This window comes from Melospiza georgiana, chromosome 1, assembly GCF_028018845.1.
Source record: "Melospiza georgiana isolate bMelGeo1 chromosome 1, bMelGeo1.pri, whole genome shotgun sequence".
In the NCBI taxonomy this organism is placed as follows: domain Eukaryota; kingdom Metazoa; phylum Chordata; class Aves; order Passeriformes; family Passerellidae; genus Melospiza; species Melospiza georgiana.
In genome coordinates this window covers 120948459-121236816 of record NC_080430.1, presented here as the reverse complement: position 1 = coordinate 121236816, position 288358 = coordinate 120948459, and the positions used below count along the sequence as shown (strand labels likewise).

At 37.1% G+C, this 288358-nt stretch overlaps 1 protein-coding gene across 6 annotated transcripts; it reads right to left on the bottom strand.

Annotated features, from left to right (window-relative positions):
- Positions 1-137499: 137499 nt before the first annotated feature.
- Positions 137500-287330, bottom strand: C1H8orf34 (chromosome 1 C8orf34 homolog). Of its 6 annotated transcripts, XM_058031542.1 has the most exons (14): positions 286818-287327; positions 263230-263377; positions 262177-262308; positions 253479-253607; positions 239805-239833; positions 233578-233747; positions 229562-229728; positions 190764-190899; positions 173592-173677; positions 168722-168795; positions 158287-158407; positions 152567-153045; positions 147133-147226; positions 137500-138496 (listed from the first exon to the last, which is right to left on the bottom strand). In XM_058031542.1, the coding sequence occupies exons 1-14, from the start codon at positions 286884-286886 to the stop codon at positions 138489-138491; spliced, it is 1842 nt and encodes a 613-aa protein (XP_057887525.1). In that variant the 5' UTR covers positions 286887-287327; the 3' UTR covers positions 137500-138488. The 6 variants fall into 6 exon arrangements, with proteins under 6 accessions (XP_057887525.1, XP_057887483.1, XP_057887500.1 ...); XM_058031500.1 differs by lacking the exon at positions 137500-138496 and having other exon boundaries at positions 146768-147226; positions 286818-287329; XM_058031517.1 differs by lacking the exon at positions 137500-138496 and having other exon boundaries at positions 146768-147226; positions 286813-286898.
- Positions 287331-288358: the final 1028 nt, after the last annotated feature.

Here is a 288358-nt window from a genome sequence, read left to right as displayed (position 1 = left end):
CAAAATTTACAGGCTCTGTTGACTGACTCCTTACCTCTTCCCTGACTCCAGTCTTCCCAGTGCCTCCCCTCACCACCATCCTGCACTTTTTCTGGGGGCTTTTCAACAGTTCAGTGACAGAATCACGTGAATACAAATAAATGAGAGGTCAAACAACATTCTTTTCCTTTTTTAAATCAAGATTATTTTTCCACAGATCAAAAACTGATGGGAAGTAATATTTGAGACCAGCCCATAAGAAAACAAGAGGAAGATAAGAACAATAAAAGTTCAATCTCACAGTCCCTCCCTTCTAAAAGGTTACCACTCTGCTTGACCTACATATTTTATCTACTGAAAAAAAGTACAAAACCAAAGACATTATCAGGCAACCAAAATTATTCATTTAAATCCTCTAAGATCATTCTGTCTTAAAGTTGACATGCCATGCTTTATAGCTATCTTAGCTGAAAAGTACACAGTTAATTTCTGTTAAGATTTTTAAAGAACATGGAAGCATAAATGAAACAAAAGTTTTTGCAAAGGGTGGCAACTATTGTTGTTATGGAAGGAACAAAATCAGTGTTTAAAGACTTGTAATATGATATTTTTCTACCAAGCCCAGACACTCACAGGTAAATTCATTCCCTACCTTTTTTTCTTCACAAATAAGCTTTCCCTTCTTTTTCCTTTCATCTCTTTGCCTTTTTTATAAGCGGGAGAAAAATGCACTAAATTTTGATTATTTTCTGACACTGAATATTACTAACTAGCAGTACATAGACTTATTTTACTAGGTATAACAAATGCATGGTAGAAAAGTGCATTTAGAAATGAATACTATTCATGTTTCAACAGAAAAAAAAAAATCATGGAATTCAGATTTAATTTTGAGTGTTGTTAATCTACAGTGTTATCACTTTCTCAGAGGCCTTTGCCATTTTAGGAGATTTAAAAATCATGTGTTACAAGACCTGAATGCAAAATATTCCTCAGAAAGAAACAGCAACTTTATATTAATAAATCCAAATTTTGTCTGTGCATCCCATCCCTTAACTGTACTTTCACTTAAAAAAATATTAACTTCCACCACCCACTGATCAAGAAAAGAGCCTGGCTTTTGAAGCTGGAAGCAGTTGACATCCTATAACTTAGTGGCTTCCATGATGTATGATTTCTTTCTATGATGAAAATGCACCTTTTAAAAACATTTAAAACATATGCACGATAAATTACTGAGCTACAATCCCAAACACATACTTTGCTTTCATATCATCCTGTCCCATATTAAGCAATTATGGAAAAGAACACTGACTACACCACAGATGTTTCCTAGTTGAGTGGATCAAGGGAGATACAGCTGCTAATAACTTCTGCATTTTGTTTTATGTCTGTGCTATTTATGGTGTGCTGTGCTATATATAGACAGTAAAGTCTTAGTATGAAGCTAAATTAAATTACCTTAAGAAATAGTTTATTAAAAATTAGTTGAAACTTTATTGTTTCAGATCTGCAATTTAGCACAGACTAGATGTGTGTCTTTAAGTATCAGCTCCTGAGCTTCACTTCTGTGTTCCTTCTCTACTGTTTTTCATTTTTACTAATCAATGCCTAATGTTTTGGGGGGTTTTTTGACTTTTTCTTTTTCACTCTTTTGATTCCAATATCCTATCTGCTACTAGGTAAAGGTGTTTCAATATGACAGTAGCTGTTCACTTGAGCTATTTGGGTAAATATTACAGCCTTTTTGTTGATTTTAGTATTGTCTGCATTTGTGTTTTTTTAAAATATTTGCTAAACCTTCATACAAAATTTCTTCTGATAACATCAGATCTCTTACTGACACAAAAAAGTTATGGGTGGATTAGAGCTTGAACCTGGGCGTACTTTGCAACTGATGTCCCCATATGTCATCACTGAATCACCTTAGAGTGTGCATTTTGGATACTATTGCATAAAATTAAGCTGGAAGACCAGGAATAATTTGTTACAACCACGAATGACCACTGAATATACATGACCAGACTAACACTAGCAAATAAATGAATACTCAAATCTTATACAGTGGTATCTTTAGCTCCTCAGCCTCACTGCATTCTGCTAACCCACTCCTCTAGGCCTCCCTGCCTGCCAGTGTAAAGCTGAACTATGTCACTCAACAAATGCTGTGGATGGAGTTGTCTTTCACTCTAGTACCACTTTCTGGTTTTGAATAAACATTCGTGATAAAATTCACATAAAGAAAGTGCTGTTCCTTGAATGACCTTATAGCAAAACTCTGAAATGGCTGCAGGTGAACCATTCAAAAAGTGCAATAAGGAGAGAAAACCACAGTTGGGGTTTTGAAAACTTTATCTGATGAAGCATAGAGATGAAAGGCAGATGAATGAGAGATGCAGAGAGACTCCAAGGAAAGCAGTATGGTTCCACAGGGAGAATGAAAGTCCTACTGAATGAACAGACTATCCTAAATACGGGATGGCTTTGAGGACAACAGAGGATGGACGTGTCACAGAAGAACAGTAACCTATTTACATTCTGAGGGTTTGCTTTATTCAGATACAGATAAAGTCATTAGAAAAGTTTCCTGCTAATTAATTAGGCCTGAACTAAACCTTGTTTTTCATTTTAGCATGTAAAGGACTCACACATAATTTGTGGTAAAGATTTAATCACAGCTAGGAGTTGTCATCCCAGCCCTGCTAAATTCCCTTGAGTTTATGCAGTTGGTTCCAATGTTCTCATAAACTTCAGCCATGATGGCTGTATCTAAATAAGAAAATTAAACATTCTCAGCGTGCTGATAGGCTAAATTATTATATTTTAGAATGGACACTGCTAATCCTTTTACCTGAATCATCTTTTACCAGCCAAAATATTTCACAAATAGAGTTTGGAAATATGCACAGTCCTAGAAGTATTGTCAGCTGGCAATGGCCCATTCCTTACCAGAGTGGCATTACACAGCCTGGTCATGGCCAGAATATGCCAATGACCCAGGCTGGGAAAAGGGACCCTGCAAACATTTAATTTCCTAATATAGATTAGCTGCTGAATTGAAGAATGAGGTTTGTGCTTTTTCTGGCTCACTCTGATGGAGTGCCCCCTGAGGGATAGGGCACAGGAATTGGCCCTTCCAAACTTTAAGTACTACCATTTCAATGGGGGGAACAAATTGGTAATAAAAGAGAATATCTTGGTGAATACAGGCTACTGTAGTTAAAAGGGGGACATGATTTCACAGACTGTTTATACAAAAGCTAAACATTTTTTTTCCAGAAATTAATTCTTATGTTTAGAGTTTTTAAAAGCCAAGACAGCAGTTTTATTCAGAATAATGCTATTTGTTACAAAGGTAATGAACTTTAAATCTGTGACGAAAGCAATGATCCATTTAGAATGGATGGGTTTGACTCAATTTTGACTAATTCAAAAATGTTTTCATGTTTGAAAGGACTTGGAACATATTTGTAATGAGGAGTATGGTGAATGCTGCTTCTGTGTAAGTATTCTTCTATCTTTCATCATCTAGGGTATTATGCTTTCAGACACGAAATGATAAATCATATAAAATAAAATAATTTGATTTTTATCAAGAGTTGTGAATTATTAATGCTCATAAAATAGCAAAGATTAAAAACCGAACCCAAAACACATTCTTATCAACATTACTGCCTGAACGAGCAGATAACTATGAAAATAAAATCTGGACTGCTATGGCACAAAATCAATTCCTTTAAAATTTTAATTCATAATTAAATGCTACCTTTAAGAGCGCAGGCAGTTTAGAAAATTTATATCACCACAAATCTATTATAGTGAAAAAAATCCAAAAGATTTGTGGATAGATAAAAATGATACAGTGATAGATAAGTTCCTGCTTCAAAAAGGTTATTGTTCAGCTGAGACTGGACTCAGCAAACAAAAAAAAAACAACAAAAAAAAAAAGGGGAATATACCATGGTAATGACAGAGGGAAGCAAGTCTAACAGAGAAAGATGAGCCTTACAGAGGGACTGGAGCTAAACAGCTCTGGATGTCGTAGAGGAACACTAAACATTCTTGAAGATGTAGGAGAGTAGTGCAAAGAAACAGGACTATGCATAGGGGAATGACAGAAGGGAGCTCATGGAGACCCCAAAGTCCTGGGTTATCTCCTCTTATTTTACTTCTTGGAAACAAAAAAAAGGCTAATGCTGAAAGGATCATCTGTTCTCAGTCGACTGAGCATCCTTTAGTGTTCAGCTATGAGTTGAACAAGGAATTCTTAGGAACTCAAACTCAGTACTGGAGTGTAGTTTGACTTGTCTTTCCTGGAATCTTGGATTCTCCACACCCAGTGGAATTGGATGCCTAGGACATCAGATCAATGAATTCTGTGAAGATTTTAAGGCAAAATGATACATTTACTGAAACCGTTGATGGATGTTAGAACAGCTTCATAAAAGGAAATCAGACTCTCAAGGTTATGTTTAACAGCAAGGATCCCCAGTAGCAGGTATAATTTCTCCAGTAGTCTCTGAGGCAGGCTAACAAGGTTCTGCCATCTGTTTTTGAGGTGTTGGTTATATCCACTCTGATCAAAAGAAGCCACAGAGTTATGCTGGGTTTAAGCCATTAGAAGTAGAGGCCAATGAGGCAGAGTGCATCACTGATGGACTGAATGCAACAACAACACATGCAATCTTCCTTTGCTGAAATTGAAGCAGTACCAATCATGTCAGAAAACCCACAACAGATAATAGTACAAATAGACCCTTATTCTAGTGCACTCCCAAGTTTGATGACCACTACACATTTTTTATGAGGAATGATTTCATACTGCTGTGCTGTAGGAATGTCTAATGCCTTTATTTTCTGCTTAAAATATTCTTTCTGAAGCTCAAGGATCAAACACTTAATGAGTCTTTCAATATTATCTATTCACTGTAAGTGGCAGAGTAAAAGCTTCATGGAAAAGAGTCTATTTGATCTAATACATATATTTTTATATACATTATGAATTCCATATTTTGCCTTTTGATGTAAATTCCCATATGTGGTCCTTATGGAGCCCTTTCTAACTATTTCATTATGGTGCTAAATCATTCCTAATCAACAGATAGGGATTATGATTTCAAAAACATGATTAAGGCATTTCAGAATGCATGGAAGAAAAACATTAAAACCAAGCAACTGTTTCTTTTCATGCAAAATTAATTCAAAAAATTTCTCTAAAAAAGAAGACATAATTAACATTTAATAAATGAGAGGGAGAAAAATATAGATTTTGAAGCAATTTGGAATTTCAGCTCTCCTTTTCACTGCTGCAAATTGGCTATGATCTGATGCTTTGCTAGTACAGAACTGAAAGTATCTAGCTTTGCATTGTGTGCCTTAAATAAGCCTGGTAGAAGTGATCTGCTCAAACATGTTTTGAAAATTATAATTATAGTAGCTTTGGATATTGTATTTTTTCCTTGCTTTGGAAAACATATAATCAAAATTATTATTTAAACACAAACACATGAAAAAGTTACTATTGATTCCAGGGGTTTATTTGTGCTCCTATGTACAGGTAATTTTATAATAGTGGTTTGAAATGCACTTTCAAGTATTTGCCTATAAAATGCTCGTTTCCTTTACCTGAGAATTGGACTGATTCCTTGGCCAATTAATTATAATTTCATCCTTCAGTCTATTCCCATTTTCATGTGATAATCATTCCATCTCTGGATGTTGCAAGGTAACGTAAAATCTATTTCTTTCTTCTTCTTCCTTATAATCTTTAGAGATTATATTTTGCATTTTTGATACAGATATCAACTTTATTAGGGTCTAATGTGTTTTGTGACAGAAGAACAGATGGTATTTTGCATTTTGGTTCTCTGACAGTCCTGTCAGGACTAGAGTAAACCTTTGTCCTGGTTTAGGAATGCTCCTCCCCAGTTTAGTGCCCTACTCTGGAACTTCCCCATCCACAGACACTCACTTGCTCCTGCCCCACACCTTCCCTTTCCACTTCTGGAATGAAGCTGAGAATTGGAGGCACAAAAAGGTGAAAATTGGAAACAATTTGCTGGAAACAGAACAAAACAAGATAATCAACAGCAACAAGACCAATAATAAAAGTATACAGAGAGAATTGCTCACATTCAAAAATGCTCACTGCAGAACCCTATCCCATCTGGACCACAGACATGTTTTCCCAACTGGAAAAGGGACGACCTTTCTTCTGGGAAGTGACAGAGAGTCCCTTTCCCCTACCCCCTGGCAATGATGTAAGATTGTACTGAATGACATTAAGGTCTCAGCTACTTAGCCCACTGGGACAACCTTCATGCCAGCAGTTTATCAGGAGCTCTTCAGCACACTGTATGTCCTTAAAGCTTTTGTGTTTAACAGAATTTAAGAGTGGCATTGATTACTTCAACAATTTAATTATAAAGCAAATTTTATCCAGTGTGGGAATATTTTTTTAAGAAGTTCAGCTGGTTTAGCATGCAACATTCCTTCTTAGAAAATGCAGGGATTCTACTCAGCCATTTATGGGTGATTGTTTCACCCCCAAAGAGGGACCTCAGTCACATTTTGGAAACACTGATAACATTAGATAACAACTTGGCTGTTACCCTTTCCACCAATCATGGAGTCGGTAAAGGAATGTTTGGCTAAGGTATTTTTAGAGATTTCATATCTAATAAAAGATAATTGCTATGATTTCATCCTGGAATGATGGTTAGTCAGCAAGTCTAAGGCTGAGCAAAGGGATTCTTACACACAATGTGTGGAAAGCAACACTTTCAGTAATTCAAACATTCAGGAAGCAGAAGTGGCTCCAAATGCAGCTCCCCAAGGACGATGTGCTCTTACAGAGAGGATTCTGAAGGGAACAACTTTGTAGTCACTTCATTCTTTCTATCAAGATCACCTAAATCATCCCAAAGTTATCTTCATCCTTATGTTCTTTATGCAAGTGTTGATCCCAATCAAGCATTAGAACATCTGGGAGTCTGCTCTGCTTACATTGAACCTCTATGTGCTGAACAGACAAATAATTTTGGATATTATCAATGATTTATTCCACAAAGACTTTTCTATAAGTTCTACAAATACAATTTCAAATAAATATTGAACAAAGAACAGACAATTATTTGGCTGATGAGTCTTTGAAGATATAAATAGAATCCCATGAAACTGAGTTCTGTTTGATCTGAATGACCAAGCCCATGTCCTGTGAGTGTACTCATCTTCTCCATACACTCACAGACTCTCTGACTGAAGGCTGCAAAGCTTGTATGACAAGCCAGGTAAGTCTAGCACTAGGAATATGAGTGTGACCATGAGAAATCTAACAGATTTGACAGTCTCATTCATCTTCTGCTTTTGAATAAATACTGAATGAGTGCTTCATGCTGCTGTGCCAGTAAAGTCTGAAAAGTGTCCGATTTGTTTCAAGCTCTAGACTTCAAACAGATTCTTTCTGGTCCCTTGTCTTAGTCCTTCAGACCGTATTTAACTTAACTCCTGAAACTATCATTCTTGACTTGGATGTCTTTTTGTTGCCTATGAGGCCAGAATTTTATCTCTAGGAAGAACCTGAAATCCTGTCTAGATCCTTAAGGCCATGAGATATGCTTCATAGTGGGCAATTTTGATATGAATTCAGAATTTGAGGAAAATTATTTTAGCATTATAGTGGTTTTTAGTGGTCAAGTATAGAAGTGTCACAGATCCTTCAATGGATACTCAAGCTATAATTATCTTGTGTCTTGTGAGTACGTAGGCTCAATCTACCTGTCAGGGTCAAAAGGCATTGCTGAGTTTTCATTTTCTGTTATCTTTCTTATAGATAACAGAAAATAAAGATCTATCAGATCTTCCTTATGATTACCTGTCATGTTTGAGGCATGAGAAAGTGCAGCAAACTGACAGCAGATAAGAGTTTGGTAAATTTTTGTGTGAACCACAGATCAGCTTCACATCTTAGTCAGATAAACTTCACTTAGTTTGGCTGCTCTGTCTGGAGTCTTGGCTTCTACATAGCAGCTTAAATGTCCCTGGATCACAATTCCCAGTTCCTGAGGTACTGAAGTTAGATCTAGATGAGAAGCTACCGTGCCAAAACTTTGGGGTTTGCTCTTGGGTGTCAGCTATTCTAGTGTTCACAGCCCTAGAAAATCACACGACAAAACCAAAGCTGTTTGTTGAACACATGTAGTGTACACCACTTATCTCCAATTCAGTTTCCTAATAATGGTTCTTCAGATATTTGGGGGAAACTCCTTTTTATTCCTGCCACTAAGGGACTTGTCAGTGAGTTTTGAATGTTAATGTTTTATCAGGATGCAGCATTGTTGGAGAACCTGGAGATGACATATTTTGGTTATTGGGTGGTCTCATCAGGCCTCTGAGGCTTCAAATACAAGACCACAAATTGCTGGCTTTAAGTGTGTTAGCATACTCTCCCTTAACTTTAAACTCTTCTATATGGTTATGTCCAATATTATTACTCATTCCTGAAGACAGAAGAGTTACATATGCTATTAGAAGAAAATTGTTTCTGAGGGAAGAAAACTAATTTTCATTCTCAATTATAAGGAATGCTATACTATACCTGTAACAATAATGATGGTGAAGGAAAGTATGTCTACAAGAGCCCAAGGTTGCAGCATGACCTAAGCTCCCCAATGTCCAAGCTAATGCATTCTTTTTTGCCTGAAGTATAAATCCTTTATTTCACTCAGGACTACATAACTGAGCAGAAAAACATTGAAATATTTCTAAAAATCCTGCTAATCAGTTACCAATTGCACTGCCAAAATAAACAGGCACCTTTTAACTACGCAGCAGACAACTCCATAACAAATGAGACTGTCCAGAAACCACCTGCAAAGCTGTTGAAGTGATATTCAGCACAGGGGTCCAGCATGAAAAAACAAATGTCCATCTTAATGATTTCTTTCAGCTCCACTAAGTGGAATGATTGGAGTTCTGGATGATTGATGATTCTTCTATTAGTCATAAAAGGCTTCTAGAAATTACCTGCTTAGTTTAAATCAAGTATTTAGTTTTCCCTTGCTCCAAAGGCAGAGTATTTGATATACAGCGTCTTTTGTAGTGCAGCAATTTTGCAACACTAACAAGTTTGACCTGAAAATTTTGTTAAATTCTAGTTATACGTGACAGTAAATAAATTTTAGTTTCTTGATCCATACCAGCAACTAAAAAAATCTTTCATTTATTGAAGTTTTCACTTAAATTCCCATGCATTTTTATAGCAGAATGAAAGTAAATTATGCAATTGGTAGTCCAATAATATTTCAAATTATTCTAGAAACCTTGAACTGATTAGATATGATTTATTAAGTTAATTTGAGAATTGTACAAAACCTTAAATAGACAAATTTTTAAAAGTATATTTCATTTTATAAAGAACATGAATTTTTTTCTTCCCCAAATCTTAATTCAGGGATATTTTAGTCATTTTATAAGAGGCAATGAAGCAGGAAGCAAGACAATGACATGAAAACAGCAATTGCAGGCTATATAGCCTATATAGCTATATAGCCTTTTAAAAATCAAATTAATGAATAAATGTCTGAATTTTTACTTTGTAGTTCAATTTTAACCTTATAAAAGCTGCACCTAAGCTTGAAAATCAAATTAGATAATTTTTATAGTTGCCATAATTATGTTTTCTATAGTTTTCACAAAGCTTAGGGTTTTTTCTTAGATGTATTCTTCAAAACCTGATTGAAAACTAAGGAATAAGATCAGAACAGAACAAATAACTATGATTCACACTCTATGTTAACTAGAACTCATTCATCTTCCATATTAATAAACTGGACACAGAACTATATACATTGATGTGCCTATGCATGCTCACACAATTATATATACAGACAGAGACTTCTGAAATTATTTCTGTTTGATAGTTTTTTTTCTCTTCTGAATTTTTACAGTAGATTTGGGCATTGTTGAAAGAACACTGAGATGTCATTCAACTACAAGTCTCATGTTGTCCTGTTGCTTTGCACCTTTCCCCATCCTACTCTCACAAGTATGAGCATCAGAAGTTAATTCATCAATTCTACGTTAATCTCTATAGAGGACTGAACAGATAAGACTCTCCATTAGCAGGAAGTTTGCAATGTGTGATATTAGTTTTCACCTAAACAAAAATATAATATATATGAAAACTTGATGTGAATTTGAGACATTTCTTGTAGAATTCTGGATACGTAAACCAAGGAATGGACTATGCTCATTAATATAAGTGCAACTCTTAGGTGACAGTTTAAATATGAATGAGCTTCAGCAAACAAGTTACAATCCCTGCTGAAAACATTATTTTACCTTTTTCTCAGTGTTTAGTGCATGAACACAACTGAATGCAGGTTGTGCCTGCCAAATGGAAGAGGGGTTTCCAGCATTTTGCCTCACACCACAGAGTTTTTATGGCTCTGTGTAGCCACAACAAGCCTTTCTTATCATTTACCCACAGGCTGTGTAAAAACCTACCAGGTTCTTTTTGGTATTTAACCCATAAATGAAACAGAAATTATGGAACATTTGAGGTTCCTAAACAATGCCTGGCATTCTTCAGACAAGTGGCTGCACATCCAAAGAAAGGGACCATTCTAATCTGAAGGGGTAGGAGGGGTAGATGAGGTTGGAGAAGAGGTGATGCAGCAATTCTGGGCTGGAGCAAAGGCAGTGCAGCATATGGAGAAAGACGGCAAAGAATGAGGCTTGATACCAATCACTCCTGGTCTGGATTACAACTAGAACAAAGCTGTGTGCCAAAATTGATAGGTCCTGAAACTCACCCACAAGGGAAAATAATTTGGGGATAGTTTGATCATTTTATAAGAGACAATGAGGCAGGAAGTAAGATGACAGGAACAGCAAGGAAGAAAGCTGGCTAACCAACATAGGGCTACCAGTTGCAATTGACCATTCCAGGAGAAGACAAAGCAGAAGAAACAAGAAGAATGATGGGATATGTTTTCCAGGAAAGAGTTTTTTATCTCTTTGAAAAACAGAGGTTTATATCATGGTTAAAGGAGGATTGCCATAGGACCTGTCAGGTCAATACAGTTTCCATGGTAAACAAATAGAGGAATGAGTCCTTCCAAGTCCATCTGTAAGAATGCTGTCATCCTAGCAATTTTCAAACAGCACAAAGTTAAGTCTTCTTTTTTTCTGAAGCAGAATTGAGGCCCATCATAAATTTCTGTGCCACATGGCTCTTAGACCAAGCATCCTGGAAATATCATAAAAGTATGAAGAACAGCTCTTGAAGTGATTACTCCATTTAATGTACGGACACAGTTCATTAACTGTCTATTATAATATAAACAATCATTTCTAATACTTTGCCTGCTTGCAGAAAAGGGAAAAGAGTATAAATTCATTTTTTATCCTTTCATATACAATCTGAAAGAGCACTTAATTTGTTCTGTCAGCCATGAACAAAGGGTCTGGTCCTACCCCTCCCCTGGCTGAACTCCCCTCCTCCTCCTTGCTGGGCTATAAAACACACACTGGAAAGTCCTACCTATTGCTAAAACAGTTCAGCAAGAGACAATATAGAGAAAAGCAGAAGAATTACAACAGGTACCTTGAAGCTTAACTGGAAAAAAACCTCTCAGCATATCATGAGCTCACAACAATATCCAGAAGGGATGCAGTTTGCCATGTGTTTCACCTGTGTGGAGTTTATTACAGAGCTGGAGATTACATTTGTTGTCTTGGAACAGAACAAGTATTGATTTATCCAGGATGAATTGCATTTAACTCTCTCCAATTTATTCTAAAAAGTAATCTGGGCCCCTCAGTTGTTCTGAAGTGATGTAGGTAATTCCAGAGGGCAATTCATTTTGTCCCAAAGGCTCTAAAATAAGGAGGATATTCTTCTGTACAGAGGGAGTCTAAATGCTAAATACCCTTTCAAGTTTAAAAAAATCTTGCAGAACCATCCCTGATATTTAACAGCTTAATCCTTTTCTCTTTTTTTAAATAGAAAAAACCAAGAAAATACAAATAATAAACAATAATAACTATAAAAATAGTTACCCAGACAAACACCTATATTTGCTTATAGATTTGGTGCTAGACTAACTGTGGATAAACCACACAGTAATGTTTTGTTCTACAACGGACATTTCACTTTACCTGAAGCAGATATTTGAAGAATAGAATGGCTGTTTTTATCCAGATATTTCATTTACTACTGTCATGTTTTTAATCTTGGTAAATTATGCTTCATCCCAATTAGCAACCAGACCTCACGTCCTCCCAGGTATTTTGCTGCAAAACTCAATCCGGTATAGCTGCTCCTCTATTCTACCCTAATTATTAGATAGCAAGCCAGACAAGAAGCAGTTATTCAACTCTTCCTCCAGTCCTGTAATAACAACAACATTTTTCTCAGCCAGAGTCTCCATTAACATGCTTTCCTTGTCACTTTTGCTTCTGGTTTTTATATTATCTAAAATGGAAAGCTTTGGTGGTGTGGTAGCTAACTAACCCAGAATGCTTATTCAAAATGTTCTCATTATTGTGTGAATCCCTGTGGTCTTGACTCAGAAGTCCCCAAAAGCACTTCTTCCCTGGAACACTCCTAGATGGCATACACTCAGATTTTCATATCTCAGTTTCCAGATTAAAAGAATCTCAAGGTGAAGTAATCTCAAATCCCTGTTTTCATTCATTCTTATAAGGGAAAGAAAATTTTCTCACAGGAAGAGCAAATTGTAACAAGCCACCCAAATGCAGAGCCATCATGCATTTGAAAATCTGGGCACCCCTTGAGAATTGTGGTGTTTCAGGTGAATTGGCTTCTCTCTGTCTAGCACTCGCACATTTCCCTTTTTCCTGGGCATCTACTTTCCTTTTCCTACATTCCTACCTTAAATCTGTTGTATTCTCCTACCCAAAGCAGGGCTCTGTGTGAGAGATCTAATCATTTAACCCTGAGCCCTCTTTGTGCTGGAGGCGAGAGCTACACAGATGTTATAGATGTTATTATATCTATACACAGGTGTTATAGACATTATTATATCTATACATTTTCCCTCTGGAACTTTCAAGTCCCACCAGAAGCTGTACTAAGCTTACTAGGAGCACATAAAGCAATCTTGTGTAAACTTGTGTACCCTATGGGCTCCCTGTCCGGAACGAGGAAAATATCCTCATAGTCTTTGGGACTGCCTCACACGCTCTTTCATTTTGTGAATTACAATTGATTATATCAATTTAGAACACATCTTAAGTATTTAATATGGAATATAATGAAAAAATATTTTCAAGTCATCTGAAAGGACTCCCTTTTAAAGTAATCTTCAAAAAGTTAAAATCACTATTTATGATACCATTAGTCCTCAGCTATTTTTTTACCACAAATGTAGTATAAAATTTACTCAAAAGTTTCTTAAGAGTATACCTGCCACTGGGAGAAAAAATAATTTTGAGGGTACCTAAAAGAAAAGAACATATTCTTAACATTCCTCTTAACAAGAGCATAAACTGAAACATATCTACTTATTTTTACCTGATGTTACATTCAATGGAGGAGTGGACTGAGGAATATTTTCTTGAGTGCAAGATCCAGCTCCACAAGCTCACATGTCCCAGTGTCCTAGTGGGGCATGACCCAACACTGGCCTCTGGGTAAATGTGTTCTCAAGGGCAGCTACAACAGGGCTGCAGCTTCCAGGGAGGACACCAGGCACAGGGATTGCCACAGAGCAAAGGGAGACACCACTGACTGCACTCAGGAGAAACTGGAGCTCCTCCTCCATGGACAAGATTGCTGGACCCAGTGCCAGACAAGTTTCAGACAGTAAATAGCACGTATAATTGGTGAATACACATTACTTTCTCAATTCCACCAGTTAGGAAGTTGATAAAAGAAATATTGTTATTATTCTATTTAATTAGCAGTGGAATTCTGGTTCCAGAAATTCTGCTGGGGAAAAGAAAGTCAGGAAAACTGAAGGGTTACCTAACAGCCTTATAAGAAACAGATTATCTAGCTGTCACAAAAGAGGACTTATTAGAGTCTTATTTAAAATCCTTCCTATAGAGTATTTTATTGTATAACAATTTTTCTTTCTTTACTTCATTCCTTTTTACACTTTTTTTCTGTCATATCTTTAATATGTTTTTTTCCATTATTTTGGCAACTGGACATCACTATTCAGTCAGTAAGCTTCTAAAAGTATTTCAGAACCATCCAAGTTCAGATTAAATTGACCATCTCAGGAAAACAAAGTTTTATAAATAATTTTGCTCACTTGAATCAACGATGCATGACTAAAAACAAGATCATTTATATTTAAAACCTGGAACTTAAATTCTAAAGCCTAAAGCTGGATATTCTGTACATTCTGCACTAATTTTTTTCTAAGTATAACCATAAGTCTTCACTGGAGTAGGACCCTTTCCCATACTTCTTTTATTATTGCCATACTACCTTGTTACATGAGCCCATGTTCTATATGTGCATGCAAAGTGGTCTGTGCTCATGATAGGTTTGGAAACTTTTTCCTAAGAAGAAATGGTTGGCTATTCAAACTTTCATTTCTCTGTATCTCATCTGATTATTTCCCAGAAGTATATTCTGTCTCTTGTTGAAGACCACACGTGAAAAATGTCATACTCAATATTTTTGTTTCTCAACACTGAAATACAGAAGGGTTTGGGCTTTCAAAATCAAGTCTGAAAGTGGATTATATCTATAACCATGGAGTTGCTACCACAGCATCATAAAACAGTATAAAAGACTGTCAAACTTTCAGCACTTGAAAAGAAAACCTTATTTAAAAAAATCTTTCCATATGTTAATCAGATGTTCACACTGCCTTACTTTATTTTGATGTTAAATCTACCCAGAGACAGATATTAATATATTCAACCACCATCAAGTGGCATCAACTTTCTGGAGAAAACTGAAAGGATACAAATGTGTCTTTATCATGTGCTAAAAGGAGCTTTCCTTTGTTAAACTGGCTTGGAACAATTATGCTGCTAAGTGACAGCCACATAAAGAAAGATGCATATGTGCAAAAATAATGAGAACAAAACTAAAACTAGTTCAAGGACCTTCAGAGTTTTTAAAGTATGTCATCTACTGGAAATTCTCAGGCAAATTGCTAAAGAAGAATAAATCTCTGATTGAGAACTTATTTATGAGGGAGGAGGGCAAAAGGAAAGTAATAAACATCAAAATAAAATAAAGAACAGAAAAGCAATTCCATTTGTCCTAAACACTTCAAATTTCCTGTTATTCCATTATATCCTCCTGGAAGTCCACCTCTTTGCATTTAAGAACATTTCATGAAGGTGAAAATGAGCCACCATACACACAAACAATAAAATTATACAATCATTGTGATTCCTGTGTAGCACAGATTATTTAAGATCCTTTGCTTAGTCATTCAATTATCAGAAACTGGAATATAGCACATATTTTCTCATAATCCTGATACTGCTTCAGACATGAAGCATTTTCATGAGAAGAATTTCATACTAGAAGTACCTGTTAAAACTGCCCACCAGTTTTAAGCTTATCTTTTAGTATCTTCTATCTTACTGGCACTTTAATTTAAAACTAACTTTTCAAGGGGCATTTAGTCAAGGCCTACAGACAGATTTTGTACACTTTCAAAAACCATAAAGCAGCAAAATTTTATTCAGGCCAATAGAATAGTCTTCAAGGAGAATAAGGTACTCGTAGGCATGGACAAAACAAATACTTGTATCATTACCTCATCATCCTCCCCTAACCACTTTTAAGAAATAGATGGGATAGGATCCTCTCAGTGTCCTTTTGCTGGGCTCAATTTCTCCACAACATGGATCTTCTCTCATCCTGGCTTTCTCTCCAACTTCTCTGAAGTTGGTGGAGTCTCTTTGATTTATAATTAGAAGCGCTTTTCTTCTTTCTGGCTCCAAAGTCCTTTTATGTGTAACTAACTTGGTCAATATGTTTTTAGAGTGCTTTACTTTCCCACTGAGAAAAAACGTAATTAGGATAAAACCTACCCCTCTGGAGAAAAATTACAGAACTCTTAAGAGTCCTCCTGTATTTGATATGGGCCAGTGTACACATATTTACTAACATAATTCCATTATAATTATATAGACATGGAGAACACTCCTCATCTATTTTTACCAGGAGTTTGGGGAGCAGCCTCTGTAGCAATCATTAAAGATGCCTCAGTCTCAGCTACTGTTCAAAAGCTGTGGGGTTTGCAGGCTGAAGCATCATGTACTACAAATTTGAAGCCACTGTTGCAGTCTTTGTCTATTGATTGAGTCAGAAAAAAGATTACATTGTTCCATGTTCTCCCTGATCCAACATTACAGGCTTAAAATAGTAGTTAATGTAAGAGTTTCTCTGAGTTTTCCTCACAGTTTTCAGACAGGACTCATGTCATAGAGGAGAACTTGTTAAAGGAGGTAGGAAGATAACACTGAGCAGAGCCCTACTTCCTAAGGATATGGGTGTCATGAACTTAAGGATTAGAGTTGGTTTAGCTGAGAACAGAATCAATTGATTGACAGGGTTTTATCAATTACCACTAAGAATGAAATACCTGATTTGGGGATAAGGATGTGTGCTCTGTTGGACCCAAAAAGTTTTGGAAGTTTTGTAGGCAAGTTCATGAGGCAGATTTAGCTTAACTGACTTGCTGGGAATTTCCCCTTTCTAAAGTCTGGCTACCACTATGCTCCAGCTATATCCAGCTGTCAGAATAGCTCCTTGTGGCTATTGGGGGATATCAGTGTGAAATTAACTGTGAAATGAAAAAGACCTAGAACTGAACCTTTACTGGCAGTTTGTCTACTCCAAAGCCAGAAGCAATGATTAAAAGGTTGCTATGAACAGTAAGAAAACCACACCCCAAACTATTTACTTGCACTTTGAACCAGAGCATTACATGACTTATGTTGTAGCTTCATGCTGTCTCTAGGAAACCTTTCATAAGGTTAATGGATACAGCTGCCACCCTTTGAGACAAAGTGACCATCTGAGTTCAGCAGGAAAGCTGCAGCTATTGCATTCAGCTTGGGTTCATACTTTTAGAATAGTTCAGGCATCTAATTCCCACATCAGTTTTGCTAGACAGTAACACAAGCAGAAAGTGAGAAACAGCTTCTGAGGCTAATGCCCAGATTTGCACTGTAATAACACAGCTAAAAACACAAAGAAACAGTACATCAGGGACAAACTAGGAGAGAAGCCCTGTGCTGTGCTTAGGTTAGTGTTTTTCACTTATGAGGTTTGAACTACAAACTCATGTTCTGAAGCAAGGATATTTATTATAAGTAATAACACCTACACCATAAGTAATAACAGCAACATCTTGAGTGAATCTTGGCCATTATAAATTAATTTTTCCACTAGTTCGTTATCAGATCTCAGTCTCTCTAGGAAAACCCACTTACAGAAAATATGCTTAATTATAAAGCAAAATTTATGTAGCATGAGAATACTTCACTTTATTTTTCTTTTTTTTTTTTTTTTTTAATTTTCAGCTGGTTTAACATGTAATATTGGTTTTTGGAAAAGCTTGCTTCACAAATAGAAATGTGGACCAAGCAGGCTTATTTCTCAGATCTTCACAGTTGTAGTGACTTTTACTAACAGCATGATTTCTAATTGTGTTCTTAACAGAGAGGAGAAACTTCAATTCCCTGGACTCAATATTATTAGGAATACTACAGGGAATGGAAAACCCAGAAAAATTTACCTTATGACTATCCCCATCTTCAAGACACACGACGATATCAATTTCTAAACCTAAATCCCTTTGTAAATCCCAGTTCTGGCTTTAGGGCTTATTACTTAGGGCTTCTTCACTCTCTGCAGAATTTCTGATCTTCATCAGCATCCACCATTTCTGAGTAAAAGGCATTTCTCTTGAATGGCCCATGTACCTTCACAGCTGTTTGCAGCCTGACAAGTAGAAATACAGAATGTTCTTTCTTTTCCCTCCATTATGCATTAAATTATCAAAGGAGGAAGATGGCTCATTTCCAGTAAAGATGCAATTGAACATACAAATCACCTTGTCCCCCAAATCAATTAAAGCCAATAAAACCCCAAGGATCTTAATTTAAATCCAACCAATTCAGTTTCCATTTATGAACTAGCAATCCTGTTCTTGAAAGCTCAGTTTAGAATGAAATATTATTCAGTTAGAGTAGAACTGAGAGAATGAAGCAGCAGAGGGGCAATATCATTCACTGGGCTGAGCCAGGGCGGGAAAGAGAGTAGGGTGAGAACTGCAGTAGGGGAAATGGCAGCTGAATGATCCTGAGATGTGCTACTCAACTTGCAAACCCTCTCTCAAACACCTTTCTATTATTGTGCTCCGTTTTCCCAAATAAAATAGGATTGTGCAGTTAGAAACTTCTTATCAGATCAGATAAATCTACTGAGAAAGTAACCATAAACGGAGCAAATCGACAGCTGCTATTGTGGTTGCTGGAACTTGTGAGCTATTTCCTCTTGTGAGGCAATGTATTTTCATGGCATATAAACTAATATTACACACAAAAAAAAAGAAATTGAGCTGAAGTTAACTATTACAATAGATGTTCATAGATCTGAAGAAGGGTGATAGCACGATTTTGCTTTAAATACTTTGTATTTTGTTGATCAATACCATCACTATGGATTTATCATAAGAATTAGGCATAGTTACTGGGATTGCATGATCATTTAAATCCATGCTCAACAGTAGTGGATTTTGTTATAGCAACTGAACTGGAGGAGCTCATCCTACTAATGTTATCTTACCATGTACTTAAAAAGAACCACTGACAACTAAAACTTCCTTGCACTTTCAGAGTGTTAGACTTGGTATTCAACTTTTCTCTTTTGATTTCTGTATTTCCACTTTTTTTTCCCTCCATCATATAAAATCTAAAGATATTCTTCCCTAAATCTAGCAACAGATGAAGGCAGCTGCAGATAAAGTAACTTGCTGAAACATCAGCTGCAGCCAGCAGTTCCAGCTTGTTGGAACACCACCATCTATATGCTTGAGAGACTTTCTGGAACCATACAGCACTACAGATGACTGCTAGGGGAGTCATAACATAAGACATGCAGATGTTCCTACTTACTCCACCCAGTCCCAGTTTATTTAATACACTGAACTATCTTAGCTTCTTAAGGAAGCAAGAAATGATAAGCATTTAAATGCCACAGACCACTAATTTATGACATGTACTCCCTTGGGCCAAAAATTCTGATACCATAGGAGCAAAAGAACAACCAAGGTCTTACTTCAATGCAACATCTCAAAGACAGAATACACTTGGGACTTTCTGTCCCTCAGAAAACTGTTTATATCAGAGCAGAGTAAAAAAAAAAAAAAAAAAAAGCAGCAGTGAGCGACTAGCAAAGTCTTCGCTAAAGTTACGAGAAGCCCTGAGAGGCTGATAGAAAATTTTACTGATGGTAGAAAAAGTCCTCTTTCTTTTTTCTTTTAAATGTTTCCTTGCACATTTGAACTGTAATATATTGGTAGGGTAAAACATGTAAAGTAGCTGTATAAGAATGCTAGGGTTTAAGTATAAAAAAATAGGAATGCTGAAACCCTCTTTCCCTCTCTCTGTCACTATGCATGCTTATGTTCTCAGAGCCACAGCCTGGGAAAGAATAGATAGGAGACAAACAGGGAAAATATGGAAAAAATTATCTCCTGTGTGCTTTTTATACAGGACATAGGGTTTGATGGCACAACAGAGAAAATTCCATGTTACGAGGGAGGTCTGGAAAGCCTGTGTCTGTGTGAAGTTTTCCTTTTTGTAGTGCCCCAAATTAGATGATGAACAAAGCTCATGAGCCAGCTGTTCCCAGCCTTAGCAAAAGTGGATGGAATGTAAAGCTGTTCTGTTCCACCAGTTTCCTCAACTTGCAAATGTATATTGGTTTACAGGAGGAAGGAAAATTATTTCAACATCTTATCAGTAAGAGGCCCAAAGCCTCTCTCTTATCTTTGCTAAATATGTTGGGAAGACTCATGCTATGAGAAGCTCAGTAGTACACAAGTAAAACCCAAAGGAGACATCCAAAAGAGATCTCATTTCAGCACAAGACTAATCCACTTACCTCTGTTTATTAAAATACATCTATTTATCTTTCAGCCATTCCCTACTTTCCTAGATGAATGTTAGTACTAGGAGCTAGGGGAAAAAAAAAATCACAAGCATCTGAAATACCAGAAATGGAGCATCAAGAGTAAAAGTTTAATCTTAAACCTATCTAATCAAGTTGATATATCATCCACCTTAACTTGATGAGCACCACACTGGGACCTTGAAGTCAAGCTCAGAGAAACAGACACTACCACAGCAACCTAAAAGAACCTGGTGGCTGGAGTGTGCTCTCTCCAGTGTCTCTGCCATGGCCACCTGAAAGCTGCTTGGGCAGTGCCCTCAAGACCTCTCTAGTTTTTCCTGCCTTTCTGAAAGAGACCACAGAGATTTATTCACCCCCTCCCTTTTTCACACAGTGGAAGAGTGGTAATTGGGAAGCTGAAGTGCAATATCCTCTGTCATGCAGGCAGGCAAACCCCTATTTCCCAGGAAGCTCTTTAACCACAAGACCATAAACATCAGGCTATAAACAATGCACCAGGGTGGGGTGGGAGGGGAGAGGCTCCCACTTTGAAGATCTGTCATTGTGAAGGCATCAGTTCCACATTCATCATCCCAGAGAGAGAGGGTGACAGTGAGCAGACATGGTGCCTACCATCAGAGAGGGTGGCAAGATCTTACACTTTGAGAGAAAACTCTGTATACCAGGTTAGCGTTTCATGTTACAAAAAAAGAGAAAGATATCTTTCTGCAGACTTTGATCCTTTTATAAAGCAGTTATTAATACTTACACTTTACAGAAGGATCCTCCAGAAGGATATCTGTCCATCAGATATCAAGTGCCTACAAGTACTTCTTTACATCCAGGAGGCACACTAAAGGGCAAGGTCCCAAACAAATGCAGCCAGCCTTAGATGGCTGTGCTATACACCTCTGCCACACTGCATGTCTCATCTTTGTGCTAGTCCTACCTCCTACATTGAATGTAGCCTGATGTTTACTGTGAACATGAGGTCAGATGTCCATAAGCAGACCTGCTATAAATTGCTGAATAGATTCATGGCTGCCAAATTAGCTGTCTCACGGTCCTCCATATGTCTCACAATGTTCTCCATATTGCAACATTTCTGAAATTCACCCAGACGCTTTTTAACTGTCCTGTAATTGGAGGTTTTTCTGAAGAATTTGGGAATGTTAGCAATCAAGACGTCTGCCACTGCAAAACTAAAAATATAAAATTGTCTGTGTTCTTCTGTAAAAAGTAATTTTGCTTGAGTCTGCTCCCACCAAACAATGGATGCCACACCATTCACTTCAAAGTGTGATCTGGGCTTAGATGTTTAGCAGGAACTGGATCAATTGTTTTACTTCCCAACAGACCACAGAAGACAGAAGTGCCTGATAGACTTGGTTAAAACAGATTGGATTTAATCAAAATGTTTACATTGACAAGCTTGTTGACAGGCCCACAGGATCACCTGTGCAACCTCACTGACTCTGGAGAAGGAAAAGACACGAAAACATAAACAGAAATAAAAGCTGTCCTGTTTTAAATTACCTCCCTTAATAAATCACAAGGTTAAAACTAAAAAAAAAAAAACCAAAAAACCAAACCAGAAACCCTGAACTAACAGTTTAATTCCTCACAATAGCCAAATGAGATCAATAGCAAACTTCCAGGATGGTTTGCAATTATTAGACTAAATGCTAAACCTATTTAAAGTGACACAACATGGGCAGTAAGTCAATAGCTTACAAGATTATGTTGTGGAGATGACCCTAGCACAAGTGCATGGATTTGAATGGAGTGCTGCTGACAGTCTTTGCAGCACGAGTGCCAGCACACTTGGCTGGCCAATGTTGCCTCATGACCTATGGTTACCAGATGTGCAATAGTTGTCTCATGATAACCTTCTATCTCTACTGTTCAATCTGTAAGGATAAGTTTATTTTGAGGAGATAGCTGACAGCAGAGGAAACAGACAGGTTTCTCTTTCAGCATCAACTAACCACATGCAGATGTGTCTGCCAAGCACCCTATCCCTTTAATAAAAAGGATATCTTATTCATTCCCAGCACAGGAATCTCTTCATGTTTTTCTTCCACTGCCACCTAAAATGGTATTTATCCCTCCCTTTCAGTCAGCACCCTAAACCACTTCCTTTGTAGACTGAGGAGGGAGCAAAAAATATTCCTAGACCAAGGCCCCTTTTTTCATGGAGGGACAAATGCCCATTAAGCCTTTCTCCAACCAGGATGTAAATGGCTCACACGTACTGCCTTAGCACTCAGTGGAGACAATTGTTGGACAGGCCTGAATCTAAGGACATGTTTCACTAACTTCTCTCCTTTGGTAACAGAGCACCAAAATCTCAAAGTCTTGAGCTTCTTTTCTTGCCTTAACACCTTTGGACTTCAACACAGAGGTGGCCTCAGTCACTAATAGGAACCAGATGACCTTCCCTTTTCACAGGTCTCTTATTGGGTTACACATTTTCAGTAAAGGCTCCATAGAAGTGGCTGAAAAGACTATTCATAAAAGTTATCTCATATATAATGCCTAGTCCATAGATGCAAGTACTGCAGCACTGCAACAATTAGCAGGTTCTGATCTAAGAAAATTCACATCATTTTCAAGATTTGCTCATGGCCTCAAACTTTCCTTGGTTGGTGGATACATCTTTTCTTGTGGTTTTGAATCAAAGACATCTGGCTATGGTCAGTCTTTTCATCTTCTCATCTGGATAGTTTTTACAGCTCAAGACAAAGTGATAGTTAATATACTACATTTCTGTACCGTGAATACACAAGTGCCTGAGGATCTCGTCTATGTTTTCTCCCCCCATTCCATGAACATCATTTATACCTGCCTATCCAGCAATGACTCTGTTTTTCCATAGCCAGATTACAAAGACATTACAAACACATAACTGAAAACACTGGAAAAAGCTTTCTTGGCAAAGATGTAATTTATGTAAATGAAACTTAAGAAGAGTTTTTCCCTTTCCCTACTGATTAGTGCTTTTCTCTTGAGGCCTTCTGGCTTTGGGGTTCTGCTTCGGTGTCAACATTCTGGCCTCTGAAAGAGCTGAATGGCTTCAGAGCCTCAGTCAGGAAAGAACAAACCCAAATGTCAGCCTTACACTTATTAAAACAATAAAAGCAATGATAATGGAGAAATAAAGTGTTTACACATTGCTTGCCATATTACATTACCAGCCTTAAACATAAGCCTTCAATGAAGGAATGCCACATTAATAGGACACCAGGAACCACTGAAGGATAAAAATGATGCAAGAACTCCTGACATGGTAAACCCTTCCTTTAGAAGAGCAGACAGTTTTCCACAGTAGCTTAAATCTTGCAACCCTTCCCTTCACAACCCATCAGAGGTCCCACAATAAGTATGTACAACTTGCCACACAGCCACAGAAGTGGAGAGACTGGGAAAGCTGAAGGGGGATTCAGTCTGTTGGGCGAGTTAAGTAGATGTCACGAAAACCACACACAAAGGCTGTGGTTTTCCATGCCATAATTGATTTCTTCTATGAACAGCAAATTAGGGAATACTCAAAAGGAGAGGCAATTCCCAAGTTCCTCCTGAGACATGTGTGAATTGGTCTAATACATAATTATTAATTATGCTGTAGAAGTTTTATCAACAGAAATTTATTAGGAATAGCCAAAAGCTATGGAGACATCACAGCAGAGACTTTGAGTAAATGTTCTGGCAAGCCAAATAACATCAAGGCTAAACATCAGAGTAAAGAAGGCTAATACACAAATAATTTAGAAATGGAAGCCATGTTTGACTAGAAGATCAAGAAAATTAGATCTAAAACAATACCAGGGGAAGAAACAATAGAAGAATAAAAGCCGGACTAGAGTAACAGAACTTTACATCTTCATTCTCCTATGAGAGTGAGCTTTTGTTTTCTAACAGATTTTAAGGTGCCTTGAAAGTAGGCAAAAACATAATATGAAATAAATGAATAATTTGCATTACTGTTTATTCTGTAATGAAACTTTCAAAGCAAAAAAATCAGAGGAGATTGAGCTATCCTGACTGAAAGTACTGCAAGAGGAGTTAACAATATTAGACACTAAACAACAGGTGAAAATCTGGGTCAATGAGTACAACCAGGCTTTGTTGTATATACAAAATAACAGGTTGTTAATTTGCTGCGACCATTTGACAGGTATTCATCTACCCACAGTAGTTGGACTATTGTATAATAAATATCTACTGCATAGAGAGGTTCAAAGAGGCAAACCAGGCCAAAGATACTACTGAGGGATTAAGGAACAAAGCACTGAACGCTGTCAGTGCACACTCCTCTGAAAAGCATCACCTAATTCTGGTTATGCTTTATCAAAAAGGACACAATAAAAGGTAGAAGGGCAACAAAAATGCTCAATGGTAGTAAATGGTTTCCATATAAGGGAGAACCTTTTTCTTCAGAAAAAGAGAAATCCAGCAGGGGACACAACATAAGAGCATATGAAAACTCAGTTTGGAAAAGACCTCAGAATGACTCTAGGCCAACCACCTATATTTTAACAGGGTGACCTCTGGGATTCATCTAACTGGATCTGAAAAACCTCCAAAGATGTTAACTGCTGCTGCATGTGCTACCATTGAGAGGGCCATGACGCACAGAGTGTCACCATACATTAGAAGGCTTTAAGAATTCACCCATACAGAGCAGCACCATATCCCAGCAGAAGGCTTCAGGCACTCACCCATGCCACTGCAGGAGGCTGCAAGCATCTACCCCTCTTGCTCTTCAGCCCGACCTTTTATACCCCTGATGGTTCACGCATTGCACCTGTGAGCCCTCTGTTCCCGTTGGTGACTGGGCAGGCACCTCAGCACCTCGTTACCTCCATGGCTGCTCACTGCTTTCCACAGCTGCAGCCCACTGGGGAGGAGGCTTGGCCACAGTCCCTCTCCAGCTACCACAAACTGTGTCCCTACAGGTAACTGCCCCTCTCTGGGCAGCCTCTTACACTGCTGCACTGCCCTCATGGTGTGAAAGTTTTTATTTATAACTCATCTAACAATTTATTGTTTCCGCATATGTTCACCATCTCCACATCCTCACATTGTGAAGAGCCTCACAGTTTTTTCAGTGACCTTATCTTAGGTATTGGAAGGTTGTTTAGGTCTGCATGAAATCTTTTCTTCCATCTTGGGTCAGTAACATAACGATTACTCCTTTTTTTCATAACATGAAAGGCAGGAAACAAATTTTTTTAACAGAGAGATTATTGAAAAAAAATATAATCACTTTTTTTTATTCCTATGAAAAATATACAGTTGTAGATGATGCATAAGTGGGGCAATTTGCAACTTTGCAGAATTAATTGCCACATGATTTTGTCTCCTAGAGATAGGCTTCTGAGCCCACAATTTGTGAAGAAGATCTACAAGAGCTTTAAACGTGTCTATATACTGTCCATGCCACATTTAATTTGGGAAACAACTTGTTCACAGACTGTTAGAATCTGGGAATGTTTGCAAGAAGAAGCACCACCTTAAACTTTCCCAGTCCTTGTATAATTTTCTGTATCATCTGCTGTTTGTTGCTGTTAAAAAACAGGGTGGTGATCTAATGGCTGACGCAGGTCTCATGACACTCTATGACTTTAGTCACAGACACAGAAATATTGGCACAGGCTCCTGGGCCAGGCTCTGCTCCACACTGCACCCCTGTCAATGCCTCTTGGTTGTTTAGTCTTCTTTCTACTGCAGCAGCTTCTGGCTACTGCTGAATTTTCTCTCGAATATACACCCTTGACCAGCTTAATGGGAATATGGTAAACAACAACAGCTTGACTGTATAAATAGAGAAATTAATGTTTAAAGAACACATCACTGCGTTGGATCAACCACAATGAAACTGCAGGAGCAAGCAGGAAATGAGCTGATTTTATGGGCTCTTGTTACCATCATGGATGCAGAGAAATACTCAAGTGTGCAAAGAGATGGAGTGCTTCTCTGAAAGGCATTATATTTCCATATATAATTTTATTTTTCCTTTTGTCCTTAAGCCACCCACAGGAGCTTTTTGCAACAGAGATCTGTTTCCATTCATTCTTCAATGTTGTCTGCAGACAGCAGTGGAATTACACTACATGACAGGCAAACTTCAAAAGGTTTGGATGTTCAAAGTTAGTATGGGCTTATCTGAATTTCTCAGGTCTGCAAATCTCATGGTATCAGCATACAGATTGGTACTTGAAGCCCTTCCTGGTGAAATCCCAGATGGAAACAGAGACATCATTTGACTTCAGAGGGCCCAGACCAAGATATGCATTCAAGCTCCAGATAGATTTAAGAGGGGGCTGAAGACACAGTGCATGCTGGCAAAACATGCACAGACCCTTTTGTGCATGCCAGATATGCATAGATTTTTTGATATTTCATGAAGATCCCACAGGAAAAAACATAGAAAGTCATTTTCCACACATCAAAAAAGAAGTATCTTCTGGGCTTTTTTTATTATTATAATCTACTTCACAATTCAACAGTTTCCATAGATAATATTTGCAGTACTCCTTTTTTGCTTCTTTTTTTTTTTTTTTTTTTTCACAAAGTAAAGTCAACAGTCAAATCTAATCAAAATGAATGCACTTTATCTCCCTCATGAGTGACCAGTCTTCTGGTCTTTCCTTATGTTGTGAGATGCATTTTGCCAACAACATGTCTGTTTTCTCTTTGTTTATGTCATACTCATCCATTTTGCAGTTATTCTCTCATACCTGCCTACCACAACTGCTTTAACTTCTGGATACTTCTCAAGAGCACGGTAAATTTGCAGGAAAGTAAACCCAATGGGGGTGACTTTTTTTCAAACACAATCACTCCAATACGGACAGGTCTGTAATGAAATATGCCTGTCTTAATAAAGTGTTTTAAAGTCTTGTTTTTGCTGAATAGCAACATAGCAAGTGCGACTTAGTAATTCCTGACTTATAAGTTTTATAATTTTACCTTGGATAAATAACTTGTAGCAGCAAAAAAGGTCATCTATATATGAGCTATTGCTAATTAAAAATTAATTGCAACATATCATCTAACATACCAGCTCCTTTAAGTGAATCTGATGTTACAAATAACACATAAAATACAGATGAAGCAATTAATATGATCAAACTGCATGATCCTTCCTTTTCTTTCAGATTTTGAAAGTGGAGGAACCACACTGAAGACAGTCTTGACCAGAAAATCTTGGCTAGTTCAACAACAGAATGTGTATATCAGTGTCCATGGTTCCAGAACTATGTCCGTGGCACATAGTTCTGTACCTCCCTCATATCACTTTAACTATGTTAGAGATCATGTTACAGATATTATTGGGATTAAAATAATGCTGCTTCCATGTAGATAAAACAGATGTCTTTCTACTTAATATCAATTTCTCTTAATATTTTTCGGTAGATGCAGTTCTGTTGTCACCAATAATCATTCCACTTGAAAACAATTCGTCTTCCATGCAGTAAGTGAAAGAGGAATTGCTCCCAAGTATCATTTTTCTACTCACCTAGTGGGCATATACTGACAAAATATTAGTTACTCATGCCATAAGAGCATTTCTGTAGAGGTTATGTGAAGAGGTAATTTCTCTGAAATAAGGGAGTGGTATTTGTGTATGTGGTTATATAAAAGTTTGTATATATAGAAACTTTTCAAATACTTAGTTAAAAGCTAAGAAAAACCATAATTTTGCAAGTAGACATCACTGAGCCAGCCTATTTCAACAAGCTGGGTGTGCTCAGCTGATACAGTGTGCTCTTCATACTTCCAGAAGTATGGCTTTTAGTTCCACAAATTTTTTTGAGTCAGCTTATGCTATGACTTCTTACCAGCAAATAGCTACAGAAGGCACAGCAGATTCAGTACACATTTCATCTTTAACACAGGAACCACAGCACAGAATACATTCATTTTGTTCATTTTCCAAAGACTGTACATAATATGCAGTTCATCTGAATCTCAGTGAAACATGAATTTGAGAGCATGCCAACTTCAGAATTTTCCTGGGAATATTTATCACTGGTGTTCTCCATTTCCATTCTTGATCCTCTCCTTGAAAGTCAGCCAAGTAAATGTGGATAAATATATCTGATAGTTTCTAAAATGTCTCAGCAACTAATCAGAAATAACTGGACCAGCTCTTGCAGAAATAAAACTGAATATCTGCCTCTTAATATGTGGTTCTAAAATGTAGGACCTTATCTTTAATAAACAGGCCAAGTTTTGTGGCTCATTTGGAGTATTTTACTGTTTTATAAGAAGATCTGTACTAGTTGCTTTTTTCTTCCCTCCCATGCTGAATATTAATTTACTTATTCTATACAGGAAAGCCAGTCTTTAATATATAAATTTCAATTTTGTACAATCTTAGGATGCCTTTTATTCTGAAGAGTAATGGAAATAGTAGAAAAAATGCTGAACAAAATCCCCCAGTTCATATTTAAAGCCTTAATAAATTCCAGATTTTGACTATGCAGATGATGAAGCAGAAAAAATTCTTTCTTTTCATTAAAAAAATACATGAAAAATCCAACTCCAGGTTGTATTCTGTTTTCCACTTTGACTATCATCATTCATACAAATGTGCCTGTCTGGCAAGGGCTTTGAAATATAGATATTCTCTTGTGAGATATACTGGCTTTCCTGGAAAGTAAAGTGTTTTATTTCTCCATTAAACAGTTTCAGCAGTGTTGGACACACCAGCAGTCAGTGTGCCTCTACCTTCATGACCACCAAGAACAGGGAAGAATTAAAAGGTGTTTTCTGAAGCTGTTACCTGACTATTAAGCTCTTACAGGACTGATCTTTCTGACTCTTTTCAAAGTAAATGGTCTCTTCTAAGGATTTCTTTGGTTAAAGTCACTGACATAATATTAAAATGCTGCTACCTTAGAGTCCTTTCTGTTGATCACAACTTCAGTGGTTTTTGTAACGAGTTAAGGACACATGCTCTCTATAGGTGTTTCTTCAGGATCTTCCCCTAGGAGCAATTGTCCTCCAAAGAAGAGAGAGAAAGGAATAGTTGTTCTTGTGTCCCCCCTGAAAAAAGGATCTCTGAATAAACTCTATATTTTCCTCCTTATTTATGTTTGAATAATCTAACTGTGGTAGATATGTTATCCCTTTGTCCTTCGTCTCCCTAGAAGTACCCAGAGAAGTACTTACAATTGTAATACCAACTAAATTGTCCTCCTCCTCACACATAAAATCCCATTATTCAGTACCAGCAGCCTCAGGTTCTGCTTGCAAGATCTTTCACTGAAGGGATCCTGGAGAACTCGTGCACCTTTGCATGCCCGTGGCTTTTAGTGGGTGAGATAGATTCTGCCTGGCAGTGACTCCCGGCCGAGGGGAGAGGGAGTGATGACTTGTGCATTCTCTGTCCTTTAGGTTCCTGTGGCTGGTGATGCTGGGTATTACATCTGGTGGTGAAAACATTCAATATTCTTGGGCTTTCCTTGTTCTGCTCCATTGCCAAAAGCTCTTGTCCGTACCCACTCTGCGCAGCACCCCCTCTACACCCTGGTTGTGTTATTTAACAATAACATGATCAGGTATCTTTGAATTTTTCTGCTTGGACTAAAACATGTTTAACAAAGATTATAATGAACTCAATTTCAAATATTCACATGACAGAAAAGCTCAATGCAAAAAAACCCCAAACAACAGCATCAAGAGCTCATTTCATGCCGGTGTGGATTTCCTTGTGGTTACATTACACCCTAGGAGAATTGTAGGCACTATGATAAAATATAAATTTACTGAAAATGACAACTAAATGTTGAGTACATCCTACCCTCTTGGCAATTTCTGTAATGTGATTTCTACATATTTCCGAAACCAGAATAATTTTCAGAGATTTCTATGGGATCTGGTAAGGCTCAGAGAAGAGTTTGTAAAGCAGTAATATTAATATTGACCATCTAGATTTTTTCACTGTGTCCTCTTAGCATATGTATCAACTAGATCAAGTCTCTTCTGTTTGGGCTTGACTAGAATAAGTGACATGAAAAAGAGAAGTAGCAGAGGTTTAATTTGAAGAGACAGTAAAATAAAAGGAAATTAGAGCTTATCGCAGGCAAAACAATATATCACATTACATATTGGCCAATCAAGCCATCAAGCATTAATAAGATTCCTCTGACTTCCATTGCCCAGACTAATTTTATCCTCAGCTGTGTTCAGAGGTTATTTGATTTTTTTTAATACAGCATGTCCCTGCTTGCAGGGCTTTTACCACCAGCCTTGAAGCTGGTATTATCATACTTTTAAAAGTGGAATATATAGGTGGAAAACAATATCTCTCACAAATGGTACTTCAGGCCTTAAAATTTTATGGAAAGTTTCATCATTTCACTATTTACCTGGAGTCCATGTTCTGAGATTCTTGAGGTTCTAAAATAATCTTGTCTTTTTTAATGAAGTTTTAAGGCAGTAATGGTTGTGCAGAAAAAAAAAAATTAAAATATGTCCTGTTCTTACAAATCTAAATTCTAAAAAAACCCCAAACCACTGACTAATGAAAGCAGAAGTGTACATAGAGATACGGCCTGCATTTCAAGTCAAATTCAAAACATTCATTCTGAGTATTTGAGTTTGGTGATGTTGCAAATATCTCTCTAGTAAAGTCAGTATTTTTATCTAAACTTGGTCCTTTAATGCATCTTTCCATTTGCTTCATGCTATATAATATGCTGGTCTCTTGCAGTGTCAGTTTAGATGAGCTAACTAGGTGTTTATGATACACTCACTACCATGATATCATTCTGGACACCACTGCACCCTGTGGAGGTTGCTGTACTGCTGGCATCCTTGCTTAGTGTTTCTGGTTCCTGTGCATTTCACTTTATAAAAGCATTTATAACAATAGACCAAAATGAGATCTGGCCTAAGCAAATCTAACCTCATTTTAGGATCAACACAACAGTGAATTAGGACCTGTCTGCACCAAGGCTAAATATTTTCTGAATGATTTATTTTACAGTGAAAGCAATACTATGATACTAACTAGGAGAACCACAACCTTTGTATTTTAAACTTTAGCAGAATTAATTACAGGAATTAAAAATTATGTTAATGTAATATAGTATATGTAATCTACAACTGAAAATAGCATCTCCATTCTTAGAAATACATCCTACCATGTAATATTTCTTGGAATGGAGAAATAAAAATTTTAACCCCCTTGAGTTTTTTCTGCATTAAAGGTAATTACAGTGTAGATATAGTTTTCATTGTGATCACTGCTGTAGCAAGTAATGAAACAACTCAAAGGATTTATATACAAAATCAGTAAAAAAATTAATTTTATGATAAAGGCTGTATTTACCTCAGTCTGAGAGAGTTCAAGTCACCTAAAGACAAAGACAGAACATGCTACCATTTAAAGTAAATAGTAGTAATTTTAAAACAAACTTTTAAACTTGTCAAAATAGCTACAAGACACAGGAGAATAGTATCACTGCTTAGCATAGGCAAGATATTTACTGCATTAAAAAACCTCTCCTTTTTACAGGTAGAGAATACAAATGGCCTAGATTACAGAATCTACTTGGTTTTATCTCCTACTCTTCGTGGGTGCTGATTTTTAGCCTATCTCACTTCATGACCCTCAAGAGTCTTTATTTTCCCTACTGAAATAGAATCCTTTAAGATGAGAATCAAAGATTATCCTTTCTTCTCTTGTTAGATCCTCATCATTACCATTTTGTTACTTTATCAGAGTTTCATCTGCCACATTTGCACTTTACAAGTCACACTCTGCATTATGCTTAATCCATGTTTCCAGTTGTCTTGCAAATGTACCACTGCCACCTCAGAAAGCTGCTTGGTTTGCTCCTGTTTTCTGTCTAGTGTTACCCATTTCTGCACCAAATTCCAAAGTTGTTATCCATCTTGTTTTCAAAACTCATTCCCTCATTATCACTTTAATGCTTTCTCACTTTTCTCCCTCATGCTTTCAAAACTTTGCAGGTCTTCCTGTTCCAAATGCTTATCACTGTGCACTTATCTATTCCCCAGTGCATCTTTTTAAAATGGCTGTCAAAACTTATTTATCTGCTTTCTTTCTTCTTCAGGTCTATCTCCCTTGATCTTTGTAGTTTTTGAGGAAATCTCTTGGTCTGTCCTTTTCCTCTTTCCTAATTAGACATTCCTAAATGGAAAGGGATCTTTAAAAATTTTATCTTCCAGAGTTCACCCTTCCTTTACTACTGACTCATATAACTCACTGCTCCCACGAACACCTAATCTTCAAACTTATTTTTCTCAGGAATTTTTCTTCCTCTCTTACAATTACCTTAGCACTGTCTATTTCAGTTATTCGGTTAGTATATTTTAATGTTTTGTTCATAGAAATTTTGTTCATAGAATTGTTTTGGTTGGAAGGGACCTCAAAGATCATCTGCTTCCAGCCCCCATGCCATGGGCAGGGACACCTTCCACTAGACCAGGTTGCTCAGAGATCCATCCTGCCTGGCCTTGAACACTTCCAGGGATGGGGCATTCAAAACTTCCCTGGGCAACCTGTTCCAGTGCCTTACCACTATCACAGCTAAGAACTTCCTCCTAATGTCTAATCTAAACCTGCTCACTTTTAGTTTGAGCCCATGCCCCCTCCTGATGCTCCTGTAAAAAGTCCCTCTCCATTTTTCTTGTAGGCCCCTTCAGGTACTGAAACGTGGCAATTAGGTGACCCCAAAGCCTTCTCTTCTCCAGGATAAACAAACCCAATTCCCACAGATTTTCCTCGTATGGGAGGTTCTCAGGACTCTAACTGGTCAGAGTGACCCTGAGATGTGTTAGAAATTCTCTTTTCCCAGCCCAGTGCTCAAAGAAGTAGTCAGAACTCCTTATTTCTCAGTCTCAAGGTTGTTTATTGTATCTTATCTATAAAATTCTTTCTCCTGACCTGCCGAGGTCCACTCAGCAGGATAGTCAGAGGCACTCTTGCCCACCTCCAGGGTGGTATTATCTTTTTATACTAAAAACTATGTGTACAATATTTACAATTACTTTCCAATACCTATCACCTATGTTAGACAGTGAGCTTCTACTCCAAACCAATCTAAAAGTGCCAACATCACAGCAGAAGATGGCGTCCAAGAAGAAGAAGGAGAAAGGCTGGACATGTCCAGATTCCTCCATCTTGCCCCCTGAACCCCCATTCTAAAATCCCCAAAAAATCTCTTTTTCACCCTGTGATAAATTCACTATCCTTCTACTTGAACTTTTGTGGCCTGTAATTCTTCATATAAGGTTGGTAATTGTTTTTTCCACGGGCTAAATCAAAGGCACAGGGGTCTTGGGCTCTGTGCCAAGGTCTCTGAGCCCCCTGGGCAGGGGCTCGAGTCCTCCAGGGCAGCCAGAGGAATTTCCTGGGTTCCGACAGGAGGTGCTTCATCCCTCCAAGCATCTTGGTGTCCCTCCTGTGGACTTGCTGAGCAGGTCCATGCCCTTCCCATGTTGGGACACAGCACTCCAGGTGGGTCTCATGGCGGCAGAGTAGAGGGGCAGAATCCCCTGCCTTGAGCTGCTGGCCACATTGCTTCTGATGTATGCCAGATTGCTGTTTGCTTTCTGGGCTACAAGTGGGCATTGCCAGCTCATGTCCAGCCTCTCACCCACCAGCACCCCCTTTCCCTCTCAGAAAGATGCTCCCACTGTTTATCATCCAGCCTGTGTTGAGACCAAGTGTTTCCCCAAGCCAGGTGCAGCACCTTGCACCTGGTTAAACCTCAAGGGCCCATTTCCTAAGCTTGTCCAGGTCCCTCTGAATGGCATTCTGTCTTTCAGATGTCATTCAGAGGGTGCAGTCGATCCCTTTGTCTATGTCATTAGTGAAGATTATTCTCTGAACTGACTAGACATACCTTCAAACTGAATGGACAAGTTGTGATCGACCATAAAATTGCAAGGCTATTTATTCTGCCTATCATGGTCATGTAAGTGAAGAACTATCTGCAGTTCCAAAACTGGTGCCCACTGCTTAAAACAGTATATAATATCTGATAATTCTTTGGCCATTAAATTATGTCATTAGCAATTTTTAAAAAAGCTTGTAAGATTGTTTAAAGTGAATTACAGTTTTTAAATTTGGTTTTAATTGTTTATGTCTAACAACACAGACCACAGTACAGTTCATGTTGAAACTGTTCATATGTTGATAAAGTAGCTGAATTTTAAGTGAAAATTCTGCCATATTTTAAGGACAAAATGCCTTATGAAAATAGAGAATATTGTACAGATGCAAACAATTTCTCAATGTAACTTTTAATTCCTCACATAGGAATTGACTGTTGCTAATGCTTGGAAATATTATCCTACCTCACAGGGTTCTGTCAGAATGTGACATAAACCACAATTTGGCACTATATTCCCATGGTTTGCAGTTCTACATTTATCATGAAAGTTGTGTTTTGCTGTTGCTTCAGGTTTGCCTGTCACATTCCATGCGGCTCCATGCCCATGAGGAGTATTCTGAAGTGAATAGGTTTGCCACAGCAGTGAAATGGAAACTCATTTTTTAATTTCACTTTTTCATGACATTTCATCATGCTCCATCATAGCATTGTTTGAGAATATTTGATACTTACAGATGCATGTTAAAATGGCACATGAGATATCACTTCAGCTGCAAACAAACAGCAAGTACAAGAGAGATTATCTGTTTAGGATAACAGCTTGTTAATGGGGAATATCAATCACAGAACTAGTTTAACTTAAGCAACAAGAGCATACAAGCTGTAGGTGTCCAGCAACTCTCCAGCTCTGCAAAACCAGCACCGTTTTTTAAAAAGTATTTTGGGAGCATAATAAGGCAAAGTATATAAAAGAATCAGCTATGACAGATATTTTATTGCAGGGTCCTTCTGTCTTCAGTCGAGAATAACAATGCAAAACAGACTCAAAGAACCACAGTGCTGAAGCTACAAGAAAATGCACAATGAGTGATTGTCACACTACAGAAATCAAGTATATTGTTAAAACTCCTTCAATTTGAATAAATCCGCATAACCGTGTCAGTTAATTTATTGGATCAATTTCTCACTGAAGTACCAGTCAAAGTAAAGAGCTCTCTTTGTAAAATAAATACAAACAGTAAATCTTTGAGATGCTTATCAGCTAGGGGACTAAGAAAACCAATCACTTTATCTGAGCTAGAGAAAAACGGAACAAAACAGACCAGAATCTAATAAAAAATACCTGGCCCATAGCTTTTGAGAGCTACTCCTGCTTTCTCAGAAGTAATGGAGTAGAAAAAGGAACATCTAAATTATAATTGACATTTAGCAAGACCTCCTTCAAAACCCATCCCCCTGGGATGGATACTTCACTTGGCAGAGAAATATCCACCTACACAGCCTTCACACAGTTTTCAGCCTTCCTTTATTATTGAAGAAGAAATACTAAAAGATACTTTTTAACTTCATCAGCTCAGATTTCTCACAGTCAAGCCCCAGAAAAGATACAGCCCTTTTAGAATATGCAGGCAACTTTTTCCTTTGGCTTTGAACAAAAGAGTTTGTAGGATGATACTATAAGCAATCCTTTCAGGCTTTTTTTTTCCCCCAGAGAGTTTTCCATACTGTTGTCACACATGCTAAATCCTGTCAGCAAAATATTTTCGCTCATCTGGATCAACTCACTCAGTAGCAGTCAAAGCCTGTCTCCCGTCAACTTCCCCAGAATTTCTTTCTTCCCAAACTGTCTGGCAGCTGAGCAGACTCCCTAGGATCACATGGTCAAATATACCTACTTTCCACAGCACATTTTGACTTTCAGGCATTTCCATAGCCTGCTCTGCTTACTGCTTTCTCTGTACCATCAAATGCTTGGTTCTGCTAACATGTTTTTAATAACAACACAGTATCCCATGCTCCGGGACAGAAATACCACAACAATAAGATGCAACTCAAAATCAAATGGTTCGTCAAGAGGCAAGTTTGAGTTAAGAGGAGAGGCTTACTGGCCTTTTCCTCACAGCCTACTTGGGTGGCATCTTCCACCAAGGAAGGAAAAGCCTTCTTTTCATTCAGGTAAAGAAATTCTCCTGCCTACTTGAAAACGAAGAGATTCTTTGCAGCCTGAGCACCCAAGTGCATGACAGGATTATGACATACCCAGCCACCCACATTGTCACAGAGTGGCTCAGTTTTTTAAAAAAACACAAGCACTGGGATGAAGTTTAAGATGGAGAATGCTCTTGAAGTACTGTGCTTAACTGAAAATGCATGAGGATTTCACAAACAGACACATATTTCAACAAAAAAGAAAAAGCAAAAAAATAGGGAAAAAATAATAGCAGATATATTTTTTTTTCTGTATAATGCAAATATGCCTAAACCAAATAACCAATAATAAGTCCTCTCAACATGCTCTCCAGTAGGGTTAAATATATATAGCTGCAATGTCACAGTCTGTAAGAATTCCCTTGGGAGGGGGAGGGGATTAGGCCAGCAAGGTTGCCGATTTTCTTCTCACGGTCTTTCTGCAAACTGACCTCTCAGAGTTTCCCATTCCCCTAAATGCTGATGACAAATTGGAAGGAAGTTACATTCACATTTAAATCTACAGATTTCTCTTTATTGCTTAAAAAGTTTATTCTTGTCAAGACCTGGGCCAGGAAAGCTAAAACTCATGTAGAAAACTAGCTAATTTTGCTCCAAGATATAAACTTCTTGCTGCTCTCAATGCCTGACGTTGTCCCGTGGGTTTGATGAGGCAATTTCCCATCTGCATTTTTAAATGAAAATACAGTTGAGTCATACTCTGGGAAAAGGCTGCTGCATGTGCCAAGGTGTCATACATCAGGGTGGAAGGGAGTGTGTGAAAGTAGGACTGTCTCCCTCTTTCTCTCCATCCCCACTTTACACAGCCTCTTTACAGAAAACAGTGAAGGTTGCTGAAGGCAGGGAAACAGAAAAACCACCTTCATCCTGGTAAAGAGACACCTACTGAGTTCCTGTCATTCAAAACCAACTTCAGGGGTATAATATATACTGCAGGTACTATGCAGGCACCATTACAAGCTGCCTTCAAAGTCAGCAGAACAAATGTCTTGTTGAAATGATTAACAGGTAACCAACTTTGTCAGCTTTTGGTAAAGTTCTGTAAGGCTGGCTATTTCCATGCACAGGTCATATACTTTGACAACTTTAAAATCAAGTTAAAATAAGGAGATCAGAAATGTTTGAATCATGATTCCACATAATTATTTTATTGCTTTATGTTAATCCAAAGCATGAACATAGTTTCTTGGAAAATCAAAGGCAAATTTTAAGGAACTATTAATGTCAAAGCTCATTACTTAAAGAACAATTAATAATTCCCTTGCATTGAGTGAAATATTTAAATGAATGGTTATGGGAAATCTCTTGACTAAATTGAAAAGTTGTCATCTGTCTTTCATTCTCCCTATATTATCTGTCAGTAAAATAAAATAAAATAAAATAAAATAGAAAAAATAGAAAAAAAATCTTAGAATAATACTGTTATAAGTTGCTGGTGTTTATGTTAATTTGCTCTCACTCAGAAATGCATGTTTATAATGCAGCATTTTCTCATAAATGTTCGTGCATATATTGTGAACTTCTTGGCACCTAAGGAAAAATTTACCATAAAGAGCTGAAAGACTGTTGGGGGGTTTTGTCATTTCAAAAGTAAAAAATTTAGATCTTGTGCTGTCACATGCTCTAGAACACGGAGAAGTGTTTATGTCATTGAACAGCACCAGCACCTTGAAAGATGTGTGCACAGGGGAGGAAGAGGTTTGGGATAGGACGATGTCTATGATAATTTTTCAGAGATCCCATGATTTTTATAAAGAGGATACAACTTTTCCATTCTGGGGATCACATGCACACAATATAAACATGGACTCTCTCTTAATAAAGCGCACTGGTAAATATATCCAGAATTACCACATCATCTGTATTTAAACCATCTGTTTATCTAATGCCTTAAATGCAGAGAGCAAAGAGCACATAGCTATATTTTACATCAGCTATTCCCTTATTTCACATGATTCCATTTAAAGATAAGGAAGCCAAGCTTGGGCAGGTGTCCTGCTGTGTGAGCTGTGGTCACCAAGTGAGATCAGCAGCCCATTTCAGTGAGAGATCACCATGACTGAATGCTCCTAGAGGGTGGTAGCCACATCTTGAAACACTGACTAAAACACACTGAGAAAGAAGCATTGCCCAGAAGATGTGTGCACAAGGTGCTGCTGGGTCTGTAGCTTCACTGTGGAAACTGTCTGCTTGTGTTTGCTGAGTTGTAACTTCCTGTAAGCTTTTCTTGGAGAGCAAGCTTTCCTCCAGGGAAGCAGATCTTTTTCTCCCCATAATTTTACTCAGTACTTCCAGACCTCTTTCTCAGCTGTGAACAACACCCACTTGTTTCCTGGGATAGGTTTCAGCCTCTTTTCATCTCCTGCTGAATCTACCCACCCAGCATGGTCAGGTCCCAGAGCAGAACTGGGACTACAGCACTGTTCATCATCCACAGAGCAGAGAGGGTTTCCTACAAGCTCTCATGCCCCAACTGCTCCTCAGCATGTGGCTCCATCCTTCCAGCCACCTCAGCTGACACACAGGAGCATTTCAGTCATCAGTAAACAGTGTCACCTTTATCAACTTTACATAAACCAATGCAGAGAGCTTCATATATTCAGTAAAAAGAAAAAGAAACTGAGATGCCTTATAAGCCATCAAGTGAGCCTCTGAACTGAACCCAAGTGTAATATGGAAGGTGTAATATGACCTTTATTCCTGGCAACAGATCCAGGGAGATACTAAATTATTTGGGAAGAGAAAATCTTGATGTTTAGAAGTAGTGCCGAATCTGCTGTCAAAGCTCTAGCCATTTCTGGGCACCAAAAAGAAGAAACATCTAGAGAAAATAATATTAGCTGGCACAGGTTGAGGTAAAGGGTGAAAAATCTGCAACTAGGATCTGCAATACCTAAAATCTTCTGAGGGCCAAAAACAAATTAAACCTTACCATACACACACATGCACATTCCTTCAGGAATGAAATCTGATAGCTAACTGGTAAGTTCCAGAAAGAAAGAACCATGGAATCATAGAATCATTTAGGTTGGAAAAGACCTCTGAGGATAAATGAGATTCTGAGCGCTAATTATGTTAGCTCCAGGCTCAGGTGGCAACTGTGTTATCTGTGAGACAGGCACAAAGGAGAGCTGTAATAAACTCTCTCAGACTTCAGCTTTGGGGTCATTCTTCTGTCTCAGGTCTTCTCTGTCTTTCTCATTTTACTATACATGAAATGGACATTTACATTTGTGGTGTGTGTTTGTAGACTGAACGTGCTTCATTAAATTTATAGGTATAGTGTGCTTTACAGATTTTTTTCTTTATACAGAGTCTGGTCATTAGAGGTAATAATAGTAAATCATTGCTTCTCAAATTATGTTACAGGACATTATTACAAAGCCTGTAACTGTTCTGTTATTTATGGTCTCTAATTTACTGCTTTTTGTCTAAGCAACCATCAACTAACTGTACTCTTAAATCCTGGTCTTTTGCTGAGATGTTTAGACTACCATTTTTATTGTTACATGCTTTTATTCTTCAATTCATTCCACACAGACTGTTTAGGTGATTTGTTTCCTGCCTATGTGCACTGACAGCCCAGACACAGAGAACTGGATTAATAGGAAATAACTCATGAGTTGGTTTTATGACTGAGAGTCCTATAAATGAGATTTTGATAGCACATATAATTAATGCTGTTGCACAAAGTAGTAGTTTTACCTGTGATCTGAGACCCAGGACTAATAGTTTCTACTCTCTGCCAAAATTGTCACAACAATTTTTACTTCCATTTTTTAAATTACATTGTCCTTGAACAAGTGTGCCAAAGCCAGGAATCCTCTAGAACAGATAATTTCCCAAAAGAAAAAGAGCAAATACAACTGGAAGGCACAAAACTGAGCCACAAATTCTCCTTTCCTCTTATATAGGCACACACAGGCATGGTGAAATTCTGACGCTATGAAAAAAGAGTAGATAACTGCTATGATATCATTTTCTGAATGCTTGTCTTAAAATGATAAATTATTGTGATTTTTTTGAAAGGAAACAAACAGTTTCCACTTCCAGTCAAGTGACACTCTTAGTAATTTCTCATGTTGATACCAGCTGATTAAAAACAGACACAAATTATTCCTCCCATAGTCGGCAATAAAAGAAAAACAAACTTAGTAATAAAATATGAGGAAATCCTCCTATTTCACCTTAAATGTCAGCCAATCCTTTGTTCTCCTGTCACGATTTTAAAAGTCAGTTATGGAAAAAAATGTTCTGGAGAAATTGTAAGTACTGAGGTTTTTCTAACAAGAATATGATACTGGGAACTTGTAACATTCATGTTTACGAATTTCTGCTGAATTGCTCATTCACTAGTTAAATTCCAGAGTCAGCAATGGAAGCCTCATTTAAGTGCAACCTAAAACCTATTTGTGGATTGAAAATGTCAATACAAAGGTTAATTCCTTACAGAAGCGTCTTTCAGAAGTGGAAATAAAAGTATTATAGCCTATAAGCTGAAACGAAGACTTTCTCTCATTTATAATTTCTATGCACCATTTTCTCACTAATTAATCCTTCAGATCACTTAGGAATGCCAATAAATAGTTTTTTGTTCAAATCCAATTCAACAAGATTCTCAATATAATTTTGTCCTTCTTGCGTAGACTGACTCAAACTGCAGCTTTGTTCTCTTATTGGTGCAGGATTGAGCTCAGCAAGCAGCTGAACCATAAAAGGCAAATTGGTGGAGTTAGTAAGTGACAGACTTCAGAGGCAGTTTTCAAAAACACTTCAGAATAACATAAACAGTCCCAAGATAGATTTTCACCACTAGAACTGGTAGCTTGGGTGGAGTAATACCAAAACCTAAAAGTATAATGCTTCTAAGTAGAGCTTCCTTTTTCCTTTCCTCCTAGGTTCTGAGCCTTTTCTTCCTGTTTCTTTGGGAGTCTGAAAAAAATGTCCAGTTTACAAGGGTTATTTTTTGATTAAGGTGGTCATCATCCAAACATGCCCAGCCAAAACATATGGTAGCTCAAAGTGGTACTTATATGAGGAAATTTTCCAGGACACTATTATTTGAAAAAAAAAAAGACAAATCATGACTGTGGAGGAGCACAGACAGGAGTCCAAGGAACAGAACAATTGAGGTTATTGTCAGCTGTACAGATGAAATTCCTCTCAATTTTAGAAAGATTTTCTGAGAAACAAGTCAGAAAGAAGCAAGGTATTAGGTAAAGATACATGGCAGTTCTGGATTATTCTACAATATGCATCCTTGTACGTCCTATATATACTACTTATATTTCCCATCTATTCTTCATATATCTAAAGTACAAAACAGAAGTGCAAAACACTTTTCTCAGGAAACATTCACATTGATGTCATTGAAGATAAAATCAATTGAAGACAGCCATATGAGAAACAGCTAGGAGAGACAGCTGTATCTTTCCACCAGCAGGAAGAATTCTAAATATCCATTTTCAAATATGTAAAAAATATATTACCATAATAATCCTTTCGTATTCTTTTTCCTGCAGAAAAAGGGAGGAAAGAATTTCACACTGATGATGGCTAGACTGCACGAACTGGCCTAGGAAGGTAAGTGTAGGTCTATGTGTATACCTACTCAATTTCTGCAAGTTAAGAAGCAGCTTGCCAGTTGGATTTTTTTTTCTTAAAGCTTCTAACTGGAGGCTGAGTAATACCATGATATATAAGGTTTTAGGTCCCTTTCAAAAACTCTAGCATTAAAAAACTTGTGTTGTAACTGCTTAACTACATAAAAAACAGTTGTCTTTATTTCTTTTAGCCTGCTATATTCATAGTATTTTCTTTTAATTTTCAGAATGTTCCTTTTAAGCCTTTATTATTTTATATTATTTTGTTGCATACTGTCATTTTCAGCTAGATCACCTCAGTCAGAGTTCAAAGGTAGCGTGCTCATTCAATTGTTAAGTCATTGTCTTAGAATATAGATATCTTCCATCTTAATTTTAAAATGAAAAAAAAGGAAGATTCAGGATACCAGAGGAGATGAGTTAAACATACTGCTTTTCATTAGATTAAATAATGAGCATTAAAACTCCACTCCTAAGGATGCTTTTATTTAAGAGTAAACCAAAAATCTGGAGGCTGGGATATCATGGTCAAACCTACTCAGCACCTAAACTAACTTTCCACTGTTGTCCTGTTCATGTCTTCTAGATAGGAAGGTAGAATGATTTGAGTTTTTATGGATACTTAATTTACTACTGCTTAGAATACATACATTCCACATATTTTGTGTTTTGCAATTCAAAAATTCTCTCTTTGTAATAGTCTTTCATTGTTTTCGATTGTCAATGAAACAAATTGTTTTCTCTGCTTATTCTCCTAGGTTTTGTATGCTTATATCTTACATTCTGACATCTGCCCCAAAAATAAGAATTCTTTTATTTCCTTCAGTAACAGTTCTTGGTCAACCATAGACTTATGGTGAGAACAGAGACTCACCAAAGCTAAAATCAGGGACTTTGCAAGAGCACGTTGGCTGTTTTGCAGCACCATGTGAGGACCATGGACAGATCTTACTCATTTCATGGACTGCCATGAGCTCTGAGTTAAACAACTGTTCTTAGCTAGACAAGATGTGAAGTTCTTCCATATTAAAAAGGCTATATCTGAGAAAAAGAATCAGAGAATGATGCAATCTACCAGGGCTCTGCACACACACATAATTAAAAAAGAAAAACAACTAAATTCTTACTACTCTATGGTTCCCTAGTCTCAGGCAAAACAAAGGACATTAGTGGTACAACAAAACAAATATTCCTTGAGTAAACACCACGTTTGGTCAGATTTTATCTGCAAAAGCGATAATTTGGCCATGACTAGTTTTGCCAGTGACTTTTCTCACTCTACCTTCCCAAACCTTCAGCAGTGCTTTTCAGCAGTTCCAGCAAGGACTATGTAGAAGTGGAAAAAGTGAGAATAGCATCTCCAAGCAGGTATTCACTTTGGAAAACAAGAAGATGAATTTTCTTCCAGGAAGAAAAATTATACAAGTTCTTGATTACTTAAAACAAAATATATGGGTACTACTATTTCCCATAATCCCCCCAAAAATGTATAAATTACCTCAGACAAAATCTCTCAAAGTCACTGCTAAAGAATGTACTGTGGAGAGATATCTAAAAGGCAGATGTCACAATATGGAAAAGTGCAAAGGAGGTAAAACAGCACCACAGCTACTCTGAACAAAGTACATTTGTTCCTGGTGCTTTTACTGAACAAATCCTGTGCCTCAGTAAAAGCAGATTTTTATTCTAGAAGAGACATAACTATAATGTAAACAAATTACTTCAGTCCCCTTATTCAGCTGGCCTCCTCTGTCCTAAGATTTTTGTTGTTTCTTCTTTAGGCAGACTGAAATACAGCTTCAGCATGTCTACATTCCTGATGTACCACATTCCCTTATGGTCTCAGTTATCCAGCCTGTACTACTCTATTAATTACAGAGCACTAATTTTACACACAAATTCCACACTGAAAAGAGAACTGGCAGAAATATCTTACTACAGTCTCCTCTACTACAAAATGACATCATGCAACATGGCTGTTCTGGCTCCCACAGAATTATAATTTTCACAGCTCAAGCCAGAAGTGTAATGTGATGGCATTTTTAATGCTCATAGTTTGAGGTTTGTGAGTTAAGGTAGGTGGCCAGTTGCTATTTCCTAGGCTCATCTGTCAGTCTAGTGCTGTATTTGCAATACCATGAGACTAAAAGAAAATGTTGTGAGGAATTTTGGTGTTGGAAATTTAAATGTTATTTTTTTCTGGAAAGACTGTTGCCTAGAGTAGCAGGAAGTGATCTAATATTGCATGTAATAGACTTATTATTGTTAGAAGGCCTCAGTTTAACTTAGGTAGTCAGCATCTCATGACATTCACTCCTTCATTGGTAGTACTTGACAGTGTGGCAGAAAAGAGGAGGAAGGGAATAATAACTCCCGTCAATCACATCTCATTATGTTAAAAGACAAGTTGGCAATGGAGCAGGAAAGCTCTCTGAATGATGGAGTAAGGACTGAGGAGAGATTTGGCATAAAGGTCTTCTATTTTGGTGATCTAGGATCAAATGCCATTTTACTGCCTTATAATCCCCAATTATATGATGACAGACACCAAGCTGGAGAGCTTAACTATAAGCATCATACAGTGGAAAAGTTAGATTAATATTCTTAACACTTGAATATATTAAAAAATATACAAAACAGTAAAGAAAACCAGTAATCTTTCCATTGCATAAGTCACACCTTCCAGATGGACACAAGGGCAAAGTACTACCTCAGAATGGGGGGCCTTTTAGGAAAGGTGAAGGCTTGAATTTAACAAAATTAATCTGGAAAATATAACCCCAATAAGAAAAAAATGTCAGCAATGTCAAAAGCAATGTCAACTTTTGTCTCCAAACTCTCATACTTAAACTTTGAATTTGAGTTTCCACCAAAGCAATGTGGGGAAATGTTGGTGGGTATTTTTCCATCTTGAGCAAGATCATGCCTCTTTCCCAGAAGAGAGTCATGCAACCCACCTCTATATAGCATCACGATGAGGAATCAAGTCCTTTTCAGTACTGTGAGTTGTTTTTGAAGGTGATTCGTTTTGCCTTGAGAGGATGCTGCCTGGGCACCTCAACACAAGCTCTTCAAACTACCTCAGTGGGACCTGGCACTCTTCTTTTGGGATTGCTATTTGTGCGTTTGAGACATCAGCACAAGTTGTTCAGAATTTGCCTAATAAAACATGCCAAGCCACATCCAAGAGAGGGCAATGAATTGTACACAATGAACCAGCAAATGAGACATCTGTCAATGATCATCCCGAGTGTGTGGTCATGTCTGTTCAGTCATGATTCCCTAGGCCAACCCCAAGAAAAGTACAAAACATAGCTTTGAGGTCTGTTAGGAAATCAGAAAATACACCTGTCCACAATAATAGTTCTTGTGCATTATTTAGTTGGCTGTGGTACAGAGGAGATTATGGGAACTTAGTAGAATTATGGGATAAATAACCAGGTTTTGGACAAATAGCTTTGTGTAGGGAGAAACAATAAATATAGTATGCACATGCCTGAAGATAGAACAATGGTTCTCTTTAAAACACTTAAACCACTGACATTTCAAATCAGATGCATGTAATTAACCAATATATATGGACATCTCATCAAAATTCATAACCGAGATCCTGCTGAAAATAGCAATAATGATACACAAAGGTGCCTTTGGAGCCTGGTTAAGACAAGTGAAAAGCTTTTAAGAACATCAGTATGAGACAAATGGGACTTAATAGTCTGGACGGTGAGGAAATACCGAAATACAGCAGTAACCTCATAAATTGCGACAGTGGCATTCCATGGAAAAGAACATGAAATTTGCACCCAGCACATGACTTTAAAAGCAAAATACCTTCACATTTAAAGGAAACAAAAAAGAAATCTACCTCCCAAAATTACATTGCGTAATCTTCACTGATTTTGGATGAAGAGACACTGGATTTTTAAGAAAGCTGGTGGTAAAAAAAATAAGTAGAAAGCAAGTAAGTTGAGATAGTTAGAAATATACAACGTGACACTCTCTGTGAATCATAGCCCCTATTTTTTTCAGTTTTCATGAGTGTGAGCAAAATAAACACAGTAATCCCTAGATAACAGTTATGTCTACCTAAAGCAAGCAAATCTATTTTATTTTAATTGGTTCTGAAGTAAACAATGGTGATATGAGTGTGAACCCAGATTTTTCACCTCAAGAGTAGCTCAAATTACATTTTTCTGCACAAGAGAACCTCCACCATCTTATTTTCTATATATATAGCTATTATGTAAAAGTCTAGATTTATGGGAGGCTGAAAGTTTTCAAAACACAGAACTTTGGATATTGTGGAGAAATAGTCAACTCAGAAGAAAATGTTACCTTTTGGTTTTGCTATCACGAAATTTTACTTTCAGCTTTGACTGACAAAGCCTTGCATTGTAAGCAGTTAATGGAATGTCTAGGCTATTTAAATAATTTCATAATTTTTCTAATTTAATGACAGCAAAAGTAATCACATAAAATTCAGTCAGCTACCAAAATTAGCCTGAAATAAAGTTGTGGCCATCACACCCGCAAATCTGATGATTTGAAAAATCCTTAATGGATCTCCCTTCTTCCATCCACCTCCTTGTTTAAGTGAACATTTTGAATTTATGGTTTTACTAAATATATACATTCCTCTCTGTCCTAAAAAGAGTTCAGGCCAGGAAAGGAGGCTGATTATTATTAAAGAGGCAAGGCAGTGCAGGGTTCTAAATCTTCTCGCAGCTCCTACATACAAGAAAGATGAAACTACAGTATTTCTTGCATACTCAAAGGAACAAAGTTGATAAGTTCTAGTTGCTCAAAGATTTCTGAGCTGCTCTTCAAGGTGACAAGAAAGTTATTTGGAGATAGAATTACTCTTGGCACAGTGTATCAGTAGACACATCAGGATATGCTAAGCTGCTTTAGACATTATAAGACTTCATTGCCATACTATTGCCTAATTTTTACTGGTGAAGACCTGGTGACCTGGCAATCAACAACAAAAAGCTAGACAGAAAGCAGGTATCATTTTCTGGCAATGTCTAACCAGCAATAAATGGATCCCATATGGTCTTCATCAGCAGAAAATATGCCATTTGCTTTACTTGGCTGCATTTTGATGCCTTATTTTAGGTGGAGAGATATGAGGGATCTTGACAGCCTGACAGGAACCTCATGAGTTTCAAGAACAGTGTAAGCACTTCCAACAGATTATTTTTCTCTGTTCAGCACTTGAGAGACTGCTTTTGGAATACTGCATCCATTTACAAGCTCCTGATACAGTGGAAGGCCATCAGATAGGCACCTGCAGAGTACAACATACAGGGAGAGTCTTAAAGAGAGAAGTCTAAGGTCCTGCAGATCTTCAGTGACATAAGGAGAAGGTGAAGAAAAAAAACAGAGCCAGACTCTCCTTCCACATACACATTTTGTCCTTTTTTGATAGGACAGAAGGCCTCAGGTAGAAGATGCAGCAATGAAAATCATTATTCAGTATTGGAGAAAGGAAATTTAAACCATGAGAAACCCCATGATGAGAACAGGGCTCCCAAGAAGCTGGGGGAGATTGTGAAATCTCCAGCTTTAGAGATATGCAGGACTAAATTGGACAATACTCTCAACAAACTGGAATAAGCTGGCCCTGTTTAGAGGTGGGGGCTTGGTCGGAAGACTGAAGAGGTTTCTTCCAGCTTTATATAGAGCCTGCTAGGGCTCTATGACACTCAACCAGCTTCAGTCTGCCTGCTGGAATTTCATAATGACTAATCTACGTGCTTACAAGATTGCATGGAGTGGAAATAGTTTAACTGAACAGAAGCAGAACTAAGATGCAGAAGATCAGAAACATTTCAGTGAGCTGTGCTGGTGCTGCTGGTGCTGGGAAAGACTAACACTAGATGGTTGCCAGTTGCGGGAGACACCAATTATTTTTCAAGCTTGTTCTGAAGCTTCATTTGAAATATATATACAAACATATATAAGGTTCTGCTAATAATAAGTAAACCTAAACTTAAAACTCAATGTTTCCTATCACCCGACAGACGCTTACAGAATTTAGACATCAACCACCAGGCAGTTCACTGCTGTACTTTTGTTGAGTCAAAGTAAGCTTACTAATGCACAGCAACTGTTTTCAGAGTGTACAAATTGCCCATGAGCTGCTTACAATTTTGAGGACTTTTACTTCATGATTCAAAATTATTCGTTCCAAAATTTCAGCAAACAAGCAGTGGTCTGTAGTTTGTGAATGAGCTGTTTGTTGCCAGTATACAGCATGGACTTCATCCAAATCCTATTGAAGTTGATGGAAAATCTCCCACTGACTTAAAATAGGCTTTGGATTGGCCCTGTTGAGTGGCAGTACTCATTTTGATTGGAATTATAGGTCACATGGAATTTTTTCTCCAATATTCAGTGTTTCTGCCAACTTTCTGGACAATAAGAGCATTTGTCTGAGTTTTGACACAAAGAAAATACAGAACGGCCATTAATACAGCCAGAATGAATTTGTTGAAAAAACTCAACTATTCATGGAAAAGAAAATGGTAGTATCTGCCCAGACATAGTTCTTTTGGATTCACATGAAGGAGAATTTCATGATTAGGGGATTAATATATACAGAAAGAGTACCCACAGTATTTTTGTGCTGAATACTTGTGTGTGTGTGTGTTCCCCTCCTTACTGCTTTAAAAAAATGTTTATGGAATAACATTGTGAATTAACATGGATACAGCTTATTTTGATAAGGATCAAAAAATGGGGTATTTTTCATTCCATTTTAGTCAATAAACAGAAGTCTCTCAGAGTCTGTAGGCAAAAAGATTTAGTACCTGTCTTCAGATTACTGGACCTGAATGTGCTACAGAGATAAACAAGGGGGCTACTAAGCCTTAAATACCCTAAATATAGGCTGCAATTTCTTAAATTTGAAAATATTATATGCCCCATTTCTCTTGTAGTTTCTCGTATTGAAAAAAATGCTGCTTACATACTCAGCCAAGTAAATCCCAAAAAAATACCATGTCTTTTTTCCCTGATGACTGAACAAAGAGCTTAAATCCAACTGCACAATATAAGGTACTTCTGGAAGGTAAAAAAAAAAAGAAAAGAAAAAGAAATTTGGACCTCATGTCAACTAAAATATTGAATGTTTGTTTATACTGAAAAGCAATCCTTAAATAAATTACTTTAAAACACCCTACACAATTTGCAGTAGCTTGTCTGGGAAGATGTAGCGTCTTGAAGGGCGCTGCAGAAAAAATCAGGGATTCAGAATTTTGGTAACTGGGCTTTCTCATGTATTTAGGCCCACGTTCACAAAAGGCAGACACCTGAAGTTGACGGTAGGCAACAGTTATATGCTATTTCCTGAAGTATCATACTGAAACCCATTAATAACCTCTGGTGTGTTTAAAGGCTGCAGAGAGGAGAGGTTTTGATATAAAATCCTGAAGTGCTTCAGATTTTGCTTCAGTGTTTGCCTCAGCAACCTTAACCCTGGGGGAAAGAGACCCTGAGCTCCTTTCTCCCATGAAGTTTTGCTTTGGTGCTGCTCTTCCTGCCCACCTTCTGCAAAAGTTCCATTTGTTCTTGTGTCTGTATAATTAAGAGCTGCCTGCAGGCATTTATTCCTACTTCTTCAGATCACATGAACTGTAGCAGCAAGCCAGTCCTGGGAAATTATCTGGCTGAAAACCTAAACCTTAAACCAAAACTTTAAGTTTTGTCTGAATCAATTCCCAGAATGAACTCACATAGTCACTCACTCGAGGACCAGATCAGGCACAAAACAAAGGACAGCATGCATCTCCCAGTGGGACTCAGAGTGAGATGCAGATAAAGGTGAGACCACAGCATCACCAACTAAAATCAGATTGGTCTGAGGAAGTGCAGGTAATAGAGAGATGGGTCTTCACTGTATCATTATCAAGATAAAACTGATCTGCATTAAAAAGACATGTAAAAGTAAAACCAGCCAGAGGAGAAGATGGTGGCTCTAGCAAAAGAACAGCTTCCTCATCTCAGCAGGTTTCAAATCCACAGGGCTCATTCAAGACAACAAATTTGGCTGGAGACTGTCGTGGTGGGTGGGGGAAGGGGAAGCCATTTTCTCTTTGCGCAATGAAAATGAAGGAAAAACCCCAGATTATAGCATCCTTGTCCCAGTGACACCCACCTAGGAGGGAGGAGGGTTCAATTCTGCCCATGCCAGTAAACCAGCCTGTACCACAGACAGGACCTGGGCACCAGGGCTGGAGCATCCACATTGTTGGATGAGAGCACTCTGGACTGGTTTTGGCACTCTCCTCCAAACAGATCCTAGACATTGTCTGGGAATTAATGTGTGCCAGGAACAATCCCCACAAGACAAGTTTTGGAGCATGAAAATGTTTAGTAGCCTGAATATGGGTCACTTTTTTGCCATTTGGCCTTTGTGCCACCAAGACGTAGGAGGCACATCTTCCTAGAATAGACACTGACTGTGGCTTTCATTTTTGTTGCATAAAATGTTTGTACATTGTATTCAATGCTTGTTTATCACAAAATAAACATTGAGAAATCCCTGAAGAAGGTATCAGAACTCGAGTTTTTTGCATCAATCAAGGGACAAACGAATCTCTTTCCAGACCCTGTGAATCTTTCTTTTTATGCAGTGACAGATATAGAAAACAACACCCAACTAAGTAAATCAGATATTTTATTGCGAAATCTGCATTTGTTTTTGAGTTATCTGTTTGTAATTGGTTTCCAGTGAGCAGTCTTGCAAACTGTAATCTGGTCAAAATCTGCTAGTTCAATTGCTGATATTTCTTCAAACATAAAGTCTTGAAAAGGATCTTGGGAGTTGAAATGAGTGCCTCCTTTGGCATGTGTTTCCACATCCCGGCTGGAAAATGCAGGTGGCAGAACCAAGGAATTGGGGTCAGAAACCAGGTGGAGCCAGGTGAGAAGGGAAGGTGTCCACCACACTTTCAGAAAGATCTCCACCATACTTTTGGGACATGTATTTGCCTTCAACTTGCATGCCCATCCTAAAACTATCACCTGAGAGGAGATTCCCAGAGAGGGATTCCAGTTATCAGTGTGGCTGCCATGTGCCCAATGTTTTGATGAGTGCCATGAGCTGCTCTGAGCCAGTATCCCTCCACAGGCCCGACCTGGAGTCTCTAAATTGACCTCATCCCAGGGAGCTGTTCTGGAAATTCCATAATCTCCCTGTGTGATCAGACAAATACACAGTATGTCCTGTCCTTCCTAAATGAAACTAATAATATACATTTTTCATATTTTTAGACTACATTTTCATGTTTTGCTGACATTTGTTAAAACCAAGGTCCTTTCAGGTATTTATTTATAAGGCATCTCACCTACCAGATGTTCTCTGTTGAGCCACTAGGGACACATTTATCTTCTTGTACTTCTAAACTTCTCTTATGATTCATGCTGCATTTCAATCCAGCCCATTTTTTTTCTGACATAAAAACATTCCTTTAGGTGTCCCAGTTCATGTAACTTCAATATAACCATATAAACTGGAATAAAGTGCCTGCTGCAAAATTATAGAATAAATAGCTCAATTTAAAAGGGAACTGGAAAAAAAATTAATTTGAAAATATTTTTTATAAAACCAAAAATTTATCAAATTTGATATTTGATCAATTTTCATGAGCATTTTCAAGCTAGGAATTTTTCAGCCTGCAGATGTGCTTTTCAAAAGAGAGAAAGATAAAAGAGCAGAGAGAGATGAAAAAGCAAGAGAGAAAGAGAAATAAAGAGAAAGAGAGAAAGAGGAAGAGACAAAGGAAGGAAGGCTGAATAAATAGCCTGCTGGGTCCCCAAGAAAAAAATCTTTTGAAGACACTTTTATTTCATGAGTACAGCAGTTTATCTTTGAACTAACTGCACTGTATTTTGTTCTCATATAATAGATGTTGTACACCTTAAAAAACCAACTTCAAGCTTTATCTGATTCTAACTATATGAACCCAATTTTGATATATTTTCTTTCAGCTCAACATGACCTCTAAATACACACAAAAATTATAAACCCAGTTTCACAGCAAAAAATACAGAAAAATGGGTGTGTTTTCAGCAGACAAAACCTCAGTATTGCAGAAGGATCTCTATCTTAAATAACTTATGGTTTCTTACAATAATAGAATATGTATCTTTATTGCTTGACCTTTGCATCTGAGATTTTTGGCCAAACATGCTGATTCTCTGGCTCATGAAAGTCAAAGCATAAATCGAAAAGAGAGAGGAGCGGTTATACCCAATATTTGGTTTTCCCATCTCTCCACTTTCTCCACAGCTTTTACATTTGAGTGGCCTTTCTAAGACAATGATGTAATGAGGCAACCTCTCAGCTCCAGGTAGGAGGCAGGTGCACTCTCGAGGAGGGTCCTGACACAATTAAGTGCAAAACACACAGCACCCCCAGGTTTTCAGATGGATCGAGGCTGATCCTGATGCAACCTGCCAAGATCCCGGTCCCTGGTCATGTTCTGAGCAGGAGATGGCAGCAGAGGCAGCTTGAAGGAACTGGGGTGAAAGGAGAAGATAGGAATTGAAGAGGGATAGCTGGCTACCCAAATATTTCACAATGACTTGATGAAGTGCTGTTATTTAACTGTGTAATCTTTTGGTTACTCAGGATTATCAAAAAGATATGGCACATTCTTTTGCCTTTTTGTGAGTAAGCAACACATAAAAATCCATCCCAAACAAATCCTAGAAAGCAAGAAAAGTGAGGTCTCTCCTAAGTAAAAGCAGTAAATCATACCAGTTGACCCAAAAGGGACTAAAATGTTGGGGCTTGTATTGCTCAGGGGCCTCTCATGTTTTTATGTAGCCATTCTCATGGCTACAGGGTATTATTTGATTTATTTGAAGGACAACCTGCAAATAAAAGGTTCATTTTGGAATTCAAAAAGTGGGATTCATGTAGCTGAGATAAAACTAAAGCAAGATACAGCAAACTGTAACATGATAATGGACTCCAAAGTTGTGGAGGAGTGATGGGTACAAGGAATAACATCTAACATTACCTCTTCAGTATTTCTATTGAGCCCTGTCTGAAGGAGAGATGTATTCTGTATTCTAACTACATTTTTGATAGATATTGCAACATAAAGTGAGAAAACTTAGTGCACCAATTCACCTTCCATCTAGACCTCCTCATTATATACTTTCTAAATTAATGCCAGGGCAAGACATTTGACTGTTGGACAAGCCCTGATAAATGAACTGGCACTAAAGCACTTCATTCAGGTGTCTGAAGTCATGTTCATTCCCTTAAACTTAAGGTCTACATTAAGGTCATGTAGAACCTATGGAAAAGACCAAATTGAATGCCCTAAGTCTTAAGATCCATTTAATTTAAAATAATTCTCAGGTGGGCATAACAACAGAATTATAGTCTCTGAGCAGGGACGCAGGCAGAATAAAAGAGAGAACCAAAGCCACAGCATTCACAAAGCTGTTGATGGAAGAAATGAGCTGGTCTGCATTTCTGACAAGATGACCTGACCACTCACGTAAACAATTTTTGGTGCAGATTTGTTTGTCAGCCACACTTATTTTTAAAAATCTCTTATCGCCCACATGGTCTAAAGGAAAAATCTAATTGGTGTGAGCTATTAATTCAACAGCATGCCAGCCTCCAGCTCACTGGAACCATTACTACCTGTCATCAAGAAGAACTGCAACTCTGAAAACACCTTGGGGCTCAACAGATTTTTAATAACCCACACTTACTCCAGTTATTTTTTGCTTGTATGTCATCACATTAACTTGGTGCTTAACCCCTCGCCCACTTCATGCAGAAACGCACTGGGGGAATTGTCAGTTAGACAATACCCTAATGAGAAGCTTTGCACCTTTGAAAAATGAAGAATTAAATGGCAGCTGAGAAGAATTAAATCTTCTTGGCTTGTAGAAAGCAGATGAAGATGGAGGGATTGAGGAGCTAGCTATAAAAAGTCACATGGAAAGATTAGTGCCACAACCCACACTATTTCAAAGTATGCCTTAGCAGAAAGAGAAGAGCTGTTTCAGGGAGGTTTAAAGAATTGGTGTGTTAAAAACCAAAAAATTAATTACTTCTCCCTTCCCCAAAAGTTACTGAAGTTTGTAGTAACTTTCTGAATTCATTATTTCTTTGGTAAAATAAAAAAGAATGGCTTTAACCAAGAGACTTGGTTAAGACTCAAAGTGTCTATTTAGACTATGTGAAACGTAGCAAAATTTAGGGATGGTTATTGTTTTACTCACTTTTAGTGGTATTAATGATCGTCATATATACATACATTTTTAATACAGCAATAAATCCTTAAGCGAAAGTTCACAAGTGAAAGCCAGAAATACTGACATTTTTACATCTATCTGTTAGTGTCTGAGTACCTCAGACACCAGTTATATCTGGTAACTGCAGCCTCAGGGGTTAATGCAATAAACAAGCCAAAAACTGGACTGTGTCATTCTTTGAGACTCTTACACCTCACTCGATTCACAACCAAAGGATTTTAAGTGTTTTTCATTATTATTACAAAGTCACAGAACCAACTAGGTTGGAAAAGACCTTTGAGACCACCAAGTCCAACCTGTGACCAAACACCACATTATCAACTAGACCATGGCATTGTTTAATATCTTTATTCATAACCTGTGGAAAGAAACAGTCAGGTCCCTCCCAGTGCAGTTTATACAGACAACACAAAGAGGGCCAACTTTTGAGCCCATGCTTAGAAAAAGACCTGGGGAAGAGATGGCTCCAATTCACTGCTCAAGTGACAAAGCAGGAGAAGAAATTTGTCAATACCTACAGCATAAACAGAGACATCCATCTCTGCTCTTTGTAAGGTGAAATTAAGATGCAAGCTACAAGTTTGTAAATTAAGGTAATTTGACTGTTTCAAACCAATACAGAACAGGTGACTTGAGCCAGCTCAAGTTTTAGGCTTTGTGTTTCTCTTCTCTAGCATTTATTGCCCTGTCTCAACATTGCTGAAAAACCTCAGCCATGATTAATGTTTCCCAGTAGAAAAAAATTATAACCCTCTAGCGTTAAAAGAGGGTGAATTCAATACCTAAATTTGATAGCTTTGGGTATAATTGTTTCATTGTTGAAATATAACCAGCATTTTCAGTTAAGTGACACTTTTCTCATCAGTAATTCTTAGTTTCCTTTCCTTCCAGAGAACAAAACACAGGAAAATATATACTCTGGTTTATATGGGAGATAGGATTCCCCATTTTGTATCTGTCTATGCAGGACACAGTTAAGAATGGGTAGAAAGCAAAATTCATCCTGTAAGCTAACAGCAAACCAAAATATCACCAAAGGAGATATTTTGGTCAGGTCAGTTGCTAATTTATGTAAGTTTTTAGGACAAACTGCGTGACAGATTGCTGGACACACTCAAGCTGCCTGTGAGTGTCAGATTTCTATTCCTGAGTAGAGCTGCAGCACTTCCCAGATGAGCACCAGTTCTGCCTACACTCCACAGGCAGCAATTCCCCATTTGTCGCCAATTGAAACACTGCTTTAAATAGGCCTTGGGCAGTTACCTGGTCCTCTTTTCAAATGGGCGGAAACAGGTCTCTGCAATGCTTAGTATTACTGCAGGGGTAGTAGAAAAAGTTTGCATTCTCAGCATATGGCCTGGTGAGTTCAATAAGGAAATGCAGACTTCTCTCCATTTTCAGGTGAGAGGAATAATCAATACTAATCAGCAGAAGGACCAGCAACAAGATTAGCCAGGCTTGTTAGCTGGCAGGAATGGCACTAGGTGTTACCCTGAGACAGATTGCAGAAGAAAAGGCAGGAAAAATTATCTTTTATATCTGTTGGCAATTTCACTGCCTCTCCATTAAGTATTGCATATAACAGTGATTTGTGCATTTGTGCCTCATATTGCACATAAATAACAAGAAAAGCAATGAAGCTGACTTATTAAATACAAATGCAGTAAATGGGAACATTCACATGGTCTGTTAGACCTTCCAATAAATCTGAGCCTGGTCTAGGGGACTTAAAAATTTAAAAATCCAAGGCCATATGGGACAAATACTATATTAACAACAAATTTGGATTCATATAATAAGAAAGCACTCTCACACAGCCTCTTTCCAATAAAAAGGTATCTGCGTGTTTTACAGGACTGCAGAGAAAGATGATGAGTATTACTGCCTTGTGCAGGCAGGGTTCTGTCTAAACAGCTCAAGACAGGCCGCACAGCAAGACAGGGACTCAGGCTGCACAGACCACCAGAGGGTCAGATCTCAACTTTTCTGCTTTGTCTCTTAAGTGAACTGGTCTAAATAGTTGTTTGTTATCCCCAAAATAAATCCTCTGAACTCTAAGCATCCTCATTCCCCTTTAGACAGTCTGCATGTTCAGTCTGGGTAAATGCCTGCATTAAATTTGAAGGTGTTCCACACCACACCTGGCTAAATTCTTCCACTGACTGAAACTAGAATTGAAAAAAAATGACATATATCTCTTCACATGACCAGCCAGAATTAAGATGTTTATAGCAGAAGAGAAGCTGTTTAAGCTGATTCCACTCCATCATTCTAGCAGATACATCAGTCATTTCTGTTCCATTTTCAAGTAAAAGTAGAGCAAAGAAAAAAAAGCCAGTCCTTTCCAATTTTACCTGTGATCTGGGTAACAGTGATGAGCAGGATTTGGCCCTGCCAAAATGGATGCAGTTACATTATGGAGTAATTATTCAAGGGGCTTTTTAACTTGAGTTAATTTTGAAATGCTGTCAAAAAGGGCTCCGAGGAACAATGGGTTAAATTTAAGGAAAGGAAGACATAAATCCCTGTCACCAACAATTTGACAGTACTTTTTATATGTGCCAGCTCTTGCAGTTGAATTAACATTCCATTGTCTGTTGGGTAAGTTGTCTGTGAACAGCTTTTTGATTTGTGGTACTATTCTGCAGAAGATCAAGCCTGTGGCTGCTTTGCTGATCTTGTCTCCTTCATCTTAATTCTCTCTGGTTTTGTGTGTTCCAATTTGTAATTTTTTCAAGGGTCATGTCCAAGCAACCAATACTTGTGAATGCCAGTCCTTCACTGGAATGTCTTCACTGGAATTGAACCTTATGTAAAAAGGTGAAAAGGGACTTTTCCCTTACTCTCTCCTTCTCCCCAAGAGCTTTCAAAGTTTGAATTGCATCTATATTTCAGATGTAACATCTATATTTCAGATGTAATTTCATCTATATTTCAGAGATGAAATATAGACTATGGTCTTTCAACATATATTGAACTAAAAGTGATACAATCAGGCTACAGGAAAAACTTTCATTAGTACTCTATAACAGTAAAATAGATGGCTTTATACCATCCATGAGGTCATTATTTGGGAAAATAAATATCTTTTATCTATTAAAATATCTCAAAATATTTTAATCTTGTTTTTGTACTATATTTTAAATTTTAAAATGTCAGTTTAACTATAATTTTCATTTTGTTACAATCAAGAGCTGTTCCATTGGACATAGGAACACAATCCCCACGAAAGGACATAAATTCTTCACTGGCACAGCATTTGCCTTGGTGACATAATGGATCACTCTGACTTTATTCCTGAGACCACCTACAGGCATGATAGGAGCAAATTAAAAAGGGTTAAAAAGGCCACGTGCTCCCATACTTAATTCACTAACACTGACCTTGATAAAAAGCTGCACCATGACTGAGTAAACAATGAAGATACATATTTTACTCAATATACAGTGGACCCACACGTGAGTAATGGCGGCACTTATTCTGTCCAGGGCGTGAATAATGAGAGCACTTATCCCGTCCGCGGAGCAGCTCCTCGCCGCTGCGCTCCCATCTGGGAATCCCGAGCCCTGAATTGGTGCATACATCATGGACCTGCCACGGCACTGGGCAGCCCTTCATGCAGCAGGCACTCTGCATTGTCATCCACCAGCGTCACACCCTGCCAGCCTGGCCAGGTTCAACCCACCCCGAAGAGCAGAGTGGTGGCTCAGAGCTGGGCAAGCCAACCAGCCAAGGGGAAGGATGGGGGAAGGTGTTTGAAATATGCAAACATATCCTCTGCTTTCGATTTCCCCCAGTTCTGTTACCTCATGAGATTTTTGGTCCCACAAACATAAAATATGTAAGATAATTACTTCAAATCACTGTCTGCTCTGCCCAGACCGAATAAAATAGGCAGGTTTACCTGATTGATTTGCTCACTAGTTGTTTCAAACATTCAGTACTTCAAAAGTTTCATGATTCTAGCAGTACATGTCTGGGATAAATATTTTACATATTTTGCTCTGTACTACAAAGATCACCATGACTGTTGTATAGCTATTTTAAAGCTTATCAGAGCCTTCCAGATACAGTAAGTCACTGGAATTCTCCAGTGCCATAAGAAGTTTGCATTTATTGCTTGAGATAGAGAATCACGTGCCATGCTTATAATTTTTGACTCCTCTTTTTCTGATCCACTAATGCTCACCACAGTTGCATCACAAGATCAGAAATAGCCCTTGGAAAAAAGTACAAACCTATAACCTGCTGTGTTCCCAGAACTTTTAGGATTTTGTTTCTCTATAAAATTTCAGTTGATAGCCAAGAGATAGGGCTAGTATGGGAGTGATGCAGCCTGCGTTTCTGAGAACACAGTACAAAAACAATTTTTTTTTTTTTTGAGAAGCTGAAACAGCATTAATTTCTGAAAGTTCTGAAAATTCTTGGGAGAAAGTTCTGAGGCTGATTCCTGTTGTACTTGCCTTAGATCTCCACTATCAAAGGGCTCATTATGAACTTAGACAAGAAAAAGAGTCAAACAAGGACTTTCCTACTCCACAGCAAAACATTTGTATTATAAAACAACTGGGTGGACAATGACAAATACAGAAGGAGGTCAGAAAATATTAGGCTTTTTATCAGTTCCATTTGTGCATCCCAAACTGATATCTCAACTCTTTATAGACAAGCTTTTTGCTGTAGTTAACAGTTTTGTGTACTCTCTATTAATCCTTTCCACTAGGCAGTAAAACAACCTCATCAAATTCAGAACAAGATCAGGTCCAGGGAAGTTCAAACACACAAACTCCCAACCCTTATCTTAACAGCTCTTTTCCTGATCTTTGTGGTAGACTGAAACTGAGCAATGAAATGGATCAGTGAAATGGATTTGATGTAGACTTCACTTGCCTCCCTATTGAACAACTGTATTTTCATTGTGGTGTAAAGAATCATATTTCATATTTGTTTAAAAAGCCATCCTATAAAAAAAAGTTAGCATCTTACTTGTGAATATATATTTTAAGATTAAAGTGCACAAAATTGTGTTAAGTGTTATTCAGGCTCTTTTATAAGTCCATATGAAGTTGTAGAATTTGTCTCCAGAATGGGAGACTGAAACCAGCAGAGTAGGTCTCCAAGACAGAGACTTAACCTGCTGGAATATGCTGAACATTAGGTACCTGTGTCCTCAACACTGAGAATAAAAGAGACCAGATGGCTATCTTGAAAAACAAGTCAGTTTTAAACTGCCTGTGTCAAAGTGTTAATTCCACCCTTGGAGTGAAAATGCATAGTAAAAATGCCTACTGATCTCAATCCTGCTGAGACTTCATCACACCTGCTGTCTTAAATGCAAGATAAGGTTGACACTAACCAAGAGTAATAAAAGCAAATGATTTGTAAAAGGATTTATGAACTGCAGCCTTTTGGCCCTTTATGGGGCACTGGAAAGATTGCCAGGAAAGGTGGAAAGGAAAATCATCACAGCCATTTTTATTTTTCCTTTATCTTGCTGTGTCACCAATCAGGTTTGTAGGGACATTCTCAAAGGCTGCTTTGGTGGATTCACCCACCAAGTGTCACCCAGGCTTATTCAGATTGTTTTTATAAAAACTAAGTCACACAATCCCTCATCGCTGCACACTAGTAACAAAATGCTTTTCCCTCCCTTATCTGGCAAAGAGTTTTCATCCTGTTTCTTTGAATGCTGAGTTCACAGAGGGAACCAAGCCCAGAAGCTGCTGACCATGTCTTGGAAGCTTTCACTGGGATTCAGTGCCTGAATGTGTGGCAGGAATTTTAGTGGTGCTTACTTAGGCAAATAAGGTAATTTATATCTCATTCAGGCACAGATAAATAAATAGCTGTCCAAATACACTCACAGTAACAGTTGCAATAAATGTGGATGTGCATTTAATATTTATAGCTTTTGGGTGCTAAACTGAAAAAAAATATTATCCAAAGGGATACAGTTTAATTCCTACAGGGACAACATTCACTTCAGAAAGCTAAATTATTTTTTCTTGTTTTTCTCTGCCATATTCTGTGGCTGAAAAAAGACACAGCTATAAGTACTTAAGGACTACAGTAGTATTTGGATTGTATTACTCAAGTAATGTGTTAATGAATACAACCAGGGTTTAAAGCACGAGGAAGAATACACTTCTGCAGGCACCATTTCCCAAGTCAAGGACAAAAACAAAATCCTGCATCTGGGATGACAGAAGAGCATGTAACAGTAAAGGCTTGGCACTGGGGGGAGAGAAAGAAGTCAAGGAACTGGGGGTGTTGCTGAACAAAACCCAGAAGTTTACCTCTGCAGGGAGGAGGGACAGTTGCTTACTTGGCTGCATTAGCAGGAGTGTACTCTTGCCAGCAGGCCAAGGGGAGCATCTGTTTTCTTATATTTAGCACTCATGAGACCACGCTTGGAGTTATGCCTCCAGCTTTAGGCTCTGCAGCATGAGAAAGGCAAAAAGACATTGAGAAACTGGAGCAAGGCCAGTGGAGGGGCACCAAGATGACAAGGGGGCTGGAACACCTGGTGCATGAAAAGCAACCAACAGAATGTTGGGGGCTTGGTCAATCTGCAGAGGAAAAGGGGAGAGGTAGGAGCATTCTTGTTGCCTTCAGCTACCTGCCAAGGGGTTACAGAAAAAATGGTGCTGGAGACACCATGTCCTATTACAAGAGGCAACAGAAACAAACTGCAGCAAGGGAAAAACAGCAGGTTGCTTAAGAAAGGCTGTTGAATATGCATTCTTGGAGATTTTCAAAACTTTCCTCAATAAGCTCTGAGCAATCTTGTCTGGCTGTGAACCCACGACCTCCCAAGGTCCCAAAATTTTTCTGCTTTTATCCCTCTTTTCACATTCTTCCCCCTAAAAAAACCAAACCAAAACTAAGAAACCAAAAAAATCCCAAACAAACAACAAAACAACCAGAATCTTTCATTCATCAGCTCTATACCCTCATCTTGCAGAGGACAATACATCAATTCAGGCACTTGGAAAGCATTCTTGATCATAACCCTTTCATTAATTAGAGATGTGTTTATGGCAAAAAAAAGATAAGACAGAAGCTAGGTGACATGGTGATACTGCCACTCTCTGAAGTAATTGAAAACTTCTAGTGAAAGGGTTTTATTCTGAAAAATATAGTAATCAAAATGCTTTATGATAATAGGCTGATCAGGCAAACTTTTGATGAAAAATGAGTTCTTTTAGAAACTTTGTCTAAATTCTTGTGTGCTCACCTCCAGTGCTCCCAGCACTTCCCTGTCTGTAGCAGGAGCACTCCTTATGCCACAGGTGTCCCAGTGGGTGGGCAGATATGGGAACCAAGCTGCTCCAAGCCCTGCAGCTGATCATTGCTCAGTGTCCTCCTAGGCCACCTTGCATCCAAAAGTGCTGTGGGAAACACAACCCAAGCTCAGTGGCTTCAACATCACTGAGCAAAATGTTCCCGTTAGAAGCAGGAAAAACTTCCCTATGCATTCTGCCTAAATAGTCATTCCGACAGAACTCTTCATTGAAAGAAATTCCAACTTTGCATCAGTTGTCTTTTACTTCAGAAATGAGTTTACATGGATTAACTCTCTCTGTGCTTCCAGGCTTTGAGCATCTTGGCACCCAGCTGTGGGGGAGAGGGTTGTGAATGACATTGCCCATTAATACAGATTATTATTTCTCAGACTCCTGCCTTATAGGTTTGGTGGGGTATTTTTTGTTGGTTTGGGTTTTTTTGCCTTTTTTTTTTTGGGGGGGGGGAGGATTTTGGTGTGGTTTTTTTTTTTTTTTTGTGAAAAACCTTTTAAATTTTGTGGGAAACCTTCTAAGTTACATGATAAGCATCCTGATTGGTTCTCTAACTGTCTGGTTCTGTCAAACTGGCATTTGACAGAAAAGGCATGGGAAGGAAAAAAAAATGAGATTAGCCCTAACTTTTGAACAGGATTCAAAGCTTCAAACACATTGGGCCAAAGAGAGGTGTCTTTACGCAGCATCTGAAGTGAAACTCAACATTGTTTCAGTCTGTTTAACCTTACTTGTCAATATCACTGCTTCCACATTAGATTTCTCTGTTATTGAAAGATTACCTTTCAGACCGAGGATGTCCACAAGTGAATGAATAATGTCTTCCTTTGCTTTGTGAAATTATTCCTTTGTCTTCATGGACTACAGCCAAGGACTGTTTGTGATAGAGATGATTAATGCAGAAATCAAGTCGAACGTGAACAGCCCTGGGAACAGTTACTTTATTTTTCAGCTTTTACTTTCAGTTACATCACGATCGGCATACACATATTTCCTTCCATGGGAACCAAAGTCCATAAATTGTTATAGTAAATTCCTTACTGCTGGGAAGCTTAGGTGGACAACCTCACACAGTATCATCTGCTTCATTACTCAGAGCTTTTGGCTGACTGTGATTATAATGCACCAAAAAAGCCCAGCTATGGTCTTTTTCTTTCCTTGAGTATCATTCAGCTTAAAATGGATGACCACATTTTTGTAAGAATTTCTATTTCACTATACTAGAATAGTGCTTTTACTTCCCATTGTGTCCTTTGGAAAATGCCCTATTACCTTGATCTTGCAGCTTCTTACACTGAAAGCAATAAGTGTTGAAGTCATTTTTTATCAGCAATGATAAAAGCTTTATTCTCCTCATGACAAGTGAAAAAAAAAAGTTGCCCCTGTTCGTGACTTTGTCTGGGTTTCTTTAGCTTCCTGATTCCAAGGAGAATAAGTCTCTGGAATCTCAATCTTTAGGTCAAAGCACTGTTTATAGATCAGCTAAAACAAATAAAAATTAGAAAATCATTTCTCTGCTGTCCATCACTCTGGGCTACAAAAAGCTTCTGAAAGTAGACTGGAAGAACCATGTGTCAGGAATTAGAAACAGTCTGATTTCTTTCTATAATCCCAAGTCAAAATCCAAATCTTTAAGCCAAGCACTGTATTTTTGATTCTTTTTTTCCAAAGTAAATTAATTAACTCTTCTAGTAAATCAGCATTTTCTTTCTAACTTCCCAATCCATTGCATTTTATACTATTTACAGATGTGAAATTACCTGCTTATTTGAGTAAATTTAGTCTTTCAAAAGTGGACTGGTGAATCTGAACTTCTGGAAGTTAATTCCTGCTGGGGTAATTTAAGGTAACCCTTCAAACTACTGTTCCTGGTTCTTACCACAAAGATTCCACTTGAGGCTCTGTTAATCTTTGACTTCCCTATTGTGAAGAAATAATACTTGTTTCTTATGTTAGCTCATAGCAGCAATATTAAAAAGGGATGGTTCAATGTGCTTTATTAGGAGACTCAGAAAAAGACTTAATACATTATTTACTCAGACCTGGCTAACTGAGTAGGTTTGTACAGAGACATTAATCTTTGTACTTAACAGCTCCATTAAATACTAAAGCACACAAAATCACACAAACACACACACATACAGAGCTCAGTTTCCATTGCATATTTGCTTACAAGAAATATGTCATTAAATAGAAAGGCTGAGGCTCATCCACAGCTTTAAACATACCATACTGTTGTGTTCCTTACTTCAGGTTTGTCAGCCCCACAGAAGGCATCTAAAAAAAGGGATTTATGTCTGGCTGGCTCTTGAGCCTGTTACATCAGTCACTTGTAAGAGCTGCAGTGCTCAGGTCTCTTCAGGAATTAATGGGTGAGAAAGCGATTGCAGTAAAGCTCAAAGAAAAAATGTAAACTGTGTCTTTCCTAAGGATATCATTAAATGTGAATAACTGCAGCTCTAACACTTATTTAGTCATAAATAATCTCATCTGCCATTGACAAAATATTGATGCACTGTCTTTCATGCATTTGCTGCTATAGAAGGGAAATACTTCCTAACAAAAATTTTCTCAGTTCCTTATAGAAGCAATTTTAGACGTACCTTTAGTTTTCCTCTCATTGCTACCTTTTGGCAAATACTTTATTATGCTTAAACTCCAACATGTATTTCACTTACAGGACTTTACATGAGTATCTGAGTTCTTTCACTCTGTTTCCTAAATATTAAGTAATGGACAGTCCACTATTAGCTATCAGAAGATAGTTTACATGAAACAGCTAGCTTTGAATTCTTCCTGGACATTATCCTACCAGAAATTATGATGTTAGTGGAACATTCTAAGCAAAAGAGAGAAGATAACTTGAAAAGAATGTTTTTTTTCAAATATGCCTTAAGCCCTCAGTTTCCGCTTGATTCATGTTTGCAACATGCTGCTTCAGATGTTTGGTTTGCACAAATATTTTAACAAACCAGTTCACTGTGAGGAACTGGCTTCATTAAGACAGCTTCCAAGGAAGTTTAAAAAATTATAGACTAAACCAACTGCAACAGGAAACACTATCTGTTTCGTTAAAGTTTCAATTAAAAGCATTGAATATTTACTCTTTTAGATCAGAAGGAAATATTCTATGCCACAAGGTCAGTACACTTTTAATCGTCAGATTTCAACAAAGTCTCTTGGTAAGCAGGCTACCCGGCAGATGAGTATCTATTTGCAGTCTGGAGCTACAAATAAAAAATAAAGAGATAGTGAAAAAAAGAAAAAGAACAGGACAGGAACAAATTTTGAGTTTCAAGTGACCTTTTCCCCAGTGATGAGCACAGTGTTCATGGCTGTTCTAAGCCCTCCTAAGCCCTGTGGCTGATCATTGCTGAATGTCCTCCTGAGCAATTTTAAAAGTTACGCTCAAAGAACACCAAACTTTTGGACAACAACTATTTACTCCTCATAATCACTGTTCTCATTTCCCATACAAGGTCAGGACTGTTCCATTAGAAATCTGTGCCAAACTTTTATGCTGATTTTGTATACTAGGCAGCAATAAAAACAACTGATGTTTCAGTGCAGAAGTTATCTCTCTACACTAAATTAGGGCTAAATTATTTTCAATGAACAGATGTTGACTATTCATTGCCTTCATTAACTTCTACTGTACCTGGGTACCATGTAGTGCTAATAAAGTTATCGCAATTCAATTACCTTCATCTTTTCATGGTACATTATCCCTTTGATGACTCTAGATCATGGTTTGATTTAATGCTCCTGGTGATCAGAGAGACAAAAAATTAAAGAAGGCCATATGTTACCAGCATTGAAGAAGAGTTTAGGACTTTTTTTGACAAAATAAAGCTTTGTAATTTTCATCTATCTTAAAAAATGACAACAACAAGAAAAAAATCCTGGAGAGAGACATCTTTTCCATTGTACCTTTGGAAAGCACACAAGTAATAACAAATTCTTTTGAATTATTAATTTTTCAGAAAAAAGAAATCTCACTTTTATTTCCATGTGCTTCCATATTTCCAATGGAATCACTTTCAAGAAAAAAAATGCAGGTTCTTGAGGCAAAATAAAAGTGAAACATTTCCCATAGTTCTCCATCTCACCTATGAAAATCTGTCACTATTAAGGAAAGGTAGAGAAGGCTCTATGTTCAAGTCCTTCAGGCTCAGGAAAACTGTGGCTTTGCTTGTATTTTATTTAATTTTCTTATTATTTTCATTAAGTGAATACTTCTGGTCCCATTCTTCGTCCCCAGTTTTTTTTTTTTAATAGCATGGAAATCTAAAAGAGGGAATCAAAAGGCAGAAATTCTTTCTCTGTGTGGTTTAAAACGCTTCCTTCTGGCAACAATTTTATTTTTAAATAAGGCTACAAAAAATAATTGTAGTAAAATTTTATTTGATTTAGCATGCCATACAGCTGTTTCTGCCCTCAAAATCTTATATGCTTTCGTACTGTGAAAAGCCATAATTACAATACAGGACAAAGCCTTGTTTTCAACTCTCTGGAGTCATCATAATTGAGGGAAGATACACAACAGATGATCAACAGGAAAAACACAAATTTCATTTAAATGCTTAATTGCGCATTTAGATGAAACATTTTTAGACTCACCAGCCTAAAAAAGCATGTATTTGTACATGAAAACTGAACTGAATATATGCTTTCAAATAGATACATGGCAGATAGGAAGATGCATTAACTTTGCACTACAGGATAATTTAACTTGTAAAAATTTTGCCAAATTGGATGGAGCATATGACCTAAGTTTCAGTGATCCAGAGGGAAGGTGATTCCTATTCATTATATATGGCTTCTTACTCCCTAAACCTTTATAGAGTTGCAAATTTTTACCTCCTCCTTTCTTGTATGACAGGAGACTATAAATTCATGCAGGGCACTTCTGTATTTAAGGAGTTTTAGATTAAATATTTAACTAATTACTAGTTACTGAGCTGCAAGAAACACATAAAAACCCTACAGATTTTAGTGTGTGCCAAATGTGGCATATGGTAAGTAATTAAATCAAATAGTTGCTTAACATTTACAGTTTTAAGGACACTTAACATTTTATTACTCCACAGATATTTTTTTTTACTTTGGGGGGGGGGAATTCAGTCAAATCCAGCTTTTGACTAACCATCAACTTCACTGGAAAAGTTCTTGGTCCCTTTGAACTGCACTGGCAAAAAATCAGGTGATGCCTATATTTATGATTTAGTCTTTCAGATATTGAAATTATGGGAGAAACAAGAGTTAAGTATATTTTAGTTAAAAGAGACTGGAAGGAGAAGGTGAATTTCTAGCTTCGGCATTTGTGGCTATGCTACTTTGTGCTGCTGATTTCCAGAAAAGTCCTTGGTGTGACTTTGTCCTGGGCCGGTGACTACCCCAGCACTCCCATGCAGGGCTTGGGAAGGGGCATGGAGATAGTCCCAGTAGGTAACTACAGCGCAGTGGTGCAGAGGAGAGCTCCAAGCATTTTGTATTTACCAGTACAGTCCAAGCTGTTGAAGTCAGTGATTAAATTCCCACTAAATTCAAGGTAGTCAGGATTTACCAGAATTTTTTGTTGTTAAGCAGCAAATCTAGACAATAGGGCTGACTGGTCCTCATAAATTAACACTTCTTCTACTGCTCTGTGTAAACTACAGTTTCACTGCATCTGCTTTCTTATAGGCCACAGAAAGACATTAGAAATCATGCTTTATTTACTGTTCCAGAACTTGTGAAACCTCAAAGAAAAATAAAAAGTTGTTTTAAGCCCTTAAAAGCATGGTGAATTGTTATTTGAAGTTTTGTGTTGCTTTTATTTTGTTTTTAAAGGAAGTATCCTAGAATAGCATTATTTTTAATGACATATCAGGAATTATATTTTGAAATGTTTGTCAGCTTTTTAAAATGTGCTATTGAAACCTATTAAGCTGTCAAAAGTATGATGAATATGTTAAGAAGTAACGTGATCTTGTTGTAAATCACTACTTCAGAGCAACAGATCTAAAAGCCAGGAGAAGAAGGAAGAAAAACAATTGTTTGCAAATGTTGTGCTCCAACATTTTGTCCTGTCTGCCTTCACAGTCCACTGAATCTCACTGCTCTTAGAGGCATTTAAATGTTTTACAGGCAGTGTAATCCGACCAAGGAAGCTGGACACAGAAGTGAGTGGGAATGGGAAGAACGGAGAAAGTACATCCAACATAGCACTTTTGGTTTTCCGGCAATTTCAACCAAGAGTCAACATTTTCTATAGGAAGCAGTGTGGTTCACAAAAGAGTTATTCCATCAAAAAACAGTGTGTTCTTAATAGTTTTGACCGAAGACTTTCAGTAAAGCCTGACATTAAGTTAAATGATACCAGGAAGGATGAACTTGCATCAGATTAAAGATTTTGTCTTCACACATACAGAGGTATTTGTTGCTGAAAGGGACATAGTAGTGTATTCTGTGATTACAAACAGGATTAAAACTGAACATTTGTTTAAATTAGGAAAAAAGACATTCAGGTTTAATTTTGCTAGGAGTGAAATTGCTTGTCACATATATTAAGATAGAAGACGGTGTCATATTTATGTATGATGCTGGTATCAATCAAATGACCTTCCATTTGCTCATGCATTCCCAATGAAAAACAACAACTGACATCTGGAACAGTTTTCAAACCATTTGATGCAACCATTTTCTAAAGAAAACTGGCTGAATAAGATAATTATTCAATCAATTGAAATTGGAGTTTATTTGTAACATCTGACTCTTGTATTTTTGGCTTAGCAGAAAGTAATTCTGTGATCCGTGCTACCTAATGGTTTTCTATGGGTGACATAAACATAAAACGTATTTGTAAGCTGCATGACCTTTTCGGTTTTGAATACATAAATAGTATATCTGCTAACAGATCTACTGAATATTAGATAACTTGCTAAGTGTCTCTCTCTTTTTGTATGGAGTAAGCACTGTTGGCTATTATGGCAGCACCTGGATGAGTGGATTATAGCATGGACCATGGCTTGGCTGGGACAAAGGTGGTGGTCACTGGAGAGTACTTCTAGACAGGATGCCTGGGTTTTATTTCTCCAGAAATCCTGGAGTGTGCTGGTGCATGGCAGGGTTTTACCAAGCACACAGAAACCTGGAAGACCCATCCTGTCCCCCAGCCAGTAATTTACATGCAGACACCACTATTCTGTTAATTTACAGGGCAAATATTAAAAGAGAGGCATGAAACATTAAGTCGTTCAGACTCTAGAGTGACAGGAAGGAAGTAAGAATCAAAATGGAAAAAGTACGTGTTAAGCAGGAAACAAAGTTCCATTTAGAATGATTTTTTCATTTACTACTCCTCCTGTTTAAATTACCTTATGCAATCTATTTCAAAAGATAGAAAAATAATAATCCTGAACTACTTTGTATGAAGAGCCTTGAAATTAGTGCTTGAGACTTCCTCACAGGGACCTCCCAGAGATACATGGAAATTACAAACGCTACCAGTTCCTTCCTCCAGCCAACCCATTCATCACGTACTCAGCCAAGTACATCAGGGGTAATTTGGGGTCTTGGCTACAAAAAGGATAATGGACTTGGATGCTTCATAAAAATGAGTCATTTTTTCCCCCAACTATGTGACTGCCTCAGAAAACCCTGATCATGGTCACTTAACTGTAAAGTATCTGGAGTGCTTGAAGGCCTATTTACCTTTAAAGGACTGAGAAAATATCATGAAACCAAATGGAAAACCCTTTGAAAATTGCGTACAGAATGGCTTTTTTCCAAGACCAGTGTGCAGTGAGATGAAGTTTAGGAAGAGGAGAATCAAATTAATTACATTTTTCCTAATTTAGCATGCCTCATAAAATTAATTCAATATTTCATCTTACCACCATAAATATATTATTTTTATTTTCCAACTTTTAAAAGTTAGAAACAAGCAACTAAACTGTCAAACCACTAGTAAAATACACATTTTACTTTGTAGGTGTGCCTGCTGATCTTTACATGAAGTTTATTCTTCACACCTACTCCATTATCAAAACAAACAACATACGGGGTTCTCCCTGGGAAAAAAACCTATGAATACATGACCATGTTAGTATATCCTTTCCTTAGTTTATGATGCTTTATATGTTTTTGATCAACCTGTATTTCTCAAAACCCTTTAATGAGGGCATGATTAATTAGTATATTTTACTAAATAAGTACTTCACTAACATTATGTATTATGTGCAAACATATTTTTTCTTTTGATACTTCTTGCAGCATTTTTATGGTATTACCATCGTAGAAAAGTATCAACTGTGATACTAGGTGAACCACTCCTGGTATTCATTTTGCTTTTTGTATTCTTTCCTGTTTCTAATAAAAACCAAAGATGGCTGGAATATGAGTTATGTGTGTTTTTTGATGTCTGTATATAAAATCTAGTGCTCTATGAACTATATAGTCTATGCTATAGACTAACAGTTATTCTAGTAGATGTATTATCAGACAAAAATCCCAAAATTGCCTATAGACATGTCTGTTCCATGGGCTATCAGAACACATGAGCAAGTGCTTGTTTATGTGCACTGAAGACAACAAAAGAGTAAGTTAAGCCTGAAATACAGCTTATAGCAGTGCTAGGACCTTTCTACCTGAAGCTTGAAGCATGAACTTCAGGTATGTGCAGTAGGCATTATGGACTGTGTATGGAGATTATCTCCATATATTTTTGTATGACTCTCACAACATGTATGTAAGAAAGATAAAAGGCAGGATGACCAGCTGTGCTAGGAAAAGTGAATGAATAGAAAAAACACATCATTAAGCAATGTACTAAATCAGAGCTGGCATTCCACAGGCCAATTTAGTGTTGAACTCTAACTACAGGTTTTCCAAACTGGCTTTTCCAGGAGCTAATACAGGCCTTTAGCCTACCTGATCTGCAGCTGGTCTTTGTGAATGCATTCCTCCTTATTCATTAAAGTAATACATTTCCCAGATCACCTTGCAGCTTTATCGGCTCATTGGTTCTAGCCACTGGAGTGCATTTGTGGCCATCTCCAGTGGACTTTCCTTTGCTTCTGAAGTAGATCTATTACATGTACTGATGATGTGTGTCTGAAGCCTGCAACTTTCTTGCAACTTTTGGCAAAAGTGCCTGTGTTCAAACATTATAAATCTGTGTGCTAGACTTAACAGTACAGGGCATTCAAAAATGATCACAGTAACGTGGGCCAATTTCAGCTATGGTTTTGATTAAAAATTTGATAGAAACCTCAGAGAAATGACAACATGCTTCCATAGATAAGTTCTGTAACATTTATATTCCACTTCACTGCACTGGGTTGATTCAGAGTATATTTGCTTTTCCTGGCCACAGTTTAAGTACTCAATAAAGTTACATTCTGCTACTAAGTGCTGACTCTTTTTCCCTAGATTAATGGTTTTGGTTGTCCAGAGAGAAGAAGCCTTTTGAAGAGGATGAAATGTACCAAACTGAGTAACATCGCAGATACTGGGCTTTTGCCCTCTTATGGTGTAAAGAATGACAAAAAAGAAAGCATTTTTCAGATCAGTGGCCTAAGATTATTTCATTTTTTGTGCAATGTCTTATGACCCTTGAGGAAAAATTACAGCATTTTTCCTAATGAAGATTGTTAAAATGTGCCTTTAATAAATGCCCATGAATTAGACCTGACACTGTAACTTGACCCAATAATGAAAATCAAAGCCCAGCTTGGACTGTTCTGCAATGACAAAAAGCTGCACAAATTCAATTTTCCTTACCCTATTATTTAGCAAATTTTGTGATTTCTAAAAGATTAAATAATTTTATGCATTCATTCTGCACTGTTTAACTGATCACATATTATTAACAAACTATGAATCAAATGTGCAAGACCTAGCTATATATCTGTATTCCCACAATAGCAGGATTCTTAGCAGTACATTGCATATTAAATAGATTGAGAGCAGACTTCTTAACCACCTAATTTCTATTCACTGCCATTACAAGACTATCTTAGTGCCATCTGAACATAAAAGAAATGGTAGAATAGCAACACTATACCCAACAGTTCATTGCTGCATGCTCCTTGCATATTTATTTATCATTTACCCATCTGATATCACAGCAGAGTCAATACTCTCAATTGCACATTTTAGCCAGACATTGGCCATTATGCTTTTCTTTCTTTCTTTAACAAGATGAATTGCACAGAAATATAAAACAGACACTAGCTGCAAGAATACTGGCAGAGCAGCAAATATGACTCCATATTTGGAGAAAACTCTCAAGGAAAAAAACATGTTGGCAATACTGTTTGATCTGCATTTTAAGTGTGGGCTTGAGGATACAGTCAGTGTAAACACAACTATCATGCAGAAATGTTCCCAGAAATAGAACATGGTAGGTCATGTCTTATTCCCTCTCTCAATATTCTGGTAAAATACTGGACATTTCTGGAAGACAACAAATATGTCACAAAAAAGCTACAAAAACCAAGGACAAATGTTTCAGATACACATCATACCTGCAAAACAAAAGTATTAGGAAGAAAATAACTGCAGCTTTTGCATTATATACCCCATGAGGAAACTTCAGCATCCACCCACTACTTAGAGGACCAAATAGTCACAGGTTGATACTAAAGAGCTGCATGAGAACATCCTACACAGAGAAACCAGCATACATTGCATCCTGTATCATTGCCACAGTAGCTTGGATTCAGCAGAAGGAGCATTTGATACCAGCCATATATACAGCAATCAGTGCAGCAGGTGCTTGGTACAGTGCACATCTCACTGTCCAAACTACTGAAAAAATGACCTCTCTTCCTTCCAGCTTGCCTCTTACCTGATTCTGACATCCATCCTAGCCCTACAGGCAGTAAGAAAATAACACCTCTTCCAGTGTCATATTGCAGTCTTCTTATGTCCCCAAGGATTTGGGACTTACAGCCTGTCTCACTGAATTAAATAACAAAATATCCTATTATTTCAATAAAACTGGAAATTTTCTCCTTGGAGTATATGATCAATTGAATATACATCTCTACTCACTTCCAGGTAGCCCCTCTACCAGCCAGGAGTCTTTCCTGATGTGTCTTTCCAGTAGAGAAAAACTGTCATTGTCCCATTTCACCTGTGCCTGCTGGGTCTCAAACTACAGAAGTGTGGCTATGGAAAGGTTAACTGCAATCACCCTCTCACTTTTACTGCATTTATAGAATTCAGCACTAAGTTCACTTATTTGCAGAACATGATCCTGTCCACTCTCTTTTAACTTTTCAGCTGGAGTCACATCTCTGCAGAAACAGATAATCTGGGCAAGCTGATGGAGTTCCCAGCTCAAAGCTGGCAAAGAGGTAAATATCTAGCTCATTTGCACCTAGTTCATGTGCAGCCAAAGTAAGATGAAGGAGGTGCTATCACCAGCAAATAGAACTTATAAGAAGAAACTATAGTGTAAATAACTCCACAGATGTGTAGGAGCAGCTCCAGTGCACATTGCATGCTGAATTTCCAAGTCAGAAGGGCCCTCTAGGTTGTGCATTGGTGTGACTGTGAGAGGCTCCACAGGCTGGAGAGCACAGGGATTCCAGAGCAATCTTCACTTGTATATGTACACAGGCACTGTTTCAGCACTGGGACATGCCATATGGCCATGGATTTCCTTCAGGGTGGGAGGAGGACCTCACTGACCGACATCTGTAACCAAAGCAAGCCACGTGTCTTTGGCTCCTTTCTTTGCTGGTGTGTCCCGGGAGCCAAGCTGTAAGCATGAGGAACTGAAGGCTGCTATCTAGGGGGAAAAGAGTATGCACAAGAAGTGGCAGTGTTTCTCCACTCTTTTTTGTTAAGACAGTTGCTTGTTTTAATTGTTCTTCCCTCTTCATCCTTTGCTTTACCACTGCAGACTGAGGAAGGGTGTGTGCACAGCCCCACCCTCAGACCCATGCCAGACTATTTCCCTGGATAATTTATTCTAGTTTTGGATCTATCCACTACATGTATTTAAACTTTTTGAATGCCAACAAATCTGATCCTCAACAGACATCACTTCTGCCAGGTTACCTTTCCCCTGGGAGTTTGAGTCCATCAAATACAGGACTGCTGAGGTACACTCTACCCATACAAAAGGAATCCGTGCTTCTGCTGCAAATCAAAGCCAGAGCCATTCACATCAACTCTAAGTCCTCTTGGCACAGTGTCCCTACTGTAGGCAGTAATTATATTGTCCACCTTTGCACAACACTTCCATGCAGATCCCACAATTATGTTTGTATGCTCCCTGCTTTGTCACTCTGCGGGGAAAAATACACCAGTCCAGAAAAAAGACATTCACATGGACCCTGGTGCAAAAATGATGCATACTTTGGGGGGCCATCAAAGAGAGAAGTCAGATACCCTGCCATTTCTGAAAGCTCTCCTCTGAGTAGCATGCAGTGATCTTGGAGAAAACTTTTTCAGAGCCCAGGCACAAATGTGAGTCTCAAAGATGGCAATTACTAGGGCTCAAATTCCTCATGCCCTATTATTGCCATATTTCCATCCAGATGACAGGGGACTTGTGTGTCCGTGTTCCTAATCCCCTAATCAAATCTCATTATTTTTGTCTGAGCCAAATCATAACATTTTGGTCTACAAAAAACACTCTTCTCAGTAACAGTAAATTTACTTCAGACACATTTTTGGGGCCCCAAACTCGCCAAAGAATAGCTCTACAGTTACAGCAAGTGGGGTTGCTTCTGTGGAAAGGTTTAACAAGGTGGATTGAAAATATTATTGGGGAATGTGGGCTGTAATGATTTTTACCTGGTGGGGAGTTATTCATCTGAATGTTGTTTTATCATTTCAAATGTTACTTGTGGGAAGGGAATGTCACAGCTCTCCAAGAGCTACATTATGTCAGCTGCCATGCTCTATAAACAGATTACACACACCTTGTATAAAAAAACTGTGGTTAGCTAATTATCCTGAACAAAAATACACACACCGAGAAGAAAATTCATTTTAAAATGATTAATAATATAAATTTGAGTTTCAGCAACATTTTTCCTATATCCCCATGTGTAGCTACAACTTAATAAAACTTCCTATAAGATTACCACCATTTAGTTGGTTTCACAAGTTCAGATTGTTATACACAATCATGCCATGTTGTGAATTCAGTGCTAACCACATTGCAAACTATGACCTAACTTGGCAGTGAGGATGTATATACTGTAAATAGATACTATGACAGGTGTATCAGCCAGTGCCAACGATCAACTTTTAAAAAATATATGGTATCAAATGGCTAGAGCCATAAATAACCTGGAAAAACTGTATATGATTTATTAAAATATTCAGGAAAAAATTTTATTCAGACAGTCATTTCTCATTACTCATCTCATCAGGTAACAAATTAGAAGTAAAATGCTAAGTCAGGTCAATAAATTTTACTCCTTTTTTTCCAGGATTAAGCTTTGGTGCCTAGAATAGTAATAGAATTTTGTAGAATAAAAAAAAAAAACCACTTAAGAACACTATTACTTTTTGTCAAATAAGAAAGTTCAGTAAAAAAACAACACACCTATGTTTTGTTTATGTCTTCCTTTTATGAAAACTTAAGTTTGCAAAATCTGTTCTTACAGCATGAAGGTTGAAGCAAATATCACACAAAAGACATCCAAGAAAGATGGTAGAATTTTCTCTGAGACTGGGTTCAAAGCATGTCAAACACTTCCAAATTTGGAAAGACCAAGATTCTCACAGATTCCAGATCTCTGGAAGAGATGAGGAGGTTAACTAGCAAAGCTAATGATTTTAAATCATACTTCCCAATGCTAACACACAGCATTAAAGACAGCAAACAACTTAACTGATGTTGATATAGCCCAGGAATGGTTCCCATATGTGGTTCCTGACTCTGTGTATACTGGGTAGTATATTTATTTCAGTGGTAAATAAAACCTTAATTCAGCAACCCAGTGGTTTACCAATAGGGCATGTGTGGATATTCAGCTTTTAAGAAAAACATTTTTAGTGGTATTCATAGCCACATTACAAAACCCTGCAGACAGAAAGTCCCTCATGAATTTCCATTGGAATTCCAGCCTAATATGGAACTCATGGGATATAATAAGGATTTGATTTTGTGACGTCTGAGGCAAAGAACTAGTTATGAACTGCTGGAAGTTTCACAAGTAAGTACAGAATTGACATCTTCAGTGTATTCTTCAATATGTGAACAGTAAAAGCTGGCAGACAATCCACAAAGTTCTTGTAGTGTCTTGTGTTAAAGTTAATTGTAAGAGGAATGTTGTGAAAAAAGCGCATTAAGGTCTCATTTTATACAAGTTATAGCTACTAAACAGTGGTCCATTCCTCCTTCTACCTCAACTCTCATGAAAGCATTATGCAGGAGAACTGAAGCATTAAATATAATCAAGAGGTAGGAGATGTTCTCAGTTCTAAAAGCTTTTTCCATATTGTTATCCAAGAAAATTTTTACAAATATGTGCAAAAAATAGGGAAATTAGAGCACTTCTTTTGATTTCCACATTCAAACATAATTTAGCAAACCTCTTGAAAAACAAGAGGAACTTAGAAAATGACTACAAAAACACTACGAAACAATTTAAGATTGCAATAATTAAGAGAAGTCAATGATTAGACTGTCCACATAGCTGTAAGCCAGTATCCTTCTGCAAGTACATTCAATAAACTGTGATGTTAAAGACTGCAAGGCACTATTTTCAGTTAAATTGAGCAGAGTAGTCCATTGCCCAAGAGTCTCTTGAAAATAGATACCTCTTGACTGCAAGAACTCTGCTTTTGATGGAAGAATTTGAAAGAAACTCAAACAACTCTGCTCCTTTGAACAATTGTATTCAACCTGGTGCAAAGACCCTAGCTGTTGTTCCACAGCTGGGTGTTTTCATGGTGAAAGCTGCTTATCACTTTGTTGTTTGAGTCTGGAACTGGGTACTCAAAATGAACAGGCTGCTTTTAAGAAAAAGTCCACCTTAGTATTTTAAGGTTTGGATTAACATTTTCTAGAAAATCTTGATAAAATTAGTTCTTTATCTCACAGAAATGGAAAAAAAAACATTAAGTGCTTTAAAAAGAAAACCCAAAGCAATGAGTTACAGAAATTCCATGAGATGAGTAGAGTGAGTTGTATAGCAAGGTAGTACGCAGCAGTACTATGGGGAACATAGAAGGTAGTAAAGATTAAGCAGTTGCTTATTGAGTAAGTACACCCTGCACTGAATGAGGCAGTGATCTTGCAGGAAAGAAGCACATGACATGAACAAAGAAGCTGCAGATAATCTAAAAGCTAATCACTGGAAAATTAAATTAATTTCAGAAAACAAACAAGCAGCACCCTTAATTCTGGTATTTTTTAGAGTGCAGCTGCAAGAGTTTGCACCCAAAGGCAATTCAATGTATGCAATTTACCTTTTCTGGGTGGGAGGGGGGCTGCTAAATCTACTTTATTTTTTTTTTCCCCTGTGGATTCTTAAAAAGTGTGTTATCAAGGTAAAAATTCCTCAGCCAACAGTATGAACTGTCTGAGCTGCAGCCTGTAAGTGGAGTGGGTTGTCACTTGTTATGTATACCAGAAAAAGGGGATAAAATCTGATGGAAGGCTGGGAAACAGCTCAGGTGTCTTACTTTCAGCACAGAAACAGGGAGAGTGAGGTACTTCTGAGAACCTCAGCAAGTTCCCTAGAGGAAACAAGAATTTTCCTGCTATATTTAATATGGATTTTTCTTTTATTCCTACCAGACATTCATTCTCCCATCTCACCAAAGACTTACAGTGGCAGCTCAAATGGTTTCCCAACAGAGAACACACAAACCAAATAAAATTGAAGTTCCAGATCTTACTATTTCATCCATAGCATTTTATACAATAATGTGAGTTTTGGATCCAACCCTGGCCATATTGGAGATTCTCGTTTTTCTTTTCCCTTCCCCCTGGCTGTGGACCCTGCAATAATTCCAGGCAGCAGTCACAAGGCTCCCATACTAGTTGTTCCTGTCAGCTCTTCTCCAGCCTCCTGCTGCCTGGCAGCAAGGTTAATGTGATGTGTGCAGAGTTGAAAGCTCCTGAAGTAATCTTCTGTCTTGCTGGAGAGGTTCAAAAGACTGTTAACATTTACTCCAGCAAGCCAGAGAATATTGTGACCTGCTCAGCTGGGGAGAGAGAAAGGCAGGGAGGGGAAGTTCTGCTATGGGAGAATTTGGACTCAGGCAGGCTTCACTCCCAAACACACTCCTCTCATCCCACTGTGCTTCTGCTTTTCATTTAGAATATTTTATGTACTGGAAGGGCGTTCCAACTAAACTGTTTCATGAGGCTCTGATCATGCATTATCAGGCCAAGACAAGCTGCCAGCTGCACCATGTAACATGTTGCTCCTTTCTGGAATACAGGAAAGAAAGGGCTTTCTGTGAAAGATTGATACTACCTTGTGTTGCGTCAGCATGCTGCATGTTGGTCTTGTCCTGCAACCTTTTCTCACCTAGTTACTACATATACACGCAGTAGTAATATTTAAGTTTATTTCAGTTTATTTAAGTTTATCCATTCATGTTTTTTAAGTTTGGAGTAGACCAACTTACACAATTAATATGACCTCCTGCATAACATGTCATATTAATCCTGCATGTAATCAGGATACAGCGTTCACATTTCTAAATGCTTTGTCTTACTAAAGAATGCTTTCCTTCTCCAGCTGTTAAATTTCTACTGTATACATTTACTGTGACTTGTAATGTTATCCAGAAGTTGTTTAAGGGTTAAACTACAACCTTTTTTTCTCCATAAAAACAAGGAAATATCTCAGCAACTGACAAAAATCTTCTTAGGAATTGTTGTGTTCAGCAGCAACAGCTGAAAGCATTTAGTTTATGAGCCAGTATTCATCTTCAAAGACTCCATTCTGCCCAGAAAATAAAGAACAAGAGATCAATTAAGATCTCATCCAGCGTGCTAGTAACAGTGGGAAACATACCTCACACAAGTCATAGAATCCTGGAATACATCCTAAGAAAACCGAAGTCCGATTTTCACTTTCTTACTTTTCATAGACTATACAGATGCTGCCCCAGAGTGAGATGACCAAACTGGGGGAATGCAAACAAAGAGAACTTTAGGGAGCTCAATCCCAAAAAATGATCTCACGTGCAATGTACCAGGTTCAACATTATTTAGCACACATTATACAGGTAATAGATCACCTGTCTTTTTACTTAGTGTGATGTTATCCTCATGTAAAATCTGTAGTGCAGGGATCAGGAAAACTGCATGTGGTGCATTGCCTTGTTTAATCCTCAAAGGAACTCCATTGAGCTGTCATTTTGATATTAAACATGGACTTAATTATAAGATTATGAGATTTCATAGCAAGGGTTATGAAACTACTGTTTATTCATCTGAAAATGCTTAATTAGGTTCATTTATACCAGGTTTTCATATTTTGTTTAGAATATTCCACTATGTTCCATGAAGAAATACAGTTCCCTTAGATACAGACCTAAGAAAAACCCTGGGAGCTGTGCTTGAATTTTCCTGAAGATGAAAGTTTCTCAGATCTCAAGCCAGCTTGGCTCTCTGCAAAGGTACAGATGAAGACTCTGAAAATGGTAAGAATTTCCTCTAGCTTTTAAAAAGAGAGTTGGTGTAAGCTCCCCACTAATTTTAATGGTAGCCAGGAGCTGGTTTTCTTCAAGGAGAATAATAGGAACAACCTTTCCTCTCACTAGTTTTCTACATCAAATTCAGAACATTTGCAAAGGTGAATTGTATTTTTTGGGGGGTCCTTTTTATGGACACTGTAAATTCTCTGTTCCAAGGTCTTGAGACCAAAAGGACTGATGTAAGAAAACGTATAGCTTGTAACAGCAGTCCTTATAAATCTCACCCCCAAACAAAAGAGCAAAGAAAATAAAGAGACAGAGAGCAGACTTTAAGACCAGGGAAATAAAAGAAAGTTTATTTAGAGGAGACTCACTACCAGACTGGCTTGACTTGAATGACGTTTGTAATCTGTAAAGAGTCTCTGTTATGTGAGGTGAATACAGAGTGATATTCCTCAAGGGGAAGAGAACACTTTGTAAGGCTTCCTTGTTACTCTAGAACTAACGCTTACTGCGGAGCAAGGCTTACAGCACCGAACTGCAAGTGCAAAAATACTTACAATGAGTGAAGGTAAACAGCTCAGTAGTTCATTAACATGCATGTCAAGTAAGTTATGGCTGTTTGCAGATAATTTTGAAGTAGTAAATAAGTGAACGTTTGCCCTGTCTGATTTTCTGTGAAAGCACTCACATGCCTTTGTTTAACAAGGCTAGGGCAAAAGAGGGAAATGGGGATGGACAAAACTTTTTCAGTCTTAGTATACTCAGAGGGTTCTACCAGCTCAAAATATAGTTCCAGCTACCACAATAATCTTATTTTGAATCCAGCCTCTTATTTTTCTTTTATGGCAATGATTCAGACACAATATGGTTAATAAGCAGCATAAATGTCTCCATACCATTTTCAGGTATGTTCTTCAATAGACTTTAGGAGAGAGATACCCACAGATATACACATGAAAACATTTTTAGGATACAGCTTGCAGATCTTAAACTGAAAGTCAGATCTTCTGCAGTAATTCAAACAAATTGAAAAGCCACATCTCACCATGTCCTCTTATGAAAAAAAGCTTTGAACTCATTTTGAAGGAAATATATTATACAATTGAGCTAATTTTTGAATGACATTAGTAAACAGAAAGTTAACTTCAGAGCCACTGATTTTGCAAGTGCACTTGGAACTCAGTTTGGTCTTAGAAATCAGGAAAATGGTTAACTGCTTCCATCTGGACTTACAAAAGAAGGCCACCTTCAAAAGAACCTTTTACAATGAAACTTTTGGAAGAAGTGGCATCCATAATTCTCATGTCAGCAATTCTTCTGTAAGAAACCACAATTGTGTCTTATTTCTCTGTGCAAGTGCATAGAAAATCATATATCTGCTTTTTTATGTACACGTTTACACAATGCCATGGAGGTTTTGGGGAATTGCAGTTCCATCCAGTGCAGGTGTGTTTGGTCATGCCTTTTCTTTCTAGTAGCATGATTCATCTCATTTAAGATACAGAAATGCAGAAAAACCTGCAGGAATTAGTGGGCTACATTTCAGTATCCTGTCTATAATCGCTGTAGGAAGAATGCCTTATGAAACATTCAACTTTTTTACCCATTATAAATTTCCTGATCATAATATTATTCAGTATGAACAGATTCCAAATAATTTTTTCCCCGATCCTATACAACCTTTTTTCTTCTCCAAAAAAGTAGTATGGTAAGAAACCCAACTCAAAACACTGGGCTTCAAAAGCCATCAGGCTTTTCAGCCTGCTGGATGCTTGATGCTCTTGGGAGGACAGAGATCAATCTTACTGCAAATAGAAGACAAAGGTACAGTGCCTTGAAATGGACCAGCTGTTAATATTTGTAGCAGCTATTTGTATGGTATTTCGGTAGAACATGGTGGGGACAGACTGAAATTACTGACTTGAACAAATTAGTACATAGATAATGAGAAACGGTGTTTGGATACTGGAACACGGTAGTGCCAAGAACAAACATTAAAACATGTCAGCACCCTTTTATTGAATTAAAACATGAGTTTCTAGGTACCAAGTACAGTGAAGATTCAGTGCCTCTACTTTACACATTCTCTAAGACCTTTTTATCTGGAAAGTTCTAAGAGACTTAAATGTAAATCCAATACAGAATAGTCTTACCTCTGGGTTGAAACGGAGCAGCTGTTTAACATCACATACAACAGCAGTTTAGGACAGCAGTTGCTAATGTGGGAAAACATACCCAGATGTTGACTCCTTGTCATTTTAGGATCACATCTTGCTTAGATATTCAAGCTCAGAAGACTGAACTCTTTCATGCCTTTGAAAATTCTCTTCTCCCCTCAAATTCAAATATGAGAGGAAATCATTATTTTTTTTCCATATATTAAAGCACGACGTATATATGGCTTTACTGACAATTCTCAAAGTCCCTGACCACATGGTTTTGCTTTCTTGGACTTCAGAACTGTTGTGACCCATGCATGAATATTTGCATCTCAAAAAGCATTGGAAAAGGGGAGGAGAAATGAATTATTGCCTTTACTTCCAGATGCGGTTCATGGAAAATCAGAAAGCAACCCCACAAAGGTCACATAGATGTCCATAAAGACAGAAAGCTAACTTTGACAGCCACATCTTTGTTTCAAGACCAGAAACTGATTTTCTAGGCTAAAGCAACGTGAAATCCTGAACTGCTATCTGTCCTAAGTCTTTTAAAAATTTAATTTTATGTTCTTTTATGCAAAAGACTGTTTTGAGTCACATGACTACATTTTTATATGGAATTCCAACACCCCTGCCCAGGACTAATGTGTTCCAATAGGTGTCACAACTGTGTTGCTTACAATTCAGAGCAACAAAATGCTCCCAAAGTTAAGCAAATATTAAGTGTTACATAATTTTATTGGGGGTGATGGCAGTGGAGAATTTATTTCAATATCTAATTTCAACATCCATTTTTTCTCTTGTCCACAGGTTGTATTAGCTAATGACATCCATTGCTAATGACTTAAAGGTATGGTCCCAGAACAGATGTTACAAGGGGATCTCCCATCAGGCGAAACTTTGGAATTTCCAGGCAGAGTACAAAAAAAAAGGGACTGATCCCAAGAGCTTAAGAAACAGATATTTATTGATATATATTGATATTGCATGACAGAGTTTTTGGCTCAGTCCTGTAAAGTTCAGGGACTGAAACAAAACTGGAAGAATTCCCCACAAGGACTGCCAGAAGGACAGCTGCATAGGGCAAAAGAAAAAAGCAGTGACCTGCACTTCATAGAGGAAATGGGTGCAGCTCAGTCAATAGACAAAGTACAGACACTAAATGAACTGAAAACCCCGCTGCTAATAAACATAGAGTTTTGATGTAAAAGTGATTCTGAAGCTCTAAAGAAGGCAAAATGTCTTAGGAAACAAAAGCCTGCAGGAGCAAAAGGGATATGATGTCCCTAATGATGTCCCTTGAAAAGACAGCGTTTTTTTTATGGTAATGGTTTAAATCAGATCCTTGGTGAGGATATTTTAACCAAAGTTAACTAATACAATTAACTATAGATGAAGATCGTATGGAAACCAAGGTAATCAAAGCTTTCAAGGCAAACAAGCATGTCTAGCCTTTCCTGCTCAGGCAGATGGGAATATGTTCAGCAATACAAGAAGTGACAAAACTCCTCTGAAGAGTAATTTTTTTTATTCACATCAATGATTCTATGTTCAACACAGATTACATTTGTTTATATTCAAATAAATATATTCATTTACATTTAAAATTACCAAAAAAGCAAAAAAAACCCAAAAAAAACCCCAAAAAAACCCCCAAAAATAACCCAAGCCCCATAAAACAGTGACAAAAGCAAAGAGCTAACTAAACAAAAGTGAAAAATAGCTAGCAACCAGAGCAAATTCTTCAGGTAGCCTGGGAGAGAACATGATGATCTAAAGAGTCTTATCTCTATTCTGCTTGCTAAGCTAGCAGGAAGATTGAAAGGAAGGTAACAGGGTTAGAATGAGGATATCAAATCTTCTTGCTTCATCACCTCTCCAGAAAAGAGCGAAGAAAATGGTTAAAGATTAGAAATACAAAGACAGAAAAATAGTATGCTGGGAAAGAGGCAAAAGATCATAGCATCCTTCAATTACATGAAAAGCTCTTGTCAAGAAGAAGAAAATCATCTGTTCTACTTGCTCATGGTGGAAAGAACAAGCAGTGACAGCACCAAAGGTTAAACATTAAGAAAGAGCTTTGGAATAGATTTTTCTCAGAAGGTCATGGAATTTCCATCACTGAAAAAGGTTAGACAAACATCTTTCAGGAAAAAAACAGATAGGTATAGCTGATATTAGTTTAGAGACTTCATGACCTCTTGAGGTCTTTTCTAGGACTATTTTCTATGATTTGACAACTTAAGCAGTGATGACAAACTTTACAGACTTCTTTGAACTCTTTGGATGTCATTAAGATTGTCCAGACCCTTTATTCTAGCCATTACTCACTACATAGATAACAAAGGCAAAATTTGCAGGAAGAGATGACATATTTTATTTTTCCAACTACATCAGGCTAAAAAGGCACTATTTGGAGCACATGTGCCTTTCTGAGTAGAGCAGACAGGAAAGCAGCACATTTGCATTGTTTAAAAGGACTGCTGGAGAAGAGCAGCTGTACTTTGCATTAGCTCTTAATATGAGGTCATGATATGACATCATTCTCACAAAGAACAATAAAACCTAATATGCTGAAGCAATATATATAATATTAGAAAAAAATTCTAATCTAGTTAACATCTCTACTATTTGTTAAAAATATACATTTACCTCTTGAGTTGCCATATTTCATACTGAGAGGGAAGATGCAAGGCTTCAAGGGATGAAGTTAGCTCATGTTAAGTTAGCTCACATAATTAAAAAAAATTACTTTTTTTCCCCTGTAACATTAAAAGGGAATTAAAATGATGGCCAAATGGGGACAATGGAAGAAGCAAGAATCATCTCTAGCATGTAGCCAAGGGCTCCAGTGACATGAAGAGATAAGCACCAGCTTAATCTAGCAGGGTTCTTCTGCAGGACAATCTCTGATATCTGCATTTGGTTGTGATAAATGCTCAAGAAGAGAACAATAAAGTCTGGTTTGCAAGAACAATTCTTCCTCCTGTTATGGATGGGAGGAGACAAAGGCTGGAAATGTTTGTTCATTAAGCACTCTTTGACTTTCTTTGGAAAAAAAAAGGCAATTACAGGAGTGTGCTATGTAGAAAAAATGCTGGTAGGCAATTTTCACAGGTGATTATAAATAACCTTTCTGCTTATGAGAAGTATAACTTCAGTCATAAGACATATGACAGTGTTATTGCATGGTGCTGTGCCTCCCACTTCACTCAAAATAAAACAAGATGCCATCAACATAAGCTGTAGCATGGAGCCTTCTTTTTAATTCCTGTGCTTACTTCATATTTTTTGCTATTAAATAGCCAAAACAGCTCTTCAGCCTATTTTTGTATTTTCTATTTTTCTCTAAAATGACCGGTAAAAAAATTCAGGAGACCTTGCTAGAAATTGCATTCTACAAACTTTACACATATATGGAAGGTGATTTTCCCTTATTCCTCCTGGAATAATTTTCCAGATACATGTTTTCTTTCTTTCAGCAAAACTTCTATTCTATTCTATCCCATCCTAGTCTATTCTACTTCATTCCATTCCATAGAGTGTATTTTCTTTCCATGCTTCAGTCTAATATTGAAGAAGTTTCTTTCCTCCAGTTTTGAATTGAAAATATCAGATTTGGTATGCACATACCAGATAATTTTAGAAAAAGAATTATGATATCAGGCAATATTTATACTACCACACTCTAATTACATGACATCATTGCAAGCCAGTCTATTAGATCAAACTTTGACTATCCTTTTTCGTCCTTTGCAAATCCCATGAAAGAGCTGATATTGCCATTGAAACCCCTTTTATATGCAAATCAAAAAGTCTGTCTAAGACACAAACAAATATAATTTGAGTTGTTAGCTATAGCCTAGAGACTCTGCTTGCAACATTTGGACAAACAGAAGCAGAGACTTCTCCCTGGTGATCTTCTCTTTTACACAGATCAAAGACTTTTCAGCCTTTTATGGGAGCCAGTTTAGGAATTAAAAGATGACTTGGCCTTATTCAAACATCAGACTTCCATAATACTTGGAATGGAATTAGAAAGCTTTAACAAAGCCTGTGGTTTAGAATTTGCACTTCTCCTTTAAACTTTAAATCAAATTGTATTTTCAGTGTGAACTATGTTAAATAAAACAGCCTCTCTGCTAGCTCATAAAAAATTGCAGACATCTTAGCTATACAAAGTCTGTAGCATGTTTATCTGTTTGAAGGAACTAATCCCTCACTTGCAGAAGGATCAAGTTCAGCTCTTATTAAAATTAAATCAAATCAGATTATAGAATAGAAATTATATCCTTAATTATTATGCAAGTATTATTACCTACTGCTTGTAGACTTATTAGGTCAGCTGTACCTTTGTTAGAAAAAAACAAAGGAAAAAATTCAAAATGACTAAGCATGTAAAGAAAACTTCCAGCTGAGCAGGCAGTTGTTTTTGGAAGGAAAGCTGCCAAACCCCTCAGAAGGTGTTCCTGCATACAATGACTGTGTGTTAGTGTGCTACAGCAGCAACTTGCTTTTTACAAATGTCTCAAAGAGAGCAATGGACTTTACCACCCCTCTGAGGCACAGTAAACCACAGCTTCAGGTCATCATCCTGAGCACTTGGATGGCATAGACAGAAGTGGGATGTGCAGAACAAGCCCTGCAACACCAGCATGAAGCAGAGCATGTCAGGAAGAGAATAATACTGCAGGACACAACTTGTCTCCAGCTCTGAACTTGGATTGGCTATACATGCTCCCAAATCAGAAAGGGGCTTTCCAGTTTCTGAAAGCAGAACAGTCTTCTGAGCCTCTAGCACCCAATTAATTTTTGGCTATACTGCTTAAACCAACATCTGCTTACCAGGCATGCTTGACTGAGGAAAAATCCCCCACAGGTTTGTTAATCATAGCATAAGTAAATATTGAAGTAAGGTGACACTACATGGCAGTATGTCACTACAGGAATAAAATAATCTATTCTGTCCCAAAGATATATATATAGTTATTTTTTCACTTTTCTTTCTTCCCTTTAATATCATATTAAAAGTAAATTAAATTCCTCAATTTATTCAGAGTAAAGAATTAAGACTGAAAGTTATGTTTGGCTAATTTGTTTATTGATCACATAAAGTAAGATTTACATTCCTGCAGTTTCTACATAATAGAGAGAAAGCGTGCATAAAAAATTAACAAAGAAGAAATATATTAATATTGCAGCAGCATCAATCTTAATGATTTCTGCTCATTTACAATAATTTACTGATTTAGAGAAAGAATTTCAACAAATAATATTTGTTAATGTCCATACTTAGCCAAATATTACTGAGCATTCGTAACTTTATTTCTTTCACATTTCATCAAGTCTCAGTAAGTGCAATAAATTTTTGTTCAGAAGCCTCTTATATAATATTCTTATACAATACACACAGCATAACTCAGCCTACTAAACAAGCTTACAAAAGCTCAGAGAGAAGAGAGTAAGATAAAAGAAGAACAGAAGAAAAAACAATATCCTTTTAATCTTCTGTGGACTCTTTTTAATGTCAGTTACCAACAGATCTCCTTTCTCAAGCAACTCACATGTGACTTTTTCCAAAGATAAATCAACAGAACACCAAGCACAGTAGAGTGAATATGAAAAAAATAAACAAGGCAAAACTGGCATCAATCTCCTAAGACAGTATTCCCAAACAAGCCAAAGGCCGGCTCTGTAAAGCCTAAGGGACAATTATGCTTCTAGCCATCTGCAAATGAAACCACAGTATGCCATTCCTTCCTAAAGAGCAAAATTCTTGTAAGGTCAGATGTGCAGGAAGAAAAAAATCTTCCATTCCCAAAAGCTTGTGCAAAGGAAAAGAATTTTCAGTCTCCACAACACGAGAGTTTTGGTTCTGCATTTTTATCTGCTGAACAAAAAATTGAACATAGTACTGTATTACTAACCAGTAGTTCACAGAAGTAAGGCTCCATTCTGCTATTGGCCCTGTCAAAACTCAGCATTTCAGGGGGCAAAACAAATAGTGCAAACGACAAATAAAAAATTTTGCCTTCACCCACTCAAAAATCAGTGGTCGATGTATACATACAGTGTAAAACTTCATCAATCCAAGACTGTCTGAGACAAACTGGACAGGTGAACTACCACAGACAAAGAGAGAAAGAGCCATGGGCTTGGCTCCTGCTCTTAGTGCTCTAAAAAGGTCTTCTGGGAGTCGAGCTCCATGGAGCTTGGTGTCCTTGAGCGTAACTCCCTTAAGAGACTTTCTCACTTAGGAAATGGAAAATAGCAAGCTCATACCTAAGTTCAGCTGGGACTACAAAGCAGAAAGCCTCCCCTTAGGAAAACAAAGCTAGAATGGGTCTCAGAATGTTGTGTGGGATGTTGTCAGCTCCTGTGCCATGCCAGTTGAGGCAGAAATCAGAGCATGCCTTCTCCTGCGGGGCAGCGCACTGCGGGAAGCACAGGGGAGTCGCAGTTTGCACCACGGGCAGTGTTTGTGATCAGTGATCTGGTGCTTCATGGGTTGAAATGTGCTGCCATGGCAGCATGGGCTGAACACCACAACAGGCAGGAATTAACCTGAATTAAAGGGAAATGCTCGGTTGTTAAGTCTGTTTTTATAATGTAGAATAACATCATTTAGTCTGCTGGAAGCAAAGGAGGTTAAATCACTCTCCAGCACTCCCTCTCCCACAAAATCCTCTCACTTATTTTGCTGCTAATGACTATCTGTCCCTTCCCTCTTCTCTAAATGCTCTTTTGCAATGGTCCTTCCTGTGATTTATATACATTAGAATTGCAAGCATGAATAAGAAGTACCTCAGTTTTTTATCATGCCGTGTAAGTACAACACATTCAACCTAATAAATGTTCATTCTTCAATTTTTTTAATAGTTTTATTACTGATAATGGGAGTTTCTGTACTTATTCATTAAATTTGTCAGGTCTCTTCTTTAGGAATTGATTCTGAATTTATAATACATTTTGCTCTGAATTAATATTAATGTGTAATTCTAAGCCACTTTTGTCCTGCCTTACTGGATTAATTTAATGTCTTTTTAAAGGTACAGCTCTATGTGACATCATTCCCCTGCCAGATTTATAACAGCCAATGAAGTCACCATTATAGCTTCTCATAATTTTCTTCTTTCACCAGTGGTGTAATATGCCATTATTCCTATTTCTCAATTATGAATCTAGCTTCTGGACAGGTAACCTTTACCTAGAATGCAATATTTAACTCACAATAATGGTAAGAAATACTTTACAGTTTCACTTTGATTAATAAACCATATATCAGTATTAGCAATTTTCAGTATATTTTAGATGCAATAGAGAAGAGAAACAGTATAGAATATAAGGGTTAATATAGTAAATGTTGCACATGTTTCTGAAAGAATCATATTTCTTTCCAGCTTTTAAATCCTAGTTCAAAATTTTGTTATTTGCTCTGCTTGTACCTACTTATAACACAGATATTTCCATGTATAAGGACATGCATATGAAATTACACTCAGTATTATATGAAAAATATCTATTGCATATTGTGTTTTCTTTTCCTTTTACCCTTGTTAATGACTGATTTAGTATGTTTGTGCTCCTTGTCCCAAGTTTAACTTCACTAGTACAGAAAGTAGGTGTGAAATTAATACCTTTCTGTAAAAACATTAATTTTGGCAGTTCAAACACTTGCAGCTATAAGCTGTACCTTGGGCAGGCTGTACCTTCAGGTCTGCACACTGGCTATTGGCTCAGTCACATTTTGCCCTTTGGTTTCTCTCAGTTCCAGGGTCCCTTGGTTGGCAAGGAGAGACATGTGTCTCTTCTTTCTGTCTCAGTGCAGTGTTTGAAACTCCAAGTAATTTTTCTCCTTTCCTAATATTTAGACTTTGTGTGGTTTTTTGTGTGTCTGTTGAATGGTGCCATGCCTTTGATTATATTTATTATTTTATTGTATATTTATTATTATATTATTTTATTATATTATATTGACAAAAAGTTCACATCACAAAAATATTAGACCAATAACTGGCCATAGTCATCATATAGGTTTACACTAAGTGTTGTTATTTTAACAAAAATAAACAACTCATATATCTGTCTACAGAAATAATTTATATGGATACATCTCAATTGGTTCTGAAATTATCTTGAGTTTGGCAGTCATAGCTTTTGTGCCCTGGGCTAATATGGCTGCAGGAGATAGATTTATGTTATCATAATTGTACAACATTTTTGGAAATGAAGTAAAATAGTATAAGTAAAATAGTATATTGACAATCTAATCACATGAACAATATCCCTGTTCCAAACTTCAGATGCTTTTAAGAAATAAATTCTCGTGTGTGGTCTTTCTTCCCTTTCCCTCCTCAGCAATGATTCTATTCCTCCAGGTCAGAAAAAGGAAAACACTGCAAACATGATGATGAGGAGAAATTGCAAGTTGGAGAAATAGCACAAAGAAGGAGGAAAAATATGACAGATGAAGCAAACTGACTACTACCCTTGAGAAAGGTTTCTCTGGGTTTTTCAACATGTCGTGCACATTTTTCATTTATCAAACCTCCATTCTAAAAATTCACTCACCATCTCTATACATTTAACTTCTCTAATTTCATTGCAGAGCTCAGTTGAGAAATACTGATGTAGAGGTTACCCTTTTCACACCATTCAAAGTATTTATGGGAGCAATTTTGCTCCAGGACCATCACTTAACTCTTCTGTTTGCCACAGGGCAAACAGTTCCCCTAATAATTTTTTTAACTCTGAATGTGAGAATGATCTAACTGATTTTTACATTTAAATTCTTCAATCCGGGATTAAATTTATGAAGTTCCACCATATGTAAGCTTTCCTTCTTACTTACCTTTCAAAGAAAAAAAAAATAGAAATGGGCATGAAAAATAATTTAAAGGAACATAACCACTCCTGAAACAAAAGTTGTCTATCAGCCTCTGATTAAACTATACTTTTCATTAAAGGATCAAATGTCTTTATTCCTGACAACTATAGATAATGAAAAAATACAAACATGTGCTTTGTCTTTGTCGCAGGGTCAGGAGATACAATCACTCACTTAAACTATTAAATGTAATGCACACAAGCATAGGGAGATGAAAAGTGCCAGTTTAAATTAGCTTGACCTGCAGTGTTGACTCCTGGACAGATGGCATAATATACCCTGACTTCATTGCTGAGGCATTAGAAGCACACAGCAAGAGCCCATTGTGATATTAAGAAAAAGCTCACAAGTAAACTCAGACTGAGATCCAAAAACCTGCTGGCCCCCTGTGAGGCTCTTGGCTTCCTTTTGCCAGACCTATTACAATGTAGAATGAAGTCTTCTCAGTTTTAGCTGGAGCAGTGCAGTGCTCAGGCAATGAACAGGCATTTTCTACTTTGCTGTCTAGAGTGTGTTTTAGGATGGGATTCAGAGTCCTAAAGACCAGGCTCACAAAGGGCAAACCAGTCAAAGTCAATGCATTCTTCCCAGGAGAAGGAAAAGCTGACTGTACCCAAACCTCACTGTTTGACAAAGCTGGCAATCCTTTTAAGGAGGAGTGTACAGGCATAAAAATTAGATACATCTGTATATCTATCTATCTATAGTACTTCTCATGACACAGCAAGCGTCTTCTAAAGAAGTCTTTCCGCCATAAATCTTTGCACTGTTAGTAGAAACTGAAGGTTCTTACACACACAACAACCCACACATATTTTTTTGCAGATTTCAAATTTAAAGAGAAACAAAGGGCTTATCCAGCTTCTCTTTTGCATTCATTCTCAAAACTGGGAGTTGTCTCTCAAGTGAATATTTAACTCACTGTCTAACCTCCTGAGAAACAGAAGCAGGGGTGTAGAGTGCAGAGCACTAACAAAATAGCTGTGTATATAAAAACAAAGAGATAAAGGCCAATGGCATCCCACCGAGCAAAAGGCAGTTAGGAAGGCAAAGCAATTAGCCATTTTTACAATGCATGGAAGTTGGCATCTTGAAAATGGTTGGCTTCAAATATCAGTGACACATCCATCTGTTTCTTCACTCGCATAAGATTGCAGCTATGCTTTTTGGGGACTTGGAATTTATGGGCTCTAAGTGGAAAGGACACATCACAATACTGTGCTGTGCCCAGCATTCATCAAACAGGGTCACCTGCGGCTCTAAAGGTCATTTGGCATTTTATCTGGTCCTTTATAAAACCAGAGAAAATAATATCCCTGAAATCTCCTCATGCTTCTCTGTCCTGCAAAGGCAGAAAGCAGAACAAAGGGCAAAGGAAGTTTAGAAAGAGATGATGACATTGGATAACCTTGCATGGAAGGATTGTGTGATGCTCTGTATGCCATGTTATTACTCTGAATAGACCTGCCCAAGCTTCTTCTACTCTTTAGTAATTTTTATGTACTGAGATAACTGTACAAGAAGCCAGATAGTGATTTATTCCATAAAATGTACCAGATTCAAATTGTTCTTGCCAGCGACCACACTTTCCATTTTGTTTTGGGGCCATAGAGTAATCTAGCTGTTTTCCTTCACCCTCCAAAATCTTTATTATTTTACAACCATAAAGTTTTGGAAGCTCTCATTTTAAAGGAAGAAATTATGTTAAAACTAGGCAAAAGTAGACAAAAATATTGTCACCTGCAAGTCAGTTTAACATAAAATGACAATCATTCAACCTCAAAGTCTGGCAGTAATCTGTGACTCTTAATTCAGGCATCACTACATCTTGCAGATTTTCCAGGCATTTGCTTTTAAAATTGTGTTCCACCTTTGTTACGTGGCTTGCAGAAAGTCTGCAAGAAATAAAGTATCAAATGTGGTTTATTTTCAGCACAGACCATCTATTACAGTGTGAATGATTTCTCTAAAGTTTCAAGCACCTAACAAGAGAATGATTTGTGTTCCTAAGTCTGAGGTTTTTTCTAAATAGTCCAATAAAAGATATTTAATCCTACTAATACTGCCTTGCCTAAAATTAGGCACCTGAGTAAGAAGGCTGAATTTAGGGATTCTGGCACCTGCTTTGTTAATTTAAAGCACCCTCTTAAATTTAAACATATTTAAGCACCAACACCAAAAGTGTTGGGCTGTTTCCATTAATCTATTTCAAAAAGAGAGGAAAAAAAAAGAGAAAAAATAACACACATTTATCTCCCTGACTAAATTTAATCATGCATATTAAAAATATTGGCTTTTATGACTAATGGAAAGTTGAAATACTTACTCACTGTATTATTCTAAAGAACTTGCAACACAGTGGAGTTTTCTGAGCAATCACACAACACTGTGCATACACACCCTGCTTCTTATTTATACCCAACAGCACTGATTGGGTATAAATAAGAGCAGCAACAGCACTGAGGCAGTGGATAATGGCTCCACTGTTGCAGTTACTGTACAGACAAAACTGTGGCAGCAACCTTTGCCAAATGTACAGTTTGGGCTAAGACTGAGCTGGAGGTGAAGGTCTAATCAGAGAGCACTCAGAGCAAGTGAGGGAATATTAAAAGCTCCCTTGCAGTTCAGAGCAAAGAGAGGCCCCTAAGTAGGGCAGATCTCCATTCCGGGCTGTCAGAAGGCTGAGTTGTAACATGAGCTGGGCTCCGTTTGCTTTTCCATTTATATAAAAACCTTTTTGTTTCTTTTGTTACAAACTTAGACCTCCAGAATAAAGCCTAGAGGAAGGGGGGAGGGAGAGGAGCACTTGCTGCCTGAAAGATGCAGTTTGTTGTTTGACCACTGCATGCAGAATACAGGTCCTGGCTATCTGTCCAGTTTGCAGCAGCTCCTCTATACCAGATAAAATTCCTTAAAAAATAAAGGTCATGCCCACATCCAGAGAATCTGACCCAGTCCCTGCCCCCAAGGACCCTACATTGCAGAGGAAAGACTAAAGCACACCTGGAAAGAAGAGCAAGAATGGTTTCCTTTTTCAATCCTCATAGAAAAAGTCAGTCCTTAGGAGACGTTTTAAGATGGGAAGACCTTGGCAAATCAAGACTTCAAAAGCTGGTCATGGCAGAGAGGAAGAAATCAATAGGATGGGAATAGGGTTAGCATATTAAGAAAGCTCTGTATTTGACATTCCTGATGGCAAAGGGAGCAGACCTTGGGCAGAAGGAGATAAAGCTGGGAGGAAGCTGTCTCCAGGGGCAGCTGTACCTATCGAGCATGCTAAGGGGCAGCAGGTCGGTACTAAACAAGAATGATGTATTGATCATGCAAGAACAGCATATACTGACATCTGCTTCTAAGAGATTAAAACAGGGAGAATAATAAGTAGCAGGACCTTACAAGAGTTAACCTGGAAGATGATAAGTGAAAGCAAAAATGTAAGTGTTCTACTTTTCTGCAAGAGAGGACATATTTACCTCTTAGTCATGCACAGAGGAAGCAACACAAGCTGTGTTGATATATTGGTGAAGGAAACTATAAAGAAATTGAAATGCTTTACTCAGCTGAGACTTATGAGTAGTAATAAACAACAGCAACTTTGCTTTTCATAAAATCAGTTTTCATCACTGCTTCTATGCAGAACCCTTATCACTGATCCCATTTTACAGAAGGGAGGAAAATGGCATACAGCTAGGTGATACAAATCACCCAAGGCTGCTGAGTGTGGCAGCACAGCCAAGGACAGTGCCTGGAAAACCCCACAGCATTTCACTCATGCAGCTGCACTCCTGCTGAAGCCAAATGCAGCCACAGCTGAAGGGAATGAAGGGGGGAAGCTCTTTTGCAACAAGCGATGTGGGATACTTGAGGAGAGAAAATGAACTTCCAGGTGAGACATCCCTCCGTGAATTTCCACTGAGCAGGTTGAGTGCCTGCATAGTTCCTGTATATAACACAGGGATTAAAATAAATTCACTCTCTCTCCAAATGTAAACTCTAGTTTTGTTTTTCTGTTCAGTTACCCACAACAGTTTATCTTGGGGCTTGTTGTCAAGACAACAAAACCTGAAAAGAGAGAGAGTTGCAGTAAATAGCCAATTATTAAACAATGAATTAGGGCTGTGCGTGTTTTACTATGTTAAATTTAAATTGAAAGAAAGATGCATCTCAAAAAACAGAAATTCCAGTTTGGACAGCAGTGATATGAGTAACTGTTGGTAATTGGTGTGAGCTCTGTAACTGAAGCTACTGAAGGAATTAGGCAAAAAATTGGTAAAAGGTAAACAGAAAACAAATTTCAGAAATCAGCAAAGTGATAGGAAATTTAGTTTTGAGACTGTACTCAGATGTACTTTCTCATTTAAAAATTACAGAGGAGAGCTCCTCATGATGAATATTTCAGTAACTGTCTACATCATAGGCTTTAAGGCTATATATTCAAGGGGAAGGATGAAACAAGTAATGAAGACATTTGAAGGTGGTAGCTATTTCAGGATTAACTATAGACACATGTCTACAAAATGGCAAGCAGCTTATTGCTGCATGTGCCAATGAAAAACCTGCTCAGAAAGACATGAAAAGTACTGTCAACACTTATACATGCATTGAGGAAGTTAGTGAAAATATGAAGGTGAACACAAAGGAAGAGCCTTGTTGTTCAGAACCAGGAAACTGCATGACATTCCCGTGCTCTATGAGCTCCCAGTGATTATGGAAAATATAAGAGCTGAATGCTCATAAGGTGAGTATGAATTTAATCTGAACTATCACTTGGATGGTAGCTCTGCCCTGCCCTGGCCATTTTGAGCCTCCCTGCTTCCTCTACGACTGAGGCTGGGGGCTGAAATGCTTGGAGGTGAAAGAATTACAATGGGAGCAACAGTCTTCTTTTTCTTTCCTCCTACAAATCCCACAGGGGCCCAGAAACCACATTTTATATCAGATTTTGAGGGCTGAGTTCTCAGCCAGTGTTCTGTAAAACATGATTTTTCATGTTATAAAACCAGAAAAAGCCAACAGCATTAACATTTTAAATTTGATTCTGTTAAAACAGGCTTATTTCTATTTCCTTCAGTTACCTCTTTTTTTCTTCCTTTTTTTAATTATTCCAAAGCCTATAGTGGCAAGTTTGACATTTGGCCAAGTTTCAGCATGAAATTTTATAGCTGAGATAATACAAGATTCTGTAAAATGAAGTAGGAAAATGCTTCCAGTTAGCTTTAACAATAAATGGAAAGGGGGAAGTTGCTTCTGAAATAAGGCTTTTTCCTCTACTTGTTACTAACAAGTGCTGGAAGAGATTACTTTTTTATAGGTGCTATTTATCTTCTGCTTCTCCTTGTTATTGGTTTATAAACATATAAAGAACATGTAAAACATATCTAAGTGAAGTGTTTAACAGCACAGACATACACAAAATCTCAGAATCCACTGTCATGCTGCTTTTCAATAGCATAATGCCATTCATTTAATCAACATATTCCTGAATTTTATTCCTGATTTACAAGCCACAGAAGTAGATCAGAATCTGATCCACAGAGCAATAGGATCTTTCTCTGTAAAATTTGGTTTTAAATGTTAAATAGTCAGTGCCGCAATGATCAAAAGATGCCACAACAGTAGCAGCATCTCTGTTATTCTGAAATTTTCTTGCTTGTAAACTTCAGACAAAACCTCTTTTTGTTTGTTGATGTGAGCATTTTAACAGGAAACAGGAGTTCAGCCACTAAAAAGCACTTTTTTTCCAACACAAATTTCACCATTGTGCTGTGATTGACAGCCATCCCAATGTCTATAAACAACCTACAAGCCTCCCAAATTGACCATTCAGTTCCTGCATCCAACATTTAAACACTGAGCGGTTTTTGCGCTCAATAAAATTCCTTTTCATTTCACCCTGGGTTGCCATGTCTCTTCAAACAGAGACAGAAAAGCAGTGCTCTGTGTCAGACAGATTTTAATTTTCAGTCCTCATCCATTCGTACAATGTAGACACAAGCAAACAAACCCTACCCAAAGCCTAGCAACCCACAGTTTAAACAGTCAATGCATATGAGCTACGGGATGAAGGCCTGGACCTGTTCACACATGAATAAAGAAGATTAAGATTTTCTTTCAAAGACATGAAGCCTTTTTGACAGCCTGTGTCAACAGCGCTGTCTGCCTCTCAATGTGAAACAGTCTTCTATCACAGGTTCCCACAGGGAGGTCTTGCTTATTAGCATGCTTTACACTTCCATTCCTTGTCAGTATTTAATTTAAGAATAAGGGTGCAAAGTTTTGCAAACTCTTACTTACCCACAATGAAAGGATAACTTACTGGAGACACTGAAAGGAAATACCAGCTAACATGAACACCTACAGAGTACATTTTTAAAGAGGATAACCTAGAAAAAAAAAAGAGAGGAAAGCAGTGGATACAGTTGTGTTCTCTATTTGTCATTGCAAGAATATACCAGTAAATTTGTTAATCACAGAATATCTCTTCCAGCAGGTTACTTTTGTAGAATTCTCTTCAGCCTACACTCTAACATGAGTGCTGCCATGCAGGGCAATACACCAACTAAAATTTTGGACATAACAAAAAATATCCATCAAAACAGCAGCAATAATACTGACTTGGTTCATGTATTGAAGGGGGTCTTCAAATCATAAAACTGAATCCCCTGCTATCACAGGCAATATGACATATAATCCCCCCTCAAAAAGCGACCAAGTGCTCTTCCAAAACAACACTGTGAACAACAAAAAGCCAAACCCATTGTTTTCATTCATTCATTAGTCCTGGCTGAAACAATTTAGATTCTGTTTCTCTAAATGAATGACAGCCCCAAGTCACCATTACAGATTGATGTTATCATATTGTTTAAAATCAAAATATTCTAGGACTCCAATCTTGCAAACATACTTAGGTAGCTGTTTAGAAAAAGAAGTGAGGGGTCCCAGTTAAGGTAATTTCATCATCCAGATGTAGAGCACATGCAGCTTTCAGGATTGCAGTTTAAATTCCTGGAGCTAAAAATAATAGGAAAAAACCTGTACTTCCTGCAATATTGGCAAAATATTATTTTTTCAGGAACAAACAAAAATGTTACTTCTGTATTTGCTCATTTCTTGAGTAAGACCACAGATTTTTTTATCAGTCTGCTCATCTAACTTAATATTAAAAAATTCACTTTGAAATTATCAGAGGAGAAAGTTAGATGTTCAGGGCAGAAAAAAATTATTGCAACTAGGAACAGATTATGTCTCAGCAAAATAAGTGGGAAAAGCTCCAAATTTATCCCCATATTGGACTTAAAACAAGATGATTAAATAAGAATGGTCCTGAAAGCCAAGCCATAATCCATATCACGGGAAGCAAGATTTCAGGCATAAATATTAAAAAATAATTCTTTTTTTCAAAATCTCTAAGATTTTTCTTAAAGCTCAAAATAATTTCTATCTACATGTTTTAGGGATTTTTTAAAATAAATTGTGCAGCTAAAAAAAGGGAAAATAAATGCTTTGTGGTTCTAATGTCAAATTCAACATGAGATACAGAAAGAGCTGAATGACCTTGTAACTAGAAATAAACAGCTGAGACAAGGAAGGATAACCAGGATTACAAGGATCAACATTTAATGCATCAAAAATCTTCCTTTAAAGCTGTGTACTGTACACAGAAATGAATCATAGTCTTTTACAAGTATCTGCTTAGCAGATGCTTTTAACAGTGTTCCTGAATTTTCCCCTCTGTGAAAGTCGCAAATGAGTGTGTGAAAGCTAATACAATTACATGAAAGATGCACTTCCTTTTATCCTTCAATACATCTCAAAGAAAATTATCTAGGCTTTTAATTATTTATTTTTAAGACAGTACACTTTGAGTTCAACAATTTGATTTTAGCTAACATTTATTTCTGTCAAGCAAGTATGCGACTCAGTGCACTGCAGTTATAATTCATAACATATTCAGTTATGTTCTCAAAGCTACATATTTGTTTAACAGAAATAAATGTCATCCCAAGTTTTAATTTGCTAAAGTTAAATTGGTCTAGCCATCTAGAGGAAAATTGCAGAGGTCAAAACACAAAGAAAATAAGTAAAGAAGATGTACAAATACAATGCATACAGGAGCCTGGATTTTATTCTCCCTGATGCCTGTTATTTATAGGTATTAATTTTGAGAAGGAACACTAGGTTCTAGCAGCAGTTAGTGACAGGCCTACAAATAAATCATCATTTCCACTATAAAAGCAAAAAACTCTTCAACAAATAAAGTAGTTGGTTTTTATTTTCTGATCGGTTCTTTAAAGTTATAACATAAAAAATATGTCCATGTCTTTGTATCTTTTTTTTCCTACCCACAAATTAATTTATTCGCCGTCTCTCAGTGTCTTGGGACGCAGTCTTTAGTTTCGGTTTGGTTTAGGGTTTTTGGTTTTATTTGAGATAGATGCATTTCATGGAATAAAATACACTTTTTATATTTCAATGGACAGTGCATACTATTTGCAAGAAACGCTTTAAAGGTAATTTGGAGACCTCTGAGTAATTTCACTCACAGAGACTTATCCGAGTGTCACACTTGTTTAAAAAAATGTTCCAACCCTCATTTAGAATTGTTTGTTTTTAAAAAAAGTGTCTAAAATTCTGTGATTTTGATATTTTTGTGTCAATTTTCACCAACAAACAAAGCTCCATGACAAATTTGGTCAGTAAAGAAGTTCAGCACAGCCTTGTTGAAGACGCCTTTCAACATGGCTGCCACGTCCCCTTATTCTTTCCCAGCTGACCTCAGTGGGCTGTGATTTTTCAAGTGGTATTTCTGTCTCTTTGTTCTTAATGGGATTCTCTTGTCTCCATCTCCTCACCAGTTACGAGGTCATCCTTCTCCCTGGGGGCATTTGGCTTTGCTGTCATGGAGCACAATGGGAAATAGCCACCCTTCAAGCGACTGTCAGCAAGTTTCTCTGGAGCACAAGGATTGAGGGAACAGTGGTGGTGCTGCTGGTGGTATTTCATAACTTTCAGTGCAGCTGGCTGGAGCAAATATGACCACATCTGTTAAATACTTCTCAGGAGTCCTCACGCACACTAGATCCACTTGACAGCTTAGGCAGGAAAGAGGAAGAAACTTGTTTTAAGTGTGTGTCTGACAGAAGGGAAAATTTAGGGATATGTGCTAGGAGATGGGGATTTAGGAGAGAGTGGGCAAAGGCTGGCCAATGGGAGGAGAGAAAGTATGGATGTTGCTTAATCATGGGCAGCTATTCCCACTCATTTATCTGAGGGATATTTGAAGATACTTGTGTAACATATAGATAGGAGTAGTGGCTGCCAGAGGCAAGAATTTCCAAAATTTGTCTTTGACTGAAACATTCTACTAGCTTCAGCTACTTCAGTCATCGAAGAGAGATCCAGCACTGGGTTGGGAGTAGGAGCTTGCAAACTCAGAGGCAGCACCCTTGTACATTTGTGCCCTTACCATCAGTTTACACAGACTGACAGACTGTCCCACAGACACTGGATTTTCACGATCATAATTCATCTGTTACTGTATGGCATGCATGGCACAAAATTACAGGGAAATGGAGGTTCAAATTTAGTCTTTCTTTAACTTAGAGTTGGTAAAGTGAATTGCTCACACAGCTCATAGTGTTTCTTCTTTTTACTTAATCCACATGTGATACACTCGTTCCTGGTCATGGGGGAAAAGGACACATTCTGATTTAGCTTTTGTGTTTTCTTAACGATTTATCAAAATGCTGAAGTGTTTAAACTGAAAACCAAAATCAGTATCTATTTTAAGATATTATCCCAATACCTTACATTTTTTTCATTCATCAAGGACCCTGACCAGGCTACTGCTTCAACTCAAGCTCCTTAAGTTTCTCCCTTGGTACATAGTCTGTGACACTGTATTTCCCATTGGAAGCTTGTAAAGAAATTTTGGGTTGGGCACAGAAATGCCCCAAATAGCATCTTACAGGCAGCCCCTGAGTTTGTGCTCCTTGACATGCACAGCTCATAATTATCACTGTTCACTTAGTCAATATTTTCAGACGGAGTTTTACAAATCATCATATTCCAAACGTAACTGAAACTACACTACAGTTCAAGGACATGTCCCAGCATCACTGATGAATTGCATGACTCCTCCACTGTGCCCAACTACAGGAGCACAATACGAAATGTGAGCCCACTCTATTCAATTTATTATCACATCACAATCCTCAAACCTCACTTGGTGGCATTAAGAGCATGGCCCTTCATCCTGTCTTATTCAAGTTTGCTCAGAGTGTGAATGTGGCCCAAAGTGTTAGACCTGGTATCTCGGGTAAGCAAGAATGAGGTCAAAATTAAGAGTTGTTTCTGCCCTCACAGCTGTGAGGCTGGCTGACCATACTTGAGAGGAACAGAACATTCCTTTTGAATATTTTGGGGCAGTAATGAACAAGTTTCCCTTTGCCACACAGCAAAACTGTGAGAAGAAAAGGGAGCTGAGAGGGGAGTGCAGGGTGAGAAAAATCAGTTGAAGAAGCCTCTAGTCCTTCTGGGTCCTGAATTCCACTGAACAAAGGGAAGGATGCAGAGACTGGAGGTATCTCTGGGCTTGTGAACACTGAAGAAACTCAATCACACAAGAAACACTGATGATACCTAACAAATGGTGGTGCCTATAGGATTCAACTATTTTGCAGAATGACTTTTTATTCATCAGTGTTGGACTTTAATCCATAATATTTCAAAATTCTGTGTCAGGTGATGTGTGATCAAGCAGATTCCTAGTTGTCCTCGTACTTGTTACCCTCACCACAGAGGCAAATAAGGTAAAAAGCGGTTACTTAATGTTACTTAATGTTACTTCATAATTTATAGTGTGTTTGACATTCATTCAGTTTACTCATCTTGTTCCTAATCCTAAAATAACCAGCTTTAAAACAGGGTATTCTGCAGATTTTTACAACTTTATAACATCTGCACCAAATATTGTGGGAATGTTTTAACCCAAGTTCCAAAATTATACATGATTTAATAAGGGAGTTGTTTATGTTGCTTAAACAAGTCAGCTATTGAAAACAGATTCACAGAGGATAAACAGTTCTAGTATGTGAATTGTTTAGGTTTATTGCATTGTCCACAAGTATATTTAAATATCAGTTATTAAATTAAGTTACTAAACTAGCTTGGCCTTACATATTTATGTTTGGGGACCTTGTATAACATTTTGTGGCACATTGTTAATCCACCTATTAGCATTTTCAACTTAACCTGTTTGAAGAGTAACAGGAAAACAGGAACAGCATCAACAGGAAATGTTAAACAGCTATCAATGTGTTTATCTGAGAAGGTTTCCTGTCTGTAAATACAGTCATTTTTGCACTGCAGTGTATGACAATTCACTGTGAGGAGTTTAAAGCTTTCATAACTATGGCTCCACCTTAATGCATAACTTTTCCTGAAAAGTACATAATGAATTGCTAATTTTGCACTACAGCCTAGAGTTGACTGGTTTAGTAACAGAAAATTTACTTGAGGTCCCAAAAAAAGTACAGTGACATGCCTCTTTGTGAAATAGTTTTCATGTCTCCCAATTGACGTGAACTCTTTTCTTTGCAATTTCAGTGTAGTTTTAAAAAGTCATAATAAAATGCAGTTCCTGCTCCAGCATGCCAACAATCTAAAATAAGTGGATAAAACATATAAAGAGAAGATGTAACTAGCTAGTATAGTAGTGATAGCAAACAATGACTTTTTTCTTAAACACTGTTCTTTTGCATCCACTTCTCTGCAAGTTTCTCCTCTATAGACTAGTGAGACTGGAGACCATCTTTACAAAGCATTGCCACAAGATGAAAGTTAAGGAGTAGAGTAAGTTATGGAGGTCAGGAGGAAGATGAGTGGGGGTGGATGAGGAAATAAAATTCTGTACAGTCATTAGCAAAGCACCTCTCACTTAGACAACATGTAAGAAGGCAGATGTCATGCATTTGCTAAAGTATATTTCCACCTGTTCTCTATTCCCCATCCTCACATCCTCACACACAGCTCTGCATTCCTTCACCAGGACAGAGGAAGCTTAACTGTGTTAACGTCAGGGTTAAGAGTTTCCTTTCAGTGATCATTTTTATGTGAGAGAACACACTCCTTTCTTTTTAGGCAACACTTAGCTCTCCAGCAGGAGAAAGTGACAAAATTTGGGTAAGAAGGCATCCAAGGTTTATAATCCACAAAGCCAACTCTTCCCACTACTCTCTGCCAGGCTCCTAGCAGATGTTATTCTGCAGGTAGTGCCAGGAGCCAACTGCTGCTCCTGTTAGAAAAAGCCATTCAGCTCACCTGCTGGAGGCAGGAGTTTTGCTGTGACTACTGCAGCCAGCTCATATTCTCTAACTTGAACAATCCAGTCTCTCCCCCTGGGTTACAGGGCCCAGGACCACAGGAGACACAGATGCTTTACTGGATAATTGAGACCTAAGCATGGCTAGACAGGAATTGCAGCCACCTGGTTTTCACACAGGCACAGCTTTTGCCCTGCCAGGGAGGCAAGCTCAATGCAGGCTTCTGAGAAAACATCATTTCATCAGGTGCCAAACATCCAGCAGTGGCACACACTTTCTTCTTTGTTCCCTGCAACACAGAGCCAGTGGTCTGATTTCTGCTTTCCCAAAGGCAAGGCTAATTGTCTCTCAGTGATCCATAGAGCAGCAACAAAACAATGTGTTAAGAATAAATATCAGACAAGATAAGAGCAAAGAGAGGCGTACTGATCATTCTTCCTTTTCAGCCATCAGCAAGAACGGAGATTCGAGCTGCTTTGTCACAGACCAATATTGAAGATTCTGTGGCATGGCCATAACTAGCCAAGTAAGTGATGAACCAAGCCTGGCACATGCCCATTAAGGTAATAAAAATAGAACAATTACAAGTAATCAAATCTCAGATTAGTATCAGTAAAGTTTTTGGCACTACCATTTATCACAATTGCTTCAACACCATGCACAAGTTCTTGTTTAATACTGGCTCACACAAAAATATATCCTAAATTCAAGTGATAAACAAACCCTTCTCAATAGTTCTGACTTTTGTTCTTTCCCAGTTCCAACAAGACCTGTCCATAAATTATCAGACAGGATGGGATCAGAGTGTGATTGAGGAAAGTCACAAGAAATCTGGAGCTTTTGGTAAGTTTAGCAGAATACCAACAGAACACAGCTGACAAATACAGTAACACAAATCATAAAGCCTTATTGTCAGTACTGGAAAAAACCTTTATTTGACTAGCCCCACTTTAACAAAACACTTACTTTTTCCACAAGTGAAATATTGGGTGATTTGGTTGTTGGGAGTGACTTGAGGTCTGATATGCCTGGTTAGTCTTTGGTGGGTAATTCATTTGGATCCTGAACACCTAGGCCAGATGTTTGTATTTAATAGGTCAGTGAGTCTCATAAGCAAGTCATTATTTAATAGCAGAATTGGGTATTTCAGCATCTCTCTCTCTCTTTCCGCTACCAAGCAGACATAGTGTCACACATGCACACTTTTATCACTTGTGTGCAGCATACTGTAGGCATTCAACAGCTGTAAGAGCTGTGTGTGAAAGACTGATGTAATTCTCCACCGTTTATGAGAGCTCTAACTGTAGGTTTAGAGGATACAAAGGTTTAAGTATTCTGTATCTGGGACAGACTCAGAGGTGAAGCAGAAAAAGAAAGTCATGTTTGGAATATAATACAAGTGTGACACAAGTACCACAACAGCCATCTGTTAAGTCCTCCTACTGCCTAATTTGAACCATGGTTTTATGCATTAAATTGCATTCACAGCTAGATACTTTACTGAGCTGTCAGCCTTTCCTTAATGTGTAATCTGGAAGTGAGTTCATTGGGGTAAGTCTGAATTCCATGTCCTTCTCTTCAAATGTTCATCTTCTTCACAAAATTATTTTGCATTTAGTCCAGTGGGATAGGGTAGGGTTTGGCCCATCATAATTTCAAAGATTCGAAAAGTTTCAAACATTGGATTTTAAAAGAACCTGTGATACCCACAATGTATGAAGAAATTTAATTACCAACTGAATTTAGATATGTATACAAATAAATAGAAAACAGTCAAGAAGGGTAATTTTGAAGCTTATCAATTATATTTTGCCCCTTTTTCTCCATTCTTGAAGCTGTCAACTCCCACTAAGTAAAGGAGATTTTCCAAAGTGACAGGGCATAATTTGGAGCCACAACTGACAAAAAAACCAAAAAGAATTGCTATTCTTAATACCAAGCGGCTTTATTTCCAATTATTATATATTAAAATGAGATTTTGAGTAGTACTGTTAATCAGAAGGATATCTTTGTATATTCCAGAATTTTAGAATGGGGAAATGTCTTGAAATTATATTTAAAAATGTGACTTAAAACAAAAGTAACATTCATTAATATGAAAGAACAGAACCTTTTAGACACATAATTAAAATTAGGTATTTAAATCCAGAAATATAACTGAAGTATATAAACATAGTCTCACAGTATCAATACATAGTTAAGTGTTGAAAGAAACTTTAAAGTGAATATGGAATAAATTAATTAGAATCCCCAAGTTCACCTCATGTTAAACATGAATGGTAACAATGCCTTATTGTGTATTTTTTTTTCCACAGCGACTTTTATTTTGAGTGTCTCAGAAGTTTGCAATATTTCAATTGTTCTCCCTGAAATATGTAATGCTGTTTGCTTATTTCAGTCTGAGTTCTTCCAGAGTGTCTTCTTAAATGCTTCACCCATTTCCAGGAAGAGTATTAAGGTTAAAATGGTGCTGTCCATGTAAAAGTCCTTCCAGCTGCCTCATAAAAGAAGTCTGTTATCCTTGCTGCTTGGAGTAGAGGCATGAATCTGCTCAGGAGGTTTCTTGCCAAAAAAAAAAAAATCTATGTCAATTAAAATGTTGATGGAGACAGCTCTGGAAAGCACATTGCTACATGCTCCAGACAGTCAGCTGAAGCCTGGCAGATAAATTTTCCAAGGATTCTCTGGGCCTTGAGCATGTCTTATCCCCATACATGGACAAGGGGCAGAGCTAACAATGCTCTTGGTTCTAACCCACCTTCTGCACCACTTTACATTCTTAAAAATGACAACTTCTGAAGACCTCCTGAGCTTAAGGAAATTTTAGTTGTCAATATTTTTAAGAGAAGGTATCCAGAACTCACTCTTATAATGAAAAGCTGAAAATGCAGTGTAAGTACATGGTAAAATCTTGAAAAATAATTGAGAATAAATAAAAGCCAAGAAGTCTAATAAAAATAACAAGAGAAGTTTGGGGTTTGGGGTTTTTTTGACACAGTCCTGTGACTGTGAAGGCAGTTTCATGATCTGTCGTGGTCTACATCCTGATATTTCAAATGCTTGTGGCTGAGAATACTGGAAATATGCATGTTTCCCTGGGAGAAATGCTGCAAGGGATGGAGCAGTTTTGTCATGCCATTAGTCCAGAACTAAGACAGAAAACCAGTTTCTATCCATCAGGCATGCCATTCACATTGGTGTCCTGGCAGTAAAGGAAAGAATCCGATCCAAGGGGAAAGAGAGACAAGGAAACAAAAGGCATGTGTTGAGAGAGGTCAGAAGCTGAGGGTCTGCACGAAAGCAGAAGGGAGCAGGAGAGGGCTGAGAAGCAGAAATAAGCATGTCTATAGACAAGTGGTGAAATTGCTCCCTTTAGAAATCTGGGAAGAAAAGCAGCAGTCCTGGGTCCCTCTGTAGTGCAATGAAACACTGCTGTGAAAACCACTGCTAAAATGTGTGGTTTAACACTAGGTAATAGCCAGCCACTGCAAGTGTGGACTGGGGTCTTAGCTGAGCTCTGAAGTTTCCAGTCTTGTTGGCCCTGCACGGGTGGAGAGTCATTCCTTCCCCTGCTCCTTCCCTCAGCTTCCCATGTTAAAGACAACCATGTATCATGGAACACATCAAAACAAGGAATCCCTCGCAAAAGTGACAACAGTCAGAATCAACATGGTTAAAAACCTACTCTTTATACTCGATCAATATGGAAGTCTCTAATTGCCCATTTCTTGCACAGCCTCTTTGTAGGATTATCAAACAGACAACAGCTACTACATGGCTCACAGTTCAATAGTTTTTCTCAGATTAATGTATTGAATACAGTACAAGTATTTATTCCCCATCTTTGAATTCAGTCCTATTGTTGGTACTATCACAATGCTTAACAAACAAGGATGATTTTCCTGAAGAACTTCTTCTCCTGAAGAAGTTCTCTTTCCATTTCTTACAGCAACTGCTGGGATTGGCAGTAGGCAGCTGAGAGTAAGTTAATTGAAATTATTTCATCATCATCTTTCAAATTGAAAGATTTGATTATCATCAATTCTTTGCATGAAGAATTCTGTGACAGAAACAGAGATAAGGACCAATTCAATGTTGGTGTGTTTTTCAGTTTCTTGTAGTACTAATATTGTCCCTTCTCTTCTTGAAAGCCTCCGTTTTATTCACTGACACCTTTCAGCTTCTGTAAAAACATATCAAGTGCTCCCACAAGCAGACTCATGCAATAAATCAGGTGAACAAAGCTCTGTAGATGTAGGACTAGCTCCTGCCCTTGGGATTTCTTTTTGCAGGTTATGTTGGCAGCATGACTTGTGGCTCTGAGCCCAGCTGCAAGGAGAGACGTGTGCCTCCCACCACCTCCTCCCAGAAGGATGTCATCAAGGCAGCCCCGCCAGGGCCCAGCACCTGGCCAGATGCAAGAACAGCAAATGGCTGGGTGGAAAGATTCCAGACAGAGCTCACTGGCAGCTGGATCTTGCCCTCACTATGTTCTGTGCACTTAATAGGTATTGCAATTATCATGTAATTAAAGAACATCATAACATGTACAAGTAGGCTGAATTATTATTACTTAGGCAGTTTAACCCCAGCAATTATTAACTTCTCAGTGCTTGACTTGGAATCTTAGCATTCATGTAAAGTAGTTTTCTGGATGTAACAGTCTTTACTTATCTGACAATATGCTTCATGCTTCATTTGCCAGAAATGTTATGAGCTTTGAGTCAACACATTAGGAGCATGTCTCTGTTTTCAGCGGCAGAAGGCCAACTTTTAATTTCACTTATTTGCCACTGGCTAAACTGTGTCATTTCCTAAACATTTCTTAATTTTTAAAATAAACATCTAACCAGTATTTCAATATACTAAAACAGAGTGCCCAAGTGAGTGGAAAGGGGAACAGAAATTAAGTGGTTAGGTGTTATATATGGGGAACTCTACTCCATTTTTATTTTGACAGCATACTGTGAAAAATTTTTTGCATATATTCCCCCATGCTTCAATTTATTGGAAGTTTTATTTGGGTTTAGCTATATTTTGCTTTGAGCAGGATTCTGTTTTATTTGCTTTACAGTCTTGTATTCTCAGTATACAATGTTACCGAATAAAACAGCAGTGCAAAGTTTAAGGTAGCTTGTGTGTCCCTAGAAATACAGTAGCATGGATTAACAAGATTTGGATGTGCCTACTAAAACATTTGGCTGATAACACATTATCATATTAAGAAGTCAGATGATTTTACTTTTTCTGTGGAACAGTGGATTAGAAAGACATCAGCACTGTCCTTCTGCAGTGGCTGTTGGCTGCATTCCCTGTGTATGTTGCCAGTGTTCAATAGCAAAGCATCTCTATTTTTAGGGTAAGAAAGCTCCTCTGAACTATTACGATTTTATGTGAATTCTCTGCAGTATTGACATTCAATTGTCACCAGTGTGCATTTGCTCACAAGAGTATTGCCTCTGTTTGACAGATGCAGCTAAAGTAAAGTTAACTTTTTTAGAGGAACTGGGGAGACTTGTATTGAGAAAGAGAATAATAATTAAATGTAATCTGTCATCAGACTGTAAATGTATATCAGATTGCTGTAAACAGAATTTTTTTAAAAATATCTGGGGTATGCTATAGCTAAATGTGTCCCACATTTACACTGAGGATTTTAGTATTCACCTGAATGCTACATCTTCAAGAAATTGAACTTGTCCTTCTTTGTGACTGGAGGGCTTATTGCTGACTTTGATTACTCAGGTTCTGCCATCATCACCTGAGCAAACTTCACACCCAGAAGTCATTCCCAATTACAAAACCATAACAAGCCAGAAACAAACTGTTTCACCTTCTCCAAGCTGAAATTTTAATTATTTTTAAGAATTTCAGATTAATTACTTTTAAAATCTTTATTCATTACAAATATTGAATAGTTTGAAGATCCTTTTCTGCTGGAAAAAAAAAAAGTACCACCACTATACATCTATATATATACAGCCATTAAAAATAACTGGATCAATTGTCTTTTATTTTGCAAAATGATAGGTTGCTTAAAGCTACTAAGCATTAAGACATTAATAAAAGTGTCCAGGACAGCAAGTGATCATAATAAGTGATGTCAGCATGACCTTCTAATTTTATAGCCTTTTATTTGATATACATTAATGAAGGAAGCCATCAATCAATACCTCTATATTGAAAAGTCCATTTTGAATTTCCCTTTCACCTATTTATATATCTATTGCACTAATTCAGACATGGAACTAATATTTCCATAGATGGGAGAGAGAGACAATTCACTTTAAATATCCATTAAATGTATTTTTAGATGCTATTTAAAGCCCCAAGGAAGTGTATATGATATGCATGAGAACACCAAATTAACTCATTAAGATAAGCACAATTTTGTTAGTGCTAAATCAATTTCTAGTAAAAGACTGCTTTCTTGTGTTGATAATTTATGGAAAGATTTGACTGTTATAGCTCTCAGCAAATCCTTACGAGCATGTCTGTAATCTTACTGTGCTGGAAGTATTACAGATAGTAAAAAATATGCTTAGGCGTCATTTTTAGAGAATGTACTGTACCTTAAGGCATTGTGGAATTTTCATCCTCAAGAATACCATTTTTCACTTTAGGGAACTTCCAAAGCAGTACATGAAGTGGCCTCTCTCTGCCTTTTGGAGTGCTCAATTCTAATGGTGTCATGTGAACTTTCTACCCAGAGGAAAAAGGGGCAACACAGAGAGGAATTAGGGAATGGATTGCATTATAAGGATGGTGGGTTTTAGGATCTGTATCACAATTTATTCTGCTTATTTGAACAACCCCAATTCTGTAATGGTTCACACTGAGTATGGAATGCTTTCTGAAATAGTTACCAGATAAGATTTTTTGCTTAAATTTCACAAACCCTGTTCCACAGCTACAAATCAATGTAATTCCATTTGCATAAGCCTACAAATCCACTGCAGTATAAAACTATTTAGGTCTGAATTAGCATGGTCCAGGCTTCAACACCACTTCTGCTCCTGTCCTGGTCATCCTTGCCATATCTGTGTGGCTGAGAAATGCCAGAGTGACCCAGCCTAGGCGGCTGACGGGCTGAAAACAAACCTTTGGTGGGGGATCTTCCTGAAGGACTCTTGTTCAAGCATTTGGGCAGCTCAGTGTGGCTGGCCTAAGGCAGAGGGAATACCAGTTCAGCAGGGTGGCCTGGATTTCAATCAGCTCCATCCACTCTGGGATCTTTGACACACGTCACTGAAACTTATTGCCGGACAAGGCTAAATTGTGTTGGTTTCAGTGAAATAAATCTTGCCACAGTAAGAAAAGGGCAGTTTTCCAGGTAAGAGATTTTAAAATAACATATGGTTCATCCATAAAACACTGAGATTGTGGTGAGCTTGAGGCACTAACTGAGTAGGGCAGATAGATGCAACAGATCTCTTCATTGAAATTACATTCAATAACAGAAAAACCACAACTCCAGATTTAAGACTCTCTGATAGAAGTTAAAAAAAAAAAAAGAAAGAAAACAACAGTCTCCCCAGAAAACCCCTGTCACAGACTTGCTCACTGTACAGATGTGCTGCAGACATGTGGCTAAGTTGCTGAGGCTGCAGTTACAGTCTGCTTTGTACTAGGATCATGAGGAACATGTGAGTGTATCCAGCCCAACAAGCTGAGCGCCCCAACATGAGCAGATCTGGAAAGCCAAACAGCCGGAGCCAAGGATCCAACTTCCAAACTCTCTGTGTTTGGGAGGAGAGGGTGCTGGTTCAGATGAGATCTGGTCTGCCCATGCAGAACAAATGCCCAGGAGCTCCGGGGCTGCATTAGTTCAGCTCCTGAAGCACATTTTCTGCTATGGCTCAGCTCAAAAAGCTGCCTGTGTACAAGGAGAAATCTCTGTAACGTGGATTGATAGAGAACAGGATGAGTCTCCTCAGGAATGCCCACTCGCCTGGTCTGAGCTGAAGGGCTCATAAAGATACACCCAGGTATGTGTACCAGTGCCTGCTGGGATGGACTAGATGGACATTGACAAAAATATGATAGAGTCCATCAGGAAAACTGCTGGAAGATATATATGTGGAATAAACTGTGGTGAATCTTAATGCTCCTTCACTTTTAGACATGAAGCAAAGTTCACCTTTGATACCTGCAAATGCTTTTCTTAATGGTGTTTTTTAATTCATGGCCAAATGCTATATGAAGCCTTATATATGCTCTGGTTTATTCCAGGCATTTTGCCTGAGTAAAGACATTAGGATCAGGCTTAGAGATTCGAAATTCTTGAGATCCTTTGGGAGACATAAATCATGACTTCATATAAGTTGGCTGATTCAAGTGAAAGAAAATACATGTAAGAATGTGTACTTGTTAGAAATATATTTTTAAAGATATATTGAAAAATCAAGTCCTGTTGCACTGATGTCATCTGCAAAGGTGGGGCACTGCCTGTGAGGTACTTCAATGTTTTGTGGGTTCCTATAAAACCTGGCCAAGGAGCAAAGACATTTCAGTTTAACAAGCTAATAAATAGTTTTGAATAACTTACCTTGTGTCTTATAACATTTGGAATCAAAACATTAAGCAAAGCCAAGGAGGATAGAAAAAAAAAAAAAGAAATGCAAGGCTGCCCTCTGTCTCTTGCACTGGAAGGGATGTAGGGATAGTTATGGAAGCAGTTGCTTTTTCAACAGTTGTCATCCTTGGGCTTTTCTGTTTTCTACCCTCTGCTTCAATAAATGGAGCATTTTGCTGCATTACATGAAACTAAAAAGATATTCTGACACCAATTCAGGGTTCATTAAACAAAAAAGTTCTGTGCAGAACACATTTCAGGGAATTACATGACCTCCATCAATATGCCAGAATGTTTAAATATTGCAGGAGGAGGTAGTCCTCTATCTTGAGATTTAGCCTAGAATTGACAGAGTTGATTCACATTTAACATTCTTCCCAGGTCTGGACTTTTTCTAGGGTTTTTTAATGTTCATTCAGGATTGCACAAAAGTCACCTCGGTGTTAGCATTGCAGTTTCCCCAACTCCTAGATAATCTGGAACACCATTGTGATCCAAGCAGACATTTCTAAATTAAGAGAAGTGAAAGAGGAGGAGAAAGGCCACATTCATGTAGGATGAAAAATTTTAATGACAGTTTGCATTTTACTTCTCAGAGTATTAAATCTATTGAAATTACTTAGCCATAGAAAACATAAGTGAAAAGAGCCTTAACTCCAAAATTTTAATTGCTGGCTGATTGACTAGCATCTAAGCTGGCAAGTTTTGTCTCTTAACCTGCATTTGAGACACAGTGCTTTTCTGCAGTTGGTGTCTGAGAGGAGGAGAAGGAATAAGAGAAGTAAATTATGAGAATAACATAATTCAATAGTAGGTCTAATTTTACTGCAACTGCTTTGACCTTTAGTTACTTAGTTTAGCTACTTTTGATGGGAAAACTAAGGCTTTTATATGCCAAATACCAGATATAAATTTAAAAATTAATTTAAAATATTAATTTTATACCTGAAGTATCATGCCATGGATAACATCTGCTTTTTAGCTTCAAAAGGCACAAGACTGAATCCACACATAGAATTTTAACCAGTTCTTGTTATATTTCATGTAAGAGCACATGGGCATCTATGTGACCACCATGGAGCCATTATGCAGGTTAAACCTACAAATCTTTAGATGTCTGCCATCTTTAGTTATACCTGAGTGCCCTCATTTAAGGTAGGGAATTAAACATGCAGCAAATGAGAATCACATGGGAAACATTTGGAAAATAATTACAATAACTACGTTGATGGAAATCATCCAAGAAAAGCTTTGGCAAAATGAGTTCTGAAGTACATTTCATCTGTGTTTACATTTTTCACACTAAAATACAAAGTTTATATTGTTCCCCTTTACTCCACCTGGGAAATGAGGGATATTTCTCTTCTGTGTTTCCAAAAAAGCAAATATAAGATTGGAAATAAATGTTAAACTGTTAGCTTAAGGGCGTATTTTCATCTTGTTTGGAGCAATAATTTTTAATAGCATTAATAAGAGGCATGCATACTGGGAGAATAAGTCCACCTGGGCTCATGTGTGTCAGAGGTAAGAGAGCTGAGCTGTGCATGTCTTTGTCTTCATGGAAAGATCCAAGCACTTTTGTACCTTATACGCACAACTGCCTCAGTCACAGTCTTTGCCCTTCATTTTGCCAGTAGTCCCTGCATAAATAATTAAGACTTTCTGGTACTTGACTACATATTACTTCAGAAATACGGAATATCCATTTATTAACCTTTGCAGATTAATTTTCACAGCAAAAAATAAATGGGGGAAAATACTCATCAACGCCTGCCTGTGTTCATATATTACAAACACAAAGCTCAGAGGAGTATGAGAGCTATGTTGAAGGTGTTATTATTTGTACTATTTCTCTGTTAGAGAAGCATGTAAGTCTTTCAAACAAGGCTGAGGCTCCTCACTGCAGCAAGCTCAGCACAGAGTCCCAGACTTTTTCCCTGGAGAGACCTGTAGGCCTTCCTTGTGTCCCAGGCATTCACCAGTACCTTCCAGTGGGTCAGGCTATGCAAGCACCACCCAGTCAGCTTCCCTTCTGCTGTCCAAATAAATATTAATAAGTGAGGGGCACAATGGGCTACTTCAGCTCGTGAAATAAGGTAAGGCAGCTCCTCAGCAAGAATGAACAGAGATGGACCATAAATATGAATTGGAAGCTTGTTTAGCGGATGAGTTTAGATGAACAGTCAATTTTTGACTGATGCCTTGCTTAGTAAAGAGCACTGCAGCAGAGCAGCAGGGATTTAAACAGAATAGATGGAAGCCTGGCTGGAGCTTTCCCATGAATGCATAAAAACCTGTAAAAACAACAGATGATGGCCACTCAGGATGGCAGCAAGGATGGCTTAGCCAAGACAAAGGTCAGACACAGGACAGCCCAGCAGAACATAAGTGTTGCAAGGGGGAAGTTTTGTCCAGCATGGGAATCAACAGACTTTATCAACAAAGAGTGGAAAGAGAGGAGATTGAAAAACTAGAAAGAGGATCCTAGAGGTGATGTTTTGAGAATAACCACCTGAAACAGATTAAACAGAATTTCTTCTCTGACCTAAGCAGGTATAATTTACAGCTACAACAGGTAAAACAACTAAGATACTTCCCAACAAGGTTATGAATTGCATGTACTATTAAAGCCACTGTGATTTAAAGGCATTGCACTGAGGTTAGTAAACACAGACCAAAAGGCAATAGCACAGATTTTATCATTGAAATAATTTAAAAGGAAAATAGAAACTATTTCAGATTGTGAACTAGTAGTGGCATTAACTCTTGCAGCAAGTGCTGTTAAAACACAGCTAACATCCAGGTAAAATAAGTAAAGCTAGTAAGTAAAGTAAAATAGTAGTAAATAATAAGTAAATAATAGTAAATAAGTAAATAAAAAGTAAATTGTTAATCACTAGTTAATAAGTAGTAAATAATAAGTAAAAGTAGTCCAGTCTTGAGCATTTTACTACAGCCATTAAGTCCAAAACTAACAAAACAATTACAGTAGTGTCTTCAAAAAAGGGACACAATTTTATGCCACAAGAACAGTCATCTAATGAACTCCTAACTTGATTTCTGAATACTATTTAAAATCTTCTCAAAGGTGTTCTGCCCTTTAATTCTATGGATCTTTTCATGGCAGATCACACATACACTAAAGTGAAAAACATTCAGAAAAGCCTTCACTCATAAATCCTAGAGTCAAATACAGTGTCAATAGGTATGGGTGTCAGTATTATGAAAACTTTCTCCAGTGTAAGCTGTGGGAAAACTGTATTAATTTTAAATTAAACAGAAAATTTGCAAACTGGTGGGAGCTGATTAGGTTCTTTGTTCTCAAGCTTAGCTTGGTTACAGCTTTGCATGTGTTGAAAGTACCAAACAGTCAATTAAAGACTCTGCCCTAATCTTCATGACTCAGTGTTGTGGGGAGAGATGTTAAGTCTGTGTACTCCTCTACCTCCAAAGTCTACCAGCTCAAATCTGGGGCTTTACCTTATCATTTTACAGGGTCTCTGGGACACAGAGTGGCAGGACTGCCACTTCTGCACAAGAAAAGGGATTCCCTGGACTCCGTCAAAAAACAGGGCTACTACTAAGATAAAAAAAACAGGAATGAGAATTCACTGGCAAAGGCCTGTTCATAGCAGAATTTCTTGTGAAGGTGGACTCACACTGGTGGTAGGAACCATCATTCATATTCCTGTTTTTAATCTACCTTTCAGGATACTTTGTGAAAACTCTTGGCAAAGCCTAATTATAAAAACCCTGAGATCCTGGGCTACCCACATGGCCTATAACTACATTTCTATTTGGTGTGTGAGTACATCCTGAAAACATCTGGAATTCCCGGGACTTCACGGTGCTAAGAGCCTCACTACATAGCAAATCCAGCCACACCGACAGCTGTGCTGGACCCATCATATTTGGATTTTCTTACCCAAAAACATTTCTGAAGCTACATCAAAAAAGACATTAAAAAAATTTAAAAATTGTTCTGCTTTGTGCTCCAGGGCACCCTATATTTTTCTCTGTCCTGTCATGTCCTTACCTTGTGAAGAACCTAACATGTTCCCTCACAGGGATATTTTTTCTCAGAATTTAAGTTTTTCCTTTTGTTGGAACTAATCTGGAATGTTTGGCCAGCACTAGAAACTCATCTTGGAGGTGTTTAAAGAAAATTTAAGATTGTATCAGTACAGATGATAAATATCTACATGAGGGATATACATGAAATTAACTCTCTCTCCTTTTGTCATCCTCTGAGACAATAAGAGGATAGCAAGGTCATATTCCTCAAATAATTCATAGCTTTTTTAGCACTTTCTGAAGAGATCTGTGACTCAGTAAATTGATTTACTTCCTGTATTGATTGTGAACAACAGACATTTTGTGGAATCTTTCCCACATTTCAGGAAAGGAACCAAATTTCATCTCTACAATATGAGAATGCCGTAAGAATCCTTGTGACAGCAAAACCAGAAAGACTTACAGTATGTGAGATAAACCCTACGTTTAAAAGCACTTTGAACTGATATATAAACAAACTGCCCCCAGTTGTCTAAAACTTACCTGTACTTATATAATGTTACAAAAAGAAAAATAAAAGTCCCACAAGGTTTCTTCCTGATTGTACACTTTTCATTTACTCCATGTACAGTTTATAGGAAAATGTGTTTTTTAGTTGCCAGATGCTAGCATGACTTCGTGCTTAGGAGAAAATCACAATCTCCCTTATAAATTAAAAGCATCACAGATAATTGATCTAACACACTTGCCAAGCCTTTTCTTTCTGTCAATTTTTAGATATAGTATTAAAAATCAACTTGAAATAATAGAATGGTTTATGAAATGCAGCTACTGTCTGTTCTACTTTTTTTTATTTTTAAGTAAACTTGTGCCAAAAGGAAAGCTCGCATAGAGCCAGAAAGTCTGTATGAAATCATTTACTACCCCCCAAAAATGTACTAAAGACAAATTAAGTTCTGAACTTTCACTGATCTCTAATAGGGCCCCCTACAAGAAATTGTTTATTGTTCATGGGCCAACAGTAAAAATGTGATTAATTTCAATTTGTGAAATATGCTTTGATCATAATTATTACATATTTGAATGAATCATTAGAAAATCCCACCCTTGTCTGAGATGGGATTGCAAGTACACTGATCTACAGTAAGGTCTAAGTCAGGTGGAGTCGTTGGAGGGAAGAGAGAGGCAGTAGGTGACTTTTAAAGCGGGATGGCGTGACTTTGTGCACACTAACATTGATTGCAATAAATCTTTTCTGCTTCAAATCAGACATTCCAGTGCTCTATCACTGATGAAATTCAGATTTCAAAGGCTGCAGCCAGAAAGCCTGGTTTCAATCCACCATTGGAATGGGGGCATGGGTGAAGAAAGAGAAAAATGAGCTAAACTGAAGATGATGAGATCAGCTTTTAAAGTGCAACATAGTGTGTTTTAATTGTGGTTTAACATACATAAATATATAATTTCAGGATGTCAACTGTCACGTTCAGAGAGACAATATGAGGTTATTCCAATCCTTAGTGAAAACAAAAAGCTAGCTCAGCAATATAATGGAAAAATAGGGGTTTGAAATCAAACTACATTGAAAAAACAAAGAAGTGATTGATCCAAATTACATCCTGAGAAAACTCAAAAAATAACAAAAATATCCACTTTTCAGTCTGTTCATCTCAGGCTCCAAAAAAAGCACAAAAATGCAGTGAAGCTGCAGCAAATTTTGATTCCTTCAGTGCTGGCATGTTGACAGGGTATAGATGGAGAAGGCATGTGGGCATGTTTTTGTTCACAGGGCATTCAGAAGAACTGCTGAATTAAAGTCCTCTCTTGGGACTGCTCGTACAGTACTGATTGCCCAAGTACATAATCAGTTGTAATAAGACATAAACTGTGCAAACATTATTACACGATCCATTACATGGCTGAGTTTAATGGCCATGTGCCTCAAGAAGACTAGATAACAGTACTAATGTAAACTGAGTTGGTCCAAAATAACACACATTTGATGATTTCAGTGTTAATGGAGTTGGGGCTAGCATTCAGATTCCAAATTGGCTGGGAAGTGAAAGAGCTGACAAAGGTTTAACCAATACCTCCTGCCTGTGTGTTTGCCTCCATTAAACAATTGAAAGGGCAGGGACTGGACAAAAGCAAAAAGATCTCCAAAAGCCTCTCTACTACCCTGAGAAAACTTTGCTCTGAGGCCAGATCTTCATGACCAGCAGACTCCAACAGACATGCAGTAACTCTTGCCCTCTTAAAATTAAGATTGCAAAACCATTAAAAAGCTATGAGATGTTACATAACTCATTTTGTTTGGAGATGTTTAAGCTCCTGTGAATGCAAACAAGGACAGTTTTTCACAGTGACAGATCAAGACCAAGACCCAGTTAGTAGCTGCAAATGCTCCATAGCAACATATCCTAAATAAGTGCTGCCAGAGCACCAGGTTTACTGTTATTTACTCCTCTCCTTTGAGTGGACACTTCCTGGTCCAGCCTTTGTTGGGAGGAGCAAGCAAACTTCATAACTGCTTTTGGTCTCTTTCCTGTCCTGGCTCCTGAACCTGGGAGATGGATACTCTCCCTGTCAGCATGTTTCAGAGTAATGGACAACAGCAGGGCTTAAGGCGAGCAGGACTGGAGTCTTCAGGTTTTTAGAAAAACAAAGGCTGTTTCCCTAATAAAAGTTACTAAGAAGGGAAGAGGAAATGAGGCAAAGAGGGGAAATGGGGAGAGAAAAGCTCTGAGGCTTGAGCTTTGCAGTCAAAAGGATGTTTGCCTTGATGGCCTGGGCAGGTATTTTGCAAGACACTGACATTTTGTTCAAGGTCTCATTTGGTTTTAGTTTATGAATGTGTCTTTATCATACACAAAAGCTTTCATGATGCTAAATCACAGACTAAGTCAAGAGAGACGTAAGAATATATTTAGAAAGTGTGGCAAAGAAGGCAGAATATAGGATAGAAAAGGAAAAACAAAACTCAGAACAAACCAATGAGTACTGTTCACCACTTACAAAACTATGTGAAAAGATTACAAAGACCAAAGTCACTGCCATACATGCAATGTTTGAAGGCGTTGTACTGCTATGATGGATAGAAATTTGATTCTCAAGTAGAAATGAGCTTCGTTCCAGCATTATATAGGAAAAATAAGGAGTCCAGCAGATGTTGAAACTTGCAAACACCAGAGCAGTCCATCATAACTGGCAGATGCTTTGGAGGACATTGAGTTGAAATAAATTTAAAATATAACAGCTGAATGCCTTTTCTACCTGAATATAGCTCAGTATTTTAGTAAAACTGCTTTTAAATGTAAATGCCTTCAACATCAAATTAAACATATATTTTAAAAGTTTACACTCATAGAGTCACCACCACATATAAGTATTTTCATGGATCTACATGACTACAGCCCTTTCCAGCACATTACTAAATCAAAGCATATTACTCTAAAAGTAGCAAATTAGATTTGAGGTGTTTAATTGTCATAAAAGGGTAATTTTATTAGCTCAATTATATCCAATATGTAATACAGTTACATCAAAGCAATTAGCCCCATTGACATCTCCTTTCTGGCAGATCTGATCTGTGACAGGCTTCCCATACACACAATGCTAAACACAGTAAGTAATCCATAAAAGTCATCCAAATTGCTGCACAGTGTGGAATCCCCCTGGAACTGAATGGATGTCCTAGAGGTATATAAGAAGTAAGGGAATCAGCCATCATACAGCTGGAGATTAGTTCTCCCCCAGAAATATTAAAATAGATCGAAGGAACAAATTTGGGGTTGTGACAGATCAGCCTGCAGCCTGTAATGAAGCAAAGAACCCAAGACCACTTTCTTCCAGCTATGCAGGCTGACTATCAAAAAACAAGGAGCAGTGCATAAATATTTCCAGAAAATGCACTTAGGCCAAATGTGCTTCCTAATGATGCTTAGTTCTTCCTGTTTATGAAAGCAGTGTCTATTTATGTAGGAGGACAAATTAAGATAACTCCACTGATTTCCCCTTTTTGGAGTACCTGGTCTTGGCAATGAATTTTAAACAGAAGACATGGTGGGATATTTCTTTGGTAATTCTTTGTCAGGAAGTAGTTGGAAAGGAAAATCTATTCGGCAGCTACTGAGACTACAATACCAGGCTTGCAGCAACCGTATGTTCACAAGAAACTGCCCTCACCTCGCTATATAAAAAAATTGATCATGACTGAATAATCCAATGAAATATCTTTTATTCCTGTGTGATAGCAATCATATCTTATTGCAAAATAAGTCTCTCCTTGAAACTGATTCAACAGAGAGATCAGGGCATTGAACCCAGACAAATATCCATCCTGGTAACAAGACCTCTGACCTACCCATGTGCAATAACCAGAAGGACACTTTCAGCATAACTCAACCTTCACAGCACTGGCAACTACTGAGCCTGCTCACCAAACCAAGCCCCCCAATCAGTAACTCAGTGGTTATTTAATACACACAATATGGTATGGAGCAAATACAAGCAGGACCAACTGGCACCAAATGGCCAATTTATTTTAAAAAGCCAGACCAAACCAAACTAAAGAAACCAAAGAGAGAAAGACACTTGTTCAACTCTTCTGGATGGCATTGGTAAGCCCCTCCAGACGCTGCTTTCCAGATGAATATCTTGATGGTTTGAAACATCTCTGTACAAGCCAATCATAGATTGTTTCAGATTGGAAGAGTCCCTAAAGATCATCTCTTTCCAATCCCCCCCACACTTTCGATTGGACTAGGTTGCCCAAAGGCCCATGCAACCTTACCTTGAGCCCTACCAGGGATGGGGCATCTAAAACTTCTTCACACAACCTATTCCAGTGCTTTACCACTCTTAAAGTGAAGATTTCTTCCTAGAATAGAATCTAAATTTATCCTTCTTTAGTTTAAAACTCTTTCCCCTTACCCTATTATTACATGCTCTCATAAAATGTCACCCTCCTTATTTTAATAAACACTCTTCTGATACTGGAAGGCCGCAATGAAGTGTTCCTGGACCCTTCTCCAGACTGAGCAATCCCAATTCTCTTAGCCCATCTTCATAGGGGAGATGCTCAAGCCCTTTGATCATCCCTGTGGCTCACATATGGAACTGTTCTAAAAGGTCCACATCTTTCTTGTGCTGAAGATTTGAGGCCTGGACACAGAACTCAAGGTGGGGTCTCACAAGGGCAGATAGAGAGGCAGAATCACATTCTTCAACCTGTTGGCCACTCTTCTCTTGCAGTGATTGGCTTTACAGTGGATTAAATGGTCACCATGGCACTTCCTTGAATTAATGCATGATTGAAAAATCTAAATGATTTATTGCATGACCAAATGATTAGCAGTTGCTTTGATTGATAAGGAAAATGGTACGATGTTGTAGTGTGTTTTGTTAATTTGTTTGATTGTTTCCCTTATTTTCTGTATTGCCCCCCCCCCACGTTCTGTAATGGTTCTGCCCTCCCAGTTTTCCCGCCTTAGCCCTGCCAGTTATGTTGTTCCTATGGCAACTCCCGCCATTTGCTTTGTCAATTCCTTATGTTATATAATTCCCCCCACCCCTTATTCCCTTTTATGTAGACTGGTTTCTCCTCCCTGGGCCCAGTCAATCACCCCCACTCTTCCCAGTTTGCTAGAATCTTCTTCCCTATGGGGGTTATGATTGGCTGTGGTCCCGGGGCCCCTCCCTTACTTTGTATCGATTGGGTTTTCCCTGATGTCTATTATGTTAAGTTCACGCCCTTGTCTTTCCCTATTGGTTCCTTGCAAACCCCGCCCTTTTACACCTCCTCCCTTTATAACCTTGCTGCACCCCTTGTTTGGGATCAGTCCCTGGCTGACATCTTGGGTTTATCAATAAATCCGACAGTCCCCAGTGAGTGTCCAGACTCCTTCTTCTCGTCCTGATAGCAGCGAATCCAGTCCGCAGTGAGCACAGCCCAAGGCCATGAGATGCCGAGGGGTGCTCACAGATTTGCAGCTGGGTGTTGGCCGCCCTCCTGCTAGCCGGACGCTTGACCTAAAGGCCACACCTCGCGGCAGTACGATACAGAAATGCTGTTTAGAAATGTGTACACTAATAATTTCACAAGTTTGCATTGTCTAGACACTATCAAACAGATTTTTCTTGCTCAGTGAAAACACATGGCAGGAGGTTAGTGGTACAGAATAAAACAGAAAAGATGGCCATTCATACACCTATTTTTCCTACCAGGGCTAGTTCCTGATTTTTAAGCAGAAAAAAAATGTTCTAAAGAAATTTTAGAAACCCTATCAGCTCCTTCATGGAGGCACAGAGAAAGAAAGAAGGGCCAAAACTTCCACTGAGAAATTTGGTTGTTGGAAATATTTACAGAATCTTCCTGCATATGCACAGGCTTTTCCAAAAGATCAGATGCAAAAGTGAGAGGCCATGAACTCATCCAAGCATCTGCCATCGCAACTAGAATACTAACCATTCTCACCTCACTCTTTTGTCTGGCAGAGCAGTTCCACATTTCAGTATTCAAAAACCTGAAGCAAAACGAAAAAATAAAAAAAAATTAAGCACACAAAAAACCCCAAACAAACAATAGAGAGGTTCTGGGTTCTATATCTCTCTGCCTAGAGCAGTCAAGATGTTGGAAAATCATAATCAAACTTTTCTTCTGATTCCAGAAGAGCAATCCCATGCCACTGGCTTTTTGTGGGCAGGACCCCAAACACCAGACTGCGCTACAGAGTGAAGATTTCTCTGTCTTTTTTAAGGCCAAGGTTTGTGCTCAGTGAGAACTAGCACATTTTCTGAATTTGCAGCCTTTTAAAAGACAGGATGGATAATTTTCTGCTGAGGATCTTGTTGTATTTAGAATCTATCCGTGCTAAAATCTATTCATCGGCTTTCTGCCTGAAAAGTTTCAGGACATTTAGAATTAGTTGATAACCAGAGCTGTTAAAATTTGAGATTTACGTGTAGAGTCGGTAAAGTGGGGTTTGTTTGATTAACTCAGTATGTTTTGGATATGAAAATAAGACTTTTTTAGTTGTGAGATAATCTATACGTGCATACAGTGACATCTCCATTAAAGGAATCATGCATTCTTTGAATTTCATTGCTTCAGTGTCCATGTGTAGTCAGAAACTTACCTTGCAGTCTTTATTTCATTTTGCCTGAAAAGACAGAAATGAAACAAATGGTAGCCAAAAGAGAAGACTGAGTGGGTTTCTCTAAACTGTGGGGCTATGGGAAACAGTATATAAAAATGTTCTTGTAAAAAGTTTGATCCCACATCCAGATCTCTTATTTTTCTCAGTGGATGTAGGAATATTACTGTGGAGATTTAAAAGACAAAAGATGAAACTTGATATTAGCATAGCATAAATAAGGGCAATACTTTTGCTGTGATCACTACAATTTCACTTGGCAAATGCTAGTATTCATGTCAAAATTGAGAAATAGCAGTTTCAATGCTGGTTTGTGTTTCTAATGTTCTAGTTTTGATAAAATGCCTGCATTCCATACAGGAAAAGTGTCTGAACTATTAAACTTTGCTATTTCATGATACAGTATAAGTATGAATGAGGGGGCTTGAAGAGGCTATTTAACCAATGTCCACATCAAACTTGAGACAAACCTTTTTTAATTAGCTGTCCAGTTAGTATAGATACTGTTTTGATGGTTTTATAAACAAAGGCCATTAAAAGTCTACTATAGTCTCTTTGGGATTTTACTGATAATGAATAGGAAAAGAATTAGTGTTGTAATCCAGCCAGGTTTCATGGGGAATTCAATAACCTGGTATTCTAAAGTATTCCATAGAGTGATTCACAACATAGCTATTTTTCATATCTTCTAGATGAACAAGAACAGAGAGGCCACAAACTCTAAGTACGTTGGCTTAGCTAAAGAATAACAGTTTTTCCACATCTATTGTCCATTATTCAAACATTGTTCTTTAATAAAAGGCTAAATCTCTAAATAGTTTAACATTAACAATGTGAGGCATGGTATACTCCATATAGTCTTTACAGCCTCTTTAAAAACATGCAGTAATGCACAAAGGCCTTGCTGTGAATCTGGTTGCCACCATCTCCATATTTTATGTTTACACTGTGAATACAATATTGTGTATTTGAAAACAGATCTCATTTAGTGATACTTTAAAAATCTTTTAGAATTGTAACATTTAAATGGACTGATTTGTCATTGTTACAATGCTGATTTAATAAAACCATAAGTGTATAGCAAAGTAATTGCATGTGTCATCTTTTGGATAAGTTACAAAAAAGTCTAGTTTTGTTTGGGGTTATCCTGCATGCCCCAAGGACACTATAATCAAATGGAGGGAGCTATAAAACGAGGCAGGCTAAAACTAGGAACTCTTCAGCATTCTTTCAGTCTCATGGTATTCATCTAGAGGTTATTGTCTTGGAATAAGATAGCAGCTAGTGGTTACCCTCCTGGAATATGATAGTGTCTCCCGAGCCAACAGCACTTATCATATCGGCTGATTTGACCAGTCAAAAATCTTGAAATTTATAAAAAAAAAATAATTCAAATCTAATTATCATCTCTAAGGGAATTTAATTCAGCATTTTTACATGCATACTCAGCTGGAGCAGGATAGTAAGATGAAGCTTTTTGAAATATTATTGCCCTTAGCATGGAAATGTTTTTAAATGTTAAGTTCAGTTTAAGTTTTTAAAATGTGTGTAAAACTTTACATCCCAGCATGCATTTGTGTGTGCTTTTTAGCACTGCATAAATGCAAAAGGGATTTTTTTTCAGCTGATAGAGAAAGAAGCCAATGGATGAAGCTACTATGAATTGCAACTGTACGCCCAGCTGAGATCCCATCTTAATTATTACTGAAGCCATGCCACATTCCGTATTTTATTTGATTCTACTCAAAGGCAAAGGCAAAGAGTTTACAATATAAATATGAGGGACACACTACCTATCAGAGCTGCTAAAACCAGATTTCGATAGGACCTGACTTTCCAGTGCTGTACCCTAAAATCACAGCAGATTAGTTGAGTGCAGAACTCACATGGAACAAAAAGGCCATGTCACAAAATGCTGTTACAATCTCACTTGCTGCAGAAAAGGGTAAGTGAAATTTAATAGACATTCTTCAAACATGCTTATTACAAGAAACTACTATTGACATTGTATATCTTAGATAATTGCTAGTCAAGGTAGAGTTCTGCTCATTTGCAGTGTCAATAAATCAACATATGCACATCAAAACAAAGGAACACATCCATCAGGATAAATAATGTTAATACTGCGTCCCTGATAAAAAGTAATCTTATCAGATCAGGGCTTATTGAATTCAGTTCACAAGACCTGAGGGATACCTGCAAAACATGGAACACAGTGCACTTAGCAACTTAATGCTTTCATATACGAGAAAAGTATGTTCTGAGTATGTCTGGAGGACAGAGCCCATTTATTACACCAAATTCTGAATTCTCTTTTATTTCAATCCAACTGTAGGCATGAGCAAGGAAAGTATCTCATTAAACAAGGACATTAAATGGCCCTTGGCAAACTAATAAGGAAGAGTAGCTGAAAAAAAAACCCAGAAGCTTGCATGCAGAATAACAGGTCACAGAAATGGAAGTGGACCTAAAAGTATGACAGTGAATGTAATCATAATGCATGCTTTATGGAGAAATAAAATAATTCAAGTGACTTCTTCTTTGCCTTATTTTTTGCATCCTTTCCACCATAGACAGCATATTAGGAATTAATTCTGTCAACAGTGAGTTCCTATTCTACCATCACAACTCATAAAGCATGGGGAAGACCTTTGCATGTAACACAAGACATCCCTCTATCAAGTCACTCAGAAAAGTTCTTATTTACAACCTCCTCTAGTGTCGGTTTCTCGGCTGTTTTAATGACCTGGAAAGGCCCGGGGTGGCCTTGGGCAGCCCGCGCTCCAAAGGACGAAACGAGGCTTCAGGTTTTTTCTCGGTCTTCAGTGTTTATTAGTTATTTATCTAAAAGATTTTCTCTCGGCCCGACAGAGGTCTGCACAGCACGCCAGCCATGAGCACACTGAGCGTCCCCGGGGCGGTCACTTATCTTTATACTCAAAACTACGTATACAATATTTACCTATTTCCCCCAATACCTTTTACCCTTATTGACCAGTACACCTTTAGTAATAACCAATCCCAAAGTGCCACCATCACCACAGAAGATGGAGGCCAAGAAGAAGAAGAAGGACAGGACACGCCCCAATTCCTCCATCTTATTTCTCTAGACCCCCCTGTACAGAAATCTTATACCCTGTGTTTCACACTCTAATTAACTTATCCCTTCACCATTCACCCCAGTGAAATCCTCCCATCCTCATACAGGTGTCATCTCCCATGTAGGATCAAAGTCCAGCCACCAGAAACTTCTGGCAACATTCCAGGACTCCCGAGCCCCCCAAGGGTGGTCTCGGTCACTCTGCACATCAGTCCTGAGGTGCTGAGATCCCACACTCTAGTAGCAGCAAACTGGCAGCTGAAAGGGATCAGGGACTGTGTCACATGAGGGAAGGACAATTAACCTGCTTGTTAATTGTATAGAAGATAGTGCCATGTCAACATTTATTAAAAATAGATGGCATTAGTCTTAAAACAAGCCTGGCAATTTTCCAGAGACCCTTTTATTTAATCTTCCAAGTTATGTTACTCAGCTCATTGGCAGTAGGTAAAGTAACTCCTTTCTTCCTTTCTGGATAAAGGGTCAAACAATTTTGGGAAGTCTGTAAATGTTCAGGGAAACATGCAATCTATCTGACTTCAGATGTTCAATTTAAAGCCGTTTTTAAGTGAAGAAGAACCAGAGTTCTTAATCTGCTAAAAAGGGACCCCAGAATGCTGTTAGTATCATTTTAATTGCTGCAGCACAATTACTAAGTTTGAAGGATGGTCAACTCTCCTGGCATCTAAGAGAAGCCTCTCCCTTTTAATTTAGTCTCAGACCACTAATGAAATCTGAAAGCAAAAGGTGTGAAATCTCACTGCTGGAAAATCAGTATCAAAGCTCCTAAATTTTACTGGTGATGGTCTACAGCCTATAGTTTGAAGTTTCTCATCATTTCAGTCTAAGAACTGTACTTCTCTAATCAGTTAAGTTTTCTTTGTACTCTGTTTTCATCAAAGGCAGTAAAAACTGGTCCTACCTGATTGGATGGCAAAAAACTAAAAATAAAAAACAAGTTTCTTTATTTGTTTACTTTTATTGCAGTATTGATTGTTTTGGCTGCTAGTAAACACTGATGTTTAATATAGAGGCAGTCAGTATATGTTACATTTATAGAGACATATTTGGCATACTTTGGGTAGAACTTAAAATTCTTTTTCCAAAAATAAAATACCTTTTTCTGAAAAAGCATGTCAGGCAAGAACAATGAATTCCCATCAGAATTCTGCTAAAGAAACATTATATTCAATATTATCATCATTAGCAACAGAAATATTTTTTCCATCATGACAAATCATAAAAGTAAACCATAAAAGTAAAGGGTTTGCCAGTGATAAATCTCTTGTAGCTGCACTGACTTCTACCAAATGTGGCTCTTATGTTTTTTTAATGTAAAGACTCAAGAAATGCACACATAATCCAACATCCTAAAATGCGGGCAGAATTCTTTAGAAGTCTGTTATCACCTATATTAATATGAAACAAAACATAAGTAGCACTTTAAACACTACACATTTACAAGCCATATATTTAGGGCCTAAGGATGTCGAAAAGTCCATGACAGGACTGAGGTACTTTTAATGAAAGCAGTCCATTCTTGTAAATTTAGTAAATGTTTACAACTGTAGATAATACTATAGAAAATCACTGTGATTTCATGTGGCTGAAATGAGTATGCATACCATAGGGTGTGTCTAAAGAAAGTACCTCATTCTATTAAAAAAAAAAAAAAAAAAGGAAAAAATCAGGAAGAATAATTTGTTGAAGTTTGACACGTAAGTGTTCTGGAGACTTATGGAGGGATATGCAGCAGATTTTGGTAAGACTTATCAGGAGAGATTGTTAACCAAACCCAAGTGCTGGCTCCTTGAACATATATTGATGGACAACTTGGTGTGCAGGACTTGCAAACAAATGAATGTCTGAAAGGACAGAGTGAGTGTCACTGAGAGCTAAGTGGTTTCCAGCCAACCATTATTAGCGTTATTGAGGCAGAAGGAGTTCGACATAATTTTTTTCTATCAGGTTATTTTTCTTCTCCTTGACTACAAAAATTACCACTCTTGTCTTTCCCAGAACTTACTTTTACTCTTACTTTATCATCACAGAAATTCATTCTCACCACAGATACAGTAAATGTGTTTTGAGCTCTCTCTCTGTCTCTTATCACTTAATTCCATTTTCCATTATAAAAGCAATTATAGTATCAGAAAGCACATGTGAGAAAGTCATGTAAAGTCCTAGTAAAGTCAATAGTTCAAAACTGATTGCAAAAGGATCTGGGATCCGGTGAGAGTTTGTAATTGTCGGTAATGCATACTGACCATATTGTTCCACATATAGTTTTACTGTTTATTTATATGCACTGTCTGTTTATAGTGGATCAGAATGTTTCCCTCCCAGCCCTCACCTCCCACTCTCCAGCCCCACCTCCATATGCCTATAGTACAATCCTACTGTTTCCTGGATCTACCGCTATTTGCATTTCAACTAGCTACAGCTTTCTGTAAACCTCAGCTCCATCTTTGACCCAAAATATAGTTTTAGTCTTTAGGCTTAGTACTTTAGTGCTTTGGGAAATAATCTGGCTGAAAGTGATTGACAAAAGAAAGTGGTTCATTTTCAGGTCATCACACAGCCAGCAACACATAAGCCCTGGCACAAGGAAAGGGGAAGTTTGTGAGCAGTAACTGCTGCAGTCTCAGCATGAACAGAACAGGCCCTGATGGCTTGAGGAGGCACATGCTGGTCCCTAGGCAGTCCAGCTACAGAGCCAGATGATATCCAGCCTCAGTGAAATTGTTATGTCTAGCTCACAAATCTTTAGGTATTCAATAAATCATCCAATACCAGTCAACTGAAGGGCAGAGCTCTACACAGCCCTTTGGCAAGACATGTTGCCAAATGGGAGCTAATATCTTGAACAGCATGCCCTACATAATGATGTTTGGCATGTCTGGTGGCACTGCTGCTAGACAGACCAAAGAAGTTCCCTTTCCAACTGGCCACACATACCCAGTGCATAAATAATGTGGGTACAGTGAGGTACCAAGTCAAGTTCTCTTCACTTGTATCAACAACACCCTCCCACAGTCCTGCATATCAGCCAAGTCACTGCCACCAGAGAATTCCAGTAATGGATATTTCCTTAAGGAGTGAAAAAAAATTGTTTTCTCTCCAAATACAGGTTAAGTGTTCCTGCTTCCAGTTTTGTTCCAATATGCAGTACAACAATTTGAACTGTAAAAATAAAAATAAACTGCCAGAGGAAAAATTTAATTGTGAAAGATCTTCAATATTCTCATCCTTCCAGTACCTGAAGGGAGCCCACAAGAAAAACGGAGGGACTATTTACAAGAGCATGTAGTGACAAGAGAAGGGGAAACAGATTCAAAATGAAAGACTGTAGGTTTAGATTTGATATAGGAAGAAATTCTTCATTGTGAGGGTGGTGAGGCACAGGAACAGATTACCCACAGAAGCTGTGGATGCCCAATCCCTGGAAATGTTCAAGTCTAGGTTGGATGGGGCTCTGAGCAGCCTGGTCTAGTGCAAGATATCTCTGCTCATGGCAGGGGATTTGGAACTAGATGATTTTTAAGGTCCCTTCCAACCCAAACCATTCTATGATTCTATGAAGGTCAAGTACTCCCAATAATATTCCTCCCTCCCTATTTCTGGCATTAAAACTATAGATTAATATAGATTATGTATAAAATAGAACCGTGGGTTATATTAAATAAATTAGTTCCATAACGTCTTTTTGTTGTAATCTGCTTCAAATCTACAATTTGAAAACAAGCTGGCATACTTGATAATTCAATAATGTCCAAATAATGCAATGAGGTTCAAAAGCCTGCCACATGTTTACAAAGGATTAAGAGATATCTAATTATGACTGGTTTGTGCTATCAATCAATCAATATGCCACAATGCAATATCCTCTATCACACAAAACATTTCCTGGGACTAAGGTTCATTGTTTTGTGTGCTGCTGACACAGGTCCTGCACAATGTAGGTGGTGAAAATTGCCATATGGTCAATATTAAGTGAAAGTTTTTCTGCTATAAATCAAAGAATGATACTGCCTGTCATCATTGGAAATACACAATCACTTTCCAAAAGAGTCAAACCCTGCTATTTGTTTGGGGTTTGCACTGGGCTACAGCTCAAAAACTAATTTTCTAATCCTCCCACAAAAAAAGACACTTATGTGTATACTGGTAAATTAAACTTTGTATCTGTTTACTCTACCTGCCTCCTATAAATTTGCCCTAACCAAATCTTACTCCTCTGAAATATGCCAGTAGAATAGTAATTCAAAATTATTCTGTAGAGAAGAAAGCTTCACAATCATACGTAAAGAACAAGTATATTTTATTACATGATCAATTTCACCCTCAAGGCAACACAAGCAATAAAAAAGTCTCAATTTTCAAATATTTCACCATAGGAACCTTAAATCATATCAAAAAGGAATCTTTTTGAATGGAAAAATTGAATGTGTATAATAAATTTAGAATTCTGTATAATATATTGAAGAGTCTCCCTCCTCTCTGTGATATAAATATCGCTTTCCATTGCCAGCAATAAAATTATTTTCTCATTCTGTAAAGTTACAGGATCTATCACCATATGAATAACTTTTCTCTCCCTCATAAGAGAGGAAATTGGTACCTCTGTGTACAGAATGCACACAGCAAAGGGAAGATTTGAAAGCTCTGTAGGTCACAACTGGATTGCAGTAAATACTGTCTGTAAGTCAAGTTCTGGGACTGAGAGAAGCACTTTCTGGAGTGTTTCAGCACATCAGCATCAAATACGTGGTTTGCAGAAAGCACTTTTAAATGCTCTCTTACAGCCCTGTCCAGAGCCAGATACCTTTTTGGCAGCAGAACAGTAAACAATTGTATCATTTTAAGGATGAGAACTGCATTATTTACTTGTGGATCAGAGCTTATTCTCAAACATGAGACAGGACTGCTCATCTCAGGACAGCAGCAGGACATTTCCTGGAACATCAGTGTCAGATGGCTGCAGAAGTGTCGCAGTGCTGCCAGCAGGATGTGGGAACTGAGAGCACAGAGGATCTGGGGTGCATCAAAGGGTGTGAGCAAGGATCTCTGTTTCCCAAACTGATCTTGCAATCAGGGGAGGGGTTCAGCTCAAAGGGATGATGAGGTAGCCCAGCAGCAGTGCTGCGAGTCGCTGAGGAATGTGTGACCAAGCACCTGAGAAAGAGCAGCTTGGAGCGGAGATGCCCACCCAGCTCCGCTGGCTCAGACGGAAATGTCCCCACACTCACACAGCACAAACAGCAGCACAGAAACACCCGTGTGCAAACTCCCTTCACTTCCCAACACATTGAAAATTTTCTCCACCTGAGAAGGCACATCTGAGGCCATTCCAACACCCCACCGAGGAGGGCTACAATGACAATAGAGCACTCCAGCCTATAAGCAGGAGGAAGTGCTTCATGTGGAAAGACATGTACTGAGGACAGGCAATGAAGAGGGCAAAAAAAAGGACAGCAAAAATGCCCACAGAGCCCTTGAAGGAGAGTAATTCAAAGAGCTTGATTTGCTGGAAGAAATGGAACCTTGTGGTTCTCAGGGAACATTTCACTGCATTTCAGTACTCTTGGCAAATGCCCCTTTGCCTTTACCTGGAGGCAATCAGACTGCCATCGCATTGGCTGACACTCAGCTACATATTCCGGGTGGCTGAATGCCATCCTCTTTATATTTTAAAAATAAAAGAAATTATACAAACAATATCCCAGAAAATTCCTCTTGTCCTGTGGCATGTATTTTTCTACTGAGAAATGCAAATTAACACAAGCTAAAACACAAGCCAAAACTACTAATTTTTTATTTAAGAATGGAGAAGAGTCTCTAGAAATTCACATAAACCTGTGAGAACCATAAAGCTTAGTTTGCTATGAGGTAAGTTAGTTTGCTAAATTGAACTATGACCAAACTTCTTCAACACTGAAGAAGCATGAAGGCCATAAAACAGAACACTACAGTATTCCTATGATATCATAGGGTATGAAATCAAAATGTAGGCCAACTACTGGCACACTAAGCAGAGAAATGAGAGATTTTTTTACTGGCAGATCTTATGAATGTGTTTCAAATAGAAAAATGTAGCTTTTACAAGCAATACAACATAACAAAGAATTTAAAAATCAAAAATTCAACATGCTAAAAGATGAAGTTTTTTTATTCAAGTCTCTCAATTATCACACTCTCTCCCCAACATGCTATGGTAGTGGTAAATTACAATTAATAGGAGGGAAAAACTATCATTGCTTCTCAGAATCACTCAAAAATGCTATATTTGGATTAGAGTAGCCACCTCAATTAAGAAATAAAAAAGTATTTCATATGGAGACAACAAGAAGGAGGAGAAAAGATATTCCTAATGGAAAAAATGTAGCCCTGTAATTAATCTGCGTCAAAGTTCACCTATAATCGAAAGAAATACTTTAGAAAGCATTATGAAAACCTTCAGATGATATTTTAAAAATGTACAGTAATAAAACTAAATGTCTTCCAAGCTCATAAAACATGAGGACTACAAGACCTGGAACATCACTGTATACAGTGAAGTGTGTACAGAATCTGTTGGAAACACCATCAAGGATGCAAATGATCCTTCAGGATGCCAGGAAGGTGCAGCTGCTTGGAGGCTGCTCTGTGCTAGGATAACTTTGCCTTGAGAACAAGAGAACACACCAGGTTAAAAAGACAGCAGGGCAATTTAGATATGATGCTTTTCACTGTTCAGTAATGAGTGCAGCTTTTTGAACACAGAATTTATTAATGCTGTGAATAAGAGAAGACCATTCTAAAGGATGTGGCACATCACAGATGTGATAACCTTATACACAAACATCAGTGTTTCCTCTGTATTAAGTACAGGATAAAACTTTATCTCACCATCTGTTATTACATATCAGTGTATAGCATTTCATAACTACATTAGGAAGAACTGAAAAGTATCATGGGTCAGGCAAGCAGCTGAGACAAAAGCATGACACCACATGACCATCACAGGTCAAAGTCAAGCCAAAAACATCAACATTCTCTGTAGATATTATTTCTCAGTATTGGTAATCTCTCATTGCACCACTCTGAAGAGTTAAGGACCCCTCTGCATGACACTTGTCAATGTTCTCAGATTTCTGAATCACTAGTGAAGACAGAAGTAACATAAAAAGTATTATGAAGGGTTGTTGAAGTTTATCTTATGTACTTGAATGTGGTTCCAGTGGAATGAAGCAGAGAAGGACATACTGTATGTTTTTACCTCAAGCTAGACAAATAAATCATTCTGAATATAGATACTTAATCACAATACTGGAATAAACATTCCTACACTTTTGGATTCCTTCTCTTACCCTTTTAAAATCTACAGGGTACAACATTTACTTTTCCTAAGTAAGTCAGCCTTCTTCTGACATGCCTAAATGCTGAAAAATCAATGTTCCACCATTTGAACACGGTATTTCTCTTACAAACATTTTGTGTGCAGAAAAAGTGATAGAAGATAGAAGATAACATTAATTCACACTTTGGATTAATTGCTTGAAAGAGAGATAGTGAGCGCACATCTGTCTCTGGAGTTTTGGCTGTTCTTACATCAGGAACTTCAGCTCTGTTTTTTAAATAGCTTCCTGTCTTTGCACAGAGCAGACACAGAATTACAGATGAGGTTGATGCAGTCTTTCCCAGAAGGCCTATGCATCACAATACCCCAGGCAAGCCCATCAGATGTTTTCAACACATCCTCATAGCAAAATATTTTAAATTCTGCAAGATCTGTGTCCAGATGAAAAGTCAATAACAGATAATGTATTCTGGACACAGAAATATAACTTCACCTGAGGGGATAGGAAGAATAAGTTGCTGTGGAATCTCAGCTAAAGGGCCCCAGACTTTATTAAACCTGGGGTTGTGAGTGTGTAGGTGTTGGATTATACACATCAAGAGGAAGAGAATGATTTCTGGGGGCACTTAGGAGAGATTTTGAATTATTGTACTTATCAGGCCCCAGGGAGTATTTTGGCAAGTTTTTGAAATGCACTCACAAAATCCTCATGCACTTTTGGAGACAGCAAAAACAGCTGAAGCAAGGATGCTCAAAGGACTCTTTGCTGTTTCATCTCATGTCGTTTTCAGTGCAAAAGCAAGGTTTCTCAGAGCAGCAGCATGTCTACCCTGTGTGCTCCTAACAAATCTGTGGGGCTGTAAAAATGCTACTTCAGCACTCTTTGTAACTTGGAATGAAATCCTGGCCACATTTGCAACACTGCAAAAATTCAAAAGGATTTACAGGACCACTAATTCATTTTCTTGCTTTGGGTGGCATCTCAATTCATTGCTATCTGAGCTGAAGCAAGATGGAGACAATTAAGACATAATGTATTCAAGGAGACAAGATTTTGTTCTGAGAAAGAGCTGTAATGCCAAATACAAGCTCTTGGGTACATGGTTTTCTAAAGATAAATAGAGGGGTTCTCCTTCTCCAGAGATGCTGCATCAGAGAGAGCAAGAACCTGATATCTGGGGGCCCTTCCCAGCCCCATTTCCTATCACACTCCCTCTCTAGGCAAACATGTACATTTCTGGGAGAGGAGGTCCCTGGTGAGCATCAGCAGCTCAGAATTTAAGTAACTCACAAGAGTTACTCTCCTGTGGGTCTTTTCAGAGCTGTGTCATAGCTGGTTTTAGTGGGCAGAAAGATCTCTTCTGTCTCTCAATTTAGAACAATATTTTATCATCAAGCTCTCAAAAGAAGGTCCAGGGATCTAGAGAAGACATTGCTTCAGTGATTTTACCTAATCATTTTAGAACTAGAAGCATTCTCCAGGACTGGCTAATAATAATTAAAGAAAAACAATGACCAAACTTCTTCAATACTGTGAGATTCAAACACAGATACTCTTCATACAATAAAGATGCATGAGCTGGAGAGGGCAGCAAATTCTACAGCAGAACTTCTGGAATAGCAGCTGGTGTAATATTAGTTACTAAAGCACTGCCATCTTCCAACAACAAAGATCTACAAAGCTTCGTAGATTAAATTTCAGTTCTTAATAAAGTGAAATTTCTACCTTTGTACTATGTTTGTGTAAGTGAAAACATCACTAGACTGCTTTGCCAATTGAACTGAACTTATGGTCCAGAGCAGTGTTTTCATTTGAAGATGCACCTTGATAGGTTTAAAGCTGATGTAGAGGAAACCTCTACAGACAGTACATTTTAGATTTGCTGCATAGCTAGGGCAGACAAGCCATAGAAAATAGTAGCTGACTGTACTATCAAAAAAAAAGTGTGTCATCCAACTAAATTTGATTGTTTGATTATGCCTTAGTTTAGCATATTTGATTATGCTTTAGTTTTATATAACATACCAAGAAAAAAAAAACCAGAAATCAAAGTTCTAATGAACTGTTGTGTCAGAAATTTAACTTAAAAATATATATCTTCTTTTAACCAGCAACTTGATAGTTAAAAACAATTAAATTCAGCAATATAGCAAGAAGTAAGCTAATGTTGTCAAACCAGTGGTCTGTTTAAATGTTTTTTTTGATTAATCCCAAACCCAGGGGAGCTTTTCTGTATTTTACATTAATAGTTTATTGGATTAAATGTGAAGCATGTCCATGTACAGCCAGAGCAATGAAATGATAGCATCACATTCATGCATGTGAGTTGGCTTTCATCAAATTCATATCTTTCTCTGAATTTAGTTGTTGGATTATAGGACTTCCCCTGCTCTTATCTTGCTACTTCTCTAAGTATTATGTAGATATACCTGAAACAATACTCCAGGAAGCAGGAAACTATTTTTCTCCCTCTTTTGTAAGTATTGACTCAGAAGAAAGACACTTGAACAGTGAATAAGGTCGGATTTTTAGGAAACATATTCCCAGAGGGCCAGAAGACTTTGTTAATACAGAGTACAACTGATTGCTCTGTAGGTGTTTTTAAATTATTGCTGAAGTCTTCAAGATAAGGATTTGCTCACAGAAACCTTCTACTGGATATTTCAAGAGAAATTGTTTAATTATAATAGCTTTATGCAAGTAAGAGTAGCAAGAAGGCCATCTTTAAAATCTGACTAGTGATGAAATTACTTGCTATGAGCAATACAGAAGGAAATCCATTAATAATGTTGTTTTATTGAAATGAATATGGATACATTAAGGTTGTTTTTAAGATTAGCCAGATAAAGCATTAAGGGTATGAAAGCCTTAAAAGGAAGTAGCAGTAACTCATATGGCAATAAAGCCATAAAGCCTATTTTATGGTAAATTGGGCTTTGAAAGAAAAACAGCTGCTTTTTAGAAAAGCTACATCCATTTTTATATACTGAGACATATTTGGTTTTTTTCATTAACAAGTGCTATTTAGAATCATGGATCCCTACATCACCGCATTCATAAAGGATTAAAAAAAAATAAGTTGCAAACATATGGCTAGGAAAAATGTATCTGTTTCTCATGACTCTTTTTTCCATCAAAATGCAGTAACTGAATAGCACCAGCAATGACCCATAAAGCATCTTTCTGAAAAGTGTTAAATCTGTTCTCTTCCATGCAACTAGACAGCAGCACATTTCTGTGCAGCTTTACAATAGCTTTATTTGGATGACTTTGAAGTGCCTGGTGCAGAGTCAAAAACAAACAAAAAACCCCCTCCACCTTGAAATTCTTGCCAAACTAACTAGAGCAGCATCAAGAGCATCCACAGCTGACTCTGAATTCAATTAGACACCATGTAGGCAGTTTATTCCATAAGCAATTGAGAAACTGCTTCCCAAAGCCAGAAAGGTCAAAGAGAAAATGAGTAAGGCTTCCAGCAGCTTGGAGGTGAAAACAAGTTTATCACACATGCCTTCTGCATGGGCTGCCCAGCTGCTGCTTGTGCTCCCTGGCCCCCTAAGCCCAGCTGCTTGTTGCCTATTAAGTGCATCTCAGCTCCTCCTTGGAGCTCTCCTTACTTGCTATGCTTCACTGCCAGCTTGTTTGCAGTCAGGGCGCCAGGTGGCTGCTTCTCCTCTGCAGTGCCAGCGCTGGTTGCTGGGCTGAGCACTAATATCAGCCAAAATTGTTTGCCATGTGCTTTTGAGGGAGTAGCGCTAACCAGGAGTGTTAAAAATTCATGAAATCATGTCAAAATTGTGAGAACTAAAACAACAACAACAACAAAAACACATGTGATTTTCTGTATGTTTTAGTGTGAAAAATAATCATACTTTCCGTGGTTTTATCCTCTGCCTTTCAGCTTAGAAAGTGTCCCAGAAAAATACCATTGTTCTGGCCAGTCCCAAAAACAGCCATATATCTCAGGAGCTCAGGGCTTCACAGCTTTTACAACTGAGACCACCCAAGCCATCCTATGACACCTTGAGATACTTGTGTACAATTAGCATGTGCTAAATTCTTAATCACTCTAACTACTCTTGGTGAACTCACTGTATCTGTAACTGAAAAGCCTTTTTCCCCTCTGAATACCAGGGACATCATTGATATTCTGCCTTTCTGAATAAAGCCTGTCTTGTACTTCTTCTTCACCCGTAACCAAAATTTCAAACCAGACACATCCCTGACCAAATATCTCTGCTCTACTGGGCCAAAACTGTCTTCAAGTTCTCATACACGCCAGAACTTCTAGAATTAAGATGCTGCCAAATTCCAATTTCTTTCTCAACTTGTTGTGAGCAATCTTGGTTCTCCTGAAGTCAATGAAATTTTTCCCAAGGATTAAATGTAGTCATAATTTCACCCAGTAATGACATGAAGCAGAAAGCATGCAGCTTAGCAGATGTTGAGTGAAGCAACTGAAAGAAGAAAAGGCAATCCTATTTTATATTTTTCAGTAAAGCCAAGGTAAAATGTGAAATGAGGGCCACTAAGGAAGAACAAAACCCATGAAAAGGAGACATTAGTTTCACAGGAATGCTTTTCTGAGCACAACTGACTAATCAATGAAAATATACCCCCCATATGGAAACGAGCCCTCAAGCATATTGCAAATGCACACAGCATTACAGATTTCCTTTACTGATGACAAATTAACAAAGTACCTTCTTGAAATGAACTTAAAGGCACTATCCCAGTATGCCAAACATTTTACATATAGGAACTGTACACTATGATGACACATATAGCAAATACTTGCTCACCACAATGTTAACTTCCATTTAACTCACTCACGACTAACACAGACAAGAGTGTTTCTGTGTATTTAGCACTCTGCATTTGTGAGACAGCAGAAAAAAGTTCACACTATGAAACACTTATGACAGACAACTCATTTTTATTTCTTAAACAAATAGATGCTTTGTAATACTGTATTTTTTAATAGTTGCAAGCAATTTCATTATTCTGTCAAAGATACAGGACCCGAGCATACATAATTGAAGACAGAGGAAACTGAGAACACACTTGACAGAATTAACAGGTAAATGAAATCAGTAAATCCAACTGCCACATCCCTTCATTTGATGTCTGTGCTAACACATCCTCTGAAGTTCCAAGCACACAGCACACACCAGATAGAATATTTTAAACAGCAAGTTTGTCTCAGTAATTCACATGGGTAACTAACACTTTATCATAATATATGAAATTCCTTTTAGGTGCTTTATTTTTGCATGCATGCACCACTCCTTATTATGTCCCCCTTTTTAACAGAGTCTTTATTTGTTTTAAAGATCAAAGAAGATAAATTCAATACAAAGCTATGCAGCACAAGCAGCACCTGTTTCTGCTACCCACACACACTCTTTCACTCATTCCCCTGTCTGACCTCTCTCTGCAGGTGACTATGAGTGAACAGCCAGCTCTCTGTGAGACCTGAATGGGACATACACATGGGCAGATGCAGCAAATACTTTAATGTTTATTAATCTAAAAAGGAGCAAAGATTACAAAAATATAAGGAGTAGAAAACCTTAGACAAGTTAAAATACATACAATCTTTAGGCAAAGTTTGTTTTGGTCAGGCAGAATTTAGCTTATCAAATGTCAATCCAAAACAATAGGGGTATAAACTAAAAAAAATACTGTAGTAAATTTATACTAAAAGGTGACAATTACCCTTCTTTCCTAAGGCCACTGTACCACAGTAAATAGTCTCATTCAGTGCATTACAGCATCCTCATATCAGAGCAGTTTCACTCATGTGCTGCTGATACTAGAAAAATAACTTTATTTAATTTTTTTATGAATAAACTAAAGCAATTTTTCAGGTGTAGTTTTGATCACCATATTTTTGTTTTTTATTAAATTGTTCTTCAATAATTCCACTGATTTCACAAACCTGTGAAATCAAACAGAAAAACACAGATATTAGGGCTCAAATGTAATGTACACAAAAATAGGAGAAAAGGGAAAATTAATCCTTCACCATGTTTTCATTTTGTAAGAGTTTTCTATTATGTTGAATTCACAGTTAAATAAGCAATGTGGATCAGTATGTTAGTGAATCTCAATTATTTTTTGCTGTTTCTAAAACATTCAGAAGCAAACAACACTGCCCTTAGTTATACTATTTGTTCCAATTATTCAGTGGTTTTGAGGGTTTTTTTTCTGCTACTTCTTTTTCAATAGTGGTAATAGACTGCAAAAAGTAGCCTGTGTTTCAGAAAACATGGAATATAATATTCACCTGTGATGAATCAGATAAGCTGAGATAGCAATGTTTTAATTTCTGCTTGTGTTCAGGTTGAAAACCTTCCCCAAAGCAAATGGAAATTCAGCTTTAAAAAATATTTACAGATGCAGATTGCAATGGACTGTTTTGCAAATGTTGCTGACTGGAACACAACCTGCCCTCTCCATAGTTTGTAGAAAATATAATGCTGTATCTGGACCTATTACATAGATCCAGTGAGAGAATCGAGGTTATGAACCGGAAATAAACACCTCAACCTCATTTAATTGTACTGGTGACTGCACAAAGATCTATGTGTTACCTGAGAAGCCTCCACCTTTCCTTTTTTAAACACTGCAGGAAATCAGGCACAGCAGTTTCACTCCTTTTGAACATTTAAATATGCAAGCCCTTTCTGGGAGATTTAAGAAACTTGGCAGGAACAAATTCTTTCCATTATCTCCAGCTAATTAATTTAATACAATTGGAATAATTTTCATTTTGTCAGATGATAAACCTGGAATTTGTTATGTGATTCTGTATTGATAACCAACAAAGCAAGGCACATACCATGAAAACCTCTGCAACAACAAAAACAAATTAACCAAACAAACAAAACACAAGACAAAAAGCCTAGGAAACCTTAGCAACAGTTCTTATCCTTGATTACTTTTATATGGTTGAGGGCTTTTTGTCATTTATACCTAATGTTCAGCTGTTTTCCTTGGAGGTGCTTCTTTTAGCAGATATTCAAGCTGTATTACAGTTTGATCTATAAGTAATGGACTTGTCTTATGGTGGGATAAAGAAAAGCAAATATGTGTAAGCCTGTTTCATTTGCAGATTCTTCTTGTGACTGTTACCCACAGAAGAGCCAGGGACTGGTCTTATCTGGAGGAGTTAATTTAAGAAGTTAACCACTTGTTAATGGCTTTGAGTTCATTGTGTCCTTTATTTTTTGCTTATAACACTTGAAGCTCCTGCTTGCTAGGACAGAACATTTAATTTCCTTTGGCACAGTTTGATCAATCTTTTTTATTTAAACATCTATCTACAGAAATCATGTTATCTCTGAAGTTTCTGGTTGAATGCCTTTATGTGAGTGAGGCAAATTCCTAACAGGGTTTCCCAAATGCTGGTCATTTTTAACCACCTCCTGAAGTCCATTGAGCAATCCCAACTGTCGTAATGAAAAGACACCTAACCCATGGGTTTTTTTACTGATATTATGTGGAATAATTACTTTGCTACTTAACTTCTAAGGCATTCAAGAAATGGTCTACCGTTCTTCGTGACAGCATTGTGCTGAGAGCTCACACTGAGATGATCTTCTATGACCATCCTAAATCCATTAGGTCACTGCTTTCCAGGACAAAGCCTCATTATTCTGCAGCAGAGACAGATATGGCTCTCTGGTGCCAGATATATTTCATTTGGTTTAAATATACTTCATCTGGTTATAATAAAGTGCATTTTACTGGAATCTGGCCATTATACCAGGGGATTCATATCATTTAATAACTTCAACTTGTCCTTCCCACCCATTATCCAAACCTATCAGACCCTAATGAGCCCCATTCATCTACATCTTCCCATTAGAAACTCAAGTTTTTGATTCCTCATTGAACCAGCTTTTAATTTACCTAATGTGTGTCTTGATAATTCTCTAGGCCATTTTTTAAATTATAGTGTCACTTTTTATTACATTAAATGTCATTGGGAATCCAAGTTTAGCATAATAAGGAAAGCTGTAGAAAAAGATATCTGTAGGTTTGGAAGCTTTACTGAAAAGAGCTATCTGCACTAAAACAGGTTTTAATTTATTTTTTTTTTACTCCCTGCAATGGAAAATTCCATTCCCATACTAAATATTTAGTCCAATGTGAACTTTTCCAAAGTGAAACCAAATATTAGTCAGGATAAATAAAGCAATGTGCCTTAAAGCCTTAATAATATAAGAAGATTACTGCAGGTTTGTATTTAAGCACATCCATTCAAAAAATAGGAAACTTGAGTCTAACTTCAACTTTCTCTAGTTGAACTCACCACTCACTGTCCAAAAGTCATCTGACTTCTAGTAGAAATAATGTGAATCTACATTTGTTTCACCATCAATAAATAATTAAATTGAAATGGGCAGGTTAGCATGCAAGAAAATTGTTCTCATCTACTTTCAGACTCAGAAAGCAGTTATATGAAGTGATGCAGCTTCAGCCACGAGTGTCACAAGACATCCAGCCAAGACCATCCAATAGGCCTGGAGAAATTCCTTTTAAAGAAGCACAATCCCCTTTCTGGTGTCCTATTTCTGAAGAGGACATAGAACTGTCTCAAGCTAAATATGTAGGCAAGCCAATGTCAGGCATGAGAGACAACATTCTTTATTAACCATAAGTGCATACTGTAGAAATTTAGTAACTAACTCATATCCCAAGCAGACAAAAGCTTTATGACACCCTCTGCAGAGATTACATGGAAGGGAGAGATACGAATTTTTTACTGCAGTAAATATTAAAGGAAAGAAGGACATCAACATCTGCAGAAGATTCATGAATTGGGATAAAAGTCTCCCAAAAGTTTATTTTTGGGACAGATTCACTTGTGAGACAAAAAAAAAAAAAAAGTGTGCATTGTGCATTTATAGTGAATTTATTATTCACTGAGAAAAAATGCCAACTACAACAATTATGCTCTTACTAATCAGACATATAATTGAGTAACATTTGAGTGATGCCTGATAAGCACTTTACTTTCTAGAGAAACCACATCTAGCCTTGTCCTAAACTCAAACCCACTGAAAGAGACATTTCCAATGCTCTATCAGAGCAGAGCACAAATACAAACAGCTGAATTTGAATGACAGAAATGGAATGTGTTTGCGTAGATGCCTGCAATCAATAGTTGCTCCTCTAACCCTGATTCTGTCATTCTTACTCATACTGAATAGCACCTGGCCCTAGCAAAAGCAAACTTTCACAGCAAAAACCTATTCCAACAGTAGATTCCTCCTTATTGTTAACTCTGGCCAAGCAATCTTCCAAATCTTAGGAAAACTTACTTGCATAATTAGGATAAATTGACTGTTTTGGCATGTGAATTTACTCAGTGCAAGGAACTTTACCCATGGACAAATACTGTATGGATTGGAATTATACTAGAAGACAGTCTGAATTTCTCAAGTCTACAAAATCCCTGATCTTTCATTCTTTTAGTTTTTTTTTTCCCTAGGCAGACGTGCAAATGGGAAAATGAAGGTTTTCTTCAACAACTGTTGAAGTCATCAGCAGAGTGTCTTTGACTGCAGAGTTTCAAGAGCAGTGCAAGAATGAATGGAGTAGAAATCCCACTTATTCCCAATGAACATTTGATTTATCAGCAGTAGACCTTTCACAGTCAACCTTAGCAAAGAGTTTGCAGATGAAGAGTAGCAAAACCCAGAGGTCAGAGGGCAAGAGTTCAAGACTTGCCCCAGATCAACTGAGCTAGAAATGAGCATCTAGTGCTCCTTTTGGCAAGTTGGAATTAAGTGATAATAGACACACAACTTTTTGTGCCATTAACTACAGAAACTGGCATGCCTTAAGCAGATTAGCACAAAGGAATGTTTTTACACAGATGATCCTTCAGGGTGCCTTCCAGTCCTTAATGTTCTGTGCGTATATTTAATATGGATTTAACAAGTAGCAAGCTTTTCAAGAGTCTACTTCATTCACCTATCATGTACATCTGCTAGATGGACTGACTGGAGGCTGGGACCCTTTATGTCCAAGGCTGTGTGACCTGGAGAAATCTGCTGTATGGGTTACTTCTTGAGTTTGGCATCCAAGAAAGCAGACAGTGTTTTGGGCAGCAATCCTTGCCAAGACTAGAGATGGCAGGTCAAATTATACCAAAATCCCTGTCTTTTGTCTTTTCAAGGTTCTTGGAAGCTAGTGATACTTAGAAATTTCCAATCTTCAATCTTTGTAGGTCTTTTTCTCAAGGGAAAATTCAAGCAGACTCTTGTCAGACCCCTGAAAGGGATGAATTTCTTCTCATAAAAGCTGTCTAAAAAATGTTCTGGTGGTGGTTCTTCTGTTTCTGTGCATCAGTACCCCATAAAGAGGAAAATCTATTCTTGCCAGCTCAAAGAATTTTCATCAAACTGAAGGATTATGCAAGTGGTAAATATTTTCTCCAGATCCCTCCTTTTCCCAAGAATTATCTCTATGCATTCTCTGAAAACTCTTCACAGAGAATCAGCACACACGCAAACTACTGCAGATAATAATGGGGAACTGTCTCCAGAATCACAGAGGAAGAACACACATGAGGTTCTGTCTAGAGACATTTTTAGTCACTCTAAAAGGACACCACAGGTCCTTGATTTTGGATCATGCTGCATGACAATTTTCATCTCTCATTGTGTAGAGAGTTTCAAAGGAAAACACATTTTGCAAGCAGAAAAGATTTTGTTTCTAAATTATAATAGCTCTTAAAATGCACGTCTTAATTTTTATTTTTAATAACAAAATGTACATTACAAGAGCAAATAATTATACCTGATCTCTTTCTCTGATCTATGGCCACAAACTTAATTAAGTGCACAAAGAGGAAAAGGAAGGAGTATGCTAAAAAATCAACAAAGCTTCTTAAAAATATTTTTCTTTCCTTTTTTAACATAAAAAATCTTTTAAGCTAGAATAATTTAACTCTTTTATGTGAGTAGCTATTTGATTTAAAATGTTGTCATAATTAGTATGACGGTTTAACAATTATTGACTTCTAGTTATCATTGAAACTTGCTGCTAAGGATAAATTTTTAAAATGCTGTCAGAGAGCCTGGAGAATTTAAAATGTAAAGTCTGAGGTACAAGAACTGAGAACCAAGATCTTATTTCCATAAGACGAGATATCCGCTGTTGTATCTGTTTTGCAAATGATGCTTGTCAAGAGATACTGAGATTCCAGTGACCCAGTTTTGTTCAGTTATCACTTACTTTGAAAATAGTCTCTCTAAACTCTTACATCTGAATAAATTTGGAACTGTTCCCCTCTTATTTTTTTCATTCTTTTTCTTCTAAAACTCTAACCAGACGATATTACTTTTAAAGAACTCAAGGTGACTCACACAGTTTCTCTTTCTGCATTGTTTTCCCACTACCAAAAACTAGCTTTACACCTGGCTGCTATTATCTCAAAGTAGTCAAAGAATGTGGTAAATATTATCCACATGTAATTTATCAAAGGCTAAGTCAAAGAACAGGTGTTGCTATTGTAAAGATTAATTTTGCAGCTCTTCTGCTCAAACTCACAAATTATGGACTCCTGGGCCTTCTCAACACTAAATCACACAAAAAATACCCGCACAGATTTATTACTTTGGGGGGAAAAATTATGTGTAATCTTGCCAGCTGGTCTACCTACAAGCAGTGGCAACAGCAAGTGTGCCAAAGCTCCTTGCTGGCTCCACTTCACAACCAGGAATTGGCAGCTTCTCTTTGTCAGCAGTGGCAGTTCTGCACTTTCTTGACAATGTCACTAGCACAAAAACTCAGACAGGGATGTTACCATCCTTAGTTACTTTTAATAAAAATTTTCACTATTAGATTTCAGTTACAGGAGGTATTACTTTAATAAAACATTTCTGTTTTATCCCTTTAGTTTTAGTAGCAGAAACAGTGATATGAGGGTGCACCAGCTAACTATACTGGGGTCAACCTGTTTAACTAACTTGATAGCCATCTATGATAAGGTCACCCACCAGTTGGGGATGGATGGATGGATGGATGGATGGATGGATGGATGGATGGATGGATGGATGGATGGATGGATGGATGGATGGAGGGAAGTTGGTGGACATGGTTTTTCTGTACTTTAGGAATACTTTTGATTCTGTCCCTCACAGCATCCTTCAGGACAACTTGTCCAGCTGTGGGAGGAGTGGCTGCAGGCTGTGCTGGGTGAAGAACTGGCTGAAGGGCAGAGCTCCAAGGGGGCCACTGGTCGCCAGTGGTGTTGCCCAGCGATCAATTCTAGGGCCAGTTCTGGTCAAAACATTTACCAACAACCTGCAGGGCGGGTTGAATCCACCATTAGCACATTTGCTGATGATCCCAAACTCAGAGGTGCTGCTGACTCTTTGGAGGGACAATAGGTTTTGCAGAGGGATCTACACAGACTGGAACACTGGACAGTGATCAATGGCATGAAGTTTAACATGTCAAAACACCAGATTCTGCAGCTGGGACAGACTAATATCAAGCAAAAGTATAAACTGGGAGAGGAGTGGCTGGAGAGCCTCTCTGCAGAAATGGATCTGGAGGTGCTGGCTGGCAGCAGGCACAGCAAGAATCAGCAGCATGGCCTGGAAGCCAACAGGACAAAGCCCATCCTGGGGTGCATCAAATACAGAACCACCAGCTGCTCAGGAAAGGTGACTGTCCCACTGTGTAGGGCACTGGTGCAGCCTCACCTCGAGCACTGTGTGCAGTTCTGGGCATCACAATTTAAGAAGGATGTGAAGGTCCTTGAGTGGGTCCAGATAAGGGCAACAAAGCTGGTGAAGGAATGACCTGTGAGGAGCAGCTAAGGATTTGGGCTTGTCTAGTTTGGAGAAAATGAAGCAGAGGATTGACTTCACAGCTTCCTGAGGAAGGCATGTGGAGAGAGAGGCCCTGATCTCTTCTCCCTGGTATTCAGTGACAGAACACTTTGAGCCAAAGTAATGGCTCAAAGCTGTGCCAGGAGAGATTCGGACTGACATCAGGAGCATTCCTTTACTGAGAGGGTGAAGACTGAACAGGCTTCTGAGGGAGATGGTCAATTGCTCAAGTCTGTCACTGCTGAAGAGGCTTTTGAACATTGACCTTAACAACATGCTTTTAATATTTAACTCGCCACTTTGTTTTTTGGGCAATTGCAATGACCTGTAATATTCTTGGAATATTATAGCACAAGATTTTGGGTGCTCACAAGTCCTCACACCCACACAATTCCAGTACAGCAGCTACACAAGACCATGGTGTGCATCTGATATGTCCTGGAGCATCAGTTTCCCTGGTCACACACACTGTGTGTGTGCACAGCCAGTCCTACCAATGTTTGTGGGACTGCAAATTCATTACAGAAAATACTGAGGAAAAATTGCACAGACATAAAAGGCAGGTCCCAGGGTCTCTCTTGAGCCACCTAAGGTGAGCTTCAGCTCAAAGGCAACTGAAAGGCTCTGGTGCAAGTCAAATTGGACTTACAGCCTTGGACTAAAATCAGATGGATGCACAGAATCTCATTGTAACATTTTACTAGTGTTCAAAAAGACCTGCACATGCTCTTTAGGATCTCACTGTGTAAATTTAAATTTTAGTCAAACTCTGGGCTATGTATGAATTTGTGAAACTGATGTATGAGTACAAAACAATTATTTAAAGTGGCATAATTAAAAAAAAATCTGTTCATCTGGCATGTTTCTTATGAATCCTTAATCCCTTACAGAACTGTTCCCTTCTGTAAAGAAAACATCTTTTTCGTATGTTAACTCTTGATGTTTAAACCAGGATTGAGTTTTCTAAACATGTTGATTAAATCATCTGCTCTTTTTCAAGTACATCACCTAAAATATCTTAGGAAGCAGTTTGCATATTCACCCTTGAAGATCACAAAACTACTGTGAATTAAGAGAGATAATGTGAAACAGTAAGATCATTTACAGGTACCTTGTAGGCAGGGAGAATTTGCTACAATTTGAGAATATTGCAATTTATAGCCTGTTACTTGTTCTGCCATTTAGGCTCTGATCCTGCTGACCCTCTATTCCATGATTAGACAAATACTTTGAAGAGTGTATGATATTAAGGATTACTGGTATGATTAAGAACTTTTATTTATACAGATGAATTACAAAGAATGTAAGCAAAATACAGATAATTGAGTGTCACACCTAAGGAAGGAGGCTCTACTTTTCAGACCTGGAGTTTTTTTACTTTGCTTATTTTTTTGCTGGTAAATACAGATTTATGAAACAGATTATCTATTTCAAGTTCATGTTATTTTCTGGAACAGCTACTTTAACACATCAGGACAAATTGTTTCACTTAGCTTAAGTAAACAGTGTTCTGTCATCATTTTGTCATTGTTCAGTGACTACAGGAAAGCTTCTGCAGATCAGTCCTAGAAGGTTCAGCCTTCAGACAAATAAGTTATTGGTATTTGTGAGAAAAGCTCCTGAGAGCAGGCATGACATCTCCACAGTATTTGAAGAAATGGAAAATAGAAGTACAGTTGAGGGGTTTGACATTTTATCTGGTCCTTACACATATACTTACATTTGTCTTGGTCAGCTTCCACTCCTTCACTTTCTGTGTCACTAGGCAATATCCAAGGTTGATGAGCAAGTTGAAGCTGTTGCAAGAATTCATCCTGCCACAAACAGATCTATTTTAGATAAAATGACAGATAATTTTTCTGCACAAATGAAGACTGCAGCAAACACTAGCCTAAATTAACTAGAGAGGAGAAAGCCTTTAAAAACAAATAAACAACTTGCTGTGAAATAAAACCAAAATGTAGAGGATGCGCAGGCTCGTTGGAAATTTTTTTAATCTATTCAGCAAAACAAAACAAACCATAAACAAACAAAAAACTAACCCCAAAACAAACAAAACCCCCCCAAAACAAACAAAACCCCACAAAATATAAACCAAAACATAACCAAAAGTAAACAAACAAACCAAACAAAGAAACAACAACAACAAAAAAAATCAAACCCAAACACACTAAAATGAAGGGATTTATTTCACTGCCTCTCCACTATAAATACAGATATGTAAGATACATACATACTCATCTTGGAAATGCAATGACAAGACAAAATTGCAGATATTACATCTGATCCTGCAGTTTTTGCACTGAACAGACATTTCAAATGCAATTTGCTTAAGTGAGGCTTTGATCTGTCAAAACTTTCACTGTTTCTAGTCTAATAAGTACAAGAATCTGACACCTGATTTAGAACCTATGGTTTTGCTGCATAAGGAGAAGGCTTAGGAAGAAAAAATGTTATGGAAACTTTTGTCTCTAAGATACCATTAAAACATCAAAATGTAAAAGTTTTACATGTTAAATGTGAAAAATCAAAGTATAAATGTTTTACATGGTTAAAAATGCATATGCAGCTGTATATAGCTTTTGAAAATGTTTTAAAATTGCCTACTTTTTAATATAATGTTTACATGTATGCGTATAAGAATATTTTTTCATGCAGACACACACATATGTATGTGAACAGGTATACAAACAGACATATAAAATACTTTGACACATTCCTTTGAAATATTCATGGGGAGAGATGAGACTGGAATGCACAGTTTTCTTTTCAAAGGCAGTTCAAACATGCAAGTTTAGTCTATAAAAGAAAACTTTAACCTTGGCCAGATATCATAAAATCACTGGCCAGATTTATATATGTTCTTGAAAAAAAAAGGGGGGTAATAACCCTGTTTTGTGTTACATCAGCTGAAATGAGAATCTACATATTTAAATTGTATTGCAACATAAAATTTATTCTTTGGCTATCTGATTTAAATACAGAATCCAGGCTTGTTTAAATCAGCTTAGGGAGACTGAAGGCTGCTCAATCAAGATCTAGCTCGCTGGGAGTAAATTATTAATTCTGTCAGTAACGTGCTAAAAATTCACAAACACTGCTGCCATGGGCCAGCAGTAAATTCAGGCAGGAGCTTCAGGCCTCACTCATGTATGGCCATTTCCAATGTGCTGTGCTGGAGAAGGTTGCTGCCTACAACACTGAACATGTTTTTGTTCAAGGAACAGGATTCTTGCAGTAGGGATGAGTGACTCTCACACTGATCCACACACTTTTTAATCTTCCAAAAACACAGAGCAAAGTCCTGAGCCAGGCAGGGGAACAGAGTGAGAGTATCTGACCAAAAAGAGAGTCCTCATCACAAGTTATGCTCTATACTCCAGTAAATTGAAGTAAAAATTTTGTTAATCAAGGCTGTATTCAAATAAGACATACTTTCCTGCTCTCAACAATGACAGACTAATAAGACTAATGAGGATTGCTGAATACCACTTTGAATTATCTGAATAAATGAAATGATTGCAAAATTTTTTCTGTTCAGAAAATGATATGGCAAACAAGGGAGTCAGTGGTATTTTCATCTCAACAGCTATTGACAAGTATCACAGAATTGTGTCACTTTAATGGAATCCATCCTAAAGAGATAAGCAGGGTTCAACATTCCTTTGCCAATTTATACAAAACACCAAAGGATTAGGACCATGCATAAAAGTATCTCTGCCAAAGGATTTGGAACCCTGATTTATTACCTTTATAGAGATAATAAAACTATTTCTCTAGGTAGCATTTCTTTGCTATAATTCAATTCAGCCTTGAACAGAGCTGATAATAAAACACACCTGTTAGAACTTAGTAATATTATGTGTGCCAGGAGGCAGAAACTTGTCCACAAAATCTCAGATCATTATAAGTCTTGAGCATTAAAAAAACCCAAAACATTCTTAACAGCTGATATGTTAAGTACTTGCCAAATTATTTAAGATTTGTGCTGTAACAAGATTGAACCACCCATGCTGCAGCATGAACTTTACTAAAGCTTAAGAACTTTGAATTGTATTTATTAGTAATATTTTTCTATTTAGACTTGTTATGTTACTTTGAAACACATTACAATCTAGGAAGCATACATAAGGCATTGAGAGATATGTTAAAATTCCCAACAAATAAGCAAGTAAATAAATAAGTGTATCAAGCTCCTTAGGGTAAAACATGCTCCTGGCACCCAGTAGTCACATTCTTTTCAACTGACTTATTCTCATCAAATATATATCAAAATTCTACTGATTAATTCCATTAACATCATCTAAAAGTAAGGAAGCAGAGTTATTTGCAAAAAAATTTATCATAGTATCTTCCATAGGATTGGCAATATAACCACAGTGTATTTACATCCAGTAGAAATTCCCAGTTGAGACCATAAGGCTAATAAGAATAAAGATAATGTCCCCTCTTTTATTTTACTGGTTGTATACAGGAAGAGGATACAAAATCTGCAATGAAAGTTGCAAAATAAATTACAGTATCAGCCTTGAGTTTTTATGTTTGTGATCTGTAATAGTACAAAGACAGGCAGGACTCTTGTTCTCCTACCCCAAACCATCTCTGCCTTTTTAAAATATATCTCCATGGTCAGAGACAAGCTGTGACACAAGAAAGTGAAATCATATGACCACAAATGGGAGGAAATGTCTAACGTGGCAAAAAATGTCACAGAGCAGACGTATTTCCTGGGTATGTTCTGTCTAAATCCACTTCTCTAAGTGACCAGGAACTTAAGTGGGCAAAAGACAGCTTGAAAGCTTGTAGTATAACACTTCAAAAATGAGGCTGGGAGTGGCAGATTGGCCACATCTCCATCAGCTTCTTTCTGATATCCATGGGCCTTCCCAACCTGGTCTTCAGTGTGAACGCTTCGTACCATCAGCTTTCCCTTTGGAAGCAGAGCTAGTCCCAAGCTGAGTTTCCATTATGTCAAAGGTCACTTGTGAATGTCAGAAAGGATAAATAGGGGCTGAGCTGGGTCACTAGCAGCCAAAGTACTATTGTACCCAGTGAGCAAAGAGAAAGAAAAGAATTTGTCACTTCTAGAAGGGATTTTAACAGAGGATAAGATCCTGCATAGAAATGCTGAGGTTTAACATCAGCTTTACAGTGGGTTGCTGGCTGAATCTGGACATGCTATTCTAACTGGAAAATAGCATAATAATATTGCTCACTTCCTAAAATTCTTGAGACAAATATATACATATATTAAAGGCATAACAGGACACTTACTGTGAGAGCCATCAGCAAACAGAAGTAACAAGACACAGCAAATTAAATGGAACTCTTGCTTATTATTACCATAGCTACAGAAAGGCTCAGGAAGAAAGCATTTTTAATTGTCTGCCTTTTTACAGGAAATATCAAAAGTGGTGGGCAGACTGGATACCTCTCACACGTTACATACACATAGTTTCATGAGCATATACAATCATTTTACTTGGCATCACATGACTGTGTATCACTTAAGAACAAGACTGCCTAAAAAAGAAGAAAAAGAGGGGTCAAGAATTTAGTTGGGAGACAATAAAACCCTTCATTTCTTCTGAACATATTTTAGTTAAAATTAATTTCAATTCTCATTTTCTGGTATGAGAGGAAATTCTAATACACAAACACATCCCATACTTCAAAAGAGAACACAAAGTGATTTTTTTTTGGTAAAAAAAACCTTGTTAAAATTGTCTTTCTTTTTTTTAAATGGGAAATGTGGCTTGAAAATATATCAACTGGCAGTGAAGACACTTTCAGGAGAACTGTAGTCACCTTCAGTCCTCATGTCTTTAATCTGGATATTCAATTCTAAGTGAAGAAACAGCTCAAGTGATGGGATTAGTGCACTGTCATTCAAACAACAAAATAATGAGTATTTATTTCACCACCAAATTGAAGTAAGATTTCTTCCCCAAATTTTAGAATAGTCTGTGCCTCATTTCCTTTCCTTCACAACAAATAAAGGATGTCATATAATTAATTGAAGAGTTATACTAAGTATTTAATCTCTAATTTTTCTAAAACCAACCCTAAGCAACACTATCATAAACAACATTTGAAATTTCCTTTAGAAGTCATGAGACTGATAACACATTGTATCAAGTGTCACACCCAACAGATTGTTAAAACAGATGATACTCCTCAGAAACAATCTAAAGGTATGATATTATTTTCAGTCTTGGAAAAAAGGTTTTGACAAATGGACTACAAAGAGATTGATAATAATGGTGGGAACCAACATATTCCACCACTAAAAAATCAGCAGTCTAGACACATAGTTCCTTCTCAAGTCAGTATAGAAGGACTGGCATATCCTGAGAAAAGACTCACCTTTGTAAGGCATGTATAGAGATAGACATCAGGGGTTCTCTTTCACAGGTGCTTTTATTTCTACTGCCCACACACTGAAGTTATCTTTAAGGCAGCTAAGGTTAGCAGAGGAGAATCCTACTCAGAATTTACAAGGTACTTTAACTTTTTCTTTTGTTTTGTTTTAAACAAACACTAGTCCTATAAAGCCAATAATATGTGACAGGAATTTTTTATGCTGCAAATTAGCCTAGATACCATGCATATAGTATTAGACAGTATTAGACAGTGATTCAACAATGTTGGACATTTTCTCTTGCATTCAGTTTGGTGCTTGGGAAAAACCTGTCCTTTCAGTGATGCCTATCTAATCATTCCAATTGCCCAAAAACATGAAATAAAAAGTAGATCGAGAAAATATCATGCACTGCCAGTGCAGCAGGAAAAAAATATCATGGATCATAAAGATTAGATAAAGTTTTTTTTTTAATATTCCAGAGATATGCACCTGTTAGAAACTGTAATGCTAATAAAACTGCTATGCATTGTACAGGCAAAGCCCTACCAAGCTCATGGTAAATTTGGGGCACACAAGTGTTTCAGTATGATTTCTGTAATAATACTGACATTCTCTAATGAGTACCTCTCAAAGCTGAGCAGTATTTCCTTGCTAATTTTCTGATCATTCTATTTCAAGTTCTTTTCAGCACAGTAAGTTACATTAGGTATACTGATGTTACTTGAACATAAAATGCAATCAAGTCTTGGCATTATTAAACATAGCAAAAACATTAAATTGAAAATCTTACTTCTGATAAACTGTTTCTCTGAGTAGTGACAGTTCCAACAACATCTCCACTCACTTGCACAGAAAGCCCTGAAGCAGCACTGAGGGTCCTCCCCATTTGGCTCTTGGATGACAAAGATCTGCTTCTTTGAATGCTAATAATGCCTTCCCTATTTCCTTGGTTGCTAGGGGTAAGAGGCCGTGACAACAAGCTATTTGGGGTCATAGGTCTGCTCCCTGGAGCTGCTGGCCTCTTGGTTTGTGCACTGCTGTTTGTGACACTGGAGACCTGTGTTCTGCTGTTGGTGGGCAGCGGCGGCGATTTGCTTCCTTGGAGCTGAACGTTCTTCCCCGTTGGAGCTGGCACCTGAGGCCTTGGGGCTGGGCCCTGTGCAGCTTGAAGAGTGCCTTGGTGGTCAGAGGTAACTACACTGGGATGCTGGACACCAGGGCTTCTTGAGAGCCTTGCTTCTTCCCACAGTGCGAGGTCCTTCTCAATGTCTGTGCACACACACATGAACAAATGGAAAAGAAAGAAACTCACTGTCTGTTTCTCTCTGGTTTAAAACCCTCATTGATTTTCTCCAATGTCAGTGAAAACCTGAACCTGTGCAGAGAAAATCTATTCATGCTTAAAATAAAAGCATCAGAATTAACAGTGCAAATGTTTGGCAAGCATTTGCCTGAAGTTTATTTACATTTGATTCACTGCAAACATAGCTACCCTGCAGCAATGAAATATTACCTCTTCATTGAATATCAACACAACCTATAAAAATTCCTCTTGTGTCATCAAAATTATGTCTCTGTGGCTCTTGCACGGTTACTGCAAAATCAAGATTAGTATCAAACCAAGATAGAGCAGTGATGTAAACCTGCCATCCTCAACTGCAATCCAAAACTGGCTCAAGGCAAGAGTTTTGCTTCTAGCCCTGCTGTCTACTGCCCAACCAAAACTCTGAGGGAATTAACAATTGAACTCAGGCATGTCTGGATTTGTGATCCTGTTTGAACCTGAATCTCATGCTCTGGCCTGGCATCAGTGCCACAGCAGGTGATGTCCAGAGCCCAAGGAGAAAAGGTGACAGCCATTGGGTGGTCCAACCCCTGCCTTGCACACAGCCATAAGAAATAAGATCTCTTTTTAAACCACAACAGGTTAAGGACAGTGAATGAAAATTGTTTCCTGAAAAAATTTCAATCACATTAATGCTTCTAATGAATTAAATCAGAATACAGCCATCAAAGTCAGGCGAGGGTAGCTGGAATTTAGGTTGGCATTGATAACATATTGAAAGTCCTTGCAAGTACAAATGTAGAGCTTAAGAAACAGTTTAATCAAGTTTATTTTATCTTACACTACTGTTATGAATTTTCACTTTCACTGGCATGTACTTGATTTTCATAGAGACAGCTGATTATCTTTAAAACAGGAATGCCATTTCCCATTAACAAGTCACAGTCTCAGAAGCTGTAAAGTAGCAAGGCTCTACCGATTTAAACACCCATTAAGTCAACTTGTCAAAAATAAGCATTTCATTTTTTTTTATTTTACATCAATTATTTCAGGTCCTAAATGTCCTAAAAGAAACAGATTCTAAACTGCATATTGGAAAATGAGATTTTTTTCCACTTGTGTTTACCAGTAGGTATAAAAGGAATGTTGTATGTTAAATAATTAAAGATCCTTTAACATCAACATATTTTATAAGATCTTGGAAACAGGAAATAAGCCATGCCAATTTCATGTTAGTAGTTTAATACAACCTTCACACAATTCAAATGCTATTGCTAGAAAAACTAATAAAATTGAAATAGTTGTGAAAGTGTCAGATAAAAGTGTCTCTCAAGTTTTTAAAGATTAAATATTTTACTGTTAGCAAATTTCAAAACATAGTCAATATTTCTAGCACACAGTTAAGAACATTTATAATTGACCCCTTAAAATTAATTCTTTCTATTTTGAAATGATTACATCTTGAACTACTCTTTGATTATGCTTTCACTTTGTAACTTCACAGAATCAGAGAATGGTTTGGGCTGGAAGAAACCTTAAAGATCACCTGGTTCCAAACCCATTGGTTATAGGCAGGAATGCCTCCTACTAAATCATGTTGCTCAGAGCTCCATCCCACCTGGCCTTGAGCACTGCAGGGTACAAGACAACCACAGCTTCTCTGGCCAACCTGTTCCAGTGCCTCACTACCCACACAATCAAGAATTTCTTCTCAACATTTAATCTAAATCTCTCCTCTTTTAGTTTAAAGCCTTTATTCCTTGTCCTATCACTATATACCCATATAAAAAGTGCCTCTCCAGCTCTTTTACAGGCCTCTTTAGGTAGCAGAAGGCCACAATTAGCTCTCCCTGTAGCCTTCACTTCTCCAGGCCAAACAACAGCATCTCTCAGGCTGTGAGAGATGCTCCAGCCCCCTGAGCATCTTCATGGCCTCCTCTGGACTTGCTCAAACAGGTCCACATCCCTTTTACCTTGGGGGCCCCAGAGCTGAATGCAGCACTCGGGTGGGGTCTCATGACTGTGGAGTAGTGAATCCCAGAATCTTCTTAATTGCAAGGGAACCACAAGGATTATCAAGTCCAACTCTCCCATCTGGTCCACGTGAGGATCAAACCTTGATGGTGACCTCCATGTTACTAGCACCAGGATCTGACCAACTGAGCTGATCTTAGAGGGGGAAGAAGCAGCTCCCTTAACCTCCTCCCTGCTTGTCTTCTGCTGCAGAATGTGTAAGATGCCTGGCAGAAAATCAGGGGCCAATAAACGATACTGATTTAAACCAAATGAAGAATATGGTCTTGCAAAGAACCAGCCTAGTCTATTTCTTTGCAAAATTACAGATGTCCTGTAGAGTGATTTCAGTATGCTAAAAAATAGTATGAATATTGAATGATTTAATAGAGTTAAATAAATATTATATGCTGGCTCATGTTTCCTTAATTTCATATAGCAATCAGGCCTGCAGATAAACCAATTATAATAATTTCTCTACACATAATTAACATGTTTCCATAGCATAATTACTCAGTTTTATTTACACATGTTCTGTTTGATTTTGCTTTAATATAAGCTTTTCAGCCAGAAAGAAAAAAAAAAAGTCATACATTCCCAGCTTTGCAGTATTATCTGATCCATATTAACTAACACAATTGAATTATGACTTAGGATTTTCAAAAATCCTTGTTATGGTCTTTTAAAGGAAAATAAAATGCAACAGAGCCACACAAAAGCATCTTGCTTTCAAATAAAAAAAATATCCAGAATAAGGATATGATTCATACGCACTTATAAACTGTTTATTTTTTTAACAGTTCTTCTTGTGATAAAATATTTTCCAGAAGTATACGAAGACCACAAAATCAGTGCAACACACCAAATTGGCAAGGTGCTGGAATAAACTACCAAGAAAATAAGAATCTCCATTTGCTTGTGATATAAAGCAGCCATAATAACATGAGAGCCTGGATTTTAGACAAAAAAAGATATGAGCCATATGTAGAGAAGGAAAACTGCACCAGTATCTGATTTTGTAAAACTGCTGCTTTCAAATGTCAAGGTACTGAGGCAGTTGCTGGCAATTGGTGCTAGCTCCTAATTTAGGCACAGACACCAAATTATGCCTTATGTTAGGAGTGATTTTTATCCAGCACATTGTCCATAAGGGAAGGCCAGGCCCCCTAAGAAGGTGCATGTGAGACAGGGGGCCATATTTCATCATTACACAGGTAATCCAAGTCATAGCTCAGGCATCTAAATTACTGCCTAGATAGGCAGCCATTTGGTGGAATTAATAGGTTCCATTGCACTTGCTAAGAGAACTGAAACAAGAGACTTGCTGATATTACAGGCACTTGAACTTTTGCAAATGTATAAGATAAACGAGGCTAAGCAAAACCACAGCATTATTATCTGAGGTAGTCTGAACTGATTACTCATGGAAATTACGTTATTCTTGTCTTTGAGGGGAGTAATTGTCTCAAGCACCATCGGTGTTATAATAGGGCATGAATTATTTGGAATACAATAGTCCAATGTTTAATAATTGGGCTGTTTTAATGTGAAGTTCTCAGTCAGACAAAAATTACTGAATAGTAGAACGGCTGAACCTCATGTAACAACTGAAATATCAGGCCAAAAGTCAAATGACAGGAACAGCACTGATGTGAGAGAGAAAATCTTGTGGGTCACACAACTGCAGAAGGAATCTCTGAGATTAAGTAAAGGTACCTAGTTACTTTACCGTCAATTAAGTATTTGAAATTGCATATTCTATTGAATATTGTAGTTACTACTGTCAGCTTTGCCAAGGGACTGCATTTTCCACAGCATAATACATGCAAGAACGGCTTGTATGACCATGGAAGTGAGACCAGTTAGGACATAAATCAAAGTAGGGAGATCTTCACCAAACTCCTCCTGAGTGACAACATAAGGGAAAACAAGTGGTACCTTGTAGCAGGGCCCTTGGGCTACACAGGTCCCTGCTATGCTACAGAAACTGTTTTTGCTGCTCTCCTGATTCCCACTAGATGTTCCTGGGAGAGTTTAGAGTTTAGAGAGAGGGCTCATATATTTTTAAATCTAGTTTGGCAGTGGCTGCCGCTCTCATAGCTGTTAGCTTTATGAACCTATAAAAAAATGAATTACAGCATCTTTACTGTCTGACACAAAACCCACCTAAATAGGCTTCATTTGCATATATTGTAATTTGCAGTTCGTGCTCCATTATGAGCAAAACCTGTTCTTAAAAAGCTTCCCTCAACTGTGCTTACAGCTTTGTTATCTGCCTTGACCTCAGCTGCAACACTCCCTTTCTAAAGAGGATACAGCTTTCTCACCATTGTTATTGGCAAGATAAATATCCAAAGTATTTTGAAATATCACACCAAAAGCGTTCTCTGCCTCATTCTCTAAATAACTTAGAAGAATGATCAAATAAATTTCATTGCTACCTTCATTTTACATATACATTCTTTACGTCCCAGTGAAGAATTACTTTTCATAGAATTAGCCTATGAAGCTTTCACCATATGACAAATAGCATGCATAATGTAGGACTACCACAAATAGGTCTATGTCATACCTTTTAATAAAAGCTGAAGATAAAAAACCTTGGTTACAAAGAAGAACAAATTGCAAGCTAAATTTTAGAATATTCCTCATTAATTTTTATAAATCTCTGAAACATCTCTTTACCAATAACCCCACACTTTTTTCTTTTTTTTTCTTACTTTTCAGAAATGGTTACCCCATCAAAGACATTGCAGATGTTCCAAGACACACAAACTAACAGATTTCACTCAGCCAGAATTGTCACGAACAAGGCAAGTTTTTCCTGCAAAGCAATCTGTTCTCCAGTTAAAGATCCACTGCAGCCTGCTTTTAAAGACTATTTAACAGTAACTAAAACATCAGTACCTCCTTATTGCATAACTCTGGGTGAAACATGAAAACAAAAAAAAGGTGCATAATTATGCTTTCAGACCACAGTATATTTAACATGGTTTAATTACTGTTTAAGCAGTGTACTTACTGTGATTACAGTGAAGTTCATTACATCTACAAATAAAACACTAACTGTGTTTCCTTCAATTAAAAATAAAGTTTTCATATGTTTTCATCAGCATGTGAGTTAGATATTTTTTTCCTTCATCTGAAATATTGGCAGAGCAAGCTGGGTGAGTACTTCTAGGCATTTTATGGTTCCTTGATCCCATACATACCAGCTAGGTGTTTTTCCATGGTCTGAAGCTCTTTTGCTGCTAAGGAGTCCTTTAGGAGTTTCTGCCTTGGGGAACCTCCAGGTCTAACACTCACAGCATCCAAGGTCCAAACTGTCTGAGACTTACACAGATAAAAAGAAAATGGAATGCTTTTAATCTAGTTTCATATTTATAAAACAAACAATGAAAAGAGTGATGTCCCCATATTGGATCAGGAATCTGGAGCTTATTATGTAGAATATACAGAATTTATGCAAAATACTACAAAATATCATTTCTTAACATACATAAAATAAATAGCAAGAATTAGTTAAAAGAAGCAGTTCTGAAATAACTCAGATATACACCTTCACATAAGCTCTTGCTCTATGCTGAGACATCATAACGGGACAAATTCCTCAATGATTTACAGTCTCTGCAGTCCCAATTATTTAGTAAGCATTTTTTTAAATTACCATAACATTTGGCTCAGCATCTCTGCAAAGCTGCGCTTCTGGGAATATCCTAGAATTTCCTAATCAAAATTTCCAGTACTATTTTATCACTGCAAGAAGTATTCCTTTCAGAAAAAGCTAAATCATCAGGGTTTGAATTACCAGTTACCATATCAGTTTGAAAGGGTTGTCAGCAAACAGACCATTGCCCCCCAGTCTCTTCTTTATTGAACACTGTGGTATTCAAAGTTATTTGCTTTTCCTAGAATCCACTAAATATAGCTTTAGGAAATTTTTGTAAGACATACTATGAGGTAAACTTGATAGATGTGTATGGGAAATGCACAGTAAAACATATGACCAATTTGTGCAAGACTTGCTTATGAAAAAAACCCCAAATAAAAACAACAAACAATAACATCAATTAAATAATTCTTGACTGAATCTGAAATATCTGAAATAAATTTTACATTATAACCTCAAAAAAGCATTTCATCTGTAGTCTAGAAAGTTTTGTTCATTTCCTAAAGAAACAAGGCTTATGCAATGGTCATATTTTCATTCACCTCTTACTAATTTTTAAATCTTTCATTAAATGCTGAGCAAATTTAGAGAGGCCACTGTTTCAAAGACATTAAGCTGAAGTAATTTCAGGAGAAGAATGATTGATCAGAGGAGGGAGACCCAAACTGGTGGCCCCATTCACAGAGGGCACAGGGGACTCCACAGTCCACAATGCTGGAGCTGCATCACAGCTGACACGGGGCTGCTGTGGATCACTGCCCTGAGTGATGGCACTGCCCTGGCCAGACTCTTATCCCACAGGGAAAGGTGCAGCACAGTTCAAAGAATGAGCACAAAAATATAGGTTTGGTATCATCTCTATTCACAAAAAACAAAAACAAAAAAAAAAAAAAAAAAAAAAAAGAAAAAAAATAGAAGTGCTTTAAACAGTGTAGCTGCCTTCCCTTTTAGAAAAGTAGGCATAATTCTACAGAAGTAAAATGTCAATATGGGATATATTTTACATCATTCTTAATCCATTCAAAATAAACTCTGCTTTGAATGCAAGTGATCATTGTGAACCATGCATCTTAAAAAAAAGATAACAGATTTATATTTTTAAAACAACAGCTATACTGTAATGCTGTTTATACGTATGCAAAAAAGCCCAGCCACATTTACCAGCATACAAAACAGTTTGAAGCTGCAGATAATTATTATTAATTAATAAAATTTTCTGTTCTTATTAATTAATAAAATTTTCAGAACAGTAACAACATTTATTTTTATTTTCCAAATTTTTTTAATGCTTATTCTTCCCTGGTTGAAGTTACTTCTATTTCATCCCATGCAAACACAGAGGAATAGCTGAATAAAACAGTAAATTACCCAGAAGTAAAGGCACCTTCAAACATTTTTATTTCAGACATATCACTAGACCTGATTCGCTTGTTCCCCTAAGAGGTTTTGAGCATTTTTGACTTGGGTCCTCACTGTGAATTCTCCATCCAAATAGCAAATGGGATTGTTTAGCTCACTACAGAAAATTAATCTCTATTAAATTACATTACTAAATAATTATTGCAAACGGATATTAATTATCCAATATCTGTCTCTAAATGGAAGAAGATACTATTTTGTGATCAATTCCTCTGAAATAAATGAAACTAAATAAGAGATGGAAAGGGGGAAAAGGTATGTAAGAAAACTCCAATTTTTCATTTTTCAACATATTTTTAGATATTCTTTGTCCCCAGATTTTTATGGTGGAAAAAGGACATTTTTATTTGCATTTTATAGGGTATATTTTCATATCTGGGAAAAAGAATATGGAAAAAAAACCAACCCAGGGTTATAAGGATTAATCCTTTTTTGAAGATACAATTTCATTCATAAATACAACTTTGATGAAATATGGAATAAAAAATAGTCAGTGGTCTGTGGCAATACTTGACAGCCAAACTGCTCTTCTAATATTCTTACATTGGACTATTCAAGCTTATCATAGCAAATTATTATCAGCTTTCAGTAATTCCTTGACCTCCTTAAAACATATTTCCAAAGGTTAGCCTGATGAGATGATTTCATGTCCTTTCCATGTCCTGGAAATGCTCATGGAAATGGAGTTATCTTTCTCTTCTACAAACCTCTGCTGGTTTTGGGTAGATTTTGCTTTTACTGTACTTCTCTTTATGCACAGTAGTAATGTAAGACTCATACAAAACAAAGGTCACTGAGTACAGGAAGCTCTCCGCTGTTACATATTCAAACTCTCTTTCAGATACACAGTTCCAACACCCTGTTAAACCGGGACAACTTTGGATGAATTTTCCCCCAAATTTTGTAACTCTTCCTGTGCATCTTCTATTTTATGTTATATCGTATGCTTTCAACATTTTTTTCAGGCAATAACTTCACAAAAGATCAGAACAGTATTGCTATAATTTCTATGGAAGATGAGATATTTATTATTAGCAATTTCATTTCATAACAAATTATATGCTTGTAATAATAGTAACTTCCAATTAAATGCTTACCTAAAAGAGAATTAAAATGATCTGGGAAAAAAAGGGTATAAGAATTCATTAAAACTGTACTGTAAGCATTTTTGTTCTTTCTGTGAAGCTAAATATTCCATGGCTACAATCAACAACATTTTTGGACGCAGGCCCAGGTCATTTTTGTATATATTTCTAAATAATACTTAGCATTAAAAAATATTTTTTAACATTTTGAGACTATGAGTTCATCTAGGTGCATAATGCATAAACACATACAGAGGTTCTCAGTGTCTCCAGCAAACAATTTATGCAACAGATCTTCTATTCCTAGAAGATAAACACAAGCTGAAAGTAGGGGATGTTATCAAGAAGGCTTTGGAAGCAGGTCAATTCAAATGCAAGGATAAATGAATTTGTACAGCTCTAGCAGAATTCCCTGATGTGCCTTCTCTCCAGTGGATACATAGCAGCACTTTAAATATGTCACTTAGGAAAGAGATTCAGGCTTGCAAACCATTTATTTAAACATTCTTACTGCACTTCACCAAAACTTATCCCTGTCTGCTGGCCAGTAACTGCAGAGATGAAACACTAATGTCAATTAACGTAGACTTTAGTGATAATCACAGCAGACTGAATGTAGTTGAAAAATACAGCATGTATGTATGAAGTACGTGCATAGAATCCTTCCAATTATTTCAGCATCTTCCAAACTACCATTGCCCTTGCTCACAGGATTAATGAGATCTAAGGATGGGGATGTTACTGAAAGACATTCTTGTCTTTCCAAATTGCAGAAATAACTCTGTGTCCTGTTCATCACCTTCAGACTTTGAAGGTGAGTCAGTGAGCTCTGCACCAGAAATATGTTCCAACAAAGTACTTGGGATACATTTGTCAGCTTTGAAGGTCAACTCTGTGTCAATTTCTTAAGTGACTTTCTTCACGTATCATCATAATTTCTTCACATACAATACATTCATTATTGCTTTTTTCTTCCTTATATCCCTTGGCCAAATAATTGCTAACACATAAAAAATTACACACAATAAGGTCAGAAATAATCCCTCTCATCACTGATTCCCCAAACTTCTGGAAAATACCATAACTTAGCAGGAATACCACAGTGGAACAGGAAAAAAAATTAAGGAGGTCATGAATAAGAGCAAGAAAGTTTTTTCAAGCTCGCTCTCTGTGCTTCAATCTGTAGCACAATGCGACACAGCATGAATCAGTACAGCTTTTGTCCCTCAAAAAAAGCCAGTGCAGATGTGAATATTTTGATCCTACTGTTGAGCTGAATTGACTTGGGCTGTGCAATACCCAGTGACACCTGGTGAGTTCTACAGAGATACAGATTTTCAGAATAGCTAGGACCAAGATTTAGGATTCCAGCTTACCACTTGAAAATCAAGTACTTGTTAGAAAATAAATTATTCTTCCTTAATGGCCACAAAAAAAGTGTTAATAAACTATTCAGCATGTATTTCTGTGCCATTTTGGTCTGTTTCAGAGTAAAAACAAAGTATTCCTGTGCATGCCCAGTAGACGTGTGTGACCATGGTCACAAGGGTTTTCAAGGTGAGAGAGAGATGAGAATGTTGACCTCATGATCAGAAGGCTCGATTTATTATTTTATGATATATATATTACATTATAACTATACTAAAAGGAATAGAAGGAAAGTTCTCAGAAGGCTAGCTAAGCTAAGAATAGAAAAGAATGAATAACAAAGGCAGCTGGCTCAGACCGAGAGCAAGACCCAGCTCTGCCGTGAGTGGTCAGTAAATCCAAACATCCACAGGAGACCAATCACGGATCCACCTGTTGCATTCCACAGCAGCAGATAACCATTGTTTACACTTTGTTGCTGAAACTTCTCAGCTTCAGCAGGAAAAAATCCTAACGAAAGGATTTTAATGAAAAGATGTCTGCGACAGATGTGGAAGACTACCTAAACTGAATGATAACTATGAAATGAGTAAAACGTAAAACCAAATTAGTTATCAAGCTTGTAAGTATATGAAAAGTGGTTTTATAGTACTTTAGATTCTACTTGGTTTTGCTAATCAAATAGAAATTTTATTGATAGCTTCAGGAGATAAGTTTAAGGAATACACCTGGGCTTAGCTTTCTACGATAATACAGCTTTTCTTTGCAGAATAACTTAAATATCTTAAATAGACATTCGTCAGAGATCCCTCTAAATTAAAACAAAACAAACAAAAATACCCCCGCAACCCAAAACCTCTTTACTGAACCATTTGTTTACAAGTGTCCCTCCCACTCTGGCCAAGCAAGTGGCAAGTACAGATGTTCTGCAGCAGAATTAAATATTTCTGGACAGTCTATCTGAAATAAATTTTACATTATTACCTCACCAAAACATTTCATCTGTAGTCTAGGAAGTATTAAAAAATATTATTTTGTACAATATTTTGTTTAAGGATTCTTCATTCAACATGCACTTTCTATAAAGAGGTCACCCAATATTTGATGTTTCAGCTTCCATAATCTGGTCAAGGACATAAGGTGAGCAAACCATCTGATACTGTAAAAATACAAGGCTTCTCGGAGCTCTGTTACAATATCAGCTGCCACCTCTAATCCCCTCTTCCACATTAGGGCCTGTTCTACTTGAAATGCCGTGTAATTGAAATTACAAGCTTTTGGCTTCCCGTGGCAGTCAGCCAGCAGCACATTTTACACTAAACCTTGCACTAAAAAAATGGTACTTTGAGTTAACTTACACACAGTTTTTCTGTTTACAGGAAAGCAGGAAGAAGGAAATATCTGGTCAACTGAGAATCACATTTGTTTCAGTTTTTGAAATGCAACCATAATAATTTTTTTCTAAACTTCAGTTCTATTTACTGTTATTTGGATTAATATTTCTGAATTGGTCATGTCCAAAACCACAAAATTTTAGACAGGTAAACAAAGCATTCATTGATTTCCTTTTCTTATACAGATTTTCCTAAAGTTCAGAATATTTTTTCAATTTTGAATTATAGTCTAGAGGATGAAATATTTTCTAACAAGAATATTTTCACCCAAGATTTTTTTTTTTCTGTATATAAAAAATCTATGTCTAGTTTATGGACTATGTTTGACATAAGGGAGGCCTCAACCAAATTTTGTCCAAGGTATGCAATTCAAACTCCTTTCCTAACTACTTGCAGGAATAATCACTTATTTCCCAAGAACCTTGATATTACGCTTTTCTAACCATCTCATATTGTTAAATTACCTAACAATGGTTAAACATACACATTTGTGTAGGGATTTTTTTACTACCTGTAGAAGAGTTGAAGCCATCTAATATTAACTTATTATATTTATAGAAGATTTAAATTTTGAAGTTAAAATCTGAAATTTCACCACTAAGCTCCTGAATTTTATATAATTACAAAATTCAGCTTGGATTTGAAAACTTTTGTATTGGAACACACCAATTTGAACATAAATATGTCCATAAATTTCTAATTTGAACATAAATGTGCAAATAAATATGATCTAAATATGATCCTTATAATTCTTACTACCACAAAGTTGCACTGCTGTTGTTCCTGATGTGGCAGAGCTATCTTGAAAGAGCTATTTGAATGAATAAACTGCTAAATGCCAAACAGTGACCCCAACCCAGTAAATAGTTTATAGATTTAATTAAATGCAGAAGTTTGGATGATTTCTGTTGATTATACTCAAACAAGTAATTCAGTTACTTCATATTATTGTTCTAGGGGAAAAATGGGAAAAGCTATGAAAATTTCTAACCAAAAGAACTGAAATCATGCAACATTGTAATATTATTGTATACAACATATATTGACAGCAAGAATAAAGGCTTAGTTTTTACTTGTGCATGAAGCTTAAAGTTTTTACAAACTGAATTAAAGAATTTATGCATTCATCACAGAAAACCCATGTCTGTATTTCTTCTATGAAAGCAAATAATATGTTTCAAAGTAGTAGGGAATACAGGAAAAAAAACCAAAACACTTCTATAAAACACTTTATTACAGTATTTTTTACACAGTAATAAAGAGCAAAATCCAAAGGCACATTCATGCAGAAATGCTTTTTGCAGTTGGACAACTTTTTCTTCCAGTTTCTGCTGCATTTGGATTGCTTTGCCTTACATGGATAATTTACAAAGAAAAATATACCTTTTTATGTGCATGTGCAAGGCACGATTGACATAAAAACACCCCAAAAATAAGCACAAGTCCTGTTAGATCCAGGTGGTAAAAGAAACAAGTCAGAGAGAAGGCAAAGGCTACTCCATGTGATCTGCTCAGTGCCTGTGCCCTGTTTCTATCTGATAGGCATGGTAAAGTTCAGCTTCCTCTGAAACCCTGCTTTTCCATTTCTGCTAGAATTCCAGGTCCCTTAAATTTTTCCTAGTATAACTTCTGTATTTTGTTAGAGTCTTATTTTACTTTATGTTTCTGGAAAATTTTTAAACATTTGGCTATCAAACTTTGTGCTCACCATAGCGAAAAAATCTCAAGAAAAAGATTTTGCATTTTGTCTGACACTTTTTGTTACACAAAAGTATTTTCCAGGCAGTAAACTAGGATTTCTAAGGATGTTTTGAATGGTTGTTTCTACTTTGAATTCTTACAAAACACTTGGGGAAAGTGCTGATTCCCGTAAATTCTTCAACCAGATTTTTGCCAGCTTTACTCACTTATTTGCCCAGAATGCCTTGTTTGGGGTTGTGCAGCCCTGAAAATCTAAGTTTTCAATTTCTCAAACATTAAACCTTTTTATTAAAAATACAGCATAGCAAAATATTCTATTTTTAAAAGTACAAATAAAAAGGTCTAACTACAAAAACCAGGGTTTTCAGAAATAGAACAGTAAAAATAGACAAAGCTGCAAGAAAATCATAATATAACCATAGTGTAAATTACATGAAACACGTAACAGACATAGATGTTGTGTTGCATATCTCTTTTGAGTAGCAGTATCCAGACTGTTTTAGGATCCACATTAAAGATCTTACATGTGGATTCATACATGGGACATGAAAAAAAAGAACCCAAAGGTTTTTTCTAAAAATCCTTATGCATAATTCTTGCTCTTTTGTCCTACAATTTTTCTCACAACACTTATCCTCTGAAGGCCAAGGTACCTTTGAGGAAAATTTGTCAAATATAGATTAGCAGAGAAGAATTTATACAATCATATATTTAACTAGCCACCAACACAAATTAGCCTATTGGAATGCAGTACCAATATTAAACATTGCACACCTTGACCCATGTCAGGATGTTTCACATGCAATATGCACATTTGAGGGAATACCAGGAATCAATTTGTCAAATTTATAAGAAAAGTCCGATCCACATAGTATTCTATTTTTCCCACATCTTGCATCTCATAAAATATCTAAAAATCATTCAAGTCATGAGAATACATTTTGGTAACAATTCTGTTTATAGGCATATGTCTTACTGCTTTGAAAGATTGTGGAAATCCATTTCAAGATCACATTTACCTACACAGCCTTCCTATGAGGCATCTCAGTTTTATATCTATATTTTGTATGTCAAAATTGCCAAAGAAAAAGTCTCACTGAAAGTTATTAGGGGAGTATGGAACAGATCGCTCCCTTGGAACCCTGAAAAGCAAGAACAGTTGGATCATTTGTTTCTTTTTAAGGATCTACAGTTACAGAGAAAGTGTTGGATAGTTGAATTTAATTTTCAATATCAAGTTATTACAAAGAGACAAAAGTAAACAATCAGCTAGCTACATTCTATTTAAGCAAGAACACTAAGACAAAATACACCGGAGAAAACCCCCCAAGAGTATGAACTAACATAACTGGCTCCTTAGAAACTTAGGCAAAGTAGTTTTTCAAGAGCTTTGGAATGTGAAATGATCTGCCTTTGCCCGGAGGAGAGGATGGATGGGCAGAGCAAGAGCTGCAACTGCTCTTGTCTCCTCTTTGCAGCCCTGGTAATTACAACACCAGCCAGCTTTCAGGGATTCAGCCCAGGGAACCCTACAGCCTCTGGCAGTTCCATCCTCCCAGCAACCTCAAATAAGCCTGGAACTACCAGAGCATGAAATGAACACAGATACAGATTGTTTGTTTGCTCCTAAGCCTGCACACACAGAGCATACATGTGAAACTGTTCAGCTGAAGGCTACACCTTTCTGTAACAAGATTTTGTTAATAAGCAAAATTAACTTTTGTTTTCTTTGTATTTTTTCTATGTAATTCAATTAATTTGTTTCTCTCTTCCTATGTTACATGTCTGCAGAATTACTAAATCAAACTTTGCAGCTAAAAGTCCAAATCAATAAGGAAATGTGAGCTCCAAAACCACTGCAAATTTTATTTTACCCCTCTGCTGGTGGGAAGCAGAAAGGAGATTTGAAAAAGCAGCTCCAAGCAATGCCAGCTGTAGTTCTGTTCTTTACTCTTTTTGCCCAATATCAGCAAATGCTCTGTGAGGTTCTTGCACTTCCAAGTTCTCAAAGACCTTTAGGAATTGATCTGGAACTCCATATCCCTCAATTGTCTTGATAAATAATCCAGGTGTAAATACTTCATGTTCAATACTATCTAGCTTTATTCATACTGCTTAATCAGATGCCTGAAAGAGTGCAAGACCAATCTGCATTGCCATTTTTCTTTTTTCTTTATATTGCCCTTTCTTCCTTAGCTAACAAATACTGAGCCCTTCTTTCACTTCCTATGTCAACATTAAAATGTGCTATTAAGCAGTATTGCTGAACAGACTGAACAGGAATTAATGTCCTCCTACACTTGTCTAAAATTTTGCGAAAAAGAACAACTATTGTAAATTTATTTGCCTTAGGGAAAAAAAACACAGTCCTATTTTTAGCCTATATTCAAACTCCTGGTGCAATACTAATAGCATAAAAATTACGATTATGTAATTCTTATAAAATTATTTTACTGCTGGTTATGTTTTCCACAAACTGCGTATCTGCAGAGATTTTCTCAAGTTTCAAAAGAAAAGAACAGATGGAGATATTACCAAGCATAATATTGCATTCTTTTAAAATATACAAATAAACTAGCCACAAATTTTAACTAAATTGCTCTTATTAGTTTTCAAGCAAATGGTAATAGAAATTTAAATTATAGTTGACATATCACAATTTCATATTTCCGAATGAAATTTAGAGTTTGAATTACTTTGTTCTCTTCAATTTTTAAAACTGAATATTATCTAGCAAAATACAGAATATGTATAAAATTACTGCACTTCCAATGGGCAAGCCCAACATGTGGTTTTGTAGATTATAATAATGCATTTCAAAATACCCCCTTTCCTAGAATAAAAAAATTAAAGCAGAGAACAGAAAATTCAGAAGGGTTATGTAAATTTTGGTTTTTTTCTCTCTAGGATGACAGTGCTGGCAAACACAACTCTTATCTCCATGCAAAATCTACTTTTTATGAAACTAATTTTAAAAATTACAGGATTACCCATAAGGGAAGGTACTTACAGATGCTGTCACTTGAGAAGTACTCTGAAACTCATTAACATCTTCTGTGAGCGTTTCAACCCCAGGTATTTGAGCTGTTCCAAAGAGGTATAAGAGAAAAGTAAATCACTCTAATCAAGTAAGTGTTAGTCACTTTGAAAATGTAATGCCTAAAAATTTACTGCTGGGAAGGCAAATGTGGCTACTGTAAATGTACTACTTTTTAGTTACAGTTCAATATTGATGTCTGATTTTAATTTATAACCTTAATGCAACATAGAACAGCATCTCTAAGATGACTAGAGTGATAAGCAAGCTTCCTTCAGTGGCCAAGGTATCTTCTATGTTCTTTATTAACTTTACTATTTAAACTAAGTACTGTTTACCCTTTACACAAGCGAGTAGTGGATTTCCAGCTTTAATAAAATGAATAAAACTATATTAAATTAATTCTGTTAAAATTCCTGAAGTAAAAGGATTTTTTTTAACATCAACTTAGACAACATTTAAAAGCCTTGAAAGTATAACTTTTGCCTATATTGGCACATTTTAAAATGACAGAATTTTGTGGGGAGTCTAAAATGTCTCTTTGATGCATGTGTAATGACTTACAACAGATTTTATGCAACCCTGCCAGAGAAAGAAATTTCCAAGTAACATTCCATGCAGTTTCACTCTTTGCCCAGCACTCTTCTAAGGCACTTAGATGCTGCATCAGCAGCCTAACAAAAGAAGATGTCCTGATCTTCTCTGTGTTCTGCTGTTATTCTGACACTTAGGAGGGAGGTCCTTATGTTTCCAGAATCCAATTTGTTAAACATCCCAGGCTATCCTTACTATGAAAGCAGAACTTAACTGTCAAGTGTGGCAACTGTGGTTACCAATTCATTGCAAACACAAATTGATGTTGAGGGCAAAGAGGTGACGATAATGCAAAGCTGTGGTCAGGGAATTGTGTGGGAATTGAGATATGATGCCACACTTTTGCCATTGCCTTCTTTATTTCTCAATCCTACTTCCTACATATTTGCATCCTTAATTTTTTACGCTGGTCATGCAGCTCCACCCAGAACAACACTATGTGTTTCATATGTTCATGTTTTTATTGAACATCTGCAATTCCAAACTTTTCCTCTACATCTTAATGTCTCTTGAACTTTCTACTATAATGACACTTAAAAGGGAAAAAAAACCCCACCAAACAAAAACAAACAAACCAACCAGAATCCAAACACCGCCCCAAAAAAACAGATTCCTGTTTGATAGGGAATAAACTACTGATGTGAAATTTACTATATCAAAGTTTATTTAGCAAACTAAGTATTATATATCACAATATAATCTGTAGAGCTGTAGATGTAACAGCACAATAAAATAGGAAATACCACATTTACACAGTGGCATAGAATCACAGAACCTGTTATTTTTGGTCCAATATTTTTCCAGGGGGAGTCACAAAAGTAACAAGTCTTTGCCCACACCCCAGAAATATGTGGAGTTGCACAATGCATGCAAAGAAGTGAGTGTGAGTACATAATAAACAGCTTTTCACAGATATTTGAGGAGTGGCTTAGAAGTATTATACTTTTCATTTATCCTATATTAGGAGATTACTCCCTAATACATTACTGCATTTTAAACTTACTTCTAAAAGGATGCACAGACTTCAAAATCTCTATTTGCAATAACATCTTTTCCTGCCTTCTATCACGGCTTCACTCAAAGGGTAAGGTACGTTTCAGCAGAAGAGAATGAAACAAGTAAAACAAGGTTGTATGGTACTTACAGGAAATTGGGAGTAAATGAACAATTATCCCTAAGTGATACTATTTCTACATATCTAAAAGCCCCCAAAAATACTGAAGTGAATTGCTTCTACAATCCCACCAAACTGAAAAACACTTTGGGGTCTGTTGCATGTAGATTTTTCTGGATCAATTCTGTTGTAATGTGCATCTTTTGAAGTCTCAGCAATTCTCCACATCTACCTCTAAAGAACAAGAGCAAGGCTCAATGGAGAACTGACCAAAGAGACAAACCAGACAAGCTTGGCATCTACAGGGAAAGTTTGCTGTGCAGTCATCTATGCTGCTTCTGATCAAAATCAAGAACCTATTAAATTCTTCCCTTAGTTCTTTCCTGTGAAGTCGTCTAATGGAAAAGGGAAACATTTTTGAGAGGTATAGTTTAGGACAGTGGAAAGAAACTGCAGCTTTGAAGTGTCTTCTGTTTTTATATCTTGAGACCTGACTCCTACCTCTCATTTTTACTACTTAGATCAAACACAAGTCTGTCCAATTTAGCAGGATTATACTAGAGGGAAATCAGTGTAGTGGTTAATTAGAACCAGCTCCAGATTACCAGCATAGTCAGTATAGTGTCTGATGCTGCACATGATCTTCTCACATAAGCTCCTGCATTGCCTTTAGTAGGTAGAATGGCTTAAAATGAGGCTTATTTATAAGGGCTGTTAGATCAGATGTTCTGCCAATTACTTCTGAAATTCGCAGGAGAGATGTTCCAGATCTAACACCAGAAACAGATCATTATCTAAAGAAATCTACTCCCAACTTTGTTGTGCATCAGCACCTTGCTTGCTTATTCTTGAATGAATGGTTTGCATCAGCACTTCCCAATGCACTTTCCCCTCATTAAGGTCACTGGTACTGATAAATAGCAGAACATAAATTCAAATAAACCTAGTAAGTGAAGCCTGCTAGTCACTATTTCATGATGTAATACATCTATAAGAGGACATAACTAAAAATTCACTGCAATAATGACTTGGTTACTTAGGGTTTTTTAACAATATCTTTATGAGGCTTTTTTAATCATCCTCTCATACATAATAATATTTATTGGAAATAAGTATCAGATGCAAAGAGAGCAAATATTGTGCTGCATTTACAGGGAGGATTGATAGAATGGGCAGTTGCCTGAGCTCTGTGTCTGTTTATAGTCTGTACCTACTGGTGAAATCCAGCTGTGTTTTTTTTTTCAAATTGAAATGTAGCACTAGCCAACATTTTAGGAAAAAAAGACTCAACCATATGTTACAAAACACTGAACATTTCTGAGGGCACCTCTTGACAGAAATTTGGCATTACCTTACTACTGACCTCAGTCTTTTCACCCGAGAGGCCTTGTTATTTTCTAGCTATATGACTAACAGGTCCATGTATATTCATAGACATCAGATAGATGTTTATAACAACATGAATATCAGTGCCCCACCTTCCTATCTAAATTTTACTCCCTGCATCTTATTGAATGTGGTTTTTTTTAAAGAAAGCATCTTCCATTTTCTCTGTAGCCATATTGACTGCAGAGTATTCAGAAGCACATGAAGTGGCTGAAGGTAGAACAGCTGTAGCACTTTTGTGCTCTACATTCTGTGACCATGAAAGATCCAGCTCCAACATTACACAGCATCCAGTACTTTCTGATAGTTTCACCTTCTTTAATCCTGGTATTGCTGCCACTTAGCAAAACTTAACTATTTAATTGAGTAGTTAATCTGCAATTTTAGAACACGACATGGCAAAGTGGGCATACTTTCACTTCAGGAGCAAAGGTGCACAGGAAGAAATAAGGAAGGATGAGGTCTGTTCAAAAATTATTTTGAGAACTGTAGAGCTTTGTCTGTCTTACCAATCTATTTGCTTTTGCTGCAATAATCCCATGCATGTATATTCCTTTACTTATCCCAAGCAAGCCACCACCACCTCCCTTTCTGGGAATCACTCTCACAATAGAATTTTGCTTTCCTTTCACAGGGCTTGAATGAAGTCACCTGTCTGAGCATCTCTTGCTGACAATCTTTGTGAAGATTGTAAGGACATCATGTTTTGAGATTCTGAGCATCCTATTACCTTGTTCAATTAGGTGATAAATGGCAGATAAAAGGAAAAGCCAATGTCTTGACTGCATGAAACCACACATTCTCACAAAACCAGTTTGAAAAATTAGTCTTTAAAGACACATTAATTACTAATGGTTGGTTTACAAATGAGGCAAGAGAAATGAGTGAAGACAGGGAGTAGGATAATTTAAAAATTACATTCTGGGGTTTTTTTTTGTGTTAATTGATCACCATAGCTAACTTGTCCATGGCTGCTGAAGACTACACTGCAAATCAAAACATACAATTGTAGACTTGGCTGGTTCAACAGTGCGGCAATGGACTGAAAGATTTATGTTTGCAGATCCACTGTCAAAACCTGTATTTCTTTCTCTCTGCATTACAGCAGCAGCTAAGATAAAGTTAACCTTCATCAATTTTATCTTTCACAGGAAAGCTGGGCATTCTCTGGAAAGATATCCCTTATGAAGTGCCTTTTTCAACATTTCAGGTGTTACTCAGTTCAAACACCTGAGAAGAAATTGAAATAAGCCTGAGTGTCCTGACTGCAGATTAACCCAACATATGAACGTTTGTATGAGGGGAAAAAGTGTTTTTCAGAGTTATTTTATAAACTCTTTCTTTCTACTGTAAAACATTTAAATCATCTGGATGCATGTGTAGTAATAAATTAAATATTTCAAAGACCATTCTTTGGCATAAAAGCAGCAATGAACAGCCCAGGCCTGTGCTATTAAGCTGTTTTAAATGTTAGTGTGCTAACATAAAATCTGTCTAATAAGAACAAATTCTGGCCCAGTGCACCTCCCAAAATAAGCCTAGGAATTATTCTGGAGTGTTAATTGGCCATGACAAAAAATATGTTAGTGGCTCTTTGAACAGATTTGAAGTGTAAATGATTGAGTTCAAATGCCCAGGAACACTCTCTTGGAAGTGTTTCATCTTTTACAGACATAACCCCTACTCTCAAATTCAAGATGTTGATGTTTGGGGTTTTTTTTATGAGCAGCAAATATTTATATAACTTACCATCAGAGTCTGACACTGCTGGCTCAGATGTCTGAGATACCATGGAGACATCTTCTGGCCTTTCTGCCAAATTATCCCCTTGCAATCTAAATTATGGAAAAATAAAATGAAAACATTTGCAATCATATTCAACGGATAAGACACAGAAGAAGATTATCCTTGGCTACATGTCCTGCTCACAACATTGCCCTAATTATAAGAGCAGCTTTGCTGAAAAGCCCACACTCATGGTTCAATCATAACCTGGACTGTCTAGTAACCAAAACTAGACTCCAAGGAACAGCCAGCTGAATCCTAGCTTATGCATTTCTTTAAGTCATATTTTACAAAAGTGGAGGTTAGGTGTGCATGCGAGGACTGTAAGCTTCCTTCCCTTCAAAAATATTCCTTCCCTACCTTCAAAGACATTTTAATTGAATAGGACTGTAGTGGATGCCCATGCCAATGTGTTGGCAGTGAGGTGGCCTTGGTGAGGAGAGGCTGGGGCTGCCCTGAGCCAGTCACAGGTGGTTCCATCTGGCTCCAAAAGGAACCACAAGGAACCACAGCAGGGCAGAGCTGAGCTCTTCTGCCAAAATGGTGGCACCTTGGAGGAAACAGAGTTAAGGAAGAGCCAGTCACAATGCCACACAGGCAGAAGAGCAGGGAACAGGAAGTCTGGGAAACAGCAGAGGACACACCAAGGTCAAAGGAGATGGTGCTCCATACTCTGAGCAGTCACTCCCCTACAACCCATGGTGAAATGCCAGAGGCAATATCCCATTCAGCCCCTGGAGAACCAACACCGGGGCAGGTGAGTATGTCTGGGAGATGGACAGTAGCCAATGGAAATCCCAGACTGGAGCAGGTGAAAAGTGGGGTGAGGAAGGAAGGGCAGAGAGGACCTCTAATGGACTGACCACAGAACTCCACTCTGTCTCCCCTGCCCTGCTCAGGGGGTGGGGAGAGGAGTCTGAAATGACAGAATGAACTTGGGCCAGGAAAGGGAGGAGGAAAAGTGTGGTTTTAATGTTTATCTTTTAGTTTCTCATCACCTAAACCTACTTTAATTGGCAATAAATTAAACTAATTTTCCCCAAGTCAAGTCTGCTTTGCCCACTACAGTAACTGGTAAAAAATCTCCCTGTCTTATCTTAACCCACAAGCTTTTATTTCCTATTTTCTCCTGTCATCCTACAGGCTGGGTAGGAAACTGGCTCTTAGCCATAGTTAACCCACCACAGGGGTTATGTATGCAAGAATATTTCCTCCTCCTTTGTTACTTGTTAAAAGGAAAATGCAGTAATTATGGCAGACTTTATCTTCAGGCTTTCCTGCTGCACCAGCTGACTGCAATGCCTTGACAGCAATTTATACAAATAATGCTTGTATCTGTTTTTTCAAATGAGCATCCCAGGAGTCCCACCATCCTTCTCCAGGCTCTTATGAATCCTGAGTACAAATTCTGCTCTGAGAAGCGCTTTGTAGCTCTAAATGCAATATAACTGCCATTTACATAAAGGTTATCTTACCTTGGGTTTATTCAGACATGAAAAGAATAAGAAAAATGCAATTCAATTTTGCAAAGCCCAGGAATAATAAAAATGCATTGAAGTAAAACCTTGGGGAAAGAAATAACTTATCTCTTGGAAGAAAAAAAGTTCTTTTCACTCTGTATTCTTACCCTCTGCAGCTGTTTTATACTAAGCTTGAAATTAACCTTTGAAACCAAGTAGATTCCCCTTATCTGCCCTATCTAAATTTCACATTTTATGATTCTCACAGTTATCTAATATAGATGGATCTTAAAGTCATCTATTTGTTTGTACTCCTCAAAACCATTTCCCCAATAACCCCATCCCCAATTACTTTTATCTCCTTTTATTGCCCCTAGAATCATTTATTTATGATGGAAAGCTCAGTGTAAATTCATAATATTTCCTATCTAAGGTGGTAGATCCACAGAACATGAAAGTCAAGACAACAAAATGTAAAAGTTAGAAGCTGTAAACCTAATTTTGAAATTTAATTCTATGAATCTTTTATAGCTCTGTACCTGGCTTCTAATGCTCTAGTTACCAATTCTTTAAAGCCTAGCTTGTCAAACAGAAGCAAATTATTTTGTATCCTAAAGATATTCAAATAGGGAGAAAATAAATTGCAAATGAAATAACTATGCAAAAAAAAGGAAGCTATCAAAAAATCACGTAATTTTCCACTGCAGTACAATTCACCCATCCTCCTTCATTATATACATATACACATTTACTGCAAGCACATATTCAGTCTTTCTAAGACATGCATGAAATTGCAGGAACCAGAAGTGAGATACTCATCTCTCCAGCAATGTTGGTAGTTCATTTACATTTAACTAAAAGGATAATTACTCCAATCTTTTCTGCTTACATTATAGTAATATAAAAACTATCTCTAGAAGTGGAGCTGCTTCTTTTGTCCCATCAGATTTTTCAAGATTTTATAATGTTGCCATTCAGAGCTTCGATAAATACAAACCAGACATGAATAACTGGAACTATGCTCATCTTTTTCTAGATTTTAGATATATTTCAGTGGTCCATTGCTTCATGAAGAACACATACACACAAAAAATCTTTTCAATGCATCTAATCAGAAAATCAATTTCATAGAATTTTACTTTGTAGGAAGAAATATACTGATGAATGGGTGAATAGGATGTTTGACATGTCCATACCTTATATTAACATCCAATTTTCAATTTATTTATGCATTTCTTACAAATAGATTCATATCAGAATAGATTCTCATGAATCTCAAGCAACAAAAAAAGTCACAAACACACACAAAAGAACTCTGGTACTTGGACTATTACAATTTCTTCTTCAAAAGTAGTATTATTCATAAGACATCTCCACAGTAAAATGAAAACACTTAAAAACTCTTAAGCAGAAAGAAGCATTCATTAGAAAGATACATAGGTTTAGAAGTTACCTAAAAATTACTGTCTTACTAATGCTTGACGCACTACTTCAGCTTTTAACCAAAGCATTCTTTCAGCTATTAATTATTTTAATGTGAGTCTAAATTTGATACCTGATAGCCAACATTTTTTCCCATATCTGTTTCTAGGGAGATTTCTTGCTTAGAGGACATTGTTTCAGTTATAGTAACCAGCTGCATGTTGGAGCTTCAAGAGCTACAAAGCAAACAGCCTACAGGTAAATATTTCAATTTTCTTTGACCCCAAAATGCATTCCAAGAAAACTGTTAAGGACTTCAGGACCAAGGATATTCTGAATAAATTCTACAGATTTAGTGCAGAAGCATTACACAGGGTCTATCACTACAAGCAAGCTGGTGGATGTGTGAATCACAGTTCTCCTACTGGTATGACCTTAAAAATATGATTCACGGAATGGGTCAGACTGGAAGAGACCACAGTGGGCCATCTGGTCCAACCTCCCTGCTTGACCAGGGTCATCCATGTGCACATGCCACAGGGTTGTGTACAGATGGTTCTTGACTATTTCCAGTGAGGGAGACTCCACAACCTCTGTGGGCAACCTGTTCCAGTGCACGGTCACCTGCACAGGAAAGAAGTTCTTCCTCACGTCCAGGTGGAACTTCCTGTGCATCAGTTTTTGCATATTGCCCCTTACTCTATTTCTTGGCATCAACAAGAAGTGCCCGGATCCAGCCTCTTGAAACCCTCCCTTCAGACCCTTGTAAACATTGATAAGGCCCCCTCTCAGTTACCTCGTGGCTGAAGAGGCCCAGCTCCCTCAGCCATTCCTCTCAGGAGAGACGTTCCAGCCCCTGCACCACCTTTGTAGCCCTTCACTGGACCTGCTCCATGATCTCCATGCCTCTCTTGTCCTGAGGAGCCAGAACTGGACACAGCACTCCAGATGTGGCTTCACTAGGGCTGAGTAGGGTTAGAATCACCTCCCTCAACCCACTGGCAATGCTCTTCCTAACACACCCGCAGGACACCATTGGCCTTCCTGGCCACAGGGGCACACTGCTGGCTCATGGACAGATGCTGTCCACCAGGACCCAGGTCCTTCTCTGCAGAGCTGCTTTCCAGCAGGTCAGCCCCCAGCCTGTGCTGGGGTGCAGAGGATTATTCCTCCCCAGGTACAGGACCCTGAATTTGCCTTTGTTCAATTTCAGATGGCTCTTCTCTACCCATCATCTCTCCAACCTGTGAAGGTTGGATGCAGAACATATTCCTATCTGAGAACTCCTCCTGTGCACTAAATGTAGACATACATGATGCTTCTCCTCTATGTCAACATTGTTGTTCTATGACATTCTTAAAATAAATAGTTAGAGAAACTGAAGTAAATTTGATGTTACAGCAGAACTAGAATTCTGCTGCCAACATACTTCACGTAATACTTCTTAGGACTACATGGAATTAATAAATATAATTACAAACATAGGTACTTTCTATTATCAGGGCTTAAGGAGAAGGCATAATGTATTCTAAAAATGAAGAAATGGAAATTATTTGAATACCTCATAGTGAGATTTTTGCCCTCTAGTATTGGTTCTTTGCATAGACTACTGATTCAAAGTATGTGTATTAATAATTGTCTTGCACTAGTTTATAACAGAGGTTGTACTTTAGGAAATTTCTGTGCCAAATAAAATTCAGAGAGTGATTGTCACTTACAGACAGAAATTTAGATTATATTTAGGTTAATGCTCTTTTCAGCTATTCTTCCAGAAATATGTCCCTTAAATAACCAAGATCCCATTCTATTCCTTCCTAAAATGAACCAGCAGAACAGTTATAATTTTTAGAAAAAATCTCCTTTAATCCCAAATAAACAACTACAGGCAAGAGTTATATAATTAATGCACATGTGGTTGGCCTTCAAATTCTGATACACAGCTAAGGACTTATTTTTATTTTTAAACGTAGCAAACTAGAGCTGGATAACTGTGTTCAAATTCTGATATTCCCTAGAGGTGAACAACAACAGAAACTGAAACTCCACTTGAGAAGAAATACTGAAAACCTCCTATTTCAAGAAAATACAAATGCTTCTGCTGACATTTTAGTAGTGAAGAAAAATTCCTTCAGGGGCTCCAGGACAGTAAAAGGCACTTTCAAGGAGGAGGGGGAAATTGCATGTCTAAGCACTGCAGCTCCAGCCATTCTCTCTGCTTTGCCTTGTGTCAGCTAAATTTTATTGAATCTGAATAAACACTGTAAAAAATTTTGGTTTCTGTGAAACATTATTCCTGAAAACACACATTTAATTGGAAAATTCCTGATCTCCATTGCTAAAGACTCAGTTGACTTCTTTTAGCTGAATATGGTGAGAAGCAGTGGAAAGTTCGGAAAAGAATCCTTAGATCATTCAGCAAAAGGATTTTCATGATCAGCCAAAACAGGTGCATATTTTTAAGGGCACAACAACAAAGTTCTCTGAAAAACAGAGGTAGTGTCATGTTTGAATTAGAATCTTAATTAATGAGATTTTGACTTGTTGAATCACTTATTTTCCTTAAATTATTTCAAAGTAGGTTACCCATTCTCATGAAAAAAAATCCTACCAAATACTTCCATGATTTATAGTTAGCTTCTTTATGAAGCAGTTATTATTTTGGAACAAAAATTCTAATACACATTTTATAAAATTAATTAATATCATGAACTTATTAACAAAAGAAACTTATTATATATATAACATTATGATGTTCCTTTGTCAGCCAAAGGGAATTTTAATCAGAGATGAGAAGAAGGGAAAATTTGGCTTACTGGACTTCCATTTTTTTTCTCTAAATCACCTACTTCCTTTCTGTAATTTAAAACTTCGCATCTACATCCAACCTTCTCTGATAGCACTGGAATACTGAGTTATAACTTTTCTAGGACAAATACATAACTCCAGGGAAGTTATAGCAACAGAGATCAGACAACAAAAGCTCTGAAAGGCCCCACACGCTTTTAGGTTACATTGAATGTTTTCTTGCACCTTTCCCTAGCAACCTCAACACCAGTAAGGGTATTTCAAGCTTCATAATCATCTGTCCTGACTTGCCTATAATAATGAGTTTACTTCACTCTTTGTTCCCAAACATACTGATCCAAATTCTGACCTCATGTACCTTGACTTACTGACTCCACAAGTTCTGCACTCCATTATACTGCTGTAAAATCCAAAGTTTTTTCAGCACCTAAATATAAAGCCAGGAATTTCTGACTTAGTCCATTTGTTTTACTAATGTCTTTTACAAATATAAAATATTAAAACTGTGCCATAAAAATTCCCATTGTATTCACAGGTACAGAGACACAAAGATCTAAGTTTTCCAGTACAGACTGTACCGGTTAAATAATGGTAAAATTATATTAAATAAATATTATTAAAAATATATAGGCAAAAGTACTCTTTATCTGGTAAAACTCCTCATCAGCTTTAGCTACACACATTGCCTTCTTAATGAGGATTAGATTTTTTAAAAAGTTTATATGATTTTTAGATCACTGAACTGTAGAAGAAAAATGCCTTAGATCCTCTAACACAGGATTGAGAATTTGATGAGCAATGAAAGTGGCTGCTACCTCTGAAGCAACAATAGAAAAGCTCTGCAGCATGTCACCTTGTTATATTAAGAAATCAGTGCCATAGTTTCTGTTTTCACTCTACACTAAAATACAGGAAGCATCTGCATTGAAGAGAAATAAAGGATGAGGACTATTGGATTATCCTGCAGAAGATTACCTAGGAAGGCAGATATTTCCAATATCAAACTATAAGAACACACAAATAAATAGAAATATGTAGTACCATCTCTAAATAAAATGTAGGAATATATGCTTAATGATACAATCAGCATGCTTTCCAATAGACATTTATAATTCATTTAAATCCACTTTAAAGAAGTGATGCAAGGTCACCAGGCATTGTTGTTACTATCAGCAATTCTATTCATGTGAGACATTCAAAAGTTATATTATTTGAGTTTCACCCTGATCTAAGATACAATGAATCTAAACTAACTTCATGTTCACCAATACCATTCAAACCACAGTCTGTTTCTTGCTTTTGCACTCACTTTCTTAAGGACACAATCTCTCAGTGCTTAAACATCAGAACACAGAACATTACTTGAAAATTCATAAAACCAGTGTTAAAAATGGATTTTGGTTGACATTCATTCACTTTTTGCAAACTAAACACATTGTTTTCCAGTCACTCTTGGAGATTTTTGTGGAAAGTTTCCACATCACCAATAGTTAATGCACAGCATAATGTTTTTAGCTGGTAATCAAGAATATACACTTGCTGAGCAAAACCTACACATTGACACAGCCTGCAAATTAATCTTTTCTGTGTGCTGCTTGCCTTTCCAAAATGTCTGAATGCAGGTCTTTGTGCCTTTAAATAAGTACATTCTGCAGTTATTTCTGAGGAGAAGCAAAAGTGGAAATATATTTCCCAGAGTAAGGAATCCATAAAGAGACTGAATTATCTAATCCTTTTACAAGATGGGGAATTAGGCCATTCTTATGGCAATCTTTTATCTGCTTTTGGCTTCAAACCATTATCTCACAGGAGAAAAATTACAGTCTTTGTCAGTCTTTTCAGACTTAACACTCTTTCTTCTCCTGTGAACCATTTTTCCTAATGGTTCTTGTGAAAGAGTTTTGTGTGTGAGTGTGCATTTGTGTCTTTAAGAGCTATATTAAACTGCTATCCAGAGCCTCAAATTATGACCAACAAGCTTCCTCAAGTTCATGATCTCCTGGCTTCCTCCCTGTATCTTTTTCATCCAGAAGAAACTTCTGTGGCTAATATCCATCACATTGTTGTACAAAAACCAGAAAGAATCTCGAAACATTGCTGTAGAGAATTAGCTTGCAATGCACACATCAAAGAGAGCAAAGCAAAAGAAGGGTGAAAAGCTTGGTAAAGCATTTGTCTTTTTAAATTATTGGGGGGGTTAAACGGGTTTTGTAGGGGAAAAGAGAAAGACATGTCATGACAAGATCTGGAAATGAAGGACAGAATGAATCGGATGTTGCCTTCCATTAAATTGAGACAGAGCAGAATAATTTTCAGGACCAGCAAAATAGTATTAATTTAATGTTCAAATATGCTCTTACTTCCTTCATTTTTACAAATCAAGACTAGGACATTAAAAAGGCCTTAAAAAATATCCTTTACATCTATGGTTCTTAGAATTTGTCTGAAGGAGTTTCAAATGTTTGCAAGTGCATCAACCTGCTCAAAGCAGTTCTCTCTTTAACAACCAGCCCTGAAATAAAAAATAAAAAAAACCAAAAAACAACAAAACAGGTACTGTTGAACAATATTTCTAACAAAAGATAGTCTAGTGACATGCCACTAATTTACAGCATCTTGTGCTGCATTCTTCCTGCATAACCAAAACCACATATTAAAACCCTGTCAGTTAAGTCACAGTAGGGCTATCTCCAGATAAACTTGGTGCACTGCCATGTTACCCAAACTAGATTTATCATGATAAGGTGTATGTGAAATATGTAATTCACATGCAAATGTACCTAGTGCTCATGTTTCAAGTCTAAGTCTATTTTCACTAACATCTAAACACTTATCTTTCTTCAAACAAATGGAAATCTTCCATTACTTTTATGCTGACTGACAGCTTTTTAAGTCAAGAAAAACCAAGTGTACCTCACATGTGCATTCTATAAGGAAATAAAATACCTCTTAAATCTAACAGAGAGGGAAATACATCATCTGAAAACACTGGTCTATTCATAGCTTATTATAATTTTTGATAACAGATGATATTTGTACTATTACAGTATTTTGTGGAACTTCTGATAGGACTGAAATTATTGCTTGGTGAATTTACCAAGTGGGAAAAACATGTAAAAAAGAGGGAGGAAAGTAGTCTGATCTTTCTGGGATTTCTGTTTGAGCACTTCGTGTAAATCTCCTGTCTTGTATTGCTGCCCTCCCCAGACACTGTTAAGATTTTGAAAACAGAAAGACTTTGACCATTCTTCCAAAACACAATTCATTGGGAGTTTTCCATGAAATTAATTGAGGTTTAGGATTAAAAATTATATTATCTTGTGCACTTCAGAGGTCAAACTTGGATCCATGGACTAAAAAAAATAATTTGAAATAACGCAGGTATTTTCTATTTTGCATACAGTAAGATGTTCTAAAGAAACACAAGACAGTTGAAGAAAAGGCAAGTTAGTGTGTTACTCTTAAAACTTAGCAAGTCAGCCTACGGAATCTTAAAAAAATTATTGATTGACTTTGACTCTGATAACCATGGGCGCCAGTAAAAACATTTTCTGAATTATTTTCTTCTTCACTGTTTTTCTTTTGTTTTGAAAGCACAAGATACCAAAGTGCTACACCACTTCAGGGAAGGAAAGATAGAGTGATTTATTTTTGCTATACTTAGCACTTACAAAATCAAAAGACAATGAATACACTATTTTGGCTATTTAGGCATCAAAACTGGGCAAATTAACCACTGCCCAAATGCAACTCATCCAAAAAGCAAAGTGAATATTTACTTTTTAATTTTTTTTTTTTTGCCACAGCTTTTTCTTTTCCCATAATTATTTTCATTTTTCTACTTTACAAGAAGTTTTAACTAGCCAAAGGAAAAATATGGGGTTTGTTTTCAATTTTCCAAAGTGAAAGGAGATTTTTAAAAGTTATAAAGCAGGACCATATGGAGTTTAATTTACTTGTTTGCCACTATTAAAAGAGAAAATATGCAAATAAAACGTTTTGTTTAGGACAAAGTCTGTGAAGCTGGCACAAACAAACATGAGGAAAATTCAGCTCTTTTAAACAAGAGGTCCAATAAAACTAAGGTTACAAAAAAATAGATAAAGAAAAAAATAATGTAAAGTAGTGACATGAGTAATCTGGAATGTTTAGTACTTTCTGCCCTATAATAATAGCCACTTAGTACACAGTCAGAAAGGTAATATGAAATGCATGACAGAAAAGAAAAAAATATATGTATGTAATCAAGAATTTTGATCTAGATTTGAAGACATAAACTTCCTCAAAGTCTGTACATGAACCCTAATCACAGAATTTTTCCCTCCAACATTCATTCTGTACCAACTACCTCAGTTTGGAAACACTTTTCCCGCTTGGTACTTTGAAGTAATTTGTTCCCAGGTTTCAGGAAAATTAACAAAGCAGAAATTTCTGCCAGCAACTGACTCACTAAGTTGGCTTTACCACTACTGGGCAGACATTCAAAGACTATTCTTTATGCAAATACAGGTACCAAACCACACATATACCTGTGCCCATTCCCCAGTATTACATCACAGTGTACAGAGTCAAATAAGGGATTATATGGAGCACTTGAGAGGTTATTCTTTCTGAAACATCTCTATATTATTGATTATTAATATTAGAGTCTATAAAGAAAAAGAGGGAGTTATTTATATCCACTGTGATCAAATTTTGCTCTAATTCCATTACCTCTTAACACTGCAGTTAAAGGGATGATTATAGCTCATGTAAACATACCAGAACCACCTTTAAGTTAGCATCTGCAGATTTCCTTCACAGAGCAGTTTTGACAATTCACGTAGCAGCTAAGGAATATTTGCACATGCAGAACTTTCCCTGCTAGAATTCAATGCATACATAGCTGTTTATTATGTCACCCAAGAAAAGGGGAAAACAACCAATGGAGTTTCAGTGCCATTTATTCCTGCATGCATTTTCATGGTATTACTCCCTCTGAGGTGACTGATGCCAGAATGCTCAGTTTGAGAAAGAAATCTTACAGCCTGACTTGAACAGCAGCATTCTGCTAAAAACCGAGCAAAAGCATCTACTGTGATGGTTTAGTCTAATTTGGCAGAGCATAAACCTAGACCAAGTGCCAAAAAAATGTAACAGTAGCAAAAGTTACATCCTTTCTTCTGCCAGGACCTTTGGCATCTCTAGAGGATGCTGGATGTTGACCCTTTTTCACCCTACCTGATTAGCCTCTGTCCCAATGTTGCATGGTACAGTATCCATTCCCTGACACCTTTCCATCCCCAGTTCTAGAGTTATTTTGGGATTACATGCCAGGGCAAGGTAGGAGACCCATCTCATTTCAAAACACAAATCAGCCATACCAGTGGTTTCTGTTCAGGGAACACAATGACATTGAGAGTAGACTTGTCATAAACAAGAAGGAAGGGATCTTGTGCAAAGTGAAAGCTGAGGAAGCTTAGTAGGCTTCCTTTCTTTTCTTGAGGAAATCTCCCAGGAGCCTATCACCATTGTCTGTTTTTTAAATGTAGACTTTAATCAGTATTTATTAACTTCCTCATAAAGGTAATTTCATTAAGTTTTCTCTTTGGTGTCTGAAGTTTCAGGAGTGTTGTCTGGGGACAGTGTATAAAGTAAAATAGCTTTTTAACAGCAATTTTTTCTCTCTTTACAGTCATCAGATTTTCTGCTTTTGATAGTTAAACTAGATTCACTTGTCAAGCTTCAGAATATTTTCTTCACAGCTCATTATCAAGTTTTCCACCAAATGCTTCTTTATGACCTCAAGTTTCATAAGAATTTTCAGAGCTTTGTGGCACTGAGATAAAGCACTTCCATACAAACGCTAAGATTATAAAACAGTTGAATTCCCCAGCCAACCAAATAATTCCTGTTCTTTTCTAGAGATATATGATGGCCAATTCAAACAATAGTTCCATAGTTTCCACCATTAATCTGAAATTATGTCAAATTATAGCTGGCTCCTTCATTTCCTTTGTCTCCTCCTCTGTAGGTTCCTAGTTGTCAGGGCTCTATGTCATTAAGATCTCCTCAAATTCCATTGACTTTTTGCAGAGAACTAATATGTGATTCTAAATTTCACTTAGCACCACATAGTTTATATGATTATATTCCAGGCATCAATGTAGTGGAGACTATATTGTAGGAAACCAAACTTTAAAAAATCCAAATTGTTAAAGAAAAGGTTACTGGTAAATAAACAAACTAACTTGAAGACTGAAGGACAAGATATCTTAAAGGTGTAAAAGTCAGAGATGATGAGCAGGGTAAGGTTTCACAAGCAAGGGAAACTGGCATGAGAATTTCTGAGTACTTTCTTCAAACAAAGTTTTCCAAAAATATCTACATTGGCAGCACGCACAGAGTACCTCATTTATTCTACATTAACAGATCAAGGATACAAGTTCCTACACTTGAACTGTACTCCACATTCCAAGGATGAGAGAAAGAAAAGCTCCATTTTATTTTTTTAATGTATAGATGTACTTTGTTTGTTTATATCTATATTTTTGATTCCTCTAGTATGTTAAAAGGCCTCACTATACTGTCCTTTTGCTTTAGCTGATCTTAAAATATTAACTAAAACATTGCATCTCAACCCTACATTTGTATGCGACTAGTGTTCCTTCCTAACATTCTTGTTCAGAAGCCTTCAAGCTTGTGGCACAGTATGTTTTCTATAATCCCATTTCTTTTTTAATCACATGCAACCCCTTTTTTGTATTCTATTGATGTTAAAAAGAATGAATGCAGCCCTTGCGCTATTAAAAACAAAAAGCTTCTTACTTTCAGGAATGCATTGGCAAGACTCCACAAGAACAAGATTTAACTTTTGAGCATGGCAGTGGGCATACAAAGCTAATGGGTGGTCCTTAAAAAAAAGAAAAAAGAAAAAAGAAAACCCCCTGTAATTCATTCAACAGTACATTAATATTATCTTTTACCTTATGGTCGATTAAATTCTTGCAAAACGCTCAATGTGCAAGTCACAATACATATCAGAATTATGGAAGTGGTGTTTGGCTTTTACAAATTGTCATTTAAATATCTATTTAACCCATACAAGTTTTGTTAATGTGTGAAAATGCCTTATAATTCATTGACCAAACCTGAAATGCATTTGTTTTTCCTGTATGTGAGAAAGGATTCACAAAAACATGTTACAGAATGAGTCAGTCTATTTTATAAGCCACTTAGAGCAACTGTGCCCTTGGACAAAGAAAGAATTATTATAAGCATTTTACTCAAATAATCAAAATCCAGATCCATTTTAGTAGAAGTGTCCTTCCCAATTTTTCAGACTAAATAGAAAAAAGCAAACCTTCCAAATACAGGATGGGGATTTTCTGTAGCCTTTTTTCTGTATCTATAAACCTTGTTTTGTTCCACCTTGTGAATGATGTCACCCCTTTATTTAGATGACTTAATATGCTACTTAACTTGCCCTGTAGTCCAAGAGCAGCTATGGGAATAACATTGTTCTGGTAGCTACTTCCCCATTTGAAAAACCTCTTAAAGCTGTTATCCATCTGCATTTCGCTCATCGTGTGTGAAACATCTATACAGAAAACAGTAAGCTCTCTGTTTCTTACAGTTATATGCCAGACTACAAACCAATTTATACTCCAGTAGAATTAACCCTTCCTTTAGTTTCTCATCAGCCTCTGGGGACTTTTTTACAAAGGTTTTTTGGAATCTTGGTTGTTTTGGGGGGGATTTTTTTAGTTTTTTAAATCATAAGCTGTAAAAACCATTTTGGTATGATATCTTGAAAGAATTCTCCATTTTTATTTCCTGAATGTCTGGGTGGAGAACTTTACCTTTTTTAAAAATTACAGACCCGGTCTGTGATAACTATCTACCTGTTTATTTGAGGATGATTGGTGAAATTATTATGATTAATGGTTATATATCAGTTTTTAAAAAAAGTTACAAGTTTGGGAGTTTTATTCTAGTTCAAATAAAGTAAATTCTGAGTCTCATTTCTTATGATTCACAACTAAGTTTGTGATTTTGCCTAAGAGACTTAGGGCAAGTGAGAATATTTTCCAAAATGTAGTGTCTAAACATCATTGCCGGTTTCCTCCACAATATAAACTGGATTTAGTTTGTGTTGCAACAAAATTGGTTTTTATCTCTAACTATAGTCATTTCCATTTGGCATTCCTTTTTTGTGATACAAAGGGAAGGAGCTATACTGGCTCCTATACAGACTAAATGAAGTCTGATCACAAGTATCTCAGCATGGAGGAAAACCATTGGTTTAGTCCATTGTTTTTCACAAGTCATTGCTCTCATTGTAGGAAGCTCCAGAAGCCACAGAAATATAAGATATATAGCTGCACCCTATAGCAGGTGGTATTATGGGGCATACAAAATGAAACCAGCACTATTCTCAGGCTAAGGTTACCTACACATAGCCATAGACCTGTTCACTCTAATTCTCAAATAATGAGGGAGTGCTAATGATCTATGGCAAGAAAATGTTATCCTAGAAGCATGAGCATCCAAAACTAACACACTCTTTTAATGAAGAAATAGGATGGAACTTCAATAAGAATAGTCATCCTTTCCAAGTGAGATACAAAATATTAAGCCAAATTACTTAAAGCTAGTACTGAAAAACTCCTTCAATTGTTTAAATAAACATCTCTCAGAAAAGCTCCAATATATCCAAGTAAGCAGGAAAACTTCTGAAGGAGGTATCATAGAAAGTAAATTGAGTGGTGAGTAATGAGAGCAAAGCATTTAAAAAAAGTACATCAAGGTTGAAAGAAATCAATTACTCATGCAAATGCATGAGTAAAATTCAACTTTTTGTATGAGCCAAGACATGTTTCCTAATATTTGGAACTTCGCCAATTAAATTTCAAGTAAAAAGTCGCATTTCTCCTAACGACAGCCAAAATACCTTCCGCAAACCTAATCTGGTAATCTGACTTGACAAGGCCTATTATCTATACAACACCACTGCCATTAATAGCTCAAATCATTTCAAATCCCCTTGTACAACTGAAAAAAGAGTAACATTAAGAGGAAATATACCTGTTTAATTGTAACCAAAAGCATGCATAACAGCTTTTATTGACTTCTTTTTAAATTGTATTCAAACATGTCTACAATCAAATCACAAAGTATTTATATATACACTGCACAGCACACGAGACTAGCTAGACAATGGTATATGAAAACATAAAAATATAATTTCTAAAACAAATTAATAGTCTAATAGGTTCTATATTTTGACCTTACATTAACTATTAGCCTTTGTCATAACAACAGAAACAAAGACCAACACTGAGAAACTGATTCAGTGAGACGATCTAATTTTATAGCACAGTGTTTTCAATGGCTATTTCATTGACTGACAATCTAATTGCTCTTGAAATCAAACACAAAAAAACTGTCTTCATGTCTTTGAAGCCACTTGTTTCATGCAACTGTCTGTACCCCCTACTTCATCTGCTGCAAGAAGGTGCCAGACTAAACCCCTGTGAAGGTACTGAAGAGAGAGCTAATTGCACTAATAACTGTCTTGACGAGAGGAAAGGTGTCCTCAGTAAGAAGGAAGGAATAGTCCAAAAGAATGGAGAGATTTTATCACCTTGAAGAAAAAAAGCTTCCTCACTACTGAACACAACAGAAATACTAGTTTGTCTCTTTTGACTTCCCTTGATCCTAAAGAGATGGTGTATTTTTTTAATTCCTCCAAAGTTTAAAGAAACTGCTAAACTGCAACAGGAGGAAAAAGAATCACAGTCATGAAGGTATCACCCAGTTCCTCACCGATTTCCTTAAACACGGTAGGGAAATCATTGAAGGTGCACAGGCAAAATAAAGCATTGTTTTGCATTCTCTGGTAAGTGAAGTGACAAAAGGGATCTTTTTCTCCCAGCTCATTTTATTTTAAAGGGCAGAATCGTTTATTACATGCAGTTAAAGAACAATACCAATAGCCAAGGTTGCTAGGTTTGGCTCAAGATCTGAACCCTTTGTTCCCTGGTGTGCAGGATTGAGAGAATATATACTATCTTGGCACCTGCTGTTAGCAGCTACTTAAGGCAATTCAAAACTTAATTAACCTTCATAGTAATCCATAAAAGATGTTATGTAAGTTCAGAACCTCAGAATTTAGAGAACTTAAGGTTTCTATATTCCTCACTTCTCTACTTCTTAATCCATGGACTATGGATGTCGGGTGAAAAAATGTGCCACGCTTTCATGTTAGGTAGTTGTTTGGAAACATTTTACAACATAAGCGCTTTTTTTGCTTGAATTGGGAAGAATTCCATGACTTGCATGTTTGCTCTTTTCTTAAAGCATAAGACCACACTGCTGACAAGCAAAACTCTAGAATTACAAGGCCATCCAGTCACTGCTGCTCTGACAGTACTCTGAAATTCCCTGAGGCTCCATAACCCTGCTAGAGATGCTATAGCACGAGTGATTCAGTTCTGCCTGTAGTTGTGATTCCAGAGCATCAGAAAATGTCTTGAAGCATGTCTTGTATGTCTATATAAGAGCTTTAGAAAAGTAGTAATTTATGAGCAAAATGGGGGAAAAAGTAGAAAAAAGTAGGGTGGCATATGGCCAAACTTTTGACTTAATTTCACCACAGGTTGCTTTTTATTTACAAGCGGCTAATCCGCTCTCAAACTACACAATAGAGCAGCCACTGGCAAAGGCAGGCAGATAAAATTGGCATGCCTCTATATTGTTCTTGCTAATCTGAACCATTAACAGAAGGGTGAGAAGGCTAGTTTTGTCATTTAAACAGGCTTAAATTCTTTCTCCAAATGAGCTTTTGTCTACATAGAAGAATTCATCCAGGAAATTTAAGGGGTTTCTGTTAGTGTTGCATTCTGGAGTTGACTAAGCTACAGGAATACTAACCTGTTTATTTGGTCTTCATACTGTAAATGCAGAAATTATTGCCAGTTGTCAAAACTAAAAGGGGTTCAACCTGACTAAATTATATCTCAGAGGTGAGACAGAATGAGATTATAAAGTGCTCAAAAGCAACTATTTGAAATCCTGAACTGCACCTGTGCAACTAAATCTCCATTTATACAGGTGCTTTTCAAATTGGATTTGAACCCTTAAATTCCCTGATTCATCCCCCGAAAAACCACAGAAGCTCAAATAACTAATGAAATTCAGAGACGGAAGGGCTCAAAATAGTTTCAAGCTGTGAAGCAAGGCCTAAGACTAACTACGTTCTTTGATTCACCGTCGATGCGACATATCAAGCATAAGCATAAGTTGCACAATTCAAATGCCAGAGGTCATAGGGTAGCCAGTAGCTAAGTAATTATTTTTTTTTAGCACAGGAGAGGTCATCACCTGGTCCTTAAGCACAAAACACAGCCAAATACCTGGAGGAAAAAAGCGTATTGGTTAGCACGATCTGGTTTTTTTTCGGTTTTACCTGGCACATCTTGCACATATATTCAATGTGACCTTTGCTTGAGGCTCAGCAGTATGAGCACTTCGAGTTTGATTGAATTTGCTCCCAGAAGACACCACACTTGTTACTCCTTCCATTCTGAGATCATCTAGATCCTCTGCAACAAGACAGAACAATGGGATGAACACATGATTAAATTTTGCAGCAACAAAGAAGCCTTACCTGTAGAATCACTAAAAAATGGAACTGCTCAAAAATCGGGAAAAAAACTAATAGGAAAAGGCATACTAATAGGAAAAGACATTTGAGAGCATTTTTATTTTTTATATATTATCACCATCTTATGAGGGGTTCCTTAAAAAATATTCAGATCGTTTCCACATCAAACCATGCTGCATATTTTAAAAATCTTTATTTATCTGGTTCATTTTAAAAAATCTTGTCATCAAGAGATGCTGTGCAATAGCTCTATTTGACACTGGACATATTGAAGACAAAAATAATTTTTTTTAATGCATGCTATTTCTCTGTGGTTTTTTCATCATCTATTCACCTAGCAGTGAAAAAATATTGCTAAAATAAGCATTCTGCTAAACCCACAAAATATGAAATGGACATATATACCACATTGAAAGGGACCATAATATGCATACTTAAATCTACCATATTCTTGTAATATGGGCATCTCACAATAAAAACTGAATTTTCAATGACTATAAAATCATTCACATTTTGAAGAGAGACAGAAGAGGGTCTCAGAGAATTTGTTCCCCAAGATGACACTGGAATAGTGCAGCTCAGCTGGACTGTAAATGAATTCTCTTGGTTTACAGTCAGGCCATTTTTTCGAGATTAATCTCTATATTTTTGCTAACACAAAACACAAAATATTTTTTGCTAACACAAGTTCTCTATGCCTCATGTATCTATAAAGCTAAATTTTCAGTTGTTTATAACTTGATTAGACTCTAGCTGAAATGTAAACAAGCAAAGCACTGGCTAGCTTCTATTAAATGATCATATACTGACCATGTAACCATTCCATGTGCTGAGTGATGCATGTGGTTTATGGTACACAGTATGCCATCATCTGATTAAAATGTCTTTCAGATATTCTATACACATGAATTTTCATATATTTACATTTACAAAAGAAACCTAATGTTAAAGGATCTGAATGAAGCAGGAAGTACAAAAAGATTTTAAATCCCAATATCAGATAGAGAAAAGTGACAGAAAACTTTAAAATCAGAGGAGGCTAATTAATTGAATTAATTAGAATTTAAAATACAAAAGTAGTCATTATAAACCCACAGTGGAGAACCAACTATTTTCATACAGAAATAAATGAGATACAACCCCCCAAATCTCTACCCAAAATACTTCTGGTTGTCCTCTACAGTTCATAGACCCTACTCTTACCACGGTGCTTTAAACTTCAGGCAATGTGGTCAGATTATCAGGATTATGTCCTGTTAACAACACTCTTTTGGGGAGACATGGATTTTAATAAGCAGTAGTCAATAACAGCTAGGCTAAACTCACACGAAAAATTTGTGACCAAAGTACTTGAACTACATTTTCTTCCCTGCAATGTTTTATTTTACTGCTTAAGAAAACTTGCCTCCCCACCGCCACCCCCCCAGCCAATTTGTTGCCTTTATATCAAGTGACAAGTGTAGTGAAGTTTCTGGCATCATTTTACACCATTTCAACACCTTTTCCTTTAAATTTCATGTATGGTTAATACACAAGCTAATTCAAAGGACCTGGAAGGTTATATGATAGAAAGCTATGAAATCAACCACCTATGAGTCATTTCAGAAAAGGTATTACATATTTGGAACACATTATGTATTAAAATAAATGCAGTTTAATTGTGCTTTAAAGAGGTGTGAAAAGTTCCATACTTTTTAACAGATGTAAACCACTGGATGAATTACAGCTTAAAAGAAATTGAAGCATATGCCTCAGGTTTTTCTCCCACTAAGCAGATGTGATTTCTTTAAATAAGGTTTTCAACTGTTCTCTGCTTGATTAACTTTTGGTTCTCTGCTGCCAAGTGTTTCGACAAAGCAATGATATAGGCTGCCCTCCATTATACATTTTATATTTGAATTTGGATTTCAAACCCATGCCCTTTTTGTCATTTTTAGTCAACTACCGGCCTTTTTCTCTCAAAAGAAAATTACGTTAAACTTTGTGCAAGAAATGTGGATTCAAGAGCTGCCTGCAGTAGTAGCCAACAGACAAGTAGGCAGAATAGTATGCAGGATTGATTGTCAGATGCTGTTAGAATAACAGCAGTAATGTGCATACAAAACGAAGATTTAAAATACCAAAAACCTACATCATATGCAACTGTTATTTTTCTCAAGGAATTTTAGTTGATTGAATTCAATCCTGGATGGAATTTGTCCATGGTAAACTACAAAAAGCTGTTAATAACACAAGTAAAGAGGGAAGTGTAACTCCATGTACCAAATCCAAATAATATCTGCAGCATTTGATTTAACTTCATTACTGCACCTCTGCATCGACACGGAATGATTTCAGTTTCTTCTGGATACCTCAGATTTGCAGTACAGATACTGAACATTTTCTCACTAAAGCAACTGGGCTTTGAGAAGCTGCCTGTTTTGTAATATCCACAACTTTGGATGGGAATTTTTGAGATGGTAAGCAAGTTTATATGCCATCTTCCAGATCAACCCCATCCATCACTAAAGGCTTTTAATTAAAAAAAAAAAAAGCAACCAAAACCAATAAAACAACAAAATCTAGCAGCAATAAAAAAATGAATCATACAGAAATTTTAGTGCTAAACTCTGAGTGTATGTGTGCATATTGTTCAATAATTCATGTGTGCTTTGCAGAAAAATATTTAATCACAAATAAGAAAGTTATTAAAATAAATACAATCCATAAATGCAACAGTGCTTTTTAAGAGTTAAAAAAAAGAGCTCCAAAGGTTCAGATGCTTCTATCAGAAAGAACTAGTCTTAGCAAAATAGGATTTCATTAGAGAGTCCATACAGTTACAGGGTCTGAACACTGAATCTTTTCTCTTTCTTTGTATTCTTTGCTAGACCAACTAGTGATGATACAGCTGAGTGGCACCGTGATTTTATTGAGCAGCAATGAGGTAATTCACAGAGAAAAACGAGAAAGAAAAGCCAAGCTGGTGACTGCTTCTGTCATGAAAGACAAGAATGCAATGAAACTTCTCAAATCCTTAGAAAATTGTTATCTATCTTTGTATAGTTCTAGGTTGAACGTTCACAAAAATGAAACAAATCTCATTTATGCTAATAAAAGTTTGCTATTTTAATGTATGATTGTTCACTGTATTTCTGTGCTTTAATGTTCACTGTCTGCTGTTCTCTAGAAAGGGCATGTGAAGACCCAGCTTCAGTCCTACAGAAATTTCGATTAAATATGTTCTTTGTGTTAAAAAAACTACATGTGAACTAAGCAAAAAGAACCTTACATTTTCCTCAAATCAGCAATTTACCACAAGGAATTCACACAGCTGCAATCTTTATGCTTTGCCACAGCAATACACAAAAATACTTGGAAGTGAGATAAAGATCAAAAGTGTAATATAGCATAGCAGAGAACCAGATGTTTTCTGGATTAATAATAATGCTGTGCTAAGTTTAATTTGTTGTGATTTTTTTTCTATAGAAAACTTTCACCAAAAAGGGGAGGGGAAAAATGTTGTCTACTTCAACAAAATAAGAATATAGCCCGACAACAAGGTCATTTTTTAAAACAGGACATTGTTCACAATTATTTACTTACTTTCATTTTTGGAGGAAGGGATGGGGAGAGGGGAAGGGGCACTCACTAGTGCCAAGTATTCCAGAAACTGTGCAAGGTTGCCTATTGTCTTGGGATGACAGATTGTGGAATCATCTTACAAACACAAGAATTGCACACCATTCACACAGAGCTCTTCATATGCAAAACTCCTATAAAATACAGTGAAAGCTTAATTGCACAGAAGGCTCATGTAATCAGATATGTTGTATTGTTTTCTATGATCCAGTCACTCTTGTCTCCCTCCTCCATTATAAAACATGTAGTAATTTTCCAGGAGTACGTCAAGAAGTATAAGGTTCAAAGCTGGAACAAGTCTATGGCAGCTCAGTTTCTCTGTTCAGTCTAATACCAAGAAAAGCACTAAATGTTTTCATGTGAGAGTAAAAATGCAGATAATGAATTCTGATTTATGCATACTACCAGGCAATCCTGGTGCATCAGTAAAATAATGTCTCATTTGTTGAAGCAATAAATTCCTCAGGGTAGTGCTCTTACATTGCAGTAGACATTGATGTATTCCTTGTACATAGCCTAGATTTGTCGTTGGCATTGTTGGCTGAAGCACAGACTCTTAGTATGCTCTACTAATCTGATTTGAAAACAAAGGGTCCCCCCAACCAACCAAAAAAAAAAGCCAAAATAGAACAACAAACCAACCAAACAAACAACCAAAAAAACTCAAATCAACAAAACACTCCCGCTGATAGAAGTTCTGCTTGTGGAATCTAAGCAGCTTTATATGTCATATTTTTAAGTGTCTTAATATGTTAACCAATCCTCTTTGTTTTAGATAATTTATCTTGCCAGATATCAAGACATTCCCACAAAAGACCACATTAACGCCTAACAAAATACTGGGCCAAGCATGAAGCAGGCTTCTAGACAAGGAAGAATCAAGAACTTAGAATATCTGATGCTCCACTCCTGAAAAGTATATTTTAAGTATTTGCTTCAATAGATGCAAAACTGGAGTTATACTCTGCAGTACTCTAAGTGCAGGACATCTCATTTTGTTTTTTCAATGGCATGGAACAGACAGTGCTGTTAGTCTGGTACATATGTTCTAAGATGTTTTTCCATAAACATCTTCAAATACCAGAATTTCACCTAGTTCAGACTCATGCCATAGACTTTTGATAAAAATATCATTCTAAATAAATACATCAACAGACTTTCACTTCTTAGGCATATCTAAGATTTTTGAACACAATGTTCTAAAGACATCTTACTTAAGAAGCATCTCAAGTTGACAATAAATTCCCTAAATGTTTGTGCTTTCCCTGATGGCTGCACAGAAAGCCAACTGAAAGATGATGCTGCTGAGTCCTTGAGTTTCCACATTTATATCTACTTGTATCAGTTGCCAGAGCCAATCTAGCAGAATCTCACTCCATAGTCTAAAAACCAAAAAACCAACATGGGAATAGGGAGAGCAGCTACTGTTTCAGCTACTGAAATATAGAATGAATCATTGATTTTGAGTTCTCACTTTTAACCAGCAAGAGTGAAAGGAATCTTTCTTCAGTATCTCTCTCTTCCTTTTTTCCCCCCATTTGGGACTGGAATTAACATAGGAGGTAGCCTTTTCTGATGAAGATGTTCTAGTTTCATTAAACATTTCAATATCTTATAAAACTACATGAAGGACTGCCCAGAGGGCTACTGCTTATTCTCCCTTTTTCCACAAGGTGTGATAGTTATTTTTGACTGAAAACAAGTAACTTGTAGGCAAGGCTGATGGAACACTGACTTAAGAGATGAGAGCATCTCTAAATGCAGTGCAGGGGCTTCAGAGCACATTATGGTCTCATTTTATTTACCTGAGAAAGTCTATAATCACAGCTGAAAAGAATTGGCATTGAGCTCTCTTATCATTCCCCTATTGGTAAGCCAAGGATCTAGCATCACCAAATAACCACTACCCACCCACCAGTTCAGCAACAATAACTGACTAAATAACTATTGTTGCTCCTTACCAGTAGGGATTTCATACTCATTGGTCTAAGTTATCAACTAAGAAAGTTTCATTCAGTGCTAATTAATTATTTTAAAAAAATTTATTTTTACATTAATGGGAATGAAGAATTGTTTGGAGCATTTTAATTACTTGTACATTTTTACCAATAAAATAGAATACTTCACTTGCTGCATCACATTCTACAATGCATTACTGCAATTGCTGTAACTGTACACCAGTGCTTGCAATGTAATAATATAGAATCTCTAAAAGGTCATAATGAGATAATACACAAAATCACCTGAAATTCTGGAGTTCAGAAGGCATCTAAAGGAATGTCTTTTAATGTTTTTCCTTGGTAAATTTTTCTTTTTTCTTTTTTTATTTTCACTTAAATTTTAAGTAAAGCAGCTTTTAAAATTAAAAGCAAGTTTTGATCAATATTTCTAATTAGTTCAAATTCTAATGTCACTCATTCCTGCAACTACGATAGCTGTGTGCAATTTGGGCCACAGTTCAACTCTGCGTTCTTAACGAAAACCACCAAAAAAAGCTTTTTCATAATAATAGAAAAAGCCATGTTTAAATCCCTAAGTTTTTCTTCAATCATAACAAAAATATCAAAGCATTAGAAAAGAATGTATATTTAAAAGGTTTCAGTTTGTGGTTTTTTAGTTTTTAACAAAGGGGAGACAGCTGTAATATTTTGAAGTGCATTTGGTTAATGTAATACACATGTGCCTTACAATATATATCTGTAATACTGAACTTCACATTACATTATTGCTTACATCTTTATTTATTAAGTCTATTTTAAATTAAGCTGATAATTTGCATGCTGATTATATAAAGTTTTACCAAAATGAGCTGAGTAATTCATTAGTTCAGTATTCCTCACAAAACATAGAGGCACTACAGTGCATTTTCAGCCAATCAGACAAAATCTTATCCTGTTTAGCATTTTGTGAATCAATTTTTGCACTGAGTGCCGCATTCATAGCTCTTTGCAGCCACATAAGTTACTCTATCACTCCCTTGGCTAGATTAATCTTAGCTAGGTTGTTGAGAGGCCAGTGGAAATTCATCCACCTTTTATTAAAATGAAAGTTGAGGCAAAGCATAGAAATTACAAATAATCTTATGCCAAATATTTTCAGTAACACTCAACCTTTCAATAGGGCTTTTTATTTAAACTGTTGATCCAAAGATTTTTGGAGTGTCAGTATGTGTGCTCTCTTTCATAAACCTACACACATCAAGAATTCCTGTAGTGCAAATATCTCTATTTCCCCAACATTTTCTTTAAATTTAAAATTATTTAAGTAAAACATTTCACTTATCCTCTAGAGAATTTTCTTCATGAAAGAGAACAATAAGTAAGAAGCTTGATACTTATATAGCTTGAATTTTCTACTGATAAACTAGCAGATCTCCCATTTTAGAAAAAGATCCTTTCAGTCAGGCACTACTGCACCTATCATGCTATAAAAGTTCCAGTTAATATAGGGGTTAATAGATGAGTGATCTCAGACTGGACAGTTTGGGCAGGCAGGGAAAAAGCAACGAAATCTCTAAACTCTCTGTGTGCACAGGCACATTTAGCAACAGATACTTCTATGTTGTATGTGAAAGTTCATAGTGAGCTCTAGGTTCATTAAAGTCTTGACTGAGACAGTAACCACATAAATAATTCTATGATAATCACCAAAGCTCTTAGCTAAAAAATCTAGAAGAAACATACAGTGGATCTTTTCTATTGCTCTTCAACTTCTGCCCAGCTGCAAAGGGAAAACTGCCCTCCTTGTACCTTTTGCTGACTGTGAATCCAGGATGAGAATGAGTATACCATGGCATCCAATGACCAAGGCTCTGCCATTTCTTCCAGCCCCATCCCTCTATCCACTTGCATCAACTCTGCTTGGTCCTGAGACAAGACCATCTGTTTTGTATCACTATTCTTATTTTGGCCAGACACTGGGACATCTGGAAGACTGCACTGTCTACACTCCGAGAAGCAGACACTGAGCTGGATACCATCAGCATACCAATGGCATCACAGCTGACAGTACATGCTCTTCCTCACTCATTGATTAAATTCATACCACTGACATCTTTCCAAAGAGGGTAGAAAAAAAAATCTAATTTTATCTCCCAAGTTGGGTCAAGCATGTAAACTAGTAGGTACGTCAAAAACATCCCACACATCCAATACATTAATCATTTAATAAGGTTTTAAATATACCATATGGTTTTCCTTTTTTTTTTTTTTTTAATAAAGAGAAGTAAATGCTTTTAAAATAAAGTTTAGGTTATTGAAAAACATGTCCAGTTGGAGATGTATAGGTGCTGTTTATTCTGTTACATTGCTTTGTGTAACCTATGAGTTCATTGTCTTATGTTTCCTCATGCTTTTGGTCTGGAAAGGAGAAAATTAGGTTTTTGGTTTTACTGCAATGCTTGTGCAAGCATTCTGCAATGCAAGACAGAGACCTGGCTGAAATGGAAAATGGCCTAGTGGTACATATAATACATTTTGTTGCTACCCTTTCATTGAATATTGCAGGACAAGATTATTGCCTAAAAGTAAATCAAGCATTACAGCATGTTAGGTCATGGAATGTTAGTTCAAGCCTAGTATCTTAAACATCATAGAGATACATTTGCTTTTACTCAAAACTACTTTATCTTCTGGATATGAATGACATATTTCTCCAGAACATCTCATTTCAGAAGATTAAAACCATTTTGAAAATCAATCAGCAAATTTTATCTGACAATTCTGCTTCTCAAGACACACTAACACTAATCATGACTCCATTGAACTCAAGGGGAATTTTCCATGACTCCACAGACTGAAAATTTATCTTAAGTATTTCAAGTTTCTGCCTTTCGGATTTTAGCTCCTTAAAATGAGAGCTGTGAAACTCAGGTAGATCTTGAGATATCTTTAACTTTGGAGTCCACAGCAGTGGAACAGAATGTAAACCACATCCGCTGGCAATCACTGTTTGTCCTTTTCCTGTGGAGGATAAAAACCACAGGCTAACCACTCTGTCCACACTTTCTGACTAAGAGGAAGTCAGAGACTCTAGACTGGCAGAGATCAAATGTTCCTCTAAGAGCTGTGAAAAAAAGGTGAAGGAAAGGCAAAACATTAGAAAGCACAATCATCATATGCTGGATGGAGGCAGCAGAAAAAAAATACATTGTATCACAGAAGATAAATAACTAATTTATTGTATTTTCTTCTCAAAAAACCCATCTGTTCTAATTTCCTAGACTGCAGGCAGTTTGTTAGAAAACCTAAAAATGAAATAAAAACAAAGCCACAGTATAAACCATATCAACAGGAAGAAGAACCAAGAAAATGAAGAAAAAACCCCAACAGCAGGAAGGATCCATTTCAAGCCAAAAGGAAACAGGCAGCACTGCACCAAGAAGAAAGTTAGGTAAACACAAAAAGGCCAAGTAATTCATGGCACACCAGCAAACCTCACTAGCCCTGAAATACTGTTAGCTCAAATGGTGGATGAGTGAGGTCAAACTCTAAGGTGCTAACCTGCAGCCACTAAGGATGTAGCTCTGTATTCCAATGGCTTGTTCCCATTCTTACCCCTTTCTACCATTCCCAGTGATATCAGTGCTTGATTTTTACCTGACTCTGGTCAGCATATGACAAATACTATATTTAAGGTGGAATCTTCTGCATGTGTGTTGGTAGAGTTGCAGAGCTGCCTCGGCATACTAAGGGTTCAAGCATTAAGATTCATCTAAAGGAAAAAACAGGAGCCTATGACTCTGCCTGAAGAAATAGAGGAGGAAGCAGGATCACCTTCTCCAACAAAAACAAGATTTCATATTCAGTTAGGCTCAGCTCTTCTCCCAGACCCATAACCCTAAGGGGTAAAAGCATCTGGTATTTAAGTAACACTAACAAGTCAGAATATGAGCATGTTTATCAAAGCATCAGTAATAAAAGAAAACAAGATATCTTTTTCACAATAATAGAATGATACCTCATCTGCGACTCACCACTGCTGCTTTAATGACCTTAAAATTTAGTGTAATTTTGCTTCTTGCTTCTCTCAAGACACAGAAGTTTTTCAAAACTAAGATTCTATGAGAATATACACATCTTGAGAAACACATTCCTAATATATTACCAACATATGATTCTTAATATGATGTGTTACCACATTAAAGATACAATTTTCCATTTTTTAAAAAAACTATTACACATGGCAAGTAATCATTGCCTTTTATTTTTTTCTTACTTAACTGAGCAATGCCAAGCTGATAAAAACTATTACGATTGAACTTGGAAATAAGCTTGAACTTGAGAAGCAGACTAAAATCAGGTTTGTTATCAACACAGTGTCTTACCTTCTTATCACCTTTTCCTCATCTGTTTTAAAATTCCTGAAATATGGTAATGTGCATAAATTAAATTATATCTGATATTATGCTACAGTTTTTTAAATGAATGCAGACCTACTGGACGAGTCCTGATATTCTGAAAATTAACATAAATTAGAAAGGTGATCCATAGGCTCAAAAAAATTTTCAAACCTTAGTAATTTATCCATTTCCATATTACAGATACAAATATTATCCTGAAACTAGTGTACACATACATTTGATCCTTCATAAAATCATGTCATGTCAATTAAATTGCATTCCTCCAAATTCAACATCCCTTAAGTTTCTCAAAACACAAGAAGCAGTTTGTAACATCTGACAGTGAGTATTTCAGCATATCCACAGAAACACTTTCCTCAGCTCCCAAATGATCTTTCCAATTATCTAGGTACAATCAAAGTTCCTTCTCAGATGAGCACTTCAAAACAAGAAGTTCAAGAAGCTCAGAAGGCTGACAAAACTTCCCAACACACCAGTGAAACTCCCCCATATGATTAATGTTCTATTTCTTATGGAGCATTTCTCCATGTGAACATTCAATATGATGTGAATTCTTGCCAAACTGCTCCTCATTTACAAACTATAAATTATGGCTAATATAAAGAAATCAAACCCATATAATCCAAGCAAATTCTAAACAACAGGCAATCAAAAATATAATTCCCAAGTCACGGGTGGCATAACTACAATATTTATAGAATTTGGAAGTTTTAACCAAGAATTTTAGTTTCCTTAAGCAAATATATTATTCAAGCCATTTCACCAATGCTTTTGAACACATGAATAGAAAATTAATATTCAAAGAGAAAAAAAATAACTGCTTTTTGAGACCTTAACAATATTTTGCCCTGGTAACCAAACATATATTTAGAACAAATCTCACCCAAAAAAGTATTGTTTTCATCAAATCATTATGTGAATATTCATAAAAAACCCCACAATGATAAATTCAACCAAATTATTTGTGACTGACATAACCCAGTTGCTACCCATTTCCTGAAAAACATCAGGAAAACAAGTTTGTCTCAGAAATATTCAAATGTGTCAAAAGATTTTTCTATCCCTCTGAAGATATCCAAGTAAGCATGAAAATCATTTCAAAAAATCCCCCACATGGACACATTTCCCCATACAGTCAAATGGAGAAACAGGTCTGGAAACTATTGTTAGACACCTTGACAAGTCTTCTCTACTCCCAACATTACTTAGAGTACTTCTGCAGTTTGGTGATAGTGATTGAATAATTAAATCTGTGACGTTCTGAGGAATTGTCTCTCCACAGACATTAACTCAAATTTACTTTTAGTCAATTATACGCTAAGAAACTGACTGAGAGTCTGAAACAGGAATTAAATGATACATAAAGTTCATTTGTAAACATAAAATTACAAAGATTCACTCCGCTTCTGAATATCCTAAATAAAAACAGAGTAATCCATATGTCAAGAAAACGCATTTTCCTGTGATGTGCCTTTTAGAGAGGGGGCAGGTGAGCAAGAGGAAACAATTCCATTAAAGCAAGCATTAATTAGGATTGATGGTATTCTCTACATGCAGGAGAGAAATGAGGACTTTGGTTCACAGTTCAATGTCTGAAGGAAACAAATGTTTAGTCACTTCTTTGTACTGTAACAGGGAACTATCACAGTGAATGGTACGATCTCAGTAAGGGATGTGCAGAACACACACCCAGTTCTCTTGTGTCCATGAAACCAGCTGATCTGCCTTCAGGCGCTCTGAAATCTACATGCAACAAGAGGAATATTTTACATGAAAAAACTGTAAAACATGCACATGGCAAGCATGGCTAATCTTCTCAATCTCAAAGTTTAATCTTTTCAGTTTAGTCAAAAGATTACATAGGGAAATAAAATTAGTTAGCCTTCATTTGCATTTCACATAAACAGTACACAATGATTTGTAATAATGATTTAAAACAATAAATGGATTTTTATATAATACAAATATTATTTTTTCTAGCGTACTGGACAATACTTTAATTGTCTGAACAAACTTGAAGCTGTAATTACTCATCAGAAGAAACTTGAAGGAAGACTAAGAAAGGATTACATGAAACATCACTTTCATACTTCAATGTCAGCATTTATAGATTCAAAAACAGGAAAATACTAAAATCAATAAGATTTTAAAATTCTGCAAAAATGTAGGAATGTTTTGGACAAAGAGAAAGTATACTCTTTACTTATGTTAAAAAGGACAAATATGTGACCATCACTTGTTTTATTATGCATTATGCCTTTAAGAACAATTTTGTTCTTTTATGGTTTCATTTACACCACCTTTTCAAGTTTTTATTCTCATCATATTGAAAATCAAACAATCTCCTTGTAACTTTTGGTTTTAATAAAATAAAGGGAGAAATTTTTTGAGGGCACAATTGGATTTTTCTCTCTTTGCATCTGGTTAAAAATCAATACTGACAAATCCTATTATTTGCACATTTATTTATATTTCACTATTCCCAGGACCGTAAAGTTTCTCTGAAGAGAATTAAAAACAATGGAACATCTATAATTCATTTCATTTCTGTTTTATTCCTTCATTATTGGATACTTCAAAGATATACCATTTCTTTACAGAGAAGAAATTTCTACATCAATATAACCTAGAAAACAGTAAGCCAATAAAAGAAACCTTTGTGTTCGAAACTCCTTCTGTCACAAAGGCACACTCTAACCACTACTGTTTAGTCCAGGAATGTACCAACATTATGCATTTACATCACATGCATACACACAAAACCTAGTAAATTTTAATTTCTTTTTCAGATGCTCAGTATCTCAACATTTTGCTAACCATTTCCATCCTCACTTTTACATATTCTTCCAAAGGTGACTCACCATCTTTCTGGCCATGATTACACTCCCTCACAGCAAAACCTTGGCTTTATATGCATCAGTGGCTAAACTCATATTTTACTGCAGTGGAGTCGGCACTTAACTCTTCTAAGTGCTCTCCCTGTGCTCCTTATTGTTCAAAGACCTCAATCACTCCAGGAGCAATTTCACAATCAGTTTAAGCTAAACACAGCCTGTGCTGCCATGGGAAGAGTCAGACCTGCTTGTCCCACATGCCAGCTGACTAATTTGTGCACCCTTATGCCAGCAGCCGAGCTTGTGCGGCCCAAAAGGAGCAGGGCTAAGCAGCTCATCTCTCTGAAGGTTATCTCGTTCTTGCTGCATTCATTTTGAGCTCAGCTCAGACTCAGCAGTATCTTCCCTGATGGTTTTTGCTAAGACATGGAACTCTTAAACAGGCAATCAGAAAATCTGAATTTAAAATACAGCTTAGTATTTAACTCAGGGTCTGTAATATAGAACCAGTTAAATTAAAACAAGGTAATGTCTTGTTATTTAAGCTAAAATAGAAGATATCACCAGGAAGCATCTATATAGAAAAGAGCAATAATAAGTCATCTTAAAATATCATTTTTCTATTCCTTGGAATAAAACCCTGAAATCCTATAGCCTATAATTTGAGGAAATATTTGGTATATATTAGAAATTAATTTGAGGACTTAATACATATAATATTTGTGCATAAACTAAATGCAAAGCAAGAGCTTTTAAAATAAAATTAAAAAATTAAATAAAAATCCTAAATTAAAACTATCTTGAGATCACTGCACTAATAAAATTCAGAGAAACACACAGAAATTGTCAAAACTTTCAGAACTCCAAAGCAAAAGGTTAGAAGATAAATTTGCTTCAAAAATTGATATTTAGATTAAACCTATACTCCCAACGGCAGGAAAAAAAAAATGAAATAAGGAAAGGACCCCAAATTAAGAATTATGTACAACAATTTCCAGTGTCTACTTTTAATTTTTACAACTCCATTGACTTCAAATTACTTAGTGTCAAAAATAACTTGGATCCTTATATTTAAATCTAGTATATTTCCTCTTTCTTGCCTCATCTTTGCCCATGGCCATGTATTTTTTTTAAATAGACTTGTTATTTAGTGTATTCTTACTGTACTTTGTCCCTCACCGATTCAGTTGTCACTAATTATGCACAGGATCCAGAAGCTATTTATGATAACTAACAACAGCCTTCAGCTGAAATGGTCCTTTAGGTTATTTTTTATTTACTTTCAAGGATTCCTCTTTTATGATGACATAAAGTGATGACTATCCCAATTTATCTCTTCAATAATTGTTCTATTTGTGAATTTCTCATGTCCAGAATACTTTTTGTCTCCACTACATTTTGCCCTTCATCATAATCGATACATTAATAGTCAAAATGTCTTAGCTACAGTAAGACCTACTGCCAGTATATTCACATACAAAGAATGATGCCTTCATGAATGCTGGGTCATTAAAGAAAATGCAAGAACAGGCACTGGGAGCAGCACTACTTCTGATGTCAGCAGGTGTAGTGCAGTTACTACAGTGAACTTACAACCCCAAGGTACTGTGTACCACAGTGATCCTGGGAACCATTAGCAAAGGCTAATGGGACTCTTGGTCTGCTCAAAATGGCTCACATTTACAAAAGATGGCAGTGGTAGTGGTATCTGACTTGGAGTGTTTGAAACTATCCTTTTTTTTGCAAGGGAGCCATGACTTTTACTGCAGCACTCCTAATTTTACCTGATGGAAGCAACTTCTTAAAACAGCAATCAAAGCAGACAAATGGAATACTTGCAATTTTAGGTGGGCTGAAGACCTGCATTGAAGTGCAGTTATTTACTTCTTCAGGTTTTACCTCTTTGTTTTCAAACTCATTCTCCTAATTTTTATCAAAGCTTTTCAAATTGCCTTTTGATTTCTGAAAATATCAGAGGAGCTCCCCTTCTGAAAACCCACATTCATTCCTTTTGTACTTAGCTATAAATTACCTCCTACTTCACTCTCTTTCTTCTACATGTTTATTCTTCCTGTCCTCCTTTTTCATTTTAGCAATTGCAACTGGTATTCCACTCTCATTTAGTTTTATAAAATAGAACATTCTCAGAAGTTCTTCACATGCAATACTCTATAAAAAGAATGTCAGGCCAAGCCACAGCTTTTTAGTCTAAGTTTAATAATCCTGTTTTCAAGTAAGAACAGGTAATTTAATAAATAAGTTTGCATTCTGCCATGTTATTCACGGTTTTGCATATTATTTGCTGTTTGCAATATTTAAAATTACATTTATCTTCTAAATTTTAAATTCAGGCTTGCACTTGTTGTCATGTTGAATGGAAAAAACACAAACCTTGCACCATATAATAAAATTAAAATTCAGCCTAGCAGGGAAATCAAAATACACAATGAAGGTAGAATTAGTAACTCTGTAAGCCACAAACATAATGAATCTTGAATTCTCAGGGATTTATGTTACATCTCAATAATTCCCTCATGCTAATATCAGCTGCTTCCCTCCCTATTTCTTAGCGTATCCTCTCTCTTGTAATCCTGCCCACCTTCTTTTCCTCTCCATTAACTCAAACAGCTTGTCCCAAAACGCTTCAGCAAATCAGCAGATGCTTTGTTTGTTTCAGAGCCATAATAGTGATCGATCTGCAGTGGTAACTCTTTACCTTGTACTGAAGCTTCAGGATGGTACTAATGAGATTGGCTTCTAACCAGACACCAATTTCCAGGGAATTGGATGAAATTCCCTGGATCAGAAAATTGTCAGTTTCAGTTGAAATTTGACAGTAGATTTAAAAGGGCTAGAACTCAAAGACAGAGTTGTAGGACATCTTACAAAATCATCTAAGTCCACACAGTAACAGCCTCACTGGAAAACAGGGGCTGAAAACTTATCAGGTGAAAAACTATGTACAGGGGATATCACTATTGGGTTACATCACTTGTGTTACAGTGAGCAATTTCCCCACTGAAATAAACCCTAGATAAAACAAACATTTCCTGTTTTTATCAGCTTTCAGTAGTTAGTAATAAGCTTTAGTCCTTGAAATTCTGAATGCATGAAGTCTCTTGCAGACTCACCCGGCCTGAAGTTGCCACTAGGAGAAACCATCTTTCCCTCCTCTGCCAGACAGTGCTACTCTCCTAGGCAGAAACAGCTTTTCTCAAGGCACTGGGCTGAAAACAACAGTGATTCACAAGCTGATTTACAAGCAGATCGGATGTCTCTGCCTTGAGGGTTCCCATGTCTATTAAAGGCTCAGGGCAAGGCAGATGGCTGAGGGTGGCAACAACCCCAGCCAACAATCTCCTGCGGCAAGTTTGTCAGAAGCCAGACAAGAAACAATTTATACTCACTAATGATTTTGCATGCCCTTTTTCATTCCTTCTCCAAACTGCTGTCCATAAAACCCTTCAACTTCTGTCTGTCTTCAGTCATTTCCCAATGTCCTTCCCTTCTGCTGTATCTGCTCTGAGATGAGGGTGCCTAGAACAGAAAGGCTTTATACCAAACTGGGATGGGGATAGCTCACTGGATACAAACAGGAACAACTGAAAGACACTTGAAAATAGGATATCCAGTGCAGACAAAGTTATTATTTTAACCTAATAGCATGGGTCAAAGGTATCTGGCTCTTTTTATGTTCACAGCTGTTTTGGGCCTGCAAACATATCATCACAACCATTCACTTTAATTTAGTTGCCTGAAGAATGTAGCAGTAGGACACATCATTCTTTCTAATCTGTTCACGGACATTTCTCAACCACAAAAGACATCTAACATAACATTGTTAATTTTTAGAAAATTCTTCACTTGTTTTTGGCCCTGACCATCTTGGATATTTTAGAGTAATGTTATGAATTTCACTTCTCTTATCACCTACTTCCCATTAAACGATAACATTCTAATAGAGGTACTCACTGCTACTGGATTGCTGAAATAATAAATATTATAATGCCTAATGTATTTATTAATTAATACTTTTTGCCACATGAGCAGTTATTAATCAATGACAGCACCTTATTTTTCACTTTATGAATATTTTATCTCTTTAATATGCTTTTGTTTGAGGTTTTGGCAGAAGTTTTATACAAAAGTCTAAGTAAGTCATCCCTACCAGTACCTACTAGCCAATATTTTGCCAACACCTTCATAAATCATAATTACACACAGTCAAAAATGAAAATATACTTGTACTCAAGCCTAGTCTCCAGGAACATTCCCTTTTTGAAGTTTCTAAGGAGAAAAATTAACTTGACATTACTATGAACATACATCTTTCAAAAGCAGAGAAAAATCCCTCATACTCAAATGGTTGGTTTACTAAACATTGAGAGAAAGAGAAGCAATAAGTAAATATTTAGTGTTTGAGACCAATATTGGCCTCAGAAGCAATGTTGTAGCTCACATCCTAACAATGTATTTCTTATGAGACGTTCTGAAATATTTATATGAAAACTCCTCTGATGTCTTCTTCCTCGGAACTGAATCTAGTAAGCAGCTAACTAAAAATCCATCAGACTGCAAATATAAATTCATACAAAAATTGGAATACAATTTTTTTCAGTTGGTCATACTCTGAAACAACTTTTAAATAAGTTCAATTGGTTTAGTTTTAATGGAAAATGAGCACATTTTAAAAAATTATATTTTCTGGTTTTACTACAAAAGATGCTGGTTAATAAAAAAGTACTTGGCTCCACAATTTTCAAATAAAGTTATTTGTTCAAAGATATTCAGTGTGAATTAATGACATTGAGACATTGCATACAGCTGACACAAAACTGTTGTTTTGCCTATGACCAAAGAAATTCTAGTAACATTAAAGAAAACATCTTCTTGACTATTCTTTGAATTGCAGGGTGCAAAAAAAGGGTTCTGATATACACTGATTTTTTTTTAATCAGGGTAGCTTGATAAGCCAACAAAATAGATTTGAACTCTTCACAAACACTGAACATAATTATATGTTCTTGAATTCTGCTAATCATGATTATAATTGATCTTCATAGAGAAGTTACTTGGAATGCTGCATAAATGCAACACTACACCAAGAGTGTCAACAGAAATTTTATGCTGTGGCAAAAATTATAGTAAAAAATGTGGTTTTGCCTTGCCTTCACAGTTGTGTCAGACCCATTCCTTATATTAAATGGTTTTGTAAATGCTGGCATCTTTCCTTTGCATGCAGCCTGACTACACCAAGAAAAGATGATCTATTTCACAGCCAAGAGCCATTCATTCGGTATTGGGCAGACTGCCTTTAAGAAATTATACAATGCCTAGGGGGTACAAGCACTATTTATTCTCTAAATTTCAGCTCATTTGGTTAACCAAGCATGCAAAAGACCAATAGCTCAGAGCCCATCCTGTTTAACCACAGACAGAAGTATTTGCCATACTGTTAGTTAAGCAATGCCTTTCCAGAGGTAAAAAGACCACAAGGTTTTTCAGAATTGCACAACTCTTCTGGACCACTGAAAACAGAAATCTACTTTGATGATCACCAACAATGCTCCAGATGCTCATTCCTTCTTTTAGGAAAAACAATTCTGAGCTGACAAAGATGAGTTAGGTGCTACCTGCTCTGTATTTCAAATATGATTCATCTAGGTCTAGCTGAACATCAAATATATTTCAGCAACAACTGCCTTCACACTAACAGTGGAAGACTGATGTTCAGATGTCCATGTTTCACATTCAAAAATACTACATCATTAGGTTTAAGCATATTTAATTCAAAAAATTACCAGGTTTGCCATATTTCTACCCCATAAGGCACAGATTTACAGCTTTTTTTACCCAGCAGCAATGATTTTGGTAGGAATTCCTCACAGATGTTCTTGCTGGAACCTACTTGTTGCTATCACCCCAGCCTGAGAAAGCCTACTGGGCAGCAGTCAGCATCTGCTCTCAGAGCCCAAGGAGCTGGAAACCTGCAGTTTAAAGAAGCCCGAGCTCTAACCAAATATCAGGTTTACACACTGCACACTGAAGTAAACAGGGCATGGTAACCCTGTCTTTAACTGCAGATTTGGACAATAACCACACTTGTAAATTCTGAGCCCCTCTGAGCGAGGTGGCCCAAGCCTGTAACTGCACAACCCACAGAGGGGCTGCCCCTGAGGCACAGATCTTGCAGGTCCCAGCAGCTCCTCTGTGAAAATGATGTTCTTGTTTTTCCTCCACAAACAGTAGCTGGGAAATTGTCAAGAATGCCATTTTTAGCAGCCTGCAGCAGCGGAATCAGGCATCTTCAAACAAAGAGATTTACAAATTCCTTACTTGGAACAAAACATTTAAGAAAATAATAAAAACAATCTCTGCTATTCATCCCACCTTAATATGCAGTTTTTCTTTGAGGCATGTCTAAATAGGCATGTGATTCATAAATGTCAAAATTTCAAACCTAAATTGCAATTAAAAAATACTCTGCCAGCTTCAGTGTTCCCCAGGGTGCAGGGAAACACAGGAGAAAGATGTAAGTACTTCTCACAGGAAATGCCCTACCCTTTTATTGGCAACAAATTATGAGAATGCTGCAACATTCATTCTTACACTATAATTCTTGACTTCAAATTTGTAAAATTACAGCAATATTCACTTTCATGGCAATGAATTAATAATACCCTATTATTTGCAACAAAAAGAAGCAAAATCCTGTAGTCACAGGAGAAAAACCCAAATATTAGGCTAAGAAAATTGGGATTGTTCAGTCAGGAAAAGAGAAGGCTTCAGGGTGGCAACCTAATTGCATTGTTCTAAATACATGAAGGGAGCCTACAAGAAAGAAGGAGAGGGACTATTTACAAGAACATGCAGTGCCAGGACAAGGGAGAATAAATCTAAAATGAAAGAGAGTAGATTTAGATTAGGTGTTAGGAAGAAATTCTTTAATGTGAGGATGGTGAGGCACTGGAACAGGCTGCCCAGAGAAGCTGTGGCTGCCCCATCCCTGGAAGTGTTCAAGCCCAGGCTGGATGGAGCTCTAAGAAATCTGGTTTAGTGAAAGTCACCCCTGGCTTCAACATAGGGGTTGGAACTAAATGGTCTTCAAGGTCTCTTCCAACTCAAATCATTTTATAATTCTATGATTATATATACATACATGTATATGTGCATCACAGACTTTTGCTGGAGTCATTCACATAAATATATACTAAACTTTAAGTGGAAAAACTGACATTTATTTTCTGAAAAATAAAAAACATAATTCTGCATATTACTTAATCTGATTCTGCAGATTTATTTCACCCATCATCCTGAAAAAGTTACTTAAGAAAAAGATGCTTGTGAGAAGTAAACCTTCAACTCCTGAACAACAGTATAACTCTTTTTAATTTTCTTATAATAATGCTGAATATATGCAATTTCATCTTTTTTTTTTTCCTTATTTCTTGTACCTCTCAAAAGATCTCAAAGAAAATATTACTGAGTTAAATGGTTTTATCATTTCTAAGTGTAAGGAGTTCAAAAGTATGTCTGTTCAGGTTAAGATAATGATCTATTTTACCAAGAAGTTCTTAAACTTCAGACACTGAAGCAGGAACCCAAAATTTTGTGGCAAGTCATAAGAACTTCAGTACTATCAGACATCTTATTGAGGCTTCTGTGGAAAACATAGTAAATGTGCATCCTTGTGACAGCCTTAAAACTACAAATTTATCCAAAGTTAGTAAAAGCTTTTAGGGCTAGCAGCTCACTCTGCCTGCCAGACAGGGATACTGACAGAGGTATCCTACCTGGTGAATATCCTACTTCTACACTGAACACTCTTTTCAAAGGCTCCAGCATTGGACAGCTCTTCATTGTTTGTTCTGCTGGACATTTGCCAGCATTGTTTTACCAAGCATCACAACCGATGGCATGCAGGGCAAATGGAGAGAAAAGTGAAGGATGGACTTGGTTGCAAACAGGCACAGAGCACAAGAGTAAATGTAGTCATATATTAAAAACTTACATTCTAAGCATATATTCTAACAAGGACTTCAAATGACATATGCAATAGAAGCCTAAGTCTAGTATTTCTCAAGTTGTGATTAAATGTCCTGCCATTTTACCTCTATTCATACTTAAAAAAAAAAATTAGTCCTGTGTTTGATAACCCACTTACTGAAGACAGAGCTTACAAAGGCACTGCTCCTTGAAATTCTTCTGGAGTTGTAGATTTGTCACAAAGTAAATCCCTATAAATTCACTTTATTTTTTGCCAGCTAGGTTACAATTATGCCACTCTTATATCTTGCACTCTTTTCCTGCTCATTGTAACTCACTTCAGTTAATATATGACATGCCCCAACAAAATAATCCATACTATTCTCCATTCTGCACTCTTATCTCCCAGGAATTACAGTTGAATTGCATCACAGTTTCAGGTAAATACTCTCTAGAGTAAAGTTTAAGTTGAGCTAGTGATGATTTTCAGTAGCAGTATCTATGCAAGCTTACATCTGTTTACAAGGATCATCATAGCTTATTAGATATGATCTCTCTGAAGGGAGTATGAGAAATGCCTATGCTCTAGAAATAGATATTATTTAAAAGAATCTTTTGAATAGCATTAGCTTTTTTTTGCCCGTAGTCTTCTATGTGGAAGTGATCACTCGCACACACACACACACACACACAAAAAAAGAAGAATTTATCAGCACTGTCTTTTACCCTACCCACTTTTGAGCCTTTAGTTTTTGTACAGCAAGGACTTCTATTAATATTTTATAGCAAGAACCCCTTAAAAAGTAGATGATTATATCCCAATGCTCTGTTTCCTTTTACAAAACAATTTGCAAAACAGACTATTTTTTCTCTTATAAGATAAAGACAAGCATTAGGGTTTTTCTTAATTTAAACCACAAGTTCTCCCTTCTTCCAACAGACTCAACTCAGTCAACTATTTGAGATAGGCTTTTGTATAAACAAATCAAATAATAAAAAATTCAAGTTGCAAATACAGTCACACATTAAACAACTCGCCAGAAAAATAGTGTCAGTATTAGAACCCTTTAAAATTCAATTTTCCAACATGATTCTAAAAAAGTAAAAGGTGTGCTACAAACTAGAAGTATGAATTACAGTCTGAAAAGAGAAAGCAATACATACACAATGAAAAATTTTCTTTGCTGGAGAGAAGGAAGCCCTTTAAATCCATTTGACCTACAACCTCTTAGAACAAAACAAATTCTGTTTTAACTTCAGTAGGAGAGGTTTGACAGCAGCTCTAATACTACCTTCTTATTTTCTGCAATGGTCAACATACAATTCATAAATTAATTGCAAAAACTGCATATACTTTTAATCAAAATTTAAAACAATCAAACTGTCCCTATTATTCCAATGCAATGTTTTTTCAACACACCGAGAAGTTATGTGAACAGCAAAACTCATCTTAAAGTATCAAATTGGTTAAGATTTTAAACAACTGAAGCTGGAGATACTGAGCCCATTTTTTACATTCTATACATTTACATTTTCTTTCTAAGAGTTTATTTTTCTGGTCTGTACAGACAAGGTATTTTAAATCTTATTTTGTTATAAACATCTCACAGAAATAATATCAATGTTATACTGAGGAAAAGGATACAATAATCACTGCAACAAAACAAGTAATAATTCTATTAATTTTGTGGCAGGATGGTGAATGAAAGATGACCATTTTGATGATGGGTTTCACATATCTTCTGTTCCACACTAATTAGTTCTTTTAGCCTGATGCAAGAAACTGTAGTTTTGTACATGTGTTTGATTAAGCACGTTGTATCATATACTATGTCACGCTCTTCACCTATAAATCATTTTCCAGCACTACTTAAATGTCACCATTGATAAGTCTATAATTAACTACATGCTAAGTTAATTAAAAATTTAATAAAATTAAATTAACTTCAAATTCATCACAGCAACAAACTTTATTCTTGCAAAAATATAACTCAGCAACCTTAACTGAACATCAGCAATTCTTCTCCTTCCTACAGATTTATTCCCTGCCCATACCTAAATAACTGCCTTACAAGCAGATTTACAAAAATTGGGATAAATATACAAGAGAACTGCAGTGGCAGTCTTTATGAGCAACAATTGTTAATATGATTCTGTCATATTTTGACAAGTGTTGCTCTCTGAGTTCACTTGCTTCTACATTAATCAAGATGACACAAACCAGATATTCAAAATTTGTATCATTAGATGAATAATGCAACAGGCTTACAGCACCACTGACCTAGACTGGAAAATTGGGCAAATCCCTCCCCCCCTCCCCATTTTGTTAAAAAGGACAAATTTGTGCAGTTTCAAATAGCCACTATAACTAGGCTGGCCAAATGGAGGTCCATAATGCCTTATTTTTTTGCTGCACCTTTCAGCAGTTATTGACTATACAGAAGAGTAAGATGCTTTCTCCTACGAAATTTTACTTTTTAATTCAAGGAGTAAAAACGAAATCTTGATTCTCATTTCTTCTGTTCATTACTTTTTTTTGATGCATATTTCTATAATGATAGTTTCACAATCTATGATCAGTGCAGAAAAAAAAAAAAACAACCCAAAAAAAAAAGTTTATGTGGACAACAGAACACTAATTAAAAATTGCTTATTAGTTCTTGCAGTCACCTGCAGTCTTCAGCGTGAATTTCCATACAACTCTTAGTAAAATAAACAATCTATTTTATTTTGATAACTTTTGAATGGAAAAAATAACACTAAAGGTTTACACTGTGCCTTTTTTCGCCCCGTTTTCTTGCCCATACGGTATTTCTCCCCTGCACCATGAAGCACTTTGTTCGCCTTTTAAGCAGATTAAATCTCATCTAGGTTTCGACTAATCAACCCCTAAGGAAAAGCGCCAGCGCCCCCTGGTGGGCTCGGCTGCGCTCTGACAACAGCGGCGCCACTCCACAGCCCCAGCTCGGCCACAGCGACATTTCACTGCGTTCATAATTTCTAATCGTCCACTAGGCTGCGGAACTCGGCCTGTAAACTGCCCAAGGACTCTCTTGTTCACCCAAAACTTTCACTTTTGTACCCGTATTTTTGCTATAATATACATGGAAACGGGTTTATGAGGAATATAACCTCTACGCTCTTTATTTTAGTGGCCTCTTTTACAAAATAATTAGAACTAGTAAATCACATTTATTATGTTGGCTTGTTGTTTTAAAATAAACTGAAAGCTGTTGTAGAACACAAGAATGACAGGCAGAACCTGAACAGTCCAATCCTAGTGTAAAAGGGCATAACAGTGCAGATAATCAATGTACATCAGCAAAGATGCACTAAGGAAGAGTCTCCTTGTTTTAGTGAGCCTGCTTGCAGGGAGAAGCCTAAGTATGTTCCCAGTGCCACTCACAGTTTTGCACAGTGTTTAACATTGCAGATTCCTATAAAGTCTAAAGTTATCACACAAAAGTTCCACCTGAACATAATTCCCATTATATAATTGCAATTTCAGGGTAAACAGCAATTTCAGTATCCCTGTTATAAAGACTTCAGAGTATAAATCTTTGGTGCAGAATAAAGACATCATTGAAGCACCAATGAGAAACAGAGTCCCAAATGCAGAGCAGTATTTGGAACCAATGTGCCAATATCAGGTAACTCAGGAGCCTCTCAGTCCACTTCTGGAATTCTGTTCATCTCTGTAGGCAGAGAGTGTCTGAGGTCATATCTCAGGGTTTTCACTGATGCACATACCAGATCATTGCACCTACTATTTCCAGTGCATTACAGGAACATTTCCTTTCTGGAAATGGGAAGAAACTCTTCCAGTTGTCACAAGTGGCAGAGGCATTAGACTGAGTCGGTGCTGAAGAGAACTGCAGAAGACGAAACCCATCCCAGCCATTCTCAGCAAAAAACATGACTTTTTGAGCAACTCATTTTGTCTATGTTCATATAATTGTGCTAGATGAGGTAACCTTACATCCAAACAAAAACTTTTAAACAGGGTTTCACTGAATTCAGGGAACAGTATGAAATTAATGGGGACTTGTTTTAGTAAGAAATCAGTATAAAGCAAGTAAAATCTTAAGATTTGGCCAATACTGAAATATTCCTTTATTTTTCTCTATTTTTACATCACTGATTTAAATGAAAACATTGCTTATCCATCAGAGGTTTTTTTTGCCTTTGGATTATTTATTTTTTTAAACACTACTAGTCTCAAAAAATATTTGCAAACTCTGTTTCTATTTTTAAAAAGAATGCAAATAAATGAATGTAAGAAATATTAGAACAACAATAATGAATTTTGAAGACAACACAAACTAAGGTAGAGGCTCCAAAGTAGCCAGACCAGGCTGTGCAGCAGTGGAAAGGGATTAAATGTTTATGCCTCAGGCTCCCAGGCTATGCTTTTCCTAGCACTAGTCTTAGCTAGCTGTGTAGCTTCCTCTCACCTCCCAAGATGTGAATGCTGTAGCTTCTCTGCAGACTGCAGCAGTGAGCAGTGTGACTCTGCATCTCTCTGTAAGATACCACTAAGACCTCATCTCTCACCTGTTCAATAACCAGGACTGCCTTGTGTGGGTTACTGTAAGACCTTATTCTAAATTATTATATTCATTGCATTTTAAATAACACTGCCTCCTCACCTGTGTCATGGTTAACTATCACAGTCTCTGTGAAGGATTGTGGAGACATGAGGGTGCTGCTAACTGTCTGTAGAAATTCTATCTGCCTTCATGTGTAACTCTGTGATGCTTCCTTGCACCAAATATATCCAAATTTTATCACCTCGTATTCCACCAGATAAAGTCTCCAGTTGTACCTAAATACAGTCTCTATTGACTTTTAACTGATTATATTTTTTTTAAATTTTCCTTTAGGATTGTTCTATCTGGAGCCCATTGGTTAAGACTAAACTTTCATCTATCCTGTAGGAACTGTTTCTTTCTTCTATCTAAATATAGGTCTCTATCAAACAGTCTGGGATGCCTCCAGTTTGTGCTCGGAGGACCCATTTTTTCCATCTATCTTGTCATCTTCCTATTCCACCAAAAACTATCACTTAGGTGTTTATTCAGAGCTAAATGGGCAAAATTTATTACTCCTACTGACTTTTACTCATAGCATTTCACCTCCTCATTTTAAATTCCTTAAAATTTAAGGAATTTAACGAAGCTACTTATCAATCTTTAAAGCCTGCAACCATTTTTTAAATTACTTGTTCTGAAGTGAAAGCAAAAATTGGAAGCCATCCACTACCATTTATTTAGATAACTTCAGGGAGGCATTTCAGTCCACTTCAAAGGCTCAGGAAAGGTAAACAACTGTAATGTGCTGTAATTACTTGTCTAGGTCATTTCATATTTAACTTTCTATCTGTACAATTTTACTATTAACTACTTTGGTCTATCAACTTCTAAAATGTGGCACAAAAATATCTTTACTTTTGAGAGTTTAACTGGATAATACCCTTCAACCCTCTTACCTGGTTTTCTTCCTAAGCAAAATCAACTTTTTGAATCAGCCTGCAGCTTCTTTTTTACCCCCATGGTTCTCAAGATAACCATGAGGTTTGACAGAATTTCAGCAATACTAGAGGGCTCATACAATTGTCATCAGTAAAAGAATGTCCATCCTAGATGACTGAACTGGTAAACAGCTACTGGCTAGTTAGAAGTGCAGCTGCTACCTCTAATATATGTTACCATATTTGAAAGTGCATTTTTATGTTAAGTAATATAGATGTGAGAGGAATAAGGACATACAGCAATCATTCAGGCATGTGTGCATGACAGATATAATTCCTACAGGTTATCTAAACCATCTAATATTTTAAACCCCTCTGCATGTCTTCTCAGCACACAGAAAGCATCTTATTTCATTACCTATCTTACTTTCTCTCTGAAGTCTAGATCTAATCCCTTTGCCTCAGCCTGAATGTTTTGTTTGGTAAAATATTTATTTGCACTGTAGTTTACTCAGACATAGATCAACACTGAGTTTCTAATGATCTCATTTTGAGTATATTACAAGCAGAGTACAGCAAAATTACATGTCATGGCCCTCTCTACACTGGCAATTCACTGAATCATTCAGGCTCAGAGGGACCTCAGGATGTCTAGGGCTCACTGTCCTGCTCAAAGTAGCATCATCCAAGAAGCTCAGGGTTTTACACAACTGAGTCTTGGAAACATCCAAGGCCAGTGACTCCAAAACCTCCCTGAGAAACTTGTTTCAGCAGTTAATAATCCATACACTGATTTTTTCCCCTTTATATTTAATGAGAATTTTGCCTGTATCAATTTCTGCCCAGCATCACTCATCCTCCTGCTGTGCACCTCAGTAAAGGCTGTGACTCCTCTCAGGAACCTCCACTTCATCTCTGGGAGGCTGAGCTCCCTCAGCTTCAACCCTTAGATAGGACTGCTTTATAAATACTGGACAGTCTTAAAAGGGATGTCTCCTGCTTCTAGCTGCTAGACTTGCTGCAGCATAACTTACTCAATCTCTTTGCTATCACAACCTATATCCTGTGTACTACTCCCTGTATTTAATATTTTTCTTTTCTTTTTGTTTCTTAAAGGATTGTAAGAAAACACAAGTTGTAAGTGAATGTGAAAGGCATGGAAAAGGCAGCACTCCTACTTCTTTACTATCTTCTTATCTCAAAACTGTTATATCCCATCACATCAAAGTACATAGATCTGCTGCAGAAGTTAAAACTTCAGAAAACCTGAGCTTCTTATTTGACCCACATTTCTGTTTATTATTTTGCCATTTTTAAAAAGAAAAAGGAAGATAAGGCTCTCTTTTTCTATTAGTCCTCCTAACTGCACTATCACTTCTTCTCTAAATCATTTCCTCTTATTTTATTATTTTACTCTTAGTAGATAATATCACACATACATGAGCTATCAGATGTACTAGTTCATGTTGTTTCTGCTGGGAATACTAGTTATTTTGAAATATCCCACTTGTGGACAAGAATGTGTTACTAAAGCTATAGTATTATTCCCCCACCCTGTTACAGTACTTGTCAACTCCAATTTCATTTTGTTAGGTTTCACTCTAAAAAATGGCAGGTTTACAGTTTATCTGTTTTACCTTACAATCCAATTATTTTTTCTCAGTAAAATCATACACCTAATTCTCAGTCTCTTTCTCATACTTACAAATCCACAGGGCGAATTGGTGAATCTAAACCCAAATATTTAACTACACTTTAACAACTAAATGATCCATCTTCTGGAGTAACTAACATTGGGAGCGTCCAATGTAACATAAACATTTCAGTCTGACTTCCAAAGTAACAAACTCACAGTCAGTACTCCCTACTTATTTTCTGTGATTCAGAAATGTATCAGAGTTTATCAATATTTTTTGAATAGTACTTCTATTAATTCTGCATCAATAAACCATAGTGACTATTGTGAATTACATCAGTTGCTAAACTGGGTGTCAAGCCTCAGCACATACTAATCTTACAAGCCAAAATTAAAATGCTTTTAGTAACTGGCTGTATAGATACTGCTTAAGTTTGGGTTTTTCTCCCTGATAATCCACTAATATTTATTGGGCTACTGATTTTTTGCTACAGGTTTTGATGGTAACTGTATTATTTTATCATATGATTTGCTGTCTATACATCTTGGAAGAGGTAACATCAGCTGCTGTGTTATCCTGCCACATGGCAAACAACTACCCTGCAGAATGCAAGTTAATTTTAACATCACAAAGCATTGCCTTGTAACAAAAGAAAGCCCCACCAAAAAGAAAATGGAGTAGCACACAATTTTTACATCACCTTACCTTTAACTGGAAGTATTTGGGGTAGATGAGGTAGGAAATCCCAAATCCAAATGCATAGTCTGTTGGAATGAGCAGGAAACAATACCTTTCCTGCCCAGAGAAAAGCCAGAAATTTTTGGTGCATTCATTTATTGAAAGGAAACAAGGAATCAGTCCTCAGGGAACAAATTTTAATTTAGCTTGGTGTGACTTTCCCATACTATTGGCAGAAGAGGAATAATTAACACAAGAATAAACTCATGAGTGACGTAGGGGCAAAGAGGTTTGCTAAGAGTATCACCTAAACAGTAATTATAGAGAACACTAAATCTAACTTCAAACAATTACTGTTTCAAGGCAAACTACCTAAAACTACTTTGTATGAAGACCCTAAAATGTATCAAGTACATAGCAAACAAATGCTACATTCCACATCAAAAGTCTTTTTTTGAGAGAAGGAGACAGAGATGGCAGCAATGCATTAGACACCTGATTTCTCCTTACTATGATGGCATGCAAACCTACCCGCCTAAAAACCCAGCCACAGCCTCATTCTAGCACTAGCAGACTTGGGATCAGCTCCATTACATACTCCGCCTGAAAGTGAAACAAATTTAACTGACCCTTCTGAGACACATAAAGATGTAGAGAACAGTTAAACCAAAGTATGAAGAAGTGACTCTTTCTACTGCCACTGAGTGTTCTGAGCTGCTTGAGCCTTGCACTATATTGAGTACAGCTATGCATTTGAGCCACACATCTAGCTTTCATAATTTAGCTTTCACTTTCAAGTAAAAGATTCAAGCAGATTGAGCCTTTTCAGGGCTTATCACCTAAATGCTGACTCTTTCTTTGAGACTAGGACACAGTTCTGCAATTCTAAATTTCTGTAACAACTGGAGGATATAATTTCTCAAAATACTCTTCTGTTCCCTTCCAGAATCTATTCATACATGGTTGCTGAAGTTCTCATAAAAGTGATATCTATCTACATTGACATGTAACATTAATGGACCTTCTCCTCTTTTTCTCCTTTTCTTTAATGGCAGAGGAAGGAGCATCATGAGCCCTCAGTTTAATATATAATTTTTTAGTTTCCTCCAAAATTCTCCTTAAATAGCCACTGTGCTCCACATAAGAAGCATATAAGCTCATGTCTTGACAAGTGCCAACACAATTCCACTAAATCATGTCAAATTAGGCTTCTAATGTTAGGAAGCAGCAAAAAATATATATTTTGATTATTAATGCTTTCTGGTGATCATTTTGCATGGCATACATTATCAGTTTTGGAAATAGACTAAACAGTTTCAAATCTAACTCTTAATAGAAGCCACTAATGTAAATTAACAACTGCAGAAAAGCAATAATTAAAATACACTTCAATATACTGGTTAGGAATAAACCACAAATAACCTATTTCTCAAACAAATTTGGAGTGGCAAACTCAACTACCAAGACTAAATAAAACAGAAAAACAAAAGCAAGTACAGGATAAAATACTGGGAAACAGTACATAACAAGTTTTGAATTGTAACACTTACATAAGTAGACAAGATAGCCATAGTATTTCAACAGAACTGTCTTAGTTTTGGGTGCATCAGATTCAATAAATAGCCTTCTTCAGAAATGCCATACAATTTCCCCTAACTGTACTAGATACAACTATATTCAGGAAATGTAAATAAACCCATTTTCTGCAAATGGCATTAAATTACAGTTTCAACAATTGCAAAGGCTTAACCAAGCAATTAATGCATCAGAAAAACCTAATATGAATTTTTTAAAAAGTTGCTATGGTGTTCTGCAGCACATGGCAATGGAATCAGTTTTTCTACATGGATTTCCAACACCTTCCTCTCAATAAATTCTAGTTTAGGAAGACAAACATACAAGCACATTTTAAAGTATTTCATACATAGTTTTGGCTTGGTAATTTTGTTACAATTTTTTCTTTGTATTGTTATATATGTCAAATTCTGTCCATTATTATAAACAGCACTATGATTTAGCATGCAAAAACCTAAGAAATACTCTTGCAAAAAATATATTTTATTTGGGATTTGTAGAACTTATATGTGTGATTTTATATGTATAAGTAGATCTATATGGTCAACTATCAAAACCCTTCTAAATTTATACTTCACTGAATGTTCTTGCTGGCAGTAATTATCTTATTGTCAGTAAATATGTGTATATAAAATAAAGGACAATTTATTCATAGAAGTTGATATTTTAGCAATTAAGAAAAACATGACACTAATTAACAAGCCACATATTAACAAGAAAAATACCTCTAAGCGCTGCTGTGTTTGGATATATAATTTCTTGCCTTCACACCATTGCCTCACAGTATGAATTAAATTCATAAATGTCTCTTTGAATCTCTCTCCCTATCTATTACTTGGATGAACAATCTCTCCTCAGTAGCTGAAAAGAGCCCCAAAGCAAAGGAATTTTATAAAGCAATTCAAACACCAGCTCTATGGGGTTGTGATACCCAAAATCCAGTAATCATAGTAACTCTCACTCTGCTATCACCTCCCTGAATTGTCTGGACAGCTCTAGATCAACCCTGTCCTCCTATTACAAAAACAGCGATTTCAAATGTCTTTAACAGAATGGGAAAAAACCCTCACCAGAGCTCACAGGGTTCCCCTGCTCTCTTCTGAATCTCCAAGTGAAGAAACCCTGTAATTTCTTACTAAATTAGAAGTTTGACTGTTGTAACTGACTTTTTTCCTACTTTCTTTCCCTGCATGCTTCAAAAAGAGAATGGGATTGCTCAGGAGCTGGCAGCAAGTTTAGCACACAGACTAGTCAATCAAGTGGGCCAGATCTCCCCAGCCAGCTTGTGAACTCCAACATCCTCATTTTGAGCTGCAGTGCAAGCTAAAGAACACATGCAGAGTATATGGGAATGCGAGTGCCAATTACTAATATTGGAGGCTCAGCACCCTGACTAAAACAGATCCAGGCACAAAAGTAATGACATCCACTGCTGGATTTCCTTCGATATATTGCCCCAGAATGATTTCCCCAGTATGCCTAAACAAAGTACAAAGTAGTTTGGACATCAATTTATCCAACATCCTAGGGATATCCCATTTCTAGGGATGATACAAGATCAGGGCAAGTACATAAAGATAATTCATTGACATGCAAATGTGAGAGGTTAGAAAACGTGACACCCATCCACAAGAGCAGCCAGAAGGATCTGGTGAAGTACAGATCTGTTAGCCTGACCTCAGTGCCAGAGAAGGCCATGGAGCAGCTCATCTCGAGAGCCACCACACAGCACATGAAGGAAAACCTCATGTCCATGGGGATTTGGCTCACCCAGTATGGGTTTATGAAAGGCAGTGTCTCCTTGACCAACATGATGTCTTTCTACAACAAGGTGACCTACTTATTGAACAACAGAAATGCTGTGCATGGTGTCCCCCTGGACATCAGTAATCCACACCATTTCCCCAGTATTCTCCTGAAAAAACCGGCTGCTCACAGTTTGGATAAGTTGTTCATTGAATAAAAAACTGTCTGGAAAGGCAGGGAATAGAGTTACATCCAGCTCGTGTCTGGTCACCAGCGGTGTTCCCCAGGGCTCAGGACTGAGGCCAGCCCTGTTTAATAATCTGGATGAAGGGATCAAGGGCACCCTGAGTCTGTTTGCAGATGACACCAAATTGGGCAGGAGTGTTGATCTGCCAAAGGAAGGCTCTGCAGAGGGATCTCGACAGGCTGGATTGATGGGCCAAGGCAAAGGGGTGGGTGCTGCCCTTGGGTCTCAACAACCCCACTCAGTGCTACAAGCTGGAGCAGCGTGGTTGGAAAGTTTCCCAGAGAAAAAGGGCCTGGGAGTGCTGGTTGATAGATGACTGAACATGAAACAGCTGTGTGCCCAAGAAGGCCAATGGCATCCTGGCTTGGATCAAGAATAGCAAGACCAGGGCAGTGATTGTCTCTCTGTACTCAGTACTGATGAGGCCAACCTTAAATCCTGTGTTCAGTTTAGGACCTCTCATTAAAAGAAAGACATTGTAGTGCTGGAACATATCCAGAAAAAGGCAGCTGGTGAAGGGTCTGGGACACAACTATAATGAGAAGCAGCTGAGGGAGATGGGTTTGCCTGGACATCAGGGGTGACCTGATCTCTTCCACTCCCTGAAAGGACATTGTAGCCAGGTGGGGGTCAGGTTCTTCTCCCATGTAGCAAGTGACAGCACAAGGATCCAAGTCATGCCAGGCAATGCCCAGGAAAGTGGCTTGAGAGGTGTAGATGTGGTGCATAGGACATGTTTAGTAGTGGACATACACTTTCTCCACTCTTGTTTAGGTACATGTTTAAAATAAATGGTTTTCTTTTACAAACTATAAATGAATGACATTTTAGGGTTCTGCATATCATTACATTCAGTACACATCTATTCCTTGATAATTAATCATTCTTTTGAAGCTTTTTTATTTAGCTCATGTAACTTGTTTCAACTCAAGAAAAACTAGTATCTCTAGCTATAATTGGTTTTCTCTCTCTACTTTCCCTATAGCAATATGAAGCACAATCAACCTCACTTTCAATCCATTTTATGCTTACCTAAACAGCAGTTGTAACAAGTGTTGCAATATGTGACTAATTCATTTAATAATTTATTCTAACACACTCTTAACCAAACAAACTTAGCTTACTGAAATCTATTGTCAGTCCAAAAATTCTATTTAAACATCAAATACCTCTAGTATTAAGCATAGTAAAATGCAAGAGCAGGATTCTATTAGGACTTTAAACACCAAATCCCTCTCCTTTGAAAACAAGTTAAAGCTTTTCTTATTCTCAGATGAACTAAAATATTCTCACAGATGTTTCTGTCTCTTAGCAAAAGGCCACAAGATGAAGTGAAATCAATGAACTCCATGAATGACATTAAACAGACCTGCACATTTCTCTTGCTCTGTGACTTTATACATTTGCAGAAAAACTAGAAAAACTGAATATGCTATTTGCTGAACTTTTACCTCAAAAAAGGTATTTAAACCCACACCTGATGGAGCTTGAGTGCTCTTCTAGAGGACATCTGTTACACACACACCAGTGCACTGTATCTGCCTCTGAAAAGTTTGCAGTGTACAGCACAGCCAGTCTCAGCATGCAAAGGAGGCCTCCTGTCTCCCAGGGGTGTCATTCTCTGCTCCTGCCCTACACAGCACATGCCCACTGGTAGTTTTGCCGATTTCCCAATAGCTTCCAAAAACACAAGACTCAGTGAAAGGGAACATTAGGAGCAATTCATACATCTTTCTCTCAAACAATCATTCTACTTAAATGACAACAAAACGGGCTACAGGCCAGAAAACTGTTCGGAAGATATAGTACAACTCACATCATCTTTCCCAGGGCTTTGTGGTCTCTTTTCTGAAAATTCTGTATTCTAGTCACATAATGGAGAAGGTTTTGTTCATCTGGGAAAGTCAACAAAAAACAACAACCTGCTGCTAGTATTAGTATAATTTATCATGCCTAGAGTCAGTTTCCTGCATGTTGTCAAAGACCTTTAGAAACCAAGGAAAACATCTGTTAAATCACAGGAAATGCACTGAAAACACTGCAGATTGCACACCCTTTCATTAATGACTCAGAGGCTCATTAAAAAAGCAGTATAGATATTTAAAGGGTAAACTACCAGACACTGAGCTACAGTCTCACCCTTCAGGTGAGAGGCTCATTAAAAAAGCAGTATAGATATTTAAGGGGTAAACTACCAGACACTGAGCTACAGTCTCACCCTTCAGGCAAATGCAATCTCCACTATATTCTGTTTATCTTCTCTTGTTATAAAATGTAAATATATCACCAGACAACCTTTCAAGGGTGTTAAAATAATTAAATAATTAACATTTGAAAGCTCTTGAAGAGAAAAAAGAAATTCTAAAGATTAGAAGAGTTATTAAAGGAAAAAGAACACATCAGGTATCTCCCAAAGCAATAATTGGAAAGTTTATTACTAATTGAAGTGCATTTCTATCTTTAAAGATTCTGGTTTATTACTGTTGAGAAGGAATTACACATAATAAACAGAGGCAAACAATCACTGAACTTTCACTTCAAATTTATACATTATGGATAAAAAAACCCATCATTTTTGTGAAAACAGCTCCAAAGAAAGGAAGAGTTTTACAAGTCCCAATGCTCCAAACAATTAAGTTCAGCTCAGATATAAGATTATTTGCATTGAAATCAGAGATGCTCTTCAGAATCAAACAGACTGGCATATATATCAATTGCAGGAATTTGGCTTCAACCGCAGTTGTATGAGTGAACTTCTGGGTCCCCTTTGCAGAGGTGCTATAGAGTTAACTACTGCACAGCATCTGTTAACACATGGTAACACTTTTAGTACTGCGAGCACACAGAGAGATTGGGCAAATCCAAGAAATTGCTGCTTGAGTATTATGACTAAATATCATGGAATCATAGAATCATTTAGGCTGGAAAAGACCATTAAGATCATCAAGTTCAACCATTGCCCTAGCACTGCCACCACTAAACCATGTCCTTAAGTGTCACATCTATACATCTTTTAAATGCCTCCAGGGCTAATGACTCAGCCATTTCCTTGGGCAGCCTGTTAAAATAGTTGACAAACCCTTCCATGAAAAAACTTTTCCTAATATTTAACCTAAATCTCCCCTGGCATGACCTGTGGCCTTGTCCTATCACTTCTTACATGGGAGAAGACAGAAAACTCCATCTGACCTTGTTTCAGAAAGTTGGAGAATGTGAAAAGGTTTCCTCTGAGCCTCCTTTTCTCCAGGCCAAACAACCCTCGTTGCCTAAGCTGCTCCTCACAGGACTTGTTCTCTATGCCATGACTGTGTAAAACAACACAGAATGTCTTTCTCATCTTCCTTAACTTGTAAAAACTTTAAGAATGTGTATTTAAGTATGCATTATAGTATACAAGTGTGCTACAGAAATCCATATATTTTTACAATGTGTATGTTTATGCACAGCAATACACTTAAACAATTATATTTTTACACTTAGTCAGTTGATTTTTTAAAACCAAACGAGTCATGCTTTGGTGACTGCATAATCAATATTCACAGCAACTTCAGGGAAAATAACAGTTCAGCCCTCTCCAATGCACATCAGTGAGATACTGAGAGAGTAACATAATTTCTAAGTCTCAGTGGACTTCACCAAAATATGAGAGACAGCTTAAGCCCAAAAGTCTTAGAGCTCCAAAAATGGCTGCAGAATTTCTCAAATGATTACGCCAGCTCCCGGTTAGATTTACAAAACACAATACTTGGCATTATGATGTGTAAAAAATTAGTCCCTTGATATAATTTTGTCCCAGCCGTCCCAGACCCTTCAAGATTTACAAACACATGTGAATTGACAGTTACAGTTCTCAGCTTTTTGAAGTCAAGAAGATCCTTCCCATTATGAAGTTATCAGTCACTAATGTATTTCAGTCACCTGCTTAACTGAACACAATTAGAAAGTCACCAGCATGGGAACAGCTCTCCTATGCATCTTATCTTACATATAAAAAGTGATAACTGAAATCAGAATATAGCCCTGTAAAACTCTTTTTCTTCTTTGCACATAAATTTCTTTTGAAACGGATAACAATGTAATTGCTTCTTTTATTTGGAATATAAAAGATTTCTATCTAAAAGCTTCATCGACTCACCTAGGCGATGGAGTTTTTTTAAAGAAAATATGCAAAAAGTCAGCTTCATGCTTTTAATACCTAAATAAATCAACCAAAATCTGAAAAAGATCCTCTTGAACACACCTAAAGATGGATGTTTGTGTTCTGCATTTTAAATGTAGTGTACACTTTAAATTATCTGCTATAAATTGTAGAACAGTTTTCCCAGAATCCTGACTTAGAAGCATAAAGTTTTGTAATTTTTTAAGAAACGGTTGAATAAACAAAGAATACTGAACTCTGAAGAGAACAAATCAAAGAGCTATATGCAACAATGCTCTGCAATTCAATGATGGCAGAAAGCCATGACTTAAAATTAGTTATACTGCATATAGGTTGTGTAAAAAGCAACAAAGCAGTTAATAGACTAATGTGGTACATAATAATAAAAAAAAAACAAAAAACAAAAAAACAAAAAACCAATCACAGTAACAGTTACTGACTTGGAAAATACAGCAATGAAAAATACCTATATTTGCTGACAGGAACTGAATTTCTTTAAGTTACCTTCAAATGAAAACTAAAACATCCTTCCCATGTAACACAGTCATATTTTGAGCATTTCTGGGGAATGTAGTGTAGTGTAACCACTATACCAAATATAACATATGCTGTCAGCAAATTGCAAAATGAGAATTAAAATAAAAGCCAGTTTTTCAGAAGCACTGCACTTTAAATACCACTAAAAGCTCAGTGTGTATTGAGTACTCAGTGGGTGTTACTATTACATGGCAATATTATAATCACTACAACATGGCTACTCCTCAAATATGTCAGAAGTTTGCCTCAGAATCTTACATTCATTTATATAACACCCTACTCAAACTGGAGGTCCTGCTCGTGAACTTTCTTAGTTCTTTTGCATGGCACAAAACTAGAATGTATTCTTACAATCAAGTACTTATTAGAAAAAAACCCAAAACACTAGCTTGTACATAGATCATTTTCTACCCAAGTGTCAAGACACTAGAAAATTCCTTTATACTGCCTTCTTGATTCCAGCTACCTTCAGGGATTCAGCTGTCTGGAAGAAAACACCTTTACATCTATTGGATACATTTTGCTCACTATCTGCACAGAAATTAACAAAAAATCTATTCTGTATGTGATAAATAATGAGTGATCCAGGCCATTCTCTTCTTTCTTGTAAAAGAGATGCATATATCCAACTTAAAACTACTGAAAAATTAAAGGAAATAATGTATTAATTTGCAATTAATTAAACAGAAAATATATATATATATATATTTTTTTTTTTTTTTTTTTTTTTTTTTTACCATAAGCATGGTCAAGCACTGAAACAGGCTGCCCAGAGATGTTGTAGAAACTCCATCTTTGGAGAAAGTCAAAGCTCACAAGAACCTTCTACAGCTGATTTTTTTTTGAGCAAAAGGTTGTGCTAGATACCTCCAGCAGTCCCCTCCAACTTCACCTATACTGTGTTTCTTTGAAGACCATAGTAAGGATGCAAAAGAAATATAGAAAGTAAAACCAGCTGCATGTGTTTTCCTGATTTTTAGATTAAGTCCAACCTGAAAAAGAAAAATCATGACAGAATTCATAACTCAAGAAACTTCAGTTATTCTGAGATTGTGAATTTCCCATGCTTTGATCCCACATAAAGTTCCATTGAACAGAAACTGTTAACAAATAATGAAATCCATGACTGCCTTTTAAGCATCATACACTGAAAATCTGAAAAATAGCAGAAAAGAAATTATTAAGTACAATTAGAACCATTATTAATTAAATACAATTAGTAGTTCTGGGAAAGGGAGGCAGCAATGAGCATGAAGTCTTCTAGAGTGCAATTTAAGATACAATACAGTCTAGTGGAAAATTACAACGAAATCCTCTGAAGAGGTTACAAATTCACATTACATAAGCTTTATGTAGCTAGTAAGTAAAAAAAAACCTACTGGCTAAAACTGTGATGCAGCTAAGAAAAAGTAGAACCAGATGAAAGACAGTGAAGCTGATTCTGTTCCTTGTAGAGAAATACATTCTGCAAATAAAATGTGGAAGGGATTTATGTAGGAAACCAAATTAATTACTTTAAGCACCTGACGCATTTGATTTCATGGAATTTGGATGCAGCTAGGAGTTTATTCACACACATTTATGGTCCTCCTTATATTTCTCCTGAAAGTTTCATGTTAAACCCCAATGTACCTTCACACAGCTGCTAAATACTTTAGCTTCAAGCATAGGGAGCAGTTTCTGACTAATCTCTGTTTGATTTTTTATAATAAAAAAATTCAGAAAATACACATAATTTTTTGCAGTTACCCAGTAGTTCCATTGCATCATCTTCATTGTCAATGTCTTCTTCGGTTACAGATGGAGCTGTGCTTTGAGCAGAATCAAAGGAGTCCTGAGAAAGCATGGCAGCCAGCAGCTTCTTATGTTGCTGCTGTTGATGTTTTAATCCTTTGGTCTTTGGCTCCATTTTTAAGCTGTGAGGGAGGAAAGCACAACTTTCTCTTACTGGTGCCCTCTTCAAAATACATCACTCATTCCCTGATGATTGCATGTTCTAAGACATTTAGTATTTTCAGTTTCTACTTAAAGTTTTGATTGAATTTGGGAAATTTCCCATTGATTTTTATGTGCACTAATCAAGTCTAAATAAGCTACACATATAGAATGACAGGATGTCAATTAGTAACCAGTATTACTAAGCTATTGATAAGCTATTGATACTGATAAGCATAGCAAGAAGTTGACAATAAAGAACTGCTCTCTAGAGTGGTTTTGATACCATTACCCCACAGGATTATACCATTTTTCCTGGTTTGTTGAGTTGTGCCTCTGACCTAAATAACAGACAACTGGAATTGAACAGATGTTAGAAAGTTCTAAGGCAGGACTTGCTACAATTTGTCATTCCTTACTGTATCAACACAAAGCAGACAGAAGTTTGGCGCCCCACATGAGGGACACCTCATGAGCATACCACCAGCACCTCAGACTGTCCTTACAGTCTGTTGCAGGAAGGCAGAATTGTTGCAAATGTAAGATTTTTAATATAATCAACAATTGTTCATTTCTTCAGCAAAAATAAGACAAAGTGCACCTTGGAGATGAAGAACAGGCTTTGAGTTTAGGACATCAGGTTATGCTGTCCTAGTTCATTCCACGCTCGAAGACACAAGAGTATCTAATAAAAATCACTCAAATTGCCCACTGTGTACATACATTATCCCTGGAGGAAGATTCCCAAGAGCCTTACATCTTCTCAGAATTCCTCCAAGAAATTTTTCATGGAGAAAACTACTAATAGTGACTTGGAAATGAGTTTAATCCTATTTTCATGGACTTCAAATTTCTGAAACATGAGCTCAGTACCAGCAGGACTGCCCTCAGCACTTTTCTATGGTCTCTTATCACTTATTAATACCTTGCCTTTCTTCCTTATAGCAGCAACAGAGAGCAGTGCAAAACCAGTGACAAACACAATCTTTCCTCTGTAGCAATCCAGAACATTGAGGACAAAAAGGCGACCCTTCACCCAGTTGACAAGACATCTCTAACAGAACTACTTCAGACTGGCTACATTGTCCTTCACAGTCAGAGCAGGAGTGACACCTGTCCTTTTAGTTGCTCTTTTTTTTTTTTTTTTCTTTTTGAGTTACCGGGCCTGGCTTCAAATACATGACACATCCGCTTCCGTTGCTCATCATCACAGGAATGCATGTTTTTCAGGAGGAAATGGTGATTGTGTCACACCTCACTAATGCCACTTACTCTACCAGTGATTTGTCAGTGCCTAATCCTTTGTATATTTATTCTGTGTTTCATATATGTACTATTTCCTTATGTTTAGCAACAGGTAAAACAAAACATACGACCTGGAAAAAATAAAATTATTACAGCTTTGACTTTCCCATTCCTGTATTTTAACTGAGCATTATAATTAGTTCTAAGAGTTTGCTGGTTTATCCCATAAATCCTGATAAATAGTGATAAACAATCTATCACCCTTTATTAAAAGTGTTACTAAATAAAATTTAACAAGATAAAATTGGAAACACTGAATGTGGATATTTCAAATTGCTCTCTCTTTCATTTTCCAAAAGGAAACTTGTTTTTACAAAAGGTAACTTAAATACTTAAGGCTACATTAGCTATGAAATAGATTACTGCAATACAGATGACATGGACAAACTTTCTTTACAACTGATAAAGTCACTCTTTTGAGAGCAAAACACACTCGTCCCACTACTTTTAGATGCGCTAGTTATTCACTACATTAAAACTAAGTTACTATTACTTGGTACTTGTCTTGTGCATTTGGTGTGTGGTCATTTCCAAAATTCTGCTAATAGCACTTTAATTCACAGTAACATTAAATGAGACCTTGAAGAAACTGCCAGTTATTAGTGAAATATTATTAAATATTCAGATTAACCCTGATCAACATGGGTCTTTAAAATTTCCATATTTAGTTGACATCAATTTTAGAATCACCACAATCTTGAAGTTCTGCAACTTTATGATTCGTTTGCAAGACTGCAAACATGATTTTTATAAATACCATACAAAAGCTGATGAAATGCTAATGAAGCAAAGAATTATCCCAGACATAAAATCAGTCATCCAAATGTAAATCCATATGCTGCATGTAATTTAGTAGTTACTCATTTCCACTGAAAATCAGTACTCCCACTTAGCAATACATATTTTTCAGTAGGCCTTCAGCACTTACTACACCTACAAACAGAGACATCAGTATCCCATGAGTCTTTCCTGGCATCAAGTTCCCTATATTCTCCTTATTCACACACCAGGAGACCTGATTTTGTCATGATACTTGACATGATTCCTCAAATACTACACTCAAAGCCATTAATCACATTTTTAATTATAGTATTAGCTGTGAGGTTTCTCTCAGCTTGTACCATCCTCTACAAAGAGAAAAATGTGATGCTTTGAATCATGTCTGTTGCTCAGAACTAGACCTCTTTGCTCTCTTCTGGAAATTAGACAGAGATGTTTATTCCTTCTCCTTTCTATTGACAGAAGGGATACAATATCCTCAATTTGCTCTGAAACATGGAACAGATCTTTATTCAGCGCCCTTACTGAACTGCTGAATAAGGAAAAAGAAATCCAGGCCTGCACAATCAAGCTGCAGTGCCAGTTGCTGACTCCATTATTTTCCCAGGAACCGCACTGAAGAGACCGAGAGTCTGAGTTGTGTTGGTTCCTGTCCAAGGGCTGGCTGAGGGATCATTACTACACGCTGCTACTTCTTTGAAATAGTAGTACTCACAGCTACCCCCACGATAATCTAATTAAATGAAGTACTCATGGATAACAAATATTCCCAAGATGTGAGGAAAGTTAATGAATGCAGTCTGTAAGAGCACAGCCAGTGACACATTAGTTTCAGTGTGACACAGAGGTGAATTCCAATGTAGAAGGTACATGGAAGAATGTGAAGTGAAGGAATACCTCAGACCTTTTCAAAGGGAAAGCAGAGAGTTTCTGCCTTCTAAAAAAAGGAAGAAAAAGATGTCTGCTCCAATCAAAGTACTAGTTATAACCCAAGGGATATGCTCCAAGGCTAAGGGAGAAATGTAGGTGCTTAAGTCAATTAACAGAGGCAGTGCAGAAGATTTATCCCTTTTAAAGCAAGTCTGTGAGTACTTAACCTTCTGTGATAAACATATCTTTAAATCATGGCAAATTGACTCCTTGAATTATAATATTCTCTCCCACGTAGCTGAAGCACAAACTCTTTCAGTCAAGCACAATAAATCTTCAGAAATTATTTACTGCAGAGAACAAAATTTCTCTTCGAGAAAGACTTGTTATTAACACCAAAAAAGCTAAGATGTGAAATGAAAATGAATTTAGGAAGTCCTGTTAAAAATAACATAGATACTGCTTCCCTTGCCTATCTCTCCTTTAAATGAGAAAACCAGATTTATCACTGAAGTGTCAGGAAGATTAATAAATAGCTAGTACCAGCCTGGGAAAGATGGAAGGGTATGAAGTATCTGAATGAAGCTATACATCACAACATTATTACACAATGGACCCCAACCATGTCAAAATACACTTAGCTTTTCTCATGGGAATTAATCCATAGGATTGCAAATGGGTATTAAGTTAATCATTTAGAAAAGCATGAGAAGAAAAAAGTCACATATTAATGACTTCTACTTATTCTGCATGTGCCCACACTATGGCATGAGAATTCAAAACCTCTGCACTCTGCCCTCAGAAATGGGATTTTTGTAACAAAGACACCTCTGTTTCACAAAATATAAAGTTTCTAGACCAGATCAAAAACCCACCTTCCTCCAGGACTGCTGCTATCCTCGCTGTCCCACTGCTCATTTTTATTCCTTGGTATTGGTGGCTGCAGCATCTCAGCAGCCAGAGGGTCTGCATCATTCTCTTCACGGCCAATCCATTCTCCAATAACACGAGGTCTGAGAAGGGGGGTGTTAAAACCTGCTGTGTCCTGAAGAGAAATAAAATAACAAAAAATAACAATGGGCTGCTTGTTCTCAACCATAGATGTAAACAGAGAAAAAAAAAATATTTTAGAAGTACAAAACCAATACATTGCATTACCATTTTAGAGGGCTACAAAATACCCAGAAACAATGATGAACTAAGGAAAAGTTTTTCATTAACAAAATTCCAAGAAATAATTGTGTACCCTGATGCCCTGATGCCTCAAATCACTCCTTTATTTTTTTTAACTGCAACTGTAGAAAAATCACTTTTTTTAATAAATGCACAGTTCTTAAAACTTTCAGTGTATCTATTCTGCTAAGCAACACAAGGCCACTTGTACTAAAAAAAACCCAACCAAAAGACTGTTGTAGATTAATAGTATCACTCTTATTTGCATTATGAATTAATGCAAAACTAGTAACTATATCTGCATTTTGCATTTTAAAAATAACCCTGCTAGGCTTTACATAATGTATCTTTCTATTCTGAAAATGATATTAACATTCGAATAAAAAGCATTTCTGAAACTATTTTTAATCACTTACAGGAGGACAATAAACTGGACAGGATTACAAGAAGCAAGCAAAATATAACTGACATATTCAAAACAATAGCAATAACTTGCACCATCTTAGACTAAAGTAACAAGTTGTCCTTACATTGTATGAAATAGCATTCTGATGTAGTGAGTATTTCTGTTTTCAATTATACTAGAATGGTTGTATATAAACAGTCATTTAGAACAGCATAGTCAAACTAAAAAACACATTTGTATACCAGAAATAAAAAGGATATGAAATTATGGGATAGGAATAATTATTTTTCTTCAATGAAACTGTTCATAGGCCACTAAAGATATTTCAAACACAGTGTGCCTAATTAGGAGAGATATATTTCTATCATTTAATGAGTGAAAATTACAGGAAAGCAAATCCTTGGTTGTTACCTAACTTAGTGCCTCAATAAATATTCCTGCCATAAAAGAATGCTTTCCAAACAAAAAGCATCTGAAAAAAGTACAGCACACTGACTAGGTAGCCTAGAAACCGTATTTTATCTCTTTCCTAAAAACAAACCACTTTTGAAAATCTCCTCCTAATTGAAACAGATACAGTAAAAGCAGTTTGAAGTAGAGGCCTCTATTGAAATGAAAGTAACAAACAAAAACAACCAAAAAGAAAAGTTGCAAAGTGGATTCAATATGACTATATTTACCCTCTGACTACACGCTACAATTTTGCTGAGCACAAGAACCTCTATTTTGAGAGTCAAATGTAACCCAGGTCCTGGATCTGACTCATTCACCCTTGTTTTTTTGTTTTGCTTTCTGCAATGTGCCTGTGATTGTTTTTCCACACTCCACTCCCCAAACCTCCGTCCATATTTCTCAATCACTTGACTGTCTAATTCAATTTTACACAATTTTTTTTTCTGCAAGGACCACTGATAATTGAATCCATGGATTCAGATGTTTTAGGATACTTAACCACTGGAGTTAAGGTTTTTTATGGACTTACAAATACCTGTTTTGTGCATCTCTTTGGAGCTGTGGCATAGTCTCGTAATGTACACTAGATGACAGTCACCTCTGGGCACTTGACAAGTGTAAATTGTCACAAGTGTAACAATTCTTGTGAGCTTAGAAAAAAGATTGTTTCGCTGCTCACAATGCCTTCATTACACAAGGTGCTTACATTAGTTAATTAATCATCTGGCCCCTTCTGAGATTTATTACTGTTATTCTAGTTATTTTATCCTGTCCCGTTCTCCCTAGGATAGTTTGTAATAATTAATAAAAATTGTTCCTGGAATGAGTTAGTTAGAATAACTTGCACTGTCAATCTTGCTAAAAGCTTTCAGTCCCTTAAATGAAAATGCAAAGCACCAAAAAATTTGCCCATAAGTTTTTCCTGACACTATACACTGCAAAATCAACATATACATAAGTAGAACATGCACTCTGTGACTGTCTTCACTATGCTAATTTCTTTTGTAGGCATTTTAGGGATAAAGTAGCACTTTCATACTCTACTTAACAGAAATGTAATTTACATTACACAGTCCTGCTTTGCCCCACTTTATCACCTTACTTTCCTTTTTGAATTGTGTTAGTTCAGTACACTATGGTTTCACTGACCTAATTTATTGTCCTCCTTTCAACTACATAAGCAGCCTCAGTGAAAGCACCAAATGGTGAAGCAGAGACAGCTCTATTCAGAACACCAGGATGTTCATTTGGCAGTCTGTTTCAAAGGCTGAAAAATACTGAGATGAAGTATTCTGTTCTCAAGCAAGATGTCATAGTTTCAGTTGCTTTTTTTCATATAAATTTAGAATCTTAATTGATTTCCAATTTATGTTCATCCATAAATAGCAGAAGATATTGACGGTGACATTAATGTGCACAGAAATATTTTCAGTACAGGTAGGTATTTAAATCTGCACTAAAACAAAGAGGACTATTTCATGGTGCAGTCTAGGTGTCATCCACTTATCCACATCAGTGGCTACCAAACTGGAGAAAAGGAGAAGAAGGCAAAGACTGACACACAGCTGATTCTACTCTTCACACAGAGCTGAGATGTGGCTGCTGGACGCAACCTCTAACTGAGAGGACAGCATTTGTATATCCATTTATTTACACATCACTTAAAAAGCTCAGTATTCCTATTTTCTGATATGGATTTGAAGGGAATCTCCAAAGTGAGAAATACTTTGGGATGAGAAGAAAATTGTTTATTTTTATGATTTAAGAATAGTCGTTTGCTGTATTTTATTAATTGTAACCTGTTTTCATTTTAGAATACTACATATGAGAAGAAAGTATGCCCTAGACAGCATAGAAAAAAAAATTAATATTAACATTGAGGGTCAAAATTTACTATTCATTTTCAGATCTTCACTTGGGTCTAACTCTGGATCTCTATTACTTCATTATCTCCCATTATAGATCACTGGGAATTTCAGACAAATGTCACAATCTTATGACAGGTTTCACTCTTCAGTGTTTTCCTCTAGAGTATTTTTTTTTCAGCCTAGAACTCTGTGAATATTAAAAAAAAAAGGCAAACATCCTAGCTCTTCTTTGTTTACATTAAACCCTTGACATTATGCATAGAAGTGTGCAGTTTCCTAAAATCCTTCAATAGTTTCTGTTCAGTGGCAGTGAGGGTGAGTCAGTTCAGAAATATGTATTATATTAAATCTGCATTTAAAAATATGTGACTGACAAGGCATCCCTTCTTATTTCCTTTCCTTACACAGTGTACTTGCAGTGCCAGTTTCTGACTTGACATAGCTTCCATGGCCTAGAGACAGAGACTGTATCATCAAGAGAGACAGAACACCTCTGCAAGCCTGAAGTAAATGAAGAAGAAGGTAATCGCTACAATAAACCTATTTTAATTGCAGTAATTTTAGGATTTTTTGGCTTTTTTTGCAAGGTTATCAGTAAACTCAGAAATTTTAGATGATTATGTCAAACTGAAAAATTCCATATTGACTGAAAGACTCACCTTGGGTGCCTGTATTTTCTCTATTACTGCCTCGGACAAAAGCTCTAAGTACTGACAAAAATACTAGGAGATATTTGGCAAGAATCCATTGAAATAAAACACTCTTTCACAAAAGTGATTCAGAGCAAACTGGTTTTCCAAATCCAAATGCTAGAGTAACTAAGCAACTAACTAATTAACTGGATTACTTAGAGGGGGAGTTACATCAGCCAAAAATGCTGATTAAGTACTCCCCTGACAAAGGCAGCTAGAGGTTACTGAACTCAGAAAGAAATTTTTTTTTTAAAAAAAGACAATCAGAAACAAAAATAAAGAATCAAAAATAAAGAAACATACATATGCATTCTCTGTTTTCTCTAGATTCATCATCTAAACCACAAATAAAATAGCATAATTATGGGCTCTGTCATAGTCTTAGCTCCCCAAAATACTCCTGTCCATGAAGACAGTAAAGCAAGGAAGAGCACACAGAAGAGGTTTATATGTCTCTCATAACATCTCTGCAATGCTGATGTTTTACTAGAATCCAATGCCAAGTTTGGCCATGCTGTTCTAGTCCAAAGACATGCACCTGATGAGTTAAATTGTTCATCCAAACCATAGATGAATGTGATTTCAAAAATTCTTCAGTGCTGCTACAGTTTAGATAAGGAAGCTCTAGTATCAGCAGGTATTAAAAATTTAAAACTTGACTGCATTCATACCTGAAAAATAAACATCACACATGAACACATTCATGTGAAATAGAACCAATTCTCTTTAATGTTAAAACAAGTATTATCAGGTTGTCTTTAGCTGCTTTTAGCCCAAGACAAATAATACATGAAGAAACAAGTCACAGGAACATTTCAGGAATTAGCTTGTGTAAGGGATCATTCCTAGGAGGCAGAATTCCACAGAATGGTCCTGGCCATGCTTCTGTTCTTAAAACAGACTAGATTTTATATTAATTAAAAATCCTTAAAGGGTCAAACAAGAAATAGAAATGAAGTCCACTGAACATCATGGAGGTAAAAAAATCCCTCTTCTCTAAATCTATGTTGGAAGCATGTTGAGCTGTACTGCACAACTGGTACATGTTAGAGAGTTTAACTGTTTGGGGATTTTGTAGAAATAGCTTTTGATTCCAAGAATATTCAATGTATTAATTGAATATATATAACCTAATTCCAAGTTTGTTTTTTTTAATGCCTACCACCATCCAGTTTTAAATTATAAAAAAATAAAGTATGTAGTAACAAAAAAACCTGACTCTTCACTCAAACTGCATCCTGTGGAAATTTCCTAATTATATTCTCCAATCCAGTTTTCATACTAAAGAACTAAATTTAAAAAACATTAATGTTTCTGAACAATAAGATATCATAGTTTTATAAAAACCAAACCAACCAGAAATTATTTGCTAAAATATATATGTAAAAAGTATGTGATACCAGGCTCTAGCCTAAATTGTCTTCTTCCTCCCTCACAGAGTATCTTTTAGGGTTTTCCAACAACAAAACCATAACAAATTGAGTTCTTAAGTATTCTTAGAGGTGAGGGTTCTAATGGAAGGACTTTCTAATTGTTTTTACCATCACTTCTAAGCCCAGTTATGGAAACTGTGGGAAGACTTAGGCCATAGTTTGGAAATGGCAGCCACAGACACACTTGACTGCATGGTAACATGGTAACATTCATCAGTCTTACCTAACTGGCCTTCCTTGGAGAACTCAGTGAAGGTATTTTATATGACTTGTGTCAGAAGGATTTGTGTCCACATTTTACCAACAGAAACGAAAGTTATTTAAAAAAACAAAGTGTTCTATATTAGGCATAATTCCTGTGTCTTATGTACCTTTTGAACTCATTTTCCTGACAGCAATGGTTTCTGACACCAAGAACACAATGCAAGTTTCTTGGCACAAGAAGCACACTGCTGCTCACTGCTGAGAATAGGGGAAAAAATTGGTTCTGTTTCTGTAAGTACTTAAATAAAACTAGCTTGATTACTCTTTCCATGTAGAATTTATTACATTTTGAATTAAAATTCATGTTAACTGTGTAAGGCATCAAAAATGGCCAGAACTGAAGACACCATTTTTGCATTCAGCAAGGAGGTAAAGACTGATCTTTATGCCTTGTGCATTCCTGAGTAAATATGGGTGGTAAAAATAATTTTTAAGTATTCTCACAAATCATATTTGGAAATACAGAATTTTATTTCATTAATAAAAGGTATTCAAGGCTAAATGTTTCCAAAAGTAGGCAAAGTAATCCAACAGACTATATTAAGCAAAGATGGCGTCAAGTTCAAAAGCATTTCCATGGTCTCACCAACAGTCTCTTAAACTCAGTCATTTTTTTTTTCCACACTTGAAAGCTCATCCTTGGTCAAGATCTTAATGTATCCACATATACTGTACTTACCCATACAGCTTTCCATACCCAAATTTCTTCTGAACCTAAAAAACAGAGGTGTGTATGCCAGGACAGTGGCATGTGCCTTATCATAATCATCTGTCTCTTTGTATTGCTCATTAGACATCTTTTATCAGTCTTACCTTATCGAGTTCATCAGAAATAGCAATGCCTGAAAACAAAACAGATTGAAAAACAAATTCAGAAAAATGCTTTCTACACGTCTTTTACTACAGTAAGTAAAAGTAAGGTTAGATCTGAAAACTATACATACTGTTCTCTGCATGCTGCTGTACCATGTATCTTATTTTGTTCCATTAGTGAAATTGCCTGGAAACAATACATTCTTCATTTTCCTCAGCTGCAATATTATCAAAATGACTTTTCAAAAAACTATGGAAATGAAAATGGCAGATGTGCCAGGAAAGTGACAACAAATTTAAGCACACATCTATCTGCTTTCTAAAATTAAATCAGCAATATCAGATTAACCAATGGACACCTTATTATGCAAATCTCATCATGGCCAGCATGCATAACACATTATACTGCAATTACAGGGCAATATGGACATTTCTCTTATCTCTTTCTTCACAATACAAAGTGGAAATGATCCTATAAAACCAGGTGGAACTTCAGAGAATAAAGTAAAATGTCTCAATAGACTGCAAAGTATTTCCTAAATCCTCTGAAGAAGAATTTGTGAACAAGAAATAAATCCTCTGAACAAGAATTTGCTCATCTTTTCTGCAGATGCCTGCCCAAGGTTTCCCTATGCTTGCTTCCATCATGTCATAATTCAATTATTTCTATTCTGCAGCACAGTAAATATGCAGAGTTGGTCTCAGAACTTTTAACTTTTTACAAACATCAGTATATCACAAGGAGTGCTCAAGTCATCATATATATAATTCTACCATGCTGAAAACTCTGATAGATTGGAAGCAAGCATCTCTTAGAGCCTTATGAGATTTGGTAAGCAACATTTCCAGATTAGAACTTCAAATCCAAAGAAAAGTTTCTCCTGGTGGTGAAAATAAGTGAAATACATAAAAACACTTGAAAATTGTTTTCAAATCATACCATGTTATCAAGACACCTTCTTTGACAAAATGCAAGAGATTATATTGCAAGATCTGTACTATCAGCTGAGTAGAGAGCTGATTTTACTCCTTCTAAAATCACACTAAAGAGTGCAGCAGTATAAGCTAATATATAAGTCTGCACATATATAAGTCTATACTATTTGATATATCATAACTACATGAATTCTTTGAGGGTTTTTACTGTGCTTTTCATCATAAACTCTATTTGGCTGCCTCTCAGTTTTGATGAATTCCTTACAGCAATTTCTCCTTTTAAAGGAACAAAGCTCTAAGAGAACTGCAATTGTAATTTAAATGCCTCATCAACACCTAAGAAATATGACAGGAGTTAAATAAATATTTACAGTAATTCAATAATCCTAAAGTGGATCAAATTGAAAAAGACCTATTTTGACTAATCCTTCTATCCCTCACTGCAATGAGACAGTTTTTAATAACTTCAGATTATTATTTAGCCCAGACACAATACTAATGCCCATAAAGTACAATAGCCAGGTTGCATCAACCAGACTTAAAGGTGCTATGAATTTCTTCAATCCCAAATGGAGAAGATAATTTCACTCTTGGAGGTAGTAAAAACCTAATTCAAGCTTCTTTTCACCTCATCTCTCAAAATCTGGCTATCATCAACCAGCTCTCCATCACATGGATGCATTTTGCATAACCAAGGTCAATCCATTCTACAACCACATAAACTCTCTAACAGTCAAATTAATTTTTCTTAGCAATTTCCCATAATGTTAATATAGTTCATTTGGTTTTGATGCAGGCTTATTTCCTCATATTGAAGACTGGGACCCTTTTCTTCTGCTTTCACATATCCCTGTGAATGGGTATTTGTAACTTGGGAGTGGACAGAAGGACAATTTTATCTTGTGTTGACTCACCCCTTAAAATACTTTTATTTTCAAGTATGGTAAAATAAAATATAAAAGGTAATCCTATAATTTCCAAAAATCTGTTCCAAAAAATGCCAAATGGTTTTTACTACCCAATTGCCTATGTTGCCTGTCAAAGATCAGTACTAAAAGAACAAAGTAGCAAAAAAAACAGTATGGAAAAAACCAGTATGCACTACTATATGTCTCACTCAAAAAGCTCTACTAACCTCTCTGATTATATTACATAAATGACATAAAACTTTAAAATATCCATAATCTAAATTAGTGTGCTTTTAGTAAAATGGTTTGTGTAAATCCTATTGCTCCCTAGAACTTACTCTGAATTTAGAGAAGACATTGAACTGAGTAATTGAATTGCCCAGAATGCCTCAAATTTATTCTTTACTAAATTGGAAACAGTTGCAAGACACTAAAATGAACTGTATCTTTCAGAGAAGCATGTAAAGAAGCTTCTGAGGACACGTTGCCAAAATAAAATTTTACAAACTTAGAAATCTTTGATCTTTGCAATCACAAAATTAAACCTGTAAACTCTTTTTAGCTCTCTCTCTTGATAATGTGGCATCAAAGGAAAAGAAAAAGGATTCTGTGGAAGAAACTTTTTAAGGAGCTTGTTGCAGCAATCTTAGCACAGTGATTCTTCTGGAGGTGGTATTTACCATGTCAGTCACACAGACCTTTTTGTTGTCTTGAGCCTCATTAATATTAACAGTACTCTTTTAGTCACTGATAACACAACTCCATTAGCAGAGACTAGGATAAAAAACCTCAAAAAGCGTTGGATATAAAAACACTTATTTCATTCCAAGACACTACTGCACCACAGTTAGTGTGTACTGAACTCCTAACAGTTTTCTTTGCAATTTCCAAACTCACAGAATGTCTTGGCTGACTGAGAGGAGGGAGATTTGCACCCTATGAGCAGCAGACAGAAAATCCCAAAAGCAACATCATTTTTCGTGTGCAGATGTCAGGTGGAATAATATGTATCACATTTTCACAAAATAATCCCTCAAAAAATTGAAACTCTTGTATATTTACCATAACATTAAAAAAAAACCAAACAAAACTGACCAAAGAAACCTTAATTCCGAATCCTGAGAACAAAACTAGAGACAGTCACCATTATTGTACAGGAGTATTTAGGATTCCTGTTAATTTCTTAAGCCTTAGCAGACTCAGGACTTCAGCAGTCAAAAAGGGTTCCTTTCAGTTAGTTTATTTTCAAATAATACACTGACAATTTAAAATAGTTGAATTTCTATAAAGAAATTGTAACAATGGTTGCTATCTGTGGTTCATGTAATTGCTAGTATCAAAATCAGCATTTTTCAAAAAGAAAAACCTTTTGTCACTTCTTTGTATAGGTGACAAAAAGTAATTGATTATGCTCTCTGGACTTTCTATAATTGTTATTATTTACCTTTTATATATTCTAAATAGGAAAACAGCATTATAAAATCACAGAACATTAGAGGCAAAGGGAATGCCCATTCCATGAAAACAGTAAATAGAAACAACACTGCAATTTTAAGTAAAACATTCATAGGTATAGCCAAAATGCCCATACACTAAAAACTTTCAATCTGACAATTTAGTCACTTCTACAAACTGTAACCTTTTCCATCAAAACTTAATCCTAATCACAAAAAAACTCTTAACACCAGAAAAACTGACACATCTAGTTTATTCAACCTTAAATCCTATGGCTTTGTTAGAATAAAAGTTACTATGAACAACAATTTCTGACTTGCCCCAGCTTAGAGTATTTAAAGCCTGACTCTGCACAATGGTGAATGTAGAGAATGGAAGTTTTAAAGCTGCATCATCTGCAAGACACCAAGCAGTAGATAAGAAGTGGACTGTTAAAAACTGCTCTCCTGCCTTTGTTGGGAGAGGTCCTCTGATGCCAAAAGCAAATCCTCCAGAAATAAAGGAGAGTGCTTTACCTTTACTCTTACAGCAGCTGCTTCTCACAGACAACATTTGCCATAGTTTTATATCATAATGTGACTGACAACTATACAACAGACCAACCACTCTTACTAACCATTGCAAATAAAGGGGTGAGAAGTTTGCTTCCCAGCATCAGCTAAGGCTCACGGGCAAGGTTTAACATGGTAATTATTTAGGTAACTAGCTGCCTATTTAATGTCTTTAAAAAGATCTTCCCTTTTACAAGTAATTACTGGTGCTGAAATTTGATCAGGCAGCACAAGTATCCAGCCAACTCAGTTGTGTGGTGAATTACAAAGACAAATTCAGGGCACTTGTTTCTACTTTAGGATGGTAACAACATTCTGTGCTGTAAGGGTGCTGAACAATGAAATAATTGGTATGAACATGTTTCCACAGTCCTTCAGAAATTTTCCACAGCCACAACTACTGCCATCTCTGATCAGCAACAAATCTGGAGAGGAGCTGTTAATGCTAACACAGCCTCTCTCAGCTGGAACACTCATTCTGTCATTAGCTTGGTTTCTGAAGAGGACTGGAAGAACAATGTACTGTGATTGCAAGAAAGGTTTGGCATGCTACAATTAAACGAAATATATCTAACAAAGAATGTAATAACAATGTAATTTATTAACTTATAACTTACATTTATTAACTTATAACTTACATCCTGTAACTTATTATATTTTAATTACTATTATCATGTCTACTTTAAGCAGATTGCCTAAAAAGTGTATCTCACACTGTATTAGCCATTTACCTTTACGCATTTTTAATATTTAAAACACTAAATCAGTTGTTTGTCCTGTCTCTTAAAATTAGCATGGATTATTAAAACCATTTTTTACATGGCCATCCCAGTCTTCTATCCGTTTGACAATCTGCAGCAGCACAATGGTAAGTATGGAAAAATAAAGATGTAAATTAATATAGTGTTACAACATCTTCTCTGATGTAAAAGCCACCTCTCAAAACCTTTGCATTATATTTTAATAAAATAAAATCCTTCTGAGTCTAGAATGAGAATCTTCCACAATACAGGTTTTCTGCTTAGGACATTCTGCTTCATTTCTAGCTTACCGAGAAATTAATTTTCTTTCCAAAGAAAACTGAACATTGTTAACAATTCCATGAGTCCTTAAAATGCCTAGCTTTTGCATATGCTTCTTAGCAGAAGAGCTTTATTTGTCCAATATTAATTTCTCCACTCAGCAATATTATTTCTCTTTGAAAAGTGATTTTTAGACTTTGATGTTCTCAATTCAACAGCATAAAATCAATTTTCAAAACAAAAGGCACAACACAACTTCAGGTCTTTTTCAAAAGGAGCAACTGACATCATCTACATGGACTTGTGCAGGGCATTTGACACTCTTCCGTACAAAATCCTTGTCTGTTAATCTGGAGAGACATGGCTTTAATGGGTGGATCAGTCAGAGGGCCATTGCTGGATGGCCAAACTCCAAAGAACAGTGGCCAATAGCTCAGTGTCAAAGTGGAAACCAGTAGTGAGTGGCATTCCTCAGGGGACGGTATTAGAATGGGTGCTATTTATTTCAGTAACATGGACAGTGAGCTCAGGCGCACCCTCAGCATGTTTGTTGATGACATCGAGCTGTGTGATGCAGTTGACAGGCTGGAAGGAAGGAATGCCATCCAGTGGGACCTTGGCAGGCCTGAGAGGAGGTGGGATGGCTGTGCCAACCTCATAGAAGTTCAACATGGCCAAATGCAAGGTCCTACACCTGGGTCAGAGCACTCCCAACACAAGTACGGGCTGGGCATAGACTGGACTGAGAGCAGCCCTGGGTAGAAGGACTGCTGAGTGTTGGTAAACAAGAAGCTTGACATTACTCTGCAATGCGGACCCAGAAAGCCAACCCCACCCTGGGCTGCATCAAAAGCAGTGTGACCAGCAGGTCAAGGCAGGTATTCTCTGCCTCTACTCCACTCTTGTGAGACCCTGCCTGGTGTGTCCAGCTCTGGAACTCCCCAAAAAACAAGGGCATGGACCTGCTGGAGCAAGTCCAGAGGAGGGTCACCAAAGTGCTCAGAGGGCTGGAGCACCTCTCCTGTAAGACAGCCTGAGAGAGTTGGAGTTGTTCAGCCTGGAGAAGAGAATCATCTAGGGAGACCTTACAGCACCTTCCAGTACCTAAAAAGGGGCTACAAAAAGCTGTAGAGGGACTTTTTACAAGGGCATGTAGTGATAGAACAGCTTTAAAGTAAATGAGGCTGTGTTTAGATTAGATATTAGGAATAAATTCTTTACTGTGAGGGTGGGAAACACTGGAACAGGTTGCCCAGAGAAGCTGTGGATATCCCATCCCTGGGAGTGTTCCCAGGTTATGTGGGGCCTGGAGTAATTTGATCTAGTGAAAGGTGTTTCAGGTCATGGAAAGGGGTGGAACTAAATTAACTTGAAGGTCCCTTCCAACTCAAACCATTCTATGATTCTACAAAATGGCAAGTTAAAAACGCCTTATTGCTGCATTATTCCTGATCACCTGTACTTAAAAGTAGCTTAAAATCTGGCAATATTTTCATATGCTATACACACCTGAAATTACAGATCTGGAGTTCTGGTAAGAATGAAAGTTTTGGAACATCAGGGATATCTAATATTTTTGCTTTTATTTGTGGTCCTTAAATAATTACAGGAAGAAATAACACATAATAAAAATTTGTTGAGGGGATTTTTTAAGACTTGCATTTTTCTAAACACACAATGTACACCTGAAAAGACTTATGTGCATCCAATCATAAGAAAATAAAATGTTACTACTTTAATGTATGCCAGACTACCATTATTTAACTCAATATTCAAGGAAATATTTATGCATTTTCCTAAACATCCAGAAGATGGCCACAGAGCTCCCAATAGCCAGTTTTCCTACCTGCCAAACAAAGCTTTCTGGATTTGACACATGGCTTTTGACATTCAAAGTTTAGACATACTAAGACAACTTCAATGCAACTCTGACTAACTTGACAAAATTCATTCTCAGGATCAGTCCAGGCCAGGGAACTTCTGGATGGCTGGACTGTCAACCTCATAGTGCATATCACAGGTTCTGTAACAAACTCCAGGACAGAAATAGCATTCTTATTCTACCATTACTAATCCTGCAGTTTTGAGCACAAACACAGAAATATTGTATCATGTATCAACTGTCCAGTAGTTCACCGCCCCATGCATTCTCCAACTCCAAATTCTCAGGGGAAGCTTATGTTGTTCTTACTGGTGGGACAGGCCATCTTAGATATACTTGCATTTCCCACGGCAAAACCTTGTGCCATACTGCAGCAGGCAGCGATGTTCTAGTCTCTGTACCTCTATGAAACATGTATTGAAAACAAAGAAAACTGAAGCTCTTTCACACCATTCTTGGATTATAAAGGACATAAAATGGTTGCTCTGGTTCCATCAAACAAAGTATTCCTTCTCCCAAAAAAGTACACAAAAACCTAAAAATCTCACTCATTTCTGCGTAGGAACTTTAAAATATGTTTGTCATTGATTGTCATAATAGACGTTCTTATAATATTCCTTTACCTACAGAGAGTCATTTTACCACTTTCCTCCAGTAGTAACTCAGAGATTTTCTGTGAAGGCATATTGAAATGAAATCTCAGAGTTTTTACCAATGAGGGCTGTATGTCCTCATTATTAAGCAACTTTAAACTTTTTGTAGTGGTATCCATCTTGAACAAGGATAATATTCCTCCTAACTCTTGGCCATATTAAAACAAGAGAAACTGTCATCTTCAAGGCACCACACATCAACACAGGAGCACAATATACATCATATACATCTTATACAATATACATCTTACAGGTACGATCTAGAAAACATGGATTTAATCCCTCCTCCTCATACTGCTTTTAAAAAGAGATTAAAAAAAATTAATCCCTAGCAAAATAATCTTTGCTTTAGACTTGCAGAATACCTATATCCAAATTTCTGAGCGGCTCCAATGGGGAATACAGGTTTCAGGATTAGGTTTAGTGACTAAAGAATTATGCAAACACAGAGAAATAAAATGCAAAGTATCCAACAAATATTATGTCCCAGAAACTCTCCTTAGGCCATGGTCATCTCAGAAGAGAATAATCAAAATTGCAGAATACTTTAGGGGAAGGAGTACACTGTAATAGGTGGGTTAAGATGGGTAATCCACAACACTCAGTAGCCAGTATGTATTATTATTCATGCATCATACTAAAAGCAAGTGGATTTTATGGGCAAAGGCAGTATCAGATAACAGCTGTAGCACTGAGATAAAATTATCTTCCTTAAAGGTTTGATTGAGCTTATCTAAAAATGTTGATCTCAAAATAAATCACAAGCATTGATCTCATGCAAGAATAACATGATTTTAAAGTTCAGGCTGAAGAGAAGAAGGGAAAAATTCTCTACATGATGACTAGTCTTGTGGTTCAGTCAGCAGAAACATTTAGGGCTAGATGATCAACTGATATCGGGGAAATCATCTTTATAGACTCTACGTCAATTTGAGATCATCAACTATATACAATTGAAAAAAATACTAACCTGTTAGGTCCTAAAACAATGCCCCTCATAAGGCAATCAACAAAAGTCTAGTTATGTGTCCTGAGGATGTGCATTATATAAATTATATCATCATGATCACCACCATCAGAAATGTCTAGCTTCAATAATTGTAAAGTTCATTTTCCATACATGGAATGTAAATCATTAATAGTTTCCTACAGTGTAGAAGCTTCTAAATGAAACCTCATTCTAATGTGTTTGTCAGAGACTACTAAATGCATTCAAGTAGTTCATGATGTGTATATAAAGCTTCTCACATCCCACATACTCACAGGTTCATCCACTAAACTGAGGACATGATTTTAGCAGTTTGTTAACATATTGTGATTTTGTTTAGAACTTGTTCTACCCTTCTAGTTATGAGATTTTTACTCTTGTTGCTTGTCTTCTCTGTGAAATATAAACAGAACATATGCTTTTACGTTTTACTATTTTATCCTTATCTTAAAGAGGTAAGATCGTGCTTGCCTTTCTTAACAAAATTATAAACAACATCAACTGATTCTAATATTATGATAAATAACTGTTTGAGATACTCTGGAGGGACTTAGAGATCTTTTGTTGTTGAAGGTATTGAAGAGCCCTGACACCTGGCTCTAGGCGAGCCTGCCTGAGCAGTAGCGATGGATCAGACGCCTTCTGGAAGTCCCTTCCAACCTTAACCATTCTGTGATTCTGTAATTCCTTATAATTTCCAGCAGTATCTCCTACTAGATGGAAAACCGCGGTTTTCTCATTTACTGATTGTTTACTGATTACTCCCCTTCAAAATAAAGAAACAAAAGAGGATTTTTCTCCTGTTGGTAATACATAGATACCATTGTTTCTGGGATTCCCTGAAACTGACTTGGATTCATAGTTTTGGTTAATGTTAACTTATTACCATTTTTTACCTTAGAATATCTACTGAATTCAAGGCACGACAAATTTGTTTCTTCCCCTCTGATCTGAAGTGTACACCTGGCCTGAACAAGAATTTAAACACTACTAACAAAATGGCAGTTACCTTCACTAAAAGGCTATTTGTGATTATGAAAGAGTACCTATCTCACAGCAGAAGATGTTTTTTTCATCAAATACAGTTACCAGCACCTTCAATATGCACACATTTTCAATATGCACCCTAATCCTTAACTGTGTGTATAAAAGATGCAAAGTTGTTCATCAAGTATGCAGACTTCCCACCTAACTGCAGCATGATCTCACTGATTTAGTCCTCAGTTTTCCCCTACTCAAAACTCTCATAATTCACTGGTTTCCATATCTTGTTATCTATTTTTCCATGCTCAGAAAATAGGGGAATGACAAAAGCAAGATCAAAGGCATTCATTAGCAAGATCCTTAGGCTTTACAGATTTTAATTCTGTTTAAAGGCAAACAGGCCAGAAGGTGAAATACAAGGGCATATATTTGAAACAGGATGGAGTTTTTCTTCTTTATGATCAGCACAGGAAGAAGGATGACAACAATAAAGGTAGGAGACCTTGCAATAAAAGAAAATTAAACATGCACAAGGGAAATGCATGCTTTAAAATTGCTTTATAAACTCTTTCCTAAATAGATAACTTGATAGTTCCAAATCCAGTTCAATGACATACAGCTGATTGAAGAAGCAAACAAAATCCAGCTCTCCCATGTAGGTAAATCTCTGAAAAATTGTATACTTAAATCAGCAAGCTCCACCACACTTGGACCATACAAAAATAATCTTCTCAAAACTCCTAGAATACTTTCAACTCAGAGTGTGAAGTCACTTGCTAGTTTCTCAGACCTACTAAAGCACAGAATTACTCACTCTTGACAGGGATTGGGAGAAAGGGTCCAAATAAAAGCAAGTTCAACCATCCCTAATCACTAGGGATGAATATAGAAGAGACCAGAATCTTTGTGCTCAAGTCTCACCTTCCAAATCTTACAGGCAGTTCTAATTTTGCATGAAGTGCACAGGTTTGTCTCAAAGCATGTATCTAGACTGCATAGTAAATGAAGCAATAGAAACTGGAATTTAATTCACAGGCTATGTCAGCTACCTAAAAGGCAACAAAGTCATGAAAACTCACTAAAAGATCCAGAGCTTATCTTTAAAATGTAAATAAATTCCAGGGCTTGATGGAAAATTCATTTAACTTCAAACACTTCATTTCATATGTCACTCTTCACTGTTGAAATACTGAAGGAAAAAAGAGAAGGTGCTGTAAAAAGCCATTAATAGTATATTTTGATCATTTGTGTACTCAGCTGTTGAGCCCAGTGTCTGTCCCACACCACTTCAAAATAAGATCAGTATCAAATGCAGCACTAAATGCATGTCATGCTTGTAGAAACAAAGGCACTAAATAGCCTGTCCGAAACAAGCTTTAGGAGAGGCAGATGTGGGGTCTTGTGATGGCTTTTTTAAAATTCACCACATGGGATGCTTGTTTGGATACAGCACAGAATGAGTTCCATGCACCTTATACTTTTAAAGTCCTAGACCTTCTATTCATTGAAGCTCCCTAAGATCTCCTATGTGCAATCTAAACTCTATATCTGAGAGAACAGTAAAACTAATTTTCAAAATTCCACCTTTTCTCTATTCACAAAATTTTCACATTTTTTCATTTTGATTTTTCAATACCATGCTGACAGGTAAGAAATAACAGCAAAGATTTTTTTTATTTCTTGAAATGAAGTGAAAATCAGAAGAACAAACCCTGGAAACTAGGAAATACATCTTAGAATTAATCTGATGCAAGTGTTTAAATTATACCAACAAGGAAAATGGTTAAAGTGCAGAGGAACTAATAACTATAAAAGAACATAAAAAGCCTTAAGAAAAGATACTATAAATACACTAGAAAAGGAGAACAAATTAAAATAAAGAACTATCATATTAAAGACAAAGAAGCAAATAAGAGATGATGCAAAGAATTCCCAGTGTTCAATACTTTCTCTGCTCCAATCTTTACAAAAAAACCAAAAAAATCAGTTGCAGCCAGATGCTTAACAGTAGTGATTTTAGGAGGAAAAAACTGCAAGCCAGACAAGGGAAGCTGAAAGATATGCTGGTGATTTATATATATTCAAATTAGCAGACTCTTGTGAAATTCATTCTAGAGCATTTAACTAACAAACTAACTGAAGAAACCCCTAATCCATTAGCAACTGCCTTTCAGGAACAGAGGCCAGAGAAGGACAAATACATATCTTTGAAAAAGAAAAAGGGAAGATGTGGGCAACTACTAACTACCAAGCCTAAATCAGACAACAGCAAGAATCATAGACAAAGCTATTAAATAAATAATGTATCAACATCTAATGGAATAGAAAGGCGATAAGAATGAGCTGACATGAATTTATCAAGAATGAATCACATTAAATTAGTCTAATTGCATTCTCAACTGGGAAACTTGTCTAGTGGATAAGAAAAAGAAGCAGATGCAAAATACTCCAGCTATAAGACTCTTCACTATCCTAGAAGATACTTCAGTAAAAAAAGAGAATTACAATCTACGTGCAAACACTGCAAGGTAGAAAAACATCTGGTGGGAAAAAACACACTTACTGAGTAGCTTTCAAGGGCTGGTTGTCAGATCTGAAAGGGGATCGTGAAGAGGTCTGACAATATTTCCATTAATGATCTGGATGAAGAAATAGAGAGCACATTCATGACAGTGAACTTATTTACAGGCTGTGAGTGATTTAAAGCACTCTGGGGGATGGGATTCAACTCACTTATCATCTTGATAAACCACCAGAAAGCATCAAGTGCTAGCAAGAAACAGTGAATGTTTCATTTGTGAAATAACTATGAAAAACAAACTCCTACAATGGTGACCAGGTACATTCAGCCAGTCCAAGTGTAGGACCCAGCAGAGCTGCAGAGTTTTACACTCCAGTTAGAGAACTGGGGGGCAAGGAGAGGTACAGAATACTGCAAAATCTATTTCAGATATAAGGAAGTATAGGCATAGTTATAGGTAAAAGTGGAAACTTCACAACATTCTGAAGGAAAGACAAAGATGTAAGATTGAAGAGTGGATTTAGGCATTAATTATTGAACTCTCACATCTGATTGGTCTGTATCTCCAGAGAGTGAATAGATAACCCTTTCTGAAAATCAAAATTGTTTCTGTGTCTGTGCATAGCTTGCCTACAAGTCTCTGAAGGAGAAAAGCTTGAAAATGACACCCACATCCATCACAGTCAGGCAACAGTGAGGCTGCAAATCAGAGATGCTGACCAGAGCTGGTTTAGAGCTCCTCACAGGCAGATAGACCAATTTCCTAGAAAAGTATTTCAAAAAAAGCTCTGTAACTAAAATACAAGTTTGAAAATTGTTCAGAATATAACTGTTGTGATCAACCTAAAACATTTGGGAGAGTGTGATTTGGGAAAACTAGTTTTGGGTATTTGGCACAATTTGAAAAAATGCTGAATCTCAAAATTAATTGCAAAACAAATCTTCTGTTCCTCGTTCAGCTCACACTGACCTCACTATCTGTAAATTCTCCAGTGAATCAAGAACTTCCAGGGATAAAATTTCCTGAGAGAAGAAATAAATGTTTCTCACGCAAATATCTCCCAGATCATGTCATACCTAGTTTTCATGTAGCATGGCAAAGAGTACTTGTCATCATTTCATACTTTAAAAATTCTTAGCAGTATTTGCTCCCACAAATGTATTTCAGAATTCTCTTCTACAGGAAAGAAAGCAAAAGAAAAAAAAAAAAAAAAGCAGCTATTCCTGATCATATCATGAGTGTTTAAGGGATAATACATGGGGTTTATTATGAAATAACTGTATTTCATGTTTCTGAGTACTTATTTGAGATGCTTTAAAATATTGTAATATCTTTTGAAAACTAGAAGATCAATGAAATCATAGCTACATGTTTTTCAGTAACAGGTCTGAACTCCATCAATGAGGCTAAGGTTTTGCAAAGGTTAATCCATTTAACTACCACACAAAGGAGCAATCTTCCTGCTGCATGTTCCCACTATTTTCATTAAACCAGCCTCTTGCACTGATCTCCTTATGAGCTAATTCAGCTCACTAAACTGGTAGAAAACTAAAGTTAAAAAAAAAAAAAAAAAGGTGGTGCAGGGGTAGTATTTTCAGTTTCCAGGAGAGCTCCTGAATTATCTCAGACAATCTGTAAACCTTAACAGGAATTTAAGTGCTGATGTCAATGACCTTGGTCTTCATTGACAGAAGACCACCTTCCTGATACATACTTCCAAATTACAATTCAGGCTGCATGGTTACATTAAAAAACTAAAATCAATCAACTTACTGCGAGACAGATTCTCAAGGGCTTTTCCAAGCTTTTTGCTCTCTTGAAGAATATGATTTAGTTCATCAAAATCATGGTTCTCCGGTTTTGTCTTCCAATCCCATTTAGGATGCTCTATTGACCTTGGCACTAAATATACACAGATATATAGATGAAGTTTAGATTTGGTAGTTCAGACTCCTACAGTAGAAAAAAAATCTGCACAGTGAGTTTACAAGCCCAAGTATCTTGGGTGGAAATTAGTTAACTATCCCTTTATTTTAATTGTTGGAAATATTTTCTTTGGTCCATGTGAAGTAAAAACATCTGTGAACAAATGCATACCTGAATTATTCTTGCAACAAATTAATTGGTAAACAGGATAATTAGCATTCATAATTGAAAATAATAAAACTAATGTATAAAAAATGTATTTAAAATATTGTACATGATGGTATCTAATTTACAACAAAAAAGAATTGTGTGGCCTAGGGATCAGTAAGAAAAAATGTTGAAAGAAAAATTAGTAACTTCTGACTTTGCAAGTTATTTTATCAAGAAGAAAAAATATTTTAGATGCACCTTATAAAACAACTTTTTTTCTTTTTCAAAAATCATAAAGTTCATAAAAAAACAGTGAAACAAAGAAAGTCCTTATCATTCATGTTGTACAGCCTCTTAGCTTCATTGCACTACTTAAACAAACTCAACCTTTGGGAAACACAGACCTGAGCTTACAATCTGCTGCTCATTATCTATTCCCAAAGCCTTTAATTTTAAAATAACAGTATCTCAACTGCTGAGCTAAATTTACCTACAACAAAGAGGAGTGTCTGAGATATGTAGGACACACAATGAACAGAGCTTCTTTGAACAATGTGAACATTTTGAACAATTTGTAGAAATGAAAACAAAAACAATGCCATTTCTGGAACTGCAGTTTAACATGTTCTTTTTGCCAGTGTTCAGAATTAAGTGAGCTGCTGTCTTTGCCAAGAAATGCAACAGTTGGGTTGTTTCCAAACACAGCATTACCATGCTGGTGTGAAGATGATGATGCATAGTCCACCTTTCCACCAGAAAGGACCAGTTGCAATTTTACCAACCATCATTTACTAGTTGCTGACCATTCACTTAAAAATAACTTCAAAGAAAAGCCTAAAATATCTTGGCCTGCTTCAAAATTTTTGTTTACTAATTTGACAGCTGTCAACTAATCTATGGTTATAAACATCATTTTCACTACATGCTAAGAAGGCAACTTACAGACTCCTATAGATTGTGCTAAAAAGGTGGTTTCGTGATAATTTGGAACTTCAGACTGCTTTTATGATGGTATGGGGAAATCATGCTCAGACATCAAGTCTGGTAGCTATTACAAAATGTGTTAAATAACTTGGTATTGAAATTTGCCTTAATGCTGACTTTCCTCTGTGTGAATACATAATCTGCTCCACTTTGGATCAACTTCAACTTCCCCTTGTGGAGTTAAGTCAATAGTCACCTAAAGAAATGGGACAAAGTTATGCTGAAGTCCTTCCTTCACAAATAAAATGATTTTACCTCCTGTAGGCATAAACCAACTCATCTTCAAAACAGACATCTATGGAGAGTCTAACAACCCACAGTACATCCTGATCTGTAATACCCACTCAGGAACCTGGTTATTAATTAGGGAAGCTAATGTATTAGACTGCAATTACAGACATTCTCAAAGACAGAAGACAAAAGAGACATTTAAAAAGACCTACAGTGATTAGAATAGAAGGGACATAAGAACTCTCAATAAGGACAAGAGAAGAGAGGAGCAAGTTGAAATGTCATTGTCTTGCTCTGCTCTGTGTCCAAAAAAGGCAAGTATTGTATTTCCTTCTAAGGACAACGTAAATAATGAGCTATAGTGGTTCCCAGTGAATACATACAGACTTTAAGGTATTAGAGTACGAATAGTCTCTACTCAGATGAGCAGCTTGTAATTTTTTGTTGATACTTACAAATTTCAAACACTACTTTCTAATTCCCCGGTTTAAGAACTTCTAGATCAATTAAAAGTTACATAAATTCTTGCGTAACAAAAGTTGACTCCGTTCAAAGACCTTAGCATATACAAATTAAACTTCAGCACTTCTCATCCTTTTTTTTTTTTTGCTTATTTACAGAAAAAAAAGTTCCAGCTAGTATTTTTTCAAAATTATTACTAACTGTAAATATAAATTTTTTAATAAACTAGAAAAGAAATTCTATAATGAGCTCTCTCTTTCTGAGTCCTTTTGCAGGCATCTTACCATCATCCTTCTGTGTGCCAACACTATATTCTACAGCAATCACTCATTAGCAGTATGACAGACTTTCTATGTTTATGCTGAACTTGTCACTCCAAAAAATTCCCACAGTACCACCAGAATACCAACAGGCAACAATTTAATACAGCGAAAACAACATAAAAAATTACCAAACCTTGGAGCTTCCAGGTTGCAGAAAATTTCCACAAGCTAGAATTTTATACCACATGTTTTGAAACAAAAAAACATTTTTTCAAAATAAAAAAGGATTTTTGAGAAACCATATGCTTGTGAAGCAAAATTTATCATGGGACATAAGCTGGATAAGGATAAGCATGATAATTTATCATAGGACATAAGCTACTTGATAGCTGTGGAGTTTCCAGGATCAGCAGCTGCCAAGTATATGGACCAACTGACATGAGGAAAAAGAAAGTCTCAAGACTCTGGCTTTTGAAAAGTACGGACACTTGCTCAAGACAGTGACCTGGTTGCTCATTTCAGAGAAACGTCTCACAAACACAGGAAGCTTAGACTGCAGTTCACTAGATGAACAGTGAGAAATCAGTCAAAACCATGGTGGAAATTTGCTTTGCATGCTGGTGGACAATCAGCTGTGTTTTACTGAGCCATTTTGTACTTCAGTGAAAAGGTACCAAAATATATACACTGTCATGAATTATTTCTATGCTTCAATACAATTTGTTTCAACAATGATTTGGCTCATTCTGAGGAATCAAAACAGAGAAGTTAAACAGAATTAGAACTGACTGAAATTTTTATTACTTCTAGAGAAGAAGTAGTAACTTACTTCTAGGTAAGTTCTTCCTACTTACCTAGTCTCTGAAATAATGAAAGGATATTAAAACAACATCTATTTAGTAGAACAGTGTGGCACATGTTTGTTCTTTCAAGTTCATTTCCTTCTTGCTTACAGATTTTTTCAAAACATAAACCCTTCTCAGTTGTAGGATCAACAAGCACTGGTAATTTTTAAATGAACGCCTTTGTTGGAAGCATTCAGAACTGTACAAACACCATATGACCCTTCTTAGGAATCTTCTCAAATACGTGATCCTCCACTGTATGCACAAAGTCCATCACTAATTGTTTACACGCATGTGTCACTACACACTTAGCAAAACCCTTTCATTACACTCTGACCTTCCTCCTTCTTCATTACACTCACTCATTCCACAAAATCAATCAGTAATTTCAATTCTCTTACCACATTACACAGTTCAACATCATCTTTGTTATTTGAGAGATTTATATATTATATAACACTTCCTCTTTGCCTATAATTCAGAAGATTTATTACATCTACACTGTAGGATTTGTAAGATGTAAAGTTTCCCTTTAGGGAGCTGAAATTTCACCATCTCATCTTAGGAGACTGGACAGACACACTTACCAGTATTTCTGATTTTCTGGTGGTGTGTCCTCACCGTAAATGCACATTAGATTCATTTACAATTGTGTTATGAATTCTGCCACAAATCAGCACACCTTTATTTTCTACTGGATGATGGTACAAGATCAATACTGGTTTTATCTAACCATACAAGTCTTTTCAATGCATGGTCTGCAGACAGAATCAGAGCAATTGCTCGTTAAATCCAACATTTCATTAAACCACTGTATGGCCATCTTACATCTCAAAGTACAAAAATATGTAACATATAATGCAAAATTACTGTATATCATATAATAATATATATCATATAATGTAAAATTACGCATGTATTTAAATCTTGCATTGAGGTTGGAGTTCTTTGATAATAAATCCAAACTTGGTTTACATAGTATCTGGGTATTAAAAGGCTAAAAGGATGATGGTTACAGTTCTAGACTGACTGAGAGCAACTAGAAGCATGCAACATTGTACTTGCATACGGGATGTGGTGAGAAAGCTGAACTGAAGCAGCATGAAAGGATGATCTGTAATCTGATATAATATGGAGGTAGTGAAGAGCTCAACCTACTTTGCCTAAAAGTAGCTTGCTAGGAAACAAAAAGTCTTTTTTACAAACTAGTTTGAAACTTCCAAATGTGTTTTTCTTCAGATACAGAACGTGATCATTTAAACATTTCATTTATATATTCACAAACACCCCTAGCTCCAAGCTTCTTCCTTTCCAGACAACAGCAGCAGCTTCTGGTTAATTCTGGTTTTGCACACATCAAACAAGTGGTCAGATAGCTTAGATATTAACAACTGTTTGTGTGTTTCAGGTGCACTTGAGATCCTAACAGGCAGGAGGGAGTGGAGGTATCTTTCTAGTAAAAAAGTTGAAAGCATAGGGAAGAGACATTTGTGCAGCAATAATATGCACACTGCAATCGACATCACTCTGCTGAAGGAAAAAAAATATTTTCCAATTAAATAAATCAAATATCCTCATGTTCCCAAACATTCCTATGAAAGGACAGCTCTGAATAAATGCACAAGTTTGTGATCATTTCAACCAGACAGTCACAAGACAAAAACCCTGAAACAGAACATAATAGAGTTGATGGACTCTATTAAAATTTTGGGTCTGTTTTGGCACTTTGGGGGTGTGCTTTTTAGATTCTTGGGTGTGGGGATTTGTTCTTTTTTTTAAAAAACAAATCTGAGAGTAAATCTTTAGTTCTCCACAGGTCCAAAACTTTCTGTTTCTCAGATGAGTCCTTACTACCTCTTTGGAGATGCTTTGTGAAAAAAAGTACAAGAGGTAGAAGCTGAAGAGACAAAACAAATGGAATATGGTGTGCACATTAGGCCAGAATTCCTTCTAAACACACTTGTTTCCTGACCTGTGTAGTTGAAGGGGTACATGGTACCTGCTGATTTTGGCATAAACCAGAAAGAAAGGTCAAAAGCATATTTAGAATAATAATCTATATATATACATTAATGTAAGAATATTGATCCATTTGGCAGAAAATAAGAAAAGCAAGATATGGCAAAAAGGCACATGTCTGAAACCAATCTCTGCAATAGCAACTAAAAGAAAAAGTAGTTCAAATCTACAAACTATTTTCAAAAAGTTGCAGACACAACTAATTGCAGGTGTAAGTAATGAAAACAGTAGGATTAATTAAGCTTTAAAAAAATCAGTGTTATGGAAAAAACTGAAATGCATAAACAGCAAAGCATGGAAGGAGAGGATAATCAGACTGGAAAGTATCTCTGGAAGTCTTCTAGCCCAACCTGGTGCCTTAGACTGGTCCATTGAGGGCAGGTTTATCAGAATATTCAGTTCAGTTTTAAACAGATCCCATGATGGTGATTACAAAGCCTCTCTGGACAACCTGTTCCTGTATCTGACTACCCATGCATTATAATTTTTGTTTCCTCTTGTCCTTTCACTAAACACTCTTGAGAAGACAAATCTGACTATGCCTTCTCATCCACCCTCCAGCATACTAGCTGATGGTAACAACGACATCTCCCCTGAGCTTTCATTTCTTCAGTATGACCAAACCAATCTCTTTCAGGTCCATCACATGCTCCAAACCTGTCATCATCTTGTTGAATCTCCACAGGACTTGCTCCAGTACATCACTGTTTCTTGCAATGGACTCCAGATGCCGCCTCAAAAACAAACACTGCTGGCTCTACTCTTGCTACTGCAGCCTGGCATGCAGGTCACCTTCAGCACTGCATGAGCACACAGCAACAGCTGGTTTGTATTCCAAGTCCTTGTCCATCAGCATCCCACATCTTTTTCTGCAAAACTACTTTGTAGGCACACACATACCAGTTTACACTATTGCTCAGGCTGATTCTATCCAAGATGTAGGACTTTGAATTTGCCTGTGTCGAACTTCAAGAGGTTCTGCTCAGCCCATTCCTTGGTCCTATCCCTCTGAATAGCCCTTGTACTACCCAGAATACCAACCACTTCCCACAACTTGGTCTAACCACAAACCTAAGAGAAATTCTATCCCATCATCCAAGGCATTAGGAAATTCTTTTAAATGCCATCAATCTCAGTACCAGTCCCTTGAGCATGCCATTAAAGACAGACTTTCCAATTGGACTTTGGAGGAAGGAAGGAACACAATATGATGACAGGAACAGCTCACAATACCTTCTGGCTAGTCACAATCCCTTGAATCCACCAGCTTTCCATGCATCATCTTATCCACTTATTGAGTCCATATCTTATCAACTGAGTTATAAGGATACTGGAAGCTGACAAGGGTTTTGCTAAAGTCATGGTATGAAATATTCATCACTCTTTCTTTGGTTACAGGGCCAGTTATTTCACCAAAGAGGGTAACTGTGTTGATCTGATCAGACATATATGGTCTCATAAATCCATGCTTGATGTTCCAAATCACATTTTCTTCCTTGTGACTAGGAACACCTTTCAGGAAAGTTTGCTCAATAATCCTTGCAGAGGGTGAGGTTTGCCCTTCCACAAAATCAATGAGATATTTGCATTTTCCTAATCATCAGGAACATCCACAATAACTATGACCTTTCAAAGATGACAGAATGGCCTTGGAATGATATTAGTCTCCTCTTTCAGCATGCTTAGAATCAATCCCATGTAGTGCCAAGTATTTATGAATGTCAGTTGCATTAAGCACACCCTAATTCTACCTCCTCTGTAGGCAAAGCTGCACTCCCACACACTGTTTCTAGACTTGGGTGGCTTGAGAGTAAGTCTTACCAACTGAAGAGTATTAGTAAGTTTCCTTCAGTCCACAAAGACAGATCCTTGACCCCAGTTTTATGCTTTATGGATGTACAGAATATTTCTTTGCATGACATGAGACCTGATAGTTTAGAATGCCCAGCCTCCTCTTTGTCCCTCTAACGGGACAACCTAAGGACTAACAAGCACAAAGCTTGCAGTAGGCACGTGTTTGAGGGCAGTGACGTGATGTCACCCCCTTATCTGGGATAAAGGCAGAGAACTTGAGATCTTTAGGAGATGGCATGAAAGTTACTTGCTGCATACCACAGAGTCTGAAAAGCAAGCACAGGGCAGAAGGAAGGAACATAGTAGGATGACAGGAACAGCTCACAATACCTTTTGGCAGTATCTAACAGTGGATCTCCACAAATTGCTGTTTTCTAACAAATCTGTTAGATAAGACAGACTGAGTGACTATAAATTTATTGGAATGTCTCTTATTTATTCTTGAAAATAAGTTAAAATACACATGCATCTTTTGAACAGACTTAAAAATCCATGTGCCCATTGAGAGGCACAATGGAATTGATGATCTGGGTGTTTTTGAAGCAGGCAATGGGCTTCATGAAGAAGAAAAACAGACAAATGCTCAATTTCCTGACAAAATACTGTACAATGGGACACAGCTACCTGTAACAGCTCTTTTTACTTGTTGCAGGTATTTATTCTCAGTAAAAAATGTTTCATAATCATACAAGATTATTAATCACTCAAAAGCACAGTATTTCTATTGTATAAATTTATCATTATTTACTTTACCCATTGCTGTGTAGTGTTTTGACTTAGTGAGGTCACTGGGCAATTATCCTGGACTCCTAAGTCTAGACTTTCCCATATTGCTTTTAGAGGAAAGACAGAAAATTTTCTATTGCACCATACTGTATCTATGTTCTCATCTGGTACAGCCAGTCACACTCAGCACTATAAAGATTTGGCTATTATAAAAACATCAAAAAGCTACAAGAGTCAACAGAAGAAAATCTAATTTTTCAATTTATTTTGGAGAAAAAATCTTATATAAACAATTCCCTGGTTGTGTAACTATATTTATATAGGTATGCATATTGCAAAAATATATATATTTGTAAAGAAACGGCAACATTAAGAATCAAGTTAAAATTTAGATTTCTTCAATAGCCAGTACACAGGAAGCATATTTCATTAAGACCTGTTGTCTTCATTTTCACTAGTTTTTTACAGGTAGTTGACAATATTTTCTTCAGCTGCTCTATTTTTACTCTACCTTTTCTTTCAGTGTACATTTAGATTCCTTCAGCAACTGTCAGAACAGTACACCTATTCTGCTGACACTACTCCCATACCTTGAACAGTATCTGTTCATAATTCACAGTTTTGAATTCCCTGACACACAGAAAAAAAATCTATTAGGACCAATATCAACAGAACAGATTTTACACATGCAAAATGGCAATGCAAACTAAAACATCAAATCATAATCAGTAACCAAACATAAAATATCACATGACACCCAGATGTTAGTCTGGTTTTCAATCAATCTATTCTGAGTTCTTTTATATCTACAGATGAAAACACAGGGCATTATGAAATATTTATAATTCAAGTGAGATTAAGTCAAGAATCAAACTCTTCCTTTTCTAACATATATATATAGGCATTTCACCTGCTTACAGTTTGCTTTCCATTTTAAACCTTATTCAAATGAAAAAGATCGTATAGGTTGAAAAGTATGCACAAATTATTAATGTAGTGAAGCTTTCTTACATGACTTGGACTCCGGTGATGGTGGAGAAATGTTGGACACAGCAAGGTCGCTCTTTGACTTTTTAGGCTTTTTTGCATTTACCTGCCAAGGCTTATCATAATTTCTAAAATCTCTTCTTGTTCCTTTATTTTCTGTTAAAAGAATCAAATTAGATAATCATAATATTTGTAGGGTAATTTTTCAAAGACTTAACAAACAATTAACAAAAAATTCCCCAAGGTATATCAAGCCAAATTAAAGACAGCTCTTTTCTCCTCCTCTTTCTGATTGTTTTTATATTTATTATATTTATTCCACTTTTAAAATATCAAAACTTAGAAATTAGTATATTTTTCATTAAAAAGGTTTATTTTTTGTTATGAAAAATACTTAATGTCAATTTTATGTACATGTTTTACTGCCTATGTTAAAACTGTGTATTTGATATAAATGGTTGATTTGTCAGTAAATTAACACTTTGGCTAACAGGAACTATTTAAACTCTATAGTCTGAAACAGATCATTAGCCAATTTTTAAACACAAACTAATATTGTAATAGTAGCTTGTACCAGAATACAAATACCAAGACTTCTACTTTACAATCAGAGTGGATACTACTTCAGAATATTATTTTAATGCTTCTGAAGATTTTACAATCATAAATTATTCACACTGGAGTTTATAAAGTAGCATAGCAGCTCCTCATTAAGGGTGGGGATGATAGGTATATAAAAACATGTATTATTAAAGAAAATATCTCAATAGTGTTTAATCTCAAGTACAAATACACCATGGGAGGGAAAAAGAAAACAAAGAAAGAGGACAGGAAGGGACCTCTCTCACTGAGACTGGGATGTTTCCATTCTGTAACTCTGATGCATATTCACATGATACATACCTAGGCTGTGCTGACAGACAGCAATGTATATTAAATTCAGTATCTGCTAGATAAACAGGATTTATTCTGCATGCTCAAAACCATAAAGCAGTACCTGTTCAGTAGGTACATGTGCATCCAGGAAATCATGGACACAAATGTGGAGACCAGCCCTTTCCAGCACACAGAACATACCTGATGTTTCACTCTCTGCCCAGAGCGCAGCAGAGCCAGACAATGTTCTCTGAAGCTGACCACGGTTTCCCTGCTTGGACTGAAGATGATCAATTAGAAATGGGATTGGCTGGTCAGGTGTCTCCGTTATCAGCTTGGTCATCAACTCCTTTAGGAAATTAAGCCAAAACAAAAAATCAGTGAGATATTGCACCCAAACTAATCTTGTATTTGACAAAAGAAAATAAGCATTTATAAAGGAAAGGTTTGTTTTCAAATTTGAAGACAACAGTTGGAACACCCACCTCCTCAAACTACTGCTATTTTGGTCCTATGAAGTGCTCATATCTGAACTGTTCTCAGCCTATGCAGTCTCTTATCCACTGGAACACAGGTTAAAAAAGCCAATCCCTGCTACCTGTTCAAATTTATCCCAAACAGCAATGCTGTCCATTTAACCACTCAGAACCAGGACCTCTTCAGAACTGCAAGTAGTTCTTCTCTGACCAATACGTCTAAGCTGCTTCTCATTAGAAATTGGAGATTCAGGAAAGTTTGTGAATTTTCATCTCATCCAAATACAGAACAACTGTCTGGTTCAAATATGCATTCATATCTGGGAACTCCAAGGTCTGATCAAACAAATAGATTATTTTTAAAGCAAATCCTCAAAAACACTATAATATAGAAATAAAGTAATATTTTATTACATTTTTGCAGATATGGATATAAAGCCAACGTCAACAGGAAAGCATCTTCTATGCCATGCATTGGTGCTATCCAACTGCTGCTCTGCACCTTGGCTGTGCAGGGCTGCATAAAAACAAACACTCTCCATTATTGCTGCTGGGGTTCTTTCTGGCTTCCTAGGCATAAAACACATTAGGAATCCAGAAAGAAGCTGTGGCTGTGCTGTACGCATGTGCTCTGAGAGGAAATGAACGACTCAGGGCAGGTGATGTGACCCTGAAACCCATTTAGTTCTACAGGAGATCTGTGGCCGCTGCTGCAAAATGGAAAAGCTCCACAGAAGTAAAAAATTACAGGAATGTACAACAAAATGAGAACAAAATAAAAATAAACAACCCAAAACAACTAAGTTATTCAGAGCACGTATTCCCTCTTCACCTATTCCCAAGTATAAACCTTAACACAACTTACATGCACTTAATTCTAGCACTACTTCATCTTTTCCACACACTTTCATGTAATAAATTTTTTTTCAAATGTCAGTAGTTACTTAGCATTACCATCAATTAAGTGTGTTGGGAAAAGGTACTTCAGAGGAAGTACACCAAATAGCAGCAAACATGAATAACTGCACACAGGATTACTAAGGCATAGCAAGTTCTCTTTGTCCACAAAAAGGAGAAAATATGCCCCATCTGCCCACATTTCTTGTTAAGACACAATCTTCTGTGATGCCATTTTTGATACTTATCCTCGGTGAAATGCAAAACCCTGTCTGTCTCTGGTTTTGAACTGGAACTAAACGGGAAGAAATTAAGCTACTTACTAATCTTAGAATTGTTGGAGCTATGGAGTGTAACTTCATCTGGACTGCCTCTTACCAAGGTAGGAGAAACTCTCCGATATACATCATACATCAAGAAAAATTCTGGAATTGCAGTAATTCATATTTTAGTTGCTTGGCAACACTAACAGCAAACCTTTATTCTTTCCCCTGCCAAAATGCAGAATTAGTGACAATGGGAAGATGTAATCTAGTGCTTGTAATGGACCACAATAGCTGTATTAATTCCACTGGAGAGGATTCTATTACCAAAGGAAAAGTGCCAATCTGTTACAGCTGACTTGTAATTTAAATAATTTCTCAGAATCATGGTTTGAAAATTATTTTTGTCTTAGATTAATTGCAATATTAACATAGTACTGAAAAAGGTAATACAGAAAAATGAGAAATTTTAGAATGCTTACATACCAATATACAACAAATGCTATTAGATTGCTGCCATAACTGATCTGCTTGTAGCAGGAAGAAATGGTCTTTAAGTAACAGAAATGCATCTAATGAAATAAAACTGAATACAGGATTCCTTATCTCTACTGAGATGTAGCAAAAAACCTAAAGACCAAGGTGATGTGAAACTAGATTCTATTAAAAAGGACCACTTTTTGTACCTATTGTTATATTGATAATAAGACCCAAGTCATATAGAGATCTGTGCTGTCCAAGAGAATAATCAGTCCTATTCTGAGACAGCAGTTGGAAAATTATAAAGAACTGTAGATAGACACTACAATTATCTGGAATAACAAATGTGTTGTACCAATCCTGTACACCTAAAGTGAAAAAAAAAAAAAGAAAAATATATAACATTGCTGGAATACTCATAAACTGAAGAGTGTGAAGTTCAGAAAAGACCTACTTATTTGTGTAATAAGCCTCAAACTGATTTGCCTCAAGCACTCTCAGAAATGTCATTAAAAGTAAATGCAACTTAAAATGAACACAAAGGCAACTCAGGTTATAAAATCTGCCATTTAAGGAAGACAAAACTCTTTACTACAAGTATTCCACTGCAAACGGGGAGAAAAGAAACTGTTAGGAATCTACTTCTTAAGCTGCTTCAAGAAAGGTTTGGAAGTGGTCTCCAATTTACCACTTTACATGGAGTTCCTGGAAAGTTCCTGAACTCTGGACAAAGTGCAAGGAACACCTCCACTCCAAGAACAATAGCTTCAGACATATACTCTGTGGAAATTCACATTCATATGCTGAAGGTGTTATCTCTCTTCCGTATCCTTCTGCCTCACACACTGCCAGACATCCCAGAAATAGGATCACAGCTCCATGACCCTCACTGCCTCTGCCCTTCTACCAGTTTCTGCCAAGGGACACAATTACCAGTTTCATCCAGTTTTTATCAGTTTCATCAAGGGACACACCTCTCAACCTATCCTCTTCAAGCTCACATTTCCTTTGAGATTTTTTTCATCCCCAGCAAATTGGCAATTACATGGAAATATGCTCACTGCCTGCATTCAGTTGCTTGGCTATGCCATGAGGTGGGAGGTTGGAGGGGCAACAAAAACAAGAATAAAGCCAAACCCAAGCAACCCAACAAGAAAAAAGTACAAAGCTTCACCAACATTAACTGTACATAGTGCTCACCTAATTTTTAAGTAAAAACACATACTTCTGTGGAGGTGAAAAGATATTACATATTAGGAATGTCAACTAAAGCACCATTCTGTAGCAAAGTTAACTTAAACTTCTGATTAAATTATCAAAAGCTTATTTAATGACCTCATCTGTTGCTCGGGTGACATCTTAATAGACAGTAGGAATAACATACTACATGGTACTCTAAATATACTTTCACATGTTTGAAATGTCTCTAAGAAAAGAATGTATTAAATAAGAAAAAACTAAAGCATCCAAGGTACAAAAATAATATTCCTTTTTGGTTAACAGCAGTCTGATCTGACTCACAATGTGCTAAGTAGGCAAGGTTTCACAAGAAAAAGGAAAAGACCAACTAGTCTCACTGAAGACGCCTCTGCATTAAAAGCAGAACAAAAATGGCACAAGATCATTGAAACTGAGATTCATTTTTTCATTAACAAATCATCAGGTAAGTTTCAACTCTTCATAAAAAAAAAATGCAAGACATCTAAAGATAAGTCTCTTAAAAATATTAATAATACTTTTCACATTTTAGCTCAATTTTCTAAGTTTTCTACAATTCAAATAAGGCAAGTCTATTGTTCTATGCACAATGTGCCTTATAACAACAAATAAAAAGCCATGGCAGTTTGGGTCTCCATGCTGCCAAATGAACTGCTTGCTACTCACAATCTCTCCCTTCCTATCTCCTTTCTACTGCCATGTCTTCCTTTCACTCCACGTCCCTTTCTCTTTTCTATCAGTGGACTCCACACAGTCTCTTCCTCCCAGCTGTGTAACAAGTGAAGAAGAAGCTGTTCAGAAGTGAGTAATTATGAATTCCCTCTGCACCCTTGAGACGCACTGGAGCACAGAAAAGGGGCCAAAGGAAACTTCCATGGTTACTACGGACTAGAGCACTCAGATTAACACATCAGTTACTGCTGCTTCCCAATTATACTGCCCCAAATTAGGCTCTGCCTTGTCTAAGGGCAGAGTGAGAAAGAACAGGATAGTGATATGAGCTCTTTCAGGGAACCGCTTCATGGATTTTACCTAGCACTGTGCAAATCAGTTCTTCTTTCTTCATAGTTTGTAAAGCTATCTTCCTATGCTCCTACATTAACTAGTTTTATTGAACTATGTTACTAAAACTGTTTAAAAAACAACAACTTGTTTAAGTTTATTTGTGGATATTTCCAAGAGAGATTCATGCACGTGCATGATGAGGCTGCAAAAGATCTTGAAAAAAACACCGAGTCTGAAGTAGTGGTTTAATATATTAATTATCTATAAAGAATATACAGAATTTATAAGCAATATTTTATAAAGAATTCTTTATATCTTTCACTATTTTCCTATCCTGAGGTACTCTATTACTTATTCAATGAAGGCTCAAATTTTTATTTCCTTGTAACTTTCCAGGCATTTAATACAAATGAAACAGTCTTCACAGTCTATTAATCATAAGCCCAATTACAAGAAAGTCCTAATTAGCCTTGTCTAAATGTACCTATCAGGTTATTAAGTTAATTAAGAGACATTCTATCTTGCCCTGTGACTGGTAATGGTAACTACACAACAATCACATTTTAACTGTACAGACTTTATAGACTCTGGCACAGCATTCACAGATTCTGGCTGGGTTACACTCTTGCTTTCATGGATTAAATCAGAAGTTCAAATACAATTAAATACAGCAAGTCTTCACAGTAATGTCAGTAGCGACTTTGTCAATAAAAAAGTCATGAGGGGCTAGATGTCTCCCAGCTGACCAGCCAGAGTATGTCCACTTAGGATAAGGAGAACTGCTCTCCTGGCTCCACTGAGTTATCGGAGATACATGCATTGACTACAGTGAAGCTTGGACACTTGAACATCTAAATTTTGACTTGCTAACCCCTTCATACAGGCTGTAAGTAAACAAAGAAGAAACAAAATGGAGGGAAAATTTGTGGAAGGACAGTAGGTTTAAGAAACTTTTTAATGACTGACACTTTTTGGTAGAATCCCATTCTGATTACTGCAGTAACAAAGCAAGGAAACAAAAACAAATAATTGTTTTAAAGTATATTTTAACATTATTCTTACTGACTAAATTAGGAAATTCTTAAATGAGAGCAGAAATGACTGCTTAAATGACTGCTTCTACCAGAAAAAGATTATTTTCTATGGAAATTAATGAAAAATACCAGCATTCTTCCTTTGGAAAACAGCCAGGCTTAAAATATTCTTGAGCAATTTTTAAATAAAAGTAGTAGAATCACATTATAAACTATGAACGAAATGGACTTCAACATATTTTATGTTCATGAAATTATCATCACATCTCCCTATAAAATAATTTAATCCTACACAAATTTCAACGTAAATAAAATTCATATGTCTGTACCATACTATTTACTTCAAACTTATCATAGTAGAATAACAGCTGAGAGCAAATAGTAGTCCTATTCAGCTTGCTCATGAAAATATTCAGACTTTTATCTGGAATTGACTAAAAAAGTTTCAATTAACACATTCCTTCTCCAAAACCTGACTGATAACATTTCAGACAGCTGTGCAGTTAAATTTAATATCACAAGACTGTAGTACACAGCATGGGAACACAACCCACAGAGAAATTACTTTGGACATAGAAGTAAAATGAAAGTACAAAGCTGATATGGTGGCTCTGATGCTTTGGTGCAAAGAAAATTCCCCTAAAGGTGCAGTGTTGGGGAAATCTAAGGTATGGGACTAGTGGCACAGGTAACATTTCATAGTGAGAATAACAGGAGGAAGTCTGGAAACAAACATCATTGAATAGCTGTCTTTCTTAAGTGTTCATCTACTAAATATCTGTACCAATTCAACAAGAAAAGACCAATTTGGGGGGCTATGTTACCAACCATGTTTTTAGGGGGACTCTGGAGAGCAGAATGGAAACAGCAGACTTGTTCTGCAGATCATATTATCAGTTCCCTGACTCAGATGAACTAGCTCTATCTGAAATAATTCCAACTCATGCATGTAATACTTGATAAAATATGCATCATTGATCTTACTGAGGAGTGCATGGGGTCTGCTGGACAATTTCAAAGTTTCACTGAGTAAGTTCATGACACTTCATCAAATTCCACCACACACATTATAACACACAATATCTATCTGAACCTCTTGCTGCATCTTTTCACTTATTTATCCTTTGAGGTTTTTTCCTCACCTAATCTTAGTATTTCAAATATCATTGTCCCTAATCTATTTTACCACTTCTGAATTCACAAAATAGCTTCAAACACCTTCAATCTGTGGCTTTATTGAAATATTTCCTTTCTTCCATTTAAGCATTCCAAGAATGTTGTTGAGAGGGAAGTCACTGCTACTAGGTTACTCTAAAACATTAAATAATTCTCTGTAGAAGAAGAAAAGGTTAAAGACATGCTCTCAGAGATGCCAATCATTGCAACAGTTATCATGTTTTCTCCCATCGCTTAGTTTTCGAATCACAAAGATTTCCAATGATAGCTTTTACTTCTTTCTGCAATTCTGTATCTCTGCATGACAATCTCACTCTTGTGGAATTATGCCTACCATATCATTATCTTAACTCAGCAAGGATTTATCAAATAAGGGTAGTTCATGTTATTCCAGAAACACTGTTAGGTTTCCCTGAAGCGTAATTCAGAAGCCTTCCTCAGTTTCCATCCACTCTATCAACCACTGAAATTCTGCCCTCGAGGCATGCACTTCACAGTTCAGCCAAAGAAAATGAAAACTGCTGGTTTTCTGAAAGGCCTGTAGGATTTACATCAAAAGAAATACTCGTAGATAAAAACCAGGAAAGACTATTACAACCTGGACTTAAATTACAGACATAAAACAGCATTGACTGCACATCACTGCCTTACCTAAAAGCTAACTCAATAGGCTGGAGCTGATCTTTCTCTGATTAGCTGAAGTAATCTCCTTTCAATTTCAAGGTCTAAGTTGAAATCACTTGTTCCACCATGTGCAATGACTCATTACTGCAACTGTTTAAAAAAAATCACATCGTATTTCCAGTTTGAGCTTCACTGACTTAGCTTCAACCTGTCTGACACGTTTTTGAGGAAGGGTAACGCTAGAAACTGAAGTAGCAGGTATTTTTGTGGCCACCTCTGCCAGGCTGACCCCAACCAGCAGCCAAGCACACACCAACCACTTATTCATTCCCACCCTCAGTGGGATGGGGAAAAAAATGAAAAGAATAAAACCAAGAAAAATTAAGGGGTCAAGATAAAGACAGCTCAATAACCACAGCAAGGAGAGAAGGAAAAAAACCAAAATCAAAGAACAAGTGACACCAAGGCAATCACTTACCACTTCCGACTTGCCAGTCGGCAAGCAACAGATATTTCTGAACATTTAGTCCCCAGGTTTAATTAGTGAGCATGAAACTATATGGTAAGGAATACCTCTTTGCCCAGGTTGGGTCAGCTGTTCCAGGTGTGTCCCCGCCCAATCCATCCCCCCGGGCCTGCTTGCTGGTGGGCAGAGAGGAGAACAGAAAAAGCCTTGAGCCTGTGCAATCACTGCTGAGCAACAGCTAAAAGGCTGGTGTACCAACACTGACTCAGTGACAAATCTGAAATATGTCGACATACAGGCCTGGTGTGAAGAAAATCCAGTCCCTGTTAGACCCAGTACAATACCACTATAGAAAGGATTATCAAGGGTTTCTGAGTGGTGATCAGGAGAAGGCCATATATGAAAAAACAATTCGTATATTAAGGAGTTGACTCAGCAAAAGCCCTTAAGCTTAGATATTCTTTATGCCTGAGAAATAAATAATTACAAAGCTATGCACGTGCTTAAAATGAATTAGATGAATTAGATCACTGCTCTATGACTTTAGAATTACAAACACTTCTCTCTGGAAGGCAACAAAAAAAAAAAAAGATAAATTAATATTTTGAAGATTGATGGAAATCCTTTCAATTGCATACCATGGAAAACTTTGATAGTAACATATTTTAAAAATGTGTGCAGCAACCACCACACTTCCCAGGTGCTTTTCTTTCTCCTCCCAAACACTCCTCCAGTAATTTGCATTACTACACTATAAGATTTATTCAAGTTCTACAGAAAGATAAATGTGAGATGATGTTTTAAAACATTCTACTGACCAGCGTTTATAGTCAAAGTTATTAAATATTCTGTGTAACTTCTATGCATTAAGGTTACTAAAAAAATTGCTTTCATATTTTTTTAATCTTGACCAAGAATTTTTAAAACTATTCACATGGAACTTCAAATAATAACCAGCAATTACAGAGACACAAAATGGAGAATGTGAGTTACCAGAGTCCAGGATGGGGAAGTTCTTACACAGATTTAATTACCTTGACTTTAGCTGCCTACATAAATTAACGCTAAGTTTGCTCCAGTAATGTTCACTAAACAAATGTCAAAGAAGTTACTACATGCTCCCTGATTGCTAGAAATTACTAAAATCCTGGCATTTGGAAAAGTTCTTTTTGTGCAGCAACCAAAAAACTATGAGCCATATGCATTATAATTACAAGTTTTATTCATACACTTTGAATAGATTAATATCTATTCAGATACACATCTTAATTTCTTGTTATTTACCTGTGAGAGATTGACTTGGTCTCATAAGATTTCATACCAATGTTGTAATCAGCTTTTTAAATAGATCTGAATGTTTAATATGCAACAATACAACAGAGATTTCTCAACTGGAAAGGTCAGAATTTATTGCCATGGAAAAATCTGGAAATTAGTTTTCACCACAGCAAAACACAAAGAGGTTTGTTTTATACTTGTAAAATTTATATACTGCAATTGTGCCTGGAACTCCTTAAATAATAATAAGTGCTTTTAACATAGCATTTTTAGAAGACAAATAGATTATTATTTCACACGTAAGCAGTTGCTTGATCCACTTAAAACTGCCTGTATCCTATTCCCCTCCCACAGGAAAGGTCACACTGATTTGCCTGTCACAGGTGACACAAGATGTGCAGCATCTTGTCAGAGTAACCACCACTGCAGACTCTCTGCAAGTTCTCAAATCTTTTGAGAACACTTAGTCAAGTTCAGTTTGGTTCAACACTGCTTATACTCAGTGCTTCTCTAATTGCAACTGGAAAATCTTTTTACTATTACAAGTAACACTTTTATATTAAGTTATTTCAACCAGTGTCCACTTAAGTATAGGTGAAGCTTTTTCTTAATTAACACACTTGAACTTTGCTATTTGGGGGAAAAAAAAAGCAAAACCCACAATGAAATTGGAAATAATTGGTCTCTTTATTGCAAGAATACAAGAATCTTTTGCCATGCAAAAGTTATCAGTCCACAGATATAACAAACTTGATTATAAATGCATGAATGAATAATATTCTAGTAAATATATAAATAACTATGGTAACTAATGAAAAAATAAATATTGACTCATCTTCCTCCATTTTACTATCATCTATTAAATGTTACTATCATCTATTAAATGTTACCACACAATACTTGCAACTATTTCATTTCTAAAAGATATCAGTGTACCTGAATCTATCTTCAGCCCCAACCAGGAAGACACCTTAATAATTCCAGTTCAACTGGAAGCAAAATCCACCTCCACTAGCTTCCATATGGACTTTTGTCATCCATGAGTTAAGCCAAAATACCTCTATGATTTTCCTCATAAGCAACCAAGATGACAAAAAAATTGCTTCAATTATTTTCTTTTCTCTTAACATTTTTTTGCAAAGTTCTGACAGATTTCTAACATTTTTTGCCTTCATGGATTATCTCTTCATTTCAAGTCAAATTTAAATAGATATTTCTGCTACTTAAGGTGAAGAAACTTCTGAGAATGAAGATCCAATCATAGTCAGACTATGAAAAATGGAAAAAGACTTGCAGGTGTCCATTTTGACCTAAACAGTGCAGCAGACTTGAAGTATACAGGTTTAGAATGCAGTATGAACTGTGAAGAATCAGGCAGGAAAGACACAGTGGCAAAATTACACAGAAAAAAAAAAAAGGTTAACACTGAGTGCAGAGGTACCATGCTCTACATGGCTCCAGCACCTTTCCAGGGTTCCCAAACTGCTTCCCACTGGCACTACCAGGTTCATTGCTCTGTTTCAGTCCTGAGAAGATACAGTCACTGTCTGTCTCCATCTAAAAATGGCTGCAATTTGGGGAAGCACTCCCAGGCTGCTGTCTGGGATTCCCCCAGAAAAGGGGCCCTTCAGGGTTGGGGTTTCAAAACACACACACACCTGGCAAGGCTGAGGTCTGAGCCCAGGAGATGACACCACCTGCTGAAGATGAACACCACGCTGCCCAGCTGGCTGCTCCTATGACAGAAAACCTATGCTTGCCAAGCAGGCACCAAGATGGCCCTGCTGAAAATGCATGGTCCAAGACCCTCTCTCCTCAGATTTACTTGTTCACCTCATTTACTGGCTGTGTGCTGCCTTGGAAGAAAACTCAAAACTCATCAGGCAGGTCTCCTTTGCAATATGCCAGGAGAATTTCTGTCACAATAGGTAGGGTACTTTTTCCTTGCTACAGCCAGAACATGAAAATACAATATTAAGATAATACAGATTTGCAGCAGACAATTGATTTAACTACACATAGGAAGGGTAATATTTTACATACTGTTTGAACACCTTGGAATGTACCCTGAAAAAAGATACAACTGTATTCCCCAGAAGGCATGGAAAAACAAAGTATCAGGCATAATTCAGTATTCATTATCAGAACAGCACAGATATCCAAATAATATTTTGCTTTGTTCATTTACAAAATACTATATTTTATTTTAATCCTGCAGTATGTAATGTCAAAAATTCAATCTAAACATGTGTATCAGGACAGTCCTGCATGAACTTATTTCCACAACCAAAAATCAATTCCCTGTAACTAGACACAACTACATCATCCTGTGTGGAACTGTAGAACTGTTACTTGAATGCTCTTTTTTTCACCCAAAGTCACAAAGAACAGGGAAAAAAAAGCTTAACCAGTGCACAAGTGCATTTAGATGTCACAAAACAAAGAGAGAGATCTGATCACTATCAGAAGAGACTAAAGCCTCCACTCCACTTCCCTGCTTTCCACAATTGTATTGCCCATTGCCAAGCACCGTGAGGAAGAAGGCATCCCCATACAGAAACAGTCACTGGAAAACCTCCCTCAGACACTTCCTCCTTAGAGGAAGGATGTTGTATAATCATGCCCAAAAAAGAATTCTTCAACAAAAGACAACTGATGAGCCAAAGTGAACATACAGTTGACCTATATGAAGAAAAATACCAAACTCTGTTGACCACATACAGTAGGATTACATCCAGGCACATCTTTAACAGAAGAGAGTTCTAATGCCATTATTTGTTCCATTAGAACTAACTTGCATGCCCAAGTCCTTAAAAAACCTCACCTAAGGAAGTAATGTGAAAGAACTCATAGTAGCTCTAAAGAGCAATTGAAAATAGAGAACTGTGTCAGTACCAAGCTGCAAAAAAAAAAGGCTCTGAAATGAGAGGATGTCGGACACCACTGTTCGACCTCTGAGGCCAAGTGCATTGGCTGCACTGGCTTAAGGCTGACAGTTCTATCATGCCCACAAATAAAGAAGGTCTGAGATAAAGGGGACAGCTAAATAAATACTAGCTTACATGAACTGGATACACTTTCCACTCTGTAAGTTACAGATTAGCTAAGCTACACATATGATGGCAATATTAAAGCCATTAATGCAAAGTGTAATTATGAAATAAGAAAAAAATTATCATCAGTCTCTGTGTACCAAAACCACAAGCTAATGAATATATTTTTCCTGAAAGAAAAAGTACCAGAAAGAATTATTTTAAAGACATAAAAAAATCTGAGTACTAATAATTATATCATATGGATCAACTTACTAGTCACTTTCTAGCACAAACAAGGTAACTTCAACACTTACACAGAACTGATATGTCTCTTAAAAGTGCCATTTGCACTTTGACTATTTCCTCCATATAAACTGTCACATGGATTTAGTCACCATGTCACTAGCCTACCAGGGACATAACCTGCAACATCAAGGAGCTGTCCTCTGGCTCAGGTTTTCAAACAAAGGACTAAAGGTCTATATTTTACAAGAAAGCTAGAGCCTGAGGTGGATATTTAAAGAGGTACTACTGTACTAACAATTGGAGACTTTCTGTGGGTAGCAACAGCAATTAAGGACAGATAATTGAATTATACCTAGAACTGGAGTTAGGCCCATCATTTCCCATCAGACACTTCTACCATCAAGACTGCAATGGCTTAGGCAACTAAAAATCACCTAATTTCTAGAAGCTGAAATTTGAGTTATTTTAGATGATGATAGGGTTTTGGAGCTGTAGAGCTATTTTAAAGCATTCTTAATTTGATTTTCTAATGTTCTTTTATTTAGAAAACAATGTCTGTGAGTCACTGATGTACATTTTGTTTGTTTCTGAGATGGCAAAGTAACTTCCCAACCCTGACAGCAATTGCCCAATTAAAGTTTCCTGATGATCTGATTGCTCTTTATTTAACATTATGCTACATCTGCCTGGCTATGAGTGAAGACCTTCCTCTTGTAAATCAGGGTCTCACCAACTGCAGCAGGGCTCCCTGTGGGAATACAGCATGCTCACATGGACTGCACTGCAGCCTTGAGACTTCTCAGAGCTCTGAATTGCCACACTGAGCAGTGGAGAAGGAGGGAGAAATCCATTTTTTCTTGATTGTGTGGCACCAATTAATGGGATTAATAGCACTACCAGGCACTGAGGCAACACAAAGAAAGAAGAGAATGCAGAAAGACCATAATGAGCCTTGCTGTTAAAACTCCAAACTATGTGAAGACTGTAGGAGCCAGTGGGGATTGCAGGCTCTATGCAGACAAACAAAGAAAGGGAAAACACAAGCACAAAATAATACATAATGATGCAGCAGGACAGCATCAGCAAAAGAAGGAATGTAGCCACATAACTGACAATCATTTTAGTATCCTAACTACTATATATTTTATTTCCTCTCTTTACTAGTTAACTTTTTTTCAGTGTTTACATGTTAAGTGGATCTTCATTCTGCCCAACTTTATTTTTCTAATCTTTTTTCTATTATCACAGGGAAACATAGAATAAAATAATTTCTCTTGAGTTTCTTTTTCTCCCCTGCTGTCTTTTTCTTTCAGGTATTCCTCCTCCAGGGAATAAGAAATCAAGATTAAATCTGTAACTCTAGCAATTTAGTCTTCTTTTTGTGTTTATCTCTTCGCATTGCTCCTTATTTGGTAAGTCTACATCCAGCTTCTGTCTCCAAATAGCTTCATTGTCTTACACTTTGTATTAGACTACAGGCATTACTATCTAATGGCATTATTCTGAACCATGACACACTTAGGAGGAGCTCTGAAACACCTTTTTTAACTGGTGTTTCTATGTCACGCAAAAGTACATCATCAGCACAACTATGGGTGGTGGTTCATATGGCACACCAGAGGAATTTCTGCATCTGCAAACCTTGGTGTTCCCCACTTGCATTTCCCTGAATATCTCTGCTTTGTCCTCACCATGTAGGAAGGACAAGGCTCTTCAGAATCCTTAGGAGGACGAGCACTCAGGTTGCACTGGGTGTATTGAGCGTGTCATACATGCAATGGACACTGCAATTAACACAATGTGTCTGAACAGGAACACACAACACCTGCCACATTTACAGGGGATCTCTGTCCAGCACACACGGATTCTCAGGCCTGTCCCAATGATTCAGAGTGCCTGTATGCATTTCATAGAGCAGCCACATGCGCACACATTTCAGGCTGAGAAATCTCAGTGCACTCAATCATGGAAATGATCCCATCTCTCTTTTCTTCTCCTTCAAATGAAAGAATATCCTTAATTGCACAAAGGTCCCCAGTTCCATCTTTACAAAACTATCACAGAGTCTGCACCATAAACTTTTTCTCTTTCTAACTGGCCTATGCATAATTGCTTCGACAGGTTCTCTTCAAAGGTCACCTAACAGCTGAAACTACCCTTCCTTTTCAGTTCTATGAATCATCTCTCATGTCTCCACATTCTGTAAACCATCTCTCACGTCTCCAGAAGAGACTTCTTCCACTTATGTAGGCTTACAGGATGAATTCTGTTATTAACAATACAGAGCAGCTTTCCTGCACTAGTGCACCTAAAGCAACGTGGAACTTAGTTCATTCAGAATTTCTTTCTTTGATAGAGATACCCGACCAGAGGAATATTTCACAATCACAATCTGTTTACCTCTCCATTCATACAAATGTCAGCAGAGGCACAACACCTGTCAAATTGGAGTGCAGCTCCTTCTTAATGAAGGAGCTCATGGTACAGGCCCCAGTATTAATAGTGGTGCTAAGGACACCTAATTTAACTCTCTGGCAAATCCATGCCTAAGAAATACATCCAAGATCAAGTACAAGAGGTGTGAGTCAGACACTGCAAAACATACATACTCTTATATATAGTAAGTTATATTTTCCCTGTCTTTCCCACTCTTTGGTTATACTCTTAGCAACCACCACCAAAAGAAAGTACCGATTCCAAGTTACCATTTGACAGATTAAGATTAGATTATAAAAATAAAACAGAAAAGAAAAAGAACATGCTGGCAATATAGCATTAATCTTTTTCATCCTACCCCCTCCCATTTCTTGTCCTTTCTCACTCTCACACTCGGTGTATTCATATGGTCTGTTTCCTTCTAATTTGTTCAGCCGTCCTCCCTAATTATTCAATTCCCTCTTCTGCTCCTTCACTGAATCAACTGAGCTCCATGACATTCCCCCAACCTATGGGGAACTGCACCTTTAAAAGACAAGATCCATACAAAGCTAACAAGCACACAAGCTTAGCAGATCTCTCATGCCCACATAGTAGCTCGCTACTGGAGAAAAGCAGTTGCCCTTCCCTCCCTCCTTCACCCTCAGGCCACCTACATTTTCTCTCCCAAGGCAATGACACATTCCCCATCAGACTATGTGGTGATCCACTGAGCTCAGCCTACTGAACAATTTTCACTTCTTTGTAGACTTCATTTTCTTCTATTTCATATTCCCAAACTGGGTAACTGTAACATGACACAATCAGCAGTTCTGGAACAAGGACAGCAGGAATGTGCAGCCAGAAATGAAGATTAACAGGACCTGCAACAACGGGCTATTAAATCAGCCTCATAGCCCATAGTCCTGAATACTAAACCATCAGAGTATCTGGAGTAAAACAAACTATGAGAGGAGGAAAGATTCAATTAAAAAGGCTCCAACACAGTTGAAAGGCCCTAACTTTTGTGATTCCTGCCCCAGAAAGCAGCTCCTACAAAAGCCAACAAAAGAGCTATTGTAGAGTAAGTATATTGTACCGGACACTATAGAGAAATATCATTTATGAATAGAGTGATTTCATTTATTGAATATTGCAGAGAGCTGGAAAATAAGGAAGGAGAAAGGATGTTTCATTTAAATACACAATTAAAAGTTTCCACTCTCTGTCTGAACAGATTTTTTTTTAAGAGGTGGCTAATGTAAAATAGCCTTCTATTTATGCACAGGCTTCTTCATTTTGTATGTGCACTTCTTATCATTTTAACACATCTCCTCATAGTGCTATATACAATATATATATGCCAAAATCTGAGGTGTTTCACTGGAAACTCCACGTTTAAGGCAAAGATAATACTTGAATTTTATGTGAATAAGGGAAGAAAACTGCCCAAATCAACAGAAGAGCAAAACCAGAGGGGTATCATAACTATAGCCAAACGATTCTGCCTGAACATTTATAGATGGAACTAAAAATAAGTATTCAGTGAAACTGAGTAGAAAAAGGAGAACTGGCACAGCATACAGGACCTGACATAAAAGTTAAGGCCATCAAAAATGTGTCTGTTGCAAGCCTTTTTAAAGGATATTATTACCCTCTCTACTAAGAGCAGATTTGGATGTTGGGTGGTCTTGGCAAAGGCATAGGTGTGCATTTCAAGTGATCATGATCTTAACCTGTGTCCAAGGATGAAAATCTGTAATCCTCATTTCTCCTATCAGCTGTGTGCTGCTTTTCATCGCCTTTAGTAATGTGTGAGACAGCCCACTGCTTTAGGCAGGAGCCCAAGGGTTTCCTAACAACTGCATTTGCAAATGCTCTTGCTTTCACTCGTTTTTAACCATATCTAGGTTACGGTTTCAGGCAGAGGAGACCCTTAACATAGAACCTCTCCTTCTGTCATACTTCACAGCTCATATGACATTTCTTAGGAGAAAAAGTGTGCATCTGTGCAAGGGGGATAATACCCAATACAGGAAAGAACACCTCATTTTTGTCTGAGTAATTACAGACACCCAAGTGTTTGGGTAGAATTTGTTCCAAAAGTTGGTGAACATAAAAATGCTTCCAGACACCTCTTGTAGTCCAGAGATAAAAAAGTATCTCTATCCTTCCTCATTCATACAAAACCACATATGCTTTCTCAGAAAAACAAAATATCATAAGATTTTAAAAAATATATTAAAAATCACTGGATGAAAAAATTCTAAATAACCATTAGACAACTGAAAATGAGAAATTAGTCCCCACTTCTGTGCTTGCATAAATAAGACAAATAAAAAGACACAAGTGAAAATAAAATATATTGGGGAAAAAAGGAAATAATATTGACTAGACATTCAAAATAAGATGCAAATTGCAAAATAACATGATATTAAAAATACTCCTAAATATTATCTTTCTAACTCAATTTAAATATTATATTTCTAGCTTCCATTTACAAAGTAGCACTTTTAAAATAAGGAACACTAATACCAGGTGTATGTCTAGGTGTTTCTTTTTAGTGATGCCATGATAAAGCAGATAACTAGGAAACCCACATGCTCCAGAACAGTAAAACAGGACATCATGTGTGGCAGAAATGCTGGTTAAGGTACTCACTGCTCCCTTCCCTCCCAGAAGCTCCCAAACAGTCTCAGAAGGCTGAGACTGTGCTTACTCTACACTATGGATACTATCTGGCCCGCTTGGAAAAGCATAGATAAGTAACAGCAAAGAATGTTGGAAAAAATTATAGGCTGAGTTAAAACCATCAAAGTATTTTAGTTTATATTTGCCACTTAACATTGATCTGTTGTACCAAAACAACTGGACTAATCAAAAGCAAAAACAAGCAATTGAAGAACTTACTTCAATACTGTTAATGTAATCCGAAACTTTGAAGATATTTCATAATGTGATAAAAAAAGAAAGAAGACCAGTAGTAATGGGCTTACTTTGATTCAGACTGATTAATTATTAGACAGGTTACCAGAAAAAAAATCAATATCATATCTACTAGCTTTATACCTTACCATTGAGCAGCCATCATGTATTTGCTGATACATGATGGTGAGACCTACTCAAGCAAGAACTACTTCTCATTTTCCCAGGTATTTTTTGATGCAAGATATTTATGCCTTCTGCTCCCCTTCTCAAGAAACAAAGAAATTGTCATTTGGAGACTTTAAAAATATTAAAACTTAACATAACAAAAGGATGCTGTTATGGTACTTCTACCTTATCATTCTGTATTTTAGATACAATGCCTCTAATTTAAATACTACTTGGATTTTAATTTATTTCTTTGTCTGTTGCCAAAGAATTAAAAAAAAAAAAAACAATTGAGAAAGCAATTAAGAGAGCCCACTTTTCCATTTCAAGCACTATGGAAACGAGGTTTATGTGATTGCTATCTATGTTCTTGGCCACACAAGTACATACCCATATCTATGATCTCTTTCACTGTCTTTTTCCAATGTGCTTTTAAAGTCTTCAACTAACTTCAGACAAATTTCCAGAGGAGTAAACAGCACAAAAATGCAACTCCTTTTAAATGCTGAGAGGTAGTAACTAGTCAGGTAGCAAGATAGTGTATTTTTCCTCATTCAGAAACATTATTTTTCCTGGTCTTAGATTACATGGGAAAGTAGAATTATGACTGCCTCAACCACAGGGAAATTTCTGACATTTGCCTCCTGTTGGTCACCACAAAAGGTAATAAGTAATAAGCATAAAGTCATTGCTTATGGAACTGTTTGTTAATTGAAAAGGTTGTGTCTGTAGTTTTAATTAGGGTCTTCCATTTGTTTTCCCTTAAAGATAGCTTTATCTAAGGCAAATATGAGAATATATGATGAATTCTCAAAAATGCAAAGGACATCTCTACACCATTTTTGCCTTTGACTTACATTCCCCTTAAATAGGTCTTTTACTTTAGTGCACATTAAGGCTACAATAGCACCTTACTGTAACAGGCACCAACAAAAACAAAAACTAGAACTTGATTGTGATTCCCTATCCCATGCTGTGTAAGACTGCAGCATTTCTAGATCACTGTTGGCTTCCACACATTATTTGAAAAACAGCTAATCCTGGCTTCCCTGCAACAGGAACTGCCAGGCTGAAACAATGTGACTGGCTAATCAGATAGTGCCTAAAATAATCCTTGTGATGTCTAAGTACTGAAAAACTCAGCCTTTCAAAGGCTCCATCTAGCTGCTTGAAATCATATAATAATAATAACACAATAATCCATAATAAAGGCCCTTTCACAGTAGCAACAGAATCTAAGCATAATACCAAAATACTCAAAATAGTGAAGTTTTGAGCAACCTCAAAAGAAAACATTTCTTTAATCTCACCCCTATCATTCAAATTGTAGATATTGCAGCTTGAAACATAATGTTATACTGTGAGAAATTGTGAACTGGTTAATTAGACATTCAAGTTGACAGTATCTACCTTTGTGTATTTAAGAACCAAGGGTAAACTTTGCTTCAGAAGACAGTCCAAAACTCCAAAATTCATCACCAAACTTTGACAAAGTCAGTCATAAGATGCACTAGAGATAGTGTTCATTACCAAATACGTTTAAGTGAAAAGTGTAGTAAAGTGTAGTTATTTTATTTAAAATTGACACCACTGCATAATATACACCAATAATGCTATTTCATTTAAGAAAAGAAAAACCATCATAGATTAAAAAAAAAAAAAAGGAACAGCTTCCCATTGTATTCCCTTTAGTAATTATGTGTCCTAAAGAAAGAAAAAAAAAAGCTAAGGGGGGTATTACGAAGCCTTTGTGTTGTTTGAAATAAAAATTACAGTTCTAACCCCACATTACTTGGAGAAAAAAAATCCTAAGTAACAGGAGTTTGGCATGTTTACTTTGAGAAGAGTTATTTTGGCTTTTTATAACTCGAAGAAATTACAGTTCTCGGGTTTGCATAACAACAATGTACCTGCTGGATGCTTTTTAGCTGCAGTTCTAGAAATAAAAAAATTCCAAAACGCTAAATTTATCTCAGAGCTCTTGAAGATTTATTGCAATCTGTTCTCAAGAGTGCTTATCCAGCTTTCAAAATCACAAAAACTAAGTGTCAGGTTGCCCAAATGAGAGCACAACTGGATGCTAAAGAGATACACTTGTACAGAAGAATAGATGTATGGATACAGGCAGCAGGATTATTCATTGAGATTATTAGCACACAAAAAGAACTTGTTGGATTGGATGCTTGAAATGCAAAGTGGGTCAATACTTCACTCAGACAGAAATGAGTGGGTGCTGATTCTGAATACTCTGTCCCAGCCAATTTTAGGCACATACCTCCTGTTCACATTTTAGAAAGACGGAATAAAAAAAAACAACAGTGATGCTTCATCACAGAAATAATTCATATTTAGAATTCTTGTTACATTCCAAGTCAATGTGAAAAAAAAAAAAGAATCTAAAAAAAATCAGGTAGTGCCATGGTATGTGTTACCACAAAACTCCCAGAAAAGAGGCATTTCTGAAGGGCATTCCTCAAATCTAAACTCGTTGTCTAACCGCAGTATTCTCAGATGGCAACAATCTCTTACAGAAAGATGTCTAAGCTTTCAAAACCAAAGGAAAAAAGACAAGAAACCCAAACACACAAAAACTACACAAAACAGGATAAGGATGCTCCTGAAGCCTGACAGAATATAAGGGGTCAACTTAAGACCTTACTGTCAGCACTAACAAGACCTGGATGCCCTGGGGCATTCAGAAGCTGCATTATAGGTTCACAGCAATCTTACCTGCAAAAATCTTGGACACCTGAAAGATGAGATGGTATAGAAGTAACAGCTCTGAAAAGCCATGACTTGGGGACCTACATTCAAAAGGGAAAATGAGGCTGCAGCATCGAAGTTGTTTTGCAACCTGTCTCAAATCTCAAAGTTGACACAGTCTAAGATGTACACAGTAATTCCCGCCCACCTTCCTTCCCACCTCTAACCCATAATAAGAATCTACCTTGTAAAAATGTTTGGAATCAAGTGAATCTGGTCTGAGTAAACATTCATAGCTGAGTGGATAGGGTTTCCTACTATGTGATAACAGATACTGGTAGTCAGTAGAAGACCAATGCCTGCTAAGTCAGCTTAAGCTCATTAATTCTTTCTCCAGGAGGTTACTCCTCACATTTCTTTACAGAGGGGGAAACAACCTTCTAACCAAGGCAGAGCCTAAGGTCTTCCTGCATCTCATGTGTCAGCACTTCTCCTCAACACTTCTCTTTCACAAATTAGGAATATAATTCAAGTGTCAAACCACACAAAACTTCAGCAAAGATGTTCTTAAATAGGTACTGCTGGTTAATGAAGTACAAAACCCCTACCCACTGTAACAGAAGGTCACAAGTACAGGACAGCATGGAGAAAAGACACAACCAGGATACTGGAACACAATGACCTACTAGCAAGAGCAATTACTGCTCTTAACTGTAATGCAGTGGAATTGTACTTCACCTTCAGTACAGTGCCAACTGTTCCACCCCTTAGCATTCTGTGCCTTTGTAATTGTCTAAAATCAATGGTGTAAAGTCCCTCTGATCAGTGATTATTCATTATGCAAGTATGAAATACACTCTCTTTATGCATCACTATCCCTGCCCTCATCTCAGAAAGCTCACAGGTCCTCTCTCCCTGCCCTTCTTTCCTGTGACTGCCCTCAGCTTCCCACTTTTATTTCATGCACTCCCTAAAATGTTGACTTGAAGCATACATTGAGCAATTATAGTCACAACCTCCTCAGCAGATAACATGAGAGAAAACTGAATCCAAGTCCACTCTGTTCTGAGTTGCTATTAGAAAATTAGTACTCCCTGAAAAAAAAAAAAAAGATGGCTGTCATTCATGACAAGTGACAGTTAATTAGCATCCAAACCAGAAGCAGCAGAAGAAAACGCTAGCTGTTCCTGGATGAAAGACCAAGCACTGGTCTCATTTTGAAACGTGTCAGAACTTTTAGACACGTGAAAAACTGACGTGTTAGTGACTATATCTGCCTGTGAACACATGGCATTCTTGAAACACCACAAAGCACATCTAATAGTAATACTAGTGTAGAGTACAAGATTCATCTGTGCATAGTCTTTGATCAATTCCCATCAACTTCAAATACCTGCCTTTCTTTTTCTAAGGACTACAAGATCAAGCACAGGCTGCAGATCTTCAATAAACTGTTGAGAACAAAAAGTACATAAAAAAATTAAATATGCAGGTAGATTTTAAATGGCCAGTCAGGAAGTAGAGGAGATAGGAATTATGATCATCTTCTTCCCAGTGTAATGGATTAAAATAACTGTAAACAGCTACAGGAATGTTATACCCCTAGATCCTAAAACTAGTCACTAGTATTCAGGTGTAAGTAGATTTCACACCAAAAAGTCTTCCAGGTATATGTGAGTGCACCAAGAACCTGTAGACAGCCTGCACAGTTATGCAAAGGGCCTTTCACAGATTCTGAATGAAATTCCTACATTACAAAGGTTAGTGAAATATGTGGTGAAACGCGAAATGCTGAAACAAATACAACTTCTTAATCTTTCTCTCCACTATTGACAACTGAAACATCCTACAAGAACCCAAACAGAGACAAGCATCTTATACTACAGAGAAACTAGGTTAAAACACAGTGACTCAGAACAGAGATGCCAAGTGGTTCACTTGAATTTTAATGTGTAAACCTATGGGTTAAAGAAATTTAGAAGAAAATGGGAGCTGTCAAGGGCCTAACCCTTGAACAAGCCCAAAGCACTGAATCCCCTTTGAAATAAACAAGAGTCAGTTAAGTACTTACACCTAGCAACACAGCTGATTGAACAGAATTTTATTCAGGAATTGAACCACACAAATGTTTCCATTTTTATTCAATTTCTTAACTAGAAAAATCACCTGCTATTCCCTAGTATCCAGTTATTGTTCCATCAACTGTGACTTTATTTATTGCAAAATAAAAACATCTAATACTGCTAGCACTGAACCAGCACAGTCTATTTCAACACCCTATGCACACCAAAAATATAAAAACAGATCATTAGCGAACAATTTTCTAACAAAATTTGAAAATCCTTTCTCATGGAGGGTGGTAAAATATACACTGAAGACGAGGCGTCCACCCCACCAGAATGAGAGATTTCATACATAGTAAGCTTGATTGAGAACAAGTTAAATACTGAAAAAAGACTTGTGCCTTGTGATAACACTGCCAGAGTGCAGTGCATAATATATGTGCATTTTGATGTTTAAAACTGCATGCGAAACAGGATGATAAAATGGTAATAATCACGATTGCTCTAGCACCCTTTCAAATTCTAAGTATTCACAGCTTATGTACTGAAATAGTAAAATATGCACATCTCTGCATCTACAAATCCCTGCAAGTGCATCGCTGTAAGAAAACGTTAAATCTCTAGCAAAAACACGGCGTGTGACTGCAGATAAAAATTTCAGAAAACACCATCGACACGGACTTTTCGCAGGACAGAGTTCCTTCGGAGCGCTCGGTGCAGCGGGTGTGTTTCCCGGTGGGAGGCACCCACCTGTCCCTCACCGCTGGCCGGTCACGGAGGGGCAGCGCCCGGGAGCTCGCCCCGGACCGTGCGGCGCCCGGCGCTCAGCGCTGCCGCCCAGGAGCCGCCGCGGGTTGGAAGCGCCGCCTCCCCTCACAGCGCACGGCGGGTGCGCGCTCGGTCCGCGGCTCCCCGCGGCCGGACGGCGGGGCCGGGCCGCTGTCCCGCGGCCGCCGGGGCGAGGCGGCAGCGCCGCGGGGGCGGCCCCGGGGACTCGGGCCGCGGGCGGGAGGGCGGAGGGGCACCTGTTTGACGACCCGCGCGGGATCGTGGTGGGGCGAAGAAGCGGGGCACAGCCTCGGGATAGCCGGGAAGGGAGGGCTGCGGGGAGCTCCGGCGCTCGGAGGAGGGACACGAGGGCACAGGCGTGGCGCGGGGCGGCAGGACAGGGTGAGGGGTGCCGGCACAGCCGAAGCAGCGCCTCAAACTCATCCTCGTTCACCCTGCGTTCACCTGGGCTGCGCGGGGGGCCGCGGCCATCGTGGGGACTGCCCCGCCCCCACCGCGCAGGAGCCGGCCGGCAAGAGCGCACCTTACCTCGAAGAGGGGACCGATCTTATTCTTCTCCAGGTAGGCTTGGATCCTCGTCTGCTGGTGAGACGCCATGAAGAGCTCCGGGGGCGGGGGCTTGAGCTCGTCTCCCCCGGCGGCGGCTGCAGTCCCTCCGGCTGCTGGCGGCTCACTCCTCCGCCGCACAAGGGCTGCCACAGCGGGAGAGGGCGGAGGCGCCGCCGAAGTGCCCGGGACGGAGCTAACTCAGGTAACTGGGGGCGGGGGAAGGAACCGGGTGCCAGTCGCCCGCTTAGCCGGGCTCGGGGCTGGCAGCCCTCAGGGAGCAGCGGGCGGGTGCTGCCTGGAGCGGAGCATGGTGCAGGGAGGAGAGGAGCTACAAAGGCGGCCCCCGAGCCCGCGCCGCTCCGCGCTGCGTGTGTCTGTCAGTTCGTCTCCGTCTGTGTTTCTGTGCCAGGCAGCGCCTTGGTGACGGGAGCGGCCGCGGCTCAGCGCTGCCGCCCTCGCCACAGCGCCGCTGCCGAGGCCGATAGCCGCGGGCTCCTGTCAGCTCCGCGGCCGCCGGCGCCCGTTGACGCCCGGGCTCGGCGCACAAAAGGCGGGAGCGGGGGAAGGGGGAGGAGAGCGGGCGGGAGGCGGGGGCTGCTCTGCCGCCACCGCTCCCCTGCCCGCCCGGCGACGGGCTTGCCCCCGGCGGAGCCGCAGCCCCCCCTCCCCGCCGACGCTGGCGGGGCCCCCGCCTGGCTCCGGTGCCCCGGGCGGGGTGAGCGCCGCGGGCCGCCCGGCGTGAGGCACCTGAGCCGCACGCGAAAACTTCAGCTGGGGAAGGTCGCGGAGGAGTGAAACGAGTCGCGCTGCCAGCAGGGAAGGGGGATGCAAGGACTGCAGCCAGCACTTTTCCTTAATTTCTGTTTCAATTATCTTTAAATCTTAAAATGCTACCTTTCTTAAGATGCCAATGAAATTTCCAATCAGCATTTTAATGGAATAATTGAAGTAGCTATGCAGGTGCATCCTGGTCGTAGGTTGTGTTGAGTTCCAGCAAGTAGCCAAGGGCGCGATGGAGCAAGTAAGAAATAATCAGCTGGCTTCAGAAAGTAGTGAGTTAATAGGTACATCAAAGAATTATTCTGTCTTCAAGTAATCAGTATCCCCCCATTTCTGGAAGCAGGATCATAACCAGATTTTTTTTCTCCCTCTATTTAGAGAAGAATAAACAAAAATATGTTTCTTGGGGAAAGAACACTTCTGTTCTTCTGCAATAACTGATTCTGCTGTACTAACATTAAACTGTTTGGTTAAAAAAATATACCTTTTTCTAATAAGGAATTTTTAAAAGATACAAAACAGCTTTGAAGACTATTGGGAGCATTCAGCACATCTGCTGAATCAGGCTGCCTGTTCCCCATCAAGCAGTGTTCTGCAAATGTGAGAGTACAAGCATCTCCTGATTCAGAAACCACTAAAGAAAAAGATGAATTTTGTCAGGAATCAAAAGATCCTGAGTTCCGTTCCCACATACATTGACTGTTGTTTGACTTCAAAGTCCTCAGTACTGACCTAAACCT

Bases quoted from the DNA above. Each gene is read 5' to 3' on its own strand.
- C1H8orf34 (XM_058031500.1), bottom strand. From the start codon at position 286,886: ATGGCGTCTCACCAGCAGACGAGGATCCAAGCCTACCTGGAGAAGAAT. The intron at 190,900-229,561 runs GTAACTGCAAAA...GTCTTGTTGCAG, and splicing joins TGATGCAATGGAACTACTGG to AGGATCTAGATGATCTCAGA. The intron at 147,227-152,566 runs GTAAGATTTTCA...TGTTTGTGGCAG, and splicing joins AGAGAAACAGTTTATCAGAA to GATGAATTCTTGCAACAGCT.